The 254208-nt window shown below is 51.8% G+C and overlaps 1 protein-coding gene, 1 long non-coding RNA gene and 1 other non-coding gene across 4 annotated transcripts; 2 read left to right on the top strand and 1 right to left on the bottom strand.

Moving 5' to 3' along the window:
- Window positions 1–104038: 104038 nt before the first annotated feature.
- On the top strand, window positions 104039–109968 carry LOC117062733. Its single transcript, XR_004428514.1, has 3 exons — window positions 104039–104861; window positions 105729–105838; window positions 109125–109968. It is a non-coding gene; the product is annotated as an uncharacterized LOC117062733 (long non-coding RNA).
- Window positions 109969–122529: 12561 nt separating this feature from the next.
- LOC117063149 lies at window positions 122530–122661 on the bottom strand. Its single transcript, XR_004428765.1, has one exon. It is a non-coding gene; the product is annotated as a small nucleolar RNA SNORA51 (small nucleolar RNA).
- A 6902-nt stretch (window positions 122662–129563) lies between these two features.
- Window positions 129564–252358, top strand: HPCAL1 (hippocalcin like 1). Of its 2 annotated transcripts, none has more exons than XM_033176565.1 (5): window positions 129564–129860; window positions 223293–223378; window positions 245407–245808; window positions 248028–248133; window positions 251465–252358. In XM_033176565.1, the coding sequence occupies exons 3-5, from the start codon at window positions 245431–245433 to the stop codon at window positions 251560–251562; spliced, it is 582 nt and encodes a 193-aa protein (XP_033032456.1). In that variant the 5' UTR covers window positions 129564–129860; window positions 223293–223378; window positions 245407–245430; the 3' UTR covers window positions 251563–252358. The 2 variants fall into 2 exon arrangements, with proteins under 2 accessions (XP_033032456.1, XP_033032457.1); XM_033176566.1 differs by lacking the exon at window positions 129564–129860 and adding an exon at window positions 157547–157686.
- The last annotated feature ends 1850 nt before the right edge of the window (window positions 252359–254208 follow it).

The raw sequence follows: 254208 nt of genomic DNA, 5'->3' as shown, positions 1-254208 counted from the left end.
GTACCGTTTTCTCCCATGGTAACATCTTGTAAACCTAGAGGGCAATATCACAATAACTGTATTGATGTTGATTCAGTATCCTCAGATCTCCCTAGCTTTCTTTGCATCCATTCGTGTGTGTGTTCCTCTAGTTCTACACAGTTTTATCACCTGCACACATCTGTGACTCCACCACCACGGTTCCAGTGCCACAGGGATCCTTCCTGTTTGCTTTTCTTTTCTTTTCTTTTTTTTCTTTTCAGCTGGGATTACAGGTGTGCGCCACCATGCCTGGCTAATTTTTGTATTTTTACTGGAGACGGGGTTTCACTGTGTTGACCAGGCTGGTCTCAAACTTCTGAACTCAGGTGATCCACGCATCTCAGCCTCACAAAGTGCTGGGATTACAGGTGTGAGTCACTGCGCTCAGGCTTCTGTTTTTTTTTTTTTTAGACGGACTCTCGCTCTATCACCCAGACTGGAGTGCAGTGGTGCAATCTCAGCTCACTGCAAGCTCCGCCTCCCGGGTTCACGCCATTCTCCTGCCTCAGCCTCCTGAGTAGCTGGGACTACAGGCGCCTGCCAACATGCCCGGCTAATTTTTTGTATTTTAGTAGAGACGGGGTTTCACCGTGTTAGCCAGGATGGTCTTGACCTCCTGACCTCGTGATCCACCCGCCTCAGCCCCCTAAAGTGCTGGGATTACAGTCATGAGCCACTGAGCCGGCCTTTTTTTTTTTTTTTTAATGTGAAGTCTCACTGTGTTGCCCAGACTGGAGTGTAATGGCACCATCTCAGCTCACTGCAACTTCCACCTCCCGGGTTCAAGCAATTCTCCTGCCTCAGCCTCCCAGGTAGCTGGGACTACAGCACCTGCCACCATGCCTGGCTAATTTTTACATTTTTAGTAGAGACAGAGTTTCACCATGTTGGCCAGGCTGGTCTCGAACTCCTGACCTCAGGTGATCCACCCATCTCGGCCTCCCAAAGTGCTGGAATTACAGGCATGAGCCACTGTGCCTGGCCATCCCTCCTGTTTGTGCCTAACACAATCATCTATCCCCAGCCTCTGGCAACCACCAGTCTGTTCTCCATCTTTATACCCTGTCACCATAAGAATGGTCTGTACATGGAATCGAGTAACTGGTAACCTTTTGGGATTGGCTTTTTGCAGTCGGCATGGTTCTCTGGAGTCATCCAGGTTGCTGTGTGCTGTGATTGGAATGTTACTGCCCTCCTGAATTCCTATGCTGGAACCTCATACCCAATAGAATAGTTTTTTCTTTTTTTTTTTTTTGAGATGGAGTCTCGCTCTGTCGCCCAGGCTGGAGTGCAGTGGTGCGATCTTGGCTCACTGCAAGCTCTGCCTCCTGGGTTCATGCCATTCTCCTGCCTCAGCCTCCCAAGTAGCTGGGACTACAGGCGCCTGCCACCAGGCCTGGCTAATTTTGTTTTGTATTTTTTAGTAGAGACGGGGTTTCACAGTGTTAGCCAGGATGGCCTTGATCTCCTGACCTCGTGATCTGCCCGCCTCAGCCTCCCAAAGCGCTGGGATTACAGGTGTGAGCCACCGTGCCTGGCCTAGAATAATTTTAAGAGGTAGGACCTTTGGGAAGTGATGAAGTCATGAGGGCTGTGACCTCACGAGAGGGATTAATGCCCTTATAAGAGAGGTGAAAAGAGTGCCACTGCCGCTTTCACCATGTGAGGACACAGCAACAAACTGCCATCTATGAATCGGAGAGCACTCACCAGACACCGACTCTGCTGGCGCCTTGATCTTGGACTTCCCAGCCTCCAGAGCTGTGAGCAATAAGTTTCTGTTCTTTATAAATCATGAGTCTAAGGTATTTTGTTACAGCAGCTGGAACAGACTAAGACACTGTGTACCAGTGATTTATTCTTTTCATTACTGAGTGGTGTTTCTGGGTGTGGACATGCCGCAGTGTGTCTGGCATTCACCCTTTGTTTGTTTGTTTGCTTGTTTTGAGACAGAGTCTCGCTCTGTCACCCAGGCTGCAGTGCAGTGGCGTGATCTCGGCTCACTGCAACCTCTGCCTCCTGGTTTCAGCTATTCTCGTGCCTCAGCCTCCCAAGTAGCTGGGATTACAAACATATGCCACTATGCCCGGCTAATTTTTGTATTTTTAGTAGAGACAGGGTTTCACCACGTTGGCCAGGCTGGTCTCAAACTCCCGACCTCAGGGCATTCACCCGCCTCGGCCTCCCAAAGTGCTGGGATTACAGATGTGAGCCACCACGCCTGGCCCAGCATTCACCCTTAAAAGGAGACTTGAGTGCTACCAGATTTGCCTGCTATAGGAAAGCTGCTATGGAGACTAGTGTATAGATTCTTTTGTGAACTTATGTTCACACAAAAATGCAGTTGCTGGGTTGTGTGTTATTTGCCTCATAACTATAGATGCTTCTTGACTTACAACAGGGTTATGTCCCGATGAACCCATCGTAAATTGGCAGCGGGGCTGAGTGGGAGCTGCATCTCTCTGCCTCTGTCCAGCACTGTGAGGGAAGAACAGTTTCTATTGAATGTGTATCACTTTCACAGCATCATAAAGTCAAAAAATCCTGAGCTGAACCATCATAAGCCAGGGATCGTCAGTATTTGAGAGGAGCCCAAGGTCATAGGTTACTCTGCCGGCTACATATTCTGACAGAAACATTTTCTGAAGCCTTTATTATTGTGACATTCTGGGGACCGCTGTACCCCTCATTTTTGGGGATTAGAGCTTCCCTGTGTCTAATCCAGCTCTAGAGCCACTTCCTCTGGAAGCCCTCCCCCAGAGCCACCGCTCTGTGAGAGCGGCCCCACCAATGACTTTCCTGTGGGATGATGGAGCCCTTGGGCTGAGCAGAGGATGGTGCCATTGGACAGCTCCCTTCCCCCAGAGGAGGCCTGGGTCTCAGCTGAGGCTTACAGCCTAGCACACCTGGCTCCGGACGCACCGAGAGCTCTTTACCGGAGTGTGTCCCTGTCATGTAGACAGAGGCCTTTGAGAAAATAAACAGTCCCAAGAGAACCTCTTCGTCCTGGGGTTAGCTGACTTGGTCTGGTAAAGACTTGTTTACTTGCTTCTAGCAGCAAATAACTTCGCTGTGAGCCTGGAAGTTATGATAACTAAATCATTCTGTGAACTGCACAGACAGGCTGGGCACGGCCATTGTACTTCCATCACCCTGGAGAGAAATCTGTGACCAAATGGTTAAAAAAAATTCCAAGTAATTCATTATTCACCCTTGCTGCATAATGCATGAAGGCTGCGGGCCAGGCCCATTTATGTTTTCAACGTTGGTCTCAAATGTCAGCCACTGCCTCAAAGAGGCCCAGGAGGGCCTTGGCACTCGTGGTTGGCCCCTTCTTCCCTCTGGATGAACCACTTCAGGCCTCCAGGGCTCTGCCTCCTGCTCACTAGCCTCTCAGTCTGGATGGTCCTTCTTTTTCTTCTTCTATGAAGCCCTCTCCATCCTTCAAGGCTTAGAAATCACCTCCTCCCTGTCACCTCCCAGGGCAGGAAGTCATCCTCCCTCTCTGTCCCTGTGCAACACTATTTATTTATTTATTTATTTATTTGAGACGAGATGGAGTCTCATTTTGTCTCCGGGCTGGAGTGTAGTGGCATGATCATGGCTCACTGCGACCTCCACCTCCCAGGTTCAAGCGATTCTTGTGCCTCTGCCTCCCGAGTAGCTGGGACTGCAGGCGTGCACCACCATGCCTGGCTGATTTTTGTGTTTTTAGTGGAGATGGAGTTTCAACATGTTGGTCAGGCTGGTCTTGAACTTCTGACCTCAGGTCATCTACCTGCCTCAGCCTCCAAAGCACTGGGATTACAGGCGTGAGCCACCGCGCCCGGCCCCCTGGGGCACTTCAGAATGTTGATAATCACCACCGCAGTGATCATAACTAGTATGATTTATACAGTTTCTATTCTCTTCTGGACACTTAACTCACACTATCTCATTTAATTCTCACAATAGCCGGTGAGGCAGATATTCTATTTCTCAATTTTAAGATGAGGAAATGGGCTTAGAGTGGTTAACTAATTTGCCCAAAGACATGCAGCTAGCAAGAGGCAGCATGTTGCAATTTGCCTGCAGGATGATAGCAATTGTCATCCCTTTTCTTCTCAATCATTCTCACCAGAAATGTATTAGTTTTTGCAGCCTTTTCGAGGAACCAACTTTAGGTTTTGTTGATTGTCTCTGTTTCTTAGTTCATTAAATTTGTATTCTTATTTCTAGCCCTGTTTGCTTTGGATTTATTTTGCTGTTCCTTTTGTAATTTCTTGAGATAAATCTTAGTGCATTGCTTTTCAATCCTTCCTCCTTTCTCCAGTTCAGGCTGGTCTTGAACTCCTGGGCTCAAGCAAGCATTTCAGGCTAGAAATTTCCCTCTAAGCACTGCTTTGGTTGCATCCCTGCACATACAAGTTTTGCTATGTCGGAGTTTATTATTCCGTTCAAAATATTTTCTAATTTTCCTGGTGATGTCCAGGTGGGATTGTGCTTCATCTGACAGACTGCACAGCTCTCTCCCTCTCTCTCTCTCTCTTTTCAGCTCTGTCACTCAGACTGAAGTGTGGTGTTGTGATCATGGCTCACTGCAGCCTTGACCTCCAGGGCTCAAGAGATCCTCTCACCTCAGCCTCCCGAGTAGTTGGGACTACAGGAGTGAGCCACCACATGCAGCTAATAAAAAAAAAAAAAAAATTGTAGAGATAAAGTCTCACTATGTTGCCCAGGCTGGTCTTGAACTCGTGGGATCAAGCAATCCTCATTCCTCAGCCTCCCAAAGTGCTGGGATTATAGATGTGAGCCACTGTGCCTGGCTCTTTTTATGATACTCTTTTCTGGCATTGAGCAAATCATTTTCATGTCTGTCCCTCCCCCAGGATCAGTTTGAGACCAGCCTGGTCAACATGGTGAAACACTGTCTCTACTAAAAATACAAAAACTAGCTGGGCATGGTGGTACGTGTCTGTAATCCTAGCTACTTGGGAGGCTGGGGCAGGAGAATTGCTTAAACCCAGGAGGTGGAGGTTGCAGTGAGCCGAGATAGTGCCAGTGCACTCCAGCCTGGCAGCCTGGGCAACAGAGGAAGACTCTGTCTCAAAAAAAAAAAAAAATAGGGCTATGAACTAGGTGGTCTAGAAACAACAGACATTTATTTCTCACAGTTCTGGAGGCTGGGAGATCATGGTGCCAGCACAATCAGGTCCTGGTTCATAGATGACTGTCCTCTCCCTGTGTCCTTTACATGATGGGAGGGGTGAATGGGCTCCCATGAGCCTGTCTTATTCGGGCACTGATCCGGTTCACAAAGGTTCTACCCTCATGACTTAATCACCTCCCAGAGGCCCCACCTCCTAATACCGTCACCGTTGGGGTTAGGATGTCAACATATGAATTTTGGAGGGACACAGTCAGTCCATGTCAGATTGCTTTGACGTTACACCAGGGACACTGAGGCCCATTCTTGACCATCCAGGGGACCTCCCACCAGCGTGGGCTAAGCTTTGAGAACCACCACTCTTGATTCCAAGCTCATAGCAAGTCAGAATTGTGTCTTGTGATTATTTTCTGCACCCTACCTCCATCCCAGGTGGGGAGGATGGGGTGACTGGCGGGGTCTGGAGGGGAGAGCAGGGCAAGTGAACTCCCCGATGCCAGTGAGCAGGCAGGGCAGGGAGGCTGACTTCTATAGCTGGGTGCCAAACTGGGGGCTAGGAATGGGACAATGCTATGGAGGATCCTTTGGCCCCCCCATGGCTGGCCACCCTTGGCTCTATGTAGGATGACTCAGCCAGCCCCGGGAGAAGCTGTCTGACCATGTGGAAGGAGGAGTCTATGTCCTGCCACCAGCTATGGGCACATGGCCCCTGGTGATCTCCTCCTGGCACCCAGCAGTGTTAGATACATTGTATCTACTCCATCAATGTGCGCTGAATGCATGTAAAAGTAAATGCTCACATCTGAGATTTGCTTTAACTTATTCCAGCAAAACAAGCAAGCAGAAAAGAGTGGGGCAGGGATTACATGAATAAGAATGCCAGAAGATGGACTGCCAACTGCTGAAGCTGAATGGAGGATATATGGCGATTCGTTGTACTAGTCTATTTTTGTATATGTTTAACAATTTTTGTGATAAAAATGTTAATAGATAAAATAAACACTGAAACAAAAGTGACTTATGGCCGGGGGCGGGGGCTCACACCTGTAATCCCAGCACTTTGTGAGGCTGAGGTGGGTGGATCACCTGAGGTCAGGAGTTCGAGACCAGCCTGGCCAACATGATAAAACCCCATCTTTACTAAAAATACAAAAAATTAGCTGGGCGTGGTGGCACATGCCTGTAATCCAAGCTACTTGGGAGGCTGAAGCAGGAGAATTGCTTGAGCCTGGGAGGTGGAGGTTGCAGTGAGCTGAGATTGCGCCACTGCACTCCAGCCTGGGTGACAAAGTGAGACTTAAAAAAAAAAGTGATGTATTGGAGCCTCAATTTCCGCATCTAATAAAATGGAAATAGTAGAAATATACCTCCCTGTGTTGTGGTGAGGTTTAAATGAGAAAACAAGCAATGAGAGGTAGTTTTACCAATATTAGGCTTTTAAATGAGATGGTCTCATTAATGGCAACTGGAATGTGTTGAGGAAGGCAGTATTATTATTTGCATAGGTAGTGTGCCAGGCAGAATCATGGCTCCTCAGAGATGTCTGCGTGCTCATCCAAGAAGCTGTGAATATGTTATGTCACGTGATGCGAGAGCATCAAGGTTGCAGGTGGCATTGAGGTGCTAATCAGCTGCCTTTAAGACAGGGAGATTATCCTAGATTATCTGCAGGAGCCAATGTAATCACAAGAATTTTTTTTTTTTTTTGAGATAGAGTCTCACTCTATTGCCCCGGCTGGAGTGCAGTGGTATGATCATCGCTCACTGCAGCCTTGACCTCCTGGGCTCAAGCAATCCTCCTGCCTCAGCCTCTCGAGTAGCTGGGACTGTAGGTGTGCACCACCATGCCAGCTACTTTTGTATTTTTTGTAGAGACAGGGTTTCACCAGGTTGCCCAGGCTATGTAATCACGAGAGTTCTTAACAGTGAAAGAGGGAGGTGGGAGAGGAGAATCAGAGAGGTGGCTGCATGAGGAAGGCTCAGCCTGGGGTTGGTGGCTTTGTGGGTGGAGGCAGGGCCATGAACCAAGGAAAGTGGGTGGCCTCCAGGAGTTGCACCAGGCAGGGGACTGGGATCCCCTAGTGCCTCCAGGAAGGGCCAGCTGGCAGCTTGCTTTGAGCTTAAGGAGACCTGGGTTGGAATTCTGATCTGCAGAACTGTAAGATAATTAATTTGTGATGTTTTAAGCCACTGGGTCTGTGGTAATTTGTCACAGCAGCCCTAAAAAGTAAATATATACAGTTTTAATTGAAATTGGGCTAAGAGGCTGGGCACTAGTCCCAGCTACTCAGGAAGTGGAGGTGAGGCTATCACTTCAGCTCAAGGAGTTTGAAGCTAGCCTGAGCAACAGAGCAAGGCCTTTTATTATCTCTGGAAAATAAAAATTAAAAATTGGGTTAAGAGTTTAGCAGCTAGTCCTTAATAGGAAGATCCATGAGGACTGCTAGTTATGCATCAGTGGTTTGAAAAAAATGGTTGCCAACTCGCTCCTCTCCCCACCAGGTCATCACAGTGACATCCTTTTGCCCAGTGTCCTTCCCTCCGGGGTAGCTCAGGTTAGGGGAAACAGCCTACATACCCATGCAAGGAAGTCAATGGCCAATGGCCACTCAAACGCAGACTCTTTTAAAAGTGGGAGAGTGGCTGGGTGTAGTGGCTCATACCTGTGATCCCAACACTTTGAGAGGCTGAGGTGGGAGGACTGCTTGAGTCCAGGAGCTGGAGATCAGTCTGAGCAACATTAGGAAGACCCTGTCTCTACAAAAATTACAAAATTAGCCATGTATGGTAGTGTGTACCCAGCTACTTGGGAGGCTAAGGCGGGAGGATGGCTTGAGCCCTGGAATTCGAGACTGCAGCGAACTATGATGGCACCACTGCAGTCCAGCCTGGGCCACAGAGCAGGACTGTGTCTCTAAAACAAGACAAAATAAATGAAATAAATAGCAAACAGGAGAGACGTGAGCATTGAGAGCATGACCAAACAGTAGCAGCACTGCTTACCCAGCACTTACCAGCCACATCTGGGCCTGAGGATTTTATGTCCCTCAGGACTCACTGGGCTGATGTGCCATCTGACCCCTCTGAGACTTCTGGGACTGGGCTCTGAGCCTCTGGGACACTGGAGGGGTGGAGGCAGATGTCTGGACAACATCCAATAAGAAGCTTGTGGCAGAGTCAACAGTGGCAAGAGCCCTTTGGGCCAGCCCGGCTCGTCCCCTCCTGGCTGCCTGCCCCTCCATGGCGAGGTCATTTTCCTTGATTCTGATCACAGCAGGCCTCTGTTGCTCTGTGGCTGATTCATTCAGAGAAGCAGGGTTCTAGCTGGGTACAGTGGCTCATGCCTGTAATTCCAGCACTTTGGGAGGCCAAGGCAGGTGGATCACTTGAGGTCATGAGTTCGAGACCAGCCTGGCCAAAATGGCAAATCCCTGTCTCTACTAAAAATATAAAATTTAGCTGGGCACAGTGGCACGTCCCTGGAAGCTGCAGTGAGCTGAGACTGTGCCACTGCACTTCAGCCTGACTGACGGAGTGAGACTCTGTCTCAAAAAAAAAAAAGAAACAGGGTTCCTAGCCCTGGCTCCACTGCCTTTTCCAGATGGGGAGACAAACTTTGGTAACATCAGGACTGCAAATGTCCTGCCATTAGATCTCAGCCAGCACCGGCCTGGTAGTTTGCCGTTTCATCGGGGGACTTGCAGTTCATGAGCAAGCTCTTCTTTTCTTTTCTTTTCTCCCAAAGCTGGACAATCAAAACAAAACATCCTTCCCTTCCAATATTCCTCTTTACCAGAAATTTGCGCAGCCAACTCTCCTGGGAGTGGGGGGACGAACTTGGCTCAGGTTGGCTGGGATGGTCCTGTTTTTAGCATTGAAAACCACAAAAGCAATGAAAGTCTCACGTTGTGAGAGGCCCTGAGTCCTGGGCAAACTGGGACTGTTGGTCCAAACCGTCCCTCCCACAGGAGGCCCACATGGCAGCCCTCTGAGGCCTGGGGCAGGCGGGAAAGAGGCAGCACCTGCCTGGCGTGGGGCCGAAGCCTCCTTGCAGCTGCCTCTCAGCCCCTTGTTCTCCTTCATGGCTCCAGGCACAGCTGAGGGGAGACCCGAGCTCTCTCGGTCTCCATGGCTTTTGGGGCAGGCCCAGAATGGCCCTGAGTCCAGTAACACCCATTGTCCCTGGAAGTGTCACCAGCCTGGTCTGGGAGGAGCTCCATGAACATCTCAACCATCCTCTTCTTGTGTGGATGGGGAAACTGAGCCAGAAAGGGCGGAGACTGCCTTAAGAAAGATTCTTGCAACTCCACCTTGATCCTGTAGGGTGTTTATGGGTTTAGAAGGGCACAGGTCTGAAGACGGAAGACCCGGGTCTCAGCTCCATCTCTGCCCTGTGCGCCAGCATGCCCAGAGTGGCATTAACCCAAAGCCAATCTGACAAATGAACAAGTCATGATCGTTACGGGTTTCTTTGATCTATTTATAAACATGAATATTTATAGCAAATCCTGTAGGATGCGGTAGATTTGGAAGATTTCTGTGATGTTTTGTTTGACTAATGCTTATTTTCCCTTTTGTATCAGTATTTTAACAAATGCTTTGGATTCCCTCCACGCAGAGGAGAATCAGTGTGCAGCTGTTAATTTTGGCTGCTGGCTCCAGGATGAGAGAGAGAGAGAGACAGCATGAGAGCAAGAAAGAGAGCGTGAGAGAGAGAGAAGAGAGGCAGGAGAGGCTGAGCGTGGGAGGGAGACAGACAGCATCGATTCATTAATATATTCAAAACTATATTCAAAAACTATTCATTTAAAAATTCTGGAATATATTGACTACATACTTAAAAAAACTTTTTTATAATGGAAAACTTTGAACATAGGCAAAAATAGAATAATAGAAAAGCCCAGCGTGCGACATGCAGTGGCAACAGAGGTCCATATGTGGCCAGTCTTGTCTCATCCTTTTCCCCACCCATTCACTCCTCTCCCAAATCCAGATGGTTTTAAGGTGACTTCAGCCATCGAATTCAATCTGTGAGTATGACTGTGTTCTCAAGTATACTGGATACATTCTTGAAAATACTCTTGAATATATTCTTGAGGATGAGAAATTCTTACAAATGTATATTTTTTTGTGTCCCTGTGTCTCTCCTTCCTTGCCTTTCAACCTCCTCTCCCTGTCCCTTTGTCTCCTCTCCCCCACCCTTCACCTCCCCTCTCTGTTCTCCCCAGTCTCCCCTAAACTGCAAGCCTCCATTCTGACCCTCAGTCTCATCTTCCGGGTGACCGGCAACGCAGCGCCTGCTGAGGTGACCCTCCTCTCTGTCCTTCCTCGTGCTGAGGTTCTCTCTCCTTGACTGTTTCTCCTAGCTGAAGCAGCAGGCTGCTGGACAGAGGCAGGTCCAACATACTTTCAATGTTGTTATGAAGTCGAGTGGAGAAGAGCTAGCCTAAATTCGGCAGAAATCTTCAAAATCTTTAAAAAAGAAATCCCTCCATTACGGATCACTGTAAAGTTGTATCAGTTGTTACAACCAATGAACACATTGATTGAATTGGCCTTTTGATGTATTGACTTAGAGCTGTGTGATTTTGGATGAGCCATTTTACCTTTTAGAGCCTCAGTTTCCTTCTCTGTGAAGTGGGGAGGTGTGGACCATAGCAGTGGTTTTCAAACTGGTTTTGGAAGCAGATTCATTTTTTCCCTAACCAAAACCTGGTGAACCATAGTGTGTACAACAGTTAAAAGCAGAGACCTGCAAACACACTGCATAGTGTGTACAACAGTTAAAAGCAGAGACTTGCAGGTCCACAGGAGCAGACGCCGAGACCAGGCTGCCTGGGTCGACGCCCTCTAGCCCCCTGTGCCTCTGCTGTTCATCTGCTGAATGAGTCTCATGATAGTTGAGCGGTGGTCGAGAGATTTCCTGGGATCAAATACGTGGAAGGGACTTAGCGTAGGGCCTGCTTAGCACATAGTAAGTTCTCAGCGAACACTAGCTGTCGTTATTACTTACCACTCCCTGCCTGAAGCAGGGTGGGGCCAGGGGATTGGCCGAACCTCAGCCACTACCCCTCCCCTCACATCGAGCCAGGCCCCAGCTCCACAGATCGGGGGCTTGGGGACACATGTCTTCCGTGCCCCATGCTCTCAGGTCTCAGTGAGGCTGAACGCTGAACCATCCAAGTTGGCAGGGCCAGGACAAGGACCCAGGAGCTCTGGTGCCCAGGAATCCCCCGAAGGGGGGCCCAGAGGGGGTGCATGTGGGGCTGGTGCTGCTGTTCCCAAAGCCCACGTGCAGCGCTGGCTCTGTGGGGCCTTTGCCCAGCCTCCTGGTCCCTCCCAGAGCTGCATGGCGTTTCTTGCCAGAGTGCAGGTCACCCAGGGCTCTCAGACAAGGAATGACCCAGGGGCTGGGCCCAGCCTCTCCCCCGTTCCCTGATGCTGCTGCGGCTGCTCCTCTCCTCCTAGCAGAAGGGTCCCGCAGGAAGATCAGTTCTGAGGTTAATTGTCCTTCTGGATAGCTGCAGCCCAGTTGTCATGGAAACCGGTCATGCAGGGCTCTGTAGCAGGACCCTCCTTCCTACTTCTCCTGCAGTGCCGTGGGCTCAGAGGGGGCGCAGGAGCCGTGTCAGGCAATGGTAAGGCATTACAGCCATTCTCCAACTGCAGGCACCAGGAAGAAGGCGACCCGGGGCGGATTGTGCAGTGAGAGAAGCTTTTTCTGCGTCTCCCCGCCACTGTCTTGTTTTCAGCAGTGGTCTTGCAGGAGATGTGGATGCTCTGAGGCCTGGGGCTGGCTCTGTGTGTCCAGGTCACAGTGGTGGGGTCACTGAGAGAAGGGAAAGGCAGGGGCTCTGGCCCTACGTGGATCTTGGTGGCCCTGGCACTTTGTTACTCTGAGCCCAGACTTCTTTGTGCGTAAAACAGGGATTGTGGTGCCTACCTCTTGGGGTTGCCCTGCAAATGGGCCGGGCTGAGCCACACCACAGGGGCTGGGCAGTGTCAGGCCCCTTCTCACCTCTGCTATCCAGCACTGTGACTCGGTTGGGGACAGAGGAAGGCGAGGAAAGCCATCCGCTTCCTGCTTCTGACTTGGGCCATCTGCCTAGTGCTCCCTGAGGCAGCAGTTCTCAAAGTGTGGTCCCTGTCCCTGGCCTGGGAGCGTCAGCTTCCCGTGGGGACTCTAGAAACACAAGTTCTCCGACCCCACACTAGACTGACTGAATCAGAAACTCGGGGTGGTGGGGTGCCAGCGATCTGTGTGTTAACACATACTCGGGGGGTTCCGATGCCCGTCGAATTTGAGACCCTCTGGTCTAATGATTTATGGGTGAGACACTCTGCACCTGCTTCCCTGAGGACTCCAAGCTGCAGCCCCCAGGGCTTCTCCCTCCCACTTTGGGTGAGTGTGACCAGGGCCCAGGTGGCTGGGGTGCAGTGGGCAGCCTGGCGGTCCTGCCTGCGGTCTGGTGCTCCCTCGGTGTCTGTCAGCTCAGGCTGCTCTAACAGAAGGCCACAGACTCGGGGCTCACACCGCAAGAATATATCATCTCGTGGTTCTGGTGTCCGGAAGTCTAACATGAAGGTGCTGGTAGACTCAGTTTCTGGTGGGGCCTCTCTTCCTGGCCGGCAGGTGGCCGCCTTCTCGCTGTGTCCTCACATGGATTTTCCCTGTCCATGCATCCCTGGAGTCTCGTCCTCATCTGGTGGTCCTTTGTAAGGACACCAGTCCTGCTGAATTAGGGTCCCACCCTCAGGACCTCATTTCACATGCATCACCTCCTTAAAGACCTCATCTCCACATATGGCCTGTTGAAGGGTTGGGCTTCAGCATACGGATTTGGAGGGGCAGAGTTCAGTCCATTGCACTCAGCCTCCCTGGGCCTCTCAGCTCCTGAGGGGGTCATTATGAGCCACCTTTCTGCCTGAGGGGGACAAAAGGCAGCTGGGTCCCAGGGCCTGGGGCCTTGGGCCGAGGCGTAGGGGGCGTTTGTGGGCCGGTGTTTGAAATGCTCCACCAGCACTGCAAACACACCAGACCCCTGAAGAGAGGGCGGGCGCTCAGCCAGGGAGAGGATACTGCGGAGAGTGTGGTGTGTGTCCTCCTGCGTCCTCCTGGGAGCTTCTGTTTGAGAAGTCAGAAGTCATGAGGTCCCAGTTCTGGCCGCATTCAGAGGCTGGATCCTCGGAGGGAGGCGCCAGCACCCCAAGTAGCTGATGTTGGCGGAGCATTGGCTGAGGGCCCAGGGAGCCTTGCTGCTGCCTCCCATGCATCAGTCACTCAGGCCGCACAGTCACCGGTGAAAGAGGGCCCGCAGATAATCCTCCAGTTCTTGAACGAGGAATGGAGGCACAGGAGGGCTAAGCGAGGGCCCACGGCCTCAAGATTCAAACACAGGCACTGTCTGGCCCCAGAACACACGCCCTTCCCACCCGGCCGAGGAGGTGCTCACAAGGGGCTCTCCAGGTGGGTGCAGAGTGGGCCAGCCCCCTCCCTTCCTGCGGGCAGTGGACCCCGCTCTTCAGGGGAGTCAGACGCATTGATTCTGGAGGCTGAAGCCAGGTGGAAGTGATCTAGAGGGCGTAGGAACGTGAGGCGCTGCCCCAGAGGAGACAGGAATGGTTCATCAGCCATGAGCCATTGCCTTTTAGAAACTGGCAGCCAAAGTGACGAGGCCACACAGGGCAGGAGGAGCAAGGGCACACACCTGGAGGTGATGGTATTCCAGCACTGGCATCAGCTCAGCCTGGGCCAGGCCAATGAGCCCACCAGCAGCCTGCCCTTGCTGGGGTGGGAGCCTGAAAGCAAAACCCGGTGGCTGCTGTCTTTGATCTGGGGGAGCTCAGGCCAGGGGCTGGTTAGAGTCCCGAGCACAGCCCCATCCTCCATCCCACAGTGGGCAGCAGTGTGAACCTGGGCAGAGGACTTCAACTCTCCTAGTCTAGTTTTTTCATTCATGTCAAGGGAATGCCACTACTCACCTCACAGGGTGACGGTTAATTCAGATGATGTGCTTAAAAGTCTGGCATGAGGCATGGTGGCACTGGATGGGCCAGGGTTTCCCGAAGGCAGGGCCAACTCTGATTCATCTTGACATCCCCAGCGACTGGCCCAGAGCCTGGCACATAGTGGGCACTTGAGAAGTGTCTGTTCCCTTCCCTCAAGAGGGACTTCAAGTGGTGGATGTTGCTGATGGTGGTGATGGTGGTGATGGTGGTAATGGTGGTGATGGTGATAGTGATGGTGATGGTGGTGGTGATGGTGGTGAGGGTGGTAGTGATGATGGTGATGGTGATGGTGGAGTTGGTGGTGATGATGAGTGTGATAATGATGGTGGTGGTGATAATGGTATTGTTGGTGGTAATGGTGGTGATGGTGCTGGTGGTGATGATGGTGATGGTGGTGATGACAGTGGTGATAGTGGGGTTGGTGGTGATGAGTGTGATGATGATGGTAGTGAGGATGGTAACGATGGTGGTGGGGATGGTGTTGGTGGTGATGTTGGTGATGATTGTGATGGTGATGATCATGGTGATGATGGTGATGGTGCTGGTAATGATGGTGATGGTGGTGATGGTGGTGATGGTGGGGTTGGTAATGATGATGAGTGTCATAATGATGGTGATGATGGTGGTGGTGATGATGGGAGTGGTGATGATGGTAATGATGGTAGGGTTGGTGGTGATGAGTGTGATGATAATGATGGTGATGATGGTGGTGGTGATGATGGTGATGGTGGTGGTGATGGTAGGGTTGGTGGTAATGTGTGTGATGATAATGATGGTGGTGATGGTGGTGGTGATGATGGGAGTGGTGATGATGGTAGTGATGGTGGGGTTGGTGGTGATGATGAGTGTGATGATAACGATGGTGGTGATGGTGATGATGGTGGTGGTGATGATGGTGATGGTGGTGATGATGATGGTGATGTTGGGGTTGGTGGTGATGAGTGTGATGATGATGGTGGTGATGGTGGTGGTGATGATGGGAGTGGTGATGATGGTGGTGATGGTGGGGTTGGTGGTGATGATGAGTGTGATGATAATGATGGTGATGATGGTGGTGGTGATGATGGGAGTGGTGATGATGGTAGTGATGGTGGAGTTGGTGATGATGATGAGTGTGATGATAATGAAGGTGGTGATGGTGATGATGGTGGTGGTGATGATGGTGATGGTGGTGATGATGGTGGTGATGGTGGGGTTGGTGGTGATGAGTGTGATGATAATGATGATGGTGATGATGTGATGATGGTGATGGTGATGATGGTGGTGGTGATGGTGGGGTTGGTGGTGATAAGTGTGATATAATGATGGTGGTAATGATGGTGGTGATGGTGGTGGTGAGGATGGTGATGATGGTGATGATGGTGATAGTGGTGGTGATAATGGGAGTGGTGATGATGGTAGTGATGGTGGGGTTGGTGGTGATGATGGTGGTAATGATGGTGGCAATGATGGTGGTGATAGTGGGGTTGGTGGTGATGAGTGTGATGATAATGATGATGGTGATGATGTGATGATGGTGATGGTGGTGGTGATGGTGGGGTTGGTGGTGATAAGTGTGACAATAATGACGGTGGTAATGATGGTGGTGATGGTGGTGGTGAGGATGGTGGTGGTGGTGGTGATGGTGATGATCATGGTGATGGTGGTGATGTTGGCAATGATGGTGATGGTTGCGGTGATGATGGGAGTGCTAATGATGGCAGTGATGGTGCGGTTGGTGGTGATGATGGTGATGATGGTGGTAACGATGGTGGAAATGATGGTAGTGATACTGGGGTTGGTGGTGATGAGTGTGATGATAATGGTGTTGATGATGGTGATGGCAGAAACAGTTACAATGCTGAGAGTGATGATGGTGATGGTGATGATGGTGATACAAGTCCCCATACGCACTTCTCTTCTCTAGCTCTGTCTCTCACCTGCTCTTGCCTGAGCTCTGCTGTGGCCACCTACCTGTGACCTGTGGATGGAAAGTAATTCTAATTATGACATTTTCCTACAAAGAACAAACCACTGGGCTTCTCTGGAGCACAAAGGCATGGCAAGATGAGCAGTTTGCCCCATAGGACCCTGGCATTGCCCTCTGAACTTTTTCCCAGATGTGCTGAGGGCAAGGAAGGCAGGAATGTGGCTTGTTTTCCATCTGCTTGACACTGCTTGTGCCTGGAGGCCCCCTCCCCCCCACCCCCGCTGTGCCTATCAGCCCCTAGGGGGTTGGCTGTCAGGGGAGCACAGAGACTCTCGGGGCAGCATGGCCTTGGTCAAAGCAGAATGCTGGGTTCTGTCATTCATGAGCTGTGTGACCTTGGCATGCTCCTTGATCTCTCTAAACCTTGCATGACACTTAGGAAGGTTAATAAGATCACATCTGTGAGAGGTCTTAGTGCCACAGTAGATCAGTGTCAGTGAGGGTGGGGACTTAGCTCTGTGGCTTGGGAGGCACAGGTGGCAGTGAGTAGCCAGTGGGTGAGACCCAGATAGGCTGTGCTTGTGAGTGGCTGGGCAGAGTGGGAATGGGGGCTGTCGGCTGGGTGCACAGGAGGAGGTACCGCTGCCCACAAAGGGAAGTCTCTGAGTTGGAGTGGAGGAGGGGCAGGAGAGAAGGGAATTGGGGCCTTCTTGGGTTTGGGAGGTTCAGCACCAGAAGCAGCCCACAGCCAGGGTTCAGGACCCAGGGGCTCACCCAGCCCTCCTGACTAGGCTAACCTGCAGGGTCTGGAGGGAACACGGGCAGCCAGGGCCATGCGCACTGGGAATAAGTGAGAGGCTCCCGCTGTCTCAGACCTGGAACGGGAGCTGTGGGCCTTTCCAGGGCCCAGCTGCTGCGGAGGTGGGGGTTTGGTGTTGGCAGCAGGAGCAGCAAGGACACACTTTGGGACCTACAGCGTGGAGGCAGGAGGACAGGGAAGTGGCCTTGAATGAGTCCCCTTGAGGACTCTGCCCTTGAGGAATCTGCACGCCACCACTCATGGCTGTCTTGTCACTTGATGTGAGGCCTCAAGCGGCATCTTCTGAGGATTTCATGGAGGCCAGAGGGGACTCACCCAGAGGTGGAGGGATGCGAGCTCAGAGGCCAGGGTGGGCAGGGGCTGGAGCTACTCTGTGAGAGCCCAGAGCTCCCCGAGGCTGCAGCCACTTCTGTCCCAAGAGAGCTCAAGAGAGGAGGGCTGGGGGACGAGGTGAAAGCTGTTCAGTTGAGGCTGTCTCAGCCTGGGGACTGACGTCTGGGTTTGTCCCATTCTGTGAACTGACCCAAACATGTAAATGCCCTGGTGCTGAGCAGAGCCTTCCCCAGGGCGTTTTCCCTGAAGGACTTCTCAGAGCCTTTAATGGGCCAGGGAATCTTGTGACTCAGGTGGTGGTAGAGGAGGAAGGGCTTCTCCAACTGAGGTGACTCTAGAACCCTCTCCCTACAGCAGCTTGTGGAGCTCCAGCTCTGGGGAACAGACTTTGGGAAGCCTTCCCACGCAGGACAGAGATCTCCCTGCCTGGCTGCGAGCCCTGCCCACTTGCGACCAGGGTTTTCAATCCCCTGGTGTGAGAGCAGTCTCAGGTAGCCCAAACCTAAGTGGAAAAGGAGCCCAGAGAGGCGGCTGGGCACCCCCTTGTTGGGGCTGGTCTCCTGGGTCCCTGTTTCCTGTCTGAGGATCTGGGAGAAACCCACTTCTGCCACCCAGCAGGGGAAGACTGAAAGTGTTAGGGGACCTGTCTGGGGTCAGTCCCACTGCAGACTTGGGCACTGCCACCCCGCCCCCCTGCTGCCACAGGCAGTACCCAAAGGTGGTGCATTCGGACCCTGAACTCCCAGCTTCATGGGTTCTAGGACCCTCCTCTCCATGGCTCAGCTTCCAACGGATGACCCCTGTCCACAGCCAGCCTCTATCCTCCAGCAGGAGATAGCTTTGGCCTCTCTTGGTCTCTGACCCGCATGTTCCTTCTGCGCTGCTGTCTTCTGGGCTCAGGGTCCTCCTTCAGACTCCTCCAGGAGGCTGCACCCTCCTCACACAGACCTGCCCCGGGCTCCCTTCTCTGCTCTGAGCAGCCCCTAATCTTACAGGAGCTCTGCGGAGGCCCTTCCGCTGCAGAAAAGCTTAAGTGACAAGCCAGAAGCCTCAGGTAGCCTCCTTCTTTTGCCAGCCCTCCCCCATTGGTTCCCTGCTCTTTCTACCCTGCTTGGGTCTCGGGGGGCTGGCCTGGCTGGATTTTGTCAGTGACTCACCTGCCCTTTAATGATCATTGCATTTGGGAAGCCCTGGCCAGAGACGCAAGTGTAGCAGGAGAGGTTGGAATGTTCCTGTCGTCCTCCCGGAGCTGCTTCTGTGGGGCAGGGAGACTCCTTCCTTCTGTGGCCTCCTCTCCTCCAGCCCCTCCTTCTCATGAGGCTCTGGGAGACTGTTTTGGGCCTGGAGGCGGCAACAGCTTCCACAGGGCTGGGTGCCGGGTGCCTCAGTGTCCCCCACTGTCCCTCCATTCTGCCCACTCCTCTGCAAACAGCCTCTGCCTCACGTGCTCTTCAAGATGCCAGCTGAGCGGGCCTACAGGAGCCTGTCCTGCTCAGGGGCAGAGGGCTCTGCTCGTGTTGGCACAGCTCTGAGACGGTCCTTGTAGCAAACATCGCTGACTGCCTACCACATGCCAGGGGACCTCCTGGGCGTTTGTCAGTCATGAACGTAACAGGTTCAGGTTGCCCAAGTCCCATGCCCTAACTGGGCAGTTACACCGTGGGCAGCAACAGACCTTGGGCTTCAGGATGTCCCAGCAGAGCCGCAGCCCTCTTCATCCTGGGGAAGGGGCTGGGCCTCTGAGGGCAAGCATGAGATTGCAGAACCGAAACCCAAGCTGTCAAAACCATCAGCAAGAAAGACAGTTTGGATTAATTGGCACAGGGAAGTAAGCACTGGTTTTGAGGTCCCTAGACATTTAGATGACAGCTGGTCCTGGGCTGGAATGTGGAACCCAGAGACATTTCACAAATTAACGTAAGTCCTGTGAACCCTCTGTCCATTTCAATGCTTAATGCCAAACATAAACAAATGAAAGTCATTTCAGAACCTGTAGGAGACTGAAGAATTCAGTCCCATCATCATTTACTCCAAAACGCCTCATTTCATCTTATGAGTCATCGTTGAAAGGAAAAGAGATTCTACTTGGTATTAGAAGTGGGAGAGCTGGAAAAGCTTCGAAGAGGAAAGAGACTGCCAGCTTCCTGGGTGGACAAGGCCGTGGCCAGCTTCCGGGCTCAGTCGTGGACAAAGGTTGCCTGGGACAGACAAGTGGCCTCAAAGCAAAGGTGGTGGTGTGATGCTAGCAGGCCTGTGTCCAACTCCTGGTCAGGCCGCTGACTGGCAGGGCTCTGGGGGCAAGGTCTTGGTCCCGCCCTGCCTCAGCCTGGCTCATCTGTGACACACAAATGACAATTCCTACTCCCCAGCTTGTACGGGCTCAAATGGGATGGGGTGTGTGTGTGAGGACTGGGGCCCAGGCCTGTGCAGGGCAGGTGGTGTTACTAACGTTCCCCCGTGGCTCCCGGCGAGCGGTGCACTTCTCCATCCTGCTTCACTGCTTTATGGCACGTCTCCATTTCCCCAACCACCGGTGGGCCCCGGGTGGCTTGGCCGGCCTGGTGTCCCGTGCCCAGCATGGGTTCTGGCCCACGTTAGCACTTGCGGCCTAAGTGCCTCTGCCTTTTCCTCACCTCCACCTGGAGCGGGCTCAGTGAGGCTCCTGCTGGGGCTCTATGGGGGCATCCAGACTTTGCCCTCTGACCAGCCTCACTGTCCTGTCCTTCCCTCCCTTGTATCCTCATCTGACACTCCTTGGTCACAGCCTTCCTCTGACTTTCCTCCCTGCCTCCTTGGCATGGTGGGAAACATGCGAGCTCCATTTCTGGGGCCGCCTCATGCCTGACCTTGGGCGAGTTGCTTGCTAGACCTCTCGGCGTCTCCGTTCTCAGCGGTGGAGAGCGGGTAACCTGGCCCTGTACTACTGTGTGCGGGTTTAGAGCCAAGGCCTGTGAGGCATGCGTCCACCAAAACCCTCAGGAGGTCAGGTGGTCATGGCTACGGGTTTAATCTAACATTCATTCTGATCCCTCAGCCTTGGAAAAGGCACTTATCAGGGTGGTGAGGGCCACAGATATGGTCTGAGCTCCTGGGGAGCTGCTGAGGGCAACAGGCATGTTCTGGAAGACCCACCATCAAAGGGGTCATGTGAGGTGGGCTAGGTGGGCACAGAAGGGAAGAGAGGCAGTGCAGCAGCCTCTCTGCGGAGGGGGCGGCTTCCCAGAGGAGGCAGCGGCTCAGGTGGTCCCAGGAGGATGAGTGGGGTTTGGAGGCAGAGGATGGGGGGGGTTCAGAGGCAGAGGGGAGGAAGGAAGAGCAGACGCAGGGCCTCGGAGTGGACAGTGCCAGCAGAGCCCTGGGGGGCACCAAGTCCCCACTGTGATGGGTCGCTGCAGTCCTGGAGTCAGTGGCAGGGGCAGGGGGGAGACCTTGGCCCAGCCCTGCAGTCAGGCAGTAGGTGAGCCCTGAAGGGTGAGGTCACTTCAGCTGGATGAGAGGGTGTGGGAGAGAGGAGCGTCCCAGGTGAAGTGAGCCGTGTTTACGCAGAGACCAAGGGTGGGAAGCGAGGGAGAAGAGCTTGTGGTGAGCCTTGGATGGACCCCATGGCAGACATGTGCGTTGGTCCCCGACAGCCTCCTGCCTTTCACCCTGACTGCCCAGCAGCAGTGTCCTTGGGCCTCAGGAACGCGTCGTGACTGGCTGAAGGCTGTCGTGGTAGTCCTGTGAAGGACTGGTTGCCACAGGTAAGTGTTAGGAATGCAGTGTTAGGAAAACCTGCTAAGGAGGCTCTGGAAAAGAATTCTCCGGCTTGGACAAGACAGAGACTCATACGAAGAAATCCCTTTTGTTTCTACCCTCACTTCCAGTGTTGAACACAGTTGTACTAGAAATGGTGCCTGGTGCCGGTGCAGCCGTCTTGCCACCAGCAGGGCAAGGCAGAGCCGCCCGCCCAGGGATCTGCCACTGTGGGGTGGCCGAAGCAGCCCTGGCACCACAGAGCAGTTATGTGCTGTGGTCAGAAGTCCTTATTAGGTGAGCAATTAGTCAGATGTGTGGCTTCTCACCCTGTATTTCCTCCGGCAAGACCCTGCGGCACTGCAGACCGCTGTCCTCATATGAGGCCTAAGCAGTGAGGAGCTTCAGACCCATGTGAAGACAGAGGGCGCGGGGAGCAAAGGTGGCCAGAGAGGGGTGGGGTGGGCCACGAGCCCCCTCCAACTGCAGGCCCACGGTTCGGCAGCAAACTGCGGTCTCCCAGGCAGCCTTCTTGCCTTCCTTCCATGGCTCCTTGGAAAGAGCTGGGTTTCATCTCGGGACGCAGTGCCATCAGGGATCAGCACAGAGCAGCGGGAGCCCTGGGTCCCGACTGTGGCCGTTTCTGTGGTGACCAGCAGCCACCAGTGCCTGGCAGTGCCTGGGAGTGGATGTTGAGGACACTGTGCCCAGGAGGTCAGTCTGCCCACCCAGGCTGTGTCCTGGCTGCTGGGTGGGGTGTGAAGAGTCCAGGACCAGCCGTTGTCTGACCCAGCAAAACCCTCTGTGTGTGGGCCCCACAGGGGGCCGGGCTCCAGGGATGGACAGCCAGCAGCCCTGGCTTGAGCAGCCATGCGGGGGAGGAAGCAGACAAGAAACAGGCAGTGACCACACAGGGCGATGGGGCCTGGCAGGGCGGAGGCGGGGTCGCTGTGGCCACACGCCAAGCCAGAGCCGGGAGGCCAGAGGGAGGGCCACAGCCGGGGCAGGAGTGACTGACGCCAGGGCCTCAGAGTGAAGACAGGGCTGGGGCCCCCTGAGCCCTGATGGGAAGGAGACTGCGTGATTGGGGTCCCCGGGAGCACGTCCCTTTTGAGACCATGCTCCTCAGCAGCACCTCTCTCTCAAGCACCAACACTGGCCTTTTGCCTGTCTGAGAAGGGGCTCTGGGGTCCAGGGGAGCCAGCTTAGCTCACCCCAGTCAGCTCCCCACACTCAGACGAGGCCCTGCTCCAGGGCAGCTCAGCCCGTGCCTCTGCCCCTGCCCCGGCCACGGCGTCTCTCCAGGCCCTAGGTCTGTATTCATATAACCCAGCCCCACACGGCGCTGACTCAGCCTCTGAGCCTCAACAATCCCTGCTTTCAGTGGGGACAACATCCTTGCCTCCGAGGGCTGGTGTGTGGGTTGAGGGAAGTCAGAGGTAGTCACAGCCCTGTGAAGGATAATGCAAGCGCCTAGGCTGGGAGACTGGGTCTGCAGCTGCTGGCTCCACAGGCCGTCTCTGCCTCTCCCTGCCTGGCTCTCCTGGCTCTTCGTTTCATCATGTTCCTTCTGCCCAGCCAGTCCTGGGGGGACATGGAGACTCCTGGGCACAGGGGCTGATCAAACTGCCTTGGGACAGATGGGCTGCGGGACTCCAGCAAGGCCTGGGGGGCATTGGGCAAAGCCTGGAGAGAGCACACCTGTGGATGGGCCCACTTGTGGGTGGGCATGCCTGCGGAGCGGGCACACCCGCGGGCTAGGAGGGGAAGTCTGCACTGTGGGCCCAGGGGAGGGTGTTACTGAGTAAGTGGCCCCCAGTGCTCCTGGTCCTTTCAACTTTTAAGTTGAAGATGAAGTCATATTTGCGATACTAAAGACCAACAAATTCTAATTTTCACTCCCATGCAGGAACTAAGTGTCTGTTACCTGCTGTCCTGCTTGTCCCATCTTAGGGTTTCCCAGGGCCCAGCATAGTCTTGGTCATATCTTCTCTAAGGCCCAGGCTCTGGGAGGAAGGACACTCAGACTTTCAGCACCGCTGCTGGTGGACGGGGCCCCTCTCCCAGGCCCTGGGTCCTGCTGGGCCTGTCTGCCTGTCTGACCATGGAAGCTTCCAACGGGTTAGGGTCCAGGTTTCCCTCCCCATAAGCACGCTCCTAAGCACATCTGCTCTGTCGTTGTAGGTGTAGAACTCAATAATCACACCCTCAAAGGAAAAGGAAACCCTCCTCCCTCCCCAGGACCCATTCTCTGTCTCAGGCCCTGCTTCTCCCCTGTATGTACCACATATATCCCTTTTGGCGCTGTGCACAGACTTCAGGGGAGCCCCATCCATGGGGTGCATCTTCAGCAGGACAATCATCAGAGAATGTTGTGGTCCAGGATAGGGCAGTCCTCCACTTCTAGTACTCCAGAAGTGGACTAACTAACATCTCCTCCAAAGTCCTTCTTCTTCCATGTTTACAGTGACGTCTGTGTTCTGATCCTGGAAGAAGCCCTGAGCTGAGCTCATGGGAGCTGGGAGACCCTGCCGCCAAGCTGGGTCTCACCATCTTTGGCCCATTTTTTTTTTTTTTTAAGGCAGGCTCTTACGCTGTTTCCCAGGCTGGAGTGCAGTGGTGCGCTCTTGGCTCACTGCAACCTCAGCTTACCTTGCTCAAGCATTCCTCCAGCCGCCGCTTTCCAAGTAGCAGAGGATACAGGTGTGCACCACTAGGCCTGGCTAATTTTTTGTATTTTTTGTAGAGATGGAGTTTTGCATGTTGGCCAGGTTGGTCTTGAACTCCTGAGTGTAAGAGTTGAAGAAAGAAGAAAGAAACACAAAAAGTGACTCAACAGTCCAAGACAGGTTTATTTTGAAGAATAAACCTGAGAGGGGCTTCTGGATGATTTTTTTTTTTGGTCAGGAGCATTCTCTCTTACAGACTAAGGGTATTTAAGGGTTTAGGGAGGGAGAGCTTATCACAGGTTTGGAGTTTCTGGTCAGAGAAGAGTTCTATTGTGGCGTAGGATTGTTTCTGGACAGAGGGGGCTTTATCTCAGGGTTGAAATGTTTCTGATTGGAGGTGTCATTTGTGGTTTATAGTCAGGCTGACATTAGCCATTAGGCTGATGTTTTCTTGGGCTGGATTTAGGTGATTTTTAATCAAGAGGAACTTAAAATGGCAGTGTTTGTCAAAATGGCGATACTCTTGCTTTGTCAATCCAGACTCTATAGTTATAAAAGGATGAGGGGCGGTATGCTCTTTCCAGCTACTTCCTGCTGAGAGAGGGTCGTCATTGTTATGGGACACTGAACCCAGTGCTGGAGTGGAAGAGGTTGATTTGTTCCTGGTAGCACGCTCTGCCTTGGAAGCCCAGAGGCAGCGCCCTCTGAAACACCTGATCTTTAGCTCCCAGGGCTTCAAGAAAATACAGCTTAGGTTATAGTGATCTCCAGCTAGAAAAAAAAAAAAGGGAAAAAAGGAAAAGAAAAAGGAAAAATTGAAAACATCATTTTGAGACTTGTAGCCAGAAAAATTAGAATTTAATCCAAAGTGTAGAAAACAATAAAAATTGAAAAACCTCAGGCAATACTAAAATTTAACAACAGATGCGCTATAGTTTTTGAAACAATTCTCTTTCTCCAGTTTTCCATTTTTATTAAAAGACAAATCATGGTAGGACCGATTTTTTTTTTTAGGCAAAGTTTCACTCTTGTTGCCCAGGTTGGAGTGCAATGGCACAGTCTCAGCTCACTGCAACCTCTACCTCCTGAGTTCAAGTGATTCTCCAGCCTTAATTCCTGAGTAACTGGGATTACAGACATGTGCCACCATGCCCAGCTAATTTTTGTATTTTTTGTGGAGATGGGGTCTCACCATGTTGGCCAGGCTGGTCTCTAATTCCTGACCTCAGGTGATCCACCCGTGTCAGCCTCCCAAAGTGTTGGGATTACAGATGTGAACCACTGCACGCGGCTGTGGGCCAGATTATTTGTATAAAGTGCAGCAAGAATAATTATTTTTACATAGGCCTTTTAAATTGGCTGCAATAAATCTCTGTTCCATGGAAGGAATCTGAGATAAGGCCTTTTTAAAGCCAGGCCCAGCCATGGAACTGCACCATCAAATACCAATGAGTTGGGTGAATTCTTCCCCTCTTGAGGCTCCAGGATAACCTGGGGTTCCTGGCCTGTGAGAACGTGACATTCTTTTACTTACCTCAGGTCAGAATCTTGCACAGGGACCGTGTGCACAAAATATGAGGCCTGCCACCCAAGGGCTCCACTGGCTTCACAAATCAAGTTTGATTCCTCAAAGGAAAGCACACCACTCCTGTCAAAGCCTTGGTAAAACAACCAGCTCTTCCAATTGTGTCCTGCCATAGAAGAAAACAGACTTTTGGTTGGGTTCAGTGGCTCACACCTGTAATCCCAGCACTTTGGGAGGTAGAGACAGGCAAATCACCTGATGTCAGGAGTTCAAGACCAGCCTGGCCAAAGTGGTAAAACCCCATCTCTACTAAAAAATACAAAAATTAGCTGGGCATGGTGGTGCATGCCTATAATCCCAGCTACTCTGGAGGCTGAGGCAGGGAGAATTGCTTGAACCCGGGAGGTGGAGATTGCAGTGAGCCAAGATCGCACCACTGTACTCCAGCCTGGGAGACAGAGCGAGATTCTGTCTCAAAAAAACAAACAAAAAAACACTTTGGGAGGCTGAGGCAGGCAGATCACGAGGTCAGGAGACCGAGACCATCCTGGTGAACACGGTGAAACCCTGTCTCTACCAAAAATACAAAAAAATTAGCCAGATGTGGTAGCAAGCATCTGTAGTACCAGCTACTCGGGAGGCTAAGGCAGGAGAATTGTGTGAACCCAGGAGGCAGAGCTTGCAGTGAGCCTAGATTGCACCTCTGCACTCCAGCCTATAACTGTACTGCCATAATGTAAGAATACTCACAGGTAATTTCTAGACTCTGGAGAAAACCAGGCAGAGAGAAACAAGCATGCCTCAAATTTTGTTCATGGGAGCACATCAAACTGTCAAAAGCTGTTGATAGCTCAAAAGAAAACTCTCTGACTCTGAAAAGCAAACAAAGAACAAGCAATATTCTGAGCAAAACATCAAAAAGATCACTCCAGTCTATTAGTTCAGTTCATGCAGTCAGTTCCCATCCTGCCTGATATCAATGAACATTCAGCTCTTCAAGAGTCCTGAACGTCCTTCCTCTATTCTAATGTCACACCTGAATGTCCTTCCTCTATTCTAATGTCACAATCTCCAAAGTTATCAGAAACCTGCATTCAAGAGCACCTGCCAGAGCTTTATAGCTGGTCATAAAACCACCTGCTAAAGAGGACCAAAACAAGACAACAATTGTTCATGGATGACAAAAAGTTTTAGGGTAGCCACAGTTAAAGACACAATTGACAAGGAAATCTGTTACCTATGTGGCACACAACAATTTTAACGTAACAATTATAATTATTACTGATAATATACACTAAAACATATCTGGACTGTAGGAATCTCCTACAACCTTGGAACACATACCAAAAACATGTCTACACAAATACAGCCCAAAGAAAGCCAAACACCATTTCGTATTTGATAATGTTTTCTGTATAAGTTTTATACCAAATAAGCCAAATTTCACCTTTGCATTAGTGTACTATGAATGTTAAACCCAATTAATAAATCCTTATAGACATATTTACTCAATTTTAATGTTTGACCACAAGAGAAGATTTTTATAGACTTTCTATAACCCTTTACAATTTTTGTTAAAGAGCAGGTTAGTGATCTAAGAGAAACCCACTGTGCTTTTATTTTATTTTATTTTATTTTTGAGGCGGAGTCTCGCTCTGTCGCCCAGGCTGGAGTGCAGTGGCCGGATCTCAGCTCACTGCAAGCTCTGCCTCCCGGGTTCACGCCATTCTCCTGCCTCAGCCTCCCGAGTAGCTGGGACTACAGGCGCCCGCCACCTCGCCCAGCTAGTTTTTTGTATTTTTTAGTAGAGACGGGGTTTCACAGTGTTAGCCAGGATGGTCTCGATCTCCTGACCTCGTGATCCGCCCGTCTCGGCCTCCCAAAGTGCTGGGATTACAGGCTTGAGCCACCGCGCCCGGCCCTCTTTTATTTTAATAAAATTTAATTTACAGAAAAACTGGAGGATACCCCATTAGCTTTAGTCAATATGTTTACACACAGAACTGCCTCTAAAATCAGCTTTTCACAACTAGCCCAAACCTTCATTTTTATTTTATCCAACTGAAAAAAAAATCCTTTAACCTTTTAAACTTGGCAAAAATCCACATTCTCATGCCTCCCTGCAATCTTTCTACCAAAAGTATGTTTTACTTTTCCTACATACCTTGCATGTAAGGACAGTGGCTTGGAATGTTGGAGCCCTTCCTTGGAATGTCCTGGGCTTCAGCACCAAATGTAAGATCTGAAGAAGGAAGAAAGAGACATGAAAAGCGGGTCTATAGTCAAAGACAGATTTATTTTGGAGAACAAACCTGAGAGGGGCTTCTAGCCGATTTCTGCCAGGAGCATTCTCTCTTATAGACTAAGGGTATTTACGGGTTTAGGGAGGGAGAGCTTATCACAGGTTGGGAATATTTCTGATTGGAGGAGAGTTTTATTTTGGGGTGGGAAGGTTTCTGGTCGGCAGGAAAATTATCTCGGGTTGGCATGTTTCTGGTTGGAGGTGTCATTTGTGGTTTATGATCACGCTGACATTAGCCATTAGGCTGATGTTTTTGCGGTGGATTTAGGTGGTTTTTAATCAAGAGGAACTTGAAATGGCAGTGTTTGTCCAAGATGGTGATGCTCCTGCTCTGTTACTGAGCTCAAGCGATCTGCCTGCCTTGGCCTCCCAAAGTGCTGGGATTACAGGCGTGAGCCACTGTGCCCAGCTGTTGGCCCATTTTCTAAAGCTGCATCTTCCTCTGTGACTATCCAGAACAACACAGATTCTCCACCTCCTCCTTTCCTAAGCTCTTGCTGCAAATGCTGGAGAAAGAACAGTGACTGTTCAGGCTGCAGCTTGGCCAAAAGGCCAGCGAGGGAGAAATAATTACCTCAGCAATGATAGGTGTTCCATCCTTTCTTCTCCCCTGGAAATATCAGCCATCCATCAGCCAGGGCCAAACACCCACCCACATCTGGCTCAGAAAGCAGTAATGCACCAGGAAGCAGCCGTTTTCGAGAGAAGCCAACCTTCTGTCAGTTTACTAGCTTATTCTCTCACTCATTCAACACTCACGCATTTATCATACCATCCCAGGGGCCGTATGGCTTAAGGATGGGTCAGGGGCTGGCCTGGCTGCTCCCGTTTCCCAACTGCCACCCACTAGCTGTGTGACCTCAAGGAAGCTGCTTAACCTCCCATGCCTTGCTTTCCTCAACCGTTAAGTGGGAGGTAATAATAGTGACACCTGTGCATAGATTGTTCCTGAGGGGTAAATGAATTAATGCATGTGAGGGTTGGCCAGGCACAGTGGTTCACGCCTGTAATCCCAGCACTTTGGGAGGCTGATGTGGGCAGATCGCAAGGGCAGGAGTTCGAGGCAAGCCTGGCCAATATGGTGAAACCCCATCTCTACTAAAAATACAAAAATTAGCCAGGCATGGTGGTGTGAGCCTGTAATTGCAGCTACTTGGGAGGCTGAGGCAGAAGAATAACTTGAACCCGGGAGGCGGAGGTTGCAGTGAGCCGAGATCGTGCCATTGCACTCCAGCCTGGGTGACAGTGTGAGACTCTGTCTCACAAAAATACATACATACATACATACATACATACACGTGAAGGTCTACCAGACATGGAGCTCGGCTCCACCTCGACCAAGGGAATGGGGCTCATGGTTAACTCAGACCCTCAGTCTCTTTCTCCAGAGAATTTGAACTCTGAGCCTTGGGCTGATGACAGAAAGACTCGAATGGTGGCTGTGCCTTTCTCCCCCAAGTGCACCCCCAGAGGCCGCTGGTACTTCCTGCTAGCTGGATTCCCGGAACTGCCTGATCCCTGTTCTAGGTGAGGCCATTCAGCAGTCCTTGTGATTTTCTGAGCATGCCTTAGCCTTCTAGCATACCCTTCTCTTCCCCTAAAATTACCCAAGAGTGGGTTTCTGTTGCTTGCACCCAAACCACCCTCATTGAGACAGAGCCCTTGTGCTTGAGACAAGCAGAAGATAGACTTCTTTCAGCTGGGGCCTGGCTTCGTCCAACAGCAGAGCCCAGCTTCCAGGGGAGACTGACCTGTGATGGGCGTGGGACTCCAGAAAAGGGCCCCATCCAGCCTGTGGGATCCGAGGAGGCTTCTTGGAGGAGGTGATGCTGGGCGAGTATCAAAGGATACCTAGGCATCAGCTAGGTGAAGAGAGCAGGGAAGGAGGCTCCAGGGAGAGGAATGTGTGAGAAAATGGGGAAGAGAGGGAGGAACAGTTGATGGGCAGCTGCCACTCTGTCCACTGGCAGAGGAGCAGCCAAGTCTCTGATGGAGCCCACTGGAGCAGCCTACCTGGCTTCTGCAGTCGCTGGCTGTGACCCCGCCAGCACTGCTCAGCACTGTGCCCAGCCCTGGGTGCAGGGAGGTGTGGTTTACTCTCAGAGGAGCAGCTAGCCGGTAGCAGCCGAGGCCATTAGGGACAGGACGCTAATGCATAGGCGTCCCGTTGATTCTGCCTGGCTTTTGTGAAGATGTCTGCACTGACTAATTTGTTTAATTACTCATTGCCACATCTTCTCAGTTGCCTTATGCCGATACTTAGTCTGTGGCTGGAAGCCAAGCCTCAGGGCCCCTTTTCCTCTTCCAAGGTGGGTGGCTCTGAATGCTGAGGCCATGGCCCCTCCTGATGTGGTCAGAGATGTAGTCATTGAACAGGCATCACCAAGACCAGCCAGATGCAGACTTTGGGTGGGTCCTATGGGGTCCTACAGGAAGCATAGGCATGGTCCCTGGTGGTCCCGAGGAACTACAGCCCTAAATCAGCCGAGGCATAGTGTGAGCAAAGTCAAACGCAGTGGTTAGAAGCAACCCCACGTGGTCTGCTTCGAATCTAGCAAACTTTTGTTTTCAACGCCCAGCTCCCTGTGGCTTCTTTGTCCTTACCGTCTCTTCAGAATCTGTCTCCTTCGCCCTGAATCTTGTCTATTGTCCTGGCTAGTTCAGCTGGCAGCCAGGGGTCAGAGACCCAGAGAAATGAGGAGGGGGCGTGGAGCAGGGCTGAGGCCCGAGCTGCAAGGAGGGCTCAGTATTGACGATTGGCGAACAGTCCCCTGGGGTGTCAGCTTGAATGGGGCCCATGATATCTGTGGCTACTGCTCTCAGTATGGCCCACTCAGCTTCCTCCCCAGGTCAGAACACGTTTTAGGGCAGAACCCAGAGTTTTCTCATCACTTTCAGACTCAAGTCCAGCTTACTGGGGCTCATGAAGGCTTCCACCTCATACTGGATGAATTATTCTCTTCTCCATTCCCTCTGATGCTTGTGGACACTCGGAGGTGGGGGACAGCTCTGTTCTTTTACTTTTCTGGTTCTAGTTTCTCAGGGAATGAGGCAAGAGGAGAGATACGGAAAGGGAGAGAGATACCTTCTGTTTCAAGGAATATGAAGTTTGGATGTCTGAAAAAGATTTATGGCAGAGATCTGCATGGAAAACAAACACACGGTTTGAGAGTGTCCTTTTTATTTTTATTTTATTTTATTTATTTTTTTGAGATGGAGTCTTGTTGTGTCACCCAGGCTGGAGTACAATGGTGCAATCTATGCTCACTGCTACCTCCGCCTCCCGGTTTCAAGTGATCCTCCTGCCTCAGCCACTGGAGCAGCTAGGACTGCAGGCACCCGCCACCATGCCTGCCTAATTTTTGTATTTTTAGTAGAGGCAGGGTTTTCACCATGTTGACCAGACTAGTCTCGAACTCCTGATCTCAAGTGATCCTCCTGCCTTGGCCTCCCAAAGTTCTGGGATTACAGGTATGAGCCACTGTGCCTGGCCAAGAGAGTGTCTTAAAGCTAAACATACATCTAACCTATGACAAAGAAATTTCAGTTCTAGGTATTTATGCACAAGAAATGAAAATGTATATATCTGCATAAAAAGACTTGTATAAGATTTTTCATAATAGTTTTATTCACCATAACTAAAAATATAAGCCACCTAAACATCTATTATGTGAAGGAGTACCCACCAAATGTATAGCTTGGAATACTACTCAGCAATAAGAGAAGTATGAAAAGGAGATAGAATGCAGTTCACAGGCACACACACGAAAAACACAAAAGAGAGGCAAAAAGAGGTGGCGGTGGAATGAGGAATTCTGATACATGTTTAACCGGAGTTCGAGAAGAAGATAACATGGTGAAGGGGACATGTAATGTGGCAGGCCCCAATCCTCAGATCAGGAGCCACAGCAATTCTCAGAGAGAATAAATGAACAGAAATCCCCATTTAGATCCGTCAGAGTGAAACTGCAGAACACCAAAGACAACATGAAGATTTTAAAAGCAGCAAGTACAAGACAGATTACCCTCCGAACACCAACAACAAATTGACAGTTGATTTCTCAACAGCAACAATGGAAGACACAGAGCTGGATTTACAAAGGAAATTGACTACAATCTAGAACCCAAAAGATTCTTGAAGGATGAGGGCAAAGTAAAGCCATTTTCGGATACACAAAAGCTGAGAGCAGTTATTGCAAAGAGACTCTCACTAAAGGGGCTCCACACCAATGTACTCCAGGAAGAAGGAAAGAGGTTTCAGACAGAGGGTCTGTGTGCAGAGGGAATGGCTGTCTCAGAGGCAATTCGAACTCAGTATGTCCAGAACGAACTCACAATCTGCTCTCCCAGCCCAGCACCTCCTGGAGCTGTGGCCTCGGGGGATGATGACCACAGTCACTCGGGCCAGAAACGTAGACATTATCTTGACACCCCTTCTCTCCCACCTCCCCCATATCCAATCACCCCTGGTCCTGTCATCTTTGCCTCCTAATCTCTTTCAACTCTGCCCTTTTCTCTCCATCTCCATGGCCAACCAGCTGCCACTGCGTTTTGCTCACCACCTGCAATTGGCCTTCCAGCCCCTGAACCCCTCTGATCTGCTCAGCCCGCTCTCCACACTGAACCTGAGGCTCTCTCTTTGCATAGCAATCTGATAAAGTCTCCCCACTGTTTAAAACGTGAAATGGTATCCCACTACCCTGGGGAGAAAAACAAAACAAAAACGTTTAAGAGGTTAGAGAGGTCTTCATGGCTCAGTCCCTGCCCACCTCTCAGACTCACCTCCCACCCCAGCCTCTCTGGACTCTTTTGGCCCCTCGTGGGTGCCATCTTTTTTGCCCACATAGGCTCTTGTCCATGCTGTTTTCACTATAGAGTGGGTCCTTCCCTTCTTTCTTTGTCTAATTCATGACACTCATCATTTAATTCATTTGGCATTTCCTCCAGGAAGCCTTCCTTGACCTCCCTGACTACATCAGCTCTCCCCCATTAAATGCCTCCCTGTGCCGTGGTCCCCTCATCTGTGACATTGATCACATGAGCAATTTCACATTTATTCATGTAGTTAGTTATGGTCTGGATCCTCCTTTGCATTTTAAGTTCCCATAGGTAAAGGCCTTTCTCTCCTTTGCCCACTGAGGTATCTCCAGGACTACCATGGACACCCAGTAAACATTCATCAGTTGTTGAATTTATGAGTGAGTGGTGCCTGCCACCCTAGAATTTCCCTTATTTGAAATTCTAGAATATGCAGATTCACTTCTTTTTCACATCCATGTGAATTTTTGTTCTTGTGTAAACGAATTGTAAGTAAGAGCTGTAAGAAATAATTGGAGAAAGAAGGAATTGGGAATTGGGAAGACAAAAGGGAGGAAAACAATAGAGGCAGAGCAGGCGTTTGTTGCAGTGATGCTTGGGGAGAGGAAGGAAGCCGAAGGGAGAGCAAGTGGGTAGATGGCAGGTGATTGGCCCCAGGTTATCCAGAGCAGAGCTGAGACCACCCAGTCCTAAGGGGAAGGGGCTGGGAAGGAAGCCACTCAGCTCTGCCAATCAGATTAAATACAGATCAACAAGAGCCTTTCCCATTTGGAAAATGTACATTGCTCTGTGTCGCTGGGACTGCAGTGAGACCCAGGAGGCAGGAATAAACAATTCTGAATCATAAAATCATTAAGGCATCAAACATTTGGATAGATGAGCAGACACAAAAGAATATGCTTCCTATACACATGTTAAAAGCCTAACTCTTTTGACAAGGATCTCACCGAATCTCTTGGGCAGAAGGATTCTGTAATGGAAAGTAATTGCAAGCCACTCATCTTTGTTAATTTAAGATGAGTAAAAGGTTATTGATTCACTCTTTGTTTCATGAGCTGTTTTCATATTGAGTTTTAGTGAATAAAAATATTTTTAATAAGGATTTCATGGGCTCACTTGGCATCTTTCTCTCCCAAGCTGCAGAGCTATAGATCCAACTGCCAGCTGGACAAACCCAACTCATCTCCAGCCACGGCCCCTCCTGATATGAGCCTATCTCAGGTTCTGGTACCACAATCCACCCAGTGCCAAGACACTCATGTATCACCCTGGATGCCCTCTGCAGTCCTTCACCCATCCAACAGATGCCCTATCCCTGTGCCTGGCAACTCCCTTCTGTCTCTCCAGTCCAAGGCCTCCCTCCCATGCACTGGATCCTGCCACTTCAGACCTGTCCTCTCTCCTCCCTGCCTGGTGGCCAAACTGACCTCCCCAGTCAGTCCCTGCTGCAGGAAGTACTTCCTTTCTCTCTTTCTTTCTTTCTTTCTTTCTTTCTTTCTTTTTCTTTCTTTCTTTCTTTCTTCTTTCTTTTCTTTCTTTTTCTTTCTTTCTTTCTCTTTCTTTCTTTCTTTCTCTTTCTTTCTTTCTTTCTTTCTTTCTTTCTTTCTCTCTTTCTCTCTCTCTTTCTTTCTTTTTTCCCTCCTCCCTCCTCCCTCCCTCCCTCCCTCCCTCCCTCCTTCCTCCTTCCTTCCTTCCTTCCTTCCTTCCTTCCTTCCTTCCTCCCTTCCTTCTCTCTTTCTTCTTAGATGGAGACTTACTCCATCGCTCAGGGGCTGGAGTGCAATGGTGTGATCTTGGCTCACTGCAACCTCTGCCTCCTGGGTTCAGGTGATTCTTTTGCCTCAGCCCCCTGAATAGCTGGGATTACGGGCATGCACCACCACGCGCAGCGAATTTTTGTATTTTTAGTAGAGGCGGGGTTTTACTATGTTGGCCAGGCTGGTCTTGAACTCCTGACCTCAACTTATCCACCGACTTTGGCCTCCCAAAGTACTGGGGATACCCATGTGAGCCACCGTGTCCAGCCTGGAAAGTGGTTTCTATAGTACAAAGCAGGGGGTGCTGCTCCCCTGCCCCACACACCTCAGCACCTCCGTGTTGCTTCCTGTGGAGTAGACACTATTGTTTTGTCTGCCCAGTCTCCTCTTTTCTTGTGAGAATACGCTTCTGGAATATTCATCTGGAAAACACTCTCCTTTTGATAACTATCTTTGCCTCCCTGGGACTGCAGCTGACGTGCGTGCATGCGTGTGTGTGTGCATGTGTGCATGCGTGTGTATGCATGGGTGTGTGTGTGCGTGTGCGCGTGTGTGTGTGTTGGGATCAGCTTCCAGATCTTCCTACTGGGGGAATGCCCATTATCCATTAGATGCCACTCAATGGGAAGCGGTGCCCCACCCCACCATGGAGACCTAAGGGGCTTAACAGACCCTGCATAGCCATAGACGGATATAATCTGTGCTTGGTGAATTGGTGCTTTGACTGCTCTCAGGGTAGTTGAGAGCTTATTCCCAGAATGGTGAAGGTGGCAGAGTCCCGGAAGCTGGTGTTATTGGCTACCATCACCCATTTTATCTAGGGGCACAGCTGAAATCTGTGCCACTCAGCTCTGCTGGGCAGGTGGGATAAAGCTGCTCCAGGCTCCGTGCTGTCCCCATCTCTACTCCTGCTGCCTGGCAGCCTGGAATCCTTCTCCAGACTTCCTGTAACTCTCTCCCCAAGCCAATGCCCTCCCTCGCATGAACAAGGGCCCCTCTTCGCGACCCATGGTGCCTGGCTTGCCTTGGCCCCAGCCCTCCTCCCTGTGCCGAAATCATCTTTCTGTGGATCTTTCTCCCTCTTGGGCTCCAACCTCCCTGTGGGCAGGGACCAGCCCTTGGCCACGTTCCAGCTCCCTAGTGCCAATGTATGTTTGGTGAATTTGGGGGCGTGGGTTGGACGATCTCAGTTCAGTTCCCAAATCTTTCTTTCCCATCCCATCAGTCTTCCAGGATCTCAGCCAGTTCTCTCACTGCAGAGAATGGAGAAGCCCAGCCCGCAGCGTGAAGGGAGAGCCACTGTGGTGCCCACGGCAAGACACCCAGAGTCCCTTCCAGGCAGGGACACCCCTGGAGCGACCCTGTTTCAGCATGAATTTACTTGGGTGAGAACTCACCAAGCATGCACAGCGGGCGTTGGGCTCTGAGCTTCAGCATATCCTTTCATTGAACTCCACATGGCCCTGCTGAGCAGGTGAGCCCACCATTCTCAGACCCCCAGGGCCCATAGACAGCAGATCTGCCGCTTTCAACCATACCCACTGCCTCTCATGCTGGAGTAGGGGAAATGGAACCCACAAAGCCTGCAGGCCAGGGAGGGCAGGAAACTGGGGTGATGTGAGCACACGGGGTGGAGCACTGTGGACTGAATGCCTATGTCCCCTGGGTTCATATGTTGAACCCCTAACTCCCAATGTGATGACGAGAGGAGGTGGAGCCTTTGGGAGGTGGTTAGGCCATGAGGGTGGAGACCCATGCTGGGGTCAGTGCCCTTACACCTCTCCCATGTGAGGACGCAGAGGGCAGCTGTCTACAAGCCAGGAAGAGAGGCCTCACCAGACACCAAACCTGCCGGCACCTTGCTGTGAGATTTCCAGCACCCAGAGCTGTGAGAAATAAATTTCTGTTGTTTAAGGCACTCAATATTTTGTTATAGTAACCCGAGCTGACTGAGCAGATATTCATATGGAAAGTGAATTTTGATCTCTACTTCATGCTGTATGTAAAAGCCAATTTCAGATTGACTGTAGATACAGATTGGCAAAGCAAAACAGTACAGTTTCTAGAAAGAAACAGGAAAATGTCTTCATGAGGTGGTCAAATATTTCCTAGAGAGGACACTATAAGCACCAACTACAAAATAAACAATGATAAATTGGACTGCATTAAAATGAAGAACATCTGTTCAACAGAAGACCCCATGAAGAGCGTGAGAAGCCAAAGCGCAGAGTGGGAAGAGAAATCTGAGCTGAGATGGGAAATCAGAATATGAAGAACTCCTTCAAGTCAGCAAGAAGACAGGTAAGCCGAGAGGAAGACGGACAGACGACCTCAACAGACACTTTACAAAAGAGATATCCAGGCAGGTGTGGTGGCTCACGCGTGTAATCCCAGCACTTTGGGAGGCCGAGGCTGGTGGATCACCTGAGATCAGGAGTCCAAGATCAGCCTGGCCAACATGTCAAAATGCCATCTCTACTAAAAATACAAAAATTTTCTGGGCTTGGTGGCATGTGCTTGTAATCCCAGCTACATGGGAAGCTGAGGTGGGAGAACTGCTTGAACCCGGGAGGCAGAGGTCGCAGTGAGCTGAGATCATGACACTGCATTCCAGCCTGGCAGACAGAGTGAGACTCTGTATAAAAAAAAAAAAAAAAAAGATATCCAAATGGCCAATACACATAACAGAATACTCTATTAATCATTGGGGAAATACAAATTAAATTAAAGCCAAAGTGAGCTAACACTCCATACCCCTAGGAATGGCTCAGGAAGGATTTCAAACAACTACAACTTTCATACGCTGCTGGTGGGAGGTAGGAGGCAGGCCTCCACTCCAGAGGAGGGACTCAGATGCCACACCAAATTGAGGACTAACTAGAACAGAGATGGCTGGAAGCAGCTTTCCGTAAGACACACCCACCAGTGTGCCACGTCAGTTTACCGTTGCCATGGTGACAACCAGAAGTTAATGCCCCTTTCCACAGCAATGACCTGATGACCCAGAAGCTACTACCCTTTTCCTAGAAATTTCTGAATAATCCACCTCTTAATTTGCATGTAATTAAAAGCGGCAATAAATCTGACTGCACACTGCCTCTGAGCTGCTGCTCTGGGCACGCTGCCTATGGGGTAGCCCTGCCCCGCAAGGAGCAGCCCTTCTGCTGCTGCTGTGCACAGCTGCTTCAGTAAAAACTGCTAACTCCGTTGGCTCACCCTTACATTCTTTCTTGGGTGAAGCCACGAACCCTCCTGGGCTAAGCCCCAATTTTGGGGCTGGCCTGCCCTGCATTAGTGGGAGTTTCTGGCAGTATGAGCTAAGCTGGATACAAGCACCCTCTCTGATGTGACTTCTAGGCAGCATATAATCAATTAAAATGCATACATAAGTTACCAAAAGACATGTACAAGAATGTTCCTAGCAGCCTATTCATAACAGCCAGAACTGGGAGTACTCTGGACGTTACCAGCAGGAGAATGGGTAAGTTGACTGTGGTATATTCATGTAATGGAATACTCCACAATGAGAACAAATGAACCACACCTGCATGCAAGAGTGTGGATGACTTGAGTTCAAAAACAGGCACCATTAGTTGGTCATATTAGAAATCAGGCTGTGCTGGCCAGGCGTGGTGGCTCACAACTGTAATCCCAGCACTTTGGGAGGTCGAGGCAGGTGGATCACTTGAGTCTAAGAGTTTGAGATCAGTCTGGGCAACGTGTGGAAACCCTGTGTCTACAAAAATACAAAAATTAGCTGGGCGTAGTGGCACATGCCTGTAGTCTCAGGGAGGGAGGCTGAGGTAGGAGGATTGCTTGAGCCCGGGAGGTGGAGGTTGCAGTGAGAGAAGATTGTGACACTACACTCCAGCCTGGGTGACAGAGTGAGAACCTGTCAGAAAAGAAAGAAAGAGAAGAATGAAAGAAAAGAAAGAAAAGAAGAAGGAAGGAAGGAAGAAGGAAGAAAGAAAAGAAAGAAAAGAAAGAAAGAAGAAAGAAAAGAAAGAGAAAGAAAGAAAAGAAAGAGAAAGAGAAAGAAAAGAAAAGAAAAGAAAAGAAAAGAAAAGAAAGGAGAAAGAAAGGAAAAAGAGGGAAGGAAGGAAGGAAAGAAGGAAGGAGGGAGGGAGGGAAGGAAGGGGGAGGAAGGAGAGGGGAGGGAAGGGAGGGAGGAAAGGGAAAAGATAAGAAAGGAAAAGAAAAGACATAAGGCTGTGTTGGCCGGGCACAGTGGCTCACATCTGTAATCCCAGCACTTTGGGAAGCTGAGATGGGCGGATTGCTTGAGCCCAGAAGTTTGAGATTAGCTTGGGCAATATAGTGGAGCCTCTTCTCTACAAAAAATAAAAAATTAGCCAGGTGTGGTGGCAGGTGCCTATAGTCCCAGCTTACTCGAGAGGCTGAGGTGGAAGGATTGCTTGAACCTGAAATGCGGAGGTTGCAGGGAGCTGAGATCGTGCCACTGCAGTCCAACCTGGGGGACAGAGTGAGACCCTGTCTCAAAAAAAAAAAAAAAGAAAAAGAAAAAGAGAAGGCTGTGTTTACCCTTGGAAGGTCACAAGGGAGGGAGGCTTTTAGGGGTTCCAGCAATGTTTTATTTTTTGATCCAAGTACTGGTTCTCAAGCATGCTCACTGTGAAAATTTACTGGGTGGAACTAAATTTGTATTTTTCAAACAAAGATGTTACACCTTGCAGTTTGTACTCTGCTAAATGCTTTTAAATTTTACACACAAATAAAACTCCAAGAGATCACATGAGTGACAGAATTGAAACACTCACAGCGTTTTTTGGGTTTGGAAACCACCCCCGCTCCATCCCACACCGGGGCTTGTGGATCCAGCTCTGTGCCTGGCCCCCTCTTGCACACATCCTGAAAGCAGGTGGGCAGGGAACCAGTCCCCATGCCATGGGTGCCCTGGGTGTGGTCTGGAGGAGAGAGGGGCACAGGCTGAGAATGGTTGGGAGGTCCCCTGGGCCCTGTGTGGTGAGAGGAGGCCCAGAGCAGGGCCTTCTAAAATCCGAAGCCTCGAGAGCAGGGTCCCGGGCTGCCTAGGTCTCGGGCAGGACCGAGGGTCATCGAGGATGGGTGGCCTGGGATTGCTGGCACCAATTTCTGTTACCTCAAGTGGGGGCCTGCAAAAGAAGGGATTAGGATGAGGAGGCAATGTCTCCCTGAAGGAATTCTGGCTGTGACTCGGTCGTTGTAGGGAGAGGGCTGTACATTTCAATGCAGGCAAGTCAGGCCCTGGGCATATCCTGGCTCCTGTCTTGGAAGATGGTGAACACTCTTAGCCAGTGTGGCCGAAGACAGCATTCCGGGCCAGTGCAGGCCTCCTGCACGGGTATAGCACAGCCCTTTGCCTCTCACTATATGGGCTGTGCCAGGACATAGTACCTTGACCTTAAAGTTCTTTTTTTTTTTTCCAGTTGAGACAGTTTTTCTCTGTCACCCAGGTTGGAGTGCAGTGGTACGATCTCAGCTCACTGAAACCTCCACCTCCTGGGCTCAAGGGATCCTCCTGCCTCAGTCTTCTGAGTAGCTGGGATTACAGGCACCTGCCACCATGCCTGGCTAGTTTTAAAAAATACTTTGTAGAGACAGAGTTGCCCAGGCTGGTCTCAAACTCCTGGGCTCAGGCAGTCCTCCCACCTCTGCCTCCCAAAGTGCTGGGATTACAGTTGTGAGCCGCCACACAGCCCCCCAGGTTCTTATCACTCACCACAGAATGTTCTCAGCTTGTTTTTCTGTGTGTGGCCAACCTGGAGGCCCAGGGCTGGGTTCCCATGAGGCCTCCTTGCCACAGGGTCCAGGAAGGCTATTTCCAAACCCTCTCGGCAGGAAGATCCACTTCTGGTGGGATTCAGGTGGAAAGAGAACCCCTCACTGCTGGGGAGCAGGCTGGAGTCCGTGCGCTTGGATAGTTATCCTGCAGAGAGGGACTTCACAAGCCCGAGAAAGAAGAGTTCCACTGGGAACAGAGGAGGAGTGAACAGGACAGAGACACAGACAGGCAGGACTTTTCTGAACAGTCATTTGAACCAGAGAACAATTTTTCAATGGACAATAAATGTTGCATATAATTGAAATCTCGGTTACATTCCCTGAAAATTGCTTTCTGTGCAACCTGAGATAAGAGACGCTCCTGGAGCTGCGGTTTCCTCATCTGTTACACAGGGATTATAAGGCCTTGCTGTCTTTATCCGGGATGACTGGGAAATTTCTCTGGAAAACAGCTACAAATGCAAAGGTGAAGTATTTGATGATATGTATATGAGCACTTCCCAGTGGGTTTTGTGGTCTGTGGGCATCTCCATAGATTGATAGGTCTTAATACTTTAAAAAAGATTCCTTGGTTAATTAATTTGATGAAACACTGGGTTAAACACAGTTAAGCAGATTTCCTTATTACAGGACTTCTCAAGGCCTTTAGTATGTTAATATGCATTGAAAATCGCCAGGAAAGGAGTATTATATGTGGCATATCTCAGACATATTTACTAGAGAAGGGGTTGTAGTGTGTGTGTGTGTGTGAGAGAGAGAGAGAGAGAGAGAGAAAGAGAAGAAGGAAGGAAGGAAGGAAAAGGAAAGGGAAGGAAGGAAGGAAGGAAGGAATTTCATGGGGTTAGTTCAGGGAAATTCAGTGGTGAATTTCAACAGCAAGTGAAGAATGCTGTTCTACATAGATGCAGGTATTTTTTCCACCATGCCAGTTTCACAGTGCAAACTGAATCTAACAGGTTGGATTAATTTGGGGATATGCATTGCTCCACTCAGACAGTCACTGCATAGATTGCCAGGGCAATGGAAAGTAATTCAGAAAAGCAGGGGAAGTCTGTGCCTTGCAAAGCCCCCAAATACATGGCTGCTTTGAGGGTTTTCTTTTGCTCAAAGGATTTAGGGTGAGGGTGGGGAGTGGGGAGGATGGCAGGTGCTTCTTTTGCTTAGAATAAAATTGCAACCTGGAGGCCAAATGACAGGCCTCTCAGGGTATGGCTGGAGAAGTGCAAATGAGAAACCGTTCTGTTTTGGTGAGTGTTTTGGCTTTGTTTTTGATGAGTTTTGATCGATCAGTTTGCTTTTTTCTAAAATACAATTTTTAAAATGCTCTTATAAAACACATTAAATTATTGAAATTCCTGCAAGAGAATGTGTTATTGCGCATAGAAAGCACTCTAGGTCTTAACTCCTCATTCCCAGAGACACGGTGTTTTCCCAACATGCATTTCAATAACGTGAGGTGTCTTCGGTGCATCCGGTGACCTTTGGTCATAGCAGAGTAGCCTGGGCTGTGTGGGAGACAGGTTCCGGTGAGTGCGTGCGTGCCGAGGCGTGGGCCCTGGTTCCCTCTTGGCGCTGTTCTGTCTGCTTTTTCACTGGAAGAAGTGAAGTCTCTTGTCTAATTCTGTCACCAATACTAAATGGCCTTTCTATATTTTGACACACTGAATCACCATGTCCGAGTGTGTTCCATTATGTATGATGGCTCATGTTCGGGGATGATGAATCATGACTTTTTTTTCTGAGCCCCTGCCTCCGGGCAGGGCCTCCCTCCTCTCCTATTCACATTTCTTTGAAGCTGGACCCCTGGGCGCGGGGGCTCACCAGGAGCACCGCGAGAAGTGGAAACGCAGATGAAAGAGCAGCTCTGGAATCTCCCAGACCTGCGGGCACGCAAATTCCTGCTCTGTGGACAAGTGGCAGAAAGACAACTGGATGCAGCAGAAAACAGAGCATCCTTGGGCCAGGTCTCCATGGCAGCTAGGAGGGGGAAGAGAGCTGCTTCCCCTCCAGCCTGCACCTAACCAGGGAGCCTGTTGTGCAGAGAGCAGGGCCCGGTGCGGCAGCGTCTTCCCTCTGCCACACATCTGCCTGCTCGGATCCAGGCTGGGAATCAGCTCCCACCCCAACTCTCCAGGGAAGACATGACTCTTACACAGCTCCAGGCCCATCTCCTGGGCTCCTTGCCCGTTGCCTGGGATGGCTGCATGTGGTGACCTGGGTCTCCTCATGCTTCCCTAGCCTCCACGTGGTGCCCAGGCCTGGGCGGGCAGTCTGTGGGGAGGGCACGGGCTCACCAGCGTGCAGTTGCCACGAACCAGCCTCCTGCAGCTCATGTGTGGGTGATCGGCCAGCATGTCCTCCTCTGAGCCTTGGCTCTGACCCTGACGAGGTGGGAGGGCAGCCCATGAGATGCCGTGTCAGACCAGCCCCAGAGAGGCCCCTCCCCAGCCCACCCCTCTCTCAATCTGGTCCCATCTGTTTTACTTTCCCTTCCTTCAAAAGGCTCCCTGGGCAGCCGCCTTGGGCCTTAGGCTGGGGCAGGGCCCTCCCCTCTGCTGCTCTCCTCTTTTCAGACACTGAGTGAGTCTTTACTCTCATCACCCATCTGGGGCAGCCTCCCTGTTAGACCAGGATTTTATTCACTTTCACATGCCCGGCACTCAGAGCACTGAGCTAGTAAGCCCACTGGCTTCCCAGGTCTGAAGCCTGCCATCCAGTCAGCACAGCCTCCCCATTGCTGCCAGTGCTCGGCCCGTGTGCAGGGCCACTCGCCACTCCAGGCCACCTCTGGCCAGAGCAAGGACACAGGACCTGGTAGTGCAGGAGAAGGCTGTCCTGTTGGAAAAGGGGGTGACCCTTGCCATCGAACCTGCAGCCAACTGCACCTGCCACACTGGCCCTTCTGCTGCAGCAGCCCAGGTTCCAGCTGCCTGTGCCCAGGTGGTCCTCCCGTGAGCACCTCTTCTAAGGACTTCAGTCTTGCAATGGTTGCAGGACTGCCATGCTGAGAAGTACAGGCACTGTGCACAGACTTGACATCTGGGGCCACTGCCCCAGCAGGGGGACGGAATTCCTCTGCTCTGGGGGCCTGGTGTCTACCGTGCTGGATGGCCCTCCCAAGCGCCCCACCCCTCGCTCCCCAGGTGCTCCTATTCGGGTTTGAGCTTTGCTAAGCACCACCCCTGCTCTGTGTTGGGTGTTGGGGCATCTCCCAGAATGTCCCATCATCTGTGACCTCATAGGAGGAAGAAGGGGCTCCAGGGCTTTCATTTGCTGAGGGCTTCAGAAGCACGAGCTCCTGCCATCCTTGCAAACCTCCAGCAAAATGAGTGTCATATTTCTGTTTACAGATGAGGAAACAGAGAAGTTAGGTACCTTGCTCAATGCCCTAGAGGTAGTAAGTGGCAGAGCTGGGATTCAACTAGAAACACCTGTCTCCTTATTGCATGCACCGTGTTAGACTCTGGAGAAGCCTGTTGTGGATTGTCTCTGCCATGAGACCTCACAGACCCTAGGAGAGAGGCGCTGTTTGCTATGGTTTGAATGTTTGTCCCCTCCAAAACTCATGTTGAAATTTAATTGCCCTTGTAGCAGTATTAAGATGTGGGGCCTTTAAGCGGTGATTAGGCCACGAGGGCTCTGCCTGCAGGGATGGGATTAATGCCATTATAAAAGGCCAAGTTCAGCTTCCTTCTGTCCCTCTTTGCCCTTCTGCCTTCTGCTGTGTGCTGATGCAGCAAGAAGGCCCTGGCTAGAGGTTGGGGGTTGGGGTTGGGAAGGCCTTGAACTTCCCAAGCCCCAGAACTGTGAGAAAATAAATTTCTGTTCATTAAAGATGAGCTAGTCTCAGGTATTCTATGATAGTAACACGCTACTGCTGCATGTTACAGACAAGACACTATTGCTGTCTGTTTCACCGGTGAAGAAATTGAAGCCCAGAGAGACCAAACAACTTACACAGCTGGGAAGTGGCAGGGACAAAATCGGATCCCAGTCTGTCTGGAGCTGTGATCACACTGCCTGCTGCCTCCCACCAGCCGAGCACACCAGAGGCCCGATCAATCCTTAGGGGTGCCATCCTTCAGGTGGCCTCGCCTCTGTCTGCAGGACAGGCTTGGCACCAAGCGATGTGCTGTATTTTCCTTTAGAGGTGAACCCTGTCTTCTGTGGAGGGAGGCAAGCCTTTTTTCTTTGAATTTTTTTTTTTTTTGAGATGGAGTCTCACTCCATCAGCCAGGCTGGAGTGCAGTGGCACGATCTCGGCTCACTGCAAGCTCCGCCTCCCGGGTTCACGCCATTCTCCTGCCTCAGCCTCCCGAGTAGCTGGGATTACAGGCACCTGCCACCACACCTGGCTAATTTTTTTGTATTTTTAGTAAAGATGGGGTTTAACTGTGTTAGCCAGGATGGTCTCGATCTCCTGACCTGGTGATCCACCCACCTTGGCCTCCCAAAGTGCTGGGATTACAGGCGTGAGCCATCATACCCGGCCTTCTCTTTGAATCTTGATCACAGCTGAGGCTAGCTGTAGCAGGGCGTGGGGTTCAACAGAGAAGAGAAATTAAGGCCTCTGAGCCATTTGTGCTGATTTTCCTATTAAGCTGTTGTTACTACCCAGGCTGAGGCGGCCAGACTTGGGATAATGACTGGTTTTGCAGATCAGCAGGGTGTAAAGGAGATTCTGCTGTTGGTAAACAGTTTGGCAATTTGAAGAGCAAATTGTGGCCTGCACGAGGAGCGGGGCTGATGCCAGGCTACCCCCGTGGAAACACTGGGGAAGGAAGTGGCGTCTGCAGCGGGGGCGAGAGGCTGGAGGGAGAGAGGTGATGGCAGGAGGCAGGCGGAGTCGGCATGGACCGGGCACCATCCCCACAAACTTCCAGCCCTGTGGGCTGCCAACGTGCTGGGGCTGAGGGGTCTTTTTCTGGCATTGTGGTCCGATGGGAGACAGGCACGTGGGTGGGTTCTTAAATACAACACACGAGCACAGTGCGACACCACTTTACACCCACCAGAATGGTTATTACCCCAAATCAGAAAAATAACGAGTGTTTGTGAGGATATGGAGAGGTCGGAACTCTTGTGCACCATTGGTGGGAATGTAAAATGGAGCAGCTGCTGCGGAAAACAGTCTGGGGGGGGTCCTCGAAAGATTCATCGCAGGATTATCAGAGCATCACGGAATTCTCATATGATCCAGCAATTTCTCTTTCGGGTATACGTGAAAGAATTGAAGACAGGGACTCAAGCACAGTTTTGCACAGCTGTATGTATAGTAGCATTATTCACAATAGTCAAAGGTGGAAACAACTCAACTATCCATTAGTGATGAATGGATAAAAAAAGGTGATGTGGTCTCTCCATACAGTGGAATATTATTCAGCCTTATTAGAAGGGGAGGGAATTCTGACGTATGCCAGCACGTGGATGAACCTTGAGGACATTATGTGGAGTGAAATACAGCAGTCACAAACAGACAAGTGCTGTGTGAGTCACTTCTGTGAAGCGCCTAGAGTAGTAAAATCCACAGTGATAAAGGCAGAGTGCTGGGTGCCGGGGCTGGGGGTGGGTAGGGAGCTGTTTGAGGGGTAGAGAGTTTCGGTTTGGGAAGATGAATCAGTTCTGTGGATGGATGGTGGTGATGGTTGCACAACAATGTGAGTGGACTTAATGCCACTGACCTGTACACTGAAAAATGATGAAAATGGTAAATTTTATGTATATCCTGGCGATGACAAAACAGTGCTCAGGTGGGATTCCGGAGCCCCAAATCTGCACAATGAGTCTGCAGCCAGTTCCTCTGGGGGTGGGGGGTGGCGGTGACAGGTTCTAGTAAAAAAAATACTTGTGGTGAGGACTGGTTAACTCATTCATAAACTAGCAAGCACTGGCTGCACCTGCTCTCTGTGGAACCCTGGGAGACAGTCAGCTGTGGGTGCCTGAGGGTGGGTTTCAGCACCACTGCAGGTGAGGAAGAAGGGTTGGGGGGGATGGGAGTGGGAGGTCTCCCCAGGCCTCAGAGGCCAGCTGACATCAAGGGCGAGCAGGGGCTCCCTGCGGGGGGTTTGTGCCTTTCCCATTAGGCCCTTATCAACAGCGCAAGTAATTTCAGGTTTGGCTGGAAAAAATTCACTCAATCAGCCGGCGTCTATCATTTCCCTGTAATGACTGTGTTTTGCTCCGGCTGCGAGATGCCCTGAAGCACTTATGTTCTTGAACTCAGAGCAGCTGCAAGGGCCGACTGTGTGAGCTGCCTTGGCAGGGGTCACACTTCCTGCCGTTTTCTTTCTCCTGCAGGAATTTAGCTGTCAGCGCCAGGTGAATCGGGTCCCTGCGGCAGGTTCCTTCTCCCCAGACCCCTGCTCAGCTGTCGGGATGGAGGCTAGGTGTCACCCCCCACCCAGAGGAGAGGTGGTTAATCAGGGTGATGATGATGAAGATGGCAATGACCCCTTTGAGGTGCACAGCCCTTTACAGTCGACATCCCCTGTTCCTGGTTGATCTCATTTCACCTTCACAGCCATCCCAGAGGTTCATGGGTTATCCTTATTTTCCAGGGAAGGCTCGGAGACAGTCAAGAAATGCATCACCCAAATGGCCACCGGTACAGACACTCTAACACCGGCGTGACTGATTCCGTCACAGAGTTCACCCCATGCATGGGAGTTGGGGATTTTGTGGCTTGATGATAAGCCTTTTGTCCTCCATAACAGGTGCGACAAAGCCTTCCCAATTGGCCTCCTGGGCATGGTGAGAAGAACGGGAGGGCACGAACTGGGAGGAGCTATTGGATAGGAGAAAGGGTCAAAGGTGGCATGGCTGCAACTGACCTCCAGCTAATTCACTGCACCTGCTTCAGGACAAATTCCAACGCTGGGGGTCAGCCTTGAACACAGGGAAATGGGGGTGGGGCACAGGCATCAGGCCAGGGTGATGGGCCAATTCACATTCATTATAAAGGAACAAAAACCAGTGATTTCCTCTGAGATACAATCAAGCAAGTTTCCAATAGCAGCTGATGTCACAGAGGGGAGCCACGCAGAGTGAATGGTGGAAACACTGATTGACACTCTCATTGGGAAGAGGCCAGAAGCAAGCATTAACACGTGGCTGTGGCTGTCGACTAGACACTGGGCCTGGTCCTCGCTGTGCTCCAGGGCTGGGGTCAGCAGGGCTGATAACCTCATTTGCAGAGCCCACGGTGACCTGGAGTCATTTCATTACTCCCTTTGTCAGAGGCGTTTGAACCAGAGCGACTCCATCTTGAATAGGGGCTGGGTAAAATAAGACTGAGACCTACTGGACTGCATTCCGGGAGGTTAAGGCATTCTTTTTTTTTTTTTTTTTTTGAGGCGGAGTCTCACTCTGTCGCCCAGGCTGGAGTGCAGTGGCCGGATCTCAGCTCACTGCAAGCTCCGCCTCCCGGGTTTACGCCATTCTCCTGCCTCAGCCTCCCCAGTAGCTGGGACTACAGGCGCCCGCCATCTCGCCCGGCTAGTTTTTGTATTTTTAGTAGAGACGGGGTTTCACCGTGTTAGCCAGGATGGTCTCGATCTCCTGACCTCGTGATCCGCCCGTCTCGGCCTCCCAAAGTGCTGGGATTACAGGCTTGAGCCACCGCGCCCGGCCGGTTAACGCATTCTTAGACACGGAATGAGATACGAGGTCAGCACAAGATACAGGGCATAAAGACCTTGCTGATAAAACAGGTTGCAGTAAAGAAGCCGCCAAAACCCACCAAAACCAAGATGGCGATGAGAGTGACTTCTGGTTGTCCACACCGCTACACTCCCACCAGCGCCATGACAGCTTACAGATGCCGTGGCAATGTCAGGAAGTTACCCTATATTGTCTAAAAAAAGAACAAGTCATGAATAATCCACCCCTTGTTTAGCATATCGTCAAGAAATAACCAAAAAAACGGGCAACCGGTGGCCCTCGGGCTGCCCTGCCTATGGAGTAGCCTTTTTTTATTCCTTTGCTTTCTTAATAAACTTGCTTTCACTTTATGGACTACCTCGAATTCTTTCTTGCGTGAGATCCAAGAACTCTCCCTTGGGGTCTGGATTGGGACCCCCTTTCCGGTAACACCTTTGGCTTCCAAGAAGGAGGTTGCATATGACTAATAAGAGCGTGGCATTTGACTCAAGCCTGAGAAGGTTCTAGGGTGAGAGTGAGTAGTGAGGGGCTGCTGGGGGTTCAGGAGTAAAGTGCCCAGGGAAAGCGGGCTTCTGCAGTTTAACCATCCCAGAATCCCTGTCCGTCTTTTGGGGAACCATCCCTCACCTGCTCGATGCCCGTATGTTCTGCTCAGAGCAGCCTCACTCCCCCTCACCTGAGACCTTTGGCCCTCTATTCCAGAGGTGGCAGGGAACCAACTAGAGCCCACACTCCCTGGGTCAAGGATGGGAGAGATCCGAGCCAGAGAGACCTCTCCACGGCGGGGGCTTCTGGGGACAGGCATATTCTCCACCGGGGTGTGGAGGTGGCGGAGTGTGAGGCTGTAGAAGCTGGCAGAGGTCTTTGCAGCCATGCGTGCCTTGCTAAAGGAGGAAAGCAATGGCTAGGAGAGCGGCCGGAGAGAGTCCAGCCTCAGGGCATCCCTTGAGCCCCCACATCCTGCTGTGCCTGCATCCCCCACCCTCCATGGACTCCCCGGTGTTACTAGCCAATAAACTCCCTTTTCTGCTTACACTAGATGGAACTGGGTTCCTGTCATTAGCAACCAAAAGTGTTCCAGCTAAAAATACACTCGAGATTTTAACTTCTTTAAACCCTCTTCTACATTATAAATTGCTCTTTTAAATATAATATTTAGTGGTGGTAATAATTTATTCTCAGGTCTTTGAATACAATGTTCTGTTTCATAGGAAACCGGGATCGAGTGGGGAAGCATTGGATGAAGGTCGTCCTGGCCCACTTGCCTCCCAGGGGCCTGGCATGTGAATAGGGATGCTTTGGCCAAATGCCCTTGGTAGCCATCACGGCCCCAGGGCCTGCGAGGAAGAAATCATCCTTTGACGACTGACCTGGCAGGTGAAAGGGGTAGCGGGGGTGATGGAGGCCCTGAGTGAGGGGGCATCATCAGGGAAGATCATCCCAACCCACCAGGAGGGGCGAGAATGGGCACAGTTACCTTTCGCAGCATCCCGGGGGAGGTGCTGTGCTGGGCCCTCAGGATCATCAGGCCTCTCCATGCTCGGCAGTCAGGTAGCAGGAAGGTGTCACTCTCCCCACGCTCCCTGGCATGTGAATAGGGATGCTTTGGCCAAATGCCCTCGGTAGCCATCACCTCCTTGCCTCAAACTCCATCCTGCTGCCAAGAACCAGGGGCTCAGACTCCATTGGTCTTCTGCTTCCTTTCATGTCCCCCTGTGGATTAGAGGGACATTGTCATCTCTGACCCTCACGGCATTCCAAGAGAGAGCAGGAGAGAGATTGCTGTCCTCAGCCTTGGCGGGGCAGAGGGGATGAGGACCAGAGGGCTAGGTGCCTTGTCCAGGAGGCTCGGGATGTCCCAGGGATGTCCCTGGGACCCAGGTCTCCCTAACTCTCTGCCGTGGGCCGAACTGGGTCCCCCAGAAAGATACTCAAAGTCTTAAACCCCTGTGACCTTTTTGGAAATGGAGTTCTTCGCAGACGAAATCCAGTTAAGATGAGGTCACCCTGGAGTAGGTTGGCCCCTGAATCCAATGACTGCTGTCCTTGTGAGAGAGGAGCATAGACCCCCAGTGAGAATGTCAAGTGACAACAGAGGTTGGAGTGGCGTGGCCACAAGGCAAGGAGTACCTGGGGCTACCAGAAGCTGGAAGAGACAAGGAAGGACTCCCCTTGCCCCCAGCCCCAGAGGCTTTGGAGGGAGCTGAGCCCTGCTGACAGCTTGAGTGTGGACTTGTAGCTTCCAGAACGAGGAGACAGTGCATCTCTGCTGCAGCTGTTGTTTTTGCGACAGAGTCTCCCTCTGTCGCCCAGGTTGGCATGCGATGGCGGGATCTCAGCTCACTGCAGCCTCTACCTCCTGGGTTCAAGCAATTCTCCTGCTTCAGCCTCCTGAGTAGCTGGGACTACAGGTGCCCACCATCATGCCCAGCTAATTTTTGTACTTTTAGTAGAGACAGGCTTGCCTCAAACTCCTGACCTCAAGTGACCTGCCCGCCTCGGCCTCCCAAAGTGCTGGGATGACAGGCGTGAGCCACCGTGCCCGGCCCCATCTCTGTTGTTTGAAGCCACCCAGTCTGTGGAACTCTGTTAAGGCAGAGTCATAGGGAACTCACACACCCTGTAAGCTCAGCGTGATCTGGCCACCGGGACATGCAGCTGGGAGTGCTAAGTGGGGAAGCGGGGCGGGTGAGGGAGGGAGAGGACTGCCCGCTCTAGGTCATGAACGCCCCAGAGTCAGCCTTGGCCCATTAAGGAAGGAGTAATAACACTAGCCTGCTCCCCTGCCCTCTCCTGAGGCTGGGCTGTCATCACAGAGCGCTAATGACACCTTCCCTTTGAATTGGAAACAATGTCCTCCCAGCAGCAGCGGCAGCGCTGAGCCAGAAGCACAGGAATGCTTTCAAAGGAGGGAGGGTGTGAGCCCAAGAGAGGCTCAGATGTTCGTGAAGCAGACCTCCCTGCACCTGGGGCGCCAGGCTGGGTTAACCCCCTCCGCCCCAGGAGCTGTCAGGCAGCAAGCTCCCTCCATTCAAGGTTCCCTTGCCCCCCAGGCAGACTAGCCAAGGCTCAGAGGCCACGGCCTCTCTCGCTCCTCTCCCCTCTCTCCAAGCCCCCCTGACTGCAGTTGCTGGTGGCTGCTTTGTTCTGAGGCCAAGTCCTCCCTTTATCCCCTGTCCCAGCTCCAATGTCCTGGCTGGGAGGTGCTGGGCTGAGGCCACCAGGCCCTTTGCACCCGGAGCCTGCCTCCCAACGCCCCTGCTGACCCGGGTCTTGGTTTTGTGCTTTCAGTGGGACTCACTACTCTGCCCTCTGCAAGGACGCAGACGTGCCAAGACCCCAGCACAGGCTTGCCTGACTCTGTGTCACTCCCCCAGACATTCCCAGCATGTGAAGGTCCAGGAGTCACTAGAAGTCCAGGCGGCTGTTCCCCAGCCTGAATCCTCTGCCTTCTGAGCCTCCAGAGTACACAGCTGAGTTGCTTATGGCCCTGAACTTTGCAAGCCTCTTAAACAGCATTTCAGCTGTGACCTGGAAGCTTTTGAAATATTAAAATCTTGTTAGCTCCCTGAGGTTTTCCAGGGCTTCGGAGTCCAGTGACTTCCTCTGGTTTCACAAGTCAAATTCAGGCCATGGCCGTTCGCCTCCCTTTGCAGGGTGAGCTGGGGCTACGAGAGGACGCCTCTCCCCACCTCCGTCACCTTCCCTTAGCTCTTGGCCTGATGCTCGGTGAGGACTTATGGGTCCTCTCCTGATCCACCTCCCCTTGGCTGTGGCACCCTGACGGGGAGTCCTGGCAGCCACAGTGGCCCCCACAGTGGGTGGAGCTCTGATCCCACTTTTTTAGTGGGACCCAACCCAGCCAGGGCTCGCCAGGCTTGCCAGGTCTCTCTGTTGCCTGCCTTGGGATTTCTGCCAGTGTTCCACGAGTCACAGCAGACGAGGTGTTCCAGTTATCCACCGCTGTAAGAAATCACCACGGAACACAGTGGCTTAAAGCACCAAGATTTTATTCTCTCTCACGGCTTCTGTGGACAGGAATTTGGGACACACCCAGCTGGAAGGGCCTAGCCTGGGACCTCAGATGGTTGCAGTCAGACATGCCTAGAACTGGAAGAGTGGGGCTGAAGCCTCTTTTCTTGCAGCCTCTCCTCTTCTCAAAGCCAGAGGAGGAGCCACAGAGGGTTGCTAAGTTGCCTTCACACCAGGGGAGGAAATTTAAAAAAATAAGGACCCACCATCCGTTCTCCTCATCACTTCATAAAAGAATGGATGTGCCGGGTGCAGTGACTCATGGTTGTAATCCCAGCATTTTGGGAGGCCGAGGCAGGAGGATCGCTTGAGCCCAGGAGCTTGAGACCAGCCAGGGCAATATAGAAAGACCGTGTCTCTACCAAAAATTTAAAAAAGTCGCCGGGCCTAGTGACATGCTTCTACAGTCCCGCCTACTCTGGAGGCTGAGGTGGGAGGATTGCTTGAGCATGGGGGTCAAGTCCTCAGTGAGCTGTGATCATGCCATCATGCTACTGCACTCCAGACTGGACAACAGAGTGAGATCTTATCACTTTAAAAAAAATGGATGTAGTTATACATCTGAGTGCAAAGGTCAGTTATTTACTGACATATTAGCTTTAGAAAAAACTCACCCCACAGATATTGTTCTCCTTTTGTTCCAGACCAGCAAAAACTTGATCCCAGAGGCACATCCCTGGCCCTGGACTCTCCTGTCACAGGGTTGGAGCAGGACTCCAAGGTCAAGGTTCCTAAACAGCATGGCCCGACCCCAGGCAGCCCCTGTACACTTCCTCCTGCCTGCAGGACAGAGACCTCTGGCCAGTCAAGGCCACAGATTTCAAAGAAAACCCATTAAGAGCTGCTTACCTGTCTCTGGGGGAGGGAAAATGCTGAGGGCAAGGAGCACACAGGCCGGGAATCTGCCCCCGCGCCCTGCTACCCCGTGAGAACAGAGGCACTTAGTATCGTCCAGGATTCACTCTTTTGTCTCCCAGGATCCCTCCCCTTAGAGCTTGCCTTCTTAGAGGCCCTCACTCTGAGTCACTGCCTGGCTCCTCACTGGCTGCAGGAAGCCCGTCCTTTTCCTTGGAGCTGAGCACTTCTTGCCCCTTAATTGAATGACCCCATACTGTGGTTTGTCCCCTCATCTTCCATTTGCAGGAAGCGTTTCTTTTCTGTCTCCTCTTCCAAAAGGTCATTTAAAATCAGATCTCAGCTATGGGGCACAGGCTTTGAGACTTTTTGTTTTGACAGCCTGGAAGCTTCCTTCTTGTTCTGTTCTGTTCCAACCAGGAGAGGTCACGCCCAGGTGCCTCATGGGTGATGGACAGTTAGAGCCAGCGCCATGGCTCCCGAGAGCCTGGAATTCCATGGGGGGAATGGTGCAAGCTGGTTGTTAAAATGTGGTTGCTTGGCCAGAGTATTTATACCACTGAAATGGGAACCATCCCACGCAGTGGTGGACCCCACTTAGTGAGAGGGGTTCAGCCCTGGCTCCCACTGCAATGTGCCTGGGTCCTGCCACAAACTAATCAAATCGAAGTCCCTGGGAGTGAGGCGGGTGCGCTGGCATTTTAAATTCCCCTGGTGATTTCAATGCACAGCCAAGGTTGAGACCTGGGCGAGGGACTTCTGTGTAGAGATGTTTGTCCCAGGAGACAAGATTGGTGGGGAACTCCCACCCAGGCCCCACTGCTCACTGCCCAGAGCGGGGCTGAGGGCTGTCTGGGAGTAGGGGAAGACTTCTTCATTGGAAAAAGCTGATCTATGTCCCAGACCAGCACCTGATTCCAAGGCCAGTTATTTACCCAGTTATTTAACTGAGCTCTTTATCTTCTTGGTCAATAAAAAGCACCAGGAAAGCTCTGACATCAGGGAGGGGTGGCCAAGCACACCTTTCCTGGGAAGCACAAATACACCATGTTTATTAAGGTGCTTGGCGACCTGGGGCGAGTCCCTGCCCCACCCGGAGCATCTGTCTCCAGGTGTAAATGCCGGTGTTTTGCTGAGAGATGGCAAGGCCTCGCCAGCGCTGCCACCTCAGACCGCCCAGGCTGAAACCATGGCCTTTTTTATTTTAAACACAGACTCAGAAGGGAGGAGCTCAGCCCAAGGCCCCAGGGAGGGGAGCTGGGCTGGGCTGCCACTGAGGTACGGGCTGTAGGTGCCCTGTCTCAGATGGCTCTGCAAAGAAGCTCCGAGACTGGGCCTCCAGGGCCTGAGGAGAAGTGTGAATGGTGGAGGGTGGGGAGCTCCACAGGGGATCGGGGCGGAGCAAGCCAGGAACCCACCGTTTCAGGATGTCTTCACTCTTGTTGGCAGCAGCCTCAAAAGCTGAATGGAGCCACCTTCATCATCCTCTTCTAAATGATCTGATTAAAGTGAGGCCTTGCTGGGGAAACTGAGGCCCAGCCACCAACAGCAATCATGATGCTCCTGTAGCTCCCTTCCCCCAGTTTGCTCCCAGAAAGGACTACATTGTCAACCGCCGTAGGCTGACCCTCATTCCCACGTCCAGGCCCTGGCCAAGGCCATTGCTGGAGCCCAGCTAGGTGCTTCTGCTGTGCCCCACCTGGGAGCCGTGCCCCCATCCCTCCTCCCTGCAGCACCCACTGGCTTGCCTGGCCACGGGGCCTGGGCTCTCGCTGTTGCAGTGCTTCCCATTCTGTTCCGTTTCATTTGGAATTGTTCTTCCAGTGTTTAGAGTGTTCCTAGAAAGGGACTGTAAGCTCCCTCAAAAGAAAGGCCATTTGGTATCCTGTCCCAATTACCAATTCAGGCAGCACAGACAGAAGGGAAGTGAGTGGGACTTGGGCTCAGAGAGTCCTGAGTCCAAATCCTGATCTAGTCCATTAGCAGCCTGAGCCTCTTATTCACCCACAGAGTGAATGATCCCTCCCTGTAGGAGAGGCTGCAAGTTCTTCCCCAGATATCCATTTCTTTATCTTTCCAGGTACACTCCACACCCCTTCCTTTTTTTTTTTTTTAGGCTAGGTCTTGCTCTATTGCCCAGGCTGGAGTGCAGTGGATCAATCTTGGCTCACTGTAACCTCAAACTCCCAGGCTCGAGGGATCCTCCCACCTCAGCCTCTGGAGTAGCTGGGACTACAGGAGTATGCCACCACACCCAGTTAATTTTCTTGCTATTTTGTAGAGATGAGGTCTCACTATGTTGCCCAGGCTGGTCTAGAACTTTTGGACTCAAGTAGTCTGCCTGCCTCAGCCTCCCAAAGTGCTGGGATTACAGTGTGAGCCACCACACCTGGCCTCCAGGAGCACTTTCCATCCTCCCAACAGCTGGGTGTGAGCGAGCTTCAGCCAACTGAAGGCAAGTGGAGCAAGGCATGCAATTCCTGCATCAAGGATGTTTTATTATAGAAATAGCTGGGTCCCCTCCAAGCTCTGCCAAGCTTTTCCCAGATGAAAGCAGGGGAGATTGAGGCCCTCGTGGCTGGTGACCCTGGGATGGAAGGAGCCTGGGTCTTTGTGAGGTCACTGCACAGAGGAGAGCTTCTGCTGGCCAGGGACATCTACCTTGACTGGGTGTGAATGTTGTTGTCAAGCCGGTATACATTTTGGGTCTATTTGTCACAGCAGCTAGAGGTATCTGAACTAATACGCTGCCTCACAGCTTTGTTGGGAAGATGAAACGAAGTACGTGAAAGGCCTGGCGCAGTGCCTGGGACACAGAAAGTGGGGCACTTACAGATTTTAGTTTCTTTCTTTTCTAATTAAGATTAATTGTTCCCAAGCACACAGGTAGACATGGCCTCAGTCCTTTTTTATGACTCTGAATTGAAGGCTTAGCTTTAAATAATATTATTAATTAACAGAAATGACATACATCATCGTAAGTATTTTATAATTAGTATAAGCTTAGACTTTCTTAGGAATCCAGTCTTTAAGGGGCCACTGGCAAAGCTGCACCAATCAAGAGCTTTGGGCTGCAAGCAACAGAAATTCATTTGAAACTGGCTTAAGCAGGCGGGCATGGTGGCTCATGCTTTTAATCCCAGCCCTTTGAAAGGAGGCTGAGGTGGGCAGATCATTTGAGGCCAGGAGTTTGAGACCAGCCTGGTCAACATAGTAAAACCTTGTTTTTACTAAAAATACAAAAATTAGCCAGGCGTGGTGGCGGGCATCTGTAATTCCAGCTACTCAGGAGGGTGAGGCAGAAGAATTGCTTAAACTCAGGAGGCAGAGGTTGCAGTGAGCCGAGATTGCACCACTGCACTCCAGCCTGGTAACAGAATGAGTGAGACTCCATCTCAAAAGCAAAACAAAACAAAACAAAACAACAAATAAAATATACTGGCATAAGTAAAACAAACAATTGAATGATAGGTAAAGCCACACGGATAGGCTTGTGATGTGTCATCAGGTACGGCTGTATCCCGGCACTTAGATGGAGCTTCCAGAGCTCTCTCCCCACCTCTTGGCTGTTGTAGCTTATTCTGCAAAAAGATTCTCATGTGAGGTGGGCAGGATTGTCCCAAGAAGCCGTATAGCCACACCCTCTCATGATAATAATAAAACTGGCTGATGATGGTGGCTTCAGATTTGAAATGAAGTGGGTTTGCCACCACTTCACCCCTAAGCTAGGCTGAACTGCCTGCCAGCCCTGGCACTGCTGGACAAACACAGGCCTCCCTGAGAGCAGGCAGCGAGCAGCCCAGATCCAGCCTGGCTCAAAGGGGAGGAAGGCCTGGGAGGGATGGAGCCTCGAGCTCAGACCCTTCCGGAAACACCTGTCAGAGGTGCTGCTTCTCCTTCTGCCTCTCATGTTTGTGTTTCAAAAAGAGATTTTGGTTTCGAGTAACACACATTCGGCTGCAGATTGAGCCCTGTCATCAGCAGTTATCAGACAGACTTACTGAAGCCTCCAGGTCCCCTTCCTAAAAACCCAAAGCAGAAATACCTGCTTCTTGTCCCTATGGCTAGTTGGATGGAAAACGAGGTCTTGGGGAAAAAGCGGAAGGAAGTGGGAATGTTCTGGGCTGGAGCAGTGACGACTGTGGAGGTCATGAGGGCCGTCCTCAACCTCCCTGTGCCGTGCAGCTCTGGAAGGGGACCCTGGGATGGATACCAAGAAGCTGATTTTGCTCAAACTAAGGAAGCGCGTTTTGGAAGTCAGGGCACCCGGTGCTGGAAGGGCTCCTCCGGAGGCGCCGAGGGCCCCATCAGCGGTAGGAGTTGGGAACATCGGGTGGAATCTGAATCCAAGTTCTGAGTGTGCAGGGCAGGCCAGCCCAGCCCCCAAGGCCATGTGCTCATCTATGCGGAAGGGAGAATGTCGTCCTCATAGGGAGATCAAATGAGGATAATAGGGGTGGTGCTTTGCAAACAGCAACATGCTAAGCAAATATTACCATCCTCAGCCCAGGAGACTTCAGGGGCTAAAGGTAACAGGAGCTTCAGGGTCAAGGTGGGGGTGCACCGGCAGGTGGAGTCAAGCTTGGAGGCCGCGCGGGGCTGTGCTGGCTTGCAAGCACAAGGTGCCCATGGGGTGCTGTTGGCCAGAGCTCTGCAGGTCCCTACAAAATGCCAGGGCTGGCCCCTGGCCCCAAAGAGAGCTCACATCCTACTGTGGAGGGGAACAGAGATTGAACAAGGACGTAATAATGAGTGAGTTGTGTCGTGGGAGAGAAGGTGGGCAGTGCAACAACGGTCCAGGTTTATTTCTTTAAAAAAACAACAAAAGGCCGGGCGCGGTGGCTCAAGCCTGTAATCCCAGCACTTTGGGAGGCCGAGACGGGCGGATCACGAGGTCAGGAGATCGAGACCGTCCTGGTCTACACGGTGAAACCCCGTCTCTACTAAAAAATACAAAAAAAAAACTAGCCGGGCGAGATGGCGGGCGCCTGTAGTCCCAGCTACTCGGGAGGCTGAGGCAGGAGAATGGCGTAAACCCGGGAGGCGGAGCTTGCAGTGAGCCGAGATCGCGCCACTGCACTCCATGCACTCCAGCCTGGGCGACAGAGCTAGACTCCGTCTCAAAACAACAACAACAACAACAACAACAACAACAACAAGCCGGGCGCAGTGGCTCACGACTGCAATCCCAGCACTTTGGGAGGCTGAGGCAGGAGATAGAGACCATCCTGGCCAACATGGTGAAATTCCATCTCTACTGAAAATACAAAAAAAATAATAATAATAACTGGGCGTGGTGCGCGTGCCTATAGTCCCAGCTACTTGGGAGGCTGAGGCAGGAGAATGGCATGAACCCGGGAGGTGGAGGTTGCAGTGAGCCGAGATCATGCCACTGCACTCCAGCCTGGCGACAGAGTGAGACTCCATCTCAAAAAAAAGCAGCAACAACAAAAAAGTGGTGGCAGTTGGTGCTGTGAAAGAGAAAGTGGGACAGGATGAAGACTGTGAATGTGCATGTCTGTGAGTGTGTGTGAATGGGTGAAAGTGAAAGTGTGAGAGTGAGTGTGTGTGATTGTGTGGGTGTGAGTGAACCAGTGGGTGTGTATGTGTGTGTGAGAGTGGGAATGGGTGTGAATGTCTGTGACTGTGTGTGTGAATATGTGTGGTGTGAGTGAATGAGTATGTCACAATATGAATGTGTGCATGAGCGTGTGTGTGTGAATGAGTGTGTGAGTGTGTATGAGTGAGTGGGTGTATGAGTATGTATGTGTGTGAGTGAGCAGGTTGTCCAGCCATTATACATTTTGAGTCTGGTGTGTGAGTGTGAGTGTGCATGAGTGTGTGTGGTGTGAGTGGGTGGGAGTGTGCATGAGTGTATGTGGGTGAGTGTGAGTGGGTGTGAGTGTGCATGAGTGTATGTGGTGGGTGTGAGTGAGTGTGCATGAGTGCATGTGGTGAGTGTGAGTGTGCATGAGTGTATGTGGTGTGAGTGGGTGTGAGTGTGCATGAGTGTACGTGGTGAGTGGGTGTGAGTGTGCATGAGTACATGTGGTGAGTGTGAGTGATATGCATAAGTGCATGTGGTGTGAGTGGATGTGCATGAGTGCATGTGATGAGTGTGAGTGGATGTGAGGGTGCATGAGTATGTGGTGAGTGTGAGTGGATGTGCATGAGTGCATGTGATGTGAGTGGTTGTGCATGAGTGCATGTGGTGTGAGTGGATGTGAGGTGCATGAGTGTATGTGTGGGTGTGAGTGTGCATGAGTGTATGTGGTGAGTGTGAGTGGATGTCATGAGTGCATGTGATGTGAGTGGTTGTGCATGAGTGCATGTGGTGTGAGTGGATGTGAGGGTGCATGAGTGTATGTGGTGGGTGTGAGTGAGTGTGCATGAATGTATGTGGTGAGTGTGAGTGGGTGTGAGTGGATGTGCATGAGCGCATGTGGGGAGTGTGAGTGGATGTGCATGAGCACATGTGGTGTGAGTGGATGTGCATGAGTGCATGTGGGGAGTGTGAGTGGATGTGAGGGTGCATGAGTGTATGTGGTGGGTGTGAGTGTGCATGAGTGTGTGGTGAGTGAATGTGCATGAGTGTGCCTGAGTGCATGTGGTGTGAGTGGGTGTGAGTGTGCATGAGTGTGTGGTGAGTGTGAGTGGGTGTGAGTGTGCATGAGTGCATGTGGTGAGTGTGAGTGGATGTGCATGAGTGCATGTGGTGTGAGTGGGTGTGAGTGTGCATGAGTGCACGTGGTGTGAGTGGGTGTGAGTGTGCATGAGTGTATGTGGTGAGTGGATGTGAGTGTGCATGAGTGCACATGGTGAGTGAGTGGGTATGAGTGTGCATGAGTGTATGGTGAGTGTGAGTGGGCATGAGTTGGCATGAGTGCATGTGGTGTGAGTGGATGTGAGGGTGCATGAGTGTATATGGTGAGTGTGAGTGAATGTGCATGAGTGTATGTGGTGTGAGTGGATGTGAGTGTGCATGAGTGTATGTGGTGAGTGAATGTGCATGAGTGTATGTGGTGAGTGTGAGTGAATGTGCATGAGTGCATGTGGTGTGAGTGTGAGTGAATGTGCATGAGTGCATGTGGTGTGAGTGGGTGTGAGTGTGCATGAGTGTATGTGGTGAGTGTGCATGAATGTGTGTCGGGGGAGGCTGCAGTACTACATCCAGGCCTCAAGAAGAAGCTGGGGTTTCCGTGGGAAGTGGAGGACTGGAGGCAGAGAGCTGGGGTGAAAAGCCCCAGTTGGAGTTGGCCGTCCTGGGGAGCCCCACTTCCACTCTAGCCACCTCCTCTACTGCAAGCTGAGCTCAGGAGCCTGGCAAGAGCAGTGGTGGGGCCAGGAGGTGGGGGACAGGTGCCAAGGCCAAGCTATGCCAAGTGGAGGGACGTCTTTCCCATGGTCTCCAGGGAACCTTCATGTCCCTCTAGTGAGGGCCCTGCAAAGAGATAGTTGCAGCTCTTACCTGCTTGGGCACCCTGAATTGGAGCCCCACATCCGTCCTCACCCCTCAGCCCTCCCCCAAATTCCCAGCAGCGAGGGAGCCAAGCAAAGCCCAGGGAGCACCTAGGGAGCCCCAGGTGGCCAGCTGCCTGAAGGGGCCTGGCTTGCGCCATGGCCGTGGGTGGGGAGTGGTTTCTCAAAAAAAGAGGGCACTGGGCTGAGGGGTGTGAAGGAATAGCCCTGGGAGTTGAGTGGGAAACAGGGATCAAGGCCAGTGGGGCTTCTCCTGGATACCCCAGCATCGTTCCCCTGCCCTGCTACCCTGTGGCTGGAGACATTTGCCTTCCCCAGTGCTGGAGGATGGTCACCAGCAGGGGAGGAGGCCACACAGTGGCCGCAGCTTGGAAGGCCCCAGGTTGGAGGGGAAACTGCCCCCATGGTGGGTCTGTGGGCCTCCCAGTCTCAGGAGGGAACCAGGTCGTTTCAGGTCACCACAGGAAGTGTTGGATTCTCCACCCAGCAGGTCCTGTGGACTTCGTTTTATCAAACTCTCTGGAAGCACAAATCCATGTGGGTGTCCTTCTGGCTGCTCCTATCAGCTGGGCTCTAGGCCAGGCCCTCCCTACTTTCCTGGAGACGTCCTAGGGGGAGGCGGTGGGCTATAGAGCCAGGAGCTAGCCGGTAGGGCAGAGGAGGGTTCTAATCCCCCTGGGCCCTGGCGCTGGGGAGTTAACTTTGGGGGCCTTCACTTCCTTCTCTGAAAATGGGGAGCACAGATACCTCCTTCTAGGGTGGGGATCCAATGGGACCATCAAGAAGGCCTTTGGCCCAGCGCCGGTTTGAGGAATTGCTCAGTAATTGCAGGCATCTGGGGATGTGGGCTGAGGGCTTAAGCCTTGGACTGGGCTGCAGAGGTCTGGATTCTGGTCCCAGCTCCGCCACTAATAAGCTGTGGGGTGGCAGGCAAGCCTTTCAACATCTTGGGGACTGAGTTTTCTCATCTGTACCCGAGAGGTGCTATGCCAATTCCATGCAGAAGAACCTTTGGGACTGTTCCGGGATAGCAGTTGGGAAGGGCTTCCTGGGTGAACGTGAGGCGTGACCGGGCATCTCTGCTCGGCTGCCTGCCGGGGGTTTCCAAGGGGCTCCTCACTAGCTCATTGCCCCCAAAAACGTCCTCCTCTTTCATCCCGGACCATCCCCGAAGGGGTAGGTGGTGCCGCCTGTCATGAGGCCCATGGCAGTGCCCTGTGGCTTCTGATGCGTGCCCTGTGGTTTACAGGCAGATCCACAGCTGTTCTTTCTTTGCCTTGCACTTCCTGTGGGCTACGCATGCTGCACCCATTTCACCAAGGGAAGACTGAGGTCCAGAGGGCGTGGGTGCATGCGGGGGTGCGTGCCGCTGAGTGCGGAGCCAGGGCTAGGCTAGTCTCCGGTATGTGTCCTGTGTCCTGGACAGCTCTGGTGGGCATCTGCCGCCCAGGACAGTGGAGAGAGCCTTCTGCCTCTCAAGGTGCCTGGCTCGAACGCTTGATTCCAGGGCCTAAAACCAAGTCCACTGCAGTTTCCACCACCTCCCAGCTGATTCGGTGGGGCTCCACCCAAACCAGGAATCACCATATTTCCCAATGAATTGGGGCTGGGAAGCGGGGAGGGGTGCCTGTTCCCAGTGGGCGCTGTCCCCTGCCTTCTGCCTCAGGCAGATTTTTCTCGGCTTGACCTTTGCCAGTCCCAGGGGGTGACACCCTTCCCACCCTCCTCCCTCTTCTCCATCCTCCTCAGGGCTCCCTGCAGCCCCAGCCATCTGTGCCTCCCCAGCTACCCAGAGGCCACAGGCAGGACCTCAGGAAAAGGCACCCATCTGTATCCACTCCCATCCTCACTGTGGAGGACCCGTCTTCATTCCCACCCCCATTCTTCCCATTGAGGGGCCCATCTTCCACTGACCTGCACCAGTCCTCACCATGAGGAGCCTATCTGCATCCATATGCAGAGCCCCTGGACCCCAACGAAGTCAGCCAGACATCACCAGTTGCCGCCTCCTCCTCCTTTCCAGCTATGTCCAGCTAACTCGCGGTTCCCATGGCACCAATGGACCATCAGAGAAATGTTCTAGATGGGGGGAGTAGGAGGTATCCCCTCAATTCACATCCAAGCCTGTTGAGGGTGTGATGGAGCCCAGGGCCTGTCTCTTGTGGAGGGTGGCTCCCAAACCTGGTGGCGCTTAGAGGCATCAGAAGGGTCCTGTGAAGTTCACGGCTTCTTGGCTGCGCTCAGGTACCAGGCCGCCATGGGTGTGGGGGAGTCATGCCCTTCTCTGGAATGGTTCCCCAGGGGCTCCATTCTGGGAGCCTCCTGGAAAAGCACAAAGCCATTACTTACAGGGCAGCATGGTGCCAGCTTTCCTTGCCATTGTGGTTGGTTGGGCTGCTGCAGCTGCATACATTTCTGAAAATGCCTCCAGTGGTGAGAAATCGAGTGCTTTCTAGTTTTATTTCCCAAATACAGAGCCAATTCTCTTTGTAGGTCATGTTGCCAGCCCGCCTGGGTCTGTGCGGCTGGGTGATTTGGTTGGAGAAGAGGCAATATCTCCCACCAGCAGAGGGAAAGGTGGTGACAGGGCTGGGGAACTTGCTGATGTGAAAGCAGGTCCAGCCATTTCCTCACACTGTCGCCTTTTCTAAGAGTGGCAGGGAGGAGGTGACGGGGTGGGACTGGAAAGTCCTAGCCCTTTTAGTCTTGTGCACACACAGATGCTGGGAAAATACCCAGGCCGCCTCTTGCCTCCCTGCAGGCTGCTCCTGTGCCCCAGGTACCATGGCTCAGCATTGGCTGGGAGGAGTTAGAATGTGTGGGCAGCAGCTGCCCTGGCCTAGAACGCTGACAACTAAAGGAGGCCCCACCATGGGCCAGTCACCTACCTCTCCACAGCAGCAGAGGAGAGCTCAGCCCTGTGACCCCACCCTGGTGCACCTTCCCTTTGCCACCTGTTTGAAGAAGAGTTGGCTAAGGAGGATGTCCTGGAGCCCCCTGGCACCTGCCCTGGGCTCTGGGGGCTAAGGAGGACATGCTGGAACCTGCTCTGGGCTCTGAGGGCTAAGAAGGACGTGCTGGAGCCTGCTGCAGCTCCCCTGGGCTCAGGGCGCACTCCCTGCGGCTGCCACAGCAGGGCCGACTGCACTCCTACTGCGTACTCAGCTTTACACAGCTGCCCCATTTACCCCTTAGAGGCAGAGTTTGGTCTCCTCCCATTTATGGGCAAGGATACAGTGTTTCCTTCCAAGGACACCCATCTGGTGTTGGGCAGAACTGGGGTTCCGTCCTGTCTCCACCCCCAGCACTCGACCTTCACATTGTGACACCTGCTCTTCCTCTGGGCACACCCCGGCCGAGCTTCTCCCAGGGCTGACTCTGCCTCTCAGGACACACTGGGGGAGCCCTTGGCAGAACCTCTGGGAGGGAGGAAATCAACGTGAGACTCAGCCTCACTCCTGACCTTCGGGAATTTGCTCCCCTTCCTCTATAGGAAGGGCACAGAGAGGCTGAAATGGTCTGCAGGTCCCTCCTGCCTCCACTCGAAGCTGTAGGGCCTTCGACTGTTCTGGGACGGGTGGGAGGCCAGCCCTTTGGAGGACGGTTCCTTCAGGGCAGCCCCTAAGTTACGGCAACAGCAGCGCTCTAGCCATGTGGACAGCATTGGGTATTGGCAGAGCCAGTCTGAACGTCCCCTCTGATTCACTGGCGGCTCCTCGCCTGCGACCCCGAGCCTCACAGGAGGCACAGCCACACCTGGGAGTCAGGGGAGGCAGTGAAGGCCAACGTGAGGACTGTGTCCACGTGCCTCCCAGAAGGGAAAGCCCTTCCTCCAGCCTCTGCCTCTGTATCAATACAGCACGGAAGAGGGGGCTGTGGAATCTCAGGTGGTTGAGGTCACCTAATTTCAGCCCATCTCTGTGGGTAAGAAATGGAGGCTCAAGGTGGGCTTGCGACTTTCCCAGGGTCGTGTGACATTGGTGACAGAGCCCGTCCAGCAGTCCTGCTGTTTGCACGGGTCTCTGCTGCTCACGTGTATGTCTGAGGCTGGGTCAATCATGGCAACGTGTCTCTGGCCTGGACCTCCTCACCTCCTCCTTGCAGAACCTCTGGTTGGCGCTGATGGTCCTGACATCCTGACATCCTGCCATCCTGCTACCATGGACTACTACATCGTTGGCCTTGGTGTCTGTTTGTTTTGAGACAGGGTCTCACTCTGTTGCCCAGGCTGGAGTGCAGTGGCACGACCACAGCTCACTGCAGCCTCAAGCTCCTGGGCTCAAGGGATCCTCCCACCTCAACCTCCAGAGTAGCTGAGACTATAGGGGCATGCTACCATGCCTAGCTGATTTTTAAATTGTAGAGATGGAATTCTGCCATGTTGCCCAGGCTGGTCTCGAATTCCTGGACTTAAGCGATCCTCCCACCTGGGTCTCCCAGAGTGCTGGGATTACAGGCATGAGCCACGGCACCCAGCTGACCTTGGTGTTTCTAGAGCAGCACTTGGCCCCCTCTTGCTCGTCAGTCCTGAGCCCAAGTGGGGTCAAGTGTCTATGTTTCCTTGTGGGCCCTCTGTGGCAGCCCCTTCTCACCCCCTGTCTTGCAGAGGAGGGTCCAGGGCTGTGCTTGGGTCCTCTGAGCCCTGGAGCCAGGCAACGCAGGGCTCCCAGGGTGGGCCCTGCATCTAGGCTTTGGGGCCAGGTCTCTCTAGAGCCCACCTGTCATGGGGGAGCTGGCTGGTGGGACATCTGGGTCCCCAAAATGAGCTGTCCTCTTTGGTTGGTTCCCATAAAGTCCCTTCCTCCATGCTCCCAGCTCTGTGCAGGGTCTTCAGGCTGCACATGCAGCAAAGGGGCCTCCTCGGGGTCCCTGAAGAGGCTGGCCGTGCTGGCCGTGCTGGCCGGGGTGGGGACACCCTCCTCTGTAGGCTTCCATCCCACTCCCACCCCAAGGTCTGCAGGCAGCATGTCCACACCTACTTAATTCTCTTTTAAATGGAAGGGAAAAAATAGCAAAGAAAAGTCCCAGGTGCTCTAAAAGGCTTTCACAGGCTCCAAGCAATTAGGAGGCTGGGCTGTGGGAAGCTCTGAGTACTGGGAGGTTACTCAGGGAGGCAAAGTCACAGGCAGAATTTTCCATTTCGCCCTCCTCCAATAACAGCATGTCCATGTGAGGGACCCAGGGGAGTTCACACTGCCCTCCCTGATGGTGTCCTGGGGCGTGCAGGCAACGGCCCCTCCTGAAAGGAGAAGCACCGGCACTGCCTGTCCTTGGGAGCCCTTCGGGGCTTCTTTCTAGTTCCTTCAGCCCCTACTGTTTGTGCTGCCCCTGCTGGTGAGGCTGGTCCCCAGCGCAGACAAGGCCTCAGCTGTAGCTGCACTCAGGGTGCTGTTGGGGAGGAAGGCACCAGCACTCTACACCTTAGCCCAGCCCAGTGTCATAGCCCTACTATGTGCAAGACCCCAGGGAAGCGCAGGGCTTCAGAGGGACTTAGCATGGTCCCCCTTACGATCCTGGACTTTCATGGGGGGATGGTTAGAAGGAGGCAGAGAGCCCACTCTTGAGGAGTACCTCCCACCAGATGCCCTTTGCCTCTTCCCCAATAGGCTCATCAGCCTGCGGACAGCTCAAGGGACCTGGCGGTGCTGGGCCTGACTGAGAACAACACACGCTACATGGAGCAACATGCACCCCACTCACACCCCCACGAGAACCACCTAGTGCTTACAGCCGCACCAACCCAGGGTCCTCTGCAGGTGTCCTAACTTCCCTGAGCCTCCGCACCCTCGGGGGGTCAGAGGGCAGAAGCCTGGGGACCTCCGCAGGCATCTTCACTTCCCTGAGCCTCCGTGTCCTTGTGGGTCGACCAAGGCCAGCCACGTTGACCTCCCTGGGAAGTGCCATCCTCCCAGGCGTGGCCCCAGAGGCCGGCCTAGCACAGAAGGGACTGGAAAGGGCTGCTGCTGCCATCACACGCGCACAGCACACATGCACATGCACATTAACGACCCTGCCTTAGGGGAGCAGAGGGCTGAGCCGAGGGTCTGCAGGGAAGCCTTGGGAGGGGGAGGGAGGAAACTGAGGCAAGCATGGGGCCTGGGTCAGCATATCCAGGTGGAAGGGGATGAGGCTGAGGACTGGGGGGGACTGGGTGCAGCGGGGAGGGGTAGCTGGAGAGAGGGAGTTTCACACTCCTGCCCTCCCCACAGAGGAACTGCTTAGGTAGGCTGAAGATGTGCTACCTCAGGCCTCCCTCTTAGCCTATTCCCGCGTGCCTGTCCCTGTCCCCTGATCGATCCTAGAGCATCCACCCTCCTCTTGTGTCCAAGCGACTAGAATCAGACCTGAAAGAAGGAGGTTCCGTAAGGCAGTGTTTGAGAAAAGACCAGCCAGGGCTGGCATAGAAGATGCTTTTACCCTAACCCTAGCCCTGACCCTTCCTATGGGGAGCTCAGCCCTTTGGCCCTGCCTGCTGGTCCCCTAGGCCACCCTCTTGGGTCCCGGGCCTGGGAGCATGTGCCCTGTGTCCCAGGGAACCCAGGAGTGTCCCTTCCCTGCAGGCCCAGGGGAAGGGCCCTGCACCCCGCATGGGGTGAGGGGCGGCAACAAACCTCTCCAGAGGGAGACCCAGAGCTTCCTCCCTTCAGCCACGGCTCCCGTGATCAAAAGCCCCAGCCCATGGCCACAGCCGGCCTTACCCAGAGCCCAGACGTGGAGATTACTTAGTAGGAGCAAACACCGTCAGCCCCGTGGCACATGACAAACAGGAGGAGTGAGACCCAGCCTAGGACCGTGGACAGAGGCCACCAGAGGATGGCTTCGGTCAGCAGGCCCCAGCAGGCTGGCCACTGCCACTAAAGGTGCCACAAAACAAGGCCGGGAGGAGTAGCCTGGAGCTTTGGTGCTTGGAGTGGTGCTTTGGTGCTTGGAGCATCCTCACACCCACCGGGAGCAGGGTTCACAGAGGGGGCCGGAGACGGGGAGCCTGGACTGTCCATTTCATGAAACTGGTACTCTCAAAATGCCCACTCCCTTGGCCAAACTGCCACCCCCAGCCCCTGCTTCGCCACATCCTTTCAAGCAGCTTCCTCCTTTTGGCCCAGGGATTTTTGTAAATCAGGTCAACCAAAGGTACTTCTGACTCAACCTTGTATTTCTAATAATACTCAGATTCATGGGCAGTGCTCACCAATGGTGGATTGGCCCCACGCCTACTGCTGAATACGCGAATCACTGCTTTCCATCTGCCTCCAGGCCAGGCCCGTCTTGAGCCAGCCATTGGTCTGAAGAAAGATCGAGGGGGTTACCTCATTTCTCCGTTGTTGAGCAGGGAGTTTATTGGCTGTGATGCAGGGCGTGCCCGATGCCACAGCATGTACAGAGGGACTCCCACTTCCTTCCTCATTCTTGTTGCCAAATCATGGAGCTGAGCTTCAGCTTTTAGCTGGATCTCGGCCTGATTATCCAATCTCTTCTCTGCTTCAGTTTCTCCAAGTAAAAGTGAGAAGGTTGCAGCGGACACCACTAAGCCCTCTGGTAGCCTTGGGCCCATATCTGGTGAACTCAGGGCCTTTCTGAGGGACACCAAGGCCAGCATCCCCAGCCAGGTTCCATGTGGCCAGTTGGCTAAGCCACTTCCCGACCAGATATAGAGATCTCACTTTCAGCCTCCACCCTAAACCCAGGTGCCCCCTCCCCAGAGCCGGGAACTGAGATAGCTTGAAGCGCGCTGTTGCTCCCTCTTTCTGCAGAGGCGGGCACAGGGAAGAGGTGACCCCAAGAAACTGCATTTGACCTTCGCTAAAATTAGGTTCCAAGCCCCAGTGGGCAATTGAAATGAGGATGAAATGAGAAAACAAATTGAGGGCATTGGCGGATGTTAAAAATATGTGACTATATTAATGGAAGCAATGGGAATCAGGACTCCCGTAAGCAAGCAAAGCACGCGCAGCTGTCATGATTTCCGATGCAGGATCATGGAGCCCCCAGTTCCTCCAGGTCCCTCATCCTACAGAGACAGGGAACTGAGGCCTGCAGGCAGTGGCGACGCCCAAGGCCTTCACACAGAGCAATACCAGAGCCAGGCCAATCAGCGGGCACCATCCCTCCCTCCAGGAGCTTCCTCTGGTCTAGGAAGTCAACAGTCGGGGAGGTCCCCTTGGAGGCTGGGGTGCACCCCTTGCTGCTCTCTGAAGGAACTGGGCTCCACGGGGGGCCGGGAGACTCCTCAGGGCCCCACGGGCTGTGATGAGCTTATACCAAGTGATGACGACAATGAGCTTCTGGCACTGCCTGGCATACAATAGGTGCCTAATAAACCTCAGTTATTATCTTCATGATTAATATTGATCGGTGGAGTGGAGTGACGTGAGAACAATATTTGCAGGAAATTATTTCTCCCCTGCACACAGAGTAGGAAGAGTGATGCCCAGGCTGGCCCGGCTCCGGGAGGCCTCAAACACTCTGGGAGCCAGTGTGTGGGCAAGGCGGGGTCTCTGTGGGGGATTCGCAGGTGGCTAGGACAGCCCCTTCCCCCACCCCAGCCTGGAGTGATTAGAGGCCAGGCTGGGTCCTGAGCTCTGAGGAGAAACCCCGTGGCTCCGAGAAAACACAAGAAGCGCTGGCCCTGCCAGGTGCCCTGGGGAGTCACTTCTCGCTGGCGACAACACAAGAACTCGACCTGTTCCCTCCACTGTGACCTGGGGAGAGGGGCTGATGAGCAGAGATGCTGGCAGGACACCTGCCTATGTGTCAATCCCACAGCATAAATGGTGCCCGCTGGATGTCAGACTCCAGGCTGGGCACTGGGGAGAGGCTAGAGAGAGACAGGCCCGGGCCGGGAGTCGCAGCCTTGTGGGAAAGGCGAGCTCAGAGCCATGACCCATGGCAGAGCAGTGGGGTGGGTGGTGCCCGTGCTCTGGTGTCCAGAGAGGGAGGCCACACCAGGAGGGGAGGGCCCAAGGGCTTCTCAGAGGAGGCAGCCCAGGCCTGGCCACCCTGCCCATAAAGTGTGACCCTACCAGTGAACCTGTAGCATAGACAGGACAGAGGTCAGTGACCCACTAGGTTCAGAGAGGTCGTGTGGCTTCCACAACACCACATGGGCAGAGCAGGGCTGGAGTAGGAGTGTACCCCCAAGACATAGATGCTATGCCCCACACTCTATCACTCCTCACAACCCACAGTCAGTCACTGGGGCATGCCGGGTCCACAGCTTCTCTAATCCCCTGGCCTCTCCTCCGACTCAAACCCTGTCTCCTCTCACTGCAGTGCCCACCTGAGGCCCCACATGGCCTCCTCGCTTCCACTCTTGTCTCTCTAAGAGCTATAATTCCTCCAGCAGCCCGTGTGCTGCTTCAGAATCCTAAATTGTATTCCTCCTCTGCTTAAACTCTCCAGTGGCTTCCAACACAGCTAAAAACCACTCTTTATAGGGTCTTGCAAGCCGGGTCTGGTGGCCTCTGTCCCTGCACCTGGGTTACTCTCCGGGCTTCTTGTGCTCCCTGAACGCCTTGGCTTGCCTCCTTCCAGGCTCTGGTGCGAGTCATCTTCTTGCCTCCTTCCAGGCTCTGGCGCGAGTCATCCTCTCTGCCAGCAGCGCTCTTTCCTCCGACCGGCAGAAGTCTGGTTTTTCCTGTGGCTCAGGCCTCAACTTCGTATCACCTCTACAGAGAGGCTCTCCGTGGTAGGAGACAGAGTGCTGGGATGTGACATTTGGGGTGATGGTGGGGAACTGGGAGAAATACAGGTGTGAACAAGAGATGTACGAGAAAGTCCCCTGGGCATGTCCCTACCTACTGAGGCTTCCCCATTGTAACGTCTCACAGAACTGTAGTACAATACCAAAACCAAGACACTAGCACTGGTGCGATTCACAGATGTTACCGGTTATACGTGCGCTCCTGCGTGTCTCTGTGTGTGGCTCTATGCCATCTGATCGCACACGCAGCCCTGCATAATGCCCGCCAGAATTAAAAGCTGCCCCGCTGTGCCACGCCGGGCCCCTTGGTTTAGTCCTTCACAGCTGCACCTGTCCCTTCCTCGCCCAACCCTAATCCCTGGCAGACACGAATCTGTTCCCCATTGCTATGACCACGTCATTTCATGAGTGTTGCATAAACGGAACCATACATGATGTATCTTCTCAAGCGTGGCCTTTTCTAATCAGCATCCTTCCCTTGCATTTCATCCAAGTTGTTGCGTATTAGTAGCTTGTTTCTTTTTACTGCTGAGCAGTATTCCATGGTATAGATATGACCGAGTTCATTTAATCATTCACCTGTTGAAGAACGTTGAATAGTTCCTGGTTTCAGGCTACCACGAATAAAATAAGCTTAAAAAAAAAATCCTATAGGCTACTGTATAGAGAATGGATTAGAATGGAGCAAAAAATGGAAGCAGAGAGAAGTATGCTTTGACCGTGGCCCAAGGCGAAAAATGATGGTGGATCGAACCAGGCTGCTGTTGGAAGAGATGGGAGAAAGGGGTCATATTCAGGTCATGCTTTGGAGGTGGAGTCAATAGGACCAGTTGATGCTCCCGAGGAGGTGGGGAAGAGGGAAGAGGTGGATGGGGGTGGGCACAGGAGTTGAGCTGTGGTAGACTTGTAGAAAAGCTTATTTTTTCCCCAGGGGGGAGGTGTTTGAGTTTCGCTTGGGCCCTGCAAGCACCTGTCGGTACCCTCAGTACTCTCATGGAGGTGGTTTTCTGAGAAACGCCCAGGGCTGAGACACAGATGAGAAAGACTGGAGTCTAAGATCCAGCAGGGTCACCTGGGCATCGCCGGCTGAGCCATCAGCAGGAGGAGACAGAGAACACCAGGCAGCCAGAGGGGCCGTGCGGGTGGCTGCAGAGGGAAGAGAAGGAAGTGTCCCTGAAGGAGTGCGTTGTCAGCAGCCCTGAATGCCCTGGGAGCTCAGGGAAGATAATGACGAAGAAGTGACCATTTGACTTGATGCAGGAAGTCGCTGGTGACCTTGTCCAGAACAGTCTCAGAGAATGGTGGGGAGAGCCTGCTTGAAGGGGTGAGGAGAAAGCCAGGGTGAGGATGTTGGGCAGTAACTAAAGACGATGCTTTTAGAAAGTACTTCTGGGAAAAGGGGTGGGGGGCTTAAGGGGTGCAGCCCAAGAAGGGGCTTTTGTTTCCCATGATGGAGACAGCACCCCACCTGTGTGCACCAAAGGAATGATGCCCGAGGGAGAGCAGGACAGAGGATCCTAAGAAGTGGGTGCACTGAGACCTAGAACACAGGTGGGAGCCTGGCCTTGTCAGGGAGCAGGGATGTGGCCTCCGTGGTGACAGGAGGGGAGCAGCGAGCTCGGCCCAGATGCCTGAGGCTGGTAGCCTCAGAGACGCGGCCATAGGAGCACAGCAGGGGTTGCTTTTTGCTCCTCAATTACAGGGCAGAATCATCCACTGGCGACGTGCAGGAGGAACGGCAGTGGTAGGTTTGGAGAGGAGGAGGTGTGACATTATTTGTGACACATTTGAGTGGGGAAAAGAACATATTTAAGAAGGGCAACACTGAGAGCCCATTGATATTGAGCCTTGAAATTTCTGGCCATGGCTTTGGCCTGTGACCATTCAGAGGGTTCTCTGTCTCCAAGAATGTTGATCTTCTCAGGTAGAGACAGAGAACTTTAACTGGTACTGGGGCCTGGGCCATGGAGTGCGATGAAGAGAGGAAGAGCTGAGGAACCTAAGTGAGTTGGCAATGCAGGGATGATGATGAGGAGCTAGGGAGTTACAGTGGATAAAGAGGGAAGTGTAGACATGGAGGTGACTGATAGTGAGGAGGATGAATTGTCAGTAGTTGGGGCTGTAGGTGAGGTTCAAGAATCGATTAGTGGCCCAGCTCACACTTGTAATCCCAGCCCTTTGGGAGGCTGAGGAAAGTGGATCACTTGAGCCCAGGAGTTTGAGACCAGCAGACCAGCCTGGACATAATAGTGAGACCCCATCTCTATGAAAAAATGTAAAAATTAGTCTGGCATGGTAGCACACAACTGTAGTCCCAGCTACTTGGGAGGCTGAGGTGGGAGGATTGCTTGAGCCTGGAAGGAGGAGGTTGCAGTGAGCGCAGGTCACACCACTCAGCCTGGGCAACAGAGCAAGACTACAGAGCGAAGTACCCAGGAAGGGCCCTCCCACTACCATACTAATGGATTCTGGAAAAATTACAGCAAACATATTTCTTAATGTATTGCTGAATTCACAAGAGAGTTAAAAAAAAGTCTCCAAGCAACGTCTTCATGTCCGCTAAAAAGAACTGTAAGATGAAACCTGAAGAAAGGATTGTAAGCAAATGAGAAGTGGGGAAATGCCAACTCAGCTCTGAGATTGGGAAGTTAAGCTTTGGGACCGCTATAAGATTGAGAAGCTAAACTTGAGACTTCTACATTATTGTGGTACCTGTGCTGGGGCTAAAGGGGTTCAAAGTGGTAGAATTGCCTAGTTCCCCAAAGAAACGAACACAAACCCTCTCTAGAGGACAACATCCCTCATTAAGGCCCACAGGGTTCCTGCACATCACATGAAAAAAACATGAGTTCATAATCACAGATCACTACATGCATAAGGAAAAGGGCCACCATAAATCGGAGGGCAGAAACAGCCACAAATGATTTAGTCTCCCAGAGATGTCAGATATTGAAATCGTCAGATACAAATTTGGAAACAGTTGGATGGAGCAATTAGATAAAATGTTTAAATAATAAAGGGTAGAATCCCAAAGTGGAACAAACAACCAAAGCCTAACAGATGAGAAAACGATCAAACAGATGAGAAAAAGAGCTAAATGAAACATTTAGGACCAAAAAATATAATCATTGAAATACAAATGCTATTGGATAAGTTAAATAGAAGATTAAACACAATCGAGGAGAAAATTAATGACTTAATAATAAAGCTGAGGAAATTGCCAGAACACAGAATAAAAAAACAAATAGTTAAAAAGTATAAGAAATAAATTAAAAGATATAGAGGACAGGATGAGAAGGTATATAATATACGCTACATGGAGTTATATAAACAGCAGACAGAGACACTGAGAGATAATGACAAAAATTTTCTGTGTTGATGAAAGACAAAATCTAGAAATTCCCATAACACAAAATTCTCAAGCAGAAGAAATAAAAAGAAATCCATACCTAGTTAATTCCTTGTAAAACTTCAAATCCCCAGTGACTAATAGAATATATATATATAGCATGTATATATATAAATATTCTATTTATATATATTCGTATATATTCATATATATGTGTGTGTGTGTGTGTGTGTGTGTATGATGGCCAGAGACAAAAAGCAGAAAAATCTAGGATGGAATAACAATCAGGCCAACAGCAAATTCCTCAACAGCAACAATAAAATTATAAAATGATATCTTCAAAATTTCAAGAACAATGTTCAAGTAAAGGTAATTTCAGATAAAGAACAGATGCTCAACTTCATTAGTAATGAAGAAAATTAAAATTGGATCCCAGTGAGATACCATTTTACTCCCACTTACATTGGTAAAAGAAGTCTGATAATACCAAATGTTAGGGTGAATATGGGTGCTATGGAAACCCTCATACACTATCGGTGAAAATATGATACTCAGGGACCTATTGTATTGGCAATCTGTATATTTTCTTTGGAGAAATGTCTATTCAAATCCTTTGCCCATGTTTTGATTGAGGGTTTTTTTTTTTTTTATGATTGAGTTGTAACAATCTTTCATATGTTCTGAATAAAAAATCCCTTAGTAGACTCACACCTGTAATCCCAGTACTTTGTGAGGCTGAGGCGGGTGGATCACAAGGTCAGGAGTTCAAGACCAGCCTGGCCAATAAGGTGAAACCCCCATCTCTACTAAAAATACAAAAATTAGCTGGACGTGGTGGCGGGCGCCTGTAGTCCCAGCTGCTTGGGAAGCTGAGGCAGGAGAATCGCTTGAACCTGGGAGGCAGAGGTTGCAATGAGCCTAGATCATGCCACTGCACTCCAGCCTGGGTGACAGAGCGAGACTCCATCTCAAAAAAAAAAAAAAATCTTAGTAGACATAAGATTTGCAAATATTTTCTTTCATTCTGTGGGTTGTCTTTTCACTTCCTTGATGGTGTCTTTTGAAGCATAAAAAAGGTTCTTGAAAATTTTGATTAAGTTCAATTTATCTTTTTTTATAAATCATTTGTAATTTTGGTGTCATATCTAAGAAACTATTTACCTATCCGGGGATCGTGAAGATTTATGGCTATGTTTTCTTCTAAAAGTTTTACAGTTTTCACTCTTACATTTAGGTATTTAATCTATTTTGAGTTAATTTTTATTTGTAGTGTGGGAGGGGGGTCCAAATTAATTTCTTTTGAATGTGGATATCCAGTTGTCCCAGCACCATTTGTTTAAAAAATAATAACTCTTTCCCTATTGAATTGTCTTGAATCCATTGTCAAGAATCAATTGACCATAATTGTAAGGGTTTATTTCTGGACTCTCAATTCTATTCCATTGGTCTGTATGTCTGTGTCTTATGCCAGTACCACATTGCCTTGATTACTGTGGCTTTCTAATAAGTTTGAAATTGGGAAATGCAGTCCCTCCAATTTTGTTCTTTTTCATGATGTTTTTACTGTTCCAGATCTCTTGGATGTGAATGTTATAGGACTGGCTTATTGATTTCTGCAAAAAAAGAAGATAAGATTTTGATAGGAATTGCATTAAATCTGTAGATAAATTTGGAGAGTACTGTCATCTTAACAAAATTAAGTTGTCTGATCTATGATTATGGGATATTTTTTCATTTATTTAGATCTTCTCTAATTTTTTTCAACAATGTTTTGTAGCTGTCAGAGTATAAATCTTGTTGCTATTAGACATTGAATTATTTTCTTGATTTGTTTGATTGTTCATGGATATTGTACAGAAATATAATTTGTGTTTGTACACTGATCTTGTGTCCTGCAATGTTGCTGAACTTGTTTATTAGTCTTACAGTTTTGTTGTTGTTTTTTCTTCGTGGGTTCCTCAAGATTTTCTGTATATAAGAGCTTGTCATCTGTGAATAGAGGTAGTTTTTCCATTTGGATTCCTTTTATTTATTTAACTTATTTTAAAAATGTTTTTGGCCAAATTATCATGGTAAAACCTTTCAGTACAATGTTGAACAGAGGTGGCAAGTGCAGACATCCTTCTTTTGTTCTGGATCACTGGGAGGAAACATCCTGTCTTTCACTATTAAATATGACATTAGCCATGAATTTTTCATAGATGCCTTTTATGAGATCGAGAAAGTTCCTGTCTCTTCATGCTTTGTTAAGTGTTTTTATCGTGAAAAGGTGTTCCATTTTGTCAAAATGTTCTTTCTGTGTCTATTGAGATGATGATGTGTTTTTTGTCCTTTATTCTATAATTACAGTGTATTACACTGAGTGACTTTCATATGTTGAACCAACCTTGCATTCCTGAGATAAATACAACGTGGTCATGGTATATAATTCTTTTTATTGTATTTCTGGGTTCTGTTTGTAGTATTTTGTTGATGATTTTTTTGCATCAGCATTCATAAGGGATGTTGGTCTGTAGTTTTCTTGTGATATCCTTTTCTGGTTTTGCTATCTGGATAATACTAGGATCTTATTGAATGAATTGGGAAGTATTCATTCTTCTATTTTTTGGAAGAGATTGTGAAAGATTAGCATTCATCATTCTTCTTTGGTAGTATTTACCAGTGAAGCCATCTGGGCCTGGGTTTTTCTTTGTGGAAAGTTTTTAAATTATTAGTTCAATCAGTTCATTTGTTTTGATTCTACTCAGATTTTCCATTTCATCTTGAGTCAGTTTTAACAGTTGTTTATGGATAGTAAGTTTTTAAAGAATTGCTAGAGATAATAGAGGAGGTGAGGTAGAAAGAAATGAGCTGTTCCCCAGAGGGTGTGATGCCTAATGTTAAGATTTCAGATGAAATGTTTTTATTAATGATAACAGGGTTAAAGGAAAACATTGTCCTTTTCTTGGCACCATCCTATTCAGCCTTCCCATCTCATCCTGGCTACCATGCTCCCTAATGGCTTCCCGGATCTCTCAGTCTGGGTAAGGTGCATCCCCTGATTGCTTCTCCTGTAAAACACTTGTCGTGCTCCATTGCAATGGGATGTTCAATAATCTCCTCCCCGAGAAGTTCTGTGGGAAGAATGGTTTGTTTGCCATGTTTACCAACCTGACCATGTTACCCAGTGTTTGGCACATCATAGGGCTTCATCAACACTTGTTGAATTTAATTGACAATGTGGGCCATCATCCTGAGGATTTCCTTTGCCTTTCTTTTATATTCAATCCCCCATTTCCTGAATTCCATGTGTTTCTATTTCTTCATTTGCTAGTTTGCTTTCTCATTTTGAGGAATATATGTTCCAGCAGCTTCTTAAGGGAGGAATATGCAATATAGTCCTTTCACATCTGAACTGTCTGTCTTCTACCTTCACACTGATATTCATTCTAGTTTGGAAAACACCAGCTTCCAGGACTGCTGTTGGAAAGATGGGTGTTGTTCTAATTCTTATTTTTTTTTGGATGTAGACTTTCTGTTTTCTTTCTGGAAGCATTTTAAGAACTTCTGTGTCTCCGGTGTTTGGGATTTACTTTATGGAGCACCTTCATGTGCTAGGCCAGCAGTTCTCAACCTTTACCTTACACACATCAGAATCACCTGGAAGGAGGGATGCTGCTGCTGTTCAGGGACCACTGTTTGAGAACCACTGTGCCAGGCCATCAATGGGCCTTCAACCCAGAGTCGTGTCTTTCAGTGCTGGAAGGTTCAGTATAATTACATATAATATATATATAATTATATTATATATTTGTATCTTATAATATACATATATGTATATAAATATATATTATACAATATAATTATATTATATATATATATATACATATATAATGTATATATATTATATATAATATAATTATATAATGTTTGTTGGCATCTTGGTTGATTGGTTCTTCTTCTTCTTCTTCTTCTTCTTCTTCTTCTCTTCTTCTTCTCCTTCTTCTTCCTCCTCCTCCTCCTCCCCTCTTCCTCCTCCTTCTTCTTCTTCGTCTTTGTTTTTGTCTTCTTGTTCTACAGGATTTCACTGTCACCCAGGCTAGAGTGCAGTGGCATGATCATAGCTCATTGCAACCTTGAAGTCTCCGGGTCCAAGTGATCTTCCCATCTCACCCTCCTGAGTATCTTGGACTACAGGTGTGCACCACTATGCCAGGCTAATTTTTATTTTTATTTTTATTTTTAGAGATGGGGTCTTTCTGTGTTTCCCAGGCTGGTCTTGAACTCCTAGCCTCAAGTGATGTTCCTGCCTAGACCTCCCAAAGTGCTGAGATTACAGATGTGAGCCACCACACCCAGGCTGATTGGTCTTCTAACCTTTTGAAATTCCTGTTAACATGCTGAACCTCCTAGAATAATCTCTTCATTTGCTTTTCTCTCCATTTCCCACTAGTCATTTTGTTAATCTTTCATGGAGATTTTAGCTTCCAACTCTTTCTATTGAACTTTGCCTTTGGGTGATCATATTTTTGATTTTCAGCTCTTTCTTGTCCACGAATTTTTAAAACAAGCACTCTGTTCTTACTTCATGATTGCAATATCTTCTCTATTCCTCTGAGGATGCTGATTTGGTTTTTTAAAACTTCTTCTTGCAGAATTTACTCTTCCCACTCCACCTCCAAATTTCCCCAAGCTGGTGTTTGTCTTTGAGATGAGAGCTTTTCTCAGGTGTCTGGGAGCCTTGGCTTGACTCACGTGTAGAGTGAGACACCAGAGGCTGACTGGAAGGCCTGTGTGTGCGTGTGTGTGTGCGTGTGTGCCCGTGTGTGTGCATGTGCATGTGGTGGTGGGAAGGGTGCTTGTTGACTGATCTGTGCCACAGAAGGGTGATGAGGTGGCCAGTGGCTTTTTGTCTGTGAGAGGTTCCTCAGAATACCTTATCTGCAGTTATTCCTCTTAGGGTGATTCTGTGTTTCTAGTAAAGAATCCTCTCATCTCCTACCAGGGGATATATCTGCAGCTGGTGGGGTTCTAGGAGGGTTCTAGAGCTGCCAACTCCCATGGCACTTGCGTAAACCACTCCTACTTCATCTACCACCTTCTACTATGCCTGGAGTTCCCAATTCCAGAGCCTTCTCGAGCTCTCCAGTGGACAGACCTCCTGCCTCTCCTATGGTGGTGGCAGCAGTGGGGAGAGGGGCACGAGGAAACCCTTGGTGTTTGTGGTTGTCTAGGGAACCTAACCACCCTACATTTGAATTGCCATCCAATCTCCCTGCTCATTTTCTGCCCTTGCCTCTCTGCTGCCTTCTGTGGGACCTGGTGCCTCCAAGTTCACCCTTCTTAACTTCCTTTTCTGTTATTTTAATAGCATTCACTGGAGGAGGAAATAAACAGGTGTGTTTAACTGGACGTTCTCTGGGTGATTTTTTTGTTTTTTTCTTTTGTTTTGTTTTGTTTTTTGAGATGGAGTTTCATGCTTGTTGCCCAAGCTGGAGTGCAGTGGTGCAATCTCGGCTCACTGTACCCTCTGCCTCCTGTTCAAGCGATTTTCCTGCCTCAGCTTCCCGAGTAGCTGGGATTACAGGCGTGTGCCACCATGCCCGGATAATTTTTTGTATTTTTAGTAGAAGCGGGGTTCCACCATGTTAACGATGGTCTCGGACTCCTGACCTCAGGTGATCCTCCTGCCTCAGCATCCCAAGTGTTGAGATTACAGGCGTGCCCGTGAGCCACCACGCCCAGCCCCCAGGGTAATTTTTCTGTCCCTGAAGTTGACATATGCCCACCCAGTGTCAAACTGAGCTCTCCCAGCAGGACAGGACTCCCCAACAGCTGCCTGCCTCTCCCTGCGTGCTCTGATTCCAAGGGGCACACAGTTGCATCTTCAAGCCTCCAGCCTTTCGCTCACACCATTCCCCTTCCCAAAAACACCCTTCCTGGCTGAGACCCAGTGAAGGTGCTGCCTCTTCCGGAGAGCTGCAGGACTCTTCCTGTTCCAGCCCCCAGGCTCCTGCGTTTGTCTCCCGTTTGTCTCCTACTCCTGGAGGGCAGGATGGTACACCAGCTTTAACCCACAGGGGAGGCTGTCCACACGCTGGCTGACTGAGCAGGACTTCCCAGCAGCTCCTCCTTCCAGGAGCCCAGAGGGCCGGGCTGTGCTTGCAGGCGATGGGGCCTGCATGTCCCAGAGATGGCCGCCTCAGGTCACATACTTTCCCTGTTTATTTCCCTGGGGCTGTCCCCTTCCTTGGAGGCTCTCAAATTTGAATGTTCATGGCAGTCACTATGAACAGGCAGCCCAGGCCCAGCCCAAGAATTCCAGTCAGGGCGGAAGGTCGGGCAGGACTCAGGGCTCTGAGGTGATTCTGGGGCAAGAGGCCCTGAAGCCGGGTCTTCCTTGTCTACAGAGGGCTAGGGAAGAGGCTGCGGGTGCTGGGGCCCCAGGATTAAAGGGGAAGTGGGCCCCCGAGGCGAGTGTGGTGGCTGCTCCCTGGAAATGGGGGTCTTGGGGAGTGAGGCCAGCTTTGGCAGCTGATCCGTCTATGAAGACCGCCCTGTTCCCCTGACTGCCTGGAGACCAGGGTGGGCGCTGGGAGAGAACAGGGTGTTGGGAAACCCCCTCAAAGGTCTTTCCTCCAACATGGCCTCCCATGTTCTGCTGGCCTGGGGGAAGAAGAGGGTTGATGGGTGGGGCTGGTGTGGTCGACTTCTGGCTTGAGACGTTGCTACCAGCGACTTCATGAGACTGACCTACAGCCTTTCATCAGGCACATCTGGAGCCCCCCATTCTGAGCATGGTGACACGCTGGGGACATCAGCATCCCAGGCAAGGGGACAGAAGACTGTGATTCCCCCGGAGGCTGGAGAGAGCTGGCCCAACTCAGGACATGGCATTCCTGGTGAGCTTGCCCTGAGCTGGGCCTGGTGGGGGCAGTTCAGGTCTTCCCAGCACCATGTCACTAGGGATAGGAGGAAAGGCAGGGAGGCAGAGCTGTGCAGGTCGGTGGCCAGATGGAACAGAGGGCACTCAGTCAAGTCTGAGTTTCAGATAAACACCAAATGAGTTTTTAGTATCTGTCCCCAAAGGGCATGGGCATCCTATATTTTCGTCTGCTCGATCTGGCAACCCTGCGTGCAGGACTCTAGCGCTGAGATCTGAATTTCCCCAGCAGGCCTGGCCCAGGGTCGGCTTTCCCAGAGGCAGCTGGAAGGTTCCTACGTTCATCAGCCTTGCTGGGGCCGGGTTCGCAGGTGCTGAGTCACAGGTGCAGGGGGAGGCAACCTCCTGGGCCTCATTCTTCTGAAGCCTGGGAGAATAGGGCTTGGAGCATCAGCTCACCCTGAGGGAAACAGTGAGTTGTTCTGGCAAATGATGCCCATATCCTGGGATACCTGGAATGCCCTGGGGTGCCCTGGGACACCCCGGGATGCCCGGATACGCTGGCTGCTGTTAGAAACGATGTCAGGAGTGCTCTCCGTGTCCCGTCCCTGGGGGGTCCTGGGGAGCAGACACTAGTGTGCTCTCCTCATTGCCAATGGGGACTTGGAGGCCCAGGGAATGTGGCAGGAAGACTGGCTGGAGGGACTCAGAGCCAGGGCCGTCGGAGTCTAAGCCCTGACCAGGAGCCGGGTGGACAGGCCCCTCCCTCTAGTCACAGCTACGGAGTCTAGATCCTGACTCAGCAGACAGTCGCTGGCTGTGTGCATGGCACTGGGGTCAGCCTTCACCCCCAGAAGCTCCCTTACTGTCGACCCACTTTACTGATGAGAAAACTGAGGTCAAGGACGTTAAGTAACTGCTTGAGGGCCCCACGCTAGGAAGCAGAAGAACCGGCTTCAAGTCCAGAGCTGTTGGTACTGAATTCAGTTCTCCCAGAGGTCCTCTGTCCCAGGTGCTCCTAGGGACAATGGCGTGTTGGACTGGCAGAGCCCTCTTCTGCGGTGGGAGCAGGATAAGGTTATGAGGTTAAAGAGTCTCACTGGAGAGGGAGCCGCACCCTGCAGAGCCACACTGACCCCTGGGGGCCTGGGAGGCCGGCTGACTGGGAGGGAAGGAGTGTCCTTGGGCACTGAGGCTGGTTCCTGATGTGCAGGGAGCAGGGCCAGGCCATGCCACCAGGAGGGACAGACGCTTCCTCATGCAGCGCGACATGGCTCACTCCTCAGGGCAAAAAATGGATTCTTGCCTTAGCCGGGTGAGCTTGCTCTGTGGCCACCTCTGCCACAGCCGGTCAAGCTCCCCAGCAGGGAGGTCACACTGGAGCCTGGGTGCACCCCCCAGCACCCACACATGGGCCAGAGCCCACATTTCCTTCTCTGAAGCCAGCTCAGCTAGGGCAGAACACCTCTAGCCAAAGCCTGAAACTGCCGGTTCACCCAGAAACAGAATCATCCCCCTAAGAGGGGGACAGAGCTCCCCAAGGGAGGGGCAGAGAGTGCCAAATTGGAGTGGGGGCTGGGGGTCAGAAAACCAGTGTTGGGTGGGGCAGTATGCAGAAGAGAGAGCACATCCAGGCCAACTCTTTCTTCTGCTGGCCCTGGTGTGCAAGGCCTCCTTTCCACAGGCCTTGGAGGGGCAAAAACAGTCGTAGGCAGGGTTGGTGCCCACACTCCCTGCTCTTGCTGCTGGAGTGGTTCTGCCAGCAAAGAAGGAACTTGGGCAAAGGGAGCCCAGCCTGCAGGCCCGCAGACACCAGGAGAAGCCAGGGGAGGGCAGGTATGGGAGCAGCGGCTATCTAGGCATGGTACCTGAAGCTGGGGGCAGGGCCAGAACCAGTTCCTGGGTGCCAGCATCGGGTTCTACATCTGCAGTATCAACCTGAGAATTTGGGGGTGGAGCAGAGATCAAGGTGGTCCCCACAGTGGACAGGGACACAAGTGGGTCCAAGGCGCAGGTGACCCAGTGGGGAAGCAGCTGGGTGAGATTTGAGCAATGGACGCAGCCAGCATGGCAGGCGCCAGGGGCCTGGGGGAGAAGCAGGCTGGACAGCCCAGGCCTCGGCTCCTTCTGCCTCCTCGCTCCCTGTCCCTAGTGCAGGGCATCTGCTGACCTTGTCCCTGCAGGGTCTGTCCTGACTGGGACCGAGGGGCAGCTGCCTGGCATGTGGCTGTGGCCACAAGGGCGGCCTTCTGAGACCCTCCACTGCTGGCCTGGTGGCACCTCTCATGGGCAGTGTGTTTGCAGCAGCTCAGCACCCAGCATGCTGCGCTGCGGGGGTAAACAGAGTTCTGCCTTCCGAGGCGAGGCATCCACAGCTCCGGGCCCACCACAGCTACCGCTTGGGCTACTGTCAGGAAATGAATGTGCTTAAGACTTTCTAATCTGTGAAGTGAGAATGCTTGCTCCCAGGGGCATGGAGGTGAAAGGCTGCAGGACATGCCTCCCTCACGCAGCACCCCCTGACCAGCAGGTGCAAGAAGCACCGGGTCGTGCCTCTCCCTGCCACCCTCCTCTCCTTGCAGGGACCAGTTCTTCCTAGAGTTCTGCTCTTATAATCACGTGCAGCATTTAACCGGGAAGAACCAAGCCACACTGCGTGTTAAGGAGTGACTTGGACTCTACAGCTGAGGTACCTAACGGGCCCAGGTCTGCAGACGGCTTATGGCAGGCCCAGACCTGCAGGACCCAGAGAGACCGCTGCCTCGACCCTCAGGCTGAGCGCAGGAACTCTCTGCACTATAAGTGTGCGGTCACCACCCCTGCCATCTCCCCTACCCTTCTGCCCACCCACCACATTCACTGTCCCCATAGTTGTTACTAATATCTCTGCCATCATACATTTGTGATGTCCTATATTTGGTGGGCATGGCAATGCCTCCGTACACACACACACACACATCCCTTTTAAACCACACCTTATTCGTGTGGCCCCAGAAAAAAGGGCACCAACAACCATGAACACAATACATCCAGGCCTACACAACACGCTGGAGCCTTGCTGGCCTGCACCATGCACAGGGACCTTATGGGATGCCCATGCAGAGAGAGGGAAGCAGGGAGCAAAATGAGCCTGCTACCCAGGGAGGATGGGGGCTGTGGTGGTGGCAGTGAGGGTGGGGAGGAAGCACAAGGCAGAGTTCTGCAGCAGACCCTGCCCATGGCCGCCAGCCCGCTTTCCTTTGGGTCTGGTTGCCCCTGCTGCAGTTGCCCCTGCTCCTCCTGAAACGCAGAGTCTCTCTCTGTTCTCTCTCTGCCTCCACACTGAGCTGAGGCCCGCAGATACCCAGCCAAAGCTGCTTCTCCGAGGCCTGTGTCGGGTGGGTGCTGCTGGTGGACACAGTGTGTGGTATGTGATGGACTCACCAACCCTCAACTGCCCACTGAGGATTCTGGAATATTCTCTCCAGAGTTCAGAGATGGATCTTAGCTGCCTCTGGCCGGGGGAGAGAGTGACCCTCTCACTACCTGGGAAGGTCTTCTCTGTGGCCCAGGAACTGCTCTTGTGGAAAAGGGAGACTCCATCTGAGGCGAGGACCATGCTCACCGCCCCTGACAGTTTCTTAATGACATGCGAGTGGGCCATAGTTTGGAGAGGGGAGGAATTTTAGCCTCTGCTGAAAGCGGGGTTGTCTGGGCTGCACTTGCAGCTCTTCTGGCTTCGAAAGCAGAACCTACTGCCCGCTGCGGTGGGAGTCACGTTGCTAGTGAAATGCAGACTCCCACCCTCCTTGCTCACCTTTGAACTCCTGGGGGCTCCCCTCCTACAGGCAGAGCTGTTATTTTCTCCAAGACTCTCTCCCAACTCACCCTCTACCAAAATGCCTTTGAGAATGCTGGGAGGGAACTGAAGGACGGGGCCTTGTTGAAAAAAAATGCAGGCCCTCCCTCCCCAGTAGGCTCTGGAAGGAGAAGCTTCACCCTAGGGTTAGCAGAACACTGGGGACCCCCTTCCCCTCAAGGTCCTGCCCTCATCAGGGCCCCACTCTGTCCCCACAAGGCTGTGCTCCACGAGCGATGCCCTGACCTGCAGCTGCCCTGAGCTGGGAGGAGGATAGTAATGACCTTGGCTTCCTTATGAGGGGTTCCCACCTCTCCGCCCTCCGACCACCTTCTAGTACTCAAAGGACCTGGTCAGGGTGGTTGTCACAAAAGAGATTTGCAAACTGCAAAGCACACAGGAAATGGGTCATCTGTCCGACATGAGTCTGTGAGATCCGATGGTATTAAATGGAACTAAATTAAATGTATTTGTTCATGCAACAAATATTTGTTCAGTGTCTACTATATATGGTGTGCTGGGAGTAACCAAAGCAACCGATCATCTTGATTTGTCTGGCACTGAGAAATTCCCTGGGATGCTAGACTCAACATGCAAGACTTTCAATCTTAAAGCCCTGGGCAAAGTGGGATGGCTGGACACCCTAGGTGAGGCCAGGGTCTCTATCCTCGTAGAGTTCATATGAGAGGAAGAAAGTAACCTTGGCCATTCGCCACTAGACCCCTCTGTCCGCTTCCCCAGAGCCTCCCTTTTATTTTTTTCATTTTTATTTTTTATTTTTTTGAGACAGAGTCTCACTCTGTTGCCCAGGCTGGAGTGTAGTGGTGCAATCTCTGCTCACTGCAATCTCCGCTTCGCAGGTTCAAGTGATTCTCCTGCCTCAGCCTCCCAAGTAGCTGGGATTACAGGCACGCGCCACAACGCCTGGCTAATTTTTGTGTTTTTAGTAGAGACAGGGTTTCACCATGTTGGCCAGGCTGGTCTCAAACTCCTGACCTCAAGTGATCCACCCGCCTCAGCCTCCCAAAGTGCTGGGATTACAGGCGTGAGCCACTGCACCTGGCCAAGCCTCCCTTTTAAATATGAGTGGTGAGAGGAAGTTATCCCCAACCGCTCCTTGGACTTCACCACCCCTGTGGCCTGGGTGGGAGGGGTGGTGGGTGTTCCTAGTATCAGCACACTGTATTAGCACAAGAAAGAAATAGGACTCAACTCTTGGGTTGATCCGTAATTCCCATTTCTTAAACCACAACAAGCAAACCTGTGTCTGTTGCCATTTGAGCCCAGATGTGCTCTCTCCAAAGTCACATAAATCTGTGACCCAAAGCAAGCCCACAGGGTATTGTGTTCCCAGCTAAAATGATTTCAGAAACTGCCCAGTGTAATCAGAGCTCACACTAAACAGCGCAGACCTTGTGCAGAATGAGGTCTCAGAGCCCAGGCGCCTGTGCATGGAAGTATGTAGTGGTGAAGTCTGGGGAATCTTAAGGCCTGTGCACTCTTTTCCGTCCAGAGAGCAAAGCAGAACAGCCATCACTAGTGCTGGGGCTCCTGGGTTCCAGGCCTGTCTGTGTGTATGGACAGCTGCTTTCTAAGACGCCTTCTCAGACCCTGGCAGCAGCGCCCCACAAAGGAGGCATTATGAGCGCCGCCTTGCAGATGAAACAGACTCAGTGTGCTTCAGCCTTTGCCTAAAAGGACAGAGTGGGCAATGAGAGAGCCAGGATGTGAACCGGCTCTTTCTGAGTCCAGACGGCCTTCTCACCTGAGGCTGTCCTTAAATCTTGGAGCCTGGCCCTGACTGGAAAGATCCCTAGAGGGTGATGGAGGAGCCAGGAACTCCCAGAGTCAGCCCCTCCACCTGCCTCAGTTTACCAATCCCAGGGACACTTGCGGTCAAGATTTATGGGGATGACAAATGTGAGCCTTCAGGGTTGCCGGGCACAGCCACTCTGGGAGGATGACTAATGCTCATATTTTAGAGCACACTTTGACCGTCTGGCACCCAGGGGTGGGGTGAACAGTACTGGGAGGGGTGCCATTAAAACAGTTATTGCTCTATTAAATTTCACTAGGAACAAAGAGCATCCCTCAGCCAGAGAGAACTGCAATTACAGCTGAGCAAATTATTGCCTTTTAAACAATTCTCTATTTCTGCGACGCCCTGGGTAATGTGTTCCCAGGTGGGAAATCACACCCACTAGCTTCTAGTTCCTGGGCTCCCAGCCTTCTCTTCCTGTGATTCTGGTTCTTTTCGCCATTTTCACCATCCCCCAATTGCTTTTATACGTTTTTGTTGATTTTGTAGTAGAGTCTTGAAGAACTGCGCTGCACTGAGAATGCAGGCTTTGGGATCAAGACCTCTAGCATCACAGAAAGCAAATTGGACTAGAATGGGAAGGACTAGAAAGGAGACCTGGGCCTGATCTGTCCCTACTAAAAATACAAAAATTAGCTAGGCTTGGTGGCGTGTGCCTGTAACTCCAACTACTGGGGAAGCTGAGGCATAAGAATCGCTTGAACCCGGGACAGGGAGGTTGCAGTGAACCAAGATCACACCACTGCACTCCAGCCTAGGCAACAGAGACTCTGTCTAAAAAAAAAAAAAAGAAAGAAAGAAAAAAGAAAGAAAGAATGTCTTAAGAGCCAGGAGCCCTTCAGTTGCCTGTGGAAGAAATCAACATAAAAAAGGAATTACAGTCTTGGTTTGCATGATTGGGAGTCCAGGGGCTGGATCCGGGGGCCTCAAGTTATGTTTTCTGGGCTGTCTCGAGCTCCTCCATTTCTGAATTCTGCTCATCTCTGCTGTTCTTTGTGTGTCTGCTTCATTCTCTCTGGCTTCAGACATGCTCTAGACTTAGAGGAAAAGACAGCTCCTTCCAGCGTGAAGCCAAACCAAGGACAAAAACAACCTTGTCTGTCTTCATTCATCTGCTGTTGTTTAGAATAAAATACCTGAAACTGAGTAATTTCCAAAGAAAAGAAATGTATTTTTTACAGTTCTGGAGGCTGAGAAGTCCAAGGTCGAGGGGCTGCATCTGGCGAGGGCCTTCTTGCTGGTGGGGACTCTGCAGTCCTGACACGGTGCAGGACATCACATGGTGAAGGGGCTGAGTGTCCCAGCTCAGGTCTCTCTTCCTCTTCTTATAAAGCCACCAGTTCCCATTCCATGATAGCCCACTAATCCATTAATCCATGAATGGATTAATCCATTCATGAGGACAGAGCCCTCATGACCCAAATGCTTCTAAAAAGCCCCACCTCTCGATATTCCCACATTGGGGATTAAGTTTCAATGTGAGTTCCAGGAGGGACAAACATTCAAACCATAGCACTCCCTTTCAGCAGATGTATGTAAAATCTCATGACAGAATGATCATGCCTGTTAGCTTTTGCTCCCAAGCAAACCTCTACAATTCAGCATCTTTTTTTTTCCCCTTGAGACGGAGTTTCACTCTGTCACTCAGGCTGGAGTGCAATGACGCCATCTTGGCTCACTGCAACCTCTACTTCCCAGGTTCAAGCAATTCTCCTGCCTCAGCTTCCCAAGTAGCTGGGATTCCAGGCACGCACCACCACGCCTGGCTAATTTTTGTATTTTTAGTAGAGATGGGGTTTCACTATGTTGGCCAGACTGGTCTTGAACTCCCAACCTCAGGTGATCTGCCTACCTCAGCCTCCCAAAATGCTGGGATTATAGGCACGAGGCACCGCACCCAGCCAATTCAATGTCTTTTTTTTTTGAGACAGAGTCTCGCTCTGTTGCCCAGGCTGGAGTGCAGTGGTGAGATCTCGGTTCACTGCAAGCTCTGCCTCCCGGGTTCATGCCATTCTCCTGCCTCAGCCTCCCTGAGTAGCTGGGACTACAGGAGCCCACCACCATGCCCGGCTAATTTTTTGTATTTTTAGTAGAGACGGGGTTTCACTGTGTTAGCCAGGATGGTCTCGATCTCCTGACCTTGTGATCCGCCTGCCTCAGCCTCCCAAAGTGTTAGGATTACAGGTGTGAGCCACCGCGTCTGGCCTCAGTGTCTTAAAGGTTGTCTGGGGATCAGCTGATCCAGGCTGGGCTCAGCTGGTCTGTCTCTTCAGTCTCTGTATTTAGCTGGACTTTTCTCTCCTCTGAGATTTAGGCCTGATCACTATGTGTGGACTTTGGGACTCAGACTGAGAGAAAGTGGCTACCTAGAGAAGCATGGAAACCAGTTAGGAGACTAGAGATGTTGAGACCAGAACTAGTAAAGTGGGGGTGCAGAGAGGGAGTGAATCAAGGGCCATCTGGCAATACAATGGACAAGGCTTGGTTTCTGAGTAGGGATGATGAGGGAGAGGGTAAGAGTCCAGAGTAATGCCCAGGTATACTAGAACAGGTAGTGTTAGCTGCTGTAACAGATGAATTCAACACATCTCAATAACTCTACACAATAAAAGCCTGTTTCTTGCTCATGCAGTTGTTCAAGTTGGGTGTCTCTGGTGGGGCAGCTCTCCTGGGCAGCTGTTTTCCAAGCAATGACTCAGGGACCCAGGCTCTTTCCACCTGTTGGAGCTCTATTTCAACACGTGGCTCCCCAGGCCACCCTGGAGGTTGTCTCCCATGCAGTCACTAAAAGGAAAAAGGGGTGTGGAAGAATAGGAAGAGAAGGTTTTTATGGGGCTGGCTTAGAAGGGTGATAAATCGCTTCTGCCTAAATTTCTCATGCTCCATCTTGGTATCATTGCCAGTCCTACTGTGTGTCCAAGGAGAGGAGATGGCTTTGGTGGTCAGCTGGCAGCCTGTGCCACACCAGGCTTTGGCTTGGAGGAACCAAAGCGGGAAAGGTTGAAGAAGAACGAAGTTTGTGGAGGTGAGTTCCCAGAGTCTCATCATGAGCTACCTGAGGGACGTCTAAGTGAAGGCATTGCGAGACAGTTGAGGCCATGGAGGTGCAAAGAGCAGAGGTCAAAAACCTGCAGGGAGGCCTATCAGGGCCTATCAAGGCCCTGAATAGGGGCAAGGCAGCTTACAAGGGAGCCTGAGAATGTAAGGCCAGGAAATGTGAACTTGATTTTGAGGACAATGGGGAGCCCTAAAGATTTTTGAGCAGAGGAGTGACCTAAGCAGAACCCTTTTAAAGGCATACTCCCCTCTCGAGTCGCCGTGGGAGTGAGACGCCAAGGGGCGGAGGCCTGGGGCCAGGTGAAATCAATGTTCTCTGAGCCCACGACACAGGATGCTGGGTCTTGGCTTTTTAAATCTTGTGCGGAAGCTTTTTCCTTGTCTTGAAGCTATTTTTGCTTCTTGATTAAAGCCAAATCCACTGAAAGGATTCTTGCTAAGTGAAAGCTTCAGACATGAGAACTGGGGGAGGGCAGTGTTGGTCTAGACTCCAGTTAATCAAGGTTTTCTCTTCTACACATCTTTACTGTTCCATAAAATATGTGACTGCTGATAGTGCAACCCTCTGTGATAGCAGAGAAAAAAGGATTTTTAAAAGTCAGGAAATTAATTTTCTTTCTGTCTAATTGATGCCTAACTTGTTTTTTTTCATTCCCTCATTTATCATATACCTCCTTTATTCCATTCTTGAATTCTGTTTACAAACTCTTTGAAAAGCCATGTTCCCCCTTCCTAAATTTGGACTTCATGTTCTCTCTCATGTGGCCTTGTTTGGGCCTCTCCAAGGCCACCAAAAGCCTCTGCTAGACTTGGGGAAAGGTTAGCTTTGAGAAAGTCTGACTCAAAGCCAGCCAATAGTCAGAGGCAAGCCTGCAGCCTGCAGGGATAGCTGGAAGAGCTGGTGAGATGCCGGGACCCACAGGGGATTAAGGCTGTGCTGACCCTAAGTTTTGGAGGATTTGGGAGAAAAAAGACTTGAGCTCCCAACGGTAATGGGATTTCTACAATCAGCTGGGGGAACTGTAGGCTCAGGATCCACCCTGTCTGGAGGTCTCACCCTGTCTGGAGGTCTCACCCTATCTGGAGGTCTCTTGGGTTGGAGGTCTTCACTGTTCACTACAACCAGATTCTGAAGCCTGCCAGTTGTCAGATGCCTGCCAGGGTTGGGGGTGGGGGAGGGTCACACCCTTGAATGAATGGGGCCTTGACCTTCCCAGGCCCCCCAACACCACCAGTTCCACAGGCACACGATGCACTCGCCTTGGTTGGGGAGCCGATGGCATTGCCCTTGCCGGCCCCCGCCTTCCACCTGCACATTCCTGAGCTTGTCAAAGCGTCCCGCGTGGAGCCATGTGCGGTGTGGTAAATGGTGGCTTCTCAGACCTAAGGGTCACTTCTCCAGTGGATGGTGTATCTGTTTCCTGTGGCTGCTGTGACAAAATGCCATATGTCTGATGGCTTCAAACAGCACACGTTTGTTCTCCTTCAGTTGTGGGAGTCAGAGTCTGAAATCCATTTCATGCAGCTCAAACTGTGGTGTCACGGACTCTGGGAAAGAACAGCTTCCTCGCCTTGCCCAGTTTTCGGGCTGCATTCCGGGCGTCTCGTCCCGTGGCTCATGGTTCCTCCCTCCACCTGGCTCTAAGGCCAGCGGCGGAGCAGCTTCCAATCTCGCGTCTTCACAGCACCCTCTCTCCTCCTTGCCTCCCTCTGCCCCCATCTTGGAGGAGACTTGCAGCTGTGCATTGGGCCCATCCTGATGATCCAGGATGATCTCCCCGTCTCAAGATCCTGAATGTACTCCCACCTACAAAGCCCTTTCCTTACACCAGGAAACACTCCCAGGTTCCAGGGATTAGGACGCAGACATCTTTGGGGACCGTTATTCAGCCAGCCACAGGTAGACAGGAGTCCTGGGCTGCACAAAGGCCCAACAGTCTGGGAAGTCCAGAGTCCCTCCCTGTGACAAGAACACCCCTCCCTGCCCCCTTCCCCTCTGTGCTTACTCTGCAGGGTCAGCTTGAGGCCAGTCGCCTCAGGGACCCCGCTCTGTTCCTCCCAGTCCTTGCAGATCTGAGGCTGGAGGGGCCTTCAAGAGGATGGCCCTTCTCACTGCGGACACTGTGAGGCTCATGGTGGGGGTGTGGGCAGGGTATGCCCAAAGCTTCAGCCCCTAGGTGACAGGTCAGACCTTGAACCCGAGACCCATGCTTTTAGTCTGAGGCTTGGCTCTCCACACTATCACCCCCCTGCGACTCCAAGTCCTGACGCAGGGCTTCCCCTAGAGAGGCTCCAACACCCGCTCTGCTCCCACTCCCCCTGGGGCTGCTGCAGGCTTCTGGAGAAGGTGGGCTGCCCTGGTGTTTTGAAGCCTCCCACGCTCAGGGCCCAGTTCTTAGCACCAGCTGACGTCTGTCCTGGTGGCTGGGTTCTGGGGAGCCTTCTGTCTTTGTCAACAGTGTGAGGAAAGAGTCCAGAGTGGCACTGACATACTTAAGGTCAGCTGTGTTTCCTTGGACCAGTGGCCACATCACTGGGCTCAGTGTTCTCACGCACAACACGAGGGCAGACTCCGCATTCCTGCCACGCCAGCCCCACACCCTGCGACCAGCCACTTCCCAACTGCATCAAGCGTTTGAGCACTCCTGGGGGAGGAAGCATCTTAGTGTAGCCCAGGGGTTAGAAGTGTCCTTGAAGATTCCTGCTTTTTATTGGATACACGGGCAGGCACGCTTTCTGCCGTCACTTCAATAAGCTATTCATGTCTGCTTTAACATAAAAATCATGCTTCTCTTCAAGTCTGCAGCAGAGGATGGCCCGGGAAGGGGCTGTGTCCATGTGTGGCTTTGTTTGCTTGCATCCTACAGCCACCCAAAGGCACTCATACCCCTATTTGAAAAGCCCACTTTCTCAGATACAGTGTTTTTGTAAAAAAGATCTTCATAACCCCAAAAAGTGAGTCATTAATATAAGGTTTTTAGAAACGATTCCAGGATGACAGTAGAAAAACATGTGTATAGCCAGAGATGGTGGCTCGGGCCTACAATCCTAGCACTTCAGAGGCCAAGGCAGGAGGATCATTTGAGGCTAGGAGTTCAAGACCAACCTGAGCAACACAGTGAGACCATAACTGAATTTTAGAAAAGGCAAAGAGAAAAAGAAGCCCAGGTACAGTGGGATGGCTGTAATCCGAGCACTTCGGGGGATTGAACCCGGGAGTTCGAGACCAGCCTGCCAATATGGTGAAATCCCATCTCTACAAAAAATACAAAAATTAGCGGGGCATGATGGTGTGCACCCGTAGTCCCAGCTACTTGAGAGGCTGAGGTGGGAGGATCACCTGGGCCAGGGGACGTCAAGGCTGCAGTGAGCTGTGATGGCACCATTGCACTCCAGCCCAGGCCACAGAGTGAGACCCTGCCTCAAAAGAAAAGAAAAAGAAAGAGAAAGAGAAAAACATGTGTATATGTGGTTGTGGGCGGAGGGTCTTTCCTAGGCCCCCCACATCACCACCTGCCTCCACCTGCCACATCTCAAGCCCTGCCTGGGAGGAGGATGAAGACCCAGACATACAGGCAGGCCCCTTCTCCACAGAGGTGCTGAGCACCTTAGAATTACCAGGAGGCTGCCCTGGCGTCTGGCCTTGTTCTCCTTTTGCCTTTCTTAAAGGCCTATGAGATTTCTAGAATTTTCTAACTCATGGCTGGCAACTCTATGAGGAAAGCCCCAGGGGCTGCATGTAGGCTCTGAGAGCAGCCAGGTGAGCCGGAGCCTCCCGTGTGCTGGAAACGTTGGACTCGGAACCCTGCTCTGTTCCGAGGGTGGGTTCCTCACCTCCTCTGGAGAGATCCTGCTCAGATTTGCTGAGAATTCCTGGACATTCTGGCTGCCTTAGCTATGAGTGTCCAATGAGGTCCATTTTTAGGAAATCTAATTTAGAGAAGCCCACATGTGTGACGGTGCTACTATCCTCAGTCCATACTGAGACTCCGCTGACAACTAAACCCCTGTGCAGCTCCTCTCAATATGCATTTCTTGATGCATTTAAAACATTCAGTTCTGCAAAACCTTGTCAGGTGCCACGTGCTGGGTGCAGGGCTGGGGTTCCCAGAGACCACAGGACAAGGGAAAAATTCCCAACCACCACGACAAGGCAGGGCACCATGTCCGGGTGAGGGAGGGGCTGGTTCCCTGGGAGCTGGGGGGCCCAGGACATCCGTGCACTTCCCTGGAGCCACAATGTTCCCAAGTTCCCTCCTCTCACAGGGACCTCCGAGTGACACCTGTCATGTGGGCAAGGCTCCAGCCCAGTGGCCTGCACAGCTCATCTGGGCACCAGGCGCTGCCCAAACATGGCCTCCTCTGAGTCGAGTTATGCCCTTGGCTTTGCCAAGTGACAGCTGCCCTCCGTGGAGTGCCCCTCCCCAGCCCTGCCCTCCACCTGCTCCTGAGGGAACGGGCCTCTGGAAACTTCTTTCTTCGCTGACAGGGAAGGGACTGCCGGCCTCCTTTACCCGACATCTGAGGGTTGGCTCAGGGCCAGTCCCAGGCTGTATGGACAGACGGGATGCTCTCTTTCCCTCAGATGCCCGCAGCCAGGTGGGGAGGTAAACCCATGACAAACAGTGCGACAGCTTGTCCCTGAGAGCTCTCATGTACCAGGAGGGTGCATGGGGGCCCACAGGAGGGTGAGGGGCAGGGGCAGGCCGGGCTGCACAGAGGAGATGTGTTGACTCGCTCTTCCTGCCCGGTGACACGCTGGCCCGGTCAGGGTTCTCCCCAACCCAGTGACCGCACCCCAGCTGGGGTTCCATTAGGTTCCAGCTACCTGCCGCTCAGGCCCTTGGAAGCTGTGTGGAGAAGCGGTCCCAGAGTCTCCCTCTGGAGGGAAGGTGGCATCCAGAGGTTTGCCACTGCGAGGATTATAAGGTGACGTCCCTGACTCTAAGATTCCGTGAACTGAAAGATCCTCCACTGAAGCAAGCACGCAGAGAGAGGCGCAAACCAAGTGCAGTTGGGGGAAACACTTGGATTTCACAAATCCTATCATGGATCACGGGGAGGGGGATGCATTTTAGAGTCAGGAGATGTCGGAATTTGCTTTGTGAATGACACAGACCACACCTCAGAGACTGCAGTGCGGTGATTCTCAAAGTGTGGCTCAGGGCCCCCCCGGGAACCCCTGAAACCCTTTCAGGAAGTCTGTAGGTCAAAACTAGTCCCATAACAATACTAAAATATTACTTGCTTTTTTATTCTCATTGTCTCACACATGTACAATGGGGTTTTCCAGATGTGTGCACTATTGTAATAGATAAAATGCAGAAGCAGGTGTATAAATCCTCTATGAAGCCAGACATTCAAGATACTTGCAAAAATATAAAATCATGCCATGCTTCTCTCTAGACATCTTTTCTGTTTTGCAAAATATTAGTTTTTTAATCAAAAATTATTATGTTAATGTGTCACAGATATTATTATTATTGAGTTAAAATATTTCTAGAATTTTTCAGTTTTTGGTTTTTTGGTTTTTTTTTTTTGGAGGCAGAGTTTCACTCTTGTCACCCAGGCTGGAGTGTACTGGCTCAGTCTCAGCTCACTGTAGCCTCTGCCTCCTGGGTTCAAGTGATTCTCCTGCCTCAGCCTCCTGGGTAGCTGGGATTACAGGCGCCCGCCACCATGCCCAGGTAATTTTTGTATTATTAGTAGAGACAGGGTTTCACCACTTTGGTCAGGCTGGTCTTGAACCACTGACCTCAGGTGATCCACCCTCCTCAGCCTCCCAAAGTGCTGGGACTACAGGTGTGAGCCACCGCACCCAGCAGTTTTAGTTTTAAACACAGTAAATCAGTAGATACAGCCCTTATGTGGAAACCATGTTTGGAGTCCTCAATACTTTTGAAGACTGAAAGGGGTCCTGAGGCCAAAACGTTTGGGAATGCAGTGTAGCGCTTCCTCTCCGAGCCAGCCCCACCGCGGCCTGAGAGCTGTGAAGCCATACGAGGATGCCCTTTCTGACTCTGAACTCAGATCAGGTTTGAGAGTTGGAGGCAGCCTCTGCCCCACCAGGGCCCAGTGGCTGTGGGTAAATCACTGAGTCTCTCTGAACCTCTGTCTTCTCTGTCCAGGGGGAAAGATAACAGGACCCATTTCAGACCCACTGAGAGGATCAAAGATGAGGCAGTGTTGGGAGAGAGGGGAGCTACGCTTCTGAGCTGCATGATCTGTGCAAATCATAACTCTTTATCCCCTCCGTGGGATCTTCTGAGTTCCTGGGTATCAGGAGTGTCACCAAAAGAAGCCCAATGATGACAGAAGCTCTGCGTCAGCAGCAGGCAGGGAGTGCTCTCCCCTCCTCGCCTCCCTGTCCACCTCCTCTGTTTCGTCCTCCCCTCCAGGCTACTCGTCAGCTGTGCCCTTACCCCAAACCTGGCATAAGCCAAGTGGGAGAGGCTTTCTGACTTTGAAAGGTGGGAGGCAGTGAGGACACAGAGGAGGCCAGGGGTGTTCTTGGCTGGTCCCAGCCTTGCAACTGTTTCCAGCCAGGCCGAGCCAGGCCAGGGCTGTGAGTCCCGGCTGGGAGAAGGGCTTTCCCTCCCGTGGCTCCGGCTTTGGCCGGGTTCACCCTTGCCAGGCCACCCCTCTGGACTCACACTGTCCTGAGTGCCCAGGTCTGGAAACGCAGGCACAGGGGCATCAGGGCAAGCCTGGAGACTTGGTGGAAGGAGTGCTGGGCTTGCTGCCTGATGCTGGCTCTGCAGCTGACCAGCCAGGTGACTTTGGGCATGTCCTTTCTTCCCAGGCCTCAGTGTGCTAAGCTGGGACATGAGGGGGTTAGACTCTGATCCAGGATCTGAAGCCTTTCCCCAGGGGCCTCACCCAGGCTGCTAAGGGCTTCTCTATCAGGAAGGTGCCCAGGGACTAAGCCCATGACAGTGGCCTGGTTTCACCTGGCAGACAGGTGGAGGGTATCAGCCAGGGCTTCAGGGGCCCTGTGTGTGCTAACCCCCTTCCTCAGACCAGCACAGGAGCCTTATATGGCCTATACTGCCCAAGACACCCCAATCTGGATCCTGCAAACCCAACATCTCAGGCTGGGTGGGTGTCTGCGTGTGTGCACATGTGCGCGCATGGGCCCTGCCTCCATTTACACTGGAAGGACTCCTCGCTGACCTCAGGAAAGGGTCAGAGCGAAAGGCATCCAGCCAGTTTCTCAGCTCCTGCCCCAGGGCGCAGGCTTGTTCCAGAGACCCCGTGGGAGAGGGTAGAAGGGAGGTGCTTCTTGGGCTTAGAGGCTGGGAAGTTCCCGCAGAGCCCTCAGTGCCAGCCCTGCGCTATGGAGGACCATGTCCTGCAGCCAGTGGGCCGCAAGCAATCTGATCATGCGCCCTGCCAGGAAGGGGGTTTCTTGCACCCCAGTAGGTACACAGAGTTCATTTACAGATCACACACAAGTGTTGTGCAAATTATGAAACATTCCACAACTAAAATTTCTTAAAGATGAGGTCATTGTTCTCAGGGGCTGGCTGTTCACAGGTTCACTACCCAGGCTGTGAAGGCGCACACTCCCTGTGCGTCTGAAAGTCCAGGTGAGGTGGGAGAGAGTTCCAGGGTAACCTGCCTTCGTCTTCCCACAAATCAGAGTCCAGCACTTGCAGCAAGCCTGGCATGAGGCTGTGATGATCCTGATGTCAAAGGTCTGATGTCAAAGGTCCTTTTCAGGTCAGGCGCAGTGGCTCATGCCTGTAATCTCAGCACTTTGGGAGGTCAAAGCAGGAGGATTGCTTGAGCTTAGGAGTTCGAGACCAGCCTGGGCAACATGGTGAAACTCTGTCTCCACCAAAAATATAAAAACTAGCCGGGCATAGTGGTGCAGACCTGTGGTCCCAGATACTAGGGAGGTTGAGGTGGGAGGATCGCTTAGGCCCAGGAGGTGGAGGTTGCAGTGAGTCGAGATCACACCACTGCACTACAGCCTGGATGACGGTGAGACCCTATCTCAAAAAAAAAAAAAAGGTCCTTTTCAGTGGTTCAGGGGACATTGTCAAATGGGGCCAGAGCTGTGCTGGGTTGATGGGCTCCAGGAAGGTAGCCCCCACAACACACACAGACACACACACACACATGCACACAAGCATGAGCACACATGTACACATGTGCACATACACGTCCACATGCACACAGACACACGCACACACCTGCACACGCGCATGAGCACAAACGTATACATGTGCGCACACATGTGCATGCACACGCAGACACACACGTGAGCACACACGTATACATGTGTACACACGTCCACATGCACACACATGTCCACATGCACACAGACACACGCACACACCTGCACACGCGCATGAGCACAAACGTATACATGTGCGCACACATGTGCATGCACACGCAGACACACACGTGAGCACACACGTATACATGTGTACACACGTCCACATGCACACACAGACACATGCACACATGTACACATGCACACACGCAAACACACACACACAGCGCTCCCCGCTGCTGTGCACTCAGGCAGGGGAGCGGCTCGTCGGGCCCTTCTTTTCTCTTTTTCCTTCAGTCTCTGGGCGATTCATATTTTCCAAAAGGCCTAGTGGCCTCCCCATCTCTTTTATCACTCCTGGGCTTGTGGTTGGTTTAAAAAAAATTCCCAACTTCCTTTTACTCTTTCCAGCTGATTTAACTTTCCATGCTCAAGGCCAAATGACACACAAGCCCTCCCTTTTGAGTCACCAGTGACAAGTGTCCCATGGCTTGGTGCATGGCGTTGGCTCTCTTTGCGGAGGTGGGACCTGAGGGAGGCTCTCGGAGGGAGAAGATGGGCTGGGTGGAGGGGACCCAGGGTCTGCTTCTGGAACAAGGAGGGCTCCCCTGCCTGCCCCGCCCTCCACATGCTGAACAGTGGTGGTCCCTCCTGCCCCTGCTGCAGTTCCCACAGAGCTCGTCTCCCCACCCTACCCCTGCCTGGTCAGAAAAACTTCATTCATCCTGCAGGGTTCTGCGTAGTTGCTCCTGGATGCCCACTAGGATCTCCCGGGTGAGTGAATACCTGTCCCTCCCTGTTACGAGTGGAATTGTGCCCCCATTTTGAAGCCCCAGTACCTCAAAATGTGACTATACTTGGAGATGGAACCATTTAAAAGGTCATGGAAGTAAAATGAGGTAATTTGGATAGGCCCCAGTCCAACAGGACTCATGTCCTTTAAGAAGAGATTAGGGCAGAGATACACACAGCAGGAAGGCCACGTGACGACGCAGCCACAACACAGCCACCTCCTAGCCAAAGAGCGGCCTCAGATTACAGCAGCCCTGCCGACACCTCGGTCCTGGACTTTCAGCCTCCATGACTATGAGAAGGTAAACGTCCGTGGTTTCAGTGTCCAGTCTGTGGGACTTTGTTACGCACCCAAGCGGACTGAGACTCTCCCCTGCGCTCCTGTGCCTCCAGGCCTCCTCCAGCCCAGGGAGCGCCAGGCTGAAAGGTTCTTTCCCTCTTCTCCCTCCCTGCACAGGGACTGGCCTGGAGAAGAATTTGTCTGGACACCTTTGGTGCCTGGCTCTGCAGGTGTTCAGGAAATGCTTGCTGAAGTGAATTAAATTCTTCTTGGCCTAAACACACGTAGTTTATACAGCTCTGAGGCTCACAGAAGAAATACACAGTTGGCGCGGGTGCAGTGACTCTGGGGCCACCTAAGGGTACATCAGGCTCCATCGGATCTAACCAGCGACCCGCAGCCCCCTACAAGCCCTCTCGAGCTTCCGGTCCGGGACGCAGCCTTCTCCCCGTGTGCGCACGTACTTGGGCTGCTACGGCTGCCTGAATCTGTTCACTTGTCAGTCAGTGAAGTTTCCCCAATCCGTTTATATTAGTTATGCTTATCATCATGGCATTGTGTAATTGAGTATACATAAAACGATAAAATATGAATACAAAAGTGATTTCTATGAACACTCATTAAATGTCTTGAAAAGACTCATTAAAGGTGAATGGCTTTACAAAATTGCTGTTGATTAAGCTTGGTGTGACAGCCAGTCTCCAAGGTGGCCCCATGCTTCTACTCTCTTGGAGTTCACACTGTGTGTGGCTCTCTCCCACGATGAATTAAGACCAACTGGGAGACATAGAATACCAAGGGGTTGACAATCTGTGTGCTCCAAGGCTGGGTCACAGAAGGCGTTGCAGCCTTTGCTTGGTTCTCTGGGGTCTCTGGCTCTGGAGGAAGCTGTCACACCATGAAGACGGCTCTTTGGAGGGGCCACATGGAGAGGAGCTGAAGCCTCCCACCCGCAGCTAGCACCAGCCTCAGGAGTGAGGCGGTTTGGAAGCAGCACCTTCAGCACCGGGCAGTGCTCCTGAGGACAGCTCCTGCTGACACCAGCTGCAACCTCAGGGGAACCTTACAGTCCAGTTGCTCCCACATCCCTGCCCATAGACAACGTGAGAGAGCATGAATGAGGGTCGGCGCTGCAAGTGCTGGGGAGGAGTCGTTAGCTGGGCAGCAATAGCCAACCAGCACATCACAGGAAACAGGGGCCTAAGTGGAGTCTGCACCCCATTGTTTACAAATGTTTTTAAACTCGCCTTACATTTTTTTTTTGAGACAGGGTTTCACTGTCGCACAGACTGGAGTGAGTGGCGTGATCTTGGCTCACTGCAACCTCTGCCACCTGGGCCCAAGCCATCCTCCCACTTCAGCCTCCCGAGTAGGTGGGACTACAGGTGCATGCCACCGCACCTGGCTAATTTTTCTGTATTGTTAGCAGAGACAGGGTTTTGCCATATTGCCCAGGCTGGTCTTGAACTCCTGTGTTCAAGTGATCCACCCGTCTTGGCCTCCCACAGTGCTGGGATGACAGATGTGAGCAACTACGCTGGCCTCTCATTCATTATGAAGCACAGGCTCCGAGTCAGGGGCCAGGTGAGGTGGCGGGCGCCTGTGGTCCCAGCTACTTGGGAGGCTGAGGCAGGAGAATGGCATGTACCCGGGAGGCAGAGTTTGCAGTGAGCCGAGATCGCACCACTGCACTCCAGCCTGGGTGACAGAGTGAGACTCCGTCTCAAAAAAGTAAAAAAGATATATGTGAGTATTTAAAAAAATTTTCTCATTGTAACCGAATTTTTGCTAAACAAAACCAATGCCAATTCTAAAAGTTTGGGAAGAACATTTCTACGGGATTCTCTGAATACCTGTGGACGTCTCTTCATGCAGTGACCTGAAGGTTGTGTGTCAATCAAAGATTCAGACATTTGAATGACACTTTAAATGACCAATTAATTAGACAGCTTCGCACAGAAGGGACCCGTGATGAACCCTTTTGTTACAGGAAAGGGGTCCAGATCCAGACCCCAACAGAGGGTTCTTGGATCTCTCGAAAGAAAGCATTAAGTGAAAACAAGTTTATTATGAGACCAAAGGAATATCAGAATGGCTACTCCATAGGCAGAGCGCCCCGAGGGGTCCACTTTTATGGTCGTTTCCTGATTATATGCTAACCAAGGGGTGGATTATTCATGAGTGTTCCAAGAAAGGGGTAGGCAATTCCCGGAACTGAGGGTTCCTCCCCCTTTTAGACCATATAGGGTAACTTCCTGACGTTGCCATGGCATTTGTAAACTGTCATGGTGCTGATGGGAGTGTCTCGTAGCATGCTAATGCATTATCATTATGGTATAATAGCAGTGAGGACGACCAGAGGTCATTTTCATGGCTGTCTTGGTTTTGGTGGGTTTTGGCTGGCTTCTTTACCATGTGCTATTTTATCAGCAAGGTCTTTATGACCTGTATCTTGTGCGGACTTCCTATCTCATCCTGTGACTAAGAATGTTTGACCTTCACCAGGCATGGTGCCTGTAATCCCAGCACTTTGGGAGGCTGAGGCAGGCGGACCATGAGGTCAAGAGATCGAGACCATTCACTAAAAACACAAAAATCAGCTGGGCATGGTGGCGCTTGCCTGTAATCCCAGCTACTTGGGAGCCTGAGGCAGGAGAACACTTTAACTGGGAGGTGAAGGTTGCAGTGAGCTGAGATCACGCCACTGCACTCCAGCCTGGCAATAGAGAAAGGTCTCCATCTCAAAAAAAAAAAAAGAATGCCTGACCTCCTGACCTCCTTGGAATGCAGCCCACTGGCAGTAGGTCTCAGTCTTATTTTGCCCGGCTCCTATTCAAGATGGAGTCACTCTGGTTTGAATGCCTCAGACACTTTGACCTTTTCTAGCTTCAGGTCCCAAAGTGGCTTAACAGGGCAAACCTATACCCTTGGTAGCCTGGACAGAAGCAAGTGCTCCCTGCCAAGAGGTGCCCTGCTGCTGCCCCCACCACCCTTTGGCTCAGTGTCTGTTTGAAAAGAACCGCATGCTTTTTCCTTTCTGTTTTCATGAACTGAAGAGGGCTGACCCGGCAGCTCCGTAGCCCCAGCCTGGCAGGCAGGTGACAGTGTTAGCATCACGGCCCCAGGTTCTGTCTCTGCTTTTCTTCTTCCCTCCTGTCTACCCCAGTGGCTCTTCTTCTCGCACAACTCCCTCACCTCCCCGTGGCTGCCACCCCTTCACCCCTTGCCCAGACCTCTTTCTTGCATCCTGTCACCTGAGAGATGAACTCTTCTTACGTCCCTGACCCTCGCTGCTCCAGTGCCCTCTGCCAAGACTAGTGCCACACTCTACCCACCCTGGGCCAGGACCGGGTTCGCCCTCTCTCTGCCTGCCCCCGCTTTCTTCCCTTCCAAACAGGGACAAAGTCGCTCAGACCCCCGCCACCCTGTGCCTCCGCTTGCGCTTTCATGCCTGGTCCCAGGCCTTCCTGTCAGGACAGAGGGGCTTTCAGGCATTCAGCAAGCACTTAACACCTGCTGTGTGCAGGGCACTGTCCCCACTCAGGAAGTTCACACCAGCCGAGGAGGCAGCGGGTGGTCAGATCAGCTCACACCTGGTCAGTTGACCACAATCCCAGGGATGCTGTTGGTGCCTAGGAATGAGTCTCGGGCCACCTGCCTGGGGCTGGAGCTGGGCAGGAGGAGAGAGGGGCCTGAGCATTTCAGGCAGAGCAGGTGGTGTGTGTGGAAACCTGAACCTGAGTGGGAGCCCTGCAGGACTGCAGGGGCGACGTGGGCCCTGCTTTCTCCGAGAGCAGTGGGAGGGGATGAGGCAGGGAGCGGGGATGAGGCAGGGAGTGGGGATGAGGCAGGGAGTGGGGAAGAGGCAGGGCGTTCCGTTCCTGGGAGCCCTGGGGGGCTTTGGAGGCTTGGAGCAGGGAAGTGCTGGGATCCACTCTTGATCTAAGGGCTGATTTTGACACACAGGGGACCCAGAGAGAAGCTCTTGCGCAGGCCGAAGGAGGGCCGCCGCAGTGGCTGTGGAGGCGCAGATGAGGAGAGGATGTTCCTTCGAAGGATGTTTAGGAGACTGGGCCGTGGCGACTTGGTGGTGGACCAGATGGAGGAGCAGGGAGAGGCGGGCCACAGGTGACTCTCGGCTGCAGGCTTGAGGCCTCAGGGGGCCAGTGACGCCAGTTCCCAAGACAGGGAATGCCGGGAGCAATGGGCCTGGGAAGGAAGAGAATTGATGAGTTTGGGACACGTTCAGCCTGGGACACCTGAGGACAAGTAGGTGGAGATGCTGCGCTGGGAGGCAGAAGCGGGGTCCAGGCAGAGGCAGAGGGAGGAGGTGGCTCGCCTGCTGGAGGTCACTGAAGTGAGCCATGACCAGTGGATGACACCTGACAGACCTGCGTGGGAAGGAATGCTCCCCTGCTGAACTCTAATCTCTGGAGCGAGGGAGGAACTTTGTCCTGTGGCAGGCCTGCCCCACAGTGTTGCTGCATTCTGGGCAGCGGCAGCATCGGGTGAGGGTGTGGGGTGGGAAGAGTGGACTCTGGGCTCAGCCCTGAGGAATTCTGCATCTGAGGAACGGGTGGAGGGGAAGCCAGCAAAGGGAGCTGAGCAAGAAACCCTGAGACATGGGGAGGACAATGCTCTGTCCAGTACCTCAGAAGCTGCAAGGGGAGAGCTTCAGGCCAGGGCAAGCGGTCGAGTCAGAGGAGGGCGGAGGAGTGTCCACTGGGCTCAAGTAAGAGGAGGGCGGAGGAGTGCCCACTGGACTCAGGTCAGAGGAGGGCAGAGGAGTGCCCACTGGACTCAGGTCAGAGGAGGGCAGAGGAGTGCCCACTGGACTGGGGTCGGAGGAGGGTGGAGGAGTGCCCACTGGACTCAGGTCAGAGGAGGGCAGAGGAGTGCCCACTGGACTGGGGCTGGAGGAGGGCGGAGGAGTGCCCACTGGACTCAGGTCAGAGGAGGGCGGAGGAGTGCCCACTGGACTGGGGCTGGAGGAGGGCGGAGGAGTGCCCACTGGACTGGGGTCGGAGGAGGGCGGAGGAGTGCCCACTGGACTCAAGTAAGAGGAGGGCGGAGGAGTGCCCACTGGGCTCAAGTAACAGGAGGGCGGAGGAGTGCCCACTGGACTCAGGTCAGAGGAGGGCAGAGGAGTGCCCACTGGACTGGGGTCGGAGGAGGGCGGAGGAGTGCCCACTGGACTCAAGTCAGAGGAGGGCGGAGGAGTGCCCACTGGACTCAAGTCAGAGGAGGGCAGAGGAGTGCCCACTGGACTGGGGTCGGAGGAGGGCGGAGGAGTGCCCACTGGACTCAAGTAAGAGGAGGGCGGAGGAGTGCCCACTGGACTCAAGTCAGAGGAGGGCGGAGGAGTGCCCACTGGGCTCAAGTAAGAGGAGGGCAGAGGAGTGCCCACTGGACTGGGGTCGGAGGAGAGTGGAGGAGTGCTCACTGGACGGGAGTCGGAGGAGGGCGGAGGAGTGCCCACTGGACGGGAGTCAGAGGAGGGCGGAGGAGTGCTCACTGGACGGGAGTCGGAGGAGGGCGGAGGAGTGCCCACTGGACTCAAGTCAGAGGAGGGCGGAGGAGTGCCCACTGGACTCAAGTCAGAGGAGGGCGAGGAGTGCCCACTGGACTCAAGTCAGAGGAGGGCGGAGGAGTGCCCACTGGACTCAAGTCAGAGGAGGGCGAGGAGTGCCCACTGGACTCAAGTCAGAGGAGGGCGGAGGAGTGCCCACTGGACAGGAGTTGGAGGAGGGCGGAGGAGTGCCCACTGGACTTAAGTCAGAGGAAGGCGGAGGAGTGCCCACTGGATTCAGGTCAGAGGAGGGCGGAGGAGTGCCCACTGGGCTCAAGTAAGAGGAGGGCATAGGAGTGCCCACTGGATTGGGGTCAGAGGAGGGCGGAGGAGTGCCCTCTGGACTCGGGTCAGAGGAGGGTGGAGGAGTGCCCACTGGGCTCAAGTAAGAGGAGGGTGGAGGAGTGCCCACTGGACTCAAGTCAGAGGAAGGCGGAGGAGTGCCCACTGGATTCAGGTCAGAGGAGGGCGGAGGAGTGCCCACTGGGCTCAAGTAAGAGGAGGGCGGAGGAGTGCCCACTGGGCTCAAGTAAGAGGAGGGCAGAGGAGTGCCCACTGGACTGGGGTCAGAGGAGGGTGGAGGAGCGCCCACTGGACTCAGGGACGCGAGGCCTCTGGGGGCTTTGGGGGAAGCAGCTCTGATCATATGATGGAGGCCACGCCAGAGTGCACCAGGAACAAACAAACCCCGAGGCTTTTCCCATGACAAACTGTCCAAAACAGGAAAGGATAGGCCCATCGATGAAAAGGAGCGTGGAATCCTGGAAAGAGCTGACTGTTCTGTGTTTTCAGATGCAGGTGGTGGAGCATGTGGTCGGTTATGATTGGGGTTGGCTGTGACACTGTTCGGTTAGGAGAGAAGTTTAGAGGCCAGTAGTTTGCGGTGGGAATGGCAGCGCCTCTGTCATCAGACACCCACGCTGCCTCTTCCTTCCTGCTGACTGTCCTGGCCACTTCCGCCTGTGTCTCACTGGCCAGATCCCAGGCACACGGCCCCACCCTGCTGCTTGGGCTTCTGTGGCCAAGGAGGAAGAGGAGAAGGGAATTGGTGGGCGACTGGCAGCCTCTGCCACGTTCCGCTTAAATATTAATGAGAAATGCCAATGTCACAGAGAAAGGAAGATGGTTTTTGGTTTCAGGTTCCTGAGAAGGCAGGGGTAGGGGGAGAGGCAGCTGTCCAAAGCCCAGGCGAGGCGACCAGGCTTTGGGAGGACAGAAATGGCTTCCACAGCTCCTCTCCTGCAGGAGGGATGAGGGAGGAGGGGTTTGAGTCTGTAGATGTGGCCACAGGAAGTCAAAGGCTTTCTCTCTGATGGCTTCTACATCATGAAGACAATCGGGAGCTCTACCAAGAGTGTGAAGTGTACAGAACAGGTCAGATAATTTCATAGAGTGGAGAAGATATAAAGCCCTCGTTAAACACGATGGGGAATCAAATGGAGAAGGAGGATGTGGGGGTTGCAGGTTAGTTCAAGATAGAACCCAAGAGCGTGGTTGACCATGTAGATGTCGGCTTTGAGCAGGCTGGGAAGTTGGGGAGTAGAGTCCCAGTAAGGCCAACAAACAGCCTCATGGGAGCCACTGGGCGGGCAGCTTGGAAGAGGAGGGCAGCTCAGGAGGCGGGTGACTAGAATTGAGAATTGGGAGGTGGTGCATTCTGAGGCAATGTCCAGGCTGTCCCTGACTGTGAGCAGAGCTGATGGCTGAGATGGAGGGAGATGATATGGTGGAGAGGAGGAGGTGGAAGACCCAAGAAACCAGGGCACCGAGTGGGTCATCCACATGGCACCTGAGTTGTTCAGGATGGGGGCAGGACTTGGGCATGAGCAAGACATAAAACAACGTCCTGGCAGCTCTGCCCAGCTCAGGGCTGTGAGGAGGCTGCCACGGGAAAGCAGTCGTGAGTTGGGTGTGTGACTCCCAAGCCCTGTGTGGGACCCCAGGTGGTCTCCTGCGCCCCTCACTGGCCCAGCCCACCCAGGACTTCCCTGGGCATCTGCTTCCCCCAGCTCAGAACCTCTGGCTCCACCCTTTGTGAGAGAAACTCCCAAACCCTAGCCTGGCATTTGAGGACGCCTTTACCTGCAGAGTGCCGCGGCTCAGAGCAAAGACCCCTGATTCAGACTCCCTGGGTTCTATTCTTGTGCCTGCCACTTAATATATGTGGGGCCTTGGCCAAGTTAACAAACCTCTTTGTGCCTCAGTTTCCCTCTATAAGATGGTGATAGTAAAGGATGTCTCTCTAGGGATTAACTGAGGTAGCCTACATAAAGTACTCACCAGTGTTAGCTGCTATTTTAACTCCTTCTGTCCTCTTCGCACATTGGGCAGGCTACTGACTTCTTGGACCACTCAGAAGCCTCACCTTTTCCGAATCCTGCCTCAGACAGCTCTGCATGCCTTCCTCTCCTCTCTTCCTCAGTACGGAGCACCACACCTCGGTAAGCTCTGCTATGCAAGCCCAGTGATGAATGGCCTGCCCTTCCCACTCCCACGGCTGGTCCCTGATTCAGGACAGCCTTGCCTCCTACCTGAACTCACACAAGACTGGCCTCGCTCATCCGTGCCCTCCCGCACTTGTTCTGATTCAGCTCATGCCCCCTAAAGAATAGTGGTGGCCTCTAGCCCACCAGGGGTTCCCCACCTCATTCAGAAAAGTGTGGCTATTTCTTTCTTTTCTTTTTAAAATTTTGAGATTGGCCAGCTGCGGTGGCTCATGCCTGTAATCCCAGCACTTTGGAAGGCCGAGGCGGGTAGATCACCTGAGGTCAGGAGTTCGAGACCAGCCTAGCCAACGTCCCTACTAAAAATACAAAAATTAGCCAGGTGCAGTGGCATGCCCCTGTAATCCCAGCTACTTGGGAGGCTGTGGCAGGAGAATCACCTGAACCCGGGAGGTGGAGGTTGCAGTGAGCTGAGATCACACCATTGCACTCCAGTCTGGATGACAGAGCAATACTTCGTCTCAAAAAGAAAAAAAAGAAAAAAAATTTGAGATGAAGTCTCACTCTTTTGCCCAAGCTGGACTGTAGTAGCATGATCTCGGCTTCCTTCCTTCCTTCCTTCCTTCCTTCCTTCCTTCCTTCCTTCTTTCTTTTCCTTCCCTCCTTCCTCCTTCTTTCCTTCTAGAAACAGCTGGGACTATAGATGCACGCCACTCACCTGGCTAACTTTTTAAAAAATATTTTTGTAGAGACAGGATCTTGCTATATTGCCCAGGCTGGGCAAATACTCCTGGGTTCAAGCGATCCTCCTATGTTGGTCACCCAAAATGCCGGGATTACAGGTGTGAGCCATTACAGCTGGCCCAGAGTGTTGTTTTTTGTTTTGTTTTGTTTTGAGATAGAGTCTTGCTCTGTCATCCAGGCTGGAGTGCAGTGGCGTGATCTCGGCTCATTGCAACCTCCACCTCCCAGGTTCAAGTGATTCTCCTGCCTCAGCCTCCCAAGTAGTTGGGATTACAGGCACACGCCACCACACCTGGCTAATTTTTTGTATTTTTAGTAGAGACAGGGTTTCGCCATGTTGGCCAGGCTGATCTTCAACTCCTGACGTCATGTGATCCACCCACCTTGGCCTCCCAAAGTGCTGGGATTACAGGCATGAGCCACCGTGCCTAGCCAGCCATGTCTATTTCTTGATGGCACTCTAACACCCCTGATGACTGTCCAATACCCTCAATGGCTGTCCAAGATGCACCATGACTGTCCAACACTCTCGATGATTGTCCAGTATTTTCCATAACTTTCCACACCCTCCATGACTGTCCAGTACTCTCCATGACTGTCCAGTACTCTCAATGATTGTCCAGTATATTTTATGACTTTCTAATACTCTCCATGACAGTCCAAAACCCTCCATGACTGTCCAATACATTACACAATTGCCCAGTACCCTCCAGGACTGTCTAACACCCTCAGTGAGTGTCTAATACCCTCATTGACTGTCCAATACTCTCAATGAGCATCGTTTATGGGGAGAGCTGGTGCTGACTGAAGGGGGGTGCTCAGTGGGGGCACATTTGCGTTTGGAAGGAAGAAATGTGTTTGAAAAATGGAGAAAGGTAGGAGGGGCCTTCCCGGAAGGAAGGAGCACTTGGGCACTTGCAGGTGCTGGCAGGCAGCAGAGGGAAGTTGGGGAGGGCGGGCACAGTGGCCAGTAGCAGGAGGTGAGGCCTGAGACTTTTCCCACTCCCTGGACTGATTTTCCAGCAGGTAGTAGCCTGCCTTGTTCACTGTGGGGTCCTGGTGTACCCTTGATGACTATTCAATACCTTCAATGACTGTCCAGTACCCTCGATGAGCATCCAATACCCTCCATGACTGTCCAATACCCTCAATGCATGTTCAGTACTCTCAATGACGGTACAATGCCCTCCATGAGCATCCAATACCCTCAATGACTGTCCGATACCCTCGAGGAGTGTCCAGTATCCTCCATGAAAATCCACTACCTCCATGAGTGTCCAATACCCTCCATGACTGTTCAATAAACTTGATGAGTGCCCAGTACTCTCAATGACTGACCAATATCCTCCATAACTGTCCAATACTCTTCATGACTGTCCAGTACTCTTCATGACTGTCCAATACCCTCCATAAATGTCCAATACTCTTCATGACTGTCCGATACTCTCCATGACTGTCCAATACCCTCCAGAACTGTCCAATACTCTCCATGACTGTCCAATACCCTCCATAACTGTCCAATACTCTTCATGACTGTCCAGTACTCTTCATGACTGTCCAATACCCTCCATAAATGTCCAATACTCTTCATGATTGTCCAATACTCTTCATAACTATCCAATACCCTCCATAACTGTCCAATACTCTTCATAACTGTCCAATACTCTTCACGAGTATCCAATATCTTCCACAACTGTCCAGTACTCTCCATGACTATCCAATACCCTCCATAACTGTCCAATACTCTTCATTACTATCCTCCATAACTGTCTAATACTGTCCATACCCTCCATAACTGTCCAATAATCTCCATGACTATCCAATACCCTCCATAACTGTTCAATACTCTTTCTGACTATCCAATACCCTCCATAATGGTCCAATACTCTTCATAACTATCCCATACCCTCAGTAACTGTCCAATACTCTTCATGACTGTCCAATGCCTTCAATGGACATTCTAGCTAGGCCACACTCTCAAACGCCGTCCTACAGCACCCTTCCATACATCCTTGTTCATTTCCCCAAGTTCCCCCAAAAGAACAAACCAGCATGGTCCTGCTTTGTCTTGCAGACCCCTGGGAAGGTCTGACCCTACTACAGGCCTCCAGGTACATCCAGCCTATCCAGTCTCTTCCATGGTAACTCCCAGCCACCCACGCTGCCCTGCACATCTCTGCGCCTGTTGGGCAAGGCCCCTAGAGCCTTAAGCTGACATCTCACCCACGCGGCTCAGCACAGGGCCATCAGTACCTGCCGACACTCTTCCTTCACCAGGCTGCAAGAACAGCGCCAGTGTGCATCTTAGCTGCAGCCCTGGAGAAATTGGGGCAAAGATGAAAGGCTGACTCTTGATTTGGGAAGTGAAAGCTCGGGGCTGTGAGGGTGAGACTGGGAAAGAGGCCAGCAATGCTATGCACAGCCACCCTGACCACCACTCCCAAAGGAGATGCCGTGGCCCCACCTCAGAGAGAAAGGAGGGTGCTGTGTGCTGCAAACCCAATGTTTCCCGGTCCCAGTGGTCCATTTCACCCCACAGGGAAGCTAGGTGGCATGTCCTGAAAGGTGACGTTTCAGCCAAGCCCCAAGGAGAGAGTCAACCTGCATGAGAGAAACAGCAGGCAGCCAGGGACCTGAGAGGTGCCCGGGTTTGTGTTCACAGCGTAAGAGTTCCCAGCATGGGGATGGATGAACGCCGGGCTCAGCTGCCTTCCACAAGACAAAGCAGCCACAGGCATGGGCCGGCCCTCTGTGACAGTGAGGAATCCGTGTAGAAAGGCCTGGCCATGGCCTCCTTTCTCTCCTCAGGCTCTCAACCAGCACGCCTGGCTGTGGAGTTTCTTAGAGGCCTGGGAATGGGTCTGGAGGATGAGCCAGCACCAAAGACACAAGGAAAGACAGTTTCACAGTCACCACTTTGCAGCAAATAGAGCCACAGGCTGCCCCGAGGGCCACCACATAGTCTCTTCCTCCGAGCCCCGCCCCACTCGGACCCTGACTGACTTCCAGTGGGGCCGACACTGCTGGCCCAGCAGCCCCTCTTTGGCCTGCTGATGTCTTGGGCATTGTGTGTGTGGGGGTGTGTCCACCTTCTCTCTCCTTTCCCCTGCCTCAGGCCACCACTCACCTTCTGTATCCTTCCACCCAGGGCCGTCTTCACCTTGCTTTCTTTTTCTATCACATTAGACCCTGAGGGTCAGTTTCCTTTCTGCAAAGGCCAGGATAGCTTGATTTCTAGAACTTCCTAGGTGTAAGGGGAGATAGTTGCATTCTTTCCTGGGAGGTGTGCTCAACCCTGGAGCGGGTTGGATCCTTCTTATGTAGCAAAAAAATAAAGAGAGTGGCCAGGCTCAGTGGTTCATGACTGGAATCCCAGTCCTTTGGGAGGCCAAGGCAGGAGGATCGCTTGAGCCCAGGAGTTCGAGACCAGCCTGGCCAACATAGTGAGTTTCTGCCTCAACAAAAAATAAAAAAATCAGCTGGGTGTGGTGGCACGCACCTATAGGCCCAGCTATTCAGGAGGCTGAGGTGGGAGGATCCCCTGAGCCCAGGAAGTTGAGGCAGCAGTGAGCTATGATCATGCCACCGCACTCCAGCCTGGGCTACTAAGTGAGATCCTATCTCAAAAAAAAAAAAAAAAACAAACTTGAAAAAGAAGAGAAAATGAAGAGAAAAAAATCGTAGTTTCCTTATGAAACCAGGTTGCGCATTGCTTTCCCACCTCACATCACCAAGAGGTTTGTTGACTGGGCTCTAACAACAGGCCGGGATCCAGAGGTGAACAGGGCCACGTGCCTGCTCTCAGCTCTGCTTGGTGGCATCTGAGTGAAGACAGGGGTCAGGCAGCAGAGGGACGTGCTGGCCGCAGGCTGCTTGGGGTCCCTGGTGACTCCCGGTGGCCTCGGTGTGTTGGCTCAGGGTGGGACTGTGCTTCTCAGGCCCAGCCCCATGACCTAGGCTTTAAGGCAAACAGTGGGGCTGCTTCAACACTGTGGGTGGGAGGCGCTTGGAGCTATAAGACGCCACCTGAGCCTTCGTTCGGACAGACCCTGGGCTCCACTCCTCTGGAGCTGAGACCTGAGGAAGGGCCCTTCATCCAGACCCTCCCTTTCCTGGTGCTCCAGCCCCTCTGCCATCCTGGTGTGGGGAGCTGAGGCCTGTGCATGGGTTTGCTTTGTTGGAGCCTGGGGCAGATGCCAGGCTGAGCACAAAGCCACATTGTGTTCCCTGGCGGGCACTAAGGGACCCACACAGCCAGCTGAGCCCCATCTCGGCTCTCAGGGGCTCTGCATCAGTGGATGCCTCCGCAGGGCCTGAGGTCAGAGCTCCCTGCCCACCTGCTGCCTATGTACCTGGCAGACACCCCCTACTCCAGCAGCCTGGGACCCAGATTCTCCAGGACAACTCCAAGTATAAAAACCCCTTCCATGGTCAGACTCAGATCAGATGTCCTGATTTGGGGTTTGGAAAATAAAGCTACTGAACACATGCCAGCATGTGCCTCAAGACATCTGCCTTGACAGGAACAGGTTGCCTGTCACCTTCATCACTGTCCCGACCCAACTGCACAAACCTTCCTAAATGTCCATCCTCCTGATCAAAGCACCTCCACACTGAAATTGCTTCATTCATGCCGGTGTTGAGGGGCGTGAATGAGTTCCCCAGGACACCATGGGAATGAAGCCCATGGCGTTAAACTCATCCTGTGAAGCTGGAAACACATTCAGATGAGTAAGTGATTTGCCCGAGGTCACCCTGCAGAAGCAGGGCTTTATAATGGAGGAGGGATGCAAAGTGCTCCGAGAGCAAGGCCCCTCCTGCAGACATAGAAAAAGGCTTCCTGTGGGAGGTTTGACTGGGGGAAGAGGCACTCTCCAGGGCTAGAACAGGAAGGGCTGCCTGGCGGGGTGATGGCAGGTGCAACTCTGCAGAGGCATGAGGCAGTGGTGCCTGCAGACAAGGAACCAGGCACGCAGGGGAGGAGTCAGCTTCCTTGAATCCTGGAATCAGCTTCAGGAGGAAGGCTAAGTCCGAAGCCCTTCTTCTCAGAGATGAGGAGACCCAGCTTCAGAGAGTTCTGCAGCCTGGTGAAGACTCCGCAGCTGGTACATCGGGAACCCAGTCCTGCAGGTCCTGACCATGGCCCAGGGATGGCCTCTCAGAAGCACAACCCCAGGCCCTGAGAAGTCACATGATCTGGCTGGCAGAAGTGGCAGCCCCCCTCAGCAGGAAGCCCGTCTCCAGTGCTGAGTCACGCTGGCTCTGGCCAGTGGCACGGGGCAGGAGGAAGGTGGTGGCCCGGCTGTTGTGACTGCTAGGACCTCTGCTCTCCAGGCCCCCCAGCCTCCCTGGGTCCGCTCAGCTGCACGCAAGCCAGCGCACTACCCTCCGCAGGGCGTGGGGTGTCGGGAGGCCACCAGCCCTCAACCCTCCCTGCCTCTCACAGTGCATGCGCAGGCTGGTGGCCAACCCCCCAAGGGCTGTGAGCCAGGAGTGTCCGAACCGAACCGGAAGTGCAGGGCTTCAGGCTGTGTGCAGGGAGCTGGTGCTGGCTGAAGAGGGGTATTGGGAGGGGCACATTTGCATTTTGAAGGAAGAAAGGTGTTTGAGAAGTGGAAACAGGCAGGAGGGGCCTTCCAGCAGAAGGGAGCGCTTGGGCTAGGGCAGGCGGCCTGGTCTGTGGGCAGCAGAGGGAAGCTGAGGAGGGCAGCCCAGGGGCAGCAGCGGAAGGGGAGGCCCGAGGCTTTTCCCACTCCCATGAGGTCAGGAGGCGGAGATCCCGGAGGCAAACCCTGTGGAGGGGTCCCACCTCCTGCATTCTTCCCCAGCTACAAGGCTCTGAGAGGGCCTCCCTTCCAGAGAGCAGCCTTGTTAGGCAGAGGAGAGCCTGGGAGCTGAATAGAGGGCAGAGAGGCAGGACCCTGGCCTGGGCAGGACGGGTTGGGCAGTACCGGGCTCCATGAGTGGGGCCGGCCACTGTTAGGGTCTCCCTGGCCTCTGTCCTTAGTGGGGCAGTCAAGCCCAGGGCCGCTTTCGGGCAGCCCGGCCTCTGTTAGACTGTGCTGAGATGGCAGGATAGGGAAAGCACCGGCTTTCACGGGTGGGGATTCCACCAAAGCATTGCGGGGTAGCCATGGTTCTAAACCAATTACTCCTAACTCCTAGGCACACAGCCCTGGCCCCTCTGAGCTGATGTCTCCTCTGGGACCTCATAGAGAGGGTAACCAGGGCCTCCTGGGAAGGTGATAGAAGTGGCAGCAGCCCTGGAACCCCAACCAGCAAGTAACCCCCCGCCCCCCATGGGAGCCCTGCAGCCTGCAGCCATGCGGAGCCAGAGCGGGTCAGATGCCTGACCGCCTACAAAGCACTGTCAGCTTCGTTTGCTTGCTGGTGCCCTGTCCACCCCTCCTGAAGGCAGTGATGGGGACAGCTTCTGCCCAGGATGGTTTCAGGGCACTGGGAAGTGGAGGGGGCGCCACAGTGTGGGTGGCACCAGCAGTGGGCTGGGCGGAGTCAGGAGGTGGATTCTTGAGTTCTCATCTGGAGCTGCCCCTGGCTCACAGCCTGGTCTGGGATCCATCTCGCCTCCCTCCACCGGTACCTGACATGGATGGGAATTTCAGTCCCCAGTCCCCTGGAGCCTCCTGTGACCCTCTAGGCCATGGCATCCAAGAGGTTGAGAGTAACAGTCCAAGCTGGGGACTCTACTGGTACCCTGTCCGAGCTCCACGAAAGTGGGCACAGACGGAACCATTTTCTCCCCACGTGAGGACACCGTGCTGCCCAGATCACCCAGCTCAGCCTCGATGATACACCCAGGCCCCGAAAAGCTTTGCCTTGGAAAGAAAACGTAACTTAGGCTACTCCTCTGTTTTACTCTCTAGAAGGGGAGGAGGGCAGGCAGGGACCCTAGATCCTGGGGCTCTGTTCTTTTAATGTAGAAGGGAGAAAAAGCTGATAAATTTGGGGGTGGGGACAATTCATTAGTTCAGCCAGTATTTCTTCAGCATGCTTTCTGTTGCAGCCTGTCCGGGCTTTGCACACAGAGATGAGTAAAGGACACAAGCCCTTGCCTGCAGGAGCCCACATTTTGATGAACTCACACTTTTGAAGACAGGCAAATATTCAGCTTGTAACATAAAGGTGGCATTGGACTATTCCATAAGCACTTACAAGTACACAGAGGGCGCAGGAAAGCCTCCAGCAGTGCCAGGATCGGAGGAGGCCAGTGAGGCTCTCATCTCGTACACAGAATAGAAAGGGCACCCAAACTTGGTCATCAAGAGAAACATTATTTTAGTGCAATGTTTTTTAAACTAAAAATTAATATAAAAACTTGTGATGAACAAAACCTCAAAACTGTAAACAGAGACAAGACTGATTGTTTTATGACTGTGTGTGATTATACAATGGGAACAACAGCTTCCAATCAGCCCATGGTTCCTGGCCAGGTGGCCGTTGAGTCCCCTGGACAGCTTGATGATGACACAGAGGTTGGTGATGCCATGTGAACAGATTGGGAAACTCAGGGCTTTCTATACAGTTGCGGTTTTGGACTGGAGAGCCTCTTTTTCCACTTGATTCAAATGTGGGAGGTATTTGATGAGTGTCTAGAGGGGCGGGTATGAGCCTCCTCCAGCCTGAGCTCTGTCTCGTGTGGCCCAGCACGCACTGGCCCTCGGAAGAGCATCTCAGTGGGTTTCCAAGTGGGAGGAAAGTAGAAGATGTAGGAATACCATTCAGTTGACCCGCCAAGTGGACAGAGAAAAATGCTAATTTTTTTTTTTTTTTTTTTTTTGAGACAGGGTCTCACTCTGTTGCCTAGGCTGGAGTGCAGTAGCATGATCTTGGCTCACTGCAATCTCTGCCTCTTTGGCTCAAGGCATCCTTCTGTCTCAGCCTCCTGAGTAGCTGGGACCACAGGTGTGTGCCACCATGTCTGGCTAATTTTTTGTATTTTTGTAGAGATGGGGTTTCACTATATTACCCAGGCTGGTCTCAAACTCCTGAGCTCAAGTGATCTGCCTGCCTTGGCCTCCCAAAGGTGAGCCACTGAACCTGGCCAGAAAAATCTTTTTAACAATTTTATTGAGATACAATGAACATACTATACAATTCACCCATTTAAGATGCACATTTCAATGGTCTTCTGCAGATTCACAGGGCTGTGCACTCATTGCCACAATAAACTTTAGGATATTTTCATCACCCCCCAAAAGAAGCCACATACATTTAGAGTTACTTTCCATTTCTCTCCAAACCCCGCCTGCCCTTCCTCCTCCAGCCCTAGGAATCACAAAGCTACTAGGAAAATAAAATAACTTTTGCATTGGAAGTTGGATCTTTGTAGATCCTAGATCTCTCTTGGCAGCATTGACACAGGTGTGTGCCAACACGATGGTCCTGCACCTCACTGGGAAAGTCTTAACACACCCGCATGGTCCGTTCTTGGTGCTTCTCCTCACACATGCTCTATTTTATTTCAACTACTTTTTCATGGAAATGTTCTAAGATATGGTGAGAATGGCTCCAACAGTCATTTTCCTCCTATTCCTTAATAATACGATCCCCAAGTTTTTGGAACTGCAAAGATCCCAGTAAAAGGATTACACATTTTCTGGCCTTCTTTATTTTTTTTTATTTTTTTTGAGACGGAGTCTGGCTCTGTGGCTCAGGCTGGAGTGCAGTGGCTATCTCGGCTCACTGCAAGCTCCGCCTCCCGGGTTCACGCCATTCTCCTGCCTCAGCCTCCCACGTAGCTGGGACTACAGGCGCCCGCCACTGCACCCGGCTAGTTTTTTGTATTTTTTAGTAGAGACAGGGTTTCACTGTGTTAGCCAGGGTGGTCTCGATCTCCTGACCTCGTGATCCGCCCGTCTCGGCCTCCCAAAGTGCTGGGATTACAGGTGTGAGCCACCATGCCTGGTCTGGCCTTCTTAATAGGCTGTGTGATGAAGTTCTGGCCGATGAGTTGTGAACAGAAGTGTTGTGTTGTGCTTACCACCTCCTTGGAAGGATGGGGACAGCCCTTTTCCCTTTTCTTCTTCCTTCCACCTGGAATAAGGAGGTAAATGCTAGAGGTTTTGCAGCCATTCTGGGTCATCATGTGACTTCGGGAATAAAGACCATGCAGGGCAGAGAAACGAGATAAGAAGACTGGGTCCCCATCACCCGCAACTGCCATTTTATTCCCAGACTGTCTGCCTCTCAGCTACTTAAAAAAAGAAAATTAATCAACTTTACCGAGTTACAGTTCAGAGAAAATAAAATGCACCCATTTTAACAGTTTGATTCAACAAGTTTTGACAAATGTTGACACCCACACAAATGCCATCTCAGTTAAGACACAGAACACCCCACGAATCACAGACATTTCCTTGTACCCCTGGCAGTCCATCTTGAGTGCTCTTCCCCCACCACACCTGCCGCAGGTAACCACCTATCTGCTTTCTGTCCTATAGATTCATTTTGCCTGGGCTACTTTTCCAAGAGGAAGAACTAAACGTTCATCTTGCTGAAGCCACTACTTTCCAGGCCTCTATTATTTGCAGCTGATTCTAATGCAAAACTGAATATAGATCTATTACAGCTTCAAATAGAGGCCCCTAAACACAGTGTAATATTTTCTTGATAACTGCAGACCATCGTTAGACACCCGGTGCTTTAGATCGGTTTCCTGGGAAACAGATTTGGAGATGAGATTTGCCAGCAGGAGGTGTAATAGAGAGGGCCTTCAGGGACACACCTGTGTAGTAAGTGCGGGGCCACAGGATGGGGCAGCCCCCACAGAGGGGGCTCTGTGACCTCAGAGATGGCCTGGCAGGGGCCCGAGCCCACAATGACCAGTCATCAGAAGTGGGCTATCCCTGGGGACAGGTGAACGTTAGCTTACGGCAGTACCCAGGGAGTGACTCAGCCATGAGCCAGCCATCAGCAGCCAACACCCCCAACCGCTGAGGCAGTGGATGTCTTGGCTCTGATGGGAGTTGGGAGGTACATCACTATGACCAGGATACCACATGTGCTGCTGGTTTCCCTGGGGGCTACTTAGATGTGTGGGTGCTTCTCACATCTGCCCTGCACCCCTCAGCAGCCATTCCCCAATCTCCTGCATCCCAGGCCCTGGCACCCATGAATATACCATAGGCCTCCAGGGCTCTGCCTGTCCATAGCCCCTGCTCTCTGCGTGAATTGTCTAATGGGCACATGCCTGGCGCTCGGTGGGCCCTGAAGCTGTGAGGGCAGCAGAGGCCTGGTCTTGGGGTAAGGCCCAGGAGTGTCAGGAGAGCTCTGCGCCTCCCAAGGCCCTGTTCCGCTTCCTCCAAGTTCTCCGTGTGCTCTTCCTGGATCCCCTCCTGATATCACCGCCATGCCTGGGAGGTGGAGGTTTCAGATCCCTTCTCTCTTCTGTCTCCTGAGCCGCCCCTTGTTGGGGATGAGTGTCTCTGACGGCCGTTTCTGACATCTTTCTACATATGTGACTTTGGCGATGCGTCCTCCTGGCCTGGTCCTTCTTCATTCTAAGCTTCACAGTGACTTCTCTGACCCTACTCAAAAGACCTGACATGTCACATCCTTCTGAGCCAGTGGCATTCTTCTGCCCCAGGAACACCCCACTGCCTCCCATTCCTGCCTTCATTTCTGCATGCCACCTGAGGCTTCTCTGGAACTCAGCCCACCAGCTGTCTATCAACCATCCCCTCTGTCCACAACTACAACTTCCCCTCTACTTGGTTCCAGGACCGTTTTCCCAAAAGCAAATGTTCCTGGAACCTTGACTGTTAGGCTGAACATTACCACAGAGCAGAATCCAGAGTTAACAAGAGATGAAATAAGGGATAAGGGATGCTTTTTAAATGCTACTTTTTAAGTGAAAAAATATATATTTTTATTTATTTATTTTTTATTATACTTTAAGTTCTAGGGTACATGTGCATAACGTGCAGGTTTGTTATATATGTATACTTGTGCCATGTTGGTGTGCTGGTGAAAAATATTTTTAAATATAGAGGAGTACAGAGAATAATAGATCAGACACATATACATTATTGTTTCCAAAAGCACTGTTTTATTATTAAAATTTATTATTATTGTTTCCCAAAACAGTGTTTTTTGGAAACAAAAAACAAAAAAGCAGTGGTATAATCTCAGCTCACCACAACCTCCACCTCCAGGTTCAAGCGATTCTCGTGCCTCAGCCTCCCAAAAAGCTGAGACTACAGGCGTCCACCACCACACCTGGCTAATTTTTGTATTTTTAGTAGAGACGGGGTTTCACCACATTGGCCAGGCTGGTCTCGAACTCCTGACCTCAGGTGATCCGTTTGCCTCGGCCTCCCAAAGTGCTGGGACTACAGATGTGAGCCACCGCGCCTGGCCTAAATATACTTTATATTATGTTGCATATTTTAAATGCACATAAACAGTAACTTACTATATGGGTTCTATTCCTTGCTTTTTAAAATGCACATCATTTTAGAGATCAATCCATATTGATTCATATGTCTAGCTAGTTGGTTTTAACCGCGTTTCAGTAGTCCGTAGTAAGAATATCACATGCTGTATTTACTCCTCCCTCTGTTGCTGGACATTGGGGCTACTTTCAGTTCTGTCGTACAATGTTGCAATGGCGTCCTTGCATTCTGCAGCGAAGTTCCCTGAGGGTAGGTAACTAGAGGGAGCAGTTGCTGGGCTGAAGGGTACGCACCACTTCAACTTTCCTAGATTTTGCCAAATTGCTCTCCAAAGTGCTTGTCCCAATTTATACTCCTCTCCAGTGTGTGTGGAACCCCCCTCCCCACCTCCTCCTCCATCCCTGGTATGGCTGGCTGGGAAATGCCATCTCACTGTGACTATTTTGCCTTTCCTGGTCCTGGATAAAGCTGAGCATCTTTTTTACACTTATCAGCCATTTGGATTTTTTTCTTCTGTGAAATTTCTCTTTCACTTTATAAAAGGGTTTTGCCCTTTAGGCTTCCTCTAATGTCATGTTCTAGCAGTACTTAAGAAAGTGTAGTCCCTGGCGAGGGGCTTTAGGAGGCTGAGGAGGGAATATTATTTGAGGCCAGAAGTTTGAGATCTCCCTGGGCAACATAGTGAGACCCCATCTCTAAGAAAAATTTAAAAGTTAGCCAGTTGTGGTGGCATGCCCCTGTAGTCCCAGCTACTCAGAAGCTGAGGTGGGAGGATTGCTGGATCCTGAGAGTTTGAAGTTGCAGTGAGCTATGATAGAGCTGCTGCATTCCAGCTTGGGCAACAGAACCAGACTCTGTCTCAAAAAAAAAAAAAAAAAAAAAAAAAGTGGCACTCCACAGGCCAGGTAAGGTACGGAGGAAAAAACCTTCCTTAGGCAGCTGTAGTCCAGGGTCTGGCTCCCACCTGACATTTATTATCTATATGATTTGAGGTAAATGTCCTCCCCTCTGCTTTTTTTTTTTTGAGACGGAGTCTCGCTCTGTCGCCCAGGCTGGAGTGCAGTGGCGTGATCTCAGCTCACTGCAAGCTCTGCCTCCCGGGTTCACGCCATTCTCCTGCCTCAGCCTCCTGAGTAGCTGGGACTACAGGCGCCCGCCACTGTGCCTGGCTAATTTTTTGTATTTTTAGTAGAGACGGGGTTTCACCGTGGTCTCGATCTCCTGACCCTGTGATCCACCCACCTCAGCCTCCTCTCTGCTTTTTAAAAAAGCTTATTTATTTTTAAAGTATGCAACTCAGGTTTTCAGTATATTCACAAAGCTGTGCAACCATCACCACTCTAATTCCAGAAAAAAACCCTGTCCCTATTAGTGGTCACTCTCTTCTACTGCCAGCTTCTGGCGGCCACACATTAATTGCTGGTCTGTATAGACTTGCCTATTCTGGGCATTTCATATAGACAAGATCATACAGTATGTGGCCTTTTGTGTCTGGCTTCTGGCTTCTTGCAGATCACATAATGTTTTTGGGGTTCAACATGTTGCAGTATGTAACCATATTTCATTTCTTTTTATGGCTGAATAACGTTCCATTATACAGATGCACATTTTGTTGATCCATTCTTTTTTTTTTTTTTTTTTTTGAGATGGAGTCTCACTGTGTCGCCCAGGCTGGAGTGCAGTGGCCGGATCTCAGCTCACTGCAAGCTCCGCCTCCTGGGTTTACGCCATTCTCCTGCCTCAGCCTCCCGAGTAGCTGGGACTACAGGCGCCCGCCATCTCGCCCGGCTAGTTTTTTGTATTTTTTAGTGGAGACGGGGTTTCACCGTGTTCGCCAGGATGGTCTCGATCTCCTGACCTCGTGATCCGCCCGTCTCGGCCTCCCAAAGTGCTGGGATTACAGGCTTGAGCCACCGCGCCCGGCCGATCCATTCTTCAATGATGGGTCTTGGGGTTATTTCCATTTTGTTGGTATTATGAGTAGTCTTGCTATCAGGATGCACATACAAGTTTTTGTGTGGACATAGCTTTTCAGTTTTCTTGGGTATGTACCCAGGCACAGAATTGCAGGGTCATATGGTAGCCTCTATGTTTAACTTTTTAGAGAACTGCCACATTGTTTTTCACAGCCAATACACCATTTTGTATTCCCACAACCAATGTGTGTGGGTTCCAGTCCCCCCACATCCTCACCTCACCTGTTCACCTTTTGAATTCCAGCCACCCTAGCAGTGTGAGGTGCTATCTCACTGAGGTTCTGATTTGCTTTTCCTTGGTGACTAATGACACTGAACTTATTTTCATGTGCTTATTGGCCAATGTATATCTTCCTTGGAGAAAGGTCTACTTGTATCCTTTCTTATTTTTAAAATTGGGTCATTTGACCCAATTTTATTTATTATTTTATTGTTGACTTGTAAGAGTTCTGTATATATTCCCTTGTCAGATATATAACTTGCAAATATTTTCTCCCATTCTGTGGGCTTTCTTTTCACTTTCCCAATGGTGTCCTTTGAAGCAAAAAAGTTTTTCATTTTGATAAAGTCCAACTTATCAACATCTTCTCTGGTTGCCTGTGCTTTTTAGTGTCATATCTAATAAACTACTGCCTAATACAAGGTCATGAGGATTTATGCTTATGTTTTCTTCTAAGAGTTTTATACTCTTAGCTCTTACGTTTAGGTCTGATCCATTTTGAGTTAATTTTGTATATGGTGTGAGGTAGGGATCCAACTTTTTTTTTGAATTTGGCCATCCCTTGGAGAATTGCTTGAACCCGGGAGGCGGAAGCTGCAGTGAGCTGAGGTTGCACTATTGCACTCCAGCCTGGGCAACAAGAGCGAAACTCTATTTCAAAAATAAAATAAAATAAAATAAAAAATGAATTTGGCCATTCTGTTGTCCCAGCACCATTTGCTGGAAAGACTGTTCTTTTTCCCATTGAATTGTCTTGGCATCTTTGCCAAAAATCGACTGACAATAATTGAGAGAGTTTATTGCTACATTTTCAATTTTATTCCATTCATCTATATCTCTGTCCTTATGCCAGTACCACACTGTCTTGATTACTGTAGCTTTGTAATAATGATATAGTTTCCCCAGAGGTAAACTAGAAAGCCTGTTTCTTGCTTACCTCAGAGGACTATCTAGGCTAGTAGTTCTCAAAGTGTGGTCCCTGGACCAGTAGCATTACCTAGAAACTTGTCAGAAATGCAAATTCCCAGGCAATACTCCAGACTCGATGAATCTGAAACTCTGGGGGTGGGGCCTAGCAATCAGTATTTTAACAAGCCCCTCAGGGGATTCTGATGTACACTAAAGTTTTGCATTCACAGGTCTCTATGTGTGCTGTCCAATGTGATAACCACCAGCTACACATGAGTATCAAGCACTTGAATTGCAGCTAGTCCAAATTAAGAAATGTTGTAAGTGTAGAACACACACTGAATTTCAAAGACTTAGTAGTATAAAAAAATACAAAATATCTCATTCATAATTTTTAGATTGATTACATGTTGAAGTAATAATATGTATACATACATACATGATTAACATTATGTCCACCCCCCATTAGTCACGGAGCTATATGTTTCAGGGAGAAATTCACCTACTGTTCCTTGCAGGGCATGTCCTCGACACATGCACCAGGAGCTCTAGTTCTCAGAACAGGAACCATCATCAGGAGCAGAGCTGGAAAGGCAGGCAGCCTTTTCCAGTTCAAACTGGTTTGAAGCAGAGGTCAAAGCCACTGCTTGCATTTGGCTTTGGGTTTTGTGTTTTAGCATGAGCATTCTGCAGCCAGCCAGACTCTGGGCTGCTCTCCTCTCTTCACTGACATGGAAAAGATGTCTGTGTATTGTGCAGAGCCCCAGGCTGGGGCTTCTGCCTTCCATGTTGGGGCCTGAGCTGCTGCTGATGTGGCATCCCAACCTGTACTGGACAACCATGTGTAATAGCCCCAGGCTTGCCTCCACCCTGCTGTGTAAACCGGCAAGGGCACAGAAGTCCAACCCAACTCTGTGGAGCCACTACTGTCACCAGAGAGGGGTCCCAATCCAGACCCTAAGAGCGGGTTCTTGGACCTCGCACGAGAAGGAATTGGGGGTGAGCCCACAGAGTAAAGTAAAAGCAAGTTTATTAGGAAAAGAAAGGAATAAAGAATGGCTACTCCATAGGCAGAGCAGGGGCATGGGTTGCTCAACTGATTATACTTATAGTTATTTCTTGATTATATGCTAAACAAGGGGTGGATTATTCATGAGCTTCTCAGGAAAGGCATGGGCAACTCCCAGAACTCAGAGCTCTTCTCCCTTATAGACCATATAGGGTAACTTCCTGATGTTGCCATGGCATTTGTAAACTGTCATGGCACTAGTGGGAGTGTCTTTTAGCAGGCTAACACATTATAATTAGCATATAATGAGCAGTGAGGATGACCAGAGGTCACTCTTGTTGCCATCTTGGTTTTGGTGGGTTTTGGCCAGCTTCTTTACTGCAACCTGTTTTATTTTTTATTTATTTTTTTCTTTTATATGTCCCCCCATTCACAATACAGACCAGGTACAGGGCCTGGGCTGAGGTGTATATGGGGTAGTTTACTCTACCTCCTCTTTCTCTATAGCCAGTGTAAGAATACAGCCTGTGGGTAAGTACCAAGAGGCCCACTGCAACCTGTTTTATCAGCAAGGTCTTTGTGAACTGTGCCATGTGCCGACTTCCTATCTCATCCGGTGACTTAGAATGCCTAACCGCTGGGGAATGCAGTTCAGCAGGTCTCAGCCATATTTTACCCAGCCCCTACTCAAGATGGAGTCGCTCTGGTTCAAATGCCTCTGACACTACTTGAAGATGTGTAGTTCGGGAGCACATTTCACATTTTACAAAGCCATTTCCCATTCCTTGGTGCCTTGGCCTCCCTCGCTTGGGTCATCTGAGAGAGAGCCCTCAGGAGGAAAAGGAACTCAGAGAGGTTGGGTGTCTGCTCAGGTGATGCCGATAGTGTACGTTGGGCTGGGCCAGCACTGGTGGGCTCCGACTGATGGCTGCGATGGCTTTCTTTATGTGTGTGAGCAGAGCGGTCAGTCAGCAGGAGGATGATGATGAGGGTGAGGACATGACAATGAAGTAATATGCCCATCACTTCTTGAGGAGCTACTTTGCCAGAGGCCCTTTGCACATATTGCCTTTTTTAATCCAAGTGCGACATGATTCATATGCACATTTTACAGATTAGAAAATTGGGACCCTGGATTGAGGCCTGATCAGGGTTGCTAAAGGGAATGCTTTAAGTTTGCTAATAAGGAGGAGGGAAGAGTGAGTGGGAGAGGAGGAAGGCAGCTGTGTTTTTGGTTTTTTTGAGACAAGGTCTGTCTCTGTCACCCAGGCTGGAGTGCAGTGGCATGATCCGGACTCACAGCAACCTCCATCTCCTGGGCTCAAGCCATTCTCCCACCCCAGCCTCCCAAGTAGCTGGGACTACAGGCATGTACCACCAGGCTTGGTTAATTTCTGTAATTTTAGTAGAGATGGGGCTTCACCATGTTGCCCAGGCTTGTCTCGAACTCCTGGGCTCAAGCGATCCACCTGCCTCGGCCTCCCAAAGTGGTGGGGTTACAGACGTTGAGTTTGTTTTTTTTTGAGAGCATCCAATGTTAGCTCATTTAAGGCTCTCAATCACCCCAAGAGGTAAGTCACAGGTCAAGCTGTCTACTTTACAGAAGAGCCTGGGAGTCCAGGGTTATCTGACTTGGAGTCCTGTTCATTTTCCTGGGTACCTCCAAAGGCTGCTCGGTGAGTGGACAGTGCAGATCCGGAGTCCTCCCCTGGCAAGTCCTGCTCCGGCCCATACCCCGCCCTGTTCCCCAGCAGCCACGGTTGGGCAGAGGGGTCAGGGAAGCAGGGCAAGAGGGTAAGGCACTGCTCAAGAAACAAAACCAGGTCCTTAACGCCCTTAGTCCTGCCGGCAGTGTCCCAGGACCCCAGCCTTGAGATTAGAGAGGGGCAGAGGGCAGATGGGAGGGGAAACAGAAGAAAAAGTACCAGGGCATGCTTCCTGTCTTATGCTTAGACTGCCATGCTGAAATACCACAGACTGGGTGGCTTCAACAGCAGAGTTATTTCTCAGAGTTTCGGAGGCTGGAAGTTCAAGGTCAAGGCGCTGCTGGCTGATTCCTTCTTTGGTAAGGGCCCGCTTTCTGGCTTGTGCCAGTCACCTTTGTGCTGTGTTCTCGCGTGGCCTTTCCTTGACGCATGGAGAGAAAGAAAGATCTCTCTCTCTTCCTTTCTAAGCCCACCAATCCTATGACTTACAACTCCTTTAACCTTAAATACCTCCTAAAAGCCCTATCTCCAAATACAGTTACATTAGAAGTTAGGGCTACAACAAAGCAGTTGGGGTGGTGGTGGTCCACAGCAGGGGAGGGGATATTTTAGTTTATCTTGAGCTTGCAAGGATGAAGGGGAAAGGGCGGGGGTTGGGGGGGCATCGGAACCTGCCTCTGAGTCACACTTCCTGGATGAGCCGTGGGCCACAGTATCTGTATCAGGAGTGGTTACAAAACAGCATGCCTCAGGGATAAACAAGATGACCTAATGATCCAATTTTCCCAGCTCTGGTCCATCTACAGATTTGAGGCAGGATCCAGTGATTCTGCTGGCTGACAGGTCACAGTAAATTTCCAACTCTCCCCTTCCAGGCACGGCTTTGGTTTCCTGCTGCAGCTGCTGCTGGGGAGTTATCCGGGCATTTCCTCTGCCTGTGAGCTCCTGGGGTCAGGGGAAGGGTGGCTGGCCAGAGATGCCGCCTCTACCCTAAGTCAGCGTCACCCATGCTATTCCCAGCAGCTACATTTCTCCACTCTGTAATTACAAATGAAACTGGGGAACAGAATCAAAAGAGGACCTAGAAACAAGCCAGCCTCCACTTCCTCAAACATTCTGGGGCAGGAGTTTGTGAGCTGGAACAATGTTATTTGCAAGATTCTCCCTCGTGGATATATACTCAAGTATTAAAGTGCTACAAGGAATTAAAAAAAAAAAATAGTATTTCTTCCAGAGCCTGTGTGGGCCCAGCACAATGACACTGAATCTGACTGTTAAACCTGGCTGTTACTGATTCTATGTGGCCTTGGACATTTCATTTTTCCAAGTATAGCTCTCCTCATCTGTAAAACATGGAAATAATCTTTAGAATGTTGGAGCCAGTATATGTAAAGGTACTTTAGAAACAATAAAGTCCAAATCCCAATGACATTTTTTGCAGAAACAGAAAAACCCATCCTAAAATTCATATGGAATCTGAAGGGCCCCTGAATAGCCAAAACAATCTTGAAAAAGAACAATGCTGGAGGACTCACACTTTCTGATTTCAAAACTTACTGCAAAGCTACAGTAATCAAAACAGTGTGGCACTGGAATAAAGCTTGACATATTGATCAGTGGAATAGAATAGAGAGCCCAGAAGTAAACCCTTGAATATATGGCCAAATTATTTTTGGCAAGGGTGCCATCACCACTTAATGGCAAAAGGACAGCTTTTTCAACAAAGGGTGCTGGGAAAACTGGATATCTACATGCAAAAGAATGAAGCTGGACCCTTACCTAACACCATATACAAAAATTAACTCAAAATAGATCAAAGACCTAAAAGTAACTTAAAACTATACAATTTTTAGAAGAAAACTTGGAGCAAAATCTCTACAATGTTGGATTTGGCAGTGATTTCTTGGATATGACATTAAAGACACAGACAACAAAGAAAAATAGACAAATTGGATTTCATAAAAATTCTGTGTATCAAAAGGCAAAACCAGGCTAGTGCAGTGTCTCATGCCTGTAATCCTAGCACTTTGGGAGGCTGCGCTGGGCAGATCATTCGAGGTCTGGAGTTCGAGGCCATCCTGGCCAACATGGTGAAACTCTGTTTCTACTAAAAATACAAAAATTAGCCAGACCTGGTGGCGCACGCCTGTGGTTCCAGCTTCTTGGGAGGCTGAGGTGGGAAAATCGCTTGAACCTGGGAGGCCGGAGGTTGCAGTGAGCCAAGATCGTGCAACTGTACTTCAGCCTAGGCGACAGAGCAAGACTCTGTTTAAAAAAAAAAAAAAAAGGCAAAATCAACACAGTAAAAACTGAACCCACACAATGAAAGAAAATGTTTGAAAATCATATATTTGATAAGAGATTAATATCGAGAATATAGAGAGAACTCTCTAACGCTCAACAACAAAAACACGAAAAAAACAATTAAAAAATGGACAAAGGACTTGACTAGACATTTCTCCAAAAACACATGAAAAGATGTTTATATCACTAATCATTTGGGAAATGTCAATTAAAACCACAATGAGACACCAGCTCACACTCATAAGGATGGCTAGTATCAAAAACAACAAGCACTGGCAGTGAGGATGTGAAGAAACTGGAACCCTGTGCACTGTTTGGCGGAATGTAAAATGGTACAGACACTGTGGAAAATATTATTATGATGCTTTTTCAAAAAGTTAAAAATAGAATTACCACATAATCCAGCAATTCCACTTCTGGGTATACACCCAAAAGAACTGAAAATAGGATATTGAAACGATATGTGCGTACCCATGTTCATCACGGCATTATTCATAATTGCTAAAATGTGGACACAACCCAGTGATTTCTTGACAAACAGGTAGATAAACAAAAATGTGGTATACACACACAAGGGAATATTACTCAGCCTTAAAAAGGAAGGAAATTTGGATATATACTACATCATAGATGAATCTTGAGGACATTATGCTAAGTGAAATAATCCAGTTGCAGAAAGAAAATGCTGCATGATTCCACTTACATGAGGTATTAGAGAGGTAGTCATTATTTAATGGGTATAGAGTTTCAGTTTTACAAGATGAAAAGAGTTCTGGAGATGGATGGTGGTGCTGGTTGCACATCACGTATTTAATACCACTAAGCTGTTCGCTTTAGAAGGATTAAGATGATAAATGTTATGTGTATATTATCATAATAAAAGTTAGAAAAAATTGTCATAAAACTAAGTCAGATATTAAGAACAATCAGAATTACTTCTGTCTTGTTTACAGACATCATATGAAAAACAAATTGTTTATCTAGCATGACACCTGTTACGGGTTGAACTGTTCCCCTCAAAAGATGCTGAACTTCTAACCCTTGGTACCTGTGAATGTGACCTTATTTGGAAATTGGGTCTGTGCAGATGCTCAAGTTAAAATGAGGTCATTGGGGTGTGCCCTAATCCAATAATGACTGTGTCCTTATGAAAAGGGAAAAGAGACATGCATACAGAGAAAATGTGAATTCACAGGGAGCGCACATGGCCATCCATAAGCCAAGGAACGCATGAGGTTACCAGGAGCTAAGAGACAGACATGAAACAGACTGCCCCCCACATCTCTCTGAAGGGGCCAGCCCTTCCAACACTTTGATCTTGGACTTCCAGCCTCCAGAGCTGTGAAACGACACATGTCTGTTGTTCAAGCTGCCCCGTGGGAGGTGCTTGTTCCATTAGCCCCAGGAAATGATACAACATCTTACCTGGATTTGCTTTCTTCTTCACTCTCGTTAATTCAATTCAAAACTACATATTGAATACCGACGGTGTGCTCTCTCTCCATGAAGCTTCAGGGTGGGTAGACAGTCCTCCTCTTGAAGGAATAGGAGGGACGCAAGGGAAGGGACCCTCTTGTGTCTCATCTGAGAGAGACACTCCTGGAGTAAGAGGTCTGTGGTTAATGTGTTTCTCTAGAAGTTCCGAAACAGAGGAAGCACCTGCGGGCTAAGCCGCCGAGGGCTAGGTGAAAGCTGACTGACCTAAGATTTGGAGGATGGATGGGTGACAGGTTGGAGGGGGAAGATGGAAAAGTCACAGGGGAGAGGAACAGCAGGGGCCAAGTGTGGAGGAACCAGTGAGTGGGTGGGGTTTCAGAAACGGGCCTTTGTCAGCTTTTGAGCCCTCCCTGAAATTTTCCACCCCAACCCCACCTCCTGCCTGTGTCTGCCATGCACCTCCCGTCCTGTGCCCCTTTGCCCTGTGTCTGTGCTTGGGAGAAATGTGCTCAGTTTCTGTGGCAAGGATGTTGCTACGTGTTCATCAAACCGGCTTTGTTTACTTCTGAAACACTCAGGAAGACCACAGCTCCCAGAGCCCCTTGCATCCTGGGGGCGCTGTGTGACTACCTGGCCCATGGATGTGGATGGAAGTGATGTGTGCGGCCCCAGGCCTGGCTCCTGGACCCCACCGACGACTTCTCACCTGTAACCCCACCGGCCTTCTGCCTGGATACTTCACGGGGAGATAGAGTGGCCTTGGTTAAGAAGGAGGCATGGCACCTGCAGGTACCGGGCCGCCTGCATCAGTCGGTGCATTCGGGCCCACCGCCTACATGCCTTCATGTAATCCTCACTGCAGGGCCCACGGGGAGGGGAACTTCCTCCAGGTCTAGCTTTGCCTTTCTGCCTTCAGAACCAAGGAAGAAGGAGGGGTCTAGGCTCAGCCCCCCTTCCCTACAAGGCCCTGCGCCCGCTCCCCTCAAAGCTGCTCTTGCACGTTGCTCTGGCGGCCTCTGTAGCAGAAGTTCACTCTGTTTTCCATGGAGGAGGAGTGGAAGGAGGGATTCGAGCTCTCCCCTAGAGACGCTGGAAAGACAGTTTTGTCTCAGGCTCATACAATCGCCCAGCTCCAGATTTCTGGCTGTTTCTGTGGTTACCTTTCTTCGGGGATGTTTGGGGCGGGAGGTGGGTGTGTGTGTGTATATTTGCTCTTCTGAAGCCGTTTTTCCGGAGCTCCTGGTGGGGATGGGGGTGCTCTGTCCCTGGTTCCTCTAAGGCCGGTGCAGGGGATGGAGGATGCCCCCCTCCCCGAGAGCCAGGAGGCGCCGACCCTGGGCAGGAGATGCCAGTCCGGCGCCTCTCCTGCGTGGAGCCCGAAGACCACAGATGTCTGGAAGGGAGGAGCTCAGGAAGCCCGCCTCTGCTCCCTTCCGTGGTTAGGTGGGGAAACCGAGGCTGAGGCAGCCCAATGGAGTTGCCTAAACGGCCTGGGGAGTCACTGGAGGTAACCAGAGCCGGAGCCAGGTTTCCCACTCCAGGCTCGGGGCTCTCCCCCGAATAGCGTGGGAAAGGGAGCGAGCTGCACGCGGGGCTGGGGCTGGGGGTGCGGGGCCGAGGCGACTCCGCTCTTCTCCTTCCTAGGCCGCCCGGGCCACTTCCTGCGGGGTGGGGGCGGGGGGCGCGGGCGCAAGACTGGCCCCTCCCGGGCGCCGCCTCTCGGCCTCTCCTATAGCCGCAGGCCAGAGGCCAAGGGTTAGGGGAACAGAACCAGTGCCCAGCTCCGCCCCTGTCCCGAAAGCCACTGGGGGCTGGGACCCGGCAGGGCCTGGGTTGGGCCGCGAGGGCCGAGGAGCAAAGAGGGCCAGTGGCTGCGAGGGCCGAGCCGGGCGCGGAAGGTCCGGCAGGGGGCGTGGTGGGGGCGGGGCCCGGAGGGGGCGGGGCCGCAGGAAACTTGAGCGCCCGCCTCCGGCCACGCGCCCCGCCCCGGCCCCCGCCTCCGGTCCCGCCTTCGCGTCCCTTCCTTCCCGGAGCTGGCAGGCGGGCAGCGGCGGCGGCGGGCAGCGGACGGGCGCCTCCACCTTGCTCCCTCCCTGACTGCCGGCTTCCTTTTGTCTTTCTGGGCGGCGATGAGCGCAGGGCCGGCGCAGCAGCTGCGGGCGCACGGAGGCCCGCGCTCCTAGTCACTCCTCCCCGCCTCGGCGCGCTCGTCCCGGGCAGCGGCCCGGCCCCGCTGCGGCCGCCGCCGGCGCGGAACTTGGACTCGGGAAGCCGGCGAACCGCGTCCTGAGCCGGAGCAGGTAGGGAAGGGGCGGGCTGCGGGCTGCGGGCTGCTGGCGGCTGGCGTGTCCACCGGGCGTGTGCACCCGGCGTGTGCACCGGCGAGCGCTGCGATCCGGCTCTTTGCGTGTATGTTTGTGCGCGCGCGTGTGTGTCCGGGGGTGCCCGCGTTTCTCTGCGCGGTGGAGTCGTGGGTGACGGCGGACGGTTGTGTGTCTTTCGAATAGCGTGTACTCGTGGGCATCCGTGTGTGCCTTAGGTGTGCACATTTTGGACTGCGTTTGTGAAATTGTGTGTTGGGGCAGTTGCTTGTGGGGAGCGGTGCCTGGCGGGTGTAGTGTGTGAGCAGCTGTGCGCAGAGCAGGGTGGCGGGGTGGGCGTGGGCGGTCCAGCCCCACGTGCAGAGCCCCCTGTCCCGGCTGCTCGGCGCAATGCGTAGCTTAGGAGCCTCGAGGACAGCTGGGATCCGACGGGGCAAGCGCGGGCCTTGCAGGCAGGCTGGGCCAACCTCTAAGGGGGACAGGTCCGTGCGGCCCACTTGGGTCGCCTGTAAGCTTCTGCCAAGGGTGGGGGCCCACGCGGAGGCGATTCGCTCCTTCCTCCCAGGGTCATGGGGCGACGAGGAGAGCTTTGGCCTCCCCGTGACCCGCACTGCGACCTGGGCCAGACGCGCCACCTTCCCTGGTCGCGGTTTGCTTGTCTTTCAAATGAGGACAGCTCCTCCTCGGGGGCTGTGGTGACAGGTGAAAGGAGAACGCACTGAAGACAGCTCTTGGTCAATGCCCCGCACGCAGTAGGTGCTGTGTTTATTGGATTAGCGTCTCCTGTTTAAAATCTTTTTTTTTCCTTTATCGTGGGTGGGGCCTTGCATTTCCCCCGGGCGTGTTTTGTGCTTCTCCCTGGCCCTAACTTAACCGCGAAGCACCGACATTCGAGAAAGTTTAGCCTCCTGCCGCACCTCCCGGGCGGCGCCGGCTCCGCGAGTGCCCAAGAGCGCCGCGCGCGGCGCCGACCCTGCCCCAGCCCCCAGGCTACCGCGCTAGCGTGGGGGTCCCTCTCCTGGCCGGGAGACAGCGACTGCGGAGTTGAGAGACCTTTGGTTCAACAAGTGCCTAGTCCGGGAGGATGCAGCTCAGCCGGTGGAGTCCAAGAGCCACGCGTGAAATTGGCGCTTCCTGCACACGCAGTTCTCGGGCTCCCGGGGTATCCTGGCCGCCAAAGACCACCTCTTTCCTCCTGGCTGACCCCAATTCCACCAGAGGAGGATGTTTGCCAGGACGCCAAGTCCAGCTGCGGGTCTTGGCATTAGACAACCCCCAGCCATCCCTGCTCCCTTGCAGCCAGCCTCATGCCCGGGGCCCACGTGGGAACCCTCCTCCTAGTCCCACACCTTAATTTAAAACGTTTACTTTTGAAACCTGCTACTCGTGAAATTGAACCGCAGTGAACGAGCACCCAGCTCATACCACGAGTCACTCTCTGGAGAGTCCTGGCGCCTCGGCGCTGGCTCGGACGCAGCAAGGCCAGCTCTCGGGGCCGGGTGCCCTCGGCCAGAGCGAGCGATATTCTTTCCCTTCATCGCCTTGGTGTCTTTCTCTCTGGAAAAAAAAAAAGAAATCGCCTTTAACCAAGGGAGCCACAGATCTCGCCAGTGCAGGAGGCAATCAAAATGGAGCGCCAGCATGAGATTGGACTGCGGAGGGGGCGGCATGGGCGGCCTTTGGTATGGATGCGCATCCCAAGTGTCAGGTGCTACCTGGTGATGTTCCCAGAGAGGCAGACTGCTTTGTGGGCTTTTAGGAGCCAGGAACAGAAACCTGGTCCAGTTCCTTTGGTTTCCCTCGGCCGGGACTGAAGCCCTGAAATCCCAGCCATGGCCAGGCCAGGGGGATGCGATGAGCTCATTTTCTCATTTTTCATCCTGACTTGGTGACAGGAGCACACTTAGAATGCACCCTGTTTTCTGTTTCATGAATTGATTTTATGCCCTACAGGAGAAAAGCGCTTTTGGTGTGAATCCTAGTCTTTCCCCGTAATCAGATTCCATAGTAATATTTAAAAAAAAATCAGTCTGGCTTTCTCAGCTCAGAAAACAGACCAAAACCTAGGTTTTTGTTTTGTTTTGTTTTCGTTTTTTTCTAGTTAAAGCCAGCCCTTTGTCTCAAGCAAGCCAGTGTTTTGGCCTTAGATCTATTTCTGTTTCACTTTTGAAAGCGTCTGTAATTACTGAGCTCTTGAGGTTTTATTGGATAATGTGGCAAAGGGAAGGCCCAGGGGCCCTGCCTCTCTCCCTTGTGGTGGGATGTGGTGCCACGGTGCCATGTTCTAGCCTTGCCTGCTCCCTCTGCATTCCACTTTTATGCTGTTTTTAAGGTGGAATATAAATGTCAATGTGTGATAACAATTTGGGAGACTTTGTCTTTGGAATCCAATCAATGGAAGGACTTTTGACCTGTGGAGAAAGCAGAACAAGTCAAAACCCCAGAAGAACAGAGATTTGCCCAAACTCCAGCCAATGACCCATTTTTTTCCAGCAGACCCTCCTAGAGATAGATTCTAAGTGAAATGCGAGAACGTGGACACACTCCATCCCCTTTCTGGCCACCGTGCTGTGCAGAATTAGAAGTGCCATCTATGGAAGGACAAGGACAGGACTTCCCTTGGTGCATGCGCCCCAGCCGGGAGCCGCATACTCACCTAGCACCATTTCACCCTGGAGCTGTTTCCTCCTGTTGAAGAGCTGGTGCTCTGCAAGCACAGTTCCAAGGACTGCAGCGCGGGTACAGTGCGTGCCCTGCTGAGTGTGTGTCAGAGCAGTTGTCTCCCGGTGACACTTGTTCTAAGACCCTTTTTGCTACTCTTAGGTGGTAGAGTACCACGCTCACTCATGAACCAGTGATAATCCAGGGTACTAACAGGGGGCCCTAGAGTTTATTTGGCACTGAAGATTAAGCTACTTGGCAGCTGAATTTTTATGTAGATTGGGGTTAGGTTTGTATTAAAATTTTGCATTCCAGCAAGCCCTAAACCATACTTGTTCATTGTGGGATAATGCACTCGATTGATGAGTTGCCAGCCCAGGATTGACGGAGGATTATGTGTATTCTGCTAATTTGTCAGCACCTGATGTCATTGTGCTGGAGGGTGGGGGAGGCATGTTTGGAGTTAGGATGAGCAGACACGTGTAGATTTTCATCATGCTCTACATTGGGGCTCCCTGCTCTCCTATGGTAGCAGTGGGTTTCTATGTCATTCTTATGTCCTCAGGTAAAGCTGCACATCTGTGAATGTCATGGAGCTCTTGTTCTTTTCCTGTTAGATTGAGTTTCTAATCTGGGAATGACAGAGGGTGGCTGTTTATGGAGACAGCAGCGTGCGCTTAGGGGCTCTTTTGGTGCCCGTTACCCTGTGGAAAAAAGGTTTCTTCAAATCACTTTCTACAAAGAATAAAAAATGGTTGGAATCCAGTGGTGCAGACTGTAATATGACTTCAGGTAATCAATACAGTTTGACAGGTGGAACATTTCTTAGGTGCTGATGAACGGGGTGCAAGTCTCAAGTTTTTTTTTTTTTTTTAATCATCTGAAAAAGCACAGTAAATCCTTTAAAGAGCCCTACCTGGGCCATGTCGTCTCAAGTAAAACTGAATTTCAGAGGCAAAGCTTCATATCGGAGGCATGACTAACTAGAGAAATCCTTCCCAGGATTTCTACTCTCTTCCTGTTGCTACCCTCCTCTGCCAGCAGCAGGGCAGGAAAGATGACTTCTTGGGGCTGTGTGCCTTTACCTTAATAAGCAAGTGCACCCTGAATACTTGCTAATCCCGCAGCTGGGTTTTCTGGGTCTTTGGACCTTTCTGGTACTTGAGGTACTACCCAAGTTGGCAGGAAGCCAGGAGCCTGGGGGTGGAGGTGCCTTAGTCCCACCTGTGGCATGAGACAAGAAGTCTTCTTCAGCAAGGGATAGGTCTCTGACCCTTGGCTAATAAAACTCAGCATTATTAAATATGTACTGCATGGGTAAGTTTGCTGTGACCCTGAAAAAAGGAAGAAGGCTTTTGGGTGGTACGTGGTTCTCCTCTCGGAAGTCTTCCCAGGTTTTGCCTCAGTACTCTCTTGCCCTAGCTTAAATCTTTCCTTGCTCTGTGTCCCCTTAAGCAAGTGACGTCTCCCCTCAGGCAGGCACGATATTAAGTGCATCTCTAGAGGATAGTTCCTTCCACCTGCCCAGGTGCACTGGCTGAACTCACCTGTGCCCACATCTGTGCATTTGCAGGCGATACAGATATACACCTGAGCTGTCCCCCTGAGCTGCAGACCCAACACTGGGTGTGGGCTCCGAGCTATTGCACATCAAAGCAGAGCCAAGGACACATCTCCCTCGCTGAAGCTGTGTCTCTTACCTATTATGGTCAACACGTCTCATCTACTCATTTGTTAAAGCTAGAAATCTCTAGAGAGTTTTGGAGCTCTTTCCCCATCTTCACTTTGCCGTCTAATCGGGTCAGCCCTCTTTGAGGGCTCATACCCACTCTTCCTGTACAGCAGAGCCTTATCTACCCTTGGCCCAGAGCATGCTTCCAGTTCCTTCACTCCAGCCATGCCGGGAGCACTTCACAGTTTAAAACACAGATTTCATCATCCCACTCTCTTCTGCCTCCCCAACCCCGCCAAGGTTTATTCTCTTACACAGTAAGTGCTTCTGATACCTACTGTGTGCCTTGTGCCAAGCTGGGATCTGAGAAGGTTGGACCCAGGCATCCTCCCTACCTGTGCAGAGTTTAAGGTCTTGGGCTGGGAGTTGTATGTGGGGGACCTATCAAATAAGACCAGGGGGCTTGAAGTGCTACGGAGGGGAGCTCCTACCCCGGTATAGGGGACACCCTGGAGAAGCACCCTGTAAGCTGACACCTGGGAGGGTTGGGGGGACGGCGGAGGGGTTGGAGTTGGGGCTGGATTGTTTGATGCCTTTCTTCTCTCCCACCTGGACTTCCTTATCTGCTAAACTCCTACTCATTTTTGTTTTAATTAATAGCTTTACCAAGATAGAATTCATCTCTCATAAAGCGTGCCCATTCTAAGTGTACACTTTAAATGATTTTCAGTAAATTTATGGAGTTCACAGCCATCACCACAATCCAGTTTTGGAACATATGCATCACCCCAGAAAGATCCCTCTTTTGTGGAAATTCCCTGTCCCCATCCTCAAGCCCTCAGTCCCCACAAATTTTCTCTCTGTCTCTAGATTTGCCTTTTCTTTCTACCTGTGTTTTTATAGGTTTGGGCCAAGGGCCGCTTCATTCAGGCCTTCCTGGAGTCTTCCAGTTAGAATCCATCTTTCCCCCAGCATCAATGAAGTGAGCTGGGTGCTTGACCATCCGCCTGCAAGATGGTGAGCTCTCTTACTGGCCTCTCATGCCTGCACCTGGCACAGCACTGGCACCCACAGAATACCCAAGGTGTGTTGGCTGGACCAGCTGAAGTTGTGTTCCTCACATTTCTTTTGTATAACTCCTGAGTATCTAGCAGAGTGTTGGGATTAAAAATACAGGGCATGTATTGATGTGTCAGGTGATGTGAGCCCTGCTACATACATACATTAACTTGTTTCATCAAGAACTTTTGAGGCAAATGGCAAAACAAAAACAAAGAAAACAAGAAAACAAAACCCTATTTTCTAAGCCAGGCATGGTGGCTCTTGTCTGTCGCTCCAGTTACTTGGGGGTGCTGAGGTGGGAGGATTGCTTGAAACCAGGGATTTGAGCCTGGGCAATATTGTGCTTCTTAACAATTTTTATTTTTTTGAGATAGAGTCTTGCTCTATTGCCCAGGCTGGAGTACAGTGGTGTGATCCTAGCTCACTGCAGCCTTGAACTCCTGGGCCCAAGCAATCCCCCTGCCACAGTCTCCTGAGTAGCTGGGACTACAAGTACACACCACCAGGCCTGGCTGATTTTTTAATTTTTTGTGGAGATAAGGTCTTACTATGTTGCCCACACTGGTCTTGAGCTCCTGGGCTCAAATGATCCTCCAGCCTTGGTCTCTCAAAGTGCTGGAATTATAGGTGTGAACCACTGTGCCCAGTCCAAGCCAGTTTTCTAAATGAAAAAACTGAGGAGGCCCAGAGCAAATAAGTAGCCCAAGGGCATCAGCAGAAAGTGGAAGCATCAAGAATTAAACGAGGTCACTTTCTCTTCCGCCCTTGTTTTGGTGGTAACGATATGCCCTTTTATGGCCTTGCCTGAGCTGGTGTTCAGATTTTCCTGTACGAGTCTTGTCATCCCTTCCTAAGCCATGGAAGCCCCTTCTAGGGCATGAGTGCTGTGTGACACGTGCTCACACAGTGTTGCTCCAGTACCTGCCCAGTCCACAATCGAACAGGTAGAGACGGTTCAAGCAATGTGCGTGTGCGGAGAGGTCTCCTGGCAAATAGAAGGGGCTGGGGGAGGGTGTTGAATGCAGTGGTACTGTGGACTTGGGTGGCTTGGTGCATTTCAGTTTTTTGAATGCATTTCTGATGCATTTCTCTCCTTGGATCATTTTCATTCTTTGAGGAAGAGAGCAGAGGATGAGATGCCATTTGACAGATGCGCAAACCAAGACACAGAAATTGTATACCCATTGTATGCCAGGTAGATCACAAATGACCATTCTCTCCCGTGGTTGTAGAGAACTCTCACGGTGGACAGAAACCGTGAAAGAAATTATGGTGGAAAGAACTAAGACATTCTTGGATCAGGGTATTAGACCCTCATTTGCAAAATACTTTGGGGGAAAGATCGGGGACACTGAGGTTTGAATTGTAGTCTTTGCTCTGTTGTTTATTGGCTGGTGATGTTCTCTGAGTCTGTTTGCTCATGTGCAGAAAGAGGTTCTAGGCGCAGCTCAGACATAGACGGGAACGCAGATGTGAGTAGCCAGGTGAGTCTGGCTGGTCATGTGTGGAATAAGTGGTGGTGGTTGCCATTAACTCTTTAAACATTCTTGGATCTAGTGCCTCCTCTGCCACTGAGTACAGAATTCCTTTTCAAATTCGGGCTTATGAGGCATGTTTTGATCCAGGCTGTCGTAGCAAGGGGTTTGATGCTGGAGTCTGTGATTGCTGTGTGTGTGGAGGCTTCCGGAAGGCAGCCAGTGCTGGTTACTGCTTGGTTTGGAGAGCTGCCATTTTGGATTGTCCCAGCCTCATGCCTTCTGAGAAGCATCTCTCAGGCTTCCTGATGCACCTATAGAGACCCTGAGCTTGGTGGTGGGGGCTGCATAGAGAGAGCTGTAGGTTGTTCCTCAGGCATAACGAGGCCCAGAGCTGGTGGTCCCCTCCCTCTGTGAGTATGTGCAGAGCACCGATCGGGTCTGTGAGCGTTCATGCTGGCAGGCCCGAGGAGGACTGCTGGGCATACTCACAGAGTCGCGGTTCTGTACAGCGGTGTGTATCTACTGCAGCACTCTTTTTCTCTGGCAGCAAAATGCTCAGCTCTCTGCCTTCTTTCTGTGCATTTAACAGACGTTTCCAGAAAGCAGAATTGATGACAGCCCCCACTCCTCCCTTTCACTCCCATTTTTCTATTTACTGCCCTGTAATCAATTTTTGGAGAGAAGTGAGAACCTCTCGAAATCGATCACCTGTGTTGAAAAAAATCATTTTCAACATCATGCAGTTTTCCGTATTTACTGTGTGTGGCTGGAGACACTCCTGGCAGAATGAGTGTGGGATGTGGGAGGTCCAGAAAAGCCCCCAGCTTCAGGGGCTGAGACAGAGCCGTGGGTGGCAGAACTGGTTGTCCCCCCACCCCCCAATTTTTCGGCAGTGGTTGGGGTGTGCTTTATTAGAAACTCTTCAGTCATGCAGTGTGGAGCCCATACTGGTGACGCAGCGTGGATGCCTGGCAGGGGCTTAGCCTCCAGGGGTGGGACATGAGATGTGGCTGCCGTGGCTTCTCTGTGTTTCTTCTTCCCAGCCAGTAAAGGTAGACACAGCTTCTGGCAGGTGCTAAGGCCCTGCTTGCCTTCATGCTATAATGTTGGCAGGTACAATTCATTCTTATTTCTTAGGGGTTGGTTTTCCCTCTTCTTTCTGAAGACATCCAGGGATAAAGAATTGCTGCTTTTATGAGCGTATGTTCTTGGTGATTTGCTATTACCTTATCTTAAAATAATATGGCCTGGCGGATTATTCTCAGAGCTCATTGTAAGGTGAAAGGTTAGGCATTTGAGAATTATTTTCACAGTGTGGGTGGGAGTCGGGGGAGAAGATGTAGAGCACAGGTAAGGAATTCCAGGTTTTGGGGCCAGGGATCCCCAAGCAGTGTAATGGGCTCACTGTGGCCCATAGCTCCTTCCCCCTGTGGTTTGTGCTGGGCCAGTTGTTGGCTCCCCAAAACCATTATCACCATTATCATTATCACTATCATATCCATTATCATTGTCATCATCACCTTTCTCCATCACCACCACCATCACCATCACCATCATCACTGTTATCACCATTCATCATCACCATCATCATCACTATCATATCCATCACCATCACCATCATTATCACTGTCATCATCACCACTCTCCATCCCCATCATCATCATCATCATCACTGTCATCCCCATCCCCATCATCATCACCACCATCATCATTGCTGTTACCATCATCATTCATCATCCATCATCACTGTCATCGTCACCATCATCATCACTGTCATCACCATCATCACCATCACCATCATCATCACTGTCATCACCATCATCACCATCACCATCGTCATCACCATCACCATCACTGTCATCACCATCACCACCACCATCATCACCATCACCATCATCATCACCATCACCATCACTATCATCACCATCACCACCACCATCATCACCATCACCATCATCATCACTGTCATCATCACCATCACCATCACTGTCATCACCATCACCACCACCACCATCACCATCATCACTGTTATGACCATTCATCATCACTATCATCATTATCACTCTCATATCCATCACCATCACCATCATTATCACTGTCATCATCACCTTTCTCCATCACCATCACCATTATCATCATCACTGTCATCCCCATCCCCATCATCATCACCATCACCACCATCATTGCTGTCATTATCACCATCACCATCACTGTCATCACTATCATCACCATCATCACTATCATCATCACCATCACCACCACCATCATCACCATCACCATCATCACCACTATCATCACCATTCACCATCACTATCATCGTTGTCATTATTATTGTCATCATCACCACCACCACCATTATCACTGTCATTCCCATCCTCATCACGATCCCCATCACTATCACTGTCATCACCATCACCACCACTGCCATCACCATCATCACTGTCACCATCACCATTCACCATCACTATCATTGCTGTCATTATCACCATCGTCATCACCACCACCACCACCATCACCGTCATTACTGTCATCTCTATCCCCATCATCATCACCATCACCACCATCGCCATCACTGTCACCAACATCATGGTGCTTCTCAACCTTTGGGCCGCTTTGGGCCATGCTTCACATGGCGCATTCCTGGTGAGTTAGCTGTTCTTTGGGGGTTTTCTATTGTTGGTCTGGTAATTAGGTTAGTCAGGACAGGATGAGTATAGGCATAGAGAACCCATGTGGATGATGGTGGAGTGTGATTCTTCTGAAAGGATCTCCATGAGAATCACTGATCTAGAAGATTCTGGGAAAATCTCATGTATTCCTTCAGGCCCAGGAGTAAGCCAGTGTTACCTGCTCTGTGGAGCTCTCCTTTGTCCTCCAGGGAGGAAAAATTATTCTAGCTGGAGCCTGATTTTACTGCTTGTCCACCTCTCCCAGGGTGGTAGGCCACTTTAGGTAGGACCCTGTGGATTTCTCCTTGGTGACCCCCGCATTCCTGGCACAGAGCCTGGAACACAATGTCTACCCAGATTTGCGACTGAACCACCCCGCAATTCCTTAACTGTAGGATGGCGGCTGCCTTCATTAAAATCTTAACACCTTGCCTGACAGCTGGCTTTGCAGGTCTGAGTAGCGAGGTCAGGGCACTGCTGGTGTTTCCTATGTTTGTCGTCAATTGGTGAGAGTTTGTTTTATGCATTTGTTAAAACTGTGGGACAGTGGTCTGGAAGCCAACAAGGCTTTAGGGTTGGCAGAATGACTCCCGCCCCATCACTGATGTCTGGCTTTGACTTGGCATGGGGGACATTGCCTCTCCAGATCTCAGTTCCCTTGTTTGACAAATGGGGCTTAGGGTTGAACAGCCTCTAAATCCTCTGTCAGCTCTGCAATTCAGGAAAGATGTTTAAAAATGCATACTTGCAGGCCGGGCGCGGTGGCTCATGCCTGTAATCCCAGCACTTTGGGAGGCCGAGGCGGGCGGATCACGAGGTCAGGAGATCGAGACCATCCTGGCTAACACGGTGAAACCCCATCTCTACTAAAAATACAAAAAAAATTTAGCCAGGCATGGTGGCAGGCATCTATAGTCCCAGCTACTCGGGAAGCTGAGGCAGGAGAATGGCGTGAACCCGGGAGGTGAAACTTGCAGTGAGCCGAGATTGCACCACTGCACTCCAGCCTGGGGGACAGAGCGAGACTCCGTCAAAAAAAAAAAAAAAAAAAAAAGCATACTTGCATTATAGGTACATCCAGCATAGAGCAAAGAAAGAATTTTCCTAGCTAAATTGACAGCAAAAAAATGAAACCTCTTGGGCTTGGCTCGGTGGCTCACGCCTGTAATTCCAGCACTTAGGGATGCTGAGGTGGGCAAATTATGAGGTCAGGAGTTCAACACCAGCCTGGCCAACATGGTGAAACCCCAGCTCTACTAAAAGTATAAAAATTAGCTGGGTGTGGTGGCAGGCACCTGTAATCCCAGCTACTCGGGAGGCTGAGGCAGGAGAATTGCTTCAACCTGGGAGGCAGAGTTTGCAGTGAGCTGAGAGATCTGCGCCACTGTACTCCAGCCTGGGTGACAGAGCAAGACTCCGTCTCAGGGGAAAAAAAAAAGAAAAAAAAAGAAACCTCTTATAATATGCAGGCATCTTAGCAACTGCCATCTTAAGAGGCAGCGTTATGATTCCGAAGAAACTGATAACATTGAGGAACGCGTTTGTGGAGCACAGATTAGGAGAGATTGGTGTGGGGCTGCGGGGGGTGGCAGGAAGATATTAAGGTTGGAAGTTAGGGAGGTGAGCTCTGTGGGTTGGTTTCATGCACCCAGCTCACCATTCAACCTTTCCTGTTAACTTCCTATATTAAGGAGGCTGAGATTAAGGGACTCATGGCGTGAGTGGGAGACAGACACAGAGGTGAGTGACCACAGTGGGATATTCACTGTGGGAACATTGAAGAAGGTTGGCAGTCAGCTAGGTTCTTAGGCTGTAGATCGGGTGCCTTATTTAGAAGCTGTTTACTGTTCCCTTAAGAGGATGCTCTAGCAAGAAAAACCACTGCCAGAGTTGTTGCTTTCCTCATTATGATGTCTTTATGTTCTTCTCAGGAGGTGATAGTACTGATTACATAAGAAACTGGTCAGCCAAACTTCTTAACTAATTGTGAATTAGAGGAAAGTCAGAAGTAGGGAGTATTATAGAAACAAGTAATTGTATTATTTTCAGACAAAAGTATATGTAGTAATGTAAACTACTGACCAGATTTTGCTTCAAATTGTTTTTTTTTAAATGAATTGCTAAGAATTATTTGAAATTAGCACATTGGCGGTAGGAGGATAGTAGATATTAGATAGATTAGACTAGGATAGTAGGTGGTAGATAGTAGGTATAAAGAGACTGAAAATCAGCTGTTTAAACATTTCTCCCAAATGTGGGGCTGGGAAGCAAGATAAAGAATTATGCACAGAGTTTCATTTCATTTATGTTTGGAGGGGGAAGAAAGTCAGAGAAAATAGATGGGAAGGAAATCTATCCAAATGTTAACAGTGGTTGTATTCCATGGGATCATGGTCTTTCTTGCTTTTTCATGTTTTGCCACATTCTAAATTTTCACCAGTGGGCATTGATTATTTTTGCAATTAGACAGAAAAAAGGCTCTAGGAGGAACTCCAAATACCCAGCCTTTGTTTACCCTCTTAATTTGCATAGCAGACTTTCTTGTTATGGTCAGACTGGCTGGAATCCATAATTTCCATACTTGTGATTATTTAAATTAATGGAAATGTATCATAATCCCTTATTAAAATTTGTTCGCTGCGTTGAAATTCAATACTGAGCAAATCTGTTACCTAGGACATACAGAAAAACATTCAGTCCATGTGAGGTGGCTCACGCCTATAATCCCAGCACTTTGGGAGACTGAGGCAGGCAGATCACCTAAGGTCGGGGTGTCGAGACCAGCCTGGCCAACATGGTGAAACCCCATCTCTACTAAAAATACAAATATTAGCGGGACATGGTGGCTCACGCCTATAGTCCCAGCTACTCGGGAGGCTGACACACGAGAATTGCTTGAACCCAGGCGGTGGAGGTTGCAGTGACCTGAGATCGGGCCACTGCACTCCAGCCTGGGCAACAGAGTGAGATTTGCTCTCAAAAAAAAAAAAAAAAAAAAAACAACAAAACATCCAGAGTCTTCCAGGAATTCACCATTTCAGTGTGGCATCGTGTAGAGTTTGTTTATTATCTAGAACATGGTTTTTCTTTTTTGTGTTCTTGAACTTGGGCGTTCACTTTGTTTGTTGACCTGGAAGGAGCCATCTCGGCACTTGCTGTTTGAACCTTGGGTGTTTTAATGAAGTGGTTTGATGTCCTGGTACCACCAGACCCTGCTGTCGCTCTATGCGGCCCTTGCTTTTCCAGGAATAATCTCCTTACTATTTGTCTGTCATTCTAATGTTTTAGCTCCCTTTTTGAAAATAACTGTTTCTGCTCCCTTTCCCTGCCCATTCTTCATGACCCCCAGAGAATGGGCCTGCTGGTCTCCAGCCCCTGTGACTTGGAAGGCTCCTGGCGGTGATTCTTCTTTCTCTCTCTGTGACTCAGACTGTTGACGCTGGGTGGACCATATTTCTTTGCTGGCGGGTAAGCAGGACCACCTCAGCCCTTGTGAGGGCCATTCCTGACTTTCAATGGCTTCACTCCAAAGGCTTCTTAGGCCGTTACTCCCCATTGCTTTTCAGAGGTTTAATCTGTCTGAGTCCCGGGTATTGAGTCAGTAGTGGAAAGTTGTGAAGATGAGACCAGCCATCAGAAAAATTGGCTAATAGGAAAGATTAATTTCAGGGTGAACAAAGGAGAGGGATGCTGGGGCCAGGCTGCCTCCCCAGGCAAATCACATCACTGTAAAATCCGAGAAACCAGGGGTTGCCTTTGCTACTCACTCAGTCGCTGCTTGCTGTTTCTTGGATTCGATATTGAAAGAATCCCATCTTTGTAGTCTACTGTTCATATTTATGATCTGGAGAAGAAAATGTAATTTTCAACAAAATTCTATCATGTCTGGTAAATAATTTCAGGATCTTTACCTATGATACCACATTTAAAAAAATTAGTATGGCTTCAGCGTTCAGAAATTGCTCTTTTTAAACTCTGGGCCCTCGGGTTATTACAAGATTTAACACAGAGGCAGGAAGCCTGCTCGCCTATCACTGGAGACAGGTAGGTTGCTATGGAGACCAGGTGTGTCCCTGCGGTTTCCTGGGTATCTATCCCAGTTGTCCTGGAAAAGAAATCAGCTCACTTTGTGTGATATTTCTGCAATAGTGTATGTGTGAATTATGTTTTTCTAAACACAGATCAGATATTTTTCTTGACTTACAGTGCGATTTCTGACATAATTTTGTCCTTGGTTTTGTTTTGCTTAATTATGAATCCTACATAACCCTACCTTTTCCTATCAGAAACACTTCCATGCATCAAGACCCCCTGTCCAAAATAGCAACAACAGCTTCCCCAACAAAATCTCTTAAAGCTAAAGATGCCTGCTTTGGGGTGGATGATGATTACCCCTTAAAATAATACAACTTTTTTTTTTTTTTTTTTGAGACAGGGTCTCAGTCTGCCTCCCAGGCTAGAGTGCAGTGGTGTGATCTCAGCTCACTGCATCCTCCACCTCCCGAGTTTGAGCAATTCTCCTGCCTCAACCTCCTGAGTAGCTGGGAGTACAAGGACGCACCACCACGCCCGGCTAATTTTTGTATTTTTAGTAGAGACGGGGTTTTACCAGGTTGGCCAAGCTGGTCTCGAACTCCTGACCTCAGGTGATCCGCCCGCCTTGACTTCCCAAAGTGCTGGGATTACAGGTGTGAACCACCGTGCTCGGCCTCAACAATTATTATATATGATTTGCCAAATCCTGGCCTGGGCACTGGGGATGCAATATAGAGCAAGACCATTGGAGGCCCTGCCCTGGCGGAGCTTGCGTTAGGGTTGTGATCCTAGACCACGTGAAGCCCACGAGGGGGCCCTGGGCTGACCCGTTCCTGGCTTGCATTCACCGTCAGCCACAGTTAAACCTCGGGGCCTGGAACCTCTCTTGTTGTCCCCATGGGACGAGTGGGCATATGCCTCGCCGGATGGACGATAACATCGCCTGTTTTGTTTGATGCGTTATTATTCAGAGGCAATTTTTCAGAATGGAGAGCAGTGCTTTATCAGTCTGCTTCTGATAATTTCATACATGAAAAAAATCCTATTTATGCATATTCTTGGGTCTCTCCTCATTTCTAAAGGCAGTCACTGGCGGTTGGCTGTAAAAAGCTCTTTGCACTTCCTAGGACTTGTCAAATGTTGACAAATCTTTCTCCTTCCATCTAGTTCAGCACCCGCATCCTCGAACTCACTGAAATAGAGTGTCCCACAATGGCAGCCATTGTAGGCCCCAGGTGGGTTCTACTCCCCCACGCCTGCCCCAGACTCCCCAACCCTAGCTCATACCTGCAGAAGTTATGTCTTCGCAGTTATTTCAGGAGCAAAAGGCGGCCACTCTTTTTCTCCCTTCTGTGGGTTTGTGGTCAGCAAGGGTCTACTGCAGTCCCGGTGCTGGACAGCCTGTTTTGCCCATGCTTGTTAACTGATGGGGTCCTCAAGTGGCCTTGTGACAGGCCTGATAAGGCTGCGCATGGGTGTGGGTAGACTTAGTGATAGCACTGGACATTGGTGATGTGGAGAAAGTGACAGACCCCAGCCTCCATATGCAGTCGGTGATTGGCCGGGTGGTCTTGGTTTTCTAGTGGCAAAGGATGCTGTGATCTGAATGAGAAAACAAACCTCAGGCCCCAAGTGCCGTGGGCTTAGAGACTTGAGAGGAGGTGCTTGCAACTCCATTTGGGAGGGTAAGGGCAGCCAAGAGCTGCTGTCTTGAGACTGACCCACTCCCTTACAGTGTAATGGGTAGTGAATAGACCATCCTTTTTAAAGGAAAATAAATGCCTCTCTATGGAGTCTGTTCCTATCCTGCTACCCTCCCTGAAGCTTGAACAGCACCCACCCGTGCCTTCTCCATGCCGGCCCTTGGGTCTGCTGGGACCACTGCCATGCTTTTGTGGACACGGCCTTGTAGCGTCTATATCCTCATCTGTGAAATGGGAATCCCATAGCCTGCCTTTCGCAGGCTGCTTGTAATAGTTGCCATTAATCCTCTTCTAAACTCTAAAGTGCTGTATCAGTGCAAGGACCGTCATCAACATCATTGTCGTCCTCATCATCAGTCTTCCCATATTCACCTCCTGCTGCCCTGGCACGGGAGGGTCTGAAACTGCAGGTTTCCTTGATAGGTTCCTGGGGCTTCCCTTAGTGCAAATTTGAGTTCTGAGCCTTCTGCCCTTTTCCATCCCCCAGTTTGGAGTCAACCTGTATTTTTCATTTTCCCTCTGCAAGATGTCAGCCTACAGGAGAGGCCTGGAGCCTTGCAGGGGAAATGGGACCATGTTTGCAGCAAGCCCCCGTGCCTGTGGGAGCATGCAGCCTCCTCCGTCTTTTTGTCTGCCAGGCAGGGGAGTAATTTGCTGTTATGTACCGGGCAGCCTGGGAGCTGGACTCTCAGATGAAAAATGCTTGTTCAAGCACAGACAGCCAGGCGTGGCTCAAATCAGAGCATCGATTTACCAAACAGCTCTGCTCAAGCAGCCAGTTGTGTGATCACCTTTTCAGGGGATGATGGGCTGAAGGGCAGGTGGGGTGGGGTGGGCAGACTAATACAGGGACCCTGTGTTTGGGAGCCTCTGTTTAAGCAGAGACCAGGCCTGCAGAGAGAATCCCTGGGTAGGGAAAGGTGCTCTCACATCAGTGGGTTCCACCTGGCCCCTTGGAGAAGCCCCCATTCATTCACTCACTCACTCATTCATTCACATAGTGTCTACTATGTGCCAGTCTCTGTGCTAAGAGAATGATCCAAGTAGAAGGTCTGAAATCCTCACGGATTTATTTCCCACCCGACGTCTGCCTTGCTAAATGGAGCAGGTCCTGGGCTGCTGGGGACTGACTCCCTGCCGCAGGTCTGGGTCTTGAATTAAGGGAGAAAGGCAATGTTCATCTTCTTCTTGGTGCCATCATTTGAGGAGAGGAGTATTTGCTTCCTGCCAACCCGCCTGCCTGGGAGGCCCTCTTGCTCCTGCAGCCCCCTGAGTCCCCCTTGCAGCTCCCAGTCTTGCTTGGGGCTGCGTCCTCCAAGAAGCTTCCTGGGCTAGCTCAGGCAGCCTGCAGAGGCACTGCTGGGTCACTGATGCCTGGGCTCCTATGGCCTGGCTGTCTGCAGGGCATCAGTCCTGGCTTATCACTTCCTAGACGTGAGTCTTATCTTCCACTTGGGTGGGGCCTTCCCACGGACATGGACTGATATGGTTTGGATTTGCGTCCCCACCCAAATCTCATGTCGCATTGTAATCTCTAGTGTTGGAGGAGGAGCCTGGTGGGCAGTGAGTGGATCATGGGGGACAGAGTTCCCCTTTGCTGTTCTCATGATAGTGAGTTCTCACGAGATCTGGTTGTTTGAAAGTGTGAAGCACCTCCCCCTGCTCTCCCTTCTGCTCCAGCCAGGTAGGACGTGCCTGCTGTCCCTTCTGCCGTGATTGTAAGTTTCCCAAGCTCTCCCTAGCCATGCTTCCTGTGCAGCCTGTGGAACCATAAGCCAATTAAATCTCTTTTCCTTATAAATTATCCAGTCTCAGGTAGTTCTGTATAGCAGTGCAAGAACGGACAGGGACCCTGTGTTTGGGAGCCTCTATTTAAGTGGAGAGTGGGCCTGGATAGAGAATCCCTGGGGAGGGAAAGGTGCTCTCACATCAGTGGGCTCCACCTGGCCCCTTGATGGAGCTCCCATTCATTCATTCATTCATTCACTCACTCATTCATTCACATAGTACCTACTGCATGTGCCAGTCTCTGTGCTAAGAGAATGATCTAGGCAGAAGACCTACCCTCTCAGGGCTTCTGTTTCTAGCTGGGAGCAACAACAGTAAACTAAATAAGTAGATTATGTTGTATACTATAGTAATACTTAGAAGGTGATGAGACTGTGGAAAACAATAAATTAGTGAAGAGGGTGAGGGTATTGTATGGAGGAGGGTGAGTGTATTAGGCCATTCTCGCATTGTTATAAAGAAATACCTGAGATGGGGTGATTTGTAAAGAAAAGAGGTTTAATTGTCTCACGGTTCTTCAGGCTGTACAGGAAGCATGATGCTGGCATCTGCTCAGCTTCTAGGGTGGTCTTGAGAAGCTACAATAGTGGCGGAAGGTGATGGGGGAGAAGGCACGTCACATGGAGAAAGCAGAAGCAAGAGAGAGAAAAATGCGAGGTGCCACACACTTTTAAACAATCAGATCTTGTGAGAACTCACTTTCTCGAGGACAGAACCAAGGGGATGGTGTGAAACCATTCATGAGAAATCCACCTATGTGATCCAGTCGTCTCCCACCAGGCCTCACCCCCAACACTGGAGATTACAATTCAACATGAGATGTGGGTGAGACATCCAAGCTATGTCAGTGAGAGATGCAATGTTTTCTTTTTTTTCCAGGGGAAAGTGTTGTTGTTGTTTTAATAAAATATAATTTACGTACCATATACCATGAAAGTCACCATTTAAAAATGTACAATTCAGTTGCTTTTAGAATACTGGCAAAGTTGAGCACCAGTAGCTTCTAATTTCAGATCATTTTCATCACCCCAGAAGAAAATCTCATAGCCATTAGCAGTCACTCCTCAATCTCCTCGTGCCCTAGGTCCTGGAAACTAATAATTTACTTTTGGTGTCTCTGGATTTGCCACTTCTGGACATTTTGTATCAAGGAAATCATGCAATATGAGGCCTTTTGCATCTGGCTTCCTTTACCAAGCACAGTGTTTTCATGCACTGCTGATGCTGCATGTGTATCTGTACTGCATGCCTTTAGATGGCCGAATAATATTCCAGTGTATGGATAGACCACATTTTGTTTACCCATTCATCTGTTGATGAACATTTGGACTGTTTTCACTTTTGGCTGTTCTGAACAGTGCTGTGAGGAACAAATTTTTTTGTACAAGTGTACAAGTCTTTTTGTGGACATATGTTTTCATTTCTCTTAGGCAAACAGAGAGATGCAATTTTATTTATTTATTTTTTTAGAGACAAGGTCTTGCTCTGTTGCCCAGGCTGAAGTGCAGTGGCACAATCATAGCTCACTGTGTCCTGCAACTCTAGGGATTACATGTTCCTCTTGCCTCAGCCTCTCGAGTTGCTGGGACTACAGGCATACCCCATCATTTCTGGATAATTTTTAAACGTTTAGTAGAGATGGGTTCTCACTAGCATGCCCAAATTGGTCTTGAACTCCTGGGCTCAAGTGATCCTCCCACCTTAGCCTTATAAAGTGCTGGGATTAGAGGCATGAACCACTGTGCCCAGCCACAGTTTTAAATAGGGTGGTCAGAGAAAGCCTCATGAGAAGGTGACATCTGAGCAAAGACTTGAAGAAAATAAGGGCAGAAGCCACATGAAAACCCCAGGAGGACAGCGGGTGCAAGGGAACAGCAAGTGCAAGGTTGCCTCCACCAAGAGGCTGGAAAATGAAAGGCTTGACTTCACCAGCTGCTCTCCCAACCAGGGGGGCCAAGTGAGTTTAGGCCTCACTGGCCCTTTCTGGCTGGGGGGCAGTCTACTGGGAGAGGCTTCCCTTTCCGAATAGAGTCAAAGTCCCAAGACAGGAGATTTTTGGCCCATGCATCTTCTTCCTGCCTGGAAAGCAGATGTGATTCCTGGAGATAGGGCAGCTGTTCTGTGGCCGTGAGGTTGAAATCCATGTGCTAAAGACAGCAGAGCAGAAAAAGACTGGGACCTTGATGGCATTCTTGAGCTACCGCCTGAATCTTGGATCTCCTGCACCTGGAACTTTGTTCTGTGACACAAAAAAAAACCCTTTCTTATCTAAGCCACTCTTACCTAAGCCACCACTTGTCAGGTTTTATGTTGTTTGCAGCCAAATGCATTCCTCATTGATGGAATGTCCAACGTTGTCCCCAAGTCCCCCAGATAGAGTCCTGGCTGCTCAGACAGCAGGCAAGCCTGGGAGACACACTGGCCTCTTCTGCTTCCCTGTGCCTCCGTCGTGTTAAGCTGGTCTCTCAGTTGGGCATCAGGATTCAGATATCCCAGGCTGACCCTGAGGTCCACCATGACTGTGCTGCAGCCTCCACCACTGGCCGCCTCATGCTGTGTTTCCAGCACAACTCCCTGACCTGGCTCTTCCTGCTCCCCAGACGCGTTCCCCATGGAGTCCCAACGTGTATGCATGGGGTCACGGTGCTCCATGCTCTCAACCCTTGCTTGCAAGTTCCCGTCCAGCCTCTCAAGCCAGCTGCTCCCCTTTTTTGTTGTCCCCTGTGCACTTTGTACCCTCACTTCAGTGTTCGAGCACCTTTCAGAGGGAATGGCGTAAAAAAGCCTTTCTTCCCAGTAGACAGAGTGCCCTGGCTAGCAGGGACCAAACACATTCCTATTCAGCTTTGTTTCATGCCGGGTCTGGCCCCAGGCCTGCACCCCAGGCCCTGGCAGTGGGCACACGTTAGTGGGATTGCTGAAGGCGGTGGGCGGCTGAGCCAGTTACAGGTGTCAGCCCCAGATGAGGCTCCCCAACCTGTACCCCTTACCCTGCAGCCGGCCCCATCTCTCACAGCCCAGTGGTGTACTACCTTAGTTGAGCACCAACCACGCCTCACTCTAATGAAAATAATAAAAGCTCAAATGACCAGCACTGTCCTACTACTTTATAGGCATGACCTCGGGTAATAAGAATTAGCTCACATCCATTCATTCCACAAATATTTATGGAGTGCCTACTGTATGCCAGGGATCCTTCCAGGCACTGGGGAGACATCTCAACAGCAACAACAACAACAACAAAAATCCGCGTCCTGTCGGAACTTCCATATATACTTCCACTGGCTACTTCATGGAAACGTCTGGAACATCTCATTTTTCTAGCCATTATTTTTAAATGTGGCACAAGAACATAGTCTAAAGGATGTACTTCACCATGCAAAAGCTCTTGTCATTTCAGAAAAAGGAGAATTAAGTAAAATGTACTTCAAGAAAGTCAGTTAAGAATTTGTCCAGTTAATGAGAATTTAAAATGATTGGCTTTCATCTTGCTGTTTTCCAGGGTACCACTATCAAGAACTCACTCATCCTGTTGTTATTAAGGATACAACCTAGGCATTTCCTTATGTAAAAGCCAATTAAAATAAATTAAATGCAAATACTGTTTCATTGTCATGTCAGTTTTGAGAACCGGATCAATCAGAGGTTGTGGAAATGCCAAAGTTGTTAAGGCGGTGGTTACCATGACGACAGCTCAACTGTGTAAGTGGTCTGTTATTTGGGAATTCTTCCTTAGGTCAGGCTAACAGTGATTTCATTTCTCAAGGAAGGGGGCGGAGCTCTCTGGAGTCAGGTCTGGGGCCAGGAGACCTGGTGAGCAAAAACTGGGGTTCAGCCAGAACTACCAGTTTTGTGACCTTAGGAGACAGTCCCTTCCCCTTTTGCCTCAGTTTCCTCACTTTGGGGATAGCCGTTGCACAGCTGTGAGTATATTGTGGCCATTTAGCACTTCTCAAAAGTTGCTGCATTAATTTTGAGGATTCCTGATTTGCCAGCTGGTTTTCAGCCTATGTTTTGGGGAAATGCAAATGATGGGAAACCACCCCTGGTCCTTCCGTGTTGGTTCTAGCAGACCTTTGGAGTTCTTGGATCATCTGGGCTGGTGCCTAGTGAATACCTGCTGGGGGAGGGGGTGTTTGCTTTGCTTTGTTTTGGGGGTGGGGCTGATGGTTTTTACCTTTTGTTTGTGATGTTGGGGTTGCTGGGTTTTGTGGTTTTTTTTGAGACAGTCTCGCTCTGTTGCCCAGGCTGGAGTGCCGTGGCATGATCTCGGCTCACTGCAACCTCCACCTCTCAGGTTCAAGTGATTCTCTTGCCTCAGCCTCCTGAGTAGCTGGGATTACAGGCCTGTGCCACCATGCCCAGCTATTTTTTTTTTTGTAGTAAAGACAGGATTTCATCACGTTGGCCAGGCTGGTGTCGAACTCCTGACCTCAAGTGATCCACCCGCCTCAACCTCCCAAAGTGTTGGGATTATAGGCGTGAGCCACTGCACGCAGCTGGGTTGCTGTTTTAGTTGTTTTTTTATTTTAGAGAGAGGGTCTTGCTCTGTTGCCCAGACTGGAGTACACTGGTGCCATCATAGCTCATTGCAGCCTTGGCCCACTGGGCTCAGGCGATCCTCCTGACATTGTAATTATATTTTTGCAGGGTTTTCAGTTCACAGGCGTGCTCTCCCACATCCCCATTTAAGTTTACTTATTTTTCAGCCCCAGCCTCTGAGGCTATCATTATTTTACAGACGAGAACACCGGGACTCATGGTGATTTGTCCCTAGTCTCAGGGCTCCAAGGTGGCAGTGCCAGCATTGGTGGGGGTCCCCGGTGCCACGCCGGGGTGGCGCTGTTCTCCCGTGTCTTTCTGCTCGTCCCTGCTGCCTGCTTCTGCAGAGGCCTGCTCAGAGCAGGTTTCCAGCGACCTCCCTCGCCATCATCCTGCTGAGCGGGCCCTGCAGGGCGGTTTCCCTACTTCCCGACACCAGGCCCAGAGCTGCTCTGATATTTCTTTCAGGGCATCCCTGCAGAGGGGACTGCTAATGCAGTCATGGCTTTAAGACATCACAAGTCACAGCTGCAGGTGCGTCATCTTAAACATCTGCTTTCCTGGCTGGGAGAGGCCCGGGAGCACCTGCCGCAGGTGTCTGCACCTTGGTCCTGCTGGTCCCAGGCCCAGCTGTGGCCAATTAGCACTCTGTTGGGCCCCATGGCCATTTCCTTGCTGCGTGGGAGCCACTGGCCTTTTTCCACTCTGTGGGGGAAAGTTGTTGGGAAATGAGGAAGCAGTTGGGGATTTAAAAACTCTATGCAGGAAATAGGCTGTTGGGTTAACACTTAAGCCACTGAACGAACAGTCGTGGAGTGTTTTCTTGGAAGTGAGGCCCAGGAGGCTGCAGAGGGCCATGAGATTCAAGGACGGTGTTTGTCAGGCCTGTCCGACATCCTCTCTGGGCTGGACGCCATCTCAGGGTACTCATGCCTGTTACATGCTTGGTGAACAAAGGCCTCCCAGACGGAATCAACCCAGAAAGAAGAGGGGTGGGTGGCAAACGTTCCTTAACTTAGCCTTGTTCTCTTAGGGTTTCTTCTCAAAATAAGGGCAGACGGGAGATCTCCCTGCCTCGGGGGTCCCTAGCCGAGGGGCTACAGGCAGATATTGCCCAGTCAGCCCCAGCGAGGTGGCAGAAGGCGGGAGGTGGCTTCAGTGTGTTTGAAGGAGGCTGATATCGCAGGTTCTGAAGCAGATGGCGGGAGCCCTGTGGCTGGGCCTGCTTCAGAACCTTGGCTGGCTGCTCCTTGGAGGTGAGGTGGGGGCAGGCAGTGTTGGCTGGAAACTTGTTGGGGGAATTGGCCACCTGGGGTGCGTGCTGGCCTGCCTGCCTTCCGCTTCTGTGCCATGACCCCCTCGTCCTCAGCTGTGAAGGTAGGTGAGGCTCCCCTGCAGCAGCCAGCAGACTGGGTTAAGGTGGGAATCAAAGGAGAGGAGGTGTTCGGCTGCCTGGAGGCCTGCTGAGCCCCTTGCATGAGGAGGGATTTCTGTCCAGCGCCCCTGGTCCTCAGGGTCCTCCTCATCAGTGTTCATCAGCACAGGGCCAGGTGCAATTGGTCCCTTTGGGCAGGATCTGAGAGCGCCCCCTTCTCCCTCCCTGTGCATTTGAAAGTTGGCTGGTGCTCGCTGACAGATGCCGAGGCTCCCGGCTGGCAGTTGGCCATGGCGGCCACTTGTCCTCCACTCTCCCTAGATTTGGCTGAGCTGGGCCCCTGCTGGGCCCCACATGCCCTGGCTCTTTGTCTTGGCTGTCCCTTTGGCTCAGCTCCGGGTGTCAGCTCCTCGGGAAGCCCTTCTTCACCCAACCAGAGTGAACTCCTTCTCCCAGCTGGCCAGAGCATGTTGAGGTGACCCTGACTCTTCTGTGGGGCCTACATTTTAGAGGGGAGTGCAAGCGCCTCTTCACTGCAGCATCTCCTAAGGAAGTGAGCCTGTGGGGAGGTCTCTGATGCTGCTGGGAACCCAGCTTCACCTTCCGCCCAACTCCTGGGATTTGTAGGCACAGCTAAGAGTGGGAGAACTTTGCCTTGTTTGCATTGCTCCAGATCGTGTTAAACAGAATTTCAGAACATGCATTTTGTAGGTAGTAGTTCTGTCTTCCAGAATGTGTAAAGTGACTCTCTAGCTGTTATGCATGGCCTGCAGGAAGGATCATGTCAGTTACTTCTTTTGAGCCCCCTGCCAAGTGGCTAGCATGGGGTGGGGGATTAGACTCTGGTTCTTTGCTTCCTGGCCCTGTGAGCCCCAGGCAAGTCAGTAACTTCTTGGAGCCTCAGTTTCCTGACATGTAAATCATACTGACCTGGTAAGGCTATCGTGAGGATTATATGAGCTGTTATATACTAAAGTATATTATATCATACTTTATAGAACGTAGTATATATTCAAGTAACTGTGTTAGTTCCTTTATTTTGTTAACATGGGGATCAAGGTTTTTTTTTTTTTTTTAAGACTAGGATGGGAACCAATTTTCCATAGTCATCTGTGGGTATAAGTACTCTTACCTTCAGCCAGGACTTAATTTTGGCCAAGAGCCTTGGCTTATTCCAGTAGGGAGTGGAGTTATTTAGAGCCAAACTGTAGGGGACTGAATTCTCAGGGTAGCACTTTCTGCAGACAGTGGTAACATTAATGACTTACTGCATATGCATTCATAAGTGGGGATTTATGGTTAGCCCCAGATCCATAACTTTTCATTTCCTGACTGATATATCAGAAGCTTCATGTGTAATGGCGCATTAGATTTAGTAAGTGTAAAAGACTTAGTTGAGGTCATTTCTGTGTAGCTGTTCATGTAGCTCAGCTGTGGGAATGACCTGGCCCTATGTGATGTGGGAGGACCGCCAAGGGGGTCAGTGGCATGTGCCTGTGGCCCTTGGTTCTGTGTGTGGTCTCCTTTGTATCCCCAGGAACTCTCTGCAATAGGCAGCTGATGGCCAGGATCTCATTTTACAGAGGAGGACACTGAGGCCCAGAGAGGTTAAGTGACTTGTCCGAGGGTTAACAGCTCCTGGATGACAGGATTTGCATTGGCACTCAGATGCGTCTAACCCCCAGCCTGGAATGGTGCCAGCACAGAGCAGGTGTTCAGTAATGTTTGCTGACCTATGTGATGGTTAATATTACGTGTCAGCTTGACTGAGCTAAGGGATGCCCAGGTAGCTGGTAAAACATAATTTCAAGATGTGTCTGGGAGGGAGTTTCTGGAAGAGACTGGCACACTGAGTAAAGATCTGCCCTCCCCAGTGCGGGTGGATATTACCCAATCATCGAGAACCCAGCTAGAACAAAAATGTAGAGAAAGAATGAATGTGCTCTCTCTGCTTGAGCTGGGGCGCCCACCTTCTGCTGCTCTTGGACATGGAGCTTCCGGTTCTCAGTCCTCTGGACTTGGACTGGATCAACTCCACTGGCTCTCCTGAGTCTCCAGCTTGCAGACAGCAGGTCATGTGACTCTTCAGTTTCCATAATAACATGAACCAATTCCTCATAATACATTTCTTTCTGTTTATTTCTATGTATTTATTGACTCTGTTTCTCTGAAGAACCCTGACTAATATTTCCCCACCTGAACATTCTCTGCCCCTTTTGTTCAACATGTTGGGGGTTGCTGGGGAAGCTAGAGTACAGATTCCTGCTGCCCCCCCACCCCCACTCCCTTCCTTCATCAAGGTCACTAGTGGTGAGCCTTTAAATGCCTGTAAGCTGCTTTAGGGGTTCTTCCTAAATTAAATTTTTAATTGTAATTAGTGTATTTTTTTGAGATGGGATCTTGCCATATATTGCCCAGGCTAGTCTTCAACTCCTGGGCTCAGGTGTCCTCCTGCCTCGGCCTCCCAGAGTGCTAGAATTACAGATGTGAGCTGCCACTCTCGGCCTCTGGGGGTTCTTTGCACCTAGAATTTCGAGACTCTGCTCCAAGCTTCACTGAATCTTTCCTGAAGAGTCTTGTGATAGGCGGGATAACTCCCACCCCCCAGATGTTCACATCCAAGTCCCTGGGACCTGCAGATATGTTGCCTTATGTGGTAAAGGGCTTTGCTATGTGACGAAGATTGAGGACCTAGAGGTGGGGACAGTATCCTGGATTATTCACGGTATTCACATGAGTCCATCAAAGTAAGGAGCCTGTCCCAGCTGCAGTGAGCCCGAGGGAGGTGTGACTCTGGAAGAAGACGCAGAGATGAAACACAGCTGGCTCTGCTGACGGGAAGGGCTTTGAGCCAAAGAGTGTGGTGGCCTGCAGAGGCTGGAAAAGGCAAGGGAACAGATCCACCCTTAGGGCCTCCAGAGGAACCAGCCCTGCCGACACAGTGCCCGCAGGACCTGTGTCCACAGACGGAACTGTATGAAAATACGGTTGTGGTGTGTAAGTCACTAGGTTGGTTTGTTGTAGCAGTGACAGAAGCCTTCGTCTTGGCTTTACACTTTTCCTCCAGTGTGATCCCTTCGCCTGCTTCTGACCCGTGGATCCCAGCCCTGCACAGGCCTGGATCCCGGGCTCCAGGTGGGCCTGGACTGGGGCTCCCAGCTGCAGAAATGCAAAGTTCATGGTTCTACAAAGTGCTTAGAGGTGATGCTGGTCACATCAGCTTGGCCTCAGATTTGCTGCTTTTTTTTTCTAAAGAAGGAACAGCTCCAGGCCCTGCCTGACTGACCTAGTTGGGGATGTAGGCCGAGGCCATATCAAGCAGGGTAAGGTTCCAAGAATCTGGCTTTAGGATTAGTTGGGCCATGCGGAAGGAGTTCCTGGTCTCGTGACACCTGCACAAATGGTCTTCAACCCTCAAAACACTTCCTGTTATTTAAATCTTGGTCCTTTGATTTTTTTTTTTTCCCTTTTAGAGACTCTGCACAATTTTTGTGGCAAGCTAGAGATGCTTCCTTTTTCAGAGCGGCCTTTATGCTGTATTTGGGGCTGTCTGTCAGCGCCACAGGGAGTGGGGGCCAGTGAGTCGTGCTCAGAAGGTCCCAGTCTAGATGCTTCTGACACGGAGAAAAGGAGAATTCCTGACTTTTTGGTGGATGTTTGCAATTCCCAGAATGCTTATTCTTATTGAGTCCTCATAGGAGAGTGGTGAAGGGCAGCAGCTTTGGAGTAAGGACCACATTGCCCCTCCCCACCAAGCCCTGAGTCCTCTCACCTTCCAGGTGTAGCAGTCAGCTCTGACTGCTGGAACCCGGGGCCGCATCTGGGTGCCTTAGACAACAGGAATTCTTTTTTTTTTTACAGTCTTGGAGGCTGACGTCTGAGATCAGAGTGGCAACAGGGTTGGTGACCTCATTTTACCTTCATGACCTCTTCAAAGTCCCTGTGTCCAAATACAGTCACATCTGGAGGTAGTAAGGTTGGGGCTTCCACATAGGGATTTTGTGGGGGACACATCAGTCTGCGTTAACTCACGTCCTGCCCACAGCAGGGGCTCTCTAAGTCAGTGTGTCTCCGAGTGCAGACCCCGATCCTCTTCGTGAGAATGCAGGTTCCCAGGCCCACACCAGGCTTGAGTCAGAGCTTCTGTGTGTGGCCAGGGGGTGTGGCAAGCCCACCCTGCAGTCAGAGAGCCTTAGCAGGAAGCCTGTTGCTTGTGTCTCCTTTGTAGCCCTGGCCTCTCCCCAATTCTCTGTGTCTTGCCATCTTGACTTCTTCCTCATTCCGCCTCTCCCCCTGTCTCGTGGCCTTCCATCTGCTCTCCCAGCTGCAGGAGCGGTTTCTCTAAGCCTCGCAAGTGACCGCACCCTCGTACTGCATGGGGGCCTTGCCAATGGCCTGCAGAGTGCGGGGCAAGCTCTAGGACAGCCTGGACTCTCCTGCCTGCCCCCAGGTGCCCCCGGCCCAGCTGCAGGGTGCTGGCTGCCTGTTACTCAACACGTCCGCCACTCCTGTCTCCTGAGCCCACAGGCGCCCTTCCTGTCACCCGAGCGCCCTCTCCTTCCTCACCTCGCCACCTACACGTCGTCACCCCTCCTCCTGCATTTCCTCCTGTCTCCCCGGGGAGCTCGGAGTTCTGCAGGCACAGGGCTGACTCCTTTCTTCATGTCCCTTGTCCCACAGGGCACCGTTTCTGAACCCGGGAGACACTCAGGAAACCTTGCTGGTGGAACGGAGGCAGCAGCGAGGTTTTCCAGGGCAGGAACTCCCTCCCAGGAGCTTTTCCGCAGCCAAGTGCTGGCTGGCGGTGGAGCTGTGCTGAAGTCAGTGTGTGCTTCGGGCCCAGCTGCGCGGTGCCCGGGGTCTAGGGATGGGTGTGAGGCTGTCTGCCCCTCACTGCACGCCCGGCTGTCGGGGGCATCTGCCTCTTCCCCCCATGCATCTTTCTCCCTCTCTGGCATGGTGTTTCTAGTCTTTTGTGGATGGGGACATAAACAAGGTGCCATCGACTGCTTGGTGACATTGGCCAATCCTGTGGTGGCCTCAGCTGGGCTTGCTGCCTGTGTGTGGTGAGGGTGCCCTTCTTGTCACCCGTTGTCATTTACGAGACAGCCCTGTGTCACCTGTTGATTCAGAGGGAGCACTCCTTATCACTTGTTGTCACTTATGAGCCCCGTGTCACCTGTTTTTGCTTCACAGGGAGCACTCCTTGTCACCCATTGTCACTTATGAGCCCTGTGTCACTTGTTGCTTCAGAGGGAGTGCTCCTTATCACCCGTTGTCATGTGTACTCACTAAGTACACATGAGTGTGTACTTCTCCCTTCCTGCTTTTGGGGACGATGACAGGACAGCGGCTTCAGAGGGGAAGGACCTTGACCTGGCTGAGGTCACGTCCAGAGCCTGACTGCTCTCTCCACCCACCCGTGGTCCCGTCGGCTTCTTCCCCCTCCTTCTCGGTCTGATCTGAGCATTTACCATTTCCTTCCATTTAAGCTTCATTTGAGTTGCATCATGATGTTCTCCTTTTTTCAAAGTTCCATCTGCCCACAGGTTTCCATTTTCTCTAGAACTCTCCTCCTTCCTCTCTAGCCCCTGGCCCGCCCCTCTGCGGTTCTCGGGAAGCCCCTCGGTGCCCCCTCCCCCTTATCTAGAATAGCTTCTGTCCAGGGTAGGCAAGGCAGGGTGGGAGGTGGGGGGTAGCCATGCAGGGAAGGGGTGAAGCGGGCCCCTGTACTCCCTAGCCAGCCTGCAGGCTTGGAGGAAAATAAGAGTCAGATGCTTGTTAAAACTGTGAGGACAACTTTATTCGAGGCAAATGCAGTCGGGGTTGACCTTTTCAGCAGGGGCGAGATCACCTCAACTCCTAATACAGCAAGGAAGGGACAGAGCTGGCAAGTGGAGTGGGCTGGGGGTGGAAAGTGGCTGCGAGAAGACATCACAGGTAGGGATTCTTGCCAAAGGCAGTGGGGACTTTGATGTCAAAGGTGGGGATGAGGACCGATTGGATCTCAAGGGTGGTCAGATGTGAAGGGTGGGGATTCTCACTAAACTGACTAAGCAGGATTCTTGCTGAGACTGGGCCAGGCAGGCTGAAGACAGGAGGCAGAAAGAGGGTTCAGAGGAGCCTGAATGAAGTTTGATCTTAGGGTGAGGGGTGAAGGGGGAGGGGTGGGGTGGGTCTTTGTGGGGGCTCTGTGGGAGATTTCAGGGCTCACTGGATGTGCGGGGCACAGTGGGCCCTGCCTGAGCCCCATGATGCCTGGACACTGTCACCAGGGGCCTGTCCTGTTGACGATCTCTGCACTTGGTCTTTAATCAGCCTCTTGAGCACTGTAAATTCTAGACAAAGATTCTTCTCTTTTTAAAGTTTACTAATTTCCCTATGATGAAAGTAATGCATTTCCACAGGAGAGATTTGGGAAATTACCAAGGAGTGTGAATCAGGTGGTCACAGTGAATTGTGGACGTTTGTGTCTGTTTTGGGGAACTGGTCTGTTTCTCCATCTGACCCCTGCTGTCTGTTGGAGGTCAAGGAGCCAGCTTGGCCTCACAACCTCCTCCTCTCAGCAAAGTCAGAAGGCCATGCCCTCTAGGGATGGGCGGGCTGCAGCCTCCTGGCACCTCCCGGGGTCCTGCTGGCAGATGCATCTCCACCTGGCCTAAGCTAGCCTCCTGTTGCCCAGCACCTTCGCTTCTCACGTGGGCAGCTGCGTTCCCATGCAAACCTTCCTGGAATTCCTTTGTGCTCTCAGAGCTGGTGTGTTTTGGTATTCAGCTGTGGCCATTTTGGCTTTGAGTTTGATTTGATTTTTAGAGAAAGTTTTTATTTCTTTACCCAAAGATTCTGTGTCTCTTCAGTAAAACTGGAAAACACAGAAAAACAGAGAAAGAAAATTCCCCCATAACTAACCTCCCCACCTCCCTATAACTTTTATTAGCATTCTGAGCTATACCCCTCCAGACTCATATCTGCCTCTCCAGAGGTATGCATAAAGTCTAGAAACACAGGCGAAGAGACCTAATGCCATCAAAAACATCAACCTGTAAAGGAATAAAATGATGTCATCTGTGTCCAGATTTTATAAGTGCTTTGTAGATATGTGTAACAGAAATGTGGGTATGTTTTAGCAAAAATAAGACCATATTTTTGTTTTATTTTGATTGATTGTACTATAAAGGCCAATAGAGCATTACAGAGCCAGCCCAAGCCCATCTCTCCTCTTCTCCACTCTTTTCCCTAGTGACCAATGAGCCACTCTGTGGAGGGAAGTGGGGATCATATTTGTGCGCATTTTATGCTCTTGTCACACATGTGTGTAGCCTTAAACAAAACATTCGTTTTTATATGTTAGAAATACTCATAAGTGGTGGCCCAGGCATGGTGGCTCATGCCTGTAATCCCAGCTCTTTGGGAGGCTGAGGCAGGAGGATCGCTTGAGGTCCAGAATTCAAGACCAGCCTGGGCAACATAGCAAGACCCTGTTTTTTGTTTTTTTTTTTTTTTTTTTTTTTTTTTTTTTTTTTTTTGAGGCGGAGTCTCGCTCTGTCGCCCGGACTGGAGTGCAGTGGCCGGATCTCAGCTCACTGCAAGCTCCGCCTCCCGGGTTTACGCCATTCTCCTGCCTCAGCCTCCCGAGTAGCTGGGACTACAGGCGCCCGCCACCTCGCCCGGCTAGTTTTTGTATTTTTAGTAGAGACGGGGTTTCACTGTGTTAGCCAGGATGGTCTCGATCTCCTGACCTCGTGATCCACCCGTCTCGGCCTCCCAAAGTGCTGGGATTACAGGCTTGAGCCACCGCGCCCGGCCTGTTTTTTTTTTTTAAACGAAACAAAACAAAACAAAACCAACAACAATTAGGTGGGTGCAGCATCATGTACCTGTGGTCCCAGCTCTTCAGGAGGCTGAGGTGGGAGGCTCTCCTGAGCCCAGGAGTTTGAGGTGATAGTGAGCTGTGGCCACACCACTGTACTCCAGCCTGGATGACAGAGTGAGACTTTGTCTCTAAAAATAAAGAAAAGAAAACAGAAAGAAATATTCATAAATGGTATATATACATCACTTTGTAATTTGTTCTTGACTACTTTGTCAACAATTTTTAAGCTATGTCCACATTGATCCATAGATGTGGTTCGTGGTCTTCTTTTTCCTCCTTTTTGTTAACTGCTGTATAGCGTTCCATTGACTTTTTTTTTTTTATTTTGAGGCAGGGTCTCGCTCCGTTACCCAGGCTGGAGTGCAGTGGCATGATCTCGGCTCACTGCAACCTCCACTTCCCAGGCTCAAGCGATCTTCCCACCTCAGCCTCCCGAGTAGCTAGGACTACAGGTACATGCCACCATGCCTGGCTAATTTCTGTATTTTTTATAGAGTCAGGGTTTTGTCAGGTTGCCCAGGCTGGTCTCAAACTCCTGAGTGCAAGTGATCCACCCGCCTTGGCCTCCCAAATTGCTGGCATGAGCTATTGTGCCTGCCCCCACTGTCTTAATAAGCCATCGTTTCTCTAGTCATACACAGTTAGGTCCCTTCCATTTTTCCACTGTTATAAAGAGTGCCATAATGAATGCTGATCCTCCTTGAGTGCTGTGGAAGGAAGCCTCTAAGATGCCGCCACTGGTCCCCACATCCTGGTCTTCACACCCTTGTGTAATCCCTTCCCTCAGGTGTGGGCTGGACTTAACCGACTTGATTCTAACAAATAGAACACAGCAGGAGGGATGGGACATCGCTTCTGACATCAGGTTATAAAAAGATTGCAGCTGCCAGCTTGGGTGTTCTCTGTTGCCTTCTCGGATTGCCAGCCCTGGAGGGAGCCAGATGCCATGTCTCAAGGCAGTCCTGTGGAGAGGCAGGCCTACATGACGAGGGACCAAGGCCTGCCAACAACCGTGTGAGTGAGCTTGGAAGCAGGTCTCCACTCGCTCCCCACTCCCAGCTGAGCCTTCAGATGAGACTGCTGCCCTGAAAACAGCCAAGGGGAACCTCATGAGAGACCTTGAGCCAGATTCCCAGCACAGAGAAATAGTGAGATAATGTTTGTTGTTTTAGGCTGCTGACTTTTGGGGGGTCGTTTGTTACACGGCAATAGATAACCAATACGAGTACACCCTGAGAATTCCTTAGAGATCTAGAATATTTAGCAATGTAATTGCCAGGTGCTATGGTATTCTCACTCAACAGTACTGTTTATTACTAAATTCATCTCCAAGGCATTTGTGGCAGTTTCACTCCCCTCTACAAGGGTCAGTGAGCTCCTTTTCCTCATACCTCTCTGGCACTTGTGTTGTCAGACTTTAACATCTGAACACTCTGATGGGTGTAAAATAGTATCTCATGATTATTTGAATTTGTACTTCCCTAAGTTCTAGTGAGGTTGGACATATTTTCAGTATATTATTGTCCTTTCTGCTTTCCTCTGCTGTAAATTAATTGCATGTTCATATCCTCTACTGTAAATTAATTGCATGCTCGTACCTCTGGTGTAAATTAATTGTATGTTTGTATCCTCTGCTGTAAATTAATTGCATGTTCATATCCTTTGTCCAGTCTCTTTTTGAGTGGATTATCTTTTTTCAGTGATTTGTAGATTTTCTTTTTCTCATTCTAGAGACTAATCTTTTGTCAGTTCGTGCTATTTTATACTCTGCTTTTTTCAGTTAGCAGCGTATTGAGAATGTTCTTTTATACCAATGTATGCATCATTTTGTTGGCATTCCATTGTGGAGATGGGTCATTTATTTATTTAGGTGGACGTGTCGGTTGTTTGCACTTTTGCATCAGTAGGAACATGACTGTGTGTCAGTCAGCTGGGCTATGCTCTGGTACTAATGACCCTCCAAATCTTAATGGTTTGCAGCAATAAGGAGTTCTTTGTCCCTCAAGTGACATGACCGTCACCTGTTGATTGTGGCTCTGCTCTATGACATTGTCTCCCAGGGAGCCAGGCTTTCAGGGAGTCTCAGGGAGTCCCATCTGAGACATTGCTGGTCTCATGGCAGAGGGAAAAAAGATGGTGGAACAACATAATTCTATTTCTGTTTTTCTTCTTTAGAGACAGGATATTGCTGTGGCACCCAGGTCGCAGTGCTCTGGTGCTATCATAGCTCACTGCAGCCCCGGAATCATGGGCACAAGTGATCCTCCTGCCTCAGCTTCCCAAGTAGCTGAGACTACAGATGTGCACCACCATACCTGGGTAATTTTTACTTTTTATATTTTTCATAGAGGTGGGGGTCTTGTTATGTTGCCCAGGCTGGTCTTGAACTCCTGGCCTCAAGTGTTCTTCCCACCACAGCCTCCCAAAGTGCTGAGATTACAGGTGTGAGCCACTGGACCCGGCAGGAACAATATACCTCTTAAAGCTTCTGCTCAGACGTGGGAATGGCATGTGCTGCGTGTCAGTTCCCCTCACATTGCATTGGCTGAAGCAAACCCTGGGACCCAACCAATGTCAGCGGGGTTGGACGTAGACCCTTCCCATAGGGAGGCCAGGGAGGGAGGATTTAGAGCCAAGACCACTCACCACATGCTGCGATGAACAGTTGCCTCCCGCTCCGTTCGTGTCTTTGTGCCTCCTCATGTAATCTTACAAGTAGAATTGCTGCATTAGGAATATGCATATTTGTAAAGTATTTACTATTTATTATGTCGGCTAGGATTTAACTGTCACTGCATTTGCTGTGATTTATAGGAAATTATTCATCCTGATGACCATTTTAAAAGGAAGAACAATATTATTCGGTAGAAATACCCCCGGCCCCCTAGTTGCCCACCCTGACCATAACAGCGTATCTAGCTTGGTGGTTTTCAAATTCCTTCCATGTTTTCTGTACTCCTCACAGCCTCCCTGTGGGTTGCAGGTGTTTCTCCACTCCTCCACTGACGAGGTGCCTGAGACTCAGAGAGGCTGAGAAATGTGCTCCAGGCTGCACAGCTGGGGATGAGGCAAGACCTTGGCCCTGCTCTGTTCTGGGCTCTTTCTCCTCCACTCTGGCCTTTGGAGGCTGTGGCTAAGACCTTCCCGCAGCCCCTTCCTTCCCACCCTTCCCTCCCTGCTCTTGTGCCCCGTTTTTCACTGTGCTCAGTGGCTGGCTTCTCAGTCCCCCAGGAGGTACAGGCTGGTCCTGAAGAAGGATCTCTGTCCGTGTTCCCAGCAGCACCTCCGAGCCTGCCCTCTGAGGATGGGTCGGCCATGGCTGTGCCGGCTTAGTCTGTATTTAGGTATCACTGACTATCACTGGACTTGGGGAGGGGATTTACTATTTTTAGAGAAAGTCAGGGGAGCTCCATAAATCCTGTTAGTCAACAGAACTGCAGAGAGGTGGCTGTTTATGAAGGAGGGTGACTTTTTTAGAAGTGGCGCATTTAGAAGACCACATATTGTATCATTCTGTGTACATGAGCTGTGCAGAATAGGCAGTTCTGAAGAGACAGAAAATAGATTTGTGATTGCAGGGAGTGGGGAGGAGGGATGGGGAGCGACTCCTAAGGGGCACAGGGTTTCTTCTGGGGGTAATGAAAGTGTTCTGGAATTAGATAGTGGTGATGGTTGTAGGACCTGGTGAATAAACCGAAAACCACTGAATCGTACCCCTTAAAAACACACCAAGCAAACTGACAAATTATTGGGAGACAACACAAGAGAATGGGGTGTGAACTTTGGATCAGGGAGGCCTGGATATCAGCTGTGTGGTATTCAAATAGATTGCGTAACCTCTTTGAGTCTCAGTCTTCCCATCTGTAGAGTAGGGATCATTGCTACTTGGTAGGGTTGACATGAGACTCAGTGAGATGAAGTTTGTGGGTCACTTGGCTGGGGCAGGTGTCACGGAGCGGGAGCTGTGATTGTTCAGCCACCTACTCTGTGCCCAGTACTGTGTTGGCGACCAGATATGTATGAGGTCAGTAAGCCACAGTCCTGAGTTACAGGGCAGACCCCACGTGCACCTGGAGTCAGCTTCTCAGGACCCCTCGACACCATGTGCATGGAGGGTACGGGTCGGAGAGCTCACCCCCATGGATTCCATAGAGCTCTGAGGCGTATCCACAAAGCGTCCAGGAACGGTGGTGTCGTCTTCACTTGATAGAGGAGAAAGCAGAGATGGAGGCAGCCAGAAGCATGGTGCAGTGGTGGAGTTTGGTCATTAATTTGATAATTGCATGGAATGCAAGCTAATGTTTATTGAGTACTTACTGCATGCCTGCTACAGTAACTAAATGCTTTACTCCTGTTATCTCATTTAATTCTCAAAGCAGCTCTGTGGCACTGAGGTGGCTGGAGATGGAGGGATGTGTGGCTGCCATGTGTTTGCCAGGAAGCAGCGGGATGGGAGTGAGGGCACAGACAAGACACATATGCCAGGACTTGGGTGCACAAAGCTGAGGAACGGGTGCCCGGCATTCATTATACTAATCTCTCTGTTTTATTTATATTTGAAAAAAAATCTTGTTTGTGATAGGGTCTTGCTGTGTCACCCCGACTGGAGGACAGTGGTACGATCTCGGCTCACTGCAGCCTCCACCTCCCGGGTTCAAGTGGATCTCCTGCCTCAGCCTCTAGAGTAGCTGGGATTACAGGTGGGCGCCACCATGCCTACCTATTTCTTTTTTGAAACAGAGTCTTGCTCCGTCACCCAGGCTGGAGTGCAGTGGTGTGATCTCGTCTCACTGCAACCTCCGCCTCCTGGGTTTAAGCAGTTCTGTGCCTCAGCCTCCCCAGTAGCTGGGGTTACAGGCGTGTGCCACCACGCCTGGCCAATTTTTGTATTTTTAGTAGAGATGGGGTTTCACGTGCCTGGCTGATTTTTTTGTGTGTTTAGTAGAGATAGAGTTTCACTATGTTGGCCAGGCTGGTCTTCGACTCCTGACCTCAAGTGATCTGCCCGCCTTGGCCTCCCAAAGTGCTGGGATTACAAGCATGAGCCACTGCGCCCAGCCATATTTGAACTTTTTTACAGTGAAAAGTTTCAAAACCAACAATCCTATGAGGTAGGTCCTCTTATTTGTGCTTTACAGATGGGGAAATTGAGGCATAGAGCGTGCAAGATTACACAGCAAGATTCGGAGATAACTCGCCACGCTCATACCCAGCAGGATGTAGGAACAGGGCTGGCAAAACAGAGGCCCCGGGCTCCTGGGCCTCCTGGGGTTCCTGCACATTGAGGCCTGAGCCCCTGCATGCGCCCAGCGGAGTCAGCACTCTCCCTCTGGTCCTACTGGGCATCACAGGTGTGTATGTGAGGGGTTGGGGGAGGGGATTCGTGGTTAGTCTGGGCTGCATGACAATGGGATGGAATTCTTTCATTTGGTTTTGTTGATCTGATCAAATCTGTGGTCCTGTGATATCACCTTGCTTCTTATAGTGTGAGCCTTGAAAACTTGGACTCAATGGTGGGGTGTGCCTGCACCACCTTCCCCGCATCCCTGCCTTGGCTCCTCCCCACAACAAAGCGGAAGGAAGACATAGACCCAAGGGTGCACTTCAGCCCCTCAACCAGCTGTGTGGCTTTGGAGAAGCAGCTTACCTCTCTGATCCCAGTTTCCTTTCTTGAACAGGAAAGATATTAATGCTTCCTTCATTGATTACTGGAACTTCTTGGTTTGTAGAGTCTAACCATGTAAGACGAAGCCACAGTATTGTAGGGCCTGTTGCTAAGAACTGTGCCATTATCTTGATAAACATGTTTTCCAGGGACTGGTGGTGGAATGTTGTAGTTATTAATGTGCCTTTAATGTTGGATGACTCAGAATATTCCTCAGATAGTAGAAGAGGCAGCTTTGAGAGGTCCTCTGTAGGAAGGCACAGGAACATCCCGGGGTGGCGGGCTGTCATACCTGTTGGCACCATGGGGATGCAGCCTCAGAGGGGACTGAACTTTCCAGGGCCACGCAGTCGGTAAGCGGCAGAGCAGGAATGCAACCCCAAGCTTGCTGCTCTCAAAGCTTTGCTCTCAAACTCACTTCAGATGCCAAGGCTTCCTTTCAGATTGAGTCTCATCCCTAAGCACTGTTGGAGAAGAAAGTCTCCAGGCTGCAGGGCCCCGCAGTTCCCCCACATCCCTGCCCTTCCAGCCAGCCCACGCCTGGGGCCTGTCCTCCCCTGTTGCTGAATCCCTGTCCTGTTACTGCCCTCTGGGTAAGACAACGCTCTTATAATCATACCTCATGCCGAGTTCATGCAATTAATTTTCAGACTCCTCTTCTTTGGGTTAAATTATTTCAGTTTTTTCCCTTCCTCATAGAACATCTGTTATAAGTTCTACATACTATATTGGATGTGTAATAAAATCAGAATAAATTACATATGATGGCCACTGAACTAACCTCCCTTCATGTGTCTGGAGGCAGGTTTTCAGTGGAGTTATGCTTTCAATTGGCTGTCCTGGGCAATTTTTCTTAAAGCCTAGGTTGGCTACTCAAGGGTCTAGATTTATAATAGAAACTGTCGACTGGGATGCAGTGGCTCATGCCTGTAATCCTAGCACTTTTGGAGGCTGAGGTGGGTGGATCACTTGAGCCCAGGAGTACGAGACCAGCCTGAGCAACAGGGTGAAACCCTATCTCTACAAAAAGTACAAAAATTAGCCAGGCATTGTGGTGCGTGCCTGTATTTGGGAGGCTGAAGTGGGAGGATCACCTGAGCCCAGGAGGTCGAGGCTGCAGTGAGTCATCATCACAGCCTGGGCAACAGAGCAAGACCTTATCTTAAAAGCAACAACAACAACAAGAAATTGTGGCACAAATGTATGCATGGAGGTGCCGAGGGACTTCTCTATAGTTAGGCTCAGGAATGACCAATCGGTGGGGATTTTGGGGGAAGAGACGGGGATCTTTAAGCAGAAACTCTCCCCTCAACACAGGAAAGCTGCTGAAGGACTTCAGAAACCTAAACATGAGCCGTGGGCTTTTCTAAAGTGGGGAGGGGATTCCCTCCTGCCTAGGTTATGTTGCAAGACTGCCTGAGAGAGGGTGGGAGGGGGCAGGAGAGCGGGCATTGGCTGGGTCCAGCGCTTCCCAAGAGATGTGACTGTCTTAAAAGCAATACCTTCCTGATTACCATGGGAGAAATTCAGATGTTTTCAAAAGATCTACAAGTTTGGGGTTGAAGAAGTTCTTTATTTCAAAGTTTCTCTGGCTGGGCGTGCTGGCTCACACCTGTAATCCCAGCACTTTAGGAGGCTAAAGTGGGAGGATCACTTGAGGATTGCTTTGAGGCCAACCTGGGCAACATAGTGAGACTCTGTCTCTAGATAAAGTTAAAAAAAAAAAATTAAATTAGCCAGATGTGGTGGTGTGCTCCTGTAGTCCCAGCTACTTGGGAGGCTAAGTTGGAAGGATCACTTGAGCCCAGGAGGTGGAGGCTGCAGTGAGCTCTGACTGTGCCACTGCACTCCAGCCCGGTGACAGAGTGAGACCCTGTCTCTGAAATAAGTTAAAATAAAAAAAATAAAGCTTTGCTCCCCGTTTCATTTAGATGGAGAGTTTGTGAGATTTGAGACAGATTTTTCCTTGCCGAGTGGTTATCATTAATCTGTTGAATGAGCAACAGGCCGAGGTGGGGACCCTGCCTTGCACGCCTCCAGGGGCACACTGTATTCTTTGCGGCAGTGTCCCTGGAATGCCACAGCCCTGCCTTCTGTGTGAGGCCAGCCAGTCTGGGTCCTGGGATACAGCCACATGTGCAGTCCATGCCTCCAGCATGCAGCCTGAAGAGGGGGAGCCGTGCAGAAACAACGGATCTCCAAGGAGGACTGACCAGCCCAGCCTGGGGGAGGGTGGGAGGGGCCTGCCAGGGAAGGGGGGCTCATGGTGGACTTTGCAGGATACCAGACTTTTGGCAGCGGAGGAAACTGGGGTGAAAGCATTCCAGGCCTAGGGAGCAGCATGTGCAGAGATGCTGGTGGAGGAACCCTGTGTGTTTGCACTGTGCACTGAGCTCCCGCTCATGACTCTCATTCTTTCTGGTTGAGTTTTGTTTTGTCACCCAGCCGGACTTCTGGGCAAAGAGAGGCACAATCTGTTCCCAGCTGGGCCGGCCGCCCTCCGGTAGCTATGCAGGATGTTCTGGCCAGCCTCTGAGGATTCTCTTCGTCTGTCCATCTCAGGGCTGGAGACCAAAACTATGGCCTGTGGGTGGCAGTTGGTACCTCTCCCCGCTGCACTCCCCCGGCCCCTTTTTGGACAGGATGATGCTCCCCAGGGCCTGGCTTTGGAGATGGCCAGCCCTGGGTTTGAAGCTTCTGTCTTCTCTGTGGGATATCAGTGCTCCACCGACTGTTGCAAGTTTTAAACTCGATGTGCCTATGAATGTGTGTATAGAGTCGGGGTCCTCCCCCAGCCCGAGGCCCTGTGCGTTTCCGAGTGGGCCTACAGCTCTGATGTGCAGTGGGTGTGCACTGGGAAGGAGTGCGCTGTGACAATATTAAAATAACTTCCATGGTGGTTGGTGAACAGCCCCATTCCCCCTCTCCCAAGACCCTGGACCTCTAGCATACCATGGAGACCTGCCCTGTCCCCGTAAAACACACCATGTTCAAATTACTTACCTCTTCTTCCCCTGCCACTCTTCTGAGAAGGCTGATCTCAATCCTCGGAGTAGTGACTCTCTTCTAGGAGCAAGAGGATACTAATTCTCACTAGCATGTGAAGGACTGATAGCACGATATCGCCCTCCAGGACTCCCCGATGGGAGGTGGGTGTTTGCAGGCAGGTGAGCCAGCCTAGTTTGCCCACAGACTTCCATGCAAGTGATTCCTGCTGTTCCCTGGGTCTTCCTTTCGTTTGCTTCTGAACTTGGAGGTTACTTGAAGTCTGGAGGATTTTTAGGGTGGGCATGGCTTCAGGTGGGACCTCTGCTGTATGGGTTTGCAAGCTGCCACTGCTTTGATTGTAGACACTGGACTGACCGTGGCCAATGCCAAGTCCAAGAGATCGGGCTGGAACCAGGCTAAATTTTAAGACCAGAAACAAAACCCATGCTTGCGAAGGGACTTTTAAATCAGTGGCAGATGGCATAGAAAGTCTTTCTGCTGTTCTCTTGTGCTGGGCGTGGCTCAGGGCCGAGGGGAGACAGGAGAGATGAGGGCAGAAAGAGAAGAGGGGGCAGGCCACAGGGCTGAACACATGGCCCATGGCTGTGCTCTTCCCAAGCAAGCAGTTCTGGAGTGAGGCTCGGGCCTCCATGCCTCCTGGGAGGCTCCGCCTCTCGGGGTATAGAGAACATTGGCTTCAGACCCAGCAGGGGCACCGGCGGCTGTGTGGTGCATCCTGCACAGAGCTGTTGCTGCTAACTGGGTTATTGAGCTGTTGAAGGAGCAGGGATGAAGACTTCCTTATTAAAAACTAAACAAAACATGAAAAAGCTAGAACAAGCCAAGCAGACGGTTGAGGACTGCAGTGAACTCATGAACCCTGCAGCTTTGATCTCAAAGACTTCGCCACTCCTGGCTCAGAGGACCCTGGGGACGTGGTCTTTGATGCTTGCTGTCCCCATAGGCATCACCTCAACCAGCGTCTGTGCGGGGTGTGCAGCGGCCCTGAGCCAAGGATTAATTATGTAACAAGCCCAGATCCCAGCCCTGCCTGAGCAGGCCATGTGCCAGCAAGGGGGGCCCCAAAGTGCCGCTAGGTGCCTTGGGATTAGCATAAGGCCCGTTTATCCAGGAAGCCAGAACCAGTGCACATCTGTGAAGCGCATGCACTGAGCGGTGATTCTCTAGTTGTATAGTGATTGTCTTTATGGAACTCCAGAATAGCTTCTTAGATATCACTCTTCAGGCCCTGAAATGGAGCCCTGTGCAAAGAAATGAAGAAAAGCTATTGGGGCATCTGCAGCCACTATTATACCATCTGGCAGCTCAGAAATATTTTATAATCAAATGAGTAAGATGGGCGTCCCACACTCCACAGTACTCTGCTCCCCCTTCCCTTCCTCCCAGGACTCGCTCTGTCTCTGTCTCTTTCTCTGTGTCTGTCGGTCCGTTTGTCTGTCTCTGTGTGTCTGTTTCTCTCTCTCTCTTTCTGTGTGTCTCTCTCTGCCTGACTTTCTGTCTCTTTCTGTTTCTCTCTCTGTGTCTGTCTCTGTCTCTCTCTTTCTGTGTGTGTCTCTCTCTGTGTCTGTCTTTCAGTCTCTTTCTGCCTCTATGTATCTGTCTCTGTCTCTCTCTGTGTGTCTCTCTCTGTTTCTGTCTGTCTTGCTCTCTCTGTTTCAATCTCTCTATCTCTGTGCCTGCCTCTCTGTCTCTTTCTCTCTGTCTCTCTGTATTTGGGACAGACTAGAGGAAACTTTTTCCCAGGAGTGAAGCTACTGTACTCTGCATTTTTGCCACTTGCTAGCTGGGTGACCTTGGGCGGCTCTCAAGTTCTCTTATCCTGGGTTTCTTCATTTGTAAAATGGAAGCACTACTTCACAGTGCTGTTGTGTGGACCAAGATGAGATGAATGTGTCCTACTATGGTACTGTTTATTATTTGTCTTAGAAAAACTTTTTTTTTTTTTTTTTAAGACAGGGTCTCACTGTCACCCAGGCTGGAGCTGTGGTACAATCTTGGCCCACTGCAACCTTGACTTCCCAGGCCCAAGCGGTCCTCCCACCTCAGCCTCCCAAGAAGCTGGGACCACAGGTGCGAGCCACCACACCCAGCTAATTTTTGTATTTTTGTAGAGACAGGGTCTTGCTATGCTGCCTGGGCTGGTCTTGACCTCTTGGGCTTAAGCGATCCTCCCACTTCAGCCTCCCAAAGTGCTGGGATTATAGACATGAGCCACTGCGCCCATCCAGAAACACTTTTTAAAATTTTGTGTTTTAGCTTTTTCTGAATATAAATGTGATACATGCATGTTTACTGTAGAACAGAAAATACAAAGAAACTAGAAAACAATTACTATTTATGACGCCCGTCCCCCACCACAAAAAGGGCAAGGACTGCGAACATTTTGCCGCATTTTGGAAGATTTCCTAAGTCGCACAAGCACACAGATGGTCTGTTGATCCAAACCAGGAAGAATAATTGTGGGAATAAATGGAAGTGTGAGTGTGTGGGTGTGTCTGAGTGTGTGCCCCGGGGGTGTGTGTCTGTGTATATGTGACAGAGAGAGAACCAGGCTGTGTGTGTGTGTGTTTATGCAAACACGTATGTGCAATGCCTTGGGGTCCTCAGATCCCCCTTGGTCCATCGGGCTGGCGGCCTCCCAGAAGGACACTAGCCCAGCTGTACTCGTGTCCTTTGAGAGGGGGTGAGGGGCAGAAAGTTGGGGAACAGTGACTGCTGATGTGGGGGTTGTGGGGGCCATGGGGAGCCTCCTGGTGTTCTGTCTCAAGAGGCTCTGGGGATATGGTGGGAGAAGCCCTCATGCCAGAACTGGGAGGGGATGGAATGGGACTGACCCCATCACAGCCCACGTGCCTCATTCAGGGCTTGGCTGTGGAGTCTCCGGAGAGGCGCTCCCTCATCCTCAAATGTTAACTTTGTCTGTCTGGTCCCAGTCCCCTCTGTGGCTTTTTTCTCTTTGAATTGGGAGGCAGTTGTGTCTTGTAGAGATGTTTAACCCTCTAGGTCTCCTTGCAGGCATTTGTGTCGTGAGCCAGTCAGGGTGTAAATGGTCCATTAAAAGTGCTGTCCGGTTGGCATAACCGGTCTACCAGGTGAGACCCACAGACCCGGGACTGGCATTTATTTGTGGGTATGATGTGCAGGGAGAGTGTTTCCGGTGGCAGGCGTTGGCATCAGCAAACAGAATGAAATATACCGTGTTTTCGCTATGATAGTGTAAAAATGAGACTGCGAGAGCTTCTCACTTCTCTCCCCTTCCTCCCCTTCCTTCTCCATGTCTTTGTGCTCCTCCACCGCTCCCTCCCCAACGCAGACAGGCACTGACTTGCTCCCCCTACCTTCCTCCTTCTCTCTGCTTCTCACTGGGGTCAGGACCACCCTTGAGGATGTTAGATTTTAGACATTTGTTCCTCTTGTCACCCCCACCACCGCACTCACCCACTCAGATTAGTTTCTAAGGAATTTATATTTGCTTGCAGAGTGGGGCAAACTGTTTTCATCCTCAGGGGAGCAGAGTGCTCATAGATGAGTTTGGCATTACTGGGATTCACTTTCAGAAGTCTCTAGAGCGCCCCACACATCCCTGGAGGTGCTGGAGTTCAGCCCGACACACAGGCTGGCCTCAGTGAGAGGGAGTGTCCGCCTCCCTGGTGTCCGTGACCCGTACGGTGGACGCCTGTTCTTTAGAACAACTTGCTCCTTCTGTCGTTGTCTTGGTCACCCAGCCCCGGGCCCACCCTTTTCTGAGCACATCGTCCACACCAGGCAGAGCCCCGTCTCAGAGTCTCACGGGGAGCGGGGCCTTCAGGGAAGGCCCGTGAGCTGGGGCCGACCTGGCTCACGGCAATTTCATGATGGTGTAAAATGTGCTCCCCAGCGCCTGATAATGGTCGCTATGTCCAAGTTCCAGCCCCAGGTGTGGACCACGGTGGGGCAAAGGTGGGAGGTGGGGAGGAGGAAAGAGGTTTAAAATGGCCACACCCACCACTTCTCCTTTGGAAGTGCCTCCTGTCACCCTGGGGTCCGAGGAGCTGATCTGTGGGTGTCTGTCCCCAGCACCCACCCTGCTCTTCCTTCAGACCCAGCTCCGGCTGTCTGGGCCTTTCTGGCGCTGTTCCTCACGGGTTGAAACACCTCGGGCAGCAGCCTTTCCCGTGGCACTGTGTCTGCGGGGCGGGGTTGGGCATTTTCTGAGGCCTCCTGTGTTTCGCTGGTATCCAGTATGAAGCCTGGCACAGAGCATGGGCCGAATCGGTTTCATGGTTAGCTCCCCAAACCCTTTGTTTCCGTGTCCTCATTAATTCAGACAAGGTTGGGTTTAGCAAACTGTGTCTCCAACATAAGAAAATGCAGCGTGGGAATGGGGGAGGGGAGGAGTCCTGTGGAAGGGCCATTTCAGAAGCCCTGGTTTACAGGAGAAAGATTAGTACCTTGATAAGTCACTCTTAAGCTTGCACTTGTTCATGCTTTAATGCAATGATTAGATACCTACTGTCAGCCTAGCATGGTGGGGTTATAAAAGCAAGATCAAGTTCAAGGGGGCAGGGTTTTAGGGGCCGTGAGACAGACTTCTTAATCACTTATTTTGTACACATCAGAGCAGTAACATTGTGTTTCTTTAAAAACACTAGGGGCCAGCCTGGGCACGGTGGCTCACACCTATAATCCCAGCACTTTGGGGAGGCCAAGGCAGGCAGATCACCTAAGATCAGGAGTTCAAGACCAGCCTGCCAACATGGTGAAACCCCATCTTTACTAAAAATACAAAAATTAGCTGGGCATGGTGGTACACACCTGTAATCCCAGCTACTCGGGAGGCTGAGGCAGGAGAATCACTTAAACCCGAGAGGTAGAGGTTGCAGTGAGCCGAGATTGCACCACTGCACTCCAGCCTGGGTGCCAGAGCAAGACTCCCATTTCAAAAAAAAAAAAAAAACAAAACTCTGGACTAGCTGTGGTGGCTCATACCTGTAATCCTAGCACTTTGGGAGACCAACGTAGGGGGATCGCTTGAGCCCAGGAGTATTTGCCCAGCCTGGGTAACATAGCAAGATTCTGTCTCTACAAATATATATATATATTCTACAAATATATATATATATCTACAAATATATATATATATATATATATTTTTTTTTTTTTTTAATTAGCCAGGCAGAGTGGTGTGCATCTACAGTCCCAGCTACTTGGGAGGCTGAGGTGGGAGGAGCACTTGAGCCCAGGAGTTTGAGGCTGCAGTGAGCTCTGATCCTGCCACTGCACTCCAGCCTGAGCGACAGAGTGAGACTCTGTTTCAAGAAACAAAACAAAACTCTGGATTCTGGCCTTCTCCTGGGAAATCTGGATTTGTCTGATATGATGTTCCTTGAACCCATTTGGTCCAGCAGCCCGGCTTTCCGAAAGTATGTCTGCCTCTCACGGTGTCCAGTAGCTTTAACCAAAGAGCTCAGTAAAGGGCCTGTCTGAATTTCTATCACATTCAGGATGAATTTCAGCGTTTTATTAGCTTTCGATTAAAACAGCCAGGCATTTGAGCCTGACGGTCTTACTGTTTTATGTTGTTCCTTTTGCACATTTCCTGCTTGTTTATCTTTGTGGCACGGGGGCATTTTCTTGGCTGCAGTGACAATGCTGGCCACAGCAGTGCAGCATTTCCAAATTTCTTCCCTTTATTAACAGGCAGTAATGGAATCTGAATCTTCAAAAAGAAAATTTACATACTTTTCCTCTACCATAAAAGTCATCCATACTTATTAGAACGTCTCAAACATACTAAGTGGTAAGAAGGAGACAAAAAATAATATTTTGTCACCCCTGCCCAGGTAACCACTCTTCTATTTGAGTGCTTGTAAGAAGCCTGCTTTTCCAGTATTATCTGACCTGGCAGGGAGTTGGGTAATTGAAAAAGATTATTAAAAATGGGATCATAAAAATGATATAGACATATTGAACATTTTGTTTTGACAAAAAACATTTCATTTTCATGTAAAACATGCATTTATTCCCCCATCTCTTGATATAGGGCCAAGACCTCTCTTAGATTATGGGTCCACAGGCTTCTGTCCTGATATATCTTTTTTGCATTATCCACACTGTTAATGCGTTTTCTGAGATTCTCAGTTTCTGTTTCTGTCAAATAAAGTAGGAACTAGCACCAAATCCTTGCCAATTTCATATACCGCTGATACTGTACAGTTATTTTGTTCATGCCTAATTGAACAGCCATCTTCCTCCAAACATTCAACTCTGTTAAAACCAACCCCTTTTAATTCCCATTCCGAGGGTTTGCATACAATTTAATTAACTTAGGTAATTACATAAGTACTACTGGTATAAGCAGGTTTGGAAGCAAACGTAACTGAGTCTTGGTGGGCTCAGAGTGCATCTGCCCAAAGGGTCCCGCATGCTGTATGCACCCAAAAGGGGACAGAGCATGCCCCGTAGTCCAGGGGCAATTAGGGGAAGCAGCTACTGAAGTCTGCTTTCTTCTGGCCTTTTAAAAATCTATGCCTTTTTTTTTTTTTTTTTTTTTTTTTGAGGCAGGGTCTCGCTCAGAAACCCTAGGTTGCCCAGGCTGGAGTGCAGTGGCATGTTCATGGCTCACTGCTTCCTGGGCTCAAGCAATCCTCCCGCCTTGGCCTCCTGAATAGGTGGGACTATAGGTGCATGCCACTGTGCCTGGCTAATTTTTGTATGTTTTGTAGAGACGGGATCTCGCCATATTGCCCTGGCTGGTCTTGAACTCCTGGGCTCAAGCGATCCATCTGCCTCAGCTTCCCAAGTGCTGGTGAGCCAGCACACCCGGCCAAAATTTAAAACATTTGTACCTCAAATAATACTGTCAAGAAAGTGAAGAGACAGCTCACAGAATAGGAGAAAATATTTACAAATTGTATAGATTCTAGGCTTGCGTCTAGGATAAATAAAGAACTCTTGGAGGCCGGGCGCGGTGGCTCAAGCCTGTAATCCTAGCACTTTGGGAGGCCGAGACGGGCGGATCACGAGGTCAGGAGATCGAGACCATCCTGACTAACACGGTGAAACCCTGTCTCTACTAAAAACTACAAAAAACTAGCCGGGCGAGGTGGCGGCGCCTGTAGTCCCAGCTACTCGGGAGGCTGAGGCAGGAGAATGGCGTGAACCCGGGAGGCGGAGCTTGCAGTGAGCTGAGATCCGGCCACAGCACTCCAGCCTGGGTGACAGCGCGAGACTCCGTCTCAAAAAAAAAAAAAAAAAAAAAAAAAAAAAAAAAAAAAGAACTCTTACAACTCAATAATGAAAGACAACCCAATGAAAAAATGGGCAAAGGACTTGAATAGACATTTCTCCAAAGATATGCAAGTGGCCACGAAGCACACGACAAGATGCTCAACATCATTAGTCATTAGGGAAATGCACGTGAAAACCACAGCGAGATACCCACTAGGACTGCTAGAATCAAAAAGTCCTATAAACTCCAGCATAGGCGAGGAAGGGGAGAAGGTGGAACCCTCAAATGCTGTTGGTAGGACAAAAATGGTACAGCCTCTTCAGAAAACAGCCTGGCAGTTCCTCAAAAGCTTAAATCTAGAGTTACCATATGACCTAGCAGTTGCCCTCCTAGGCATATAAGAATGAAAGAGAAATGAAAACTTACACCTAAATGTTTACAGCAGCATTATTCTTAGCAGCCAGAAAGTGAAAATGACCAAAATGTCCATCAGCTGATGACTGGATAAACAAAAAGTGGTCTATGCATACAATGGAACATCGCTGAGCAGTAAAAGGAATGAAGTATAGATTCCTGCTATAACATGGACCAACCTTGAAAAGATACGCTAAGTGAATGAAGCCAGACACAAAAGACCACATTTAATATGATTCCATCTATGTGAAATATCCAGAATGGGCAAATCTGTAGAGAGAGAAAACAGACTAGTTGTTGCCTGGGGTTGGGACTGGGAGGCTGAGGGGAAATGGGGAGTGGCGGTGAATGGGTATATGGTTTCTTTTGGGGAAGACAAAAATGTTCTGGTCAGGTGCTGTGGCTCATGCCGATAATCCTAGCACTTTGGAAGGCCGAATCAGGAGGATTGCTTGAGCTTGGGAGTTCCAGATCAGGCTGGGCAATGTGGCGAGACCCCCATCTCTACTAAAAATAAAAAAATTAACCAGGTGTGGTAGTGTGCGCCTGTGGTCCCAGCTGCTTGGGAGGCTGAGGTGGGAGGATCATTTGAGCCCAGAAGGTTGAGGCTGCAGTGAGCCATGATCATGCCACTGCACTCCAGCCTGGGCAACAGAGCAAGACCCTGTCTCAAATATAAAATAAACAAACAAATAAAGGGTAAAATTCTCCCTATCTTAAAAAGGGGGCAGTAGTTCTTTATAAAATTGATTGTGGTGATGAGCGATGGTTGCACAGTTGTATCACCATTCAGTTCCTTCTTTCCTTCCTTCCTTCCTTCCTTCCTTCCTTCCCTCCCTCCCTCCCTCCCTCCTCCCTCCCTCCTTCCCTCCCTCCCTCCCTCCCTCCCTCCGTTCTTTCTTTTCTTTCTTTCTTTTTTTTTTTTTTTGACGGAGTCTCACTCTTGCCCAGGCTGGAGTGCAGTGGCACAATCTGAGCTCACTGCAACCTCCACCTCCCGGGTTCAAGAGATTCTCATGCCTTAGCCTCCCAAGTAGCTGGGATTACAGGTGCATGCCACCACACCTGGCTAATTTTTGTATTTTTAGTAGAGATGGAGTTTTGCCTTATTGGCCAGGCTGGTCTCAAACTCCTGACCTCAAGTGATCCATCTGCCTCAGCCTCCCAAAGTGCTGGGATTACACAGCCAACCATTGAATTTAAATATGTGAATTGTATAGTATGTGAACCACAAGTGTTGCTGCCTATCCATATAGCTCCCACCCACCTTCCCTCTCCCCATCTCACTGTTCTGGTAAGGGAGGTTCTTGCTTTCCTTTCAGCCTGTTTGGGACCTTCCTTCCTTTTTCCCTTCCCCATCCCTTGTAGCCCCTTCTCAGGAGAGAGAGGATTCCTTGATTCCCACCTATGCTCTGCTAAAACTTTTCCATTCTAGTCTTAAATCTCTCTTTTTTTTTTTTTTTTTGAAACGGAGTCTCGCTCTGTCGCCCGGGCTGGAGTGCAGTGGCCGGATCTCAGCTCACTGCAAGCTCCGCCTCCCGGGTTTACCGCCATTCTCCTGCCTCAGCCTCCGAGTAGCTGGGACTACAGGCGCCCGCCACCTCGCCCGGCTAGTTTTTTGTATTTTTTAGTAGAGACGGGGTTTCACAGTGTTAGCCAGGATGGTCTCGATCTCCTGACCTCGTGATCCGCCCGCCTCGGCCTCCCAAAGTGCTGGGATTACAGGCTTGAGCCACTGCGCCCGGCCAAATCTCTCTTTCTTAAGAGCTGATTTCCCAGTAGGGTTTATGTTTGGATCTAAATTAATCCTCCTGGAAGCAGTTGACTTCTTCCTCCAGCAGCTGTGCCATCAGCAGAGGCCATGCATGCTGGGGCAAGATCCAGGCCTATCCCTTCCTCTGCAGTCCCCTGGGTACGTCTGGGATCTGGTTCCTTGGTTGGGCCATGCTTAGCTCTCCTCCTCATGGGTGTCTCAATGGCAGGGTGTTAGGAGAGCCGCAGTAGCCAACTCAGGCCTCCCAGGGAGAGCTGGGGAGGGAGCTGAGGGCCTGGTGCCCCCCAGCAGGAGGGCCCTTTGGAGTCTTTCTCAGCTCTGCCCAGGCCTTTGGAGCACACAGAGATCACTCCAGCCCTCAGCCCTCTCTGTAGCAGAATGAAAAGACTCTTCTAGACTTTCTGGCCAACTAGTAAGCTCTTTAAAGGTGGGTACCATTCCTGACATTAGAAAAAATTCAGAGCCGTTTGGATACGGAATGCTTTTTGACATGCACTGGTCACTGAACGAGAAGACTCTTCATGAAAATGATGCTTTGTCAGCTCTGTAGAGAAAGGTGGTTGGAATTTTGGTTGACCAGGTTAGGGTAAGGGAAGAATGAATCCCCAGTGTCCTAAGCTGGCAGGCAGTCATGCCGATGCAGTTCTCATTTCTGCTGTTGATTTACCAGGAGACTCGGAAAAAGGCCGCTATGCCTTTCTGCACCTCAGTTTCCTCATCTGTCAAATGGGCAGTGTTTTTGGCGTGCTGGGCACAGGTTTGTCTGAGGACCAGCTGAGGCCTGTGTAAGTGCGTTGCACGTGGGACCTACTATCATTCTTTTTTTTTTTTAATTTTTTTTATTATTATACTTTAAGTTCTAGGGTACATGTGCACAACATGCAGGTTTGTTACATAGGTATACATGTGCCATGTTGGTGTGCTGCACCCATTAACTCGTCATTTACATTAGGTATATCTCCTAACGCTATCCCTCCCCCCTCCCTACAACAGGCCCCGGTGTGTGATGTTCCCCTTCCGGTGTCCAAATGATCTCATTGTTCAGTTCCCACCTATGAGTGAGAACATGCGGTGTTTGGTTTTCTGTTCTTGCGATAGTTTGCTGAGAATGATGGTTTCCAGCTATTATTCTTTATAATATTAATACCAAGGACATTAAACACCAGAACAAGCACAGTCTCAGAAGGAAAGCCCATCCTCTAAATGAGTGCCTGTCGTGCGGAGAAGCCCCCAGTGCCGTCCTTCTCTTTCTGCCGAGCTCCTGTGCCAGGGCTGTCGTGGGGGGCCCTGTCTGCAGGTGTGGGGATACTGGTTCAGGGCCAGTGGCCCCTGACAACTGGTTTGTCTTTTAGAGAAGGCAGGACTGAAATGATCAGCTTTTCACGTAGGGCCAGACTCTGGGCAGGTTTCTTTTTAAAATTTTTTTATTATTTTGAGACAGGATCTTGCTCTGTCACCCAGGCTGGAGTGCAGTGATGTGATCAGGGCTCACTGCAGCCTCGACTTCTCAAGCTCAAGCAATCCTCCTGCCTGAGCCTCACAGGCATGTGCCACTATGACCGGCTAATTTTTTCGAGTTTTAGTAGATGAGGTCTCACTATGTTGCCCAGATGGGTCTTGAATCTTGGACTCAAGCAATCTTCCCATCTCAGCCTCCCAAAGTTCTGGGATTACAGGTGTGAGCCACCACACCTGGTCTCAAATAAAATTTTATTGGAACAGCTACACCCATTTGCTTTATGTCATTATGTCTGGCTGCTCTCATGCATCAGGCAGAGATCTGCTGACCCCTGGTCTAGAATGTGTAATGCTGGATCCCTAGGTTGAGGGAGTATTTTTATGCTAAGTACCCATACTTGGATCTTTTTTACTGTGGTTTTGTGATGTGATCTGTCATCCCCTCCGGGCTTGCATTTCTCCAGTGGCAAGGCCCTTACTCCTCCCGCGGCGATGCATTCCAGCAGTCGAATTATGTAGTTCTACTGCTTAATCCTTCCTTAGCTTGTTCTTCTTGAAGCCTCAACTCAGTCATCTTCTCAACCCCTCAGGCCCAGCACAAGTCCTCTCTGTCTTCTCCAGGTGCAGCCCTTCAGCCATACAATCCTACATCTCCTCTTTCTTCATTCCGCAAATACGTTCTAAGGTCCTCCTGCATTTCAGGCACTTCAGAGGACCTTCTGGAAGCTCCTCAGGGCCTGCTTTCTTCCCTGTACTGTAAGGAGACACTTTGCTCAACTGTTCACTTGAACAGAGTCTTCAATCTCTTCTAGCGAATTCTGGGCTGAAACCAATGTCAATTTGGCCAAATTAAGGCCATGGTCATGGTCAGCCACCTTCCAGGTTGACTCGCCAGGGTGTCCTGGAGGGATCGTTGGTTTTTTTACAGAGGCAGGGCTCCCAGGGCTCATTGCACAGCCATGGCCGAGGTGTCGGGACTCAAATCCCGGACCCTTGGCTGTGCTTCTCACATTCTTTCCATTGTCCAATGTGCTGAGGCAGAGACAGGAATTTTAACTGCTCCAAAACTACTGTTTACATATTTTACTTTTACTTCTTTCTGGGTTCTTGCATAGGCTCCAAGGAGGGAGGATATGGATGGGAGCTTATTGTACAAGTGCCCTGGGTTTTCCAAGTGTGTCTGACCTTACATACACAGCCCTACGTGCTGACCCAGTGTTCGAACTTAATGATGCGACGTTTGCTTTCCAAGTTGTGGTCCCCTTCTCATAGATCCTTCAATTCAACAACCCCCAAGCACCCAGCATGCACCAGGCACTGTGTTAGGTGCTGTGGAGATGAAAATGAGGAGGATGATGGCCTGTGCCCAGGCAGGGCACAGACTAGCGGAAGGATAGGAAGCAAAGTGGGCACGTGCACCGCGTGCAGAGTGGGCACATGTACTGCGTGTTTAAAGCCCGAGGGAACAGCTGGCAGGATCCTCCTAGGGCCAGGTGGTGGCAGCAGCAAAGAGAAGAGACATTTGAATTGGGCTTTGAAGGGTGCATAAGAGTTTGCCGGGAAGCCACACCACTGATCACTCAAAAGTAGGTGGGTTGTGAATCTTCAGCATTCTGGAAAACGTAAAAAATTGTTCAGTGGGCAGCAGTAAAGAGGGTTTAGTTTTCCTGGAGACGCTGCTGCAACTTTTGGGCTTATGCAGGGACATCCGGAGAGTGGCTGGGAAAATCAATAACTGTGTCACCTCCTCCGTTCTTGCTCACTGCCCAGGGCTCAAGGAGACTGGGGAGCAGTTTACAAAGGCATTTGAAGATTAGGCACCACAGAGATGGACACATTTTTTTTTTTTCTAAATAGATACAGAGTAACCTTGTGAAGGTTTCTTTTGGGTCTGAGTAGGGGACGCACAGGACATTGTTATGAGTTTCTCAGAAACTAGTACCTACTTTCCTCTTATTTGGCACTGGGAGCCCCTGCCGGAGGACATGTTCTAGTGACAGCCTTGGGCTTAGGCTTGGAGAGTGCATTCTCTTCCCGGCAACACTAGTCACAGCTCAGTAATTTACCACGGGGATCACACAGAGTAGGTGGGATGGTATTGATCTGTGGGTCTTTTGGTAAAACATACTTGTTACTAACTGGCGAGGGAAGCACCAGTTCATTTATTCATTTGCTCTTCTGAGTCCAGCAACAACCCTATGAGACAGGTATTATCTCTGTTTTCTGTTTAAACTGATGCCCAACAAGGCAGGGCAATTTGCCTAAGGACACGCAGCTCCTAGGCCACTAACCCTCCCACTCGCCTGGAAGAGAAGACAGGCGGGCCTATAGTGAATCATGAACGCAGCGTGAGAGTGCTAAAGGTCACAGGATGCCTCTCGTGCCAAGGGAGTCCATAGTGGAGACCCCTTTTGCCTGAGGAATTGGGGAATTGGTTTTGAACTGGGACTTGAAGACTAGACTGGGGTAAGAGCCAGGGGAGAAGCTTGAGGGAGGACGATGTGTGCCAGGACAGTGGGACTCAGAGGGTGGTGGGGGGCACACCCACTGTCCCCTTCCATCCTGCAGCCACTCCCTGATGTGGCATTTCCTTGAATGACAGGTGAGGAGCCTGAGGCACGGGAAGATTAAGTAACTGGTCCTAGGTATAAGGTGGCATTTGAACCCAGGTCTATCTGGCTCCATTGCCAGGCCTCGTGCCCCACACACCACACCACCTGGTGCTTGGCCAACAGGAAATCACGTCCCCCAGTGTGTAAGTCAGGGAGGCGGAGGTGCTGAGATGCTCTCACCTGTGGGCTCCCAGGCCCAGCCATGCTCTTGGTGTTCCCTCAGGCCCTGGCCTTCCCCTCCCTCCAGGTGGACCCCTGCCTGAGCCCCTGTCCATTCTCCCACAGACTCCTCCCTGCGGGGCCACCCATCTCCAAATCCCAGCTGCATATCCGCATCAGTAGAGTGTTTTAAAATAGTGATGGTAGCCTGGGCAACATAGCAAGACCCCATCACCTCAAAAAATGCAAAATTAGCTGGGCGTGGTGGCACATGCCTGTAGTCCCAGCTACTTGGGAGGCTGAGGTAGGAGGATCACCAGGAGGTGGAGGCTGCAGTGAGCTATGATTGCACCACTGCACTCCAGCCTGGGTGACAGAGCGAGACTCTGTGTCTAAAAAAAAGATGGCGATGCTGTCCAGGCATGGCGTAGGAGCCTTCTGTTCCTCCTCAGGGCCAGTGCTCTCCTTTCGAGGAACAGCCTCCTTTTAGTAAAGGTGAGGGTGGCTGAGGTGGGATGTGAGAGGCGTGCAGTACCCACCAAGCCAGGCCAGCCAGTAGCAGGTGACGGCCAGATGGCCAGGTTCTCAACCCCTGACCCAGCCCAGGTTGTCCGCTCTCTCCGGTTTTGCTCTTTCTCCCGCTCTTTTCCCCCGTTCTTCTGCACTGTTATCTTTCCTCTTCATCTGAGGCCATGTCTTTACCTTGTGTGGTGCTGATGTGGGCCAGGGAAGCTGTGGCAGGGGCCCAGGAACCACCCCAGGGGGATGCGGAGGGAGTGGACCCTGTGGGGCTCGTCCATGGCAGAATTCTGCTCTGATTGGCTTTAGATGGTCGCCTGTGACAGCGTTTCCTCTGAGGGGTGTATTAGGAAGAGCAGAAATGCCTCCTGCATCTTTATTAGATCCCTCCAAATGGAAATCCAGCAGAAAGCCGATGTTCTTGTAAATATCACGACCTCCCTCCCTACAAGGTGTTTGTAGAACAGTTGTTTACTTGCTTTGTTTTCCCCACCTGCAGTTTACAAAAGAAAATCAAGAAAGCGTGTTTTTCCTCCCCACGTAATCCCATCCCCACACTGTGACAACAACAAAACTTCCTCCTGTTAGGAAGCAGCAGTGACTTCTTTAGGCAGAAAAAAAAAAAAAAAAAAAAAAAAAAGTGTGCTGTGCCAGAAAGCGGGAGCAGCTGGGAAGGGAGAGGGAGGGGGCCACGCCTGGCCTACCCCCAGGTCACCTTTTACCCAGGGGTCCCCTGAGGAAAACAAGCTGTGACCTTGAGCCGGCACCAGCTCCAGGCTGAAACCCTGGCCCTTTCACGCGTCCAACACAGCCCCGTGCTGTATAGCAGCCCTGGTGGAAGGCGCCTTTCTCCTGTGCCTGGAGGAACTGCTGGAAGAAGGAGAAGGCTCGGTGCCAGCTTCTGGCTAAAATCGTGACCGATGGCTGGATGATTCTGGCCCCACTTGAATAAACAGGATAGATGTGCAGTATTAGCAGATGGTCAGGCCCTATTTTGTGATAGAAAGGATGAGGAGGGAAACAAGCACAAATCAGTAGTGTTGCAATCTCAACTGCTTCTTCCTTTTTTGTTAATGGAGTTGGAGTCTCACTATGTTGTCCAGACTGGTCCTGAACACCCAGCTGATGCGGAAGTGGGGCAGGGAAGTGCTGGGCGGAGAAGGGCGGGTCCCTGGCGAGGGCTCCACCCCCGGGCCCATGCCCATGGCCCTAGGTGAGGACAGGCACTCCTGCCTTTACACCCAAATGCTGCATTTCCCAAGACCACCCTGGCCCGCCACACCCCCATCCTGTGCCTATAAAACCGCAAGACCCTAGCAGGCACACGCAGAAGCCACTGGACATTGAGAGGAACACGTGGGTGGAAGAAGACACACATGGCTGGATGCTGAGAGGACGTCAAGGGGAGCACGCCCTGGGGAAGAGCACACGACAGACGCCGGCACGCTGGCAGGTCACTGACCAGCAGAACAACATGGAGTTTGGCCAGGGTGGTCAGAGAAGAGTCGGGAAAGCCATCTCCTTTCTGGCTCCCGCGTCTGCTGGGGGAGCTCAATAAAACCTTGCACTCATTCTCGGAGCCCACGTGTGATCCGACTCTTCTGGTACACCAAGGCAAGAACCAGGGATCCAGAAAACCCTCTGTCCTTGTGATAAGGCAGGGGTCTAATTGAGCTGACTAACACAAGCTGCCTACAGATGGCAAACTAAAAGAGCACCCTGTAACACACGCCCACTGGGCCTTCAGCTGTAGACATTCGCCCCTAGACACTGCCGTGGGGTTGGAGCGTGGCAGCCTGCCCGCCTGTCTGCTCCCCTAGAGGTGTGAGCAGTGGGACACTGAAGAAGCGAGCCACACCCCCATCACATGCCCTGCGAGGGGGACAAGGGAACCTTTCCCATTTCACAGCCACATTTTCCTGCTGTTTTCTGAAATTCCTGGTGGCCGCTCCCTTGGTGTCCATGGGTGTCTGGTGTGTGCCTGTTTGCTGCAGGCTGGCCCGGCGAGGGTGAGGTGGGCAGCGGGGGGTGCTCTGGACCCTGCGGCTGGCAGGGACTAGTGGCTCCATGGCACCTGGTACCTCTCATCTCTGTTTTCCCTTCTAGCCCCTGCAGGCAGGAGAATCCAACTCAGAGACTAAGAAGTTGAGATGTCTTTGTTCCCAGAGGAAGATCCCTGCAGGCCCCGGCCTCATGGCCTCTGTGAGAGCACAGGATTCGAGGCAGAGCTGGGCCAGAGGGAACATGTCTTCCACCCTCTGTCCCTTGGGGACCCCACTTCCCAGGAGGCCTGGAGGATGAAGTTGGGGCTGTGGTCTCAGTGAGGGCCTGGAACTCTTTAGATCCCTGGGCTGGAGGAAGGAAGGGTTGTCCCTGCGTCAGGACCAAGCTCTGGTGGCCTTCCAGGTCTACTCAGTGACTGGCAATCCCACCTCCAAATGCAGGCAGACCACACTCCCTGAAGGGCGACGGCAAGGCCAGGCCAGCACCTCTCTACTGTGAGGAAGGGGCCTTACCCAGATCCCCGCATCCCCCGCAGTGGTGGCGGTTTTATTGATGTATTTGTGATAATACAGGGAGTGCCGTTTTCAGAGCAGGCTGCGTCTCCTCTCAGCTTACACACTCCGAACCTGCCTCTTGCCTCTTTCCGCAGTGCCGCCAGGTCCACAGCGCCCGCCAGGTCCACAGTGCCCACCAGGTTTGATGTGGGCTGAGCAGCACCGTCACTCATTTATTCATTCATTCTTCACGGTGTGGGGTGTCGGGCCCCAGCATGGGCTCCTGGCCCAGCAGGCATCGGACCCTGGGAAGAGCTTTGCTGGAGGAAGTGTGGTGCCAAGGACTCATGTCCTCACTTGCCCGTGAGTACAGAGTGTCAGGTGACTCTGCTGCAGCCTCCAGGGGCTGGCAAGGGAGAGGTGCGCCACCAGGGAAGGGAATTCCGGACAGCAGGCACCGAGAACCTCATCCAAGAGAAAGAGAAGTTCCCTAGACTCCCAGGCCTTGGAGAGTCCCTGCCGTCCCGTTTCATAGGAGACTTCTCTCACAAAGTGCAAAAAAATACAAAAAACTAGCCGGGCGAAGTGGCGGGCGCCTGTAGTCCCAGCTACTCGGGAGGCTGAGGCAGGAGAATGGCGTGAACCCGGGAGGCGGAGCTTGCAGTGAGCTGAGATCCGGCCACTGCACTCCAGCCCTGGCGACAGAGCGAGACTCCGTCTCAAAAAAAAAAAAAAAAAATACGGAAGATGGAGAAATGGAAAACAGAAACAGAACAGAACCTCCACTTGCTGGGTGGACGTTAACGGAATCCTTTTTTTTTTTTTTTTTTTTTTTCATTGAGATGGAATCTCGCTCTGTCACCCAGGCTGGAGTGCAGTGGCGCGATCTCTGTTCACTGTAACCTCTGCCTTCTGGGTTCAAGCGATTCTCATTCCTCAGCCTCCCGAGTAGCTGGGATTCCAGGCACTGGCTACCACACCTGGCAAAATTTTTGTATTTTTAGTAGAGATGGGATTTCACCATGCTGGCCAGGCTGGTCTGAAACTCCTGACCTCAGGTGATCCGCCCACCTGGGCCTCCCAAAGTGCTGGGATTACAGGCATGAGCTACCCATGCTGCCCGGCCTTAACTGAATCTTATCACACATTCCTTTGGAAAACGAATCCCCTGTGACAGGAAACCAGCCATTTTCCTGGTGAGACCTGAGCCCTGTACCCATTCCAGCATAGTTAACCCGAGACTCTCCTCTCCTCTCTTTTCTCTCCTCTCCTTTCTCTCCTCTCCCTCCTGTCTGGCCTGCTTGCTGCATCCTCCCCAGCTTTCTGTCTCTCTCCTCACTGCGTGCCTTTGGACATTCTGAATATGCTTTTGTTTGCCTGTCCAGCAGTATTCTCTCCACGGTCTCCTCCTGGGTATCTGGTGTGTGCCTTGCGTTTTCTGCGGGCTGGGATCCGTGGGAATGACGTAGCCGGACACGGGTCCTGAGCCTGTTGGCTGGGGGCACTCCTTTTCTGTCATACTAGATGAGACAGGTGAGACTGCCCTGGAAAGCCCAGTGTGTCTGGCCTCCCCAGTGCTGGACGGTGGCCAGTGTGGTTTTCCAAACGAGTCCATGGGCTCCCGACTGGGTGTTTGGGCTTGTGGGGAGAGCCCAGGCAGTGGTTGTAGAGGGGTGGTGGGGGGGTGGATGGATCCCAGAGAGAGAGAGAGAGAGAGAGAGAGCAAGCGAGCAGGCTGGTTCCACTTTGGCCTCATCGTCTAATGAGGAGAGTGCACAGATCAGTCATGCTTTGTTTTGTTCTGTCTCTGGAATTTTAATCAGTTGCCCTAATTGCCTTCAAATTATTGGAAGGGAAAAATGCCAGCGGAGGGTCCTGACAGATCCCAGCTGTCTAGTTGAGGACTTATCTTCTCATTGTTCTTGTGAAAGCAGTCAGGTTTAGGGACTTGAGGTGGATGATTCATTAATTCTTTTAAACTGATTTCCTCAGCCATGTACATATGTGTGAAAGCCCTTCTTAGGTTGTCAGTATTACCCTAATACATCAGAGGGCTAGGATTTCTCATAAGGCGACCGTTATCTTTTGATAATCACATAAATAACATTTCCATAGTTCTCGAAGGCTTGCCAGATGCTTTCATGTACATTAGCTAACTTCTTAATTTTTCTTTTCTTTTTTTTTTTTTTGAGATAGGGTCTCACTCTGTCAACCAGGCTGGAGTGCAGTGGCATGATCTCGGCTCACTGCAACCTCTGCCTCCCAGGTTCAAGCGATTTTCCTGCTTCAGCCTCCTGAGTAGCTGGGATTACAGGTGCCTGCCACCATGCCTGCCTAATTTTTGTATTTTTAGTAGAGACGGTGTTTCACCATGTTGGCCTCAAACTCCTGACCTCAAGTGATCCACCTGCCTTGGCCTCCCAAGTTGCTGGGATTACAGGCGTGAGCTGCTGTGCATGACTGACATTAGCTAATTTAATTCTTACAATAATCTTATGAAGTGGGATTCTCATCTCTCTTTTAAAATGAGGAAACTGAGGCTCAGAGAGGTTAAGTCATGTGCCCAAGATCACATAGCTAGTAAGTGATGGGTGGGGCTGTGGAGCTGGTTCACTTGTCTCTGCTGCCATTGCATCCAGTTTGCTCTGCCAGCGAGTCTGTTGAGCATCTGCTGTGTGCCAGCCTCATGGAGGCAAACGGAGCTTCGGAACCCAGGTGTCAAGAATGAGCTGTTGGCATTCAGTCCTGGAGTGGCAGCCTGGGGGGCGGGGGCAGGAGTGTGGGGGGCAGCAGTCCAGGAGGGCCACATGACAGCAAGCAGAGCCTCGAATGCCTGAGTCCTGGCTCCAGAGAGAGGCCAGCCTGAGCTCTATCCTGTGGGTAGACCCCCCAGAATGCAGGGGGCCAGGCTGAGCAAGAGGAGGAGAGAACAGGGAAGAAGCGTGTCTGCTTCGTTCCTTCAGGAAAGGAAAGGTGAGCCGGGCGAAGGGGAAGGCCTCCACGGTGTTTGTTGTCACATTCTGCCACTTGGCAGCCTCGCTGGGGACATATCAGCCCCAGGCTGCTTATCTGCAGGTCGGGATCCCATTTCTGCTGCTTTGGGAGAGAAGGGAGGGCAGCCCTGAGGCATCCCAAATGCGAGTCTGTTCATAGAGGGGCTCTCCTGGCACCTTCCCCAGCCCAGTCGCTGAGGAGGGAAGCCGGAAGCCCCTGCGTCAGGTAGGAGCGCTGAGTCATGAGACTGGGTTGAATGGTGGCTTTCGCACAGCTGTGGCCTGTGTTAGAGAGGATGAGTTTGGACCATTCCTGAGCAGAGAGGGACCTCAGAGGACAGTAGGACTGGGGAATCCCTGGCCCAGAGAGGGAAAGTGGTTTTCCCAGAGTCACACTGCGAGGCGCACCTTTGATGGTTCTCTCAGTGGCTCACGCCTATAATCTCAGCACTTTGGGAGGCCAAGGTGGGAGGATCACTTGAGCCTAGGAGGTCGAGACTGCAGTGAACCATGATCATACCACTGCATTCCAGCCTGGCCGACAGAGCAAGACCTTGTCTCAAACAAAATAAATAAATATAAATAAAAAAATAAAACCCATTCTCACTCTAACCCGTATCTGATTTTTTTTCAGGTAGGCTTGAGATGGGAGGGTTGTTATTTTTTGTAAGTGCATTAGGGGGCAGAGTGGTGGGAGACTGATTCCCCTGGAGCCCTTCTGAGTCCACTGCCACACCATGGCAAGAAAAATATTTCTGACTTGCAGAGCTCCACAGTGTGACAGGTGGGCAGTAGCTGCTGGGGGTGCTGGGCAGCGGGTGACCGTCCAGCACCCCCTTTCTGCTGCTCTGATGACTTGGGTCAACTGAAGAACCTTGGGGCTTTCTTGGCTGTTTGTAGGAGCTTCCAGAAAGAATCTTTTGGGATGCTTCTGACACAGTCCTGGGTATACCCTCTACATGTGGCATTTTAGGTCTGGAGAGTCATGTGGTGTAGCTGTATTTCTGGGAAGTGTGTGACCCGAAGCCGCCTCCTATCAGAACCACTGGGGAGCAGTGCAAATTCCTGGGTCATCCCAGACCTGCTGAAGCCGAATCTTCAGGGTGGGGCCGGGAATCTGCATTTTAAACAAGCTCCATAGGTGGCTCTGAGGTCAGTCGCAGTTTGGGCACAGCAAGGCTGGGGAGCCGGGCTCGTTTCGGATCTCCAGGCCTCGTGTGGGCTGTGTGGCCTCGGATGAGTCATTTCCCATCTCTGAGCCTTGGTTCTCTGGTCTGTTACGTGGCAGTCTTGCCCCTTCTGTTTTAGGGACTGTCGGGGTTGCCTGCTTCTGGTAAGTGTTTAAGGCCCTGAGCCGACTCAGCTGGTGCTCAGGGAGGCCTTTGTTGTGCCTGGTGATTCCGGGTGCGTGGCTGGGTGGTGGGGTGGGACACAAAGGGAAGGGCACTGGTCCCAGAGTGGTGGGGCAGGCCACCTGGAGGAGGGGTGGACCTTGGGAGTGGGTTATATTAGGGCCTCCGGGCCTCAGTTTGGGAGGAGCTTGCAGTGACCTTGGAGAGGGTAGTGACCTTGTCCTCCTGCCCTGCCTGGGTGCACAGGCTCCCCGCACATGGGCAGCAAAGGTCCTGGAGAGCACCCAGAGGGGAGTGTCTGCCTGGGGTTGAGTTTGGGAGCTGGGCCCAGAGCCCCCACTTCTGCCTGGTAGCCGGGGGTCCCTCCAGGAACCTGAGGTGTGTTTTCTTGAGCAGTAAGGACTGGACAGAGCCCTGAGGACCGAGAGGTGAGGGCGATGCCCCCCTACTCCTTCCCCCAGCCTCCTGGGAACGGCTGCCAATGGCAGGGAAGGGAGGGACCCCAAGGCCAGTGATGTGGAATGCGATGGCCAGGGAGACAGAGGCTGGAGGCTGTGGGGGGCACGAGGAGGCCTATCGGGTAAGTCCTGGGGGAGACTCCTCATTGCTTCCCTTGGGCTGGTTTCCATGGAACTTCCCTCCCCACCCTGACTGCCTCCTTTCCTAAGGGCCCGCCTCCTTTTTTTCTTTTTTTTTTTTTATTTGGAGACAGTGTCTTACTCTGTCACCCAGGCTGGAGCACAGTGGTGCTATCATGGTTCACTGTAGCCTCGACCTCCCCCGGCTCGGGTGATCCTCCCACCTCAGCCTTCCAAGTAGCTATAGGTGTGCGCCTCCACACCAGACGAATTTTTGTGTATTTTGTAAAGATGAGTTTCACCATGTTGCCCAGGCTGGTCTTAAATTCCTGGGCTCAAACAATCCTCCTGCCTCCACCACCCAGAGTGCTGGGATTATAGGTGTGAGTCACTGCACCTGGCCGTCCCTCCCCTGTCTTAGGTCCTTTTCTCCCTCTCTGAGGTAGGAGGACCAAGCCCCTCCTCCTCAAGTCCTGTCCACTGTGGGGCCTTCTGCAATGTGGGCTTGTGCATCTCTGTGATATCACCCAGGTGCCACCAGGTGTGCGTGTCCTGATGCCTCTGTCCACCAGCCTGAAAATCTCCCAGAGTTCCAGGTGCTTGGTGGAAGGGATTCATGCACCCCCTTCCCCAATCTCTACATGAGAGAGTGTCCACAGCACCCGCCCTGAGTTCTGAACTTTGCCGCCTCATGTACGGAAGAAGAAATGGAGGCCTCTAGGGAGGTCTAGGCCCCCAACCCTGACCTTCCTCCTCTTGGATGGTATCGGGTGGCATTTCAGGACAGCTAGGATCTTGGTCATCCAGTGGGTGCCCTCACTGTGCACCTGCCTCCAGGTGGTGGGGCGGTACTTGCAAGAGCCCCGGCCTCCTCTGGGGCATGTTCTTGGAAACAAATACACCTTGTATCGTGGAGGTGGACAGACGAGGTGCCAGCTGTTTGAACAGACAGCCCGGAGTCTGTGCAGGAGTTGGAGGTAGAGAGGGTCGAAGGCTTGGGGAGGGACAGGTGGATCTCCCATGGATGGCTTTTCTTGGAGGCTGCAGCCAGGAGCCATTGTCTCTCTTCCCACCTAACCTTGGGTTGTTCCCCTTCAGCCCTGGCATTGTGATGTCCCGCCCAACTCCCAACCACACACCTCTCTCCCCATTAGCTGCTTCAAAGCCTAAGATATGGCAACAGCTAACAGGTGCTTGGTGGCCCCGCCCACCCTCCTTCAGGCTCCCTACACCCGCTTGTGTGGGCCCTCCTGTGTTCACTTCAGTGATGAGGCTTGGAGAAGAGGGTGTGAGGGGGTGCAGGTGGCCCTCTGGACCGGACTTAGGCCTGCTGCATTCTGGGTTGAGGTCCTCTTGCTCCCTTTCTGTGAGCGAGCCTCGCCTGCTGGGTGCTGAGCCCACACCGCGTGTCCTCGGCCTCCCATTGAGACCAGCTATACATGATATAGACCAGGGATGCACGCCTCATGAGGAGGCACTCTCTCCCCCAGACACACTGAGTACGCTTTCCTTGAGCTCAGTGCAGTTCATCCACATTTTCCCAGCAGCACGCCTCCCGCAACATTGTCAATATTTATTCACGGTCGCCGCTGCCTCCCTCCTGGACTACCCGTTCCCCAGGCCCTGTCTGGTGGTGGCCGGCCTTGGGGAGCCGGTCGCTCAGCACAGCACCGAGCACCGGGGCTCAAGGTCGGTGGGTGTGTGTTTGGGTCTGTTAAGGAGCAAAGTCTCATAATTTATTTTATTATTATTATTATTATTATTATTATTATTATTATTTTGAGACAGTTCTTGCTCTGTCGCCCAGGCTGGAGTGCAGTGGTGTGATCTCGGCTCACTGCAACCTCTCCCTCCCGGGTTCAGGCAATTCTTGTGCCTCAGCCTCCTGAGTATCTGTGACTACAGGCACCCACCACCACATCCAGCTAATTTTTGTATTTTTAGTAGAGACGGGGTTTCACCGTGTTGGCCATGCTGGTCTCGAACTCCTGACCTCAGTTGATCCACCTGCCTTGGCCTCCCAAAGTGCTGAGATTACAGGCATGAGCCACCATGCCCGGTCGCTTAATTTGCTTTAAATAAAGATCTGGTTCTCCCAGATGAGGTTCACAGACAGCTGTTCCAAGAGCACATCTGTCTGGCATCAGGAGACTCACCCATACCAAGCTCACAGTGCTGGCCGTGATCTGACTCCCGCCCCGCAGCTCAAGCTTGGTCTGGAGACCTTCTCTGGTGCCTGCCCTGGCTCCCAGCCCCGGGCTTCCTGCACTGTGTGCTTCCACTCCGTCTTCTCCACTAGGAGCTCTATGGTGTGGGCTTCCTGCACCTTCGCCTCTGGGCCTCCCACCACAGCACGGTGCAGGCACCAACTATTCCACTGCTAGATCCAAGGATGCTGGGGCCGGGGGCAGCTCTGAGTATGTCTCATACAGTGACCTTGTTTGAGGGGGCTGTGTAGGCCCAGGATTTTCCTGGGGTGGGGGATGCCAGGTCCCTCGATGTGTTAGGACGAGGACGTTGGCTCTGTGAGGAGGCTGCCTGAGATCCTACAGTGAGGCTGGCCCTGCCCTTGCTCGCCCAGCTGATCTGACACCCTCCAGATGGCCCGACAGAGACAGGGAGGAGCATCTGATGGAGGACCTGGATGTGACCCCTGAGACATGTTGGGGAGTCGGAGGGGGATTGTTCTGTCTGGAGATTTCCCATTGCTTTTCCAGTTTATTGTCATCTGCTTGGGACTTGAGGGTAACTTCGTCTCTCAAAATAGGCTGAGAATTTTTACAGTTAGATATTTAATATACGGATGATGGGCAGATGATAGTGTGGTTTTAAGGGGGGCTTTTGTTGTTGTTTTGAGATAGAGTCTTGCTCTGTCACCCAGGCTAGAGTGCAAGCTCGATCATAGCTCACTGCAACCTCAAACTCCCAGCCTCAAGTGATCCTCCCACCTCACCATCCCGAATAGCTGGGACTATAGGTGTGCGCCACCACGCATGGCTAATTTTTTGTGGAGATGGGATGTTGCCATGTTGCCCAGACTGGTCTTAAACTCCTGGACTCAACTAAAATTTCAATCTCCAATTCATACATTTCAGAAAGTATAATAATATGTAAAGCAAAATCATAATAGCAGCAACAATCACTGTCATCCCACGAGATGGTTTAGATGTAAATTTTATGCTTCCTAGCAAAGATGTAAATTTTAGGCTTCCTAGCAAAAATTTGTCAAAAGTGCCAGAAAAGCCCGTGTCCTGTATCACAGTCCCATGATCCACATTCGCATGGAAAGCCTTGGAACTGATGTCAGCGTGAGCCCTGTGCTGGAGTGGAAGGTGACAGAGCTTCGGAGATGAGCAGCCTCTACTGCTGAGCAGTCCCTGGGGCCACGCCCCGGCCCGTACCCTGCCTGCCCTGGGACTGTGTTCCTGTGTGCTTGCATGTGTGTATGTGTGTGTGTGCCCATATGCATGTGTAGGTGTGTGCAGATGTGTGTATAGGTGTGTGCATGTGTGTGCATGTGTGTATATACGTGTGTAGGTGTGTATGTGTGTACATGTGCATTGTAGATGTGTGTGCACATGGTGACATCAGTTCCAAGGCTTTCCATGTGTGTCCATACACATGTGTAGGTGTGTGCCTGTGTGTGCATAAGCACATACACATGTATAGGTGTGTGCATGTGTGTACACATATGCATGTGTAGGTGTGCATGTGCAGTGTGTGTAGGTTTGTGCATGTGTGTACATGCGTGTGTGTAGGTGTGTGCAGGTGTGTGTGTGCATGTCAGCACACATGTGTCTGCATTCACTAGGCCAGAGCTCCTGGAGGGCAGGGTGGTTCCCAACTCTCTGTTTCCCCAGCTCCCAGCCCTGACCTGGCTTTTAATCACACAGTAAGTCGAACCCCCTTTGGGAGCCTTCTGACTCCCCCAGACACACTGAGTACTCTTTCCTCGAGCTCAGTGCAGTTCGTCCACATTTTCCCAGCAGCACGCCTCCCGCAGCGTTGTCAATATTTATTCGCGGTCGCTGCTGCCTCCCTCCTAGACGCCCATTCCCCAGGCCCTGTCTGGTGGTGACCGCCCTTGGGGAGCCGACCTCTCAGCACAGCGCCGGGCACCGGGGCTCAAGGTCAGTGGGTGTGTGTTTGGGCTTGAACTGATGTGTGTGTTTACTGAGCTTTTCTCCGCAGCCTGCTCCGGCAGCTCCAAAATGGCATTTCAGGAATTGAATTACTGACATTTCAGTACTTGCAGAATCCAGGAATAGATTATTTGATTGTATCTGTTGGAAGTCATTGCCGTAACTGGCTCCGTTTTCTTCGCCAACATCTAAACCGAGTGGGGAGAGACTGCAGGGGAATGCTGTGGTGACTTGATTTTCCCAAAAGCACATCTCCCAAGCTGGTGGCAGCCGATGGCATCGCCCTGTGACTGGGGGAAGCCTGAGGACTCACGGTCGCCTCAGGCCGGCCACCTTCACGCTGGAACCTGCCCATCACATCGACAAGCCCTCTCAGGCTGAAAACCCTGTGCTGGGGTGGCTGCAGCAATACAAGGATTCCCCTCCAGCTCTGTGGTGGGGGGAGCAGAGGGCCACTGAGTCCTGCCGTGTGAGTCACATAATGCCCGTGGCCTGATTTCTGTGCCCTGATCTCGCCTCTTAGAGGTTGTTGACCTCAGGGCTCACATATCCCTTGTAAGGGGTTGTGATGGCTTCCACAGCCATGTGGCTAGTTAGATTTTCCTCCAGCCCTTGAGGAATTCCCTCGGGATTTTCCCTGGCCTCGCGCATCTGCAGAATCTATAGAGGACCTACAGGAATGTCTGCCTCTGAGTCCATAGTACTTGCAGGCCTGGGAGGCTGGATCAAGGTGGATGTTGACACTTGGCGGGGCCGGAGCCCTGACTTCCTGGCTGCCTCATAGCTCAGGCCCGTTTGACAGCATTCACAAGCACCTGTCCCAGGCAGGAGCAAGTTCAACAGCAGCAAGGGCTCCAGGCAGAGGGAGGTGGGCTCTGATAGGGCTCAGGGGCAGCCTAAATGTAGCAGAGAACTGAGAGGGGATCCCTGAGGCCTTCTTGGAGGAGGTGGTGGTGAAGCCAGCTAACTTTGTCCATTGGAAACTGTCCTTATTCATCAAATAATAATGAATATGCTATGTTTGGATCCACTAGGGAAAGCTGAAATTGAGCTCAAAGGAGGCATAGATTCAACCAGGCCTGAATTGGTTGCACATTAAGAAGTTCAGCTTGTAATTTTGAAAAAGGAAGAGGCTCTGGCCTCATTAGGCTGCCCCCAGTGTGTCCTTGAGACCTCCTTACTCCTTGAAATGTACTTCTTAACGTTTTGGAAAAAACAACTTTCCCCTTCTATACTTAGCCCTTATCTCAATGTGCAGGCGCCTACCTGGCCCACTTATCTTCAAGAAATGTGCTGGGTTAGGCCTCAGGAGTGGCAGGCACGCAGATACTGTATTTGGCCTTGGCCTTCTGCCCAAGTGGAGTCTCCGCATTCCTTTGTATGCCTGGGGATGCCTGGCTAATCTGTGCACCCTCTTTCCACTCTCCTTCCTGCATTTCTCCTTCCTTTCAGTAGTGGCTCCCTTCCCATTCCCCAAATCACCTCTGCTTTTATCTTCTTCCAGTTGAATTCCCATCAGTCGTGGAGCAGGTGGGACATCTGCGTATGTTGCGGGGGCACAGAGAAGCAGCCTGTGCTCACCCATGCCTGCCTGCAGGTGCATGCTTGGGACTTGGCAGTGGGGAAGACTTTGGGGTTAGGATTTCCAGGCTGGCTTGACACTGGCCTGTTTTGTTCCAACCCATACAAGCCCTAAACCCTCATGTGCAGATCCTGCTGGCTCTCTGGGGAACACTTAGTTGGATGCAGGTAGGAAGAGGCTCCAAGGAGCAGAGGAGGGGCTGGCCAAGGGCCAGCTGCTTTGTCTGGTCCCGAGGGCAGGGTCCACCATGTGGGAACTGAGTAGTGACTGTGAGCTGGCCCTCAGGCAAGGCTGCCCATGATGCCAGGGCACATAGGGCAGACTCCAGATGATGGGGCCACTGCTGGGCCTTTGCAGGGCACAGGAGCCTGCCAGGGGTATGTTTCGGAGCCACCCATACAGGTGTACCAGCTGCTGAAAAATCCCAAAGATGTGGCGCCCTGCCCCTGGGGGTCTTGGGGGCTCTCAGGTAGCAACAGCCTTCTGGGAGGACTTGGGCTCAAGTTCTAAATTTTCCACCAGCTTTTGGCTGTCCTTCATCCCTGTGGGGCTCAGTTTCCTCATCTCCAAGCTAAGAGGGTCCATCAAAGGTTGTCACAGAATTGGATGTGTGACAGGGCAGCCCCCTTCCCCTGTGGGATCCGAGGCAGAGCTGGCACCTCCAGGCTGCAGGGTCCAGTGGCCCGGCATGGAGCTAGCAAACAAAGGAGGCCAGTGGGCAGGTGGGTGTTTCCAGGGCCTGGGGCGGCAGAGGGGGAACCCTGGGGCCAGGCAGGGTGGGTTTGGGGTGGCATGTGGTTTGTGTGGCCCTGCCATTTGCGGTTTGGGTTAGTGGGTCTGGCTGGCCGCCGGGGTTGGAGGGGAATGCCAGTGGGACTACACGTCATCTCCTTGGAGGTGACTGTGCCCCCAGAACCAAGTGGACAAGCCAGGCTTCTGTCCACACCTGCCCCCCTGTCTTTGACCCTGTTCTGGCTCTCCTCCAAGAAGAGCTTTTCCTAAATCATCCGCCCTGTTCACCTTGTGCTTCTCTGTGTCCTCTGAAAGCAGAGTTTCACCTGGGCTTTGAGGCCCCAGGTGCAGGCCCAGGGGATGGGGTGGGGTGGGGTGGTCTCTGACTGGATAGCCCCACCTGGGAAGGAAGCCCCCAGTGTGGCCCTGCCTTGACTGTGACCTGGGGGTCCTGTAGAGCCCTGTGTCCTGTTGCAGTGAGCGGTCAGTCAGTGGGAAGAGTGGACAATTTGGAGACGACACCATGTCTGTCTCCCCGACGCCAGTCAACACTGTTGCCTTTGTTCCCAGGGTAGCCTTCCCCTGCCTTCCATTCCAAACTCCTCCTCCTTCTCAGATTCCCCATTCACCTCCCAGAGGAGGCCACGTGAGTGTCAGCCAGGCACTGGACCTGGGCCTGCCCGGAAAGGTCCCTGGGCTTGGTGTGCTCCAGGAATCTCACTGCCATGGAGGAGAGGGAGGGATGTGGGCCCTTGGGGAGGTCTGGCTTTGTCTGGGGGGTTTTCTGCTGCTCACTGGCTTCAGGTCACAGCTTGGCTCTGTGCAGGAGCCTTAAGCCAGCAGGCCCAGCTGCCTCCTCCAGGCCCGCCGGCGCCTCGGATGTTTCTCTCCTTCTTAGAGGGTGTTTCCCATCCTTTCTTTTGTTTGCCCTGATTATTTTTGCAGATGAAGGAATACACACAATGGTCGTCTTTGTCTTATTTGAAAGCCAAACACGTTGCTTACATGTTGGGTGCACAGTGAATATATATCAGTCCAGCGCTTTTCACCATCTGGTCCGGTTTTAGTGTTGCTTTATTTCTGGTCATTCCTCAACTGGGGCTAAAGATCAGAAAAATCGCATCTCCAGGTCCTGAGCCATGGCGAGGAAGCTGGATGGTGCCCTGGGCTGTGCGTCTAAGGTAGGGGAGGAGGGATGTCGGTGGGAGAAGCCTCATGGGGGCCCCACTTGAGTCATAGGAGTGTATGGAACACCCACTCCATGCCTTCTGTCAATTACAAAGCACCTATTATGTCCCAGATACTGTGTCCAACGCAGTGGACACATTGATGGGTAAGGCATCATCCCCCCAGGAACTCCCAGTTGTATCAAGGAGGCAAACAGGCGAGCATATGACTGTGACACAGTGGGGCAAGTGGCGTCACCAAGGCAGGGTCCAGCTGCAGCCTTCCCGTAACAGCTGAGATCAGCCTGGAGAGCTCTTCCTCCCCACCTGTCCGGAGGGTGGCGTGGGTCCCAATGCTCTCTGTCAGCCATGGCCAGAGCACACCTGTGCTGCTCCTCAGAAGGGCGTCACCTGTAGAGACAGTGACAGCTGCTCCTGTTCCCTGCCCCAAGGACAGGATCTGGAGCCTGTGGGTGTGTAAGGAGCCAACTCCCTGGCCCAAAAACTGTGGCCAGTTCTGGAGAAGGTGGCCAGGCTCCGGGTCCCGGGACTGTGGCCTCCTTCCTGCCTCTAAAGCCCCTCTTCTGGCCTCCATGACTTTAGCCCCTCCCGTTCCCAGAGGGAGGGATCAGCCCTACAAGGGACCCGAGAGAGGGAGCCTCACACACAGGCACTTCCTGGCTCTCCTCCAAGCTGGCCTGAGCCCTGGCTAGCGTCCTGCGGCTCAGTCACATGGCTGTGCAGGGCGGGTGAGAGCAACAGCCTGAGAGCTGCGACCCAGGGCTGGGGTTTTCCTGGAGCAGCAGGAGGGATGAGTTGGGTTTCTGTAACTACATGGGCCAAGAAGAGGGAGAGGATGCTCTGAGAAGGAGAGTGGCTTTGGGCGAGCATTTGGGCCAGTGGGACTCAGAGGCGAGGGAGGTGGTAAGATCCCTTGCTTGGGATGAGAGGCAGATGGGGAAACTGAGGCTTGGAACAGAGGGAGGGGCAGGGCCTGGACCCCCAGCAAGTCCCAGTTCATGATGGCGTGCTGCTTCTCAATGAGTGAGACATGAGGGGGTCACAGAGGCCCGGAAGCGTCGGCATCATCAGATCATCTGACTCGATAATAGAAAAATTAAAATTTAAAGTCATTGAAAGTGACGACTGACAGAAATGTTCCTAGAAACTGGAGATTGGGTGCTGAGCAGATCTCAGGATAGATGATATCAGACACATTGTCCCCTGGGCTGAGGTTTTGTTTTGTTTTGTTTTGTTTTGTTTTTTAAAGTTTCAGAATTCTAAGGAAAGAATGAAAGGCTTCTCTATTCTTGAGGTGCTGGGGTCCCTCAGCCTCCACCATCCAGCCTCGAGCAGCTGCCCCCTCTCACCTGGTCCTCAGCCTTCTGGAACCAGACAGGTCCCCCACAGCAGCCCAGCCCACGCTACCAGCACCACCCCCAGAGGTTTATGCCGTCTTCATGCAGTGGGAGACTCAGCCCCCACACTGGAACCTGTCCCCTTTAGCCCCAAGGATCTTATCGAGGTCAAATCTTTGGAACTCTGGGCCCTTGGGAACTTCTGGGCAAGAACCCGGCCATCGCAGGGGCTCCTGCGGGGTTGACTTTATGATGCATTTGGGTCATGAGGTCTGTTTTTTTTTTTTTTTTTTGAGACAGAGTCTCGCTCAGTCACCCAGGCTGGAGTGCAGTGGCGCGATCTCGGCTCACTGCAAGCTCCGCCTCCAGGGTTCACGCCATTCTCCTGCCTCAGCCTCCCAAGTAGCTAGGACTACAGGCGCCCACCACCACGCCTGGCTAATTTTTTGCATTTTTAGTAGAGACAGGGTTTCACCGTGTTAGCCACGATGGTCTCGATCTCCTGACCTCGTGATCCACCCACCTTGGCCTCCCAAAGTGCTGGGATTACAGGCATGAGCCACCACACCCGGCCATGAGGTCTGTTTTTATCCGTTGGGCCTCTAGGAAAGTCCGTCCTGGCCAAGTCCTCAGTCCCCTAGTCTCATGGCTGACTGGCCCTGGAGCTCGGGTGGCCTGGCCCGGCCCACCTGCTTCCCCACAGGCAGCGGCTGTGGCTTCTGCTGCCTGAAGTGCTCCAGGTGCTGCAGGCTCCTTCCTTCAGGGCGTTCTAAGTCCCCTGTCTTGAATCCCCAGTCTCAGCTGAGTCCTCCTCGAGGTCAGTGGGACAGAACGCCAGAGCCCTGGGGACAACGAATTGCATGAAACACTTATTTTAATTATAAGAGTTACGTAAGAACATATCAGAAAATTGTCAAAATACAGGACAAAAAAAAAAGTCACTGATGGTCGCCTTCTCACGCTGTCTAACAGTGGTGTGCAGCCTTCTGGTCTTTTGGTTGTTTTGCAGCAGTATTGGCACCTGTGTTACAAGATTTCATGTTGACCATTCTTGTTTTTGCTGTGGTCTTTAAGGATTACAGCGACAGCTGTTCCTCTTCAGGATGCAAGGAGACCGAGCCAGCCCTCAGGGAGCTGACGGTCCAGCAGGGGACAGGGCAAGAGGTGCGGTGGAGGGCAAGGGGACCCGTGTGGGGTACAGGGCAAGAAGTGCAGTGGAGCCAGACCTTGCCCTCCAGAAATACAGGGAGACAGACACAGGTGTGTTTAATTCAAATACAGCATGTGGTTCTGAGAAGGCTTCTTGGAAAGGGCCTGGGACTGAGTTAGGCACCAGCAGGGGGGACTCAGAGTGCAGGCGGCAGTTCCACCCCACGGCGTGGAGGAGGCACCCTAATCACTGCCTTTCAGCCGCAGCCCTGCCTGACATCATCTTTTTTGTTGATTGTTATTGGCTGATGTTGGCTGTGGACATGTCCTCCACCAGAGTGGAGGACTCCCTGGGACCAGACCACTTGTCCTTCACCCAGAGAATAGGTGCCTTAAAATACTGACTGGACAGAAGGAGGAAGAGACGGGCGGTGGGCCGTGTCATGGAAGAATTCCCTGGGCCAGCCGCAGAGGAGTAGGCCTTGGCAGGCAGCTGGGAGCCTGGAGGGGAGTTGAAGACCTCTCCCATAGTCAGCTGTCTTTAGGGAAGAAATAATAGAAAGTCACAGAAAAGAGGTGGGGAAGGGGAGGAAAGCATTTCTACTCACAGTCCCGTCGGGAGAGGTAACATTTTGGAGTATAGCGTGCCCTGCCCCAGCAGGCCCTGGCTGGATGCATATTCCTATAGATATAATTCTGTAAGTGAGATCATTCCTTATCTACTATTTTACAACCTGTTTTTGTTTTTTGTTTTTTTTCCATTTAGCAACACTTTGTTCTTCCCTAGAATTCACCAGGCAGGACAGGGCTGACGAAGGAGCCTCTCCCACCTGAACACTCAGTGGCCCCTCCCAGGCCTCGGGGCTTTCCTGGGGCCCTGAGCTGTGGAGCAACAGCTCCCTGTGCATCAGAGCCATGGGGGAGGGGGGCCAGGGGGCACAGGTATGACCACTACTCCCATTTCATGTCCTTTAGGAAGCTCGAAGAAAAGCGGTTAGCCAAGAACACAAATTATGGTGATGTTGTTTGCAGTGTGGTGTGTTGAGATAACATAAACTCTGAAGTCAGAATTGACATCGATTTGAGCCCCAGATCATCCTCTTAGCAGCTGTGTGACCTGGGACAGGGTGCTTAACTTCCAGACTTTAGTTTTCTCACTATGCAACGGGGACAGGGATCATACCTTTCTCTGAGAGTTGGAGGAAGAAGTGACGCAGCCTATGATAGCCCCTTACGCATGGAGGCACTCAGCAGGTGCTGGCTCCCATACTGCCCGAAGGAATCGACTGACAAACTCTCAAATTAATGAAATAATTCAAGAGAGTAGCTGCAGAGACAGTAAATAATTATATTAGCTGGTGTGGTTTGGATGCATGTCCCCTCCAAGTCCATGTTGAAATGTGGTCCCCAGCATTGCAGGAGGGGCCTGGTGGGAGGTGATTGGATTGGCGGGGGGCCAGATTCCTTATGAATGGCTTGGGCCATCCCCTTGGTGATGAGTGAGCAATGTGGTCTTGGTGATGAGTGAGCAATGTGGTCGATTAAAAGAGTATGTCACCTCCCTATTCTTTTGTTCCCGCTCTTGCCATGTGACATGTTGGCGCCCCATCGCCTCCCACCATGATTGTAAGCTCCACCAGAAGCAGATGCTGGCACCGCGCTTCCTGTACAGGCTGCAGAACTGTGAGCCAATTAAGACGCTTTTCTTTATAAATTCCCCAGTCTCAGGTATTCCTTTGTAGTAATGCAAACAGACTAACATGTTAGCCATAGCCATTTATTAACATAATTTTAAAAGATTTCAGTCTTGTGCTGAAATTGTTATGTTGGTGGTTACACATTTATCAAAACTTAGTGACCTGTACACTTACAAAGGATGAATTTTATTGTGTGTAAAGTACACCTTAATAAACTTGACTTTACAAAAAAAAAATCCTTTTTTTTTTTTTTTGAGACTGGGTCTCACTCACCCAAGCTGCAGTGCAGTGGCACGATCTCAGCTCACTGCAACTTCCACCTCCTGGGTTCAAGAAATCCTCCCGCCTCAGCCTCCCAGGTAGCTGGAATTACAAGCGTGCATCACCATACCTGGTTAATGTTTATATTTTTAGTAGAGACGGGGTTTTACCATGTTAGCCAGGCTGGTCTTGAACTCCTGACCTCAAGTGATCTGCCTATCTCGGCCTCCCAAAGTGTTGGGATAACAGGTGTGAGCCACGGTGCCCAGCCTTTATATCTCTTGACTATCACAAAATGCATATTTTATTTAAGTTTGCCATAAACGGAATATTTTTACATACTGTATTGTAACCTGTTTAACATAATAATTAATCAGATATGTTGTCCCGTGTTATTAAAATCATCCCTTGTGGCCCAAACTTGAAGGCAGCACTCTGTCCCTGGGTGTGCACCATAACTTCTTTAATGAGCACCCTGCTGTTCAGTGCTGAGGCTGCATCCCTCTAGAAAGCGCTGTTGAAAGGTGTGAGGAGGCTGCCACGCAGGTAGTACCGCCCCGAATGGCAAGTAGAAGGCAGCTGAGCGGAGCCCCAGCAAACACACCCTTGCCCCCGAGCCAGGCCCCCGACTGTACTTTTCCATTGCTTTACACCAGCAGCGCTTTACCTGGACAGGTGTCTGGACAGTACTTGAGAATTTAACTGGCATTCTGCCAGCTTCTCAGCTCTGTGGACACCGGTGGACACTGGTGCAGTCATCAACTCTCACCGTGGGCATCTGCTGTGCCCACCTGCTGCCATCTGAGTGTCACGACCACACCCCCATCCCCATCCTTTCAGGCACTGTCTGCCCGCACACATTCTTCCACCCTCTGTGGACAGGGCCCCTGCCACCTCTGAAGCCCCCTGCTGTCTCTTGGTAGCCCCCTCCTCCCCCTGGCTCCTGTGTCCTGCCCACCTCCACACACTGGCACCTCCTGAGCAGCCCTGGCTGAGCATCCACTCTGAGGGCAGCCCCTGGCCAGGCACCGAGATACAAAGCGTTATGAGGGTGTTCTGTTGAGGAACTGAGTCCAGTGTGAACAGTGAACACAGAAACATAAAGGGACATCCAGAATCACTGCAGGGTGGTAAGCCACCGAGGGGGGCCAAGCACAGGAGAGGGCATTCAAGGGTGGCAGGCCACCGAGGGCATGGTGCAGGCACAGGGAGGGCATTTCAGGGAGTGCAAGGAAGGAGGGTTGGAGGCGGCAAAGATGCTGGTTGAGGGCACGGTTGAGGCCGGGAGGCGTTTTGACTTTGGACTGAAGGTCTTAATGGACCAAGGTGGTAATTTCTAGTCCTGTGACCTCAAGACAGGCTGGACATTGGAGGACGGGATGACACTGGCTCTTCTAGGGTAACTTGTCTGGGTTTAAGGTTCTTGATGGGGTTTAGAACATGGTGGGAACCTAAGGATGGTGCCAGCATCTGAATTCTCTGCCATCTTCCAGAGTCAGGACTCTGCAGCTACCTTGCCCAAGAAAAAGTAGAGAAAGGTGGTTTCAAGTTTTTTGTTTTTGACTGCTTTGAAGGGAAGTGTGACACTCATTTGCACATGCAGTTAACATTTTCAAGGCTTGTGCAGGGCCAGAGAGATTTGGTTGCAGCTGTTAGTTTTACTTCCTGTCCCGATAAAGGAGGGTACTTGCCTCAGCCCTCGCCTGCTGCCATAACAAAGCTCCATGGACTGGGCCGCCTAAACACAGACGCCTACTCAGCTCTGGAGGCGGGAGGCCTAGATCAGGGCATCCACATGGTCAGGTTCTGAGGAGAGCTCTTCCTACTTTGCAGGTGGCTTTTTTCTCTGTGTCCTCCTGTGGAATGAGAGCAAGCTCTAGTCTCTAACTCCTCTTACAAGGACACTAATACCATCATGGGACCTCGCTCTCCTGACCTCACTGCAACCTAATTACTTTCCAAAGGCCCCACCTCCTACCACCATCACCTTCGGGGTTAGGGCGTCTGTGTACACATTTGAGGAGTGAGCACAGCCATTCAGTCCATGGCCACACTGCATGTTTTGGGGAGAGACTGGAGAGAGGCTGCCGTTTGCTGGGCACCTGAGCGGGTTATAGATGTTAAATCCTCATGGTAGAAAATGTGGAAAATACAGAAACAATTCAGAGATCATCACAGCAGACATATGGGTCCATTTCTTCTCGTCAGTATTCATTTACAGCGAGGCGGACAGACCCATGCTGTAATTCAGTCATGCTATGTATTTGTTTCAGGTCCCGCTTTTTCTTTCTTTCCACATATCATTCATTTCCTGTGTCATTAGAAATATTTGTGATTGGCTGTACCCGATCTTGTGAGGCCAAGATGGGCAGATCACCTGAGGTCAGGAGTTCGGGACCAGTCTGGCCAACATGGGGAAACCCCATCTTTACTGAAAATATAAAAATTTGTCCACCTGGGCCAGTGCGTGATTCCGAAGATTACATTTGAAGTCCAGCCTTGCAGCTTTCCAAAAACCTGTGCCTCCCTCTTTCTGTTTGTAAATATCCCTCACGACTGGTTTCCCAGAAAAATTGTGAGGATGAGCGAGGTGTTGCTTGTGGAAGTTACTTTGGAGGGAATGTGTTTGTGACACCCCATGGGTTTTGCCTCCTGGCACCACCCATGCCTTCTGGGAGTGGCCCATGGGGCTCCTGAGGGTGGACGGACGTGGAAGGGCACAGGCCTGGCTCCTTTTCTTGGTTGGCTGGGCTGGGCTATGGGCAGGAGCTATGGCCGCGGCTGACCCTTCTGCAATGGGAGCTGAGCAGTGGTACAGTTAGATGGCTCTGCAGATGGTCCGATGGCCCAGCCTCCAAGGCCTTGAGTGATGGGATGACCATGACCACTGGATGTCTCTCAATAGGCTTTGCCTTAACCATGCCAGCAATTCCACCATCTGCTTTATAAGCCCTGGTATGTACATCAGATTGGCTAAGGACGCAAAACTGGAATGCTATTAAATTCCAGAGGCTCTGGTCACTTGAAAAGATGAGCTGAAAATAAGATAAAATTTCACAGGGTTAAAGGCAAGCTTTGCACTGTGATTTAAGTTTAGAGTCGTCCATTCATGAGAGTGCAGATGTGGGAGAAAATAAGATTGGAGAGGCTTGAGTGCACACTCGGAACTTGTGGCTGTTTCTTAGTCTGTCCACGCTGGCTGTACTGCAGCCCCCCTCAGCTGGAATCAGGAGTGGCCCAACCATGGGTACTTTGGACAAAGCTCTCCCAAGTCAGGCATGCCCTCTTGTTAGGGAAGGTGAACTCCCTGACCCGAGTCCACCTGGAGGTCCAGGCAGGAATTACAACCACTTCAGAAAAGCTCTGTACAGATTTAATGGCACGAGTACCTGCGGCTCAGAGTTGCAGACTGAGCATGTTGTGCAATTGTCGGGCAGCTTTTCCCTTGGCCACAGTAGATTTACAATGAAGAAAAACAAATGCAGCTCTCAGTCAGAAGTGTGCAAGGTTCGCTTGGTCTGGAGACAGCAGCTTCTGTGCTCTGGGTAGTGAGGAAGTGGATGGGCAGGTTGGCAATAAGCCACATGTATGTCCTGTGGGCTCAGCCCCCACCTTAGTGGGCACACCGGGGCCCATGAGATCCGGGGACTATTTATGGAGGGTGTGCTGGGGCAGGGGTGTGGGTGGGTGTGTGCTGCTTGTGTTGTTGAATTGGGATGTTTCCAGCCAGACCAGTCTGCTGGGACAAGCCTTCTGGCTCTGGGCCGAAGGCCTCCGCAGCTGTGACCCATTCAGGCCTAGAAAGCTGGGGGTGCTGACTGTCACCACCCAATGGCCTCCATGGTGTGTCCACAGAGGGCCACCTTTCTGCAGGGCTGGGTGGCTACTGACTGGGTGTAGGAGCTTCTTGTAAAGTCCATAGCAGGGTTGCTCCCTACAACCCACCCCTCCCCATTTTCTCTCTCTCTGCGTGACTATTATTCACTCTTCAATTCTCTGTTTAGATGTCACTTCCTCTGGGAAGCCTTCCCAGATTCCAGATGGGGCTGGAGGCCCTTCTTCAGACTCCTCTGGCATCCTGCACTCACTCACCTATGGCACATGTCATTGGCCACGAAGTCTCCTGGACACTTACAACACTGCAGGTTCCTTGAAAACAGGAATCACTCTTGTTCTCTGTTGCATCTGTAACACTTAGGACGGTGCCTGGCACATAGAAGGAGTCCAATTAAGAATGTTTTGAATGAGTGAAAGAGTGCCTAAATGAGACTTCTGTTCCAGCGTGAAGACCAGCCCACTATCCTGATGAGAAAGTTCGAGTGTGGGAACCGCTGGGGATCTTGATGGCCTGGGTCCTCTGGATGTGCAGGGTGGAGGCAGCCCCTAAGTTCTCATGGGGGCTGGTGGGCAGAATGGGGCCCCAGGATGCCTGATGGCCCGGTCTGAGGTGTCCAGGTGCCCCTGAGGTGCTCACTACCCGGCAGATGCATGTATCTGTGAAATACTGGATAGGCCCGTAGTCTAACCGAGGAGGCATCTGAGCTCCTTAAAGGATTCCACAAGGATGTCATGTTTTGCTTTGAACAATAGAGACGTGGGTCTGCTGAGCCCCAGCCGACGTTCTGCGCAAGGACCTTGAGGCTCCCTTCCCGCTGTGTGGCTCCAGCAAGTCTCCTCCCGCCTCAGGTCTGGGTTTCCAGGCATTAAGTGACAAAGTGGATGTGATGCTCCTTCTGGACTGGAATGTGCACTGCGTGGAGATGTTCGTGTCCTGTGTAGACTGGGCGCTGTCACATCAGTCAGGACTACAGGGACAGTGTTTGTCAGCCTGTCTTCTGGGCAACTTGGGGTATCCTCCCTTTATATCACCTCCTGCCCAGGTTCTCTGTGCCACCAGAACATAATGTCATTTGGGATCCCTGATGGGACATTTTGAACTTTGGTTCACAGTAAAGATCGGTCCTGTGTGATCTTAAAGTCAATATGGCTTACAAACAAATGGCTGTCAGGGTATTGTAAATGAAAGCAAACACCGATGAGAATGGCCCAAATCCAGGACACTCAGCACCAAACGTGAGGGAGGACGTGAAACCACAGGAACCCTCACTCACTGCTGGTGGGAACACAAAACAGTACAGCCACCTTGGAAGACAGTTTGACAGATTCTTAGAAAGCTAAACACACTTTTACCCTGTGATCTAACAATCGTGCTCCTTGATATTTGCCCAGAGGAGTTAAAAAAAACTTATGTCCACACAGAAACCTGCACATGGGTGTTTATAGCGGCTTTATTCATAATTATTCATAACAGCCGAAACTTGGAGGCAGCGAAGGTGTCCTTCAGTGGGTGAATGGATAAATTAGCTGTGGTGCATCCAGACAATGGAATATTAGAAGCACTCAGAAGAAATGAGCTAGCAAGCCGTGAAAAGATAGGGGGGAACTCATCTGCATATGAGTAGGTGAGAGAAGCCAATCTGAAAAGGCTATGCCTATGGAGGATGGCAACTCTGTGATATCCTGGGAAAGGCAAAGCTATGGAGATAATAAAAAGATCAGTGGTTCCTAGGGGTTAGGAGGGAGGGAGGAACAGGCAGAACACAGAACGTTTTTAAGGCAGTGAAACTGCTCTGTAGGATCCTGTAGTGATGGAGCCATGTCATTGCACAGTTGTCAAACCCGTAGAATATACAGCACCAGCAGTGAGTCCTACTGTCACCTGCGAACTTAGGTGATAATGACGTGTGAAGAGGCAAGGCGGGTTCATCAGTTGTAACAAACAGCCATCCTGGTAGTAGGGAAGGCAGGAGGTATGTAGAGAACTCTGTGCTTTTCACGCAATTTTGCTGTGAACCAAACGGTTCTAAAAAATAAAGTTCATTAATTTAAAAAAAAAAAAAAAAAGAAAGAAAAGAAAAGACATGGCCACATGCAAAGCGCTGCGTGGAGGGCCCCGCATCCCAAACAAGTCAGCTACAGTAGAGGCAGGAACAAAACAGCTCTGTCGGGTTCTGGACGAGAAGCCGCATGCACCACCCGCTCCCTGCTCCCGTGCGGGACCGGTGGAGACCTCCCGGGCCCGGCTGCAGCTGCTGAGTGTGGGAGTGTGCTCTCCACAGCAAACCAGCCATAAAGGCTGCACACCTTCCTGTTTCTGCCCAGCCACACCACAGGGCACTCAGCCCTTTTCCTGAGCACTCGAAGCTGCGTTTCCTCGAGCTCCTTCCTGTTGAAGAACAGGAGAGGAGTGGTGGCTCACTTGTGCACTGCTTTCCAGGGCAGGGGTGTACCGGACACCCTGCAGCACCTTTGACTCCTCTGGGAATGAGGCGTGGTTTAATCCGCACACCCCTTACCACTAGAGCCTGCAACTAGTCAAAAGGTGAATCTGGCCGGGCCGCAGTGGCTCATGTCTGTCATCCCAGCACTTTGGGAGGCTGAGGCAGGGGATCACTTGAGCACAGGAGTTCCTGACCAGCCTGGGCAATGCAGTAAGACCTTGTCTCTACAAAAAGTAAACAAAATTAGCCTGGCATGGTGTCGTGTGCCTGTGGTCCCAGCTACTCAGGAGGCTGAGGTAGGAGGATCACTTGAGCCCAAGAGGTCGAGGCTGCAGTGAGCCAAGATCGTGCCACTATGCTCCAGCCTGGGTGACAGACTGAGACCCATCCCCCCTTTTTTTTGAGGCCACATCTTGCTCTGTCGCCCAGGCTGGAGTGCAGTGGCGCTATCTCGGCTCACTGCAACCTCCACCTCCCAAGTTCAAGCAACTCTCATGCCTCAGCCTGCGAAGTAGCTGGGATTATAGGCACCCGCCACCACACCCAGCTAATTTTTGTATTTTTAGTAGAGACTGGGTTTCACTATGTTGGCCAGGCTGGTCTCAAACTCCTGGCCTCAAGTGATCTGCCCACTTCGGCCTGCCAAAGTGCTGGGATTACAAGTGTGAGCCACCACGCCCAGACCTGAGTGAGACCCTTTCTGGAAAAAAAAAAAAAGGTAAATCTAAGGGGTGACCAAGAGGGGAATATATTTGTCGAGTCTCCTCACCTCGGCACTGTTGACATTTGGAGCAGCATAATTCTTTGGTGTGTGCGGGGAAGAGGGGGCTGTCCTGTGTATTGTGGGGTGTTTAGCAGTATCCTTGGCCCTACGCGTAAGATGCTAGTAGGCGAGTCCCCTCGACTCCTCAGTTGTAATAACCAAAAATGTCTCCAGACATTGCCAAATGTCCCCGGGAAAATTGCTCAGGTTGAAGTCACTAAATTATATGCGTATACATATAGTTACACATGCATACACACATGTACACACACACACACACACACATACACATACCTTTTGCTGGTGGCTCTGGATTGGCAAGCTTGCTCCATGCCAAGAATCAGCATCCTAATACTTGCCCCACCCTTTAAAATAAACTTCCCAATCCTAGGCAGACAACAGAACCCCAGACCTCTGCCCTCAGGGTGGGGACAGGGTTGGGGAGGTGACAGCCTGGCCGGAAAGTCATTTCTTTCTTCAGTCATATCAGATAAGCCGCCTCCCTCTCTAGGAGTGGGATGGGGGCTGCCAGGGGTGTTCTTGCAAAATTCCCCTTGTGGGGGCAGAGGGGTGGAGGGAGAGAACCACCTCCACACAGCCCCGTGGGATGAGTGTCCGGAGGGAAGGGTTTTGGGCACCTACCCAGGGGAGAGAGGGGAGCCCAGGCTACCATCTCTGGTGTCCCCTTGCTCACACTCACTACTGTCCTCCACAAACTGCCATGCTTGCTTGGTGCCAGGTGCTGTGCTGGGCACTGGGGCAAGGCCCCCTCCCCCGTGGGGCTACAGATGCTAATCTGTAAATCCCAGAAAAGTGGAATCTCAGTGGCAGGGTGGGATGAAGGGGGGGTGCTCCGTGCTATAAAAGCCAGCGGCCGGGAGTTTCAGGGGCTTCCCTAGGGAGGGACCCTGAGCTGGGGTCTGAAGGAAGAGCAGTTCACTGGGGAGTTAGGGAGTGTTCTAGGCAGAGCAAACAGCACAGTGGCAGCCGGGGCTGGTACTTTTAAAGAAAAGCCTCAAGACTTCTCTTTCTGATTGTAAAGTGAGCTGAGCAGACTGAAACCAAAGATGGGAAAATAAAGATAGAGGCAACAGGTCGGGCACGGTGGCTCATGCCTGTAATCCTAACACTGGGAGGCCGAGGCGGGGGGATCACGAGGTCGAGATCAAGACCACCGTGGCCAACATGGTGAAACCCTGTCTCTATTAAAAATACAAAAATTAACTGGGCATGGTGGCGCGCACCTGTAATCCCAGCTACTCGTGAGGTTGAGGCAGAAGAATCGATTGAACCTGGCAGGCGAAGGTTGCAGTGAGCCGAGATCGCGCCACTGCACTCCAGCCTAGCGATAGAGCAAGACTCCATCTCAAAAAAAGAAAAAAAAGATAGAGGTGACAGGAAGACCCCACTGTGAGTGGCCTCCGCTGAGTGCACATGTGCGTGAGCAGCTCACATGTGTGGTGGTCCTTGCTGTCTTCCCATCAGCCCCTCCCAGACTCTGGGCCTGGAGAGACTGAGAATCTGACCTAAGGCCACCCAGTGGTGTGAGGCTGGCCTGCTGTGCTTACATCCCTGGGTGACTCTAGGACCCCAGTTCTTCCTACTGGTGACTTCAGCTCCCGGTCACTTGTCAGGAATGCAGTGTCCAGGGCTGAACCCCCAGAGGCTGTGTGGGACAGGGTCCAGGAACCTGCATTCTAGCAAGCACCTGCTCCAAGCTTGCTGCCCTGGCAGGGAGGCTTAGTGATCCAAGTTCCTTGGGTATGGACACTTGCTGCTTCTCTCTGAGGCTGGGCTGGGCTGTGATTTTTTCATCCAATGTGCTGGGCTGATTTCATTTGCAGTTGCAGAATGAGAAGCTGTAGAGATCATCAAGGCGAGCTGTCTACATGGGTGATGGCAGAATCTGGTGTTTGCTTGGCTGAGTGGTGTCACTAATAGGATTTGCCGAACCTTTTTAATGTTTGTGGCGCAATGGCTGCTGTGGGAACCCAGAGGCTGCTCATTTGTGGGGAATGAATAATTTATTTCTGTTTTCAGACAACTTATTCCTTCACCATAGACACTGCAGCCGAGCTCCCGCATGTTCTGTAGGCTCCTGATTAAGTGGTTCCAGCAGGAGAATTTGGCTTAATCCCCCACTGCCCTGGATGCCTGGTTCCAGGCTGCTGATTTGTTGGCCTCGTGTCAGGGGTGTCCAGAGCCTCTCCACACTGGGGGCTTTTCTTCCTGCTCTGCCTGTTTGGGAAGCCTGGCCACTGAGCACGTGCTGGCCGTGGGTTTTAGAGTGGTCTGGCAATTAGGATATTAATGTCGATAACACAGCAGGACTTGCATGCAACAAGCTGAGCCACATAACGTCACAGTCGCTCTTGAACGTCTCAGACTTTCACATGGGCCAGCCGCTGCCCAACCTAGGTTGCTCCCTCACCTCCTCAGGGCCTCCCTGATGTCAGTTTCGACACATGCCTTCCATCCTGCGCGGGCCACCGTGTTGATCCTCTGGGTCCATTGCTCAAGAGCCCACCATGGCTCCCTGTTGCCAAATGCAGCCTGAATTCAGTATCCAAAGCCCTCCGTGAATGGGCTTGGTCCTTCCTCCCCGGCCTCTCTTGCATGGCTCCGTGCTCTGAGCTGCCTACTCACTGACTCATTCATTTACTGTTTATTCTTTTGTTGTTTCAGCACTGAGTGGGTCTGTGAAATCATTTACGTGTTTATTGAGAGTCTGCCCGGGCAGGGCAGGGGCTTTTTATGGAGAGTCTGCCAGGGCAGGGCAGGGGCTTTTTATGGAGAGTCTGCCAGGGCAGGGCAGGGGCTTTGATGTGGAGAGCAAGACCCTGCCCCAGGTTGCAGGTAGGCCCTCCCAGGTGGCCCAGGGCTCTGGGAGTGAGGGGGCGGGGGAGGGCTGTGAGATGGCAGCGTGGGAGAGTCTCAGGATTTTTGGCATCTTTAATCTGCCCACTGGGTGAGATTGAGGCCTCAGGTGGGTGTCAGGGGCTTTGAATGCCAAACCACAAAGGTCTGCAGGCTGGGGGAGCTGCAAGAGGTTGTTGTCAGTGACGAGGGCTCGGAGGAGACCACACTGCAGATGGCCAGCTGGAGCACCGCCCCCACCCCCCGGCCAGTGCCGCTGCCTGGACCCCTTCCACCTCTCCACGGACCCACCTCAGGCCCCACCCTCCCCCTGCACTGCCTTGCATGGCATTGCTTAATTTCACTGCAGTGACTCACTGGGGCTGCTTTCCTCACTCCCTTATTGCTCTTTGGGTGAGGTTTGGTCTCTGGCCTCGCTAGAAGGCAGAGCACAGTGCCCGGGGTGTGGCCAGTGGGAGAAGGGGGGCTTGCAGGCCAGGCGGGCCCGAGTGTGGTTCCTGGTGCAGTGCTGGTGGCTGTGTCGCCCGGGGCAAGTGGCTCGGAGCCCATTTCTCATCTGCAGATGGAGGGATGGTCTGTACCTGTCCAGCACCCATGAGGAGCAGGTGGGACACGGTGTGGCCATCAAGGGCTCCTGAGGGGGACCTGTAAATGCCACATTCAGCTTTCTGCGTTAAGGACCGTAAGTCCAAAGAGTGGCCCTGTGTGAATCCACCTCCTTGTGCCAGCCTCACGGCCTCCTCAGAGAGGGCATGGAGGAGTGGTGGGATGCCCATGGTACTGTGGAGGAGCAGTCTCGCAGAGGAAGCAGTCCTGGAGGAGGGGTGACTGGCCCAGGGCCACGCGGTGGCACATTGGAGTCTGGCTCCAGCCTGTTGTGGGGCACATCCACGTGGAGAGGCGCTCGGTGTATCCCCCACCCTGTCACCCCCACAGCATTCCTGGTGCTCTGGGTACCTGCTGTTTCTGAGCCATCCAGGTGGGCATAGGGACAGCCTCACCACAGACAGTGTGGCCCCATGCTGGTAAGCAAGCGATACTGACCCTGGTTCCAAACTGTGTTCCTGTCAGTCCTTCATCTTGCTCTTCTGGTATCATTATGAACACAACTTTAGAAAGTTTAACAGTGGTACTCAGAGAGGCTTGGGCCCCCACTCATGTGACACTGACCAACAGCTGAAAGGTGACTTGTGGTCTGAACACCTGCAAGGGACACTTCTTCCGATGCCTGAATCTTTGCATCTCTGCCCAGCAAATGACAGCACCTGGAGTGGTAGCTGGCCATACCTGGCCCTGGGCGCGTAAGTAAGACCATGCTTCTCAGGGCCTGTTTGCTCAACCGCACAATGGAAGGGTTGGGCAAGATGGATGGTTTTTTTTTTTCTTTCTTTCTTTTCTCCTTCTTTGCAGGTGACCATTTTTCTTGCCAGTGAAATCACAGGTGGAGGTGTATGTGTTTGGCAGGTGAATGGCCATGCTGGGGTGGAGGGAGGCCTGGATGCTTTTCTTCCCTGCACTCGCAGAACCCCCATGGGACCCTCGGCCCCCAGAGGACAATTGGAGGCTTCTGGCCTAGGGTTCTAAGGTCTCCTGAGTAGGTCAGAGGCTCGTTGTCTGGCTGAGAGAGAGCAGACAGTTGGCGTGTCTGAGGGCAGGAGGCTCCCCAAATAGAAAGGGCTGGATTGGGAGCAGATTTATTCTTCCCGCCTCCCTGGGGCCATCGGCATTTCCCCTATGACTGCCTCACTGTTCCTGATGTTGGCAAAGGTTTGTTTTATCTTCCTCCTTCCAGAACAGGAGGTGCCTCACCAGCTCTGACGCTGCCTGAGAAGAAGGTCAGTGGCGTCTGGGAGCCATGGTGAGGGTGGCAGTGACTGGGCTCGGGAGGTTCCAGAATTCTGTTAGTGAGCATCGAGCTGTTTTATTTTCCTTCCTGCTTATGGAAGGTCATGAGTGAACAAACAAGTTTCAGTCTCAAGACAACACAGCATGTTTAGAGGCGACCTGTCCCCACCCCACTCCCATCACTGGGAGAGGACTGCAGGTCTCACGGTCTCCCTTCTGCCTCTACCGCCCCCAGGTCCAGGGACTCCTACGATTTCTGTCCCTGCTGCCTGGTATTTTTGTAGCACTGTCTGGTTTTCAAAGTTCTCCTACAACAATTGTGCTTAAAATAAAATATAAACTCCATCCCCAGTTCCCAAGCCCCACTCCCCGCTGACCTCGTCTGTTACTGGGAAGCTCTGTCTTTGTCACCAGCAGCGGCTGTGAGTACCTCGTCGGTGTTTAGGAGTCCAGGTTGCTGCAGCATCTTGGTGTGTACTGTGGACCCGTTGTGTGTGTGCCCCCAAATTACTGTGCTGAGACCCTCACTCCAAGTAGGATGTTCTCACCTCCCAAATTACCTTTGGGAGGTAATTCGGTCATTAGTGCCCTTATAGGAAGAGGACACGAGCCAGATCTGCCTCTGCTGTCTACTAGGCAAGTATGTAACGAGAAGGTGAGGTGGGAGGTGGGACTGGACTCCAGAGGGAGGACTCAGACACCGGACCAAATTGCAGACTAGCTAAAACAGGGCCAGGGTAGAAACAGCCTTCCCTAAGACGTGCCCACCAGTGTGCCATGTCAGTTTGCCACTGCCATGGCAATACCCGGAAGTTACTGCTCCTTTCCTTGGCAATCATCTGATGACCTGGAAATTACCACCCTTTTCCTAGAAATTTCTGCATAATCCATCCCCTAATTTGCATGTAATTAAAAGTGAAAATAAATCTGCAGTGCTGCCTCCAAGCTGCTGCTCTGGGCACACTGCCTGTGGGGTAGCCCTGCCCCGCAGGGAACAGTCCCTCTGCTGCTGCTGTCCACAGCTGCTTCAGTAAAAGTTGCTAACACCACCAGCTCACCCTTGAATTATTTCCTGGGTGAAGCCAAGAACCCTCCTGGGCTAAGTCCCATTTTGGGGCTCACCTGCCCTACGTGATCAGGAGCCATCTGTATACCAAGAAGAGAGCCCTCCCCAGAATCCGACTGTGCTGGCACCTTGATCCTGGACTTCCAGCCCCCAGAACTGTAAGAGGTAAATGTCTGTCATCGAAGCCACCCAGTCTATGGTAATTTGTTAGAACGGCCTGGACAAAGACACATTATGTAAGTAAGCATTTGTATCTGGCTTCTTCACTCATCCCTGCGGTTGTGAGATGCATCTGTTGTGTGGGGCATGAGGTTCATTCTCATTGCTTTATGGGGCTCTGTGTGACTACACTCCAGTTTCTTTGCCCATGGAAGGCACATGGATGCTTGGATCGTTTCCAGGATGGGGCGGGGCAAGTTATGCAACTCTGAGTGTTCCTGCACGTGCTTTTGGTGGACACGTGTCCCTCTTTCTGTTGGACAGACATGAAGGAGGTGAACTGCTGCTTCACGGGGCACATGTGTGGACACCTTTCGTAGATATGCCAGTGTTTCAAAGTGGTCATAGACAGTAGATTCCTTTTATTACATGACAAAAGCTCAAATGCCCTGGTGGTGGGAGTGGCAGCAGAAGCCTACAGTAAGACATTGCACATTCTCTGGAAGTCAGGGATCCCTGCCAGCCGGTGCCCGGTGTCCCAGGAACCAGGGGTTTGGTGCTGGGCACTAGTCACGACCACTCGTGGCTCAGGTGTTTGGTGCTCTCTCCAGACCTTCACCTGTGTGAAGCTTGCAACCTGGATGGTCTCATGTGGACGTCTTGGCTTCCACCCTGTGCTCTGGGTCTGGTCTCAGACCACAGCCCACCCTGGTGGTCTCTGCAGGACACGTAGGCTTCTCTGTAACTCAGTTTCTTGAATTGAACAATGGAAGAAAATGCCTCTATGAAGAGAAGTCACTGCAAAACGTCTGTTGACAGCATTCTTGGAGCAACTGTGCTTATCACCTGGGGGCCACAGTGGAATTAGTCATCTGAAAACCACAGTCACCTCTGAAATAGTCATAATCCAAAACCATCCATCTTTGACTTCAGACCCCATTATAATTTTTTCTCCCTAAGGGACTTTGCTTTGTAATTATGTTGGATTTCAGAATATATTAAAATAATTTGTCATCTCTTGAGCACACATTTGCCTGCTGTGAGCAAGCAGGAGAGGCCATTTCTGATTTTCTGCAGGTCCCAGTGAGCACGTGAAGCCTGCGCCTGGGCAAGAGGTTGGATACTGGGAGGAAGAAGCTTTTCCAGCACCCTTTCCCAAAGACCAGCCAGCGAGGGAAATGGGCACCGAACCTCCCCCCCACTCCGGGACTGGGCCAAGAGGGAGGGACTGACCCCAGAAACGGCCCCGGAACCATAACCTGCTTACACTGTGACCTGTAATGCCCAGGGTGGCAGCCTGGGCTGTTTCTGGAGTTGAGCTGAGAGTTCCTCCAGTGGAAACTCCTTACAGAACATGAATATTCCTGAGGGCCTGGGGTCCGGCACCACCTTCAGTGGACTGGATCACCTTCTTGAAGGCAGAGAGATCTTAAGAGCTTATGTGTGACTGCCCACCCGATGCCCAGCACTCATGTGCTTGAACCCCAGTGGGCCATGGCCTTCTCCAAGGTGGGGACCCTGTCCCTGTACCTATAGCACACATGGTGGGCACTCGGCCTGGGTTTGCAGTGCCTGCTGGGGAGTTCTCCAAGGCAGTTTTATAGCTCAGCTTCAGCACCTTCCTCGGGGCCCAGTCCTGGATTTGAGGCTGCCAGGGGGGTTTGTGGTCAGCTGAGTTGGTACCTGTCCATCCCTTCGTCTCTGTAAGGGGTGACAAGCACTAAGACCTGTTATGTCCCCTGGCTTGCAAGGCCTGAAAGCTGTGCACTCTGTCCCCTCGCTCTTGTGACTGCTCTTTGCTCTCCTGTCTGCTGGCATAGAGGAATAGGAGGATATTGACTTAGATTCCTTTTTATTTATTTATTTATTTAAAAAATCAGCTTTGTGGAAATGTAATTCACATACCCTACCATTTACCCATTTAAAGTATACAATGTAAAGTATACAATTTAGTGATTTTTAGTATATTCTCATGTACGTGCAGCTGTCACCACAGTCAACTTCAGAGTGCTTTCATCACTCCAAAAGGAAATCTATGCCTTTTACCGGCTAACTCCTCTTTCCCCATCCCCTCTTCCGCCAGCCCCAAGAAACTACGCATCTACTTTCTGTCTCTGTCCTGGACATTGTATATAGATGGAATCATACCACATTTGTCCTTTTGTGTCTGGCGGCTTTCATTGTATTTTTCAGGTTTTGTTGTTGTTTCTTTTTTTTTTTTTTCCCCGAGACGGAATCTCGCTCTGCCGCCCGGGCTGGAGTGCAGTGGCCAGATCTCAGCTCACTTCAGCTCACTGCAAGCTCCGCCTCCCGGGTTCACGCCATTCTCCTGCCTCAGCCTCCCGAGTAGCTGGGACTACAGGCGCCCGCCACCATGCCCGGCTAGTTTTTTGTATTTTTTAGTAGAGACGGGGTTTCACCGTGTTAGCCAGGATGGTCTCGATCTCCTGACCTCGTGATCCGCCCGTCTCGGCCTCCCAAAGTGCTGGGATTACAGGCTTGAGCCACCGCGCCTGGCCTGTTGTTGTTTCTTAAGACATGGTCTCGATCTCTCCCTCGGGCGGGAATGCAGTGGCATGACCATAGCTCACTGTAGCCTTGAACTCTTGGGCTCAAGTGATCCTTCTCCCTCAGCCTCCTGAGTAGCTGGGACTACACGCATGCACCACCATGCCTAGTTAATATATTTAGTTAGTAGCAATGAGGTCTCACTATGTTGCCCAAGCTGGTCTCGCAGTGCTGGGCTCAAGCGATCCTCCCACCTTGGCCTCCCTTAGGGCTGGGGTTGCAGGTGTGAGCCACCACACCTGGCCAAGAATTGGTGTTCCTTAACTGTTTGTAGAGGTCAGTAGTGAAGCTATTTGGCCAGGGCTTTTCTTTGTGGATAGTGTTTCGATTACTAATTCAATCTCTTCACTTGTTCTAAGTCTTTCAAATTGTCTCTTTCTTGAGACGGTTCTGGTAGTTCATGTCTTTCTACTTGGCTTAGATTTTGCAGGCCTCTCCCTGCTCTTTCAGTCACAGTTGACGTTCGTTGAGTTCTTTCTATGCAGCAGGCATTTATCGTGCATTAGCTCATTTAATCTTTACAAAACCTTGATGAGCTAGGTAGTACTGTCGTCATCTCCATTTTACAAATGGGGAAATGGATGCAGGGAGAGGTGAGATAACAGGTCAATATCACACTGCTAGGAAATAGGAAATAGTTCAGCCAGGTTTTGGTTCCAGACAGTCCAGCCATGCAGCCCTGACCTTGCCGCCTCCCGCAGCCTTTCTCCAGAGACTCAGAGAGGGGCCTAAGGCCTGACATGAACAAAGGGCTGGGGGAGGTAGGGTCGGAAGGACCCCAGGAAAAGTGTGTGCGTAAAGGGCTCTGACTCCCAGTTGGGGAGTTCGGATGTCCCCTCGGGGCTTTCGACTTCTAACCTCCTCTCTCCCAAGCGCTCAGCCAAAGGGCAGCACAGAGCACCCTACCCTAGGGTGCGGCACCCCAGCTGGCAGGAATTTGGAGCAGTAGATCTGTGCCCAGCAGGTCTGTATGAATTACCCAGGCCTGTGCATTTTGCTTTTCTAGAGGAAGAGGCATGGCCATTTGTAAGACAATCACTAGACGGAAATCAAGAGCAACCAGACATAACTCAACATAATTATTTCTGCGTAATGACTTCTGCTACTTGATTCTGTCTCGAGCAATGACTGTCATCTCTATCTGTCACTGGGAAGCTGGTGGCCAGGGAGGCCCTGTGGCTTAGAGATAGAGCCAGGAGGAAATTTGCAATTCGAGTTAATGGAGTGTTCCCAAGCAGCCTGGGAGCCAGTGCCTTCGAGGTCTCTGGAATAGCAGATCCCCCCTCCTGCTAGGAAGCCTGGTGTCAGAGCTGGCTGGGCCTACTCTGCGGAGTCCAACTCACCCACTTTGTTGCAGATGGGGAAATTGGAAATGGCAGAGGTCACAGGATGTGCCCAAGGCACAGGCCAACCTGGAACCACCACTTCCTCTCCATCCTCCCACCATCCAGCATTTCCCCGTCAGCTGGCCTGGCTGTCGGTGGGACAGAGGGAAGATGCCTCTGTGGAGCTGATCACTGAGAGTGCTGGCCAGGCAGGGCTGCCCCCAGGAGGCTGGAGACAGTGGGGACTTTGCAGCCAGATAGTGAGGGACCTCAGTGTGGTGACTGGGTGTGCTTGCTGAGCGTGCCGGGAGATTTGTGCTCACCTGCTCCAGCTGGGGGCATGCAGAGGCCCCTCCTACCCCAGGAGGGTGCTTACTCACTGCATTCCGTGGCCTCTTAAAAATCCCCGTTAGGCCGGGCATGGTGGCTCACGCCTGTAATCCCAGTACTTAGGGAGACCAAGGCAGGCAGATGACTTGAGCCCAGGAATTTGAGACCAGCCTGGAAAATGTAGTAAGATTTCATCTCTACTAAAAATGAAAAAAAAAAAAATAGATTGGGGTGCACCTGTAGTCCCAGTTACTTGGGAGGCTGAGGCTGGAGGATTGTTTGAGCCTGGGAGGTCGAGGCTGCAGTGAGCTTTGATTGTGCACTCCAGCCTGGGTGACAACCCTGTCTCCCGAAAAACAAACAAATGAAAAAAAAAAAAACCTTTTAATTAACCAGAGCAGCTGAAAAGAACAGAGCATGGGTTTGGGGATTTGTGTTTGGGGTACCCCACCCCCCACTTAGCCGAGTGTGACCTGGGCTGGTGTCCTGGAGTCTCTTTCCTTCTCCATAAACGGTTGAGAATGAGCTCTCTGCCGCGGCCGGTCGGAGGAGGGTGATGAAATGAGGAACTGGTACGTTCTGCTGCTGGCTCCATTACAGGGTTTCTCCTCATGGAGAGCTCTTGACCCTCTCCAGGTCTTGATTTCTCTGAGTGTCAGAGCAGAGCGCACGGAGCTGTTGGATAAATTGGCTGAGATCATCGATTTGAAAACGCCATGGGAAAATATGGAGCAAGGCGGAGAGCACAGAGGAGCTTTAGGGCAGTGAGCCCGCGCTATGTGATGCTGTAACGGTGGGTACGCATTGGTACACGTTTGTCAAAGCCCACGGAGTGGCCCACACCAAGAGTGAACCCTAACGTGAGCTGTGGACCTAGGAGGTGATGATGGTCAATGCAGGTCCCTCAGTTGTAACAAATGACCCACTCTGGCAGGGGATGTGGATCATGGAAAAGGCTGTGGCCAGGAGTGGTGCAAAGGGTATATGGGAACTTTCTGCTCAATTTTGTTGGGAAGACCTAAAAATTAAAATCTTTTATTTTATTTTATTTTTTTGAGACAACATTTCACTCTGTCACCCAAGCTGGAGTGCAGTGGTGCGATCTCGGCTCACTGCAACCTCTGCCTTCCAGGCCCAGGTGATCTTCCAACCTCAGCCTCCCGTGTAGCTGGGACTACAGGCATGCACCACCATACACGCTAATTTTTTGTATTTTTAGTAGAGATGGCATTTCGTGATGTTGCCCAGGGTGGTCTCGAACTCCTGGAGTCAAGCAATCCACCTGCCTCAGCTTCCCAGAGTGCTGGGATTACAGGCGTGAACCATGGGGTCCAACCTAAAATCTGTCTTTAAAACACACACACACACACACACACACACTATCTTAAAAGCATAGTGACCTTGCAGTGAGAATTTCTGGTGGGAAGATGCATGACTTTGTCAGGTCTTGAATTCTAGCAGTGAGTTTACATTCCATAATTAGCCTACAAAATTCTATATTTGGGAAATGGTAGAAATTTAACTCTGAGCAAGATACGCCCTATTTCCAATCACATGTGATGCATCTTGGGAGCATTCATTTGTCAACCATTATTTATTGAGCGCCTGCTGTGTCCAGGCTCTGCATGCACAGACATGAAACGGACGATTTCCTGACCTTGTGGAGCTCACAGTCAGTGGGGTGGGTTGGTGGGAGGTGGAAGGAGGGGAGAGGTGCAGCGGCCCCATTATGTAGGAGCGAGGGGAGCCCCGCTGGCACGCAGCACTGTGCTGAGGCTGGGTGTTCTAGGGTGAACAAGCCACTTGGTCTAGTGGGTGTTTGTAAAGCGGGATCATTGCTGTGAGGGAGAGAACCTTGTACTGGGAGAAAGTAATTAGGGAGTGTGCGGTAGATACGGAAGAGAAATGGGCTGTCAGGTGAAGCGACTGTCGGGATTCCATCCTGGCTCTGCCCCTTAGAAGACACATGATCTTGCAGGTAATTAGCTCCTATAAGCCTCCATTTTTCCCGGTCTCCCAGGGCTGCTGTGTGGATTACATTGGATAATGAGTACAAATGCATAGACAGCTTTTAGCAAGGAGCCTGGTTGTATGGAGCTGTCGGCCTCCACACTGGTAATACACATAGGTACCAGAGGCTGCAGGTTCACAGAGGAGGGGTCACCAATCCGTGCCTGGGGAGCAGGCAGAGAAGAGGGAGGTGGGCCCGTCCTGAGTTCACGCTACATGAAGGGTGCTTGGAACGCTTGTGCCAGAGCTGGCAGTGAGGGTTGAGGGTGGCAGTGGCTGGGCACCTGGACACTGGCAGTGCAAATTTTCCTTCTCAGTGTCTGGGTGGTTTTGTGAGCTTCTGGCTGAATGTCAGGTGACGCGTCCTGACCTTTTCCTGAGCATCTAGTGTGTGCCTTGCGCGGGGCCTAGGAGGCTTGCTGGGGGCAATATGGGCCTCAAGGAGGAGGTTGGGTGATGAGGCGCCAACCCAGGTATGCCAGGCAAGAAACCGTGGAGGCTGGAGGGATCCTGAAGAGGGCAGCAGTGGGTGCCGGGCCTGGGTGTGCATGATTCCACTGAACCCTTGTAACGGCCCTGGGTGCAGGGTACAGAGTGCTGGGTGAGGATGGAGGCTGTGCATCTGTGATGGCCCCAAGTGACAATGCTGTTGGGATTCGAATAAGTCTGTAGACCACAGAGGTCCCAGCCACGCTTAGTTTCCATGCCAGTTTTGTAGTAACTGGCGACCTCACTCGAAGGGTGGCCAGCATCTCACCTTGGGGCTTCTGTCAGTGTTGCCGTGGGCTTCCCTCCCGCTGGGGTACAGTGGCCCTGAGCATGTGCCCCTGCCCACGGCGGCTGGCTGGAGGCTGGGAGCCAGGGGTTTCTGTATTTAGCATGGCACTTGCAAAAGCTGTGATCCCCCAGCAGGCACCACAGAAGCAACCAGAGGGAGGGGCATGGGGTCCGGGCCAGGTCGTCACAGTCCGCGTGACCTGTCTGTCGCTCTTCTCTTCCAGGGGCATGGTCTAGTGGCCCGGTCAGGACGCGGAAACACTCCCCGGAGGTTCTGACCCACTCCCTCTCGGACTCCGCCTGGTCTCTGGTAAGTCGCTCCCAGAGGCCGACTGGTCCGGGGCGGGTGAGGACTGAGGATGGAAGTGGGTGACTCCTGCTGTGCCGTGGGGTCCTGCCCATGTGTGAGGACTGGACCCAGCTCAGCAGAAAGAGCAGGGAAGACTGGGCGTTGGGGGCAGCCCACCTAGCACCCCTAAGACAGGTCAGGAAACTGCGGCTCAGAGATGCGGAGAACCACCCCCACACCCCGAGGCCCCACAGCCATCTCGGCTCTCGCCCTAAACTGGCCAGGTCTTTCTGGGCAAATCGCATGACCTTCGGTGCTTCTGTTTGGGGATTTGTGGGGGGAATGAGGGGCCCAGAACTTTGAGAAGGACGTGTGGATGAGGGCAAGGCAGGGCATTGTCATAGTGTCTGGGTGTCATGACCCTGGTCGTCCTGCCAGCTCCCAAGACAGGAAGTCCCGACCGACCATGCCCCAGGGCTGCCCTCAGGTCTGGAGAACCCGCCAGCCGCGCTGTGGGGCTGCTCTGCCGGCGCTGAGGGTTTGGTTTTGTTTGCAAGCAACGAACCAGGTGTGCAATGCTGGAGAGTGTGTGGTTCTCGCTGTGCCTCTTCACAGCCCCTTCCAATCTTGTGCATATGAAGGTTGATAAAAATGCCCTCTCCAGGGTAAATGCAAGATCAGACCTGGAGTGAAGTGTCTCCGTGGTGTCTGGTCCGGCAGAACCTGGCTGCCCACAGCTCCTCCTCTCTCTCCCTCCTCCCTGTCATGGTCTCATGACTATTATGGTGACTCTTGTCACTCAACACCCTGCCCCACCTGCTCCTGCGTACTGCGAGCATCAGTTGGGGCCATGGATGTGGCAAGGGTCGGCTGTCATAGGCTCCCAGGGGGACACCTGGGGGAGGGACATTTGGGGACAGAGTCCCATCTGGCCATGCCCAGCCCATGAGAGCCCTCATCACCAACTTGCATCTGGTGAGTTTGGCAGGGTCCCGTATAAGGATTGAAGTCCTCCAAGTCCTCATACAAAGTCGCTTTCCAAAAGTCTGGAATTTTCTTGGCCCTAGATGCGGGAGATGCTCTTTATAATTTTCATCTTCCCACTCAGAAGGAACCACCTTTGAATGCTCAGCCAGGCTAAAATTTGGACCCGAAACCTGTTAAAGCGTCACTATCTTAATTTCAGTGGTCGTGAGGGGGTTCTGGGCTGTGTGAGGGGTGGAGGGCAGGTGCCAGTGGCGGGTTCCATCTGTGGCACTGGTAGATGTGAGTCCCTCAGTCGGTCAGGCCCAGGGCCCAGGGCAGAGCCCGGACATGGCTGCTTTCCCGCTGGGCACCAATGCACTCATGTGGTGTTTCCAGGGCAAAGTGAGCTCCCCACCCTCTGCCCATCCCCTGTCCCGCCCTCAGCTCTGCATCCCATGTGTGGGGTGGGTTTTCCTGCCTTCCTCTTCCTGAGGGAGGGAATTTCTCCTTCTGCCTTCTCCTTGCCAGAGTGGCTGCTGGGTTGGGAGGAGACTTCCAGGCTGGGCCTCAGCCTCAGGGTGCCGGTTAGCCAGTGGTTAGCTGAGAAAAAAGTATTTTTTTCAGAAGAAAATAGACACAACTGCATGCGAAGTGGCCACTTCCACCCATTCATTCTCCATCCACCAGCCTTACTGGAGCTGGAAAGTGGGGGAACATCTGGGTCCATGCTACCTGGATGTCACCTGCATACAAGTGTCCTGGCCCGAGGCCACTGTCAGCACAGGTGCACAGGGGAGGCGCCTGGCCCGGCAGGTCGTGTTGAGGCTGATACCTGTGTCAAGAAGCTGGAGCAGGCGAAGGGATCAGAAGGGGGTGGAGGAGGTGGCCCCAGGTGTCCCTTTCCATCCCCGGACCCCTGGGGCATTTCAGTGCACGCACAGCAAATAATATCTCTGCACCACCACCACCACGAGCTGAGGGACTCTGGGGTCAGAAGGCACTTTCCAGCACATTCACACCGTTGGCCGTGGATGTTGTGGGTCAGGTGATGGGCAGTGGAAGGGCCTTCCGCTTTTCTCCGCCCCTGGTCCTTGGTCGTGTACAGCAGACCGCTCCCTGGGCAGTGGAGAAGCAGCACCTGCACACTAAGGCTCGAGTCTCAGCCTCCCCTACCAGCCTCCCTCTCCACGTCCCCAGACACTCACGCGTTCCTTCCCTTGGGGTGGGTTCATGGAGCATGTACCCTGTGCCAGACAAGCTTCCAGGCTCTGGGCTTCTGATGGAGAATGGGCCAGAGTAAACCTGGCCCCAAGAACTTTGAGCTCCACTCAAAGGGAGACAGACAGTGAACTCAATAAAACAGAAATGAGAGAAAGGATCACGCTGGAAAGGGGATAAAGAACGAGTGTTGATTTTGGATAGAGTGCTTGGGGAAGGCCTTCCTTTGATGGGAACTAACTGAAGGCCTGCAGGAGGCCAGGGATGGGCATGCTTCTAGCTAAGGAGCAGCTGGTGCAAAGGGCCTGTGGCAGATGTACACCCGTGGCAAGGAGGGGGTGAGCAGGCGGCTCAGCCAGGTCGTGGTGGGTCACACCTGAGGGGCAGGACGCTGGCAACCCCGACCACTGAGGAAGACAGGTGTGAGCAGCATCTCAGCGCAGCCAGAGTCCCACCATATGGCAGCCCTCTGTGTCCCTTAAATAAGGATGCCTCCTCCCAGGCTGAAGAGATCACTGTTGCTCATAGTGATTTGTGTAGCCAGCAGTTCTTCTGGAAGAAGTTAGATGAACAGGGCCATGGAGATTTGGGGCCAGAAGAGCAGAACCCCAGGCTTGCCTCCCCTCCGGTGCTGGCCAGGCTGTGGATCCCAGGCGGGTGTCTCAGAGAGCCATCTGAGCGGCCTTTCTGGAAGTGCCCTCCTAGGCGGACACTGGTCATGAGGCAAGGCAGCGGGGAAGGGATAGTCCTCCTGTGTTGTACGTTGAGGGTTATATTTAGGGTGACTTGGGATGACTTGGCAGTATCACTTCCTGTGGTCGTCCCCTCCAGCCCTCAGCCACGGAGAGCAGATCCTGTCTGACAAGCATTGTGGGCAGACATATGCCTGCACACACATACACACACACACAGACACACAGACACACACATTGTGGGCAGGCACAACTTAGCGTTCTCATCTGCCCTGGAATCAGTGGAGGGCTGGGGACATTGTCCTGGCCCTTCGGCAGGACCACCAGGTGCCTAGCAGGGGAATCCTGGCCGTCAGCATCCCCAGAGCATTTGCTCCGTGTTGGGCTCTGTGTGAGGGGCTACATCCAGATCCCACAGGAGCAAGACCAGCCTAGGCTCCCCATCTGGTTGGGAGATGCCAGGCGGAGGTGGAAGGAAGGGCGGCTGACCTGCCCGCTAGTCTGCTCAGCCACATGGGCAGCCAGAGCCGAGGCTGCACAAGAACGCTCCCCTGACCTTGCTGCCTGTTAGCCCCGGGTCTCCAGGCCAGGTCCGAGCCAGCCAGGCTCCTCCCCACCCATGTCACTGACCTCTCTAGGTGGAGTCCACAGTGATCTTTTCTTCCCTTCCCGAGGCATCCAGCACCACCCCAGGCACAGGGCCTGGTGTTTCTGGGACAGCCCAGATTACACATTTTCTCTCAGTTACCCCCTAGAATATTCTTGGACTTCTCAGACCCCATGTGCAAATTTCTAGCTCAGAAGTAATCGCTGGGGTCATAGACGATGTTTAGCAAATATCTGTTCTTTTGGATGTTCCTCGGCCCCCAGAGGGTCTCTGGGAAACTGGCTCTTTTGCTGAGACTAGAGACTATCTGGGTTAGAATGTGTCTGATGGGGCTCTCGGAGGATGCACAGAGAGTGCCCCGGGAGCTGAAGATCCACTGTTCCGAGGCCGGATCTGCAGAGGATTTGGAGGTTGTCTGGAAGGAGCGCCTAGATCAGCCGGACCTTCTCTCTCCCTCCCTCTTTGACTTCCTTCCTGCCTCTTGTCAAACAATTACTGTGTACTTCCTGTGTTCCAGGCGCTGTGCTGATAATTGGTTATGGGATTATTTCTAGCCACACCCTGAGTAAATGGAACCCAGCTCTCTGTTCTTGGGAAAAGGGTCAGGAGAGAACTGGGACCCAGCCGGAGAGCTGGAGGCTTGAGGCTGCTGGTCCATGTTGGAATGCTGCCTCCCTCTGCCATCCAGCACCCCAGCCCAGCGCCAGACTCAGAGTAGGAACTGAACCTTTGTTGTTGTTGTCATTTGAGACAGTCGCGCTCTGTCACACAGGCTGGAGTGCACTGGCGCAATCTCGGTTCACTGCAACCTTCCGCCTCCCGGGTTCAAGCGATTCTCTGCCTCAGCCTCCCGAGTAGCTGGGATTACAGGCGTCCATGACCACACCTGGCTAATTTTTGTATTTTGAGTAGAGACGGGCTTTCACCATCTTGGCCAGGCTGGTCTTGAACTCCTCACCTCAGGTGATCCGTCCACCTCTGCCCCCCCAAAGTGCTGGGATTACAGGCATGAGCCACTGCGCCCGGCCAGGAACTGAACCTTGGTAGAAGAAGGAAAGAAGGAGTTCCTGTCTTGCCTTCCCGACCAGACTGGAAGCGCTCTGAGGGCGTTTTACCCTTCGGTGTCTCCCCAGTGCTTAGCACTGTGGCCTGAACCTAAGAGGTGTTCCGTGAGTGCGTGTTGATTACCCTTTGTCTGTATGGGTGAGTGCATTGCCACAACTCTCCCTGCAGAATCTGTGGCCTCTGGTGCTGTGATTTAAAGACTAAAGACAGCAAAGAGTGGCTTTTATGAGCTGCCCCCACTCCTGATTATAAACACAGTATCTATGAGTCAGATGCCTGGGTGATCATGGATAAGTCACTTGCCAACAGTTAACTCCAGACTGTAGCTGCTGGGGCCACCGAGGGCAGCTGGAACAATACCATTCCTGTGCCTAGTGTTTCAGCTGGGCTGATGCCCTTTTATTAAGAATGACTTACTGTTTTTATTGCTTCCCAGAGATATTAAACATGAATCAAATAATACATGTGACGATTCACTGGAGGTTCCCTTCCAAATTTAAAAGAGAATTAAACAAAAAGTTTTTGACGGGTGTGCTGGTGTGGACACCAGGCAGGCACCTGGGACCCCTCCCACCGTGAGCTCAGCTGTGGGCAGCAAGGCAGAGGGTGGACCTTGCCCTGCAGACAGAGCCATGCAGACTGCACAAAACCTCAGGGAGGACATGTGTCTCACAAACATCTCTTCAGTCTAACATTTACAATGGTATTTCTTACAAATGGTTTCCACCCGAGATACATTACAATGTGGCCAAACCCCATTCATTTGGGACACATGAATTCAACATTTGGAAATAGTTCCTTTGGGGCTCATGAGCTGAGAGTTTAGTCATTTCTCAAGCAGGGACCTGGCAGAAATGTAGCTTTTTACCATCTACTAGACAGGAGTGAGGCAGCTGGGTCTGCTGAACAAGGTCCAGGGAGAGGGACACCAGTCCTGGCTCGGTGAGCAGCTCCTCAGGTGCTCTGGAAGCCTCCTCTGGGGATGGACTCAAAGAAGTTTTCTATTTATATGTTTGTTTTTCTTTATGTTTAAATTTTTTTCTCGAGGATATTTTTTAGAGCTAGCTCATACCTCAGGGGCCACACTGTCCAACCGCATATTGGCCCCTGATGAGGAAAGAGAGCCGTCAGGGTGTGTGACTTAGCCGCCACCACCCACGCCTCCAGCTCCGTTCTGCAGTTGAAAATGATGCCCTCATAACAAAGAGTTATTTGTGTGTGTGTGTGACAGAGTCTTGCTCTGTCACCCAGGCTGGAGTGCAGTGGCGTGATCTTGTCTCACTGCAACCTCCGCCTCCCGGGTTCAAGTGAGTCTCCTGCCTCAGCCTCCCGAGTAGCTGGGATTACAGGTGTCCACCATCATGCCCAGCTAATTTTTGTATTTTTAGTAGCGACAGAGTTTCACCATGTTGGCCAGGCTGGTCTTGAACTCCTGACCTCAGGTGATCCGCACACCTTAGCCTCCCAAAGTGCTGGGATTACAGTCGTGAGCCACTGAGTCTGGCCAACAAAGAGTTCTTATCTGTTCATTACAAACGTCCACTCTTTCCAGTCCTTACCTGATCAAGAATTCAGAGGCAATTTTTCAGGTATTTTTTTGATTCGGACTTTACAAATTTGAACTACCATTCAAGTAATTGGTCTGAATTCCTAGGTTTTGATGGTATTTTTCTCTTCCTTCTCCTGGCTGCCTCTCCTCCCCACACTCTGCATTTGTTAATCTACCCATTTGTTCCATATTCTGTTTGTTCTTTATTGCTATATACACTGCTCCATAATGTTCTCTATCATTTGTCCATTTGTTACCCATGAAGGTACATGGAGAAGTACCAGCCCAGAGCTTTGTAACAGGGACAACTAACTTGCTGGTGGTTGTCTCCCCAAAAGTTTGGACCTGCGAGTCATTGACACCTACATACTTTGAAAGCACTCCAGGATGAAGTCTGGGACTGGAACGAGCTCCCACCTCAGCCAGACTCTGGCTCCTCCCCAGCTCTGTCCCCCCGAGCCCTTCTCCAGCCATGCCCTTTTGCCTCCCAGCACCCTGTGGATTCCTCCTGGAATGCCCCTCACCCTGTCTTTGCTGGGTGAGTGTTTCCCAGCCCCGCAGAGCTTACGCATCAGCCCCAGTGCTCTGGGTAAGTCTGGGACTATCTCCTACATTGTCTGCCAAATCCTGCAGAAAGCCTGGCCTGTGCTGGTCAGCAGGATGCTGCGTTCCCTGTGAAACAGACCCAAAGCAGTCAGCAGCCACAGACCTCCCCGGAGATGACAGAAGGGACCTCATGCCCTGAGGTAGCCCCCGCCTCACTCCCACACCCAGCAGACGCTGAGCAGCCCCCAGATCCTGGGCCCCTTTGCTGTCCCAGGGCTGGGCCGTTCTTGCATCTTGGACCGAGTGGGCTCTGCCCTGCTGCGGCATGCCGGGCTTCTTCTCTCCTTTTTCTTTATTTTCTCTTTGAAGAACAGGAGTTGGAATCTCGCTCACCCTGCCCCAGCTGGATGTGTCTGGGCCACTATGATCCCAGGCTCTCTGCCCGCCTGGGCCTCAGGACCAGGTTTTCATACCGCTGCTTGGGGTATGCCGAGCGAGAAGGGCCTGCCAGGCAGTGCAGAGATTCCACCGAGCCCAGGCCGCAGCCCCTACCTCCCACCAGGCCGTGCTCAGTGTCAGGAATCGGCTCCCAAGGTTGTTGTCTTTCCTGTAAAGCTGCGCTAATACCCCAGGCATCTGACTGGTGCTTTCAAACTCCTTTTTATAGATTCCATTTCCCTTTATCCTCACAACTACTCAGTAGAACCTGCAGGCAGGGACCCTTATTCCCATTTTACAGTCAAGGAAAATGAGGCCCAGAGAAGTTGAGACAGCCAGGACCATATGGCTGGAGACAAGGCAGGCTGGGCAGAGCCCCCAGCGGGGCCCCTGGGTCTGCGGGCTGCTTCCAGCAGCACCCCTCATATACATACCCCCATCCTGGCTGCAGGCCCCCAAAGCTGGCATTCTGGTGCCATTTTACAGAGGAGCAAACAGGCTGGGTCTGGAGCATTGACACCAGCAACTCTAGCCCAGCCTTGTCTGACTCCAGGACATGACTCCGGGACCCTGGAAGAGCTGCCTGTCCCTCCATGGCCCCTCCAGGGTGTGCTGAGTGCTGGCTGCTGGCAGGGCAGGCTGAGGCACTTGACAGCAGACTTGGCCCTGTAGTCTCAGTTTTGCCTCTGCTAGGGTGAGACACGGTTCCCTGGGGAAGGGCTGTTGCTCGCCTCCTGGCCCGGAACATCAGGGTGGAATTTGCAGATGGGATTCTGCCATCTGACGCGTGGATCTTCCCACCCAGGCATGGGTCAGTGCTTGAGTCATTCTGCAGCTGGCACAAAGAGCCAGGAAGAATGTGCTCCAAGATGCCTGGGGGCTGGCATGCCAAATCACCAGGCGTCATCAGCAAGCCAGGGTGGGGGCCTCGGGCAGGGAGCAGCGCCCCGCCAGCTCTGGCTGACTGCACGAAGGGTCACGTCTAGAGGGATTGACGAAGGAGCGTCTAAAGCCTCAGGATCTCCAGCCTGCTGTGCCCGCTTACATTTTCTCCCACAGAGCAGTTAGCTTGCGGTCTGCGCCAAGTCCCTGCGAATGGGAAGTTGGGCGATTCACATGGTCGTTTCAACTTTTGAGCTTTTATTGTGTGATTGAACAGTAATAGAATTATTCTCAGTGTTCTACGGAGCATTGCCGGGTAGTGGGGAGGTGGGCATGCTGAGCCTCTACTGTTTCTCCCCTTCACCCCTCCTTGTTGTCATCAACGTGCGTTCTCCTACAGTCATGCTCCGCACTAATTCCTTCAGTCATTCCTTCCAGCATTACTGAAACTGGAAGAGTCCTTTGTGGCGTGTGGGGACTCCTCGTCCTGTGGGGCTTGAGTGCCAGAGGACTCGGTGCTCGCTGCCCCCATGTCCTGGCACACACTGTTTCCTTTGTCTGTCCCACCTGGAGAACTCCTGGAACCTTTAAGCCCTGGCTCAGCCCTCAGCTCTGTCCCATCCCAGCTGACCTCTGTGCCCTGCGCCTGAGCTCCTGGGCCCATGTTAAGTCTATTAACGCCCATCACCGCTGTTTCATGGGCGTGTGTGGGGGGAGTCACTTCAAGGAGCCCCAGGATGGGTCTCTGTGTCTCATCCATCCATGTTTGCCTACACCCAGCATGGAACGGGACTCGGGAACCACTGAGGTGTGGGTGAGGGAACCAGTTCAGAGACCCCATTCCCACTGCATCCTGGTGTTTCTGGGGTCTGTCACTGAAAGCCCCAAATTTGCCTTCAAAGCAAGATGCTGGGCGGGGGCAGAGGAAGTCCCAGGCTCTGTGGCCAGTACTCCACACCCAGATTCCCACCGGGCTCTCTCCAGCTTGGCCCTGGCACGGCTCTGCTCCCCGCTTGGCGTCCAGCACCCTCCACCGCTGTAGAAACATGGAACTGTCACAGGGACAGACGTGGGTCGGGCGTTGCTTTCAGAAAGTCTGTGGCCTCATTTTGGTCTTGCCTTTGAGCTTCCTTTTCCTGCTGAGTTAGGGTTCTGGATGGAATGGGAGCATTCTCTTGGGCGTTTCCCTTTTCCTGTCTCTCCGTGCTCTTCCCAGAGCCTCATGTATGTCTGCTTCACTCACCTCCCTTTCTCTGCTGCGAAGGCAGCTCAAAGAGCTCCTCCCCAAAGACTCAAGCTGGAGTGATGTTGGCTCTGTGATGATGCCACACGGGTCCAGGGAATGATCTTGCGGGAGAGTAATAGGAAGTCCGCCATCCTGTCCCCCACCCCACTGGCTGAGGACCACAGAACTGGGATGTGTTCACCTGGGAAGGAGTTTGGCACCAGTTTGATGAATGGGACCCCCAAGTCTGGCATGCCCCCAAAGCGCTACTCTGCTGCAGCTGTTTCCATGCCAGAAAACAGAGATTTCCAGAATACCAAGTCTGAATGTGCCATCTGGAGCTTCCAATCTGAGCAGAGCACTTGACCATCCTAACCGCTGACCTTCCTCCAGCCATTCCTAAAACTGGAAGAGTCACAGAATGTTAGAGCAAGAGGCATCCTAGAAAAAGAACCACTCACTCATTCCTTTGTTCATTTGCTCAGGCACTGTGCTCGGCCCTTGGAATACACAACCATTCATTCAAACATATTGACTGAATTGTGTGCCAAGCCCTGTTTTGGGCCCTGTGGGGGTACAGTGGTGAACAAAAGGAGGCAGACAGTCAAGAGATTTTGTAAATATAGTGCCAGGTGGCAGGAAATGCTGGGAAAGGGGTCAGGGTGAGGGACCAGAGGGTGAGGGTGGATGCTCTTTGGGGTGGGGCCTTGGAGGAGGTTTCCCCATGACTGTTGAGCAAGGTCATGAACTTGGAGGGAGCAAGCCTGGCAGACACTGAGGGGAAAGAAGAGCAGACAGGTGGAGGGAACTGCAGGTGCGAAGGCCCTGAGGCTGGAACATGCTGAGCAGCTTCTCCAACTGGGACAAATGAAGGATTCTCCTTCCTCCAGGAGCTCCCAGTCTCATGAAGGAAAAAGACAAGTGATGTGTCCAAAGCTGAGTTCATACTAGAAAAATGCTGTTGGAATTCAAAGGGAAAAGCAGTTGTAGGGACTGGGAAAGGCATGCCTGAGGAGTGGCCTTTGTGTTGGGCTTTGGTGAATGAGTAGGGGTTGGCTGGGTGGCTGAGGCGAGCGTGCCACATGGGTGAACTCATATCTGCAGAAGCACAAGGAGTGCAGGGACAGCCACCCACACATTCCTCTTCCTGTCACAGTAGCAGTTTCTGCAAGGGAAAGTACATCTCTTGGGGATTCCCTTTTCATGTCTCCAGCTCTTCCTTCTCACCAGCTTAATTTAGGGCATTTCAGCCTTGAGAGGGTGGAAAAGGAGGGATGGGTGGAGGGAGGGGATTTCTATGCCCTGCTGGCTCTCTGTCTCTCTCTTCTTGTATGTTATGTTTTTCTTGTAAGGCTTTGAGGAATTGTGAGGAGTTTAAGAGGCTGGGGATGGGTAAGAAGCCAGGAAGGTTTCAGTTGGATTTCTCAACAAGTCATTGGCCTGGAGCCCATCCAGTGGGCAAAACACTGTGATGCAACAGCTTTCAGGAAGGCCTCCAGAAACGAGCTGTAGGTCAGTGGGTTGGGTTTAGGTGCAGGCACACCGTGGAACTGTCACTCTAGAGGTGTTACTAACCTCCTCTTTCCCCAGATCTGACTCAGCAGGGTTGGCTGTTCCAGCTCCAAAGAGAAGGAGGGACCTCTTCCTTCTGCAGCCCCTCCCCACCCGCCTCATTCCTTAGCTAGGGTCAGACCTGGGGTCCTCATTGCAGCTGGCCTCTGGCAGCGTTCTCAGGCTAGCCCTCTTTGCTGAAAAGAGAACCGTGTGGGACTCACAGGTAATTGTGAAATGCAAACACCATGATCTTTCATTCAAGGGCACTAACGAGTGAATAAATAAAGGATACCACAGGATGCTAATGAGCTTGAAGAGTCCCTGTTTGGTGGCCCCAGATCCAGGGTCCCTGGTATCACCCAGTGAATGCTACCGCTACCCAGCACTGTCCATGGGAAATACAGTAGGAGACACATACCTATGTGATTGTAACTTTTTCTATAGCCGCACTGAAAAGTAAAAAAGATGAGATTTAAAACTTGTTTGATTTAACCCATTAGATCCCAAATGGTATCATTTACCATTTCACATGTAATCAAGAAAGAAAAAGGATTAATGAGATATTTTATGTTATTTTTTTCCACATGAAGTCGTCAAAATCCAGCGCGTATTTTACACTAGGGGCACATACCTGAGTTCAGACTGGCGACCGTTTATGTGCTCATTAGCCACGTGTGGCCGGTGGTGACCGTAGTGGACAAAGCCGTAGCTTATAGATGGAGACGCGGAAGCACCTGAGAGGGGCGGGATCTCAGCTCAGACCCTGGGAGCCTTTCAACAGCGCCCTCTAGTGTCGGCCCAGCCACACTTCAGCCTGGATGGTCCCAGATGCATCGGCTCCTCAGTGCACCTGGGTCCTGGCAGCCAGCACAGCCTCCCCGCAATCACCCAGGAGCAGAACTGGCCCCTCGTTGGAGAACTACCGGGAAGCTAAGGCTGCAGGCAACTTGACTCACTTGCTTATTTGGAGGAAAGAAGGACACAGGCCCGAGCTGCTTTGAAAAATGCAGTCAGCCCTAGGAGAGGGGCTTAGCTGCAGGAGCTATGTGGGTCCCGCGGTCACTGAGAGATAGAACTGGGTTGGGTGCTAGATAAGAAAGAGCACAAACCTGCTTGTCTTCCACCGGCCCCTTCTGCCTTCCACCTTCCTGTTCCACCCCAGGCAGAATAAGCTCTCATCTCAAATGGGCTGAGCCTTCTGATTTCTTGAAATTCACAACGAATGCCTCTCCAGTCTCTTCCTGAGACTGCTTTTTTTTTTTTCTTTTTTAAGACAGAGTCTTGCTTTGTCGCCCAGGCTGGAGTGCAGTGGCACGATCTCGGCTCACTGCAACCTCCACCTTCCAGGTTCAAGCAATTCTCCTGCCTCAGCCTCCCGAGTAGCTGGGACTACCAGGTGCATGCCACCACGCCCAGCTAATTTTTTATATTTTTAGTAGAGACAGGGTTTCACCATGTTGCTCAGGCTGGTCTTGAACTCCTGAGCTCTGGCAATCCACTGTCTTGGCCTCCTGAAGTGCTGGGATGACCGGTGTGAGCCACGGCACCCAGGCCAGCCTGGGTCTTTCATAAGCATTTGGTGTTCCCCACCTCTCTGATTGCCTTCCCTCAAAGCATCTCAGAGTCTGGTTGGCCTGGCAAGCTTCGGAGATCTGACTGATGAAAGCATCTCGGAGCGATGGGATGAGATGCCAACCAATGCCGTCAGCCAGCACTGAGGTGGGAGTAACAGGACAGTCAAGCCATTGGTTCCCAGGAGTCTCACTGAGCAGCTGCTAGAATTATGCCACTAAACAGGCTTAATTTACAGGCAGTACCGACTCTGGGTTAACTATTTCTCACAGGGCTCCCTAGCTACATGTTTATATTTCTTCTTCTTCTTTTTTTTTTTTTTTTTTTTTTTTACAATTTAGCAGATTAAGAACAATAACAGGGTAACTGAGAACCAGAGAGGTGGCTCTAAGTGACGCATTAACTCCCTCTCCCATGTTTCCATCACCGTGAATTAAAACATCATCTCTGATGCCCTCAGACAACTGTTACTAGTTTGATCCGAGCGCTGCTTGAATAGGAATCTTTTTAAGCCAAGCAGGAGATGGCTCTGCTCTCAAATACACTGCCCTCGCCTGGGTCCCCCATTCCTTACCCCACCATCCTCCTTGGAGATGAAAGTAAAACTTCCTGAGAAATAAAGGCTGGCTTTGCCTAATGACTGGAGCCAGGTGGCCGTTTCTGCTGGGAAACGTGAGTGGTGGCTTTCTGTCTCTGCAGAAAGGCTAGATTTTTCTCAGTCGTCTTACTAAACAGCCAAGCACCAATAAGGCTGGCTCCTTTGCTTAATGAATGACAGAGGGGTCACAGCGGCATGCAGCACTCTCCCGCCCCCCGCTTCTTGTGAGGCAGCCTGCGTCGGGCCCGACAGCCTCCGGGAGAGAGCTAAAATGAGGTCCTTCAGATTACATGTTTCATCTGGGCCCTTGTTAATAAGCACACGCTGGCCATCCCAGTGAGTGACTGGGAGCGTGTGTGCGGCCGTCACCTTCATTTGGCATTCAGGGGCTCCACTTACCAGTTTCATAAAAGTTCCAGTGGGGAGGCCAGCTTGCGAAGCTGTCCTGGCGAGCAAGTCTAAAGGTGAGGAGAGCGCTGGACACCAGCCGGCAGCACCCTGGGCAGCCTCTGCGGCTGCTTGTGGTCTTGGCACAGTCTTGGCACGGAAAGGGCCCAGGGGAGGTTACAGGACAACAGGAAGGAGGTGGGCTCTCCACTCAGACCTCCTGGGTCCGCAGCCCACCACTCCACCAAAGCCTCGGTCCCTTGTCCCTAAGGTGGAGCTGGAAGTGACCTAGCCAGGAGTGACCCCACTTTCCCAGCTCCTAGAATCTTCACTGCGTCCTCCCCTGGATGTGGCCTACGGGGACCGGGCCTGCATTGTTCTAGGCAAGCCGCCGAGTGCCCCGGGAATGAGTGACTCGTCTGGAGCCCCACTTTATTCACTTTTTATGCCCCATCCTGGGCACCCTACACCATAACTCAAGCCCCTCAGGGAGCTGGTGACTGGGGACCAACATCGCAGTGCGCAGCCCAGGATTCAGCACTCAGAGGGCCCGACAGCCTGGAATACACCGAGCACCCAGCCGGGCACCAGGCCCCAAAGACAGGCTGAAGTTTCCACTTCCCTGGAGAAAGATCCTCCAGTCCTCTGCTGGGGGCTGATGCCGGCTGGCTACCCGCTTGCTCAGGGCAGGGAGGTAGACTGGAGAGGGCGGACTTCCCTCAACTCACTCATCTTCTGTGGGTTCCTCACCAGCCTTCCTCTGGGCCTGTTGTTCTCCTGTCCAGCGTCTTCCCAGAGAAGATTCCTCCCCCGCCCCGCCTGGGCGATGGGGCTGGGGTGGGGGTGGTTACCTGACCGCTGAGTCGCAGGACAGGGCTCTGTGTTGGTCAGGGGTGGCTAATTGCTGTAAGAAGCAAGTGCCAATCTCTGCTTGGCCCGATGAAGTGGTGTTTCCTGATGTGTGGCAGTGGGATGTCACCACAGGAGACGAAGGCTCTATTCCACGCAGTCACGCAAGGACTTAAGTTTCTTCTTTTTAGTGGGTCTTTCGTCTCACAGCCTTTCTCAGCCAGAGTCCAGGAGGGAATCAAGGACTCACAGTGAAGGCATCGTGGCGTGCAGGGAATAACTTTCCTCCTGCACACCTGGAACGAAACCAGTTATGCACCGTCTTTAGGCGCATGACTGCTTGGGGAAATGGGCACGCCAGTCATTGACTGTGGGCTGTGGTTCAGATGAGAAAGTCTGGTTGAGAAATGCTTTAGGGCCTGTGCCCTCTGAGGCCTCCAAGTCCTCCCCTGGATATTCTGCTTCCAGGTGCCCAGCAAGAAAGGGCAGGAAAGGGTGCGTGGAGCAAGGGCTGCCCTGAGAGTTATGGAGGCCCAGGCCAGAAGGGTGGTCATCACTCTGTCCACATCCCATTGGCCAGAGTGTAATCACATGGTGCCACCTGGCTGCAAGGGAGGCTGGGAAATGTAGTCCAGCTGTGTGCCCTGGAAGAAAAGGCAACAGGGTAAGAGGAGCACATGGTCTCGGCACAGGCTGTATTCTTGCACATTCCTTCAGACTGTGCCTCCCACACCTCCTGAGGCTCTGGGGGCCCCTATCCCTGACCCTTCTGGAATGTTGGGGCCCTAGTTGCCCTGTTTTTTTCCCCTGGCCCCCCTCCCTGCTCAGCTGTTTGCCATCTTCCCTGCCCACTTCCCGCTGATGTGTGTTGGGGCTTGGGGACATAGATACCGCCTCGTGGATGTGATCAGGGTCATAGGCACAGCCTTTCTTTTCTTTTTCTTGTTCTCCTTGTTGGGGTGGGGATTTTTTCAAAAGGAAGGGGCAAAGGTATTGTACTATTTTGGGGTCCCTACACTCTTCTGCCTCCACATTCTTCTGTTGTGTTGATGCTGCTAGACCTAGGAACTTAGGATGAGCAGGTCTTGGCATCAGACTTTGTTTGTGTCAGCAGAATCCTTTCTTTGAAAGAGAACAGATGCAGAAACAGATCAGAGGGTTGCTGCTCCGGTCAGTGCTGGGCCCAGAGGCCCAGAGTCCTTCCTCCTCCCCTGCCCATCCTGTGGACCCCCAAAGCCTTAGGAAGGTCCCTGGGGCTCCTGGGACACAGCTCAGAGGTTCCTGATTGGTGTCACTCCTCTCTGTGAGGCTTGAATTCTCTCCCTTGCATTCCGAAAGTGGGTCACACTGGGATACCAGCTTTGTCCAAACCTCCCTGCCTCTGAAGTTAGCCAAACCTTAAAGCAGGTGCTTGTGCATGTGTGTATACACAGCAACTGCAACCACAGCAAGAGTGTCCATTCACCCAGCACAGACACCCACCCTGTGCCAGGCCCAGCTGGGTCACCTGGGAGAGGGCGAAGGGTAGGAAGCACTTCCAGAGGAGGTGCTGAGTGAGGCAGGAGGCCGCAGGCGCACATGTCTGCCCTCTGGCACATGCAGGAAGGTGCTGGGAATGCAGGGAGCTTCTCGCCAGCAGACCATGATGCACTCCGCCTGTTATCTTCTAGCAGTGTGCTCACTGGGTTTGGCACTGCCCCTAATCTGGTACCTCCCTTTCTATACACATCTGTGATTTCAGGCAGATAAGTGTTATGAGTTTGGCATTCCAATGGGATCGGTAAGAACAGAAATCACAGATCCATTCTGGGATAAATTGCTCCCTTCGTTCTGAGCAGTGATTTGATTTTTATTGAGGTGAGTGGATTCTTAAGGCAGTGATCCTTAGCTCCCAGGGCCTACAACTTCACAGAAGGTGGCTCATTTTGAAATGAAAAATGCAGGGGTGCAAATCAGGCAGAAAGGGCCTGCCATTAGCCAACAATGTGTCCGTCACCACATCACCCTTGCCCAGGCCAGCCTCCCCTCTGCTGCCCGTGCAAGGCCTGGGGAGGGCAGCCGGCCCGCCTGGGTCTAAGCCCTGGCTTTTCCTCTCAGAGGCTCTGGGGCTCTCCCAGGGTTGGTTTACTTGTGGTGAAGCATGACTAATAGGTAAAGTGTCTGACAAAATGGACCCCACAGGCCACGGGTGTTGCTTCTGACTGTCCCTGCTGAGAGCAGGTCAGGCACCTGGCATCACTCCTGCCCCATAGACACCGATAACACGTTTGTCAGCTGCAGGTCAGTTCCCCAAGCGGGGCTGCTGTGCTGCTATAACACGGGACTGCACACTGGGCACTTACGCTGCGGAACTCTGTTTTCTCATGGTCTGGAGGCCAGAAGTCCAAGGTATTGGCAGGGTTGGTTCCTCCAGAGGCCTCTCTCCTGGGATTGCAGATGGCTGCCATCTTGCTATGTCTTCACACTGTTTCCCCTGTGTGTCTGTGTCCTCATCTCCTCTTCTTATAAGGACACTAGTCATACTGGATTAGGGCCCACCCTGGTGACCTCATTTTAACTTAATGACCTCTTTAAAGACTCTGTCTCCAAGTACAGTCCCATTCTGAGGGACTTCAGCATGGGAATTTGGGGGAGGCACAGTTGAGGCCATAGTGGCAGCTGTCTCATCTGCTCACAGCTGGTTCTCTCTGGCCACATGCCAGAGAGGAGTATGATGCCATCCCCTTAAACCACACACGAACACGCTGCCAGAAGGCACGTCATCATGTTTCAGCTGAAAGGAGTGAGGAGTGAGGACAAGCAGCTGCAGAATGAAGCCTTCTCATGCACTGGTCCATTGTGCCCGTGCGCTGCTGCTATTACAGCATCAGACAAGAGGCTGAACTAGAGATGCCTTAGACAAACCCTGTTTCCCCTCCAGATGCTGGCTGCAACAATGCCACAAGTTAAGAGGAGTGTGGACAATAGAAAGCCTTGAGAGCAGCTGAGCTGATGAAGGGATGGGAAAATGGGCGCCCTTTTGAAGCCTAGGAATGACCAAGCGGAGGTGTGCAGGGTTTGTGGGTGCCCCATCTTGAGTCTCAGTGCTCTGGGGGACATAGCGCAGAGCGGGACAGCCCTGTGGGTCAACCCCTGCCTGGTTCTGCAGACCCTGAGAGGTCTGGGCTGGGTGTGGCCCTCACGCTGCCTGGGAGCCTCAGGCAACCTGCTGCAGCTGCTTGTCTAGAGGTTTTGCCACTCACTGGCCTGACTGAGGGAGCTGGAGGGGCTGAGACGTCATTCCCTGCTCCGCAGCTTAGCTCAACCTCCCAGGTGCCCCACCCCCATCCCTCCCTTCCCAGAGAACCAGTTATTCCTCGTCCTCATAAGTGCTCCTAGGACACTTGCCAAGTTCTTTCAGTTTGGGGGTTCTCTGGGGCAGCCACCCCCAGATCTTTGCCCCGCCTCTGAGCCACCTCCCTTCTCCTCCTCACCCCCGTGCTCCCCGTGTGGCGTCGAACCCCGAGGCAGGGACTGTCTGCACTCCCTCTGACACACAGGAGGTTCTGGAAAAGCTTCTGCACGGTGAAGGAGCCACATGTGGTTTGGCCGGGTGCCCCAGGCCTCCTCTTCGTCATCACAACCACCCTGCCTTCCGTTATTCAGGGGGGAGTCCACAGCTCCAGGAAGGTGACCACCTCCCCAAGGCCCCCTGCGCATGGATGGGTGGAGCTGGCTCTAAGTCCACACTCAGTGCTTTCCCCTGTGCCCTGGAGCCTGGCTCGGTGCCACCGGGACTTGTTTGTGGCGTGAACACCTGGCGAACTCCACGGGCTGTGCGTGCCTGCGTCTTTGCCAACTCAGTGGCCCCACATGGCAACCCGAGGGCCAGGGCAGAAAGCACAGGAGAAGCCACCACGGGTGCTGCAGGGCCTCAGGCCAGGCGTCCATCCTCCACCTGTCCTTCTGCTGTCCATCTGTGGGTTCTCCCGCAGGTGCCACGCAAGGCTGGTCCTTCACAATGGCCCAGGCCCTCAACTCAGTGGTCAGGAGGGTTCCCACCACGTCGGGGCACAGCGGCAGTCAAGGTTCCCTCAGGTCCTCAGGCTGCTTTGCAAATAGGTCCTTGCAAAGACCCTATTTCACATTCACAGATACTGGGAGTTAAGACTTCGGCATCTTTTATGAGGACATGATTCAACCCATGCATGTGGGCCTAGGAATTGGAACTGTCCCCGTGAGCTGTGCCCTGGGCACTGTGCAGTTCTGGGGGACACAGCCCTGACAGCCGGAGCGGGGCTCTCTGGACACAGAGCTGTCTGGGATCCGCGGAGGCAACACAGGAAGGACTCCAGAGCTCACCTGGCTGAAACCCGAGAGCCGTCAGTGACAGCAGAATCCAGAGGGAGCCTACATCTCCAAGCCAGGTCCGGAGCTCTTCCAACAGGATAACAGTCTTGTCAGGCACTCTGGGAGGCCGAAGTGGGAGGATCACTTTGAGGCCAGGAGTTTGAGCAGCCTGGGCAACATAGCAAGATCCCTATCTCTACAAACAAACCAAAAACCTCAGTAGCATCTTGGTTGTTTTTTCTCTTCTGTCAGATATTTTGGTAATGGTGATCTTTTGATTTTACATTCCCTTTTTTTTTCCATGTAGAAGTCTCTATGGCCATTTCATCTTGTGAATTAATTGAGTTTCCAAAGTGAACCAGCTGCATGTTAGAACCAGGACTTTTTTGAGCCCTTTGAAGCATGCTGGCAGGCGTCATCCCCAAGCCCCAGGGTGGGTCACACTCCTGGATGGTGGAGGCAGGGGTTGCAGGGGTCCCCCATCTGCACATTGCTCTAGGTCTGATGTGATTGCTCAACTCCTCCATGAAACAGGGTCATGTTTGTCCTCGTCTGGGGCAAACTGCAGTTGGAGAGGCTGACCTCCTGTGGCTGTACACCCAGAGCTGGGCTTAACTGGTCAGGAGGAGAGAAGGATCCTTCTCTCTTAATAAAAAGTCCCCAGGGGCTGGGCACGGTGGCTCACACCTATAATCCCAGCACATGGGGAGGCTGAGGTAAGTGGATCACCTGAGGTCAGGAGTTGAAGACCAGCCTGACCAACATGGTGAAACCCTAATCTCTACTAAAAATACAAAAATTAGCTGGGCATGGTGGTGCATGCCTGTAATCCCAGCTACTCAGGAGACTGAGGCACAAGAATCGCTTAAACCCAGGAGGCGGAGGTTGCAGTGAGCCAACATTGCGCCACTGTACTCCAGTCTGGGCGACAAGAGTGAAACTCCCTCTCAAAAAAAAAAAAAAAAGTCCCCAGGGCCCATGTCCACCCAGCCATCTCTCCTCCCCGGCCAATGTCATCCTTTCCTCATAAGCCCTTCCAGAGCACAAACACACAAGCACATATATTTGTCTTCTTTCTTCATAGATGGTAACAAGCTCTGCATACTGTTGTGTAGCTTCTCTTTCCACATAGAAATACAACTTGAAGATTATTTCTTGTGAGTACGTAAGATGGGCACCTGAGTGTTACAGACCACGTAGGCGATGGCCGCCTGCACAGATTATTTGCACTGGTGGGAGTGTCATCCGATGTTTCTGGAAGTGGGATGGCTGGGTCAAAGTGAATGTGTGTTAGTAATTTTGAAAGATAAAGTCATAAAGATAAGTAAAAACGCCTGGCATCTTGGCTCACAGCTATAGTCCCAACACATTGAGAGGTCAAGGCGGGAGGACTGCTTGAAGCTAGGAGCTTGAGAGCAGCCTGGGCAAAATAGTGAGGCCCCATTTCTACCAAAAAAAAAAAAAAATTAACTGGGTGTGGTGGTGTGTGCCTGTAGTCTCAGCTACTCAGGAGGCCGAGGTGGGAGGATCGCTTCAGCACTGGAGGTCAAGGCTTCAGTGAGCCATGATCACACACTGCAGCCGGGGTGACAGTGAGAGCCTGTCTCAATAAATAAATAAACAAATAATAAATTGATTGATTAATTGATTGATATAGAGAGGATAAGTAAAAACAAAAACACGTATGTACTATAAAACCTGGGATGCGCCAGGCGTGGTGGCTCACACTTGTAATCCTAGCACTTTGGGGGACTGAGGCAGGCGAATCACTTGAGGTCAAGAGTTTGAGACCAGCCTGGCCAACATAGTGTGAAACCCTGTCTCTACTAAAAATACAAAAATAAATAAATAAATAAATAAATAAATAAATAAATAGCCAGGCGTGGTGGTGCATGCCTATAATCCTAGCTACTTGGGAGGCTGAGTTGGGAGGATTGCTTGAACCCAGGAGGTGGAGGTTGCAGTGAGCCAAGATCACGCCATTGCACACTCCAGCCTGGGCAACAGAGCGAGACTCCATCTCAAAAAAATAACCTGGGATGGAGGCAGAGAAGAAAGGAAGTGGTAGGCAGTGTGGGTGGTCTGTCTTACCTTTCATAATGGAGAGCTGGTGCCTACTGTTTGGAATTCACAAACATAAGAGTTCAAAGTGGTTACCACTGGGGCTAGGGTAGGAGACATCTTATTTCTCATTCTTCCATGTACTTCAAAAATTATCATGCCCTGTATATATGTTAACTGTGAATGTAAGAAAGTAACATGAGGTGGTGCAGTGGCAGCCATGTTAATGCCGGTTAATCAATCTTGCATTCAGGCCTGGTAAAGAACCGCCCTGGGGGATGGTTTCAAGCAGAGCAGTTCCTGGTTCCCACAGGTGCCTCATTTTTTCCTGGTTCCATTCAGAACATCATTTACTGCCTAGAACTAATTCCAGATCCTCCTCCCACCCAGGGCAGTTTATCAAAGGCAAAATAAAGAGGGTGGGCTGGGGACAGTGGCTCACACCTATAATCTCAGCACCTTGGGAGGTCGAGGCAGGTGGATCACCTGAGGTCAAGAGTTCCAGACCAGCATGGCCAACATGGTGAAATGCTGTCTCTACTAAAAATACAAAAAATTAGCTGGGCGTGGTGGTGCGTGCCTTTAATCCCAGCTACTCAGGAGGCTGAGGCAGGAGAATCGCTTGAACCCAGGAGGCAGAGGTTACAGTGAGCTGTGATCCTGCTACTGCACTGCAGCCTGGGAGACAAGGGCGCGGTGGCTCAAGCCTGTAATCCCAGCACTTTGGGAGGCCGAGACGGGCGGATCACGAGGTCAGGAGATCGACACCATCCTGGCTAACACGGTGAAACCCCGTCTCTACTAAAAAAATACAAAAAAAAAAACTAGCCGGCTGAGGTGGCGGGCGCCTGTAGTTCCAGCTACTCCGGAGGCTGAGGCAGGAGAATGGCGTAAACCCGGGAGGCGGAGCTTGCAGTGAGCTGAGATCCGGCCACTGCACTCCAGCCTGGGCGACAGAGCGAGACTCCGCCTCAAAAAAAAAAAAAAAACGAAACTCTGTCTCAAAACTAATAAACAAAGAGGGTTGGGGGGTGGCTCCCTGAAAGTTTCAAGACGCCTATTCTAAAGATAAAAACATAATGTGATGCCTGAAAGAGGGAAGAACTGCTCCAAAGAGTCTGGGATGCGGCTGAGGTGGCCACTTTGCTTGGAGCTGAGGAGGGGGATGAAAGTAAGAACTGATTTTTAATCTTCGCCTCTTGTAGAACGCCTGGTGGGCATCGGATGATGCCCTGTTCCACTGATTTTAAGTTGTACTTTTTCCCCACATTTCCACATTCTCCAAGTGAGAATATGTCCCGCAGTGTGAGGGTGGGCTGTCGTGATTTAATTAGGGTCTCTTGGCCTTCTTGGTGGTCCATAAAATAGTGGCATGCCTTCCGATGGGGGACCCGGGAGTTGCTGAATCGCAGTGCTTGCACAGCGATGGGCTTATTTGGTCTCTCCGGCCCATGGCTCAGCCCTGCTCCGTGGCCGTGGGTGGCGTCCCCGGCTAACCTCCTGTCTTGCAGGTGTAGTCGCCGCCGCCAGCCGCCATGGGCAAGCAGAACAGCAAGCTGCGGCCCGAGGTGCTGCAGGACCTGCGGGAGAACACGGAGTTCACCGACCACGAGCTGCAGGAGTGGTACAAGGGCTTCCTCAAGGACTGCCCCACCGGCCACCTGACCGTGGACGAGTTCAAGAAGATCTACGCCAACTTTTTCCCCTACGGCGACGCTTCCAAGTTCGCCGAGCACGTCTTCCGCACCTTCGACACCAACGGCGACGGCACCATCGACTTCCGGGAGTTCATCATTGCGCTGAGCGTGACCTCGCGGGGCAAGCTGGAGCAGAAGCTCAAGTGGGCCTTCAGCATGTACGACCTGGACGGCAACGGCTACATCAGCCGCAGCGAGATGCTGGAGATCGTGCAGGTACCGGCGCCCGAGGCCCCGGGTCTCACCGCGGGCCCAGGTCCCCTCCCAGCTCCCAGCTCCCAGCTCCCAGCTCCCAGCCCAGGGCTTTTTTTTTTTTTAGACGGAATCTCGCTCTGTCGCCCAGGCTGGAGTGCAGTGGCGTGATCTGGGCTCACTGCAAGCTCCGCCTCCCGGGTTCGAGAGATTCTCCTGTCTCACCCTCCCATGTAGCTGAGATTACAAGCATATGCCACCGCAGCCAGCTAATTTTTGTATTTTTAGTAGAGACAAGGTGTCACCATGTTGGCCAGGCTAGTCACGACTCGTGACCTCAGGTGATCTGCCTTCAGCCTCCCAAAGTGCTGGGATTACAGGCATGGGCCACCGTGCCTGGCCAAGAATTATATTATTGTTACTTGCAAGAGGTACCTGCCAAGACCTGGGGAAAGCCCTGGATTTGAGAATGCAACAGATAGCTTGTGATGTCCCCAGGAATGCGCAGTCATCCAGTAAAACTGAAGCATTAACGATCACGAGAATCAGCCCAGCATGGTAAAGACGTCACTTCAGGAGGCGTCTCTCTGCCTTCATGCAGCTCTAGCAGGCAAGGCCATGTTTCAGAAGGAAACCAAGTTTTGTTCACTTGGCCAGGTGCCTAGGTGTGCAAGAGAGAGTAGAGAGTAGAGCTGCCCCTCCCTGGCATTCCCCTGAGTGCCTCCCTGAGCCCAGGAGCATCCAGTTCTAGAACTCCTCATGGCCAGGCCTATAATCTAGACTCTATCTCTATAAAAAATTAAAAGAGTAGCAGGGCATAATGGCAGGCACCCATAGTCCCAGCTACTTGAGAGGCTGAGGTGGGAGGATTGCTTGAGCCCAGGAGTCTGAGGTCACAGTGAGCTATGATTACACTGCTGCACTCCAGCCTGGGTGACAGAGTGAGACCCTTCCTCCAAAAAGACCAGAAATAAAACAAGAAAAAAGTGGAACTGTTCAGAAGCAGGGGGTGCCATGGTGGGGAACTTTAGGGGTGGGCCTCCAGTAGCGGATATCAAATCGGTGAGCTCCTGCACCAGCAGTGGCTGCCTCAGGAGTGAGCGACCCATTTCCCACGTAGACGGTTTTCACACTGTCAGAGTAAATTAACATGGGCTTGGGGAACTCTGGTTCCGTTGTCACTTTCTGGCTCTTAGCTTCACGCAGTGGCGGAAGTAAGAATTCTGCTTCCCAGGAATCACCATTGTGTCCTGTGTGTTAACCCTTACCCTTTGCAAATAGGTGTGCCTGTCACTGGCCGCACAGAGGCTTGGTCAGAACTTTGAGGCCCTGGTAGAACTGTTCCGAGCAGTGAAGAGCAGCCACTTCTGTCCAAACGGGACAGCCCCCAAACCAAGTCCCCAAACCCTAAAAGGCTTCCCCCAGCGCCATCGATGGCTCCCTGGCTGGCTGTGTGTTGTTTCTCATGGGACACTTGGTTGCTGCCTCCTTCTCAAAATGAAAAAATGGTCTCTTATCTTAGGAACAAGAATATCAAGCCTCCTTCACACGGAGTGCTCAGAAAATCCCACAGCAGTGCTGCCCCTCCCCACGCATGTCACTCTGCTCAGTGGCCACTCGCCTGCCCCATCACTGTCTCCCCTGTACATCCACCAGCAGCACAAGGGCACGTGCCCCAGGCTGGGCCACTCAGGCAGAGACACACAGAGAGACCAACAGCTAGGCTGAGCCCTTGGCTGGCAGTGCTCTAAAGAGGCCATGGAGACTCCAGTGCTGCCAGTTCCTGTCCTGTCGGGGCTGGTGATGGGGCTTTCCCTGTGAGTTTGAGGGGCTCAGTTCTCTTTTAAACTGAGGGGTAACAGCCATGCAGTAAAATGCACACAGCTCAGTGGGCGGCGTGGTGAATTTCACGTATCTGTGACCACCACTCTCCCTCAGCATTCCCAGCCCCCGACAGCGACACTTAGGCACCTTCCTGGCACTACCTCCCCCCACCACCCAGGCAGAGATACCAGCACCCTCACCCTCCCAGTAGAGCCCTTCTGTCAGCTCTGCTCTTGAACTTCACACAGACACCCGTGAGGTTCACTAGGGAACATTCTCCCCACTGGGGAAGGGTCCTGAAGACCACCGGGAGCCCCAACCTCTCCCAGCCTCGTCGTGGACTGGGCAGAAGCCCACCCTTGCTGCACCCGCCCGAGCTCCTGGGCCTCTGAGCACACTGTCATTGTCCCCATTCGCAGGCCATCTACAAGATGGTGTCATCTGTGATGAAGATGCCGGAGGACGAGTCCACCCCAGAGAAGCGCACGGACAAGATCTTCAGGCAGATGGACACCAACAACGACGGTGGGTCGGGTGGGGGCGGGGCTGCGTGTGTACGCCACAGGGGTGGCAAAACACGTCTGGGGCGCCCCCTCCCGTCTGCAGCTTCTTGGTCTCCTGAGGGCCACCCCTGCCCGCGACCTGCCTGGCACCTGCCATGCCCAGGGAAGAGCGGGATGCCGTCAGGGACACCCGTCCTGCGTCCTGGTCCCTCTGTAACAAGGCTTTGTGATGCTAGGCATGTTGTGGCCTCTCTGAGCCACCATCTCCCCACTCGTAGAACAGGGCATACCTGTATTCTCCTGGGTACAATGTTTAGGGGCAGGGAGGCAAGCATGCTAGCAGCCCTGAACCTGGAGGGGTTGGGATCAAAGGATCCCAGATGGTGGGGTCCTGGGTGCTGGCCATGCTTCTCTTACTGCCATCCTGAGAGAGGAAGCTGCCCAGATGGCCCCAGTGACCAAGGGGAACTGTCAGGATGAACGCAGCCTCCTTGTCCGCCTACGGCAGCTCTGTGGGGACTCAGTCCGCTGCAGAAGGGCAAGTCTCAAGATGGTGAGTGGCAGCAGCAGTGACAAGGCTGTACCTCGAGTGCCCTCCTCTGCACTGGCTGTGAGGTCAGGGCGGCTGTGGGGTCTTCCCGTTCTGCTCTTCTTGCCGGCTTTGTCAAGAGCAGCCACAGCACCAGGTTTGTTTTGCTTTTGAACAATAAAGAAACAACCTTAAGAAGAGAAAATACTCCCTGGGTTGTGCTGGGGATTAAAAGATAAGCTAATGCCCAAGAAGCTGCTGTGGAAAGTCTGGAGTGCAGCCCTTGGGTGAGTTAAGCACGACCCCAGCAGGAGATGGGGTGTGGGGGAGCTGTAGGCAGCACACAGCATTCCAGGCAGTCAGGTCACTGTTTCAAAACATATGCACACGGAAAACAAGCCTGCCTGGTGCCTGGCATTGCCTTCGGCCTGATGGGAAACGTGTTTTCCACCTTGCAGCCTAGCAGGGCGCCTGCTGCCACTCTCCAAGGCTGTCCATTCCTCATAAGGATGGTGAATCCAGTCCCACGGGGTTGTGAGGTTTCAGCGAGGTGATGCCTTAAAGCTCTTAGCAGGGCTCACACTCCACAAATAGTGGCTGTTGTTCCCGACTTCACAGTGTCCCTGGGGAAGCCACCCACGGTGACTCGCTGCCCGAACCTGCCTCCTGGCTTGGCCCTGCCCACCTCTTCAGAGGGCATCTTCTAGGTTGACTGGGAATTTGGATGGCATGGTCGTTGCTAATGTCCACGCTTTGATGGAGCACTTCCTCCTGTGAGCCCAGGGGACCCGTCTGTCCCGGGAGCTTGGGGCGTGGAGGGAAGAGTGATCCCAGGAAGGTGGGGCTGCAGTCAGGGGCCAGAGTCAGTTCAGGGAGTGGTCCTCAGCTCTCAAGGCTCCTCCAGGGACTGCTCAGGAGTGATGGTGCCCTGGAGTTTGCCCCAACTTCCCTGGCTACCCTGGAAGGTGCATGGCTGCTCCAGGCCTCTGGGCTGGGCTAATGGGTTTCTCCAGGGCACAAGTATCATTCAAGCCGCCCTCTCCTCAGCTTGTCAGGCCGCACATGTGGGACAGGCTGTGCTCAGCAACCCTCTCACCTGCCCTGCCCTGCATCAGGAGGAGCCAGTGGAACCTTCAGAAGCCCCCGGCATCTCTGCAGGGCCTGAGTTGTCCTGAGGCATCTCTGGCTCTCCCGACTGGAGGTCCCTCTGGGCTGGCCCGCCCTCTCTCGGCCTGGGACAGGAGGGCCTGGGGTCAGGGACAGGAAGTGGGGGGCCTGGGGCCGTGGACTCTGAGACCCCACACCTAGCCAAGGAGATGACCACACAGCTGGCTGCCCTGAGTGTGGGGAGTGACCATGGTCCTCACCAACCTTCAGGCTGGCAGCCGCTCTCTCCATTGGCAGAGGATCCTGGGGACTGTCTGCTGAGGGCCTGGCTGTCTCTCCCTCTCCCTATGCACCCCTTAGCCCGGGCATTGTTTGGGCTCCCTTGGAGCCAGCAGGCTGCCCAGGCCCCAGAGGCATCAAGTTCGTGCCCTGGAAGAAGCCAGCCTGCCCGAGCCTGGGCCAGGGTCCCATGAGGACAGGTGTCCCTGTCTGCCAGTGGACTGGAGGGGCTGAATTCCCAGCAGGGCCCTACTGGGCAGGGGCGTCCTCCATCCTGGTGCTGGGCTGAGTCCTCAAATGCATCCTCCCAGGTGCCCTTGAGATGGGTGTTCCCATTATCCCGCCTTCGAGACGAAGATCCTGAGACCTGGAAATGTTGGTGGCTTGCCATGCGCCAGAGCCAAGAGCCCCTCCTGCGCACCTTCCCCTGTGCTGGGCCTAGCTACATGTGTCTGTGTTGCCTGCACAGACATTTTGCAGAGTGTGCTAGTGATTCCAGCTGACAGCATAGAGCCTCAGACAGACACGTGGAGGGGCTGCCCCAGGACCCAGGCTGCTAGGGGGCAGCCAACCTCAAACCTCATCCTTCCCCACCAGCAGGAGCCAGAGGCTCCCCCTCCTGCCCTTGAGGCCATCTCTGAATGGGCAGAATCATTATAGCCTATCTTGCTTGTGGACTAGCAGAGCCCAGGGCTATGGTTGACCACAGTGTGGGCTCATTGACAGCGATTATGGGATGGTGAGTGGATGGTCAGAAAACCTCCCCGGACCCGCCTCGGCCCGCCAGCCTTATGGAGCCCCATCCTGGGCCACCAGCCTCCAGAGGCCACTCCGCCCACCATGGAGTCTGTGTCCTGGGAGAGGGAATGTGTTGTCACCAGCATTGGATGCGGAGGATGAGGGGGCAGCTGATTCTTTAGCATGACCAATCTTTTTCTAGGTTTTCCTCTCACTGCATGGCCAACAGTACAGAACATGAGTTTGGTACCCCAAGCTGGAGCAGCAGGTCTACACTGATGCTAGGGAGGACCCGGGTCTTGCTTCCGGGGGCCCCCAACCAGCATGGCCTTCTCAGCCTGGATTATGTATGGGTTAGAGGCAAATGCTTCATTTTTCTGCACAATGTACATGTTCCTTAATAAGCAAAGTGTGGGGTGATTTCGAAAAGGATTTAAATGGCCCTCATCAGCCATGTCCTGCTGAGCTGCTGAGTAAACCCTTTGAGGTGCCTGATGTATTGTAGAGAGCAGGGAAAGGAAAAAGGATTTTTTTCAGAAATGCCTGTAAAGTGAATGGAGACTAGACACCGTGCAGCTTCAAGAAGGCTCAGGACTTTGAACAAAGGGGGCATCCCTGACCTGAGAGCTGTCCCCATCCTCTCTGGAAGCATAAAGAACAGTGAGCACTGGCTAATCCTGATGTCTCTTGTCCTCTGCAGGCAAACTGTCCTTGGAAGAATTCATCAAAGGTGCCAAGAGCGACCCCTCCATCGTCCGCCTGCTGCAGTGCGACCCCAGCAGTGCCAGTCAGTTCTGAGCGAGCAGCCCCTGGACAGTTGCAGAGAAACACAGGCTTGTCGTGCCGTTTAAGCTTTGCTTGCAAGAGTGGATGCCCCGCAATCGTTCCTGCTCTCCCGGGCCCCAGGCCTGGGGCATGCGTCGCACCTGCCCGGCCCGGCGGCTGCGCCTCCCTCCTCCGCCTGACCAATGCGACATTCCTCCCCTCACGCCCGGCCCGGTCCCTTCCAAGGCAACTCCCAGGGATGTGATGACATGCAGGGTTCAAGTGTTCTTGGTTCCAGGCACCTCCCGGCTCATGGGGAGCCCAGAGGTCCACGCCGAGGAGACCAGGCAGGACCTCCCGAGGCTGCGCCCCGGCCGGCCCATGCATTTTGTGATCCCAAGTGACTCTGTGGGAAGGGTGGGGACGAGGTGTCAGGAGGGTAGACGGGGAGCCCCTCCCGTGCATGGCTGCCCTCCCGTTCATTTTCTCCACCACAGCCGCTTGCACGTACAGATACTGTGGTCCCCTTTCTTTTAATATATAAATTATGTATGGTGAAGTGGAGTGTAATGTGTAGGTCCTGTATTTAATGCCTCTGACTGCCTTTGAAGAGCAGCCCCCTGTGGCCTGCGGCCCCCTGAGCCTGGCTGTTGTGTGGTATTTATGCTCTCTTTGTCTGCCTGTTTCTAAGGAAATGCATGTGTGCCCTGAGCCGTGATGATCCTCCTGTCCGTGTCGCGAGCACAGGCATTTGTGTCTGGTCTGTCCTTCCTGTTGATTGGTCTGGCATTTCCGGTATTAAAATGATACAATAAATGGCATTTTCTGAGTTTTGTGTCTGCCCGCGGGAGCCCCCATTCCTCAGGCCGTGGCCCCTGCACGCTCCAACCAAGGTGGGTCTGCTGCGTGCTGCCGCTGTTGGTAAACCCGGCCCCTCCTGTGTCCCTCCAGCTGTCCCTGCGTCTATAAATCTTGCGCAGCCTGTTCTTCAATATCTGCCTAATGCCAAGAAATATTTGTGGAAATAAACGATGACTGTTCTTGGCAGATCTGACTGTCAGGATTCTGCCTACCCCCAGCCCTTCCCTCTCCTTCTCCTTCCACGGTGTCAGGTCATAGGAAAACCACATTCCAAGAGAGGACGGCCATGGCCAAGGGCACGGTCAGGCTGGCCCCAGAGGTGGCAGGCCTGGTTCTCCATCCAGCCTTCGCCGCTGCTGCCAGTGCTTCTGGTCCCAGCAGCAGAAGGCCCAGCTGAAGAAGTGGCGGTTGGTCTCGCCTGCTGAGGGGTCCAAAGACAGCATCGCTGGGGATCCCCGGGCATCAACTTGGTTTTTTTCTTTCTTTTTTTTTTTTTTTTAAGAGAGAGGGTTTCTCTATGTTGCCCAGGCTGGCCTCAACCTCCTGGGCTCCAGCAATCCTTTCGCATCAGCCTCCTGAGTCACTGGGGCCTCGGGTGAACAGCACTGTGCCTGGCTAATCACAGTCAGCTTTTCACCTCAGACTTTCTCCCTGGGGTGCCCACAACTGCTGTCGTGGTTCTGGGCAGTACAGCTGACATGCGAGCATCAAGAAGCAGGAAGGGAAGTCTCCGTCCTCCCACTGAAGGACAGGAAAACCCTCCAGAATCCGCCCACCAACCCGTCCCCACCAGCCCCACCTCTCAAGGCTGAAACCGTGGCCCGTGTTCACAAGATGACCTTGTGATGGCCACGGCTGGCTTAGGCTGGTCAAGATGGCCCTTGGCCAAGGAGGCACCCGCCTTCCCCAGAGGGCATAGGGTTGGGAAGGGGTGAGTGGAATGGAGGTTGTTACCAGGACGAGCACCACAGCGTCTGCTCACCTGCCATCAGCTCACTGCCTCAGTGACTTCACTGTAGGGGATGGGGGGAGCTGGGCGGCTCACTGTCACGTGTGCAAAGCGCATGGCTTGGAGCCTGCCTCCCAGCAGGCCTTCAGCAACAGCAGCTATTTTGTTGATTTTAGTCATTTTAATGTTTTTTAAGACTCCATGTCTCTTTTAATAGAAATGGTGAGTCTGTTTGCCAAGTGCCTTCTGAGTCAATGGCACTGCTAGAGCTATTTCATAGTAAAACTCCCCACACACCCAGAGCCGCCAAGCCTTGCTGGGGGAACCAGGTGAGGTGCAGAGACGGAGGCCAGGTGCCCTGGGCAGACCTAGCTTGCTATGAAAAGGCAAGACGGTGCCTTTGGCAACACTGCCTCACCTGGAAGAATAGCCAGTGAAGGGCTTGAATTTTATAAACATTTAACTGGGACTGGCAAACGTTAAATCAAGAGTGCTTGTTGTGGGGAGGGGACAGAGTCCAACGGACAGATGGGAATGACCACTACATTAGTCAGGGTTCTCCAGGACAGAACTGATAGGAGACATGCATGGATGGCAGGAGTGGGTGGGTGAATGGATGGGTGGGTGTGTGGATGGATGGATGGATGGATGAGTGGGTGAGGGGATGGGTGGGTGAATGGATGGGTGGGTGGATGCATAGATGGGTAGATGCATGGACGGGTGGATGGGTTGCTGAATGGGTGGGTCGGTGGGTGGGTGAATTGTTGGGGAGTAGATGGATGGCTGGGTGGATGGATGGGTAGGCGGTGGGTGGGTGGGTGGGTGGATGGATGGATGGATGGGTGAATGGGTAGGTGAATGGATGGTTA

Source organism: Trachypithecus francoisi, unplaced genomic scaffold (genome assembly GCF_009764315.1).
Source record: "Trachypithecus francoisi isolate TF-2019V2 unplaced genomic scaffold, Tfra_2.0 Lachesis_group17, whole genome shotgun sequence".
NCBI lineage: Eukaryota > Metazoa > Chordata > Mammalia > Primates > Cercopithecidae > Trachypithecus > Trachypithecus francoisi.
The sequence above is the reverse complement of the archived record's forward strand: the minus strand, read 5'-3'. Positions and strand labels throughout refer to the sequence as shown.

Excerpts from the sequence above, each read along its gene's own strand:
- HPCAL1 (XM_033176565.1), top strand. The coding sequence starts at position 245,431 with ATGGGCAAGCAGAACAGCAAGCTGCGGCCCGAGGTGCTGCAGGACCTG. Across the intron at positions 245,809-248,027 it reads AGATGCTGGAGATCGTGCAG|GCCATCTACAAGATGGTGTC; the intron begins GTACCGGCGCCC and ends CCCCATTCGCAG. Across the intron at positions 248,134-251,464 it reads GATGGACACCAACAACGACG|GCAAACTGTCCTTGGAAGAA; the intron begins GTGGGTCGGGTG and ends TGTCCTCTGCAG.